Source organism: Eulemur rufifrons, chromosome 11 (genome assembly GCF_041146395.1).
Source record: "Eulemur rufifrons isolate Redbay chromosome 11, OSU_ERuf_1, whole genome shotgun sequence".
Taxonomy (NCBI): Eukaryota; Metazoa; Chordata; class Mammalia; order Primates; family Lemuridae; genus Eulemur; species Eulemur rufifrons.
The window spans coordinates 9,799,262-10,087,619 of NC_090993.1; the positions used below are offsets into that span (position 1 = coordinate 9,799,262).

General features: G+C 41.4%; 2 protein-coding genes across 2 annotated transcripts in view; both read right to left on the reverse strand.

Moving 5' to 3' along the window:
• Positions 1–1,395: 1,395 nt before the first annotated feature.
• On the reverse strand, positions 1,396–164,382 carry LYST (lysosomal trafficking regulator). Its single transcript, XM_069484565.1, has 53 exons — positions 164,321–164,382; positions 135,324–135,414; positions 129,962–130,160; positions 125,173–125,263; positions 120,679–122,758; positions 117,998–119,024; positions 116,683–116,844; positions 112,951–113,107; positions 111,222–111,448; positions 110,652–110,718; positions 107,353–107,462; positions 105,524–105,950; positions 102,183–102,327; positions 101,019–101,192; positions 97,405–97,565; positions 96,399–96,589; positions 94,098–94,343; positions 91,884–92,057; positions 90,809–90,958; positions 89,102–89,239; positions 85,436–85,634; positions 82,402–82,533; positions 79,948–80,575; positions 79,054–79,231; positions 77,093–77,262; positions 75,416–75,646; positions 73,574–73,740; positions 72,775–72,927; positions 66,827–67,018; positions 65,072–65,250; positions 62,123–62,329; positions 57,855–58,031; positions 57,205–57,281; positions 56,880–57,068; positions 54,428–54,573; positions 54,241–54,337; positions 52,868–52,929; positions 51,261–51,316; positions 47,160–47,312; positions 44,795–45,039; positions 41,941–42,007; positions 39,757–39,913; positions 36,650–36,790; positions 33,730–33,947; positions 27,319–27,549; positions 23,742–23,931; positions 20,305–20,441; positions 15,832–15,930; positions 13,139–13,278; positions 12,758–12,855; positions 5,549–5,705; positions 5,086–5,157; positions 1,396–3,442 (listed from the first exon to the last, which is right to left on the reverse strand). Exons 3-53 carry the CDS (start codon positions 130,151–130,153, stop codon positions 3,304–3,306), a joined length of 11,403 nt encoding a protein of 3,800 aa, XP_069340666.1. The 5' UTR covers positions 130,154–130,160; positions 135,324–135,414; positions 164,321–164,382; the 3' UTR covers positions 1,396–3,303.
• An 83,547-nt stretch (positions 164,383–247,929) lies between these two features.
• The window catches only part of NID1 (nidogen 1), a 75,693-nt gene continuing 35,264 nt past the window's right edge, over positions 247,930–288,358 (reverse strand). The window contains exons 10-20 of the mRNA XM_069484566.1: positions 285,410–285,535; positions 283,156–283,305; positions 281,988–282,110; positions 266,197–266,424; positions 263,989–264,161; positions 257,585–257,711; positions 254,149–254,320; positions 253,039–253,196; positions 251,855–251,978; positions 251,063–251,175; positions 247,930–250,079 (exon numbers count right to left, since the gene is read on the reverse strand). Coding sequence (XP_069340667.1) covers positions 249,958–250,079; positions 251,063–251,175; positions 251,855–251,978; positions 253,039–253,196; positions 254,149–254,320; positions 257,585–257,711; positions 263,989–264,161; positions 266,197–266,424; positions 281,988–282,110; positions 283,156–283,305; positions 285,410–285,535 — 1,616 coding nt within the window. The 3' untranslated portion in view covers positions 247,930–249,957. The remainder of the gene's footprint in view (positions 250,080–251,062; positions 251,176–251,854; positions 251,979–253,038; positions 253,197–254,148; positions 254,321–257,584; positions 257,712–263,988; positions 264,162–266,196; positions 266,425–281,987; positions 282,111–283,155; positions 283,306–285,409; positions 285,536–288,358) is intronic.

The window sequence follows — 288,358 nt, forward strand, 5'->3', positions numbered from 1 at the left end:
TTGCCTCAGAACATTAACAAGTCATCCAAAATAGCGAGAAAGAGATTATCAGCCACGAGCTCGAAAGAGCTGGACGGAATCCCCTGCGTCTGCTTCCCCCACCCCTCACCCCCACACCCGTCACCCAGCACTGGGCTTGCACGTGACTGGCATTCAACGGGTGTTGTGGAAAGGACGGGTCAAACTGCGACTTGGAGGTAGGGAGGGGACATCTGGGTTGGCAGGCTTACACTGATAAAATGCTGCTGCCGAGTTCTCTTGGGGATAGGCACCTAGGAACAGGACCGTTCTAGTCTTAAGGACCCTTAAAATACCAGAGATGCAAGCCTGGCATGGTGGCATGTGCTGGTAGTCCCAGTGACTCCGGAGGCTGAGGTGGGAGGATTGCTTGAGCCCAGGAATGCGAGACCAGGATGGGCAACAGAGTGAGACCCCTCTCTAAAAAGAAAAAGGCAAAAGAAAAAAAGAAGAAAAACTAGCTGGGCATGGTGGTGCACGTCTGTAGTCCCAGCTACTCTGGACGCTGAGGAGGGAGGTTGTGAGCCCAGAAGGTCAAGGCTGCAGTGAGCTATGATCACGCCACTGGACTGTAGCCTGGGTGACAGAGTGAGACCCTGTCTCTGGGAGAAAACAGACAAACAGAAAAACCACAGCTACAAAGCAGAAAACTAAAGCTCCATTCTGGGCTTGGACTGCTGTTGCTGACTTCACCCGCCACGTTGCAAGCCCGGCGCTTCCAGGCGTTTCCAGGATACTCTTTCCTCCCTGGGCCTTTGCACAGGTGTTACCCGGAGCACATCTGCCCCATCGTCACCTACGAGACTTCTATTCATCCATTAGGTTTTAACAAAAATTGCAATTTTTCAAGAGGCTTTCTAGATCACCTCGATCTAAACTGGATTCCTCCTGTTATAATCTTTCAGAGTTACCCTCCACTCTCCCTGCCTGGCACTTGCGACAGTTCATAACTGTGTACACATTGTGTGTCACTTACGGTATTTACGGTGGTTTCTCGCTGGCTTGTAACCTCCAGGAGCGCAGGGAACAGCTATATTTTGTGCAAGACGATATCCTCAGCACTTAGTATGGTGCCTGGCACACGGCAGGGGTCAGGATAAATCTTCTTTGGGGGGTGGGACAGATGTTCTTTTCTTTAAAATGAGTGGTTTGATCTTGGGACTCATGTATAAACTTCATTTAAAGGTATTAGAGGTTGAAATATGAAATTTAACACAAAAACCACAATAAGAAATGAAAGTTATCTTTTCCTAGTGATATAAATTTATATGGAACTACAGAGAGAACTTAGGTGAGTTAAAAAAAAAAAAAAACTCCATCAATTTGACATCGGGTCATAATATTTAAATAGTTTGAAGAAGAATAGGTATTCAAATCTATTTTTATGAAATTTATTTCCAAATTGAAGTGGCAGTGTATACAAAGATAACAGAGCTTGTGATAATTTACAGAAATGTTTGCTACAACATGCACATTATGAAGTGTTTCAAACATATACATATTAGGTCTCATGCTGAATAAATAATCCCCCCAATTAGTTTTTATTTTTACATAAAAATATAATATTGCACTCTTAACAAGACCAGTTATTTTGCATATTTTCTCTTTAGATAAATGATGAAATTCGGCCTTAAAAAAAGACTGAGTAGCAACCCTATTCTAATAGGGAACTAATTTAAAGTTCTCAGTAAAAAAATGAAAGCTAGACAATAGCTGCATTTTTTTTTTTTCTTAAACAAAGCAAATCACTTCAACGTGAATAGGAATAATCTCATCTCTGCACCTCTGTGGACCTCGGAATTAACACCTTGCCCGAGCAAACCATGATCTAACTGCAGCCTGCCAAGTGCCCTCACAGGCGTGTGCAGTTTGAGGTCAAAAGCATACGTGGCTTTCTCTCGTGTCTGTCCTGACAGCAGAGACTTTGGAATTGTATTTTATACAGCTTTTAAGCAGAATGTTTTAGAAACTGTGGAAGTTACAAAAGTAGTTCTGTAAACACCATATGAATTAAATTTCCATAATAAATGCGTACGTTATTCTTAGGCAGGGATATGCATTTTCATCCCACGGTAACATATTACTGAGCTGATTTTACAGTGTTTTCAAAGCCAATAAAGCAGCACCCCAAGTAAAAATATAGCCGTAATATCACAGTAGAGACAGACTATTCCAAGATTTTTAGGAATTCTGTCTTTATGGTGTGTAAGTTTGCTGAGGAGTATACTTAGATTTTACTATTGTTCCTAGAATTCTCAGGTGGTACAGGTCAGTAGAAACAGAATGAAAATGGTTTCCTAAAAGAATTATTCTGCATCCTTTTTAAAACAAAGTAAGCTGTCTCCTTTTCTTTTATAATTCTGTTCTGGGGAAGATAATTCTTCCCGCAGATTAGATTAAATGCCTTGCCTCGGCTGTATTATTAATACCTGTGCAAACTTCTTGCATAGCGGAGGCTTTCTATTACAAATTGGTAAGTATTCAATGCTCTGTAAATGGCAGACTTTGAAAGCTTTATCATTGTGTTTAAACCTTAGTGACTCAACTAAGGACATTCAATATCTAGTGTCACAGATTTTAAGTAAAATTTTATGAAGAAACAGAATGTGTCTGAAATCAAAGATACCTGTATTCTTATTTGTGGTTATCAAAAAATTCTGTTTCTCCTTTGAGCTAAGAAGGCAACTGGCAAAAACTGCCTAACATTGAGATTCATTAGCAGTTTCATTTTAGTATCCAGACATTCCCTAAAATGTTGGGTGCTGAGGCACCTACTGAATTATTTGTTTCTCAAAGAAAGCAATTATCAAGTTCTGAAAATTCTTATCTTTTTTTCTTTCATTTTTTGGGGGCTGTGTATGTGGATGGGTATCTCAGGGCAGAACACTTTTAAAATATAAATTTTAGAGTACTTTATTTAGCAATTAGCAAACCAATTTAAACTTTACTGGCTCTTTTGGAATAATGGAAAAAGGGGAGACCTTAATCTTTTCTTGGGGATACCTCTGTGGGAAGAAACTTGAAGAAGATCATTTTAATTTACCATGCAAGACTTAAAACTTGTTGGTTAGTGCATACTCTTACAGATTATCACTAAATTAGTATAGAGCTTTCTTCTCAGGACCTTTTGAGGCTTTAGAATTTTGTGCAGATGAATAGATTTTATCATTATTCAGATGGTTTGTTTAGTCATCCGTTTCTTCAGGTTCAACCTCTTAAACTGGTGAAGTCAACAAATCTAGTTTGGAGCTAAAGTGCTTTAGAGAATGCAAAGTTCTCTCACGTTCATCCGGCTGCATAGCTACTAAGGAAGGAATAGAACATCGGCTGTTTCAAGCGCTGCTGGTCCTTCCGACACCAGGCAATCACGGTCCCATCACTGTTTGCCGTGTACAAATGGTGGCCATCACAAGAAAATGTAAGGCTGTAAAAAAAAGATCCCGTTTGTACATTATATTTCTTAAAACTGTATTAGCATATTGATCATCATGTAGAAGTTAATGTAAAGCGGTTAAGATATCTTCACTGGAGCAGAGCCACAAACTGAATGACTGCCTACGACTCACTGGTTTCCTCTGTAATTTTTTTTTTTTGAGACAGAGTCTCGCTCTGTTGCCCAGGCTAGAGTGAGTGCCCAGGCTAGAGCAAGTGCCGTGGCGTCAGCCTAGCTCACAGCAACCTCAAACTCCTGAGCTCAAGCAATCCTCCTGCTTCAGCCTCCCGAGTAGCTGGGACTACAGGCATGCGCCACCATGCCCGGCTCATTTTTTCTATATATATTTTTAGTTGGCCAGATAATTTCTTTCTATTTTTAGTAGAGACGGGGTCTTGCTCTTGCTTAGGCTGGTCTTGAACTCCTGACCTCCAGCGATCCACCCGCCTCAGCCTCCCAGAGTGCTAGGATGACAGGCGTGAGCCACTGCGCCCGGCCTCCACTGTAATTCTAACATAGTCACTCTGCTGACAACTTTACGATGCTCATTCTAACCAGGTGACACAGGATAAAATCAGGATCAAAGACCTCAGTGCATCTGTCCTTTCTTTGTATCTCTTGTTTTTCCTTCTTGTTTATGCTTTCTTACCAAAACAACAAATACTTGGGTGTAGGAAACGTTAAAAAATATAACAGGACTATATTTCCTCCTTATAGAAATAAATGATAATTATTTAATGGATATATTTTATTTCCCTGAAAGAAAAAAGGGCAAAAAAAAAAATACAACATTAATAAATAATAACTTTAGGTTTTTTAAACTTTAAATTTAGTACATTGAAAATAAACTTATTTTAATAAAGTAGAATTTGAATCACTTTTCTTCCAATTGAGTTTTTCAAGTCAAATTTGTTTTTTTTTTTTTTTTTTTTTTTTTTTTTGAGACAGAGTCTCACTCTGTTGCCCAGGCTAGAGTGAGTGCCGTGGCGTCAGCCTAGCTCACAGCAACCTCAAACTCCTGAGCTCAAGCGATCCTCCTGTCTCAGCCTCCCGAGTAGCTGGGACTACAGGCATGCACCACCATGCCCGGCTAATTTTTTCTATATATATTTTTAGCTGTCCATATAATTTCTTTCTATTTTAAGTAGAGGTGGGGTCTCGCTCTTGCTCAGGCTGGTCTCGAACTCCTGAGCTCAAACGATCCGCCCACCTCGGCCTCCCAGAGTGCTAGGATTACAGGCGTGAGCCACCGCGCCCGACCTCAAGTCAAATTTGTTAACTGAGCAAATAAACTGGTTGTTTCTCCACTGTGTCAAGCACACTCCTGCTACTATCAATCACCATTATGGTCTTTCCAAATAAGGAAGGAAAAAGGACCTATAATTCTAGAGGCCTTCCCTGGGCACACTACCAGCATAGCTTTCCGTTAGACTCTGAGTTACTGACTCAGATTTTAAGTTCCACGAAGATAAGGAGTGTGTGGTTCCTCTTGCTGCTGGGTCGTGGATAAAATGGCCAGCTTTTCATGATGACTTCAATCACACATTTCTTTGGGTTTGTGCAATTTAATATCACTCTAAGAAAAATGCAATCACAAATTATATTATGAAGAATAAGGCGGGGTAAGATCTTACCTTATGATAGGCTTATTTGATTTGGGAAATGTAATTTCTCTCACAGGCTTTAAGTCCCATGTACTCCATAACCTAGAGGTGAAAAAAGTCATCATCTAATTATGCAAACTAAAATTACCCTCACTAAAAAACCCTACATATTTGTTTCTTTGAGATAAGTCATTAGGAAGGAAATATAACAAACAACAAACAGTAGTTACCTTTGGAAATTTGCAACAATATGGGAACTTTTAGCTTTATATACTTTCATATTGTTAATCTTTTATAGTTAACATAAAACTTCAAAACTGCACTAAAGCTATCTTTATTATTTAGAAATAAAACAGGAAGAACCTTTATCCAAAGATGTTTTAAAATCTCTAAATATTGAATATTAATATGCCTAGATATCAAAAACTAATTTCTGAAACTGCTGTGTCCTTATGAATGAAAGCAAAAAAAAGAGAATCCAAATTCCTCTTACCTTACAATTCCATTTTCTAATCCTCCAGCAATTACATTGATAGATACTCCCTCAGGTTGGTTGGAGAAAGCAACGGAACAAATGATCTCCCTACAGTGGACATGTCCAACGAGGTCCCCGTTCACTGTCCAGAGTCTGAGGTCACTGCCTCCGCCAGCTAAAACACCCAAATCATCCAGCAGGTTACCAGAACGTGGGCATCTCAGAGCCCACCCATACGGGGGCCCAAAAGTGCATCCCTGAGGGCCAAGCTTGTCTGCTTAGAGATGAAGTTTATAAGCAATCCATGACTGAAGACTATTAATGAAATGACTACATTATGAGTTGTACAGAGCTTTACATATTAATCTAGAGACAATGATCAGTGAAAAAAATAAAAACGCAATCTACGATGTAGAGCAACAAGGTAAATTAATCATAAATCTTTGTGTAATTGTAATATTTCAGCATGTAAACTACCAAATCTGAATTATGTTTTTGAAAAACTAGAAAGCTAAATAATCTCCAAAAAGAGAATAAAATATTCTGTGAAACAATCAGTAAGAGACAAGTGTGATTAAGAGAAAAGAAAGTTGTAGTAAAAATTATCTGAGTTAAAAACTAATTCTTAAAAAAAGAAGGCAATTTATTCTTTAGAACATCTAGGATTGACTCTTATACATCAATGCCTTATTAAATCAATTTTTTATTTTCAAAGACTACAGAGTAACCAAACTTTTCTGTAGTTTTCTGGGGGGCGGGGAAGGCAATAATTGCTGCCATGCTTTGTAAACTGGAGCTGGTGGTTTGGGGCCTCATGACGAAGCGTTCAGCCTTCTCTGGGGAAATATTCTCACACTGATCCAGAAAGAGGCTAGCAAGGAGGTGAAAGATCTCTACAAGGAGGACGATGAAACACTGAGGAAAGAAACTGCAGAGGACACAAATAAATGGAAAAACATGCTCATGGATTGGCAGGATCAACACTGTTAAAATGTCCACACTACCCAAAATGATCTACAGATTCAATGCAATCCCCATCAAAATACCAATGTTATACTTCACAGATCTAGAAAAAATAATTCTACACTTCGTTTGGAACCAGAAAAGAATCCAAACAGCCAAAGCAATCTTAAGCAAAAAGAACACATCTGGAGGCATCACATTATCAGACTTCAAACTATACTACAAGGCTATAGTAACCAAAATGGTGTGGTATTGGCACAAAAATAGAGACCCCCAGATATAAAACCACCTACCTATAGCCAACTGATCTTTGACAAAGCAGACAACAACCTATACTGGGGAAAAGAATCCCTCCCTATTCAATAAATGGTGCTGGGAAAATTGGATAGCCACATGCAGAAGAATGAAACAAAACCCCTATCTCTCACCACTCACAAAAATTAATTGAAGATGGACAAAAGACTTCAATGTAAGGGACGAAACCATAAGAATTCTAGAAGACAATGTAGGAAAAACTCTTCTAGATATCAGCCTAGGCAAAGAATTTATGAAGAAGACCCCAATGGCAATCACAGCAACAACAAAAACAAATAAATGGGACTTGATTAAACTAAAAAGCTTTTGCACAGCTAAGGAAACAATCAATAGAGCAAATAGACAACCTACAGAATGGTAGACAATAGTCACAAACTATATATCTGATAAAAGGCCAGTACCCAGAATCTACAAAGAACTTAAGCAAATCAGCAAAAATAACCCCCCCCCAAAACCCCATTAAAAAGTGGGCAAATGACATGAACAGAAGCTTCTCAAAAGAAGATAGACAAATGACCAATACACATATGAAAAAATGCTCAATGTCACTAATCATCAGGGAAATGCAAATTAAAACCATCTTACTCCTGTTAGAATGGCTTTTATTAAAAAGTCCAAAACCAATAGATGCTGGTGTGGATGCAGAGAGAAAAGAACACTTATACACTTTTGGTGGGACTGCAAATTAGTACAACCTCTACGGAAAACAGTGTGGAGATTTCTCAAAGAACTAAAAGTCGACCTACCATTAGATCCAGCAATCCCACCACTGTGTATCTACCCAGAGGAAAAGAAGTCTTTCTATCAAAAAGACACCTGCACTCGAATGCTTATTGCAGCAAAATTCACAATTGCAAAAATGTGGAATCAATCCAAGTGCCCATCAATACATGAGTGGATTAATAAAATGTGGTATATGTATACCAGGGAGTACTACTCAGCCACTAAAAAATGGTGAACTAATACCTCTTGTATTAACCTGGATGGAACTAGAGACCATTCTCCTAAGTGAAGTAGCTCAAGAATGGAAAAACAAATGCTTGTACTCATTATTAAATTGGAACTGACCAATTAGCACACATGTGTACAGAGGGAAGTAAAAGTCAATGGAAATCAAACGGGGGGAAAGAGTGGAGGGGAGGGGCAAAAGCCTACCTAACAGGTAGAGTGAACACTATTTGGGTGATGGGCACACTTATACCCATGACTCAAGCATTACAAAAGTGATCCATGTAACCAAAAACGTTTGTACCTCCTTAATATTTTGAAATTAAAAAAAAAAAGAGGTTAGGAGGCATGATAAAACTTGGATGACATAGTCTCACTACACTTAATCTTATCTTCTCATTAGGACTAACATAAAAGTAGAGAATTTATTTCTCTACTTTATTAAGATAATGAAAATATTTTATATTTTATATCTTATAGCAAAGAAACAAATATTAGAAATGCTTCTTTATTTAAAGATATGTTAAAGACCATCAAACACCACAGACAAAAATGTCCAGTACGTTGCAGCATTATTCATGATAACCAAAAGGTGGAACCACACAAATGTCCATCAACAGATGAATAGATAAACAAAATAAAGTGAGTGTGAATGTGTGTGTGCATATAATGCAATAGGATTCAATCATAAAAAGGACCATATGCTACAACATGGATGAACCCTGAAAACATGCTAAGTAAAATAAGCCAGATATACAAAAGGACAAGTACTGTATGATACTATATAATTCCACTTATCTATAATAGGGAAATTCAGAGACAGAAAGTAGAATAAAGGTTACTAGGGGCTGGGGGGTGGGAGAGGAGGAATGTGGAATTATTGTTTAATGGTTACAGAGGTTCTGTTTGGAGTGATGGCAAAGATTTTGAAACAGTAGTAATGGTTGCACAGCACTGTTACGTAATTACTGCTACTGAATCGAATACTTAAAAAATGGCTGTAATGGCAACTTTTATGTTAAATATGCTTTGCTACCCCTCCCCCCCACAAATGCCCAGTGTTTTACTAAGATTTCCCACTGTAGAACACTGATTAGGAGATATCTAAATATAGCATCAAGATGCTGGAGATTCAGTATGCTAAAGAAATAAAATTGTAGATGATAAAATCATCTTTTCCATGAGTAGGCTACATTTCACGCTTTCTTTTTAATTTAATATCTGCTAAGAAATTTTTTAAAAAAGATAAAGCAAACAGATGGGTACTAGTACGGTTAGAGGGTTATTAAAGTCACTGGATACATATCCATAAAAGATACTGACATACAGGCTTAATCCTGCAAAACAAAAAATCTAAATATGGGCCTGTACTCTTTGAAGCATCATTTAGAACTTAGCAGCCAAAGAATTATCCTAATAGCTTACCCAGCATCTTGGGCTACCATAAAACCAAATAACTACTCATCTGCCTAAAACTGTAAATATCCAAATTCAAGATTATTACCCAATACTAGATTGCTTTCATGTATAATTTAACACATGAACTGAAAGCCATAAACTCAGGTATTTCTGAAAAATATCTCTATTCTTCCTATATATTGTCATGGATATTAAAATAAATTGAAGAACCCCATCCTGAATTTTAGAATATTATATGAACTTTATCATGTCACTGGCAACAGAGGACTAGGCTATGGGTATCTCACCCTAGTTCAAAGGCATATATTTTGATCCAGTGGTAGAATGGTTTAAAAAAAAAAACCCAGGAATCATCCATTACATTTTCATGGTGTAACAAGTTTCACATCTTATCACTATAAAAACCATATCCGATAATACGAACTGAGGAATTATAATTATAATCAAGGGGAATGAGTTTACCAATCTACCTTTTGAGAAGATTTTATACACACACATACTACATACACAGTTGTCCCTCGGTATCCAAAGGGGATTGGTTCAAGGACCCCTGTGGATACCAAAATCCATGGATGCTCAAGTCCTTTGTTACACAAAATGCCATGGTGCTAGCATATACCTACACATATCGTCTCTAGATTATTTACAGTACCTAATATAATATAAATGCTATGTAAGTGGAACACTGTATTGTTTAGGGAATGATGACAAGAAAAAAGGTATGTTTTACATGTTCAGTACAGACTCGACCATCTGTTTTTTTCCCAAATATTTTCAATCTTCTGTTGGTTGAATCCACAGATGTGGAACCCACACAGAGGGCCAACTGTATATATATGTATATATATACATGTTTATTTATTTTTAATTTTGATTTTAACATTACTTGGATGGTACCCACTAAAGAGTCAAGATTTTTAGTAGGCTAAATCTGATAACTTTCTTCCTTTCTTGGCCTATAAGAAAATAGGAGGATAAACTTTAGTCTGGGTCACTAAATATAAGTTTGGCCTCTTTTTAAAAGTAATTTTAAAAATTATGTTCTCTATGTACCAAATGCTCTATAAGATTCCTTTTATATATGTACCAAGAGGCTTTAAAAAAGTTGAGAGAAAGCCTTTTGGTTGAAATTGGAAAAAAGTTTTACCCATTACCCTATCACACTGTGTGCGCTGCCCAGGGACACCCGAACACCCTACTAGTGAGCTGGTAATTGCAGCAAAAGTAATTTTGTTTCTAGTTCCCGTATGACTAGCTGATATAATAGCACAGATATAAATCACTACTGGCAGCAAGGAAGTAATTAACTTTACAAAATTCAGTTCCCTCAGGATCAGTCCTAACTTTCAAATGCTGCCAAAACAAGAAGGTAGAGAACTCTCTATAAAAAATCATTATATTATTTCCCCAGCATCCCTCTTGACGTGTCACACTAAAAGCTGCTAATGTACAAATCAAGGAAGAAAAATTAGCAAAATCATCAATCATCTGCTCACACTTGTGTTACCAAAGTCAACTGTTTAAGCGAGATCGTTTCCCTTAGTTATGGTCATTAGGAAATAAAAATGTTTTCATGACATTATTTTATTACTGGAGGCTAAGACTTGCAAAAATACTTTCACATCTGGAGTCTTAAATCATGACTGAAGACATTACTTTTCTTGAATACTATTCTTACTATTTATTCTTAGTGAGTATTTTATAAAAACAACAAAACTCCAAGAGATCTGTAACATAATTAAAAAATAAAACCTAAAACCCTTGGAATTTACTGATTTTTGTATGCCATTGAGGTGACTCATGGGGGGGCGGGCTAGATAGCTTCAGGATGGTGGCTGGTCACCAGACAAACCAACCACATGATTAGAGAATTGGAACTTTCAGACAACGCCCCACCTCACTCCCATGCCTACCTCCAAGGAGTGGAGAGGGGCTGGAGATTGAGCTCAGTCACCAGTGGCCAATGGTTTAATCAATCATGCCTATGTAATGAAACCTCCATAAAATTCCTAAATGACAAAGTTAGGAGCACTTCCTGGTTGGTGAAGAAATCTGTACACCAGAGGGTGCTGCATCCAAACTCCACAACCCTGACTCCGCAAGGTCAGAGGCTCCCATACTCGGGGACCCTTCCAGACCTTGCCCCTATGTACCTCTTCATCTGATGCTCATGTCCATCCTCTATGATAAACTATAGCTGTAAGTACAGTGATTTACTGAGTTCTGTGAGTTGTTCTAGCGAATTATCGAACCTGGTGGGGAGTCATGGCAACCCCCGAATTTGCTAACTTCAAGTAGTGTCAGAATGAATTACACTGTTGGACACCGACTTGGTGTCAGACAACTGGCTGGTGTTTGGAAAGACACCACACACTTGGTGTCAGAAAAAAACCAAACAATATAAAAAATGAAAGCAAAGGATAGAGGACTACCCACTTACATGCGTGAAAGATATTCTATACTGAATGGACAGGAAGGAAAAAAACAGTTTTTCAAAGGATCCTTTCAATTTTAAGATCCTTAAAAATAGAAATGCAAACAGAAAATTCATGAGTTTTCCAACTTTTCTGCTGGATGCACTGGTTCTTTAACATGTACACATGAAAAACATAAAACAAAAACAAGACTTTTGATTAGGTGATATCTTTGTCATGTAGTTTTTAAGGCAAATTAATACTTCCACTTGTTATTCTATACTCTTGTTCCCTCTCAGCCACTGGAAGACATATAGTCAAAGTTGGTCATCTGCTGATGTTTTTCATTTAGTCAGGAGTGTTTAAATACAATTTATGGGAGGCCACTGTTCTGGACTGAGCCCCTGCGGGAGGCCCCCACAAACCAGACCAAACCAGAATGGAGTCACTCATGCTAGGTGTCATGTAATAACACCAAACTTAAAAATGGGACAATTTTCTAAAAAATAAGAGATTCACAGCATTCAATCACAAAGGGCCCAGTCAACTTGAGCCAGCCTGGCAAGGAAGTCCCTCTGCTTTAATCCTATAAGGAAAGTAATGTTGAAATGACCAATTCACATTTTCTTCCTTGTTTCTGCTTTCTTCAGCCTTTTCTGCCCATAAAGCCCACCTCCTCCGCTCAGCTCATTGGAGCGCCTTTCTATTTCATAGATGGGATACTGCTCAATTCATGAATATAAAAGCAAATTCAACCTTTAAACTTAATTTGTTAAAATTGTGTTCTTTGACAGAAGGAAGGTAACAAAGTTAATAGTTGAAAAGCAGAAGCAAAAAAGGTTAGAAAAACCAAAACCAAGAAAATTCAAATAATTATGTTAACAGTAATTTGGTTAACTTATATGTGCTCAAATGCAATTTAACACGTATCAGGAAAAGAATTTAATTATGACAACACTAACTTTTGCATAAGTTGATGCCTAAATTGATGAGCCACGGCTTGGACCTTATTGTATTTCAATACACATACATCCTATTGCCAAATGGTTTAGATCTGGCAGGGACCTGAGAGAATTCGAAGTCCAACAGCTCAACCTAGGAGGTAACCAGCTGGCCAAATGTGCTGTTGGAGTCCCATCCCTGTGCTTGGGTCTGGGGCAAAGCTCACCTGAATCACACACAGTAGCAATGTCACCTGAGGTTTCACTGGCAGAGACAGCTGTGACAGGGCTTTTGTGTCCTGCCAGAGTTTGTACATAGCACAACCTAGAAGACAAAAGATATGAATTTTCATATGATCACTGAATACAATTACATGCTATTTTAGAATTCTTTTTCTCACTCTATGTATGCATTATTCATAAGGCATACATGTTTTCCTATCTGATTTTTTGATTTCAATAAAATTATAAAGGTAATATTATCTTTAGGTATGTGTTTCATGCTTAAAATTATTATAATGAAAAGATACTGCTTTAGTGTTTTTATTTCATATAGTAAAAACTGACATATTAAAAATAGCTATGTTTGAGTTGGAGACCTTCTGTACCTGTTTAAATCCCATACGATGCAGGTTCCATCTCTGCTCACACTTATCAGAATACTGTATGGTTTGCAAACAAATAAGCTGGTTATCTCTTCTGTGTGACCATAGAGATGTATCTGAGTCTCCATTTCTATCTCCGATGGCTGAAATTTAAAAATTAAGTAAAGTATAAGATAAAAATCACAACAAAGTATCCTAGTATACTATCTCAAAAATAACATAACCAAAGTGATTCAAACATTCTTCTCAAATGTATCATTTTTCAACCCTATCCAGTTCAACTTCTTTAAGAGTAAAACTAATAAAGAATTTAAAAAGTTTAAAATTGCTCACAATTTCAAGTTATATGTTTTCATTTTTTCATCTATTCTTGTCCAGTCTTTGTTGAAATACACATTTTTATATATTTATAGTTGTATTTTTATAGTTGTAATATTGCCTTACAAATAATTTCCTAGTTTGTATTTTACACATTCTCCCATAACCATTTTCCAGTTTTGATATTGTCTCCAAAAGAATTTTGATGGTGTTATAATATTCTATACAGTTAGTACACCATAACTTACTTGAGCATCCTTCACTGATAGACATTTAAAATTGTTTCCAGCTTTTCAAATTATAGATAATGCCATAAGTTATTCATGCATAAAAGTTTTGTTCCTCCTCTGAATTATTTCTTTAGAATAAATTTCCAGAATCCTACTAGCGGGTCAGTAATATTAATAATTTTACAGTTCTTGACAGTGTATTAGCAATCTTTTTATTATGGTACATAAGAACCTTACCCTTGGCCTTCGTCTACTTTTCCTACCCTGTTTATGCCATTCTTTCCCCACAGGTTACACTTTACACATAAAACTATTTGCCACCCCCTCAAATTACCATGGTTTTGATTATAGGCTGTCGTATAAACTGTTTCCTCTGCCTAAAATGTTCTTTCCTCTTTATTCTACTTGTAAAATGATCCTTTAAGATCCACCTCAAGTGGAACGTTTCAGGCTCCCTGACATCTGGTTGGCCCCTCTTCTCTGCTCCTCTAACCTGTGCGTGTGCTTTTCCTAGAGCATACACTCCACCGTCCTGCAATAATCTGCACACACCTGCCTCCTTACCCTGCCCTTCAAAGCATCCTGCATGCTTCCTGTCTGGATCACTGCAGCAGCCTTGTAACCACAGGAACCAGTTCAGTCTGGTTCAACTTTGTTAGTAACAAAATATAACAAAATGCAACACAATGATGAGTTGTTTTTTTGCACAACAGATTTCCAGCTCACAGGTCGTGTAACGTGAGCGTGGCCAGATGAACCAAGCGTGCCTGACTTGTGACCCCAGGGCCCGCAGGGAAGAAAAAATCAGCCACAGGCAGAACCTAAGTACTCAGAGGAACAGGGACTGAATTAAGAATCAAGTGGTGCCTTGTTTTGTTGCAATGTGAACTTAGGAGCCAAAGACTCATCACCACCCCTTTGCACGATCCAATTAGATCATACCTCATGGCGTTTTCTCATCTCTCCCATAGTAACTCTGCCTATAAAACCTGTCCTCTAGACTCCAGCTTGGGGAGATAGATTTGAGTGTTGCCGCCTGTCTACTTGCCAGTCGACCTGCCACAGAGCCCTTTATTTCTCAAAAGCTGGTGCCATGGTGTTGGCTTCTACATGTGTCAGACAGCGAACCCATTGCTCAGTAAGAGCCTTCTCACGGGTATCCTGGGCCCCAGTCCCATGCCCTGGAGGCATTTCTCCTTGCAAGTGCTACATTGGCCTTCTTCAAGTGCTGATTGGATCATATCACTCCTGCTTACACCATTTTAATGCGTCCCTAGGCTAAGAGACAGAAACAGTATTATGGTCACATTTATAGCCCAGGGACCATGGCAAAAGAATCTTAAAATGGGTTCAAAAGGAAGTAAGTTTGATAGAAAAGTAAGAAGAACCTGGGAGTCACCCAATGCCAGGAATATAGATTTTCACCCAGTAAAGTATATTTAATAATATCATGAAGAAAATTATAACTAAAAAAAGCAGAGAGAAAATTCTAGATTAGAATGATGATGACTAAGTTATCACCCTAAACTTGCCACTTATCTTCAACCGCACAACAGGCAGTCGATTCCAGGTGGTTGATTTGAGAAGGGAAGAACAGTAAATTAAAAGAAGCACTGCACAATGTGTCTTCTTTTCTTCACTAGACTGTTGTATGACATAACTCCAAAATCCTAGAAGTTCAGTGAACGGCTAAAAAATAATTTCTTCCAGTAAGTGGTAGAAATCAAGATAGGCTACTTGGATTTTGCTGCCATTTAATTTACCTAGAAAGTACAGGAATATTGAACGATAGGGTTTCTAAGCCATCAAATTTGATAGAATCTTGTATCATACGCCTAAGATTCAGGTTGATTCCAAGAATATAGGCAGGCATCAAAATGTCATTAAAAAGCTTAAATACAAAACAGATCATAACTCAAAATACTGCCTCCAAAACTAAAAAATAGACCTTTATAATTGTTTTCAAAAATTTTCATGATCCTAATAAAACCTGAAGAGTTAAATATGTGGCTGTTCAACATTTTAAGAGCTACTGTGGGGAAAAGATCAAAGTACAAACATTTCAAGTTAATCTTATGCTTCATAGAGGTTTTCTTCTTCTCATTGACAAAAATCCCAAACCACCCACACAGAGAGCCCAGGACCTACCGTGCTGCTTGTAAATCTGTTCGTGTAGGCTGTGATGACACCACATTTGCTTCCAGTAAACAGCTGGCAACTGTCAGGCACCCAAGCACAGCTAGTCACCTTTGAAAAAAGACAAATCAAAGATTACCATGTTTTAAAAGCACAAGAAATGCTTCTACTTTTCTGGCAACTATTTTTAAAAATCTCAAAGTTTCAGGTAAACATTGCACTTAAAATGATTAGAAAGGTACCAGATATAATAAGATTCTGCAACTGTAATCCAAATGCCTAAAAGTTGTTTCCAAGTAAAAATGTATTATAATGCATAGTCTATGATTTTACACACACAGACACACACACACACACTCATATATATATATATTCATTTCTTCCTTAGAAATTATAATTCAGGATCAATTAGATCTAAGGTTACACATTTATCTGCTTTTTACTTTTATTTCTTTTTTTCTTTTTATGTCTTTGATGGGGAAACAGAGTACATATAGAGATATTTCTTCTAATAGTTCTAAAGATTGTTAAGCAGAAGAAGGAAAGATAAATGTGAGTGTAAACGCTGGGATTACTCTTTTGGTACAAAATCCTTCAGTCTTAACCATGGAGGTACCATTCAGGTTTGGGGCAATTTTCTGTGTGGCCTGACAGGTCGTCTTTCAGCGTTAGGTGACCCCCGCCCAGTGCCACACCCACAGCAGCTGTCCCCACCTGCTCTGCTGCCCTGGTGCTTGTGCAGCGTCACCTCTCCACACCACACTAAGATGAGGTCCTCAGCCACAGCCCTCTTCCTCCGCGCCTCAACGTGTCTCCCAGTCTTCTCGTTCAGAGGAGGTGTCTGTTTCCAAGGCCAGCCCTGTCCCCATCCCAGGGGTTCCTCAGAACCCTTGTCCTCTCTTATAGTTTCACACTGTCTTTTGCTGGCTTCTTCTCCTGGACTTCAAATGTGTTCAAGTCTCCTCTACCTTAGAAAATAACTTTCTTTGATCCTAATTCTTCTTAACTTAACTCTCAGTATACAATCAGGGTCCACTGGATCCAATTTTATTTTTCAGTGTCTTTCCTTAGTATTCTATTTGTAAGGACGGATACTTCATAACTTTTATTTTTTCTTAGAGGTCTTCCAAAGAACAAAAAGAAAATAACTTTTTAAAAATATAGAAAATAAAACTCATTTTTTTCTTATAATTACCATATGGATCCACTGAACCTTTTATAAACTTAAAACACATTATAAGATTTTTGTTTTTGTTTTTTTTTTTTCTTGAGACAGAGTCTCACTCTGTTGCCTGGGGCAAGTGCCGTGGCGTCAGCCTAGCTCACAGCAACCTCAAAGTCCTGGGCTCAAGTGATCCTTCTGCCTTGGTGTGTGCCACTACGTCTGGCTAATTTTTTTCTAATTTTAATAGAGATGGGGTCTCGCTCTTCCTCAGGCTGGTCTCAAACTTCTGAGCTCAAGCAGTCCTCCCGCCTCAGTCTCCCAGGTGCTAGGATTACAGGCATGAGCCACTGCACCCGGCCACATTATAAGATTTTAATGATCTTATTTTTTCTATGTCTTGAAACATTTTGTTATTTCATCATTCTAGGAATTATTTCATCACTAAACATCGACTATTCCCTACTATGCAAAAAACAAAAAAAAACATTAAGAAAATGGGAGAATGATAGAGTCTCTTGAAAGGGTAATATAATATGTGAAATAAATTGTCATCTTTTGGTTTTCTTATTGTATTGTCCAAAGTATGGTGTCATCCTTCAAGAAAGTATACAAGACAATAGCAGACATAATTTCTGCAGTCTGCTTTTAGCTTGCATGGAATACAGTTGAGAATTCAGAATTGTTCACTGTCTACCAATAATAACAAAGGAAGAAAACTGACAGAGGAAGATGTTTAAAAATTCTGAGCTAGTCAGAAGATGAAGAGCCATCAGGACTCTAGACTCTAATGATGATGATGAAATTGATCATATAAGTGAAATCTCAGAGTGTTAGCCTTCATAAAATAATATCCTAGCTGAATTTTCGCAAATTAAAGAATGAACAAAGATGTATCCTTAGAAACATATCTAAGGATGAAAATGAACTATGGTATTCTCATCCAGTTAGTCATTTGACTAGAAGTAGTTTATCACACAGTATTTTGCTACAAAAATCTGGAGCATCTTGTTTTGCGAAAAGGACTTATGAGAGTATTCTTTCATCTTTATTTTATCTATTATGATAAAAATAATTTTGCAATGCTTAAATCCTTATGCATTATATATATGTAGAGATATATATATATATATATATACACACACACATAGATAGATATATACACATCATGAAACATATTTCAGCCTTTAAAAAGATGGAAATCCTGTCATTTGTGATAACATGAATAACCCCAGAGGACACGGTGTTGAGTAAAATAAGCCATGCACAGAAGACAAACACTGCATGATCCTACTCATATGTGGAATCTAAAAAAGTCAAAGTACAGAAGCAGAGAGTAGCACAGCAGTTGCCAGAGCTGGGGGTGGTGGCGATGTGTGTAGAATGCAGAGATGGTCAAAGGGTACAAGAGTTTCAGTTATACTAGATGAGTAAGTTCTAAAGCTCTGATGTATAACATGGTGATTATTGTTAATAATATTGTATTGTATTCTTGAGAGTAAATTTAAGAGAATAAACTAAGAGAGTAAATCTTAAATATCTTCATCAGCCACACAAAAAATAGTTAACTATGTGAGATGATGGCTACATTAATTAGCCTGATTGTAGTAATCATTTCACAATGTATATGTATATTAAAACATCACATTGTATACCTTAAATATATACAATTTTGTCAATTATAGCCCAATAAAGCTGGAAAAAAATAAAAATAAGAACTTTACTTAAAACAACTTTAATCAAGCTTTGGATCTGCTAAATTACTATTAATAGTTAATTTACTTGGCAAAAACAATTTGACTAAATGCTTGTCTTTGTACTGGAGAAAATATATTAATGAACTGAAAAGCTTCTTAAAGTAATTTTCCATCTTTGTCCTCTCCTCACACCATGTCTATTTAGTAAGTTTAATCAGTCACAGCCAACTCTCAAACAAATGCAAGGAAAGCCTAATAATGGGAGGAAAAAAGATCTTGATTGAAAGCTTACAGTAGGGTGTATCTTTAACACTGCTTTGTCATTCAATTAATGCTGATGAGAATTTCTTTTCTTTTACATCACTTTTCATTGGAAAGTTAAGATGTTTGTAAATCCAGATTATTGACAACAACAGTGAGCTATATCTGCTCATAAATCTATTTGTGTTATTATATTTTGAAGGTAAAATGTATTATATATCTAACTCTCACTGCACATATTTCTCTTTTTCCCCCCAATTTATAACAATCCCAAAAAAGGATACACTAAGGAACATACTGATCCCATGTTTTTGTGTTTTCATTTATTTTGTAGACTCATTTCCAATTTAGTTATACTGCTGGCTTTGCCATGATTTATGGTTATAGTTTGTGTTTGGATATATATTTCTGTTTGCATAAAAATGCTCTGATTAACGCAGGGTTGATATGTTTCAAAACTAAAAAAATTCTTGTTAAAATTTCTAATAAGGTTGTTTTTCACTGTCTCATTATTCTTACTTCTGTCAGTTTCCTGGTAATGTCAGGAATATTGAAAGTTATGCATACAAGTCATTGTTCCCCTTGCTTTCACTGCCCAAAATTCCCCCAAAGTAGCTTACTCCATTTTTAAAGAGCTCAGGGAATGGGACACATTTTAGGATACACGGAAAAAGCAGTGGGTGTTATGCAGGTAATGGAAATGGTAAGAGAACTTCCCACGGCAAGACAGTCAAAGAAGGAAGGCTGTGCATACAATTCAGTCTGTAACAGTGTGGCAGTGGTGTTTTATAGCTTACAAGTTTCTTTCACAAACACCAGAAACATTTTTACAACAGCTTTCTGAGAGAGTTGTGTGAGTAGTATTATCTCAGTTTTAAAGAGGAGGAAAGAAACAAGTTTGGAAAGGTTAAGTTACTTGCCAAAGACTACAGTTAGTAAATAACTGTAGTTTACTAACTATAGTTAGTAAATAAATAAATAGGCCCAATGGCATCATGATGCCTGAACACCCAACCCACTTAGGAAAAATCGGGTATAAAAGATGGCACTGTGGCTACAGAAAATGACCTAGTGACAAAGGTGAGGGAACACTGAGAAGAAAGCAATGCTGGTTTTGTTTAAACACTGTGTCCTTCCCTGATGCTGAGCAGGAGATTATGACCATATTCTCTCAGTGAGAAAATGGACAGAAAACAAATTTGGAAGACACAAGTCAGAACAGCAGTAGTTAGGAAGTCTGTAGTACTATAAACATCAGCTTCTTGACTGGACTCATTGCAGGATATTAAAAACCAGCTGCTATCAGTCTGACCCCTTTTTAACACATTATATTTAATTATTATAAAGATGACACAAAAAATTTACCTGGTACTGTTGTGAACTTTGTATAAAATTTATTGGAGGCTCACTTTGTTTACTCTTCAACCTTAAAATGTTATCAGCATAACCCCAGCTCAGGATGGCTGACCACTGAATGTCAGTACTGTTCATGCTTCTTACACCTTAAGGAGAAGGAGAAATAAAAGATGGTTACTGCTCAACTGTTACATGACAGCCAAAAAATTCCAGATTAAAGCCTGAATTTACTTAGCAGAACATATCATTTGGTGCAAAGCCATCTTTATATCCCTAAGATGGAAAGATTTATTTTAGTTTTGTTCATTAATGATGATACAATTCTAAGAGTGGAATTATATTCTTTTTCACTTGGGTTGTTTTGGTGGGGATTTATTTGATTTAGAACTAAAATTTCTGTTATGAAATTTTTATAATAGACAATGATAGTCAAGCTTACTCTATTCAAGTTCTGAGACACCTTTTTAAAAATAAATATGAACTAGATACTGTTTAAGTAACTTTCTAGATACCCAGTGCTGAATAACCAGTACGGACAACTACTAATACTAGAAAGAGAACGCTGCTAGAGTAGAAGCAACACTACCCTGAGAAGGAATAATTTGATCCTGCCAACTTCAGGACTGTGGACGGTAGACCTTCATGCAAGGAGTTTATGTTCTTCTCTCTCTCTTTTTTACAACATAGTGTGTTATGTCCTTTTCACACAGAAAGCTTTGGAAATTTTGACATCCTTTCCCAGTACTATTCATAATCTATGCTGAATATAGCTAAATGCAGCATAAATGCTGTAAATGGTACTGCCCTTGAAACCTGCAATGTTTTAAGTTCTTAAAGGAGAGAGAGTGTGTTTTATTTATTCCTGTACCTACCAGAATATCCAGCATAGAGAAGAGTATAACAAATAAATGTTTCTAGAATGAATCAATGGCACACTGAAAATGTAATTCACAGATTTCTTTTTATTTGGTTGAGTAAAACACCAAATGTTGACAACATTGGCAACAAAGGAATGAGGAAATACTACATATAAGCTCCTCTAAGTATACGCTGCTAGGGTAAGGAACCACATATGCTGAGTCTTGAGACCTGTCCAAATCTACCATAGTATCTGGCAAGTAGCAGGTGTTCCGTAACCCACATTTCTGATTCCAGTAATGCAAGATGCAGTATCTTTTTTTTTTTTTCTTTCAGAAAAAGAAACTTCTCCTTTACCTATTAGAACAGTGGATCTTAAACAGGAGCTTGCAAGAAAATTGATCTTCGGCATTTGTAGGCTTGGACTCCAGCCCCAGAGATTCTGATGCAGTGTGTCTCTAGTGGGACCCAAGCAAGCATATTTTGAAAAAAAAAAAGGCACCTCAAGCAATTCTGAGGCACAGTCAATTCTCAAGTAATTGGTTTACATTGGGCTTAAAGTCATTAAAACCATCTCAGTGTGGTTGTTAACATTGTTGTACCTACACGTACAACAGAGCAAAACCACAGTTATTTTATATGACAGTGCTCAACACATTCCAGCTGTTAACAAGTGGAACTTTCCTTGCAAATTCCACTTACTCGTAAACACTTCTCTGGAATGCCTGTGTGGACTGTTAGTGCTGGGTCTACACAGTAAATACTGACATCGTCCCAGGCCCCAGGACGTTTATAGTCCAATAAACACTTATTGAGCACTTGGAATGAACCGGGCACTGTGCTAATCATTCTCATACATTATTTCATTGAATCCTTACAGTAGATTACCTTGTGAGGTGAATCCTTTCGTTATACCTATTTTATAGATCAAACACCAGGCTTCGCCAAGCCCAGTTTCTGCCCAGCTAGTAAGCGGCAGAGCCAGGATGCACTGTGCCCCCTGAGGCCACGACTGAAGCTGTCACGTTAACTTCTCTGGACATACCCAGACCCTGACAAATCCCAAACACATTCTGAGAGGAAGTAAAGTGTAATTTGAAGGAACACAGCTATGAAGGGCACACTAAGGGCTTGTGACTGTAGCGGCACAAATAAGATAGGCTGAGAATTATACTTGACGTATTTAAGTTCCACAATGCTAAGTGATAATACCAGCCCTTTCCCTTTTGCTCAATAAACTTTCATGTATCCTAATTAATTGTTTTACAAAGTAAATCATTCACACATTTTGGTACTTCAAGTATTATTGGTGGTAAATTATGAGGTGCGGTCCACCTCATCACTAATTGCAATAACCTGATATCACAATAATTATGATTAAACAGATTGACCTTATCCTACTAACTCTCTAAACTTAAATGTATGCATTATTCCTGACAACTATACAAACAATTATTCATTTAATGATAGAAGTAAGAATGCGCCTAAAAGAACTGTGGCCTGGCCAGTAAACTTGATTTCTTTAAGTGACTGATGTTTGGCCGGGGCGCTGGCACGCTGGCATTGCATTGCAGGTGGAAGGCTATATATGGACTCCGAGGAGCACAGTACACAGAAGGTGATGATAAATGCTAACAGTGCTGACTACGAGGCATCTGGTCCACAAGTCAGCTTTCAGGCACAGCTGCAGACAGCCTGGTACGAACACAGGAGTGCCCTCAGTCATTCATGTTAGTGCCCTAAGTCCATGCCTAGTAAGTAGGGAGAGTTCTTTTGCATCCAGGGAAATGGTTAATTTGGAAGGGCTGAGGGATTACTGAAGTGGAAAATGTCTCTAGTTTTTCAGGGTCTACTTGACATTTAGAAATACGAAGAGGCCTTGACTGCCCAGCACTTTTCCCCATGTGGCTTTTAGTGAGTCCTGCATGAGGAGTCAGAAGATTGCTTTTCAAGGGTGTATGTTTTTAAAACCTATTTGCACGTCTACTTGACTCCCTTGTTTGGTTTGTTTGTTTGTTTAAATCAATGACTATATCTCCCTCTTCCTTTTTTTTTTTTTTTTTTTTAAAGAGATAGGGTCTCACTCTGCTGCCCATGTCGGAGCGCAGTGGCGCAATCGTAGCTCACTACAGCCTCACACTCTTGGGCTCAAGCGATCCTCCCACCTCAGCCTCCCAACTAGCTGGTACTACAGGCACACACCACCACGCCTGGCTCCATGACCGTATCTTCTTAAGTATTAGATTTTTTGTTCAAATATATCTGTCTTTTCTGGGGTTCAAGAGCCTCAAAGTATACATTTACATCAAATTAATAATGTTTTCATCTTGTGAACATAACCATTCATTCTTGACTCCTTCAAACTCCTTCTCTCATTTCAAACAGCACTGCACTTAATTCTCATTTTTTTTCATGTGGTATGTTTTCATTCCTACCTTGCACTAAATAGCCACAAATTTGAGCAGAGTTTCTCACCAAGGACTCAGACAAATTTAGAAGTAAAACAAAATGACAGCACAGATGAGCAGGAAACATTCAAATCTTATGAAAGATATATCCAGAATGATTTTCGTCATGTTTTATTTTACCTTGCTCCTTGCTGTATGTCATCAGAAGACAGAAATTTCGGGACAAACCACAGATTGCTCTGGTGGGCAGAGCCTGGAGAGAACCAAATCTTTCTCCATGGGGCTGGCTGAAGCAGACCACAGGTACTGGAGCACTTGGGGAACCCACATACTCTCCCCATTTCAAGCCTTTTATCCATGACAATGGACTCTAAAACCAAGAAAAGTAAACAGTATGATTTTTAAAAAGGGGGGTGATACAGAATTACTTCTAATTTAAATTCTAAGCAAAGGAAGAGAAAGTAATATAAATTATAAGTTCTTTGAGGGCAAGAATTCTCTTATGCTTTTTTATTTCCCTGTGCTTAGCATATAGAAATATGTGCTCCTTATTTGATTTTTATTCGGTGGCTCTGGCCTAACTTGCATTAAAGTGTCTGGCTAATATTTCAAAATTCCTTGAAACGTGAGCAGAAAGAAAAAAGAATTTAAGTGTATTTCTTTCAATCCAGCTGAAATACTTAAAGTTGACACCTACAGGAGGATTGTAATTTGGCAGTGTGCCAAGCCACATGCCACACGCCGTACAGAAAACCTCACTCAACTATGACTGAGGTCAGGGAACACCTCTGATTTGTCTGTGTGCCTGGAATATAGTAGGCTCCTAAGAGATGTTTCATGAATGAACTGAAAAGTATTTAACTATGGAGTATTGAGAGGACTAGAGCATCTCTAGAAAATACTAGTAGGTACTAGAGAAGAAAAGACATAAGAAGGAATTGTCAGTGAAAAACAAAAGAGGAGGAGCTCGAACAGTGGGCTTTGGGTACATAAAACTGAGGGAAGACTCTGTAGAGTGACACCACGTGCCTGCCCATGAACAGTAATCAAAGTTTCCTCTACCTCAAATAAAAATAATTACCAAGAAATTTTGAAATCAAGCAGAGAAGAAACCATGTCCTTTTTAGGAGTTTCTCCCAACAGTTCTATTCTTTTTGTTCTCTTTTCACTGTTTTATCCTCTATGAATCTCTTCTTTTTAAATGGATTTTTCCCTCTTTCAGACATTTAAAAGTTTAATCATTTTAACTCTTCAGGGGAAATGCTACATAAATGTAATAAAAATAATATACTAAGCAATTTTCAGTCAGTTCCACAAAAAAAAACCTAATGGTTTTCAGTGAAATTTGCTTATGTTATTTTTCAATGAATGGAAAAAAGGCATCACTGGCCTACATTGTATCTTTTAAAAATTTATGCCGCTTTAGGGCCTCTAATAATTCTGTCAGATTGTTTAGGGGACATATGTTAATATACAGTCTTAAATGATATCAGAGTCTAAAAAAATGAGTATCTCTAGAAAAGCTGAAGAGCTTCAGGAATGCTAAAGTGGGGACAGAGAGGTTAGGATCAGATATTTTGAAAACTAGCTTTTTCGAAAATTTTGTCTATCAGTGTTAAAGTAGAGAAAAACATGTGTGCTGAGCTATAGTTATATCATTCACAATTCTTTGCCAGAAAATTCCTTTTATGTAAATTGCAGAGTGTAAAGTTTTAGTTTTTCAATTACTCACAAAGATACAATGGCAACTGTTTTACATCATAGTATGCAGAAAAGAACAGTGCTTTATTTAAATGCTTTCCATACAGCTCTGATTGTTTTAAACTTCAGTGATGAACTGCAGTTCACACAAGCATATCTGTGTCATCCAGATGACCTGTTTATAACTGAGGACTGGGGCTCAGCTTCAGGGCCAGCATTTGCACTTTGTGTAGATGTCAAAGTGAAGGCCCAAGCAGTCAAGGAGCAGTACTGTGTGGAAGGCTTCATGGTGGTTCAAATAAAAAGTAGCGGCATAATGTCATTACACGTCACACAGACATGTAGCAAGCCAAACTTTAAAGAACTTGTGCTTGAGAAGACATTAATTTAGGAAATAGTGAGTGTTCACTACATGTCAGGCACTGTCCTAGGAACTGGAGACACAGTGATGAAAAAGACAAAGTCCTTGTCTCCATGGAGTCACCACTCTAGCTCGGATGGGAGAGCTAGATAAGTAACTAAACAAATACATATGCAATATGTCAGGTGGCGGAAATGCTATATGAAGCAAAATGAAGACGGGGAAGAGGACTGAGAATGATGGAACTGCTGTTTTAGATATAATCAGATCTAGATATAATCGGAGCTGCACGAAAAGCATTTAAATGGGGCTCAGGCAAGACTCTGAGGAAATGTCTGTGCAGAGACCTGAATGAAATGAGTGAGCCAACTGGGGCTATAGCTGGGGACAGGCTATTCCAGGTGGAGGAACAGTGCAAAGGTCCTGAGGTGGGAATGAGACCGGTTGGGATGACATTTCCACTGTGAGCCTTTTTATAATATATAATATGCCAACTTAAAATGAGCAATAAGTATAGTAGTAAATTAAATAGCACTTACTAATTTTCAGAGATGTACTATAAAATTACTTTGATATATTAAAGTAACAGATTGTAGTTAAAAATAGTAACCCTGGTAATGACAGTGACTAAAATGATTTGTGAGGCATCATAAACACAAAATCAAAAATATAGCTTTCTAGTATGAAACTCAATATTGGTGACTTGGTTTTAGTAAAACAACATTGTCTATCATATTAATATTTTAAAATTAAATTTTACTGGTTGAATAAGTTTTATTTGTATTTAACATGTAAATTTGACATATGTGAACTATGAGCATACAGAATTTTCATGTAGTGTTCTGTCTGACATAAAGTAGTATTATTACAAGGAAAAACTGTCAAAACAAGGTCGGTGAAAACCTTTCCTCTTAAAATGGATCACAGGTTACTGCAGTTTGAGATACACTGCTGTATTTCATTTAAGGTTCTTCACAACCTCTTTTCTTTACCATGTCATTTTTTTTTTTAATTTCTTTCTGCAAACTCTTATAATACTTTACAATTCACATTTTATCATCTTATGCTACTTTTATAATGAAGAACTGAGTTGAAGATTAAAATCCATTTTACTTTTAAGGCTTGCTTGCTTTATTTTTCTATTTCAAAGTAAAAATTATACCTATTTCCTATTTTTAGAGACAATACTTTTTACGATTACAATCTGGAGAGGCCAAAGAAAAATGTGTACAGTTTCCCCGTAAGTGTAAACCAGAACATCCATGCCGCTGGTCAGTCCTTTTGGTTGCAGATGATAACCAGGCCCCTGCTACGCACGTGTACACTGGCATACCCATGCTTCAGCTGCTCTCTAGTCCTCCCCTCTTGTTAGCAAAATCCTGTTATGTCACTACCTTGGGAAGCTTTCCCTGGTAATGACCCTTCTCTCTGCTCTCTAAGGGAGTCTGTCTGACACAATCAATTTGCTTTTCCTTTGAGCTCCCCAAAGCACTCTCCTCATATCCCTAACACAGCATTTATCTCGCACAGGATATTGCTTTTGCTGCCTGCACCTGTCTTGCGCTGGCTGGTGCACAGCTTTAGGCCAGGACCGTGCTATTCATTTCTGTGTCCCTAGAGAGCCTAGAAGAGGGCCTGGCATTGCAGAAGTCTAATCAGGTTTTGCTGAATTCTATTGAAATCCAAATGACATACCGGATAGGTGATTTCTTTGACCTGTTCTCGAGTCTCTCTGAAAGCAAACTGCACTAACAACCCCACAGCGGCCGGAAGCTCTCCTTCGATGTTGAGCTTGGCTCCAGGTCTGCTTGCATGAGCTGTGTGGAACAGCTGGCGAGGAGTCTGCCCATAGGTCTTTATCATGGTCTCCAGTGCCCGTCTCTGAACTGGATCTTCAACTGCAGAGACATCCATTCCAAAATATGTCTATACAGTACAAGAGGAAAAGAACAAGAGACATGTAGCATATGGCAAGATTTGGCAATAATACCAAAGGGAAAAACAATACTTTCTTTTCTTTTCTAGCCAATGGTTCACTCCTCTCTATTTCAAAAGGAAATGATTTAAAATTGTTTTTGATCATTAATGGTCTGAGATCAGAATACAAGGAATCAATGTTTCTGAATGGGTGAACAAAAATAGTGTATCTTGACAATTGGTTTTAATTAGGTACATTTATAAAAGTCCTTTCTAATTTAAGACCTGAGAATATGTATGACTTCATGCATAATACCAAGTTATCGAAGAAGTTGCTTGTCCAAAGAGATATATAGGAAAAGGCAAAATGAAGTTAAAAAACAATGCTGGTAGGTAGTTCAAGAGAACATTACTTAGGTTCTAAAGAAAATTATAAATGATTCCGAAAGAGTAGCAATGAAAATTACAAGCTTTTTAATGTAAAGGGTATTATTACCTGTTTCTTCTTAGTGTTGTCATCCCTTAAAATCAGATAGAGAGCAATATGCATTTACTTGTTTATTTCTAAAGCTAGCAGTCAGTAGCTGAGTACAGATAGGCCATATTTTGTGCATACCTATTTGAACAGTTTAGCTTTTGGCATTTAATCAGTCACAGCAACTTTCATTTACATATCTAGATATAACATTTCTATAAGTGAAAAAATAAAATTTCAAAGATACTTCACAAGTTAAATAATCTTCAACACTATTCCCCTCACCATCACTCCTAGCACCAGGGGTCAAATATTTGTTACAGATGCACATCTAAGCAGGGCATTTGTAATGGCTATTTGACTTAATGTACTAAAACAAAAATCAAATGCTGATTGGTATAATCCTATAGCCAGAATTCTTTTAAAGTTTATTTTTCTCCCATTGTATAGATTGTCTGTTTGCTCTGTTAATTATTTCCTTGGCTGTGCAGAAGATTTTTAATTCAATCAAGTCCCATTTATTTATTTTTGTTGTTGCTGTGATTGCCATTGGGGTTTTCTTCATAAATTCTTTGCCTAGCCTGGAATCTAGAAGAGTTTTTCCAACATTTTCTTCTAGAATTCCTACGGTTTTGTGTCTTACATTTAAGTCCTTTATCCATCTTGAGTTAATTTTTGTGGGTGGTGAGAGAGATGAATCCTGTTTCATTTTTCTGCATGTGGCTATCCAGTTATCCCAGCACCATTTATATTTAATAAGAATTATTTTCCCCAGTGTATATTGTAGTCTGCTTTGTCAAAGATCAGCTGGCTGCATATGGATGGTTTTACATCTGGGTTTTCTGTTTGGTTGCATTGGTCTATGTCTCTATTTTTGTGCCAATACCATGCTGTTTTGGTTACTATAGGCTTACAGTATAGTTTGAAGTCTGGTAATGTGATGCCTCCTGATTTGTTCTTTTTCTTAAAATTGCTTTGCTATTCAGATTCTTTTTTGGCTCCACATGAAGCATAGAATTATTTTTTCTAGATCTGTGAAATATGACATTGGTATTTTGATGGAGATTGCATTGAATCTGCAGATCACTTTGGGTAGTATGGACATTTTAACAATGTCAATTCTATCGATCCACAAGCATGACATGTTTTTCCACTTGTTTGTATCATCTGTGATTTCTTTCCTCAAGCTACATATCCAATAAAGGACTAATAATCAGAATCTACAAGAACTCAAGCAAATCAGGAAGAAAAAAAATCAAACAACCCCATTAAAAAGTGGGCAAAAGACATGAACAGAAGCTTTTCAAAAGCAGGTAGATAAATGGTCAATAAACATATGAAACAATACTCAACATCACTAATCATCAGGGAAATGCAAATCAAAACCACAATGAGATAACACTGTACCCCTGTTAGAATGGCTTTTATTAAAAAGTTCAAAAATTATAGATGCTGGCGTGGATGCAGAGAGAAATGAACGCTTAAACACTGTTGGTGGGACTGCAAATTAGTACAACCTCTATGGAAAACAGTATGGAGATTCTGCAACAAACTAAAAGTAGACATACCATTTGATCTAGCAATCCCGCTACTAGGTATTTACCCCAAGGAAAAGAAGTCATTTTGTCAAAAAGACACCTGCACTCGAATGTTTATTGTAGCACAATTCACACTTGAAAGATGTGGACTCAACCCAAGTGCCCATCAATTCATGAGTGAATTAACAAAATTTGGTATATGTATATATCATGGGGTACTACTCAGCCATGAGGAAGGATGACTTAATGCTTTTTGCAACAATTTGGATGGAAATGGAGGTCATTCTCCTAAGTATCTAAAAAATGGAAAAACAAATACCACGTCTCACCATTAAATTGGAACTGATGAACACACATGTGCATAGAGGGAAGTACATCTCAAAGGAAATCAACCAGGGGGTGCGGAGGGGATGTGCAAAAACTACCTAATGGGTACAATGAACACTATCTAGGTGACAGGCACACTTTTAACTCTGACTCAAGCATTACAAAAATGATCTGTATAACCAAAAACATTTGTACCCCTATAATAGTTTGAAATTAAAAAAATTATTTTTAAATATGGCCTCTTTATATTCTGTGATATCAGTTTCTGTTTATTAGTGAATGATAAATTAAGGTCAAAAGGCATTTCTACATGCCTTTTTTAACTCAATTCTTAATTCAGAGACTGTGTACTTAATCACTACTTTGTTTGCCTCATGAACTGAATTTTATTAAAATCTTAAGAACAATGGCATAAACTCTATCTTTTTAAAAGTACTAAAGTCCCAAAGAAGTGAAAATTCCATTCAGATGAGAATTATCTTGTATATTTAGTCTTTGGATACTCTTAATGTGAATTTTATACAAGAATAGCTGAAAAGATGGTGCAGGATTATAGGCACAGAGTACACTGAGGTTAACGTCAAAATTCCTAATTGCTTTAAAAGTTGCATTTTAGGATCAAATGTAAATGAAGCAAGAAAACTATACCTGAAGCTTTGCCTTTACTTTATATTTGATGGGGTTTAGGACATGCTACCCCAAAATACAGCACATTGGCATATTGACTATTTTAAGTTGAAGGAATCTGATGAACAGCATGTGCGGGAAGGACTTTTTGACCTTTCCCTGAAGCAGGTCATAATGGAGAGGTGCCTCCCCTATACCTACAGGAAAGGGGCATCCTTATTTCTGAAGACAAAGGGACACAGAGAGGAATCTGAGCAAACAGGGTTTGCTGTTTCCCCCAGGTGATTACACTTAGCTCACACTCCTTTGTCCTATCATATTTCTCCATGACACTTCAGACTTCATCAAATCTAGCATAAAAACACTCAGGTTTAACCACTTCTTGGGGGCTTTATTTCCTTAGGAAGCTTCCCATGTGACATAAAACTTGTATTAAATAAATTTGTATGTTTTTTTCTGTTAATCTGTTTTTCTTTTCTGTTTTCTTTTGGCAGAGGCCCCAGCCAATTAACCTAAGATGGGTAGAAGGCCAAGATACTTTTCCTACCCTATATACTATACTACTGTCATGCATAAAATTATTATTCACCAATTAAACTGTATTATTCTCCTTTTTAAATAATAAACGTTCCCACAGCATTTATTTTCTATTAGAGTCATCAGGAAAGCTGTCTTATTCTCTCTTCTAGACTGTAAATCTCTTAAGGAATTTAATTTTATATTACCTCAGAGGTAATCAAAATAATAATGGAACAAAAAAAAAGAGATTTTTATTTTAAAACTACTTTTTGGGAATGGATCACTGGCATAAATAAGCTCAGATATGGAGGGTTTTACTGTAGGTTCTGTGTGTACCTTTTAGCTGTATTTGTTATAAGCACTTGTAGATTTGTTATACTCTCCACAGAAAATTACAGTTGGTAGGGAAATCCAAGAGCAATCTAATTCTACCTAATAATTTTAAAGTTAGGAAAACAAAGAGGTTAAATGTCTTATGCAGCGGATTAGTGGTTAATCTGTTGTACTTGTTTTTGAGTAACCACTAGGCAGTACCAGGAAATACCTCTCTCCTCAGAATTTGTGTTTTTACCTCCTGCTCTTTGAGGAATTTCCTTTGAGAGGCCTCATTCAGACTCTACTACCACATCCAGGCAGGCACAGCTACCCCAACTTTCCTAACCCTGCTCACCCTATACCCTTAAATCCCAGAGCCTAGCAAAATAGATGTTTCCTGAACAGATAAGATTTTTTTTTTTTTAAACTTAGTCTATTTAACAATATTGAAAAGCACATGTGAAAGTGTAACGGTTCTACTTCTAGGAATTTGTCTTAAGGAAATGAAGATGTACATAAAGAAATAACCTCAGGAATATTAATTTTAATAGCAAACAAATCCTGGCTAAATATCCACAAATAGAAGACTGGTTAAATAAATTATCATATAGTCACACTTTAGAATACAGGTTGAATTCCTTATCTGAAATGCTTAGCACTAGAAGTGTTTCAGATTTCCGACTTTTTTTTTTTTTTTTTTTGGATTTTGGAATATTTGCATTATATACTTACTGGTTTAGCATCTCTAATCTGAAAATCTGAAATCCAAAATGCTCCAATGAGCATTTCCTTTGAGTGCCATGTTGGTGCTCAAAAGGTTTCTGATTTAGGAGCATTATGGATTTTGGGTTTTTGGATTAGAGATGCTCAACTTCTAGGAAGTGGCCATTAAAAATCATGTACAATGATAACTAATGACTTGAATATATTTACGACTACCTTGTTCCGGGACAGAAAAAGGTTACCAAATAGTATTAATATTATTATTATATAAATGGAATATATATATGTATAGAAAAAAGTCTGGAAAATGGTTTCAATATTTATCTCTGGATGATGATGTCAAAGTTGATTTTTAAATTTCTTCCTATTCCTAGTCTGTATTTTATACATTTTTCTAAAAAGCATAAGTAGTTTTTTCTGAAATGAGGAAAAATAATGCCATTTAAAAATAGAACATATATGCAGAATAATGCACTGAAAAGAGTGAACATGCAAGCTTCACTGCTCTCCTTGGAAAGGCCCGCTTGCAAGGTCAGCCTCTGGCTGGTGTCTGGGAACTTGGATTTCAGGAGAGTTCCCAACATTCCCTAACTGATAAAAGAGGCTTCCTGTGCTGGACAGTATGTACAGTTTATGCTGAACACCTGCTTTCCTTCTGGGAGTCTGGAATTTCAGTATGTGCAAGGCAGAGGGTGCCTACATGACTAGCACCCAGTAAAATCCCTGAGCACTCGAGTCTCTAATGAGCTTCCCTGGTAGACAACATTTCACATATGTCATCACAACTTGGTGCTGGAGGAAGTGAGTCTGTTCTTTGTGATTCACCAGGAGACACTTGGAAGTATGTGCCTGGTTTCTCCCAGACTTTGCCCCACGCTCCTTTACCCTTTGCTCTGTGGTCCCCAACCCCCAGGCAGTGGACTGGTGCCAATCCATGGCCCGTTAGGAACCAGGTCACACAGCAGGAGGTGAGCAGCAGGCTGCGAATGAGTTGAGCCAGGCTTCATTTGTATTTACAGCCGCTCCTCATTGCTCGCATCACCACAAAAGTTCCACCTCCTGTCAGATCAGCCGTGGCACTAGATTCTCATAGTACTGTGAACCCCCTACTGCGAACTGCGCATGTGAGGGATCTAGGGTGCATGCTCCTTATGAGAATCTACTGCCTGATGACCTGAGGTGGAGCTGAGGTGGTGATGCTAGTGCTGGGGAGCAGCTGCAAATACAGATGATTATTAGCAGAGAGGTTTGACTGCACAATAAATGTAATGCACTTGAATCATTCTGAAACCATCCCCCCAACCCTGTCTGTGGAAAAATTATCTTCCATGAAATGGTCTGCTGGTGCCAAAAAGACTGGGGACCTCTGCCTTTGCTGATTTTGCTTTGTGTCATTCACTGTAATAAACCTGAGCTGCTGAATCCTTAAATCCGCCTAGTGAATCATCAAACCTGTGGGTGGTTTTAGAGAACTCCTGACACAGATAGTAACTTATTTTCAAAGAGATGAAATATGAAACCTGAAAAATGCTGAGTAACACTTTAATGTTATTGCCAATTCTCATTGATAACGTGCGTATTTTAAAGCAACAGCCTAACAGCTAACCTTACAGTCTTCCGATTCTATCTTATATAAATGTAGATTATTTTAAAAGAGTCACTTACAGCAGGATGAAAAACATTGATGGCTTGAACAGAAGCCTTCCCCTTTTGCTTATACCCAAACACTAAGTCAATCCACTGACAGATGTTCTGGGACACGTAGTCAGACTCTAGAGCCTGCCGATGGATGAGGATGAAAAGACGAGGATCATTGCGTGCCCAAGGGGGGAGGTTGACGTGATTAACCCGTTCACCATTCTGACGCACCCCAAAATCAAAACCTAAAAGAAAAGATTAATATTAACATTTATCTTTCCAAAAGCATGCTTTATTCAGCCCACAGAAAAGGTCTTAAGAATTCAAAGAAACAGCTGATTATGTGCTACAATCAGAAAAAGGAATACCAAAGAGGATTTACCTTTTACATAAGAAAAATCATTGCTTATCTACTTACTTACCTACTAGTACGGCTACGTGCATTAACACTATCCTAATTAAATTTGAGATCTTTCAACTTTATCCTTCTGCCACTTCATAACATATTGAAGAAAAAGCAGAAAGCCATTGCCTAGTAAATCCAATAGTCCCATTAATCAAATCTTCAAATGCAACAAGTGCTTAAATATCTATTCATCTGTAAACTTGATTAAAATAAAACTCAGGCTTTGTATAAGCATTTCTGGATTCTTGGTATTAATATTTTAATACATTTAAGATTGTTTATATTTAATAAATATTAGTATTCTGTAGTCTAAAAAACTCAATTACTACAAAGTATATACATTCCTAGAATGAATTGTCATAGTCTATTAATTTTATGGTAAGTTTATAGGTCTGTTCTGACTTCCTTTCTACTAAGCATTCCTGTAGACAACAAAATTATCCTAACACATGGAAAAGAGCATTCTTCTGTGATGTAAATGAGCTAATATCTAACTGTCTCATTAGTCTGTTACTATAAACAAAAATCTCAGAAGTGTTTATTTTAAAAAATTATCCTCAAAGAAATGTTACCTTTGAACAGAAATGGCTTGTTGGGCTACATTTTATGGTGTGCTGAAGATCATAACAGAATGAAAATTAAAAAGAATCTTTTAAAAGCTAATTAAGCTCCATATACAATGAAGGTCTACTTTTTGATCTTGTGAAAACAGTTAGAAGGATATTCATCAAATTGTCTGGAATTACTTCAAAATGATATGACATAGAATATAAACCAAGGGCTTATACGAACTTCACATGGGATGGGGTGAGGCATCTCAGAAAGCTCAGCAGTCATCACGCAGAGCAGCTTCAGGGTGATTTAAGATGGACTGGCTGGGCACCTGCAGGACTCTGTGTGTGCAGCTTTGGGAGAGGCAGCAGCAGGAACTTATCTACTTAACAACAGCGAAGGAGGCACCTAAGGGCTGGGCTGGGGAGGGGCTGGGTAGTAGCAGGTTTCTACAAACTAAATCATTCCCAACTCTCAGGTGTTCTGGGGGCACATCACAGAGGTGGACACTCCTCACCCAGAGCAGATGACTGGCCTAGAAGAATGTCGGTAGGAAATGCTATGGTGTGCACTGTAGAAAATGATATTTTCCAAAAATGGCTACAACATTCCCTGTCTTGAATGCTTTTCCAAAATCTTGCTACTCTCCATCATATGGCAAATCTTGCTTTTAATCTGGACAGGCACTTGTGACTTCCTCACTGAATGGAATGCAGTGGAATGATGCTGCGCGACTGTCAGGGCTGGGTGGGAAAAAGCCACGCAGCTTCTGCTAGTCTCTCTCTTGGGACATGCACCTTTGGAACCCTGAGTTGCTAAGTAGGATATCCAGGGTTGCTATGCTGTGAGGAAGCCCAAATGAGCCCATGTGGACAGACCGCGTAGAAAAGCACTGACGCTGCACGAAGAGAAAGAGATGTCTGCCAGCTGCCTACTGCTCCACTCCCTGCCTGTTCCAGCTCCAGCCAATCTGAATGCAACTGCATGAGAGACCCTGAGCCAAAACCACCTGACTGAGCTGCACCCGAACTTCTGACCTACAAAGACTATGACAGACAATGAATTTATTATTGTTTTAAGCCACCAAGTGTTGGGATTATTTATTACATAGCCGTAGATAGCTGGAGCATACATATAAGAGACCATGGACAGGGAAAACAAGCAGATTTAAATATGAGTCCCAAACTGAAAGCCACAAGGCAGGTATTCCAAATTGCAGATGCTGGTATTTGACTGAGGCATTTCTCACTTGGGCAACACTATAAAACATGCTCCAGGGTAAGCAGCAGTATGGATTTATTAACGATTCTCAAAAAAACCTCAGAGAGGCTAGTTAGTAGAAAACAAAATGCTAAAGTAATTTGCCCAACACGAACTCCCTTAAAGATATAATTCTCAATTTCATATGTTCCTAAGAGTCACATAAAAATATGGAATCAAGCAATGTAGGAAAATGACCAAAAGATACCGCTTAAAGGGTTAACTGATCTATTTAAAAACAGGTAAGGTTGGCCAAGATTGTTGGTCATTGGCATCACAGAAAATTTGTTTTCTCCTCCAGTATTCCTTTAGGGTGTTAGATAATTCTGGTTAGAGTATTTTATTTTTATTTCTGTCATTCTTCATAAAATAACAGATTTTTAGTTAATTTACATTTTGCTTTCAATAGTCATACTAATTATTTTTAATGAATATATTATAACCTCCATATTCAGAAAAAAGAATAAAGCAATTTTTACAATAAAATTAAAACATGTTTACAAATAATTGTAATAGTTAATAGTTACAGTCTTTCAAATATATTTAATCCTATAAAATACTTAATATCCTCAAGCTTATTTGAAAATAAAATTATATACTTGACAAAGGAATTTCTCTTATTTGGGAACTCAAATTTTAGAACTTACAAAAGCTATTTTTATTTTTGGAAAATAATAAAACAACCACAAACCCTCAGAAATGTAAATTAGAAATAATTTGTTGCTATACCTTCACGGTTAACTAAGAACTCTGGAAGATAGAAAAACTCTGGGATAAGTTCTTTCACATCAGTCATAGATTCAAAAGATGAGAGGCGCCAAGTTGTATTTGTAGAATGAAAAGTTCTGTCTGGAATGTCAAAACTTTGATCTATAAACAAATACAAACAACATAATTAAGACACAAAGACCTAATTCCATTTGAGGCCTGTCATAATTAATTTACTTTTGCTACTTCAGAAAGATTAAAATAATGTTCATTTTGTTTGTTCATAGTTTAAAAGAGGTTATTCATATTCTTGAAAATAAATATTTCTATAAATAATTTGAGATATTACATTATTTTTCATCTGTATTATGCTTTCATAATATACATAATAGATGAATTTATATCACTTATTTGTTTAATTGATTACCTTCTGTCTACCCAAGCAGAATTAGAGTTCCATAAAAGCAGGGGCCTGGGTATTGCCCACATCTAGCATATAATGAGTACTCAGTAATGATTTATTTATTGAATGAATGAATAATGAAAAGGAAAATTAAAGTTCAAGTAGGTAAATAATTTTTTCTTTATCAGGAAGCAAATTATTCCTTCATCTCTAACTGTTAAGACCATTTTTTCCCCTTGTTTTCTTTTTGTTTTGGGTGTGTATGGGGTGCATTGCTTTTTAGGTGCTCTAACTCTAAGCTAAAGAATTGAGTAAAATTCCCTATGAATGAAAATAAAGCTAAGCATAGTCACTCTTTTAAAAGTTTTTTTCCAGTATAGACAATTAATAATCAAATTAAGACTTTAATTTGGACTCTGTCTCTTTTCTGTCAACAATTATCAGACTTTCTAGCCATAAGGAAGGACTAGATTAAATGATATCCAAAACCTGGCCCCTGAAGACAGCAGTGTACATGTTTCTCAGGAACCACGTTGCATGATCTAAAAACTCTTCAGAACTTGTTGAAACTTGAACACATCTTTTCATTTGGAGACTGGCACAAACCAATCTCAGCATCAAGCAAAACACAATTCCAAAAGGATGTGTTAAGTTTCTTCTCCAAGCCTTAGTTGTTCTGCTGAGCAACATTTACTATCCCTTTTATCACTTTCTCATCTACTCTGTTCAGTCAGTCAGCATTGGCTAGCCACTAAATAAAATCTAGGAAGAAATAAGGTTTATAAATATTTATTTTTTCTCAGAAAGTATGGAGGGCCATTTAAACAAATACCTCCTAACTCACTGAGGAGAAAAAGTTTCAATCTAGACGGAATTCAGAAAAATTAAGGCAATTCTGTAAGGCTACGGTGGGGTCACAGACTCTAGAGCTGAGACTAAGGAACTGTGGAACAAGAGAAGCACACTGTGGCTTCTGTTCAGATTTTAAGATTCTCTGTAGCTTCCTAAATTTTTTTAAAAAGTACTACTACAAATTCTTATAATCTAGAAACCAGGGGTTCTCACCCGGCAGCACTTTCACCCTCCAGGGATTCTTTGGCAATGTCTGGAAACATTCTGGATTCTCAGGACTGGGATGGGGAGGTGGTGTACGGTACCAGTGGCATTAGTGGGGAGAGGCCAGGGATGCTGCTAAATCACCTGCGCCTACAATGCACAAGGCAGCCTCCATGACAAAAAAATTACGTAGCATGAAAGGACTATAGAGCCAAGGTTGAGAATCCCTGTACTAAACCGTAAGTCTAGATGTAAATTCAAAAGCCAACAAATATCATTTTAAACTAATGAGATAAAAAAGTGAATGGGGATTGAGGTAGTCCAGGATTTAAAAAATCTATTCATAAATACACAATGAAGAAAACATGATATTACATATGAATATATTCATAACAGTAATATGAATGAAAAATATTGATAAATTTTAGTTGACTGGGAGTTTTATATTAATGGATGCTTAGGCTACATTAAAAGAAATATAGTCTTAGATGGAGGGAGGTAACAGTTCTGTTACACACTGCAATGGCCTCAAACCACATCTGAAATATTCTTTTTTATTCTGACTGCCATTTTTTAATAAGGACACTCACAAATCAGGATCTGTTCAGAAAGATCTTCAGAATAGTGGCAGGCTTGGAAACCACAGTAAACAAGGATGGCTTAAACATTAGGTTTAAACCTCTTTATTAAGTATAAAACTGTCTTATTTATTGTCTGGTATTCCTTGCTGAAGCTGGGAGAAGGCCGTGCACATAGGAGGCCCTCGACCTGATGTCAAATTAACCAAGGATAATTAACCGGAGGAAAAACAAGACTGAGAGAGAGAAGAGGGAAGGGGTGACAACCTTCAAATATTTGAACAGCTGTCATGTGGAACATTTGTTCTGTGTACTTACAGAGGGACAAATATACGAAAGCCCCTTTTACAAAGTCCATTCCTCCAAGAGGACATATATGAGTAAAAACATAAAGAAGTTCAAGATGGGTTGAGTAAATGAATGGAAAATGATTCCACAAAGGATTCTGGGTGCCAGGAGGAACAACTATAGAGCTAATACCACAGTTCGCATTAGAAACTGACAGCCGAGTGTGTCTCTATTTGCACACAAACCAGGAAATTCACTCCTGTCTGAGTCATCTTCAGGCCTGCAGGCTGCTGCTTACAATGCAAGGTAGAAGATTAACTAGAAAGCTACTACAGTGAAGGTGCCAGTGTGGCTCTTCTATTAGAGACAGGAGTTATAATAAACTACAATAATGTGCTCCCCTTTGACAAACTACAGTAACGTACCCTATGTGCAAATAATGTACGTGGGCTCCAAAGGTAACTTACATGATTTGCAATAATTATTAAGTTCAATGTCTTTAAAAAGTGAATTGCATGTACTTCAAAAGGGTAAATTTTATGGTTTGTGAATTACATTTTAATTTTTAAAAAGTGAGTTGCATTTTTATAAACATAGACATGCTTAATTTGAAGCTAAAATCTGAGACATTAGTAAAATGATTTGGCTTACTACAGCTTTTTGGTGAAGGAATAAATAGAATTCTTTTCCTGTGGGTTGATTAGTCTTGATAGTTCTTAAAAAGCCAGTCAAATTTATTTTTTCTTCTGATGGCCCAACATGACTTTTTATAAAAAACAAAACAAAACAAAAAAAACCCTTACCTTGATAGGCTAAAAACATTTTCGTGAAAGGAGGCATCCTAACGAGGAAGTGGAGCACAGTGCCGCTGTTGGAATAGTGGGAGCCGTAGTGGTAGGGCTGCACAGGAGGCATGGGGTCATCCTCCCTGGCTCCTTTGCGGTACTCTTCCTCCAAGTACTGAAGGACACAGTGAGTCAGAGAGAATTTATGACTGTGGGCCCCAGGCAACACTGCAAAAGCACCGGATGGTTTTCTTTTCCATCCTTCTCTCCCACCCCTTTGCCACCATTCTCTACCGCCTGCTTGCTCTTCTCCCACTGTGTCTGGAGACCTCAGCCTCCTTGAGCACCCTGGAGTCTCCTCCTTGGGGCCCCACCAAGACCAGAACACTAGAGAAGCATGTCACATTCTTCACCTTCACTCTCATTCCCTCACGGAAAACTTCCCTGTTCTGCATCCCTAACTCCCAGCACCATGCCTCCCAACTAATGGCTCCTAATGTCTAAGCTGATCAAGCACTCAAAAATGAGAGCTGCTTCTACCACTAGAGACATCTGCATTTTAAAAGAGAATTTCAAGATGTAATGCTATGTTATTTGGAGAAACGCTTCTCTAGAAGTGGAAACACAATAGAAATGTAAAAACTGTGTCATATTATTGATATTATTAATACTATAACATTTTATGGCTATTTTGTAGTATAGCTGCAAAGACACAGAAAGAAGAATATGGTGGTTTTTCACTGCTCCTATCTTCTCATCATAAAGCAGGAAGCTCATCCAAACATTTACTGTCACTAGTCTCATCTCCCAGAGCTTCTGTCTGGCTCTGATAACAAAGTCAGGTGCAGTGAATCTTCAAGAGTCACTTCCTGATTCCCACAGCAATGCTCCATTTCCAACTGCTAAAGAATCAAATAGTGACAGTCGTAAAATGCTTAGAAGGATGTTTCTGGAACTGTGATATAAAATAATGTGGTAAATATGAGAAAATTGCTTCAGCTGCTCCTATCTTGATACTGTTGTGCAGAATACAATGTGTGGCTATTGAGTTCTTTTGAATTTCCAATAGAATTCTATTGATATTAATTTCACAGAAAGAGGTAATTTGTTTCTATTGAAAAATTTTAAGATCTGGTAAATTTCTGTTTAATAAATCAATGCATAATTTCTTGAATATGACTAATGGTTATGGTACATTATAAATATATTGTTATATAAATAACACTAGGGGTATGAATAGCAGATCCCTGGAAATCTTTTGATTTTTTTATAAGGTCTATAATTATTATATATTTGAATAGAAAATGAATTATTAATTTTCAATTTATGCTAAAATAAACATATTCTTTTTCTGAGCAAGTGGTATTTAGGTTTTTTTTTTTTTTTTGGAGACAGGGGCTTGCCCTGTTGCCCAGTATAGAGTGCAGTGGCATGATCATAGCTTACTACAACCTCACATTCCTGAGCTCAAGCAATAAATCCTCCTGCCTCAGCCTCCCAAGTAGCTGGGACAGCAGGTGCTTACCATCATGCCTGGCTAAATTTTCTATTTTCTGTGTTGATGGGGTCTTGCCCTTGCTCAGGCTGGTCTTGAACTCCTGAGTTCAAGCAATCCTTCCACCCCAGCCTCCCAGCGTGTTAGGATTACAGGCGTGAGCCACTGTGCCCGGCCTGGGCAAGTGTTTTTAGAGAATTAAGATAGAAGATGAGGCCGGGCGCGGTGGCTCACGCCTGTAATCCTAGCACTCTGGGAGGCCGAGGCAGGTGGATCGCTTGAGGTCAGGAGTTCGAGACCAGCCTGAGCAAGAGCGAGACCCCGTCTCTACTAAAAATAGAAAGAAATTATATGGCCAACTAAAAATATATAGAGAAAAAATTAGCCGGGCATGGTGGTGCATGTCTGTAGTCCCAGCCACTCGGGAAGCTGAGGCAGTAGGATCGCTTAAGCCCAGGAGTTTGAGGTTGCTGTGAGCTAGGCTGACGCCACGGCACTCACTCTAGCCCGGGCAACAAGGTGAGACTCTGTCTCAAAAAAAAAAAAAAGATAGAAGATGATATTTAATTTCACATGATGATTTCTAGTTTTCTGTTAAAGTACAAGAAGGTTAAAAATAATCCTATACATTTAAATTAGGTAAAACACAAGTCTAAAACAAAGCTCCATTTTTCATTTATCAAAGTATGAGTAAACACTAAAGCTACCTTGTAGGTATCCACATAACGATCTTCTTTTTCCTTGTACTGCACAGCTATAGGCTTAGAGAGATTCCTATGAAAGAAAGGATAAAAAAACGAAATATTTTAACACTGTCAAGATTACGCTGCCTACATGTGCAGCCTGCAAGTAAATATGTGATCAATAAAATGCTCAGCCTTACACATGTTGCTTTGCAATTAACAGCCACCATTCAAAATTATGACTTTATAAATTATTAAGGTAGAATTTTCCCCATAGATTCATACCAGCATTGGCACTTCCTGACTTACAAGTAACCTAAACAAGAAGAGCAAGAGCTGCTGTTAACCCTCCTACGCTTACTTCTGTAGTTTCCTCCGGAATTGTAATGGAGGCTGCCCTTGGAAGCTAATTCCTACCAAGCCACGAAATCCTTGTCCCCACTTTCCAGATTCTACATCCAGTTAGACGTAGAGCGTAGAGTGAAGGATGGAAATTATGATCATGGAGACATGCTATCTAATAACTAGCCTAGTTAGTAAAAACTGAAGAAACAACAAGTTGGGATTTGGAGCGTGCTGCTATCTAGTCAGTAGACACTGAGTGATAACACTGTGCATATGGAGTGTGTGTGCCTGTGTGCAAATGTGTCAGTGCTGATGTTCACACTGTATGAACACCACACAACACCGTTCCTTGATGTAAGAAAACTCAAGGAATGAATCCTCACTTAAAAGCTACAGAATCAAGTGGTGTCCCTGTGCAGCACTGGAAAGAATAAGAGAAAAAATCTGAGGAAGAAAGGCAGGCTCCTCTGGCTGAGAACCATCTGGTCTGGCATAGGGACGGGACCACCTGGATTTCAATATGTGGCACCATAACTAGACCAATAGCAAGATTTGCTGGAATTTTAGTAAGTAACCAAATCTGCTTAGCCACATGTTGATACACATATTTTTTGATAAATTATTATTTCCTGGGAATATTGAAATTAATGATATCAAATAATAATTTTGCTTTTGAGACTTTTAATCATAAAAACTTTGTTTAAGAGTACAAATAGTTTTATAGAATAGATACAAATTAACATCTCAAAATAGGAAAAAAAAAAATCATGTGGTTTTTTTTTTGGAGACAAGGTCTTGTTCTGTTGCCCAGGCTAGCGTACAGTGGTATCATCGTACCTCACAAAAGCCTCCAATTCTTGGGCTCAAGGGATCCTCCTGCCTCAACCTCCTGAGTAGCTTGGACTACAGGCATGCACCACCATGCCCGGCTAATTTTTTAATTTTTTGTAGAGACAGGGTCTCCCTACTGCCCGGGCTGGTCTTGAATTCCTGGGCTCAAGTGATCTTACTGCCTTGGCCTCTCAAAGTGCTAGGATTACAGGTGTGAGCCACTGTGCCCCACCAAGAAATCATGTTTAAGATCCCCACTTGTAATTTTTTACAGTGTAAAAAGGTTTTTTTTGGGACACAGTTATATTAATGATTGTGATTAAAAAATCAGAAATTATAGTTGAGCAAACAATAAACTGAAATCAGCCACAAGACTATTACTCCAGGTAAAACATTTTGGTATATACTTGTCCAGATATTTTTCTGCTTATCTGTGTAAGCATATTCAGCTTTTACATAAAAAGAACATCTTCAATGCCTAAAATATACCCTACTACAATATCATTTTAACGGTTGCAACATATAACAATTTATTCAAACCTAGTGTTGAGCATTTAGGTTTCTACATTTTAGCTACTTTGAAAAATGACATGAAAACTTTGCTTATGGATAAACTTTTGCATGCAGTGCCAGGCACCATTATGAGTAATAAACCAGACGAATACAGCTCCTGTCCTCATGAAACTTATTGCTAGAGGGAACCCTTCTGGTAAAGCACACATTCTTAAATATTTCCTAAGAGGCTAGAGGAACAAACTAAATAATGTCATAGGAAGCAATCAGAAAACACAGAATGTGGGGCATCCTACAGGATAAATGACCTGATTTTTTCAAGTCAATGTCAAGAGAAAAGAAAGAGAAAAAATACATACAAAAAAAGAATAGCTGTTCTAGATGTATGTTTTTAAAGATACAGCAGCCAAAGGCAACAATGGATCTAATTCAAGTCAACCAATTATAAAAAGACGTTTTTGAGATAATCAGGGACAATTCAAAAATGGACTGGACATTCGAGGATATCATTGAATTGTTAATTTTATTAGATGTGATAATGACACTGTTATGTAAGAAAATGTCCTACTTTTTTTTTTGTTGTTGTTGAGACAGAGTCTCACTTTGTTGCCCAGGCTAGAGTGAGTGCCGTGGCGTCAGCTTAGCTCACAGCAACCTCAGACTCCTCGGCTTAAGCGATCCTACTGCCTCAGCCTCCCGAGTAGCTGGGACTACATGCATGCGCCACCATGCCCGGCTAATTTTTTCTATATAGATTTTTAGTTGTCCATATAATGTCTTTCTATTTTTAGTAGAGACGGGGTCTCGCTCTTGCTCAGGCTGGTCTCGAACTCCTGACCTCGAGCGATCCACCCGCCTCGGCCTCCCAGAGTGCTAGGATTACAGGCGTGAGCCATCGCGCCCGGCCAGAAAATGTCCTATTTTTTATAAGAGATGCATACTGTAGAAACAGAGGTGACATAACGAGATGTCTGTGATTTGCCTTAAATAAAAGGAAAAAAAGAGACAATGGAAGTTTGGCAAAAATCTTCTTAATTCATAATTGTTGAATTGGAGTGATGGGTATACAGGGGTTCATTATATATTCATTCTATTTTTGTACAGGTTTAAAATTTTTCATAATAAAAACTTTAATAGGATAAATATAACATATGGATGGATGAACCCAAAAGGTGATGTTTGTACTTACCTGTAGATTGATGGATCATTGAGGTCAAGTGTCTCACTAACATAGTCAGCAAGTATAAATGGGAACACTGGATACTGCATGAGATCATTGAAGGATCGACCAGCATGCTTGTTTAAGTGAGTCAAATACTCAAAATTAGTAATTTGTCCTGAATACCACAGATTTGTCAGAGCGGTGATGTTACCGTATTCCAGAAGATTAGGGAGGTTATTTGTGAGTATACTGTGGTATACATCATCACGAACCTAAAAGGGAAGGAGAAAAAAACCAACCCCGAAGTTATTTTTAAGCTTATTAGAACTTTTCTCCAAAGAACCCATGATGTTATAGACATGTTACTAATCTAAAGGCCTCCAAGAAAATACTTTTTGTCCAGTAAAATTAGCCTGTGGAGAACTGAAAGTCAAATCCAGGTCTTCCTCCAAAGGTTGAGCTCTTCTTAACCACTATGCTTTGCTGCTGGAGAAATTTGTTAATAAGAAACTTACAAGAAAAGGTTTGTATGGGAAAGTCATTTATATACAGATACTAAGAAAAAAAGAAAGGTTTTCTTCTAAATAAATGCCACATGGTGTAGTAAAAGAGCAAGGTCTTCTGAATTAGACAGATCTGGTCTGCTTCCCTGCTGAACCCTTTGTGCTGCGGTTACCACATCTGTAATATGAGAGTGATAATATTTACCTCATTAAGAATTAAATAAAATACCTGTGTAAATAGCATATTTGATTTTCACTACTTCTTGAAAACATATATAAACCCTTTTAGACATTCACAACAATTCTATCACAGAAAAAGGGTATTGATTCTTCAAATGCAATTAAATGATAATTGGTAATAAGTGGGAAAAAAATAGATGAGCCAAATCTTAGATAAAAACAGATTTGAAATACCCATCTTAAGCAGGTATATGCTTCAGGCCTAGGAAGAAAAGCCACAGATATGGATAATGAGAGACAGGGTTAAAAGTAAATGACAATAATGAGGGAATGCAGCTATAGTTATGGAACAGGCAGAAGCACAGAGTGCTTAACAACCTAAACCTGTAGCCTAAATCTGAAGGTTGCCAACTGCTGAAGTTAAGGTCCGTGGAGGGGAATTTATGACAGACTGTAAATCAAACTCTGGAAGGAAAAGGAAGCATTCATTCATTCATTCAACAAATATTTACTGAACACCTACATACAGTAGCGTTCAAGGTGCTGAAGAAATAGCAACCTAACAAAGCAAAGTCTTGACACTCTGTTGGGGAGACGCACACACTGCTGGATGCTAAGACTCCTATAGAGAAAAACACAGCAAAGTAAGGGAGATAAGGGATGCTTTGTGGGGGAAGAGAGGTGTTGCTATTCTATATAATCAGAGAGGGCCTCTCTGATAAGGGGACATTTGATCAAGGAACCCCCAAAAAGTCAGAGACAGAGTCATTTGAATTCCTAAGGGGAAAAGTATTCCAGGCAGCAGTAAATGCAAAGGCCCTGCAGCTTTGGTGTTCCTGACATATTCAAGGAAAAGAAAGTCACCATGGATGAAGTAGAGAGAAAGACTCAGAGAATGGCAGAAGATGAGGTCGGAGAGGTATAACAAGGTGCCAGATCACTCAGGTCTTTACCAGCTTATTGGGAGGACTTCAGCTTTAACCGAGTGACACAGAAATGAATGAAGGGTTCAGAGCAGAGGAATAGTATGATCCAACACACTTTAGCTACTGTGTTGAGAATAGCCTGAAGAGCAAAAGGTTTTCTGTAAAACAGCAAAGAAATGGTCACTGAAGAAACTGGAGATCAAGACAGGGTTTGTCAAAGGTGGATTCTAACACAGCACTGAGCAAGTTTAAACCCAGTGAGGAAGGTTTTCTTTGAGAAGGAAAGAATAATCAGCTTTGTCAAATGCTGCTGATAGGTCAAGTAAGATAAGGACTAAGAAATATGACCTTGAGGGGTTGAGCAACACGGAGGTCACCAACGATCCTGACCAAAGTGGTGAGAAGAATGTCTGACTAGAGCATTTTAAAAGAGAACTGGAGGCAGCAAGCATATGTAACTCTTCCCGAAGTTTTCTGCAAAGGAGAGCAGAGAAATGGTAGCTGAAGAGACTTGAGGTCAAGACAAGGTTTGTCAAAGACGGACTCTACTACAGCACTGAGCAAGTTTAAACTACTTCTTTCAGTGATTTGAGGAATTGGAATTTAACACAGTTTTGAAGAATAAAAATAATCCTGATATAACCAAGGCTTTACTTTAATAAGGACTAAGAAATAAGGCAATTTTTATTTGATTTCAGAAACCTTTATACAATTAGTATGAGTACAGTTACATCAGTCCATGATCACTGAAACATACATATCTATTAATAAAGCTGAATTTACCTTGGTGTTATCAAATGCTAACAGGAGTGTTCTGCCATTTGTTAAAAAGATTTCTACAGCATTATCTCTCAATTGCCACCAACGCTTGTGAACTTCTTTAATTTCTTCATATGTCCAAGAAAATGATGCTGGTTCCAACTCTCCTTGAAGACTCTAGGACAAAGAAATAAATAAAAGTATTTGTTTTACACAAAATATAAATAAATTATTTTAATTTTAGATTTAAGAAATATCAAACTGAAATTTAAAAATCTTCCTTCTGTGGCAAAATGGCAGATAAGAGTACCTAGAAATCTTCCCACTGCAAAACACTTTCAAATCGGTAGATAAAATTTAAGAATATCAATAGATTTTGTTTTTTAGACCAGTTTCAGGTTTACAGAAAATTGAGCAGATAGCACAGAGTTCCAATATATCCTCCCTGTCCCCCCGCATCTCCCCAATGCTCACAGTTTGCCTATTACTAAATCCTGCATTTGGTGTGGAACATTTATTACAATTGATGAACCAATATTGCTACATTTTTCTTACCTAAAGTCCATAGTTTACCTTAGGGTTGGTTCACTGTGTGTTACCCATTCCATGGGTTTTGACAAACATATAATGACATGTATCCACCATTACAGTATCGTACAAAATAGTTTCACTGCCCTAAAAATTTTCTGTTCTCCATCTATTCATTCCTCCTTTCCTTTCCTCAACCCTTGGCAACCACTGATCTATTTACTGCCTCCATAGTTTTTACCCTTTTCAGGTTGGCTTTTTTTATTCTTTTACTAAGCAAATTTTTTTTTTTTTTTTTTTGAGACAGGGTCTCACTCTGTTGCCCAGGCTGGAGTGCAGTGGTGTCATCATAGCTCACTGCAGCCTCGAACTCCTGGGCTCAAGTGATCCCTCTGCCTCAGCCTCCTGAGTAGCTGGGACTACAGGCATGTGCTACCACACTTGGCTGATTTTTCTATTTATTGTAGAGACAGGGTCTTGCTCTTGCTCAGGTTGGTTTCAAACTCCTGGCCTTAAATAATCCTCCTGCCTCGGCCTCCCAGAGTGCTAGGATTACAGGCATAAGCCACTGCACCCAGCCAGCAAATGTTCTTTTAAATTCATAGATGAGCAGCAAGAAAATAAGGAAAATGAAATCCCCAGGAGTCAAAAATAAAAAGAAATTTAAAAAAACAGCAGTAAAAAGGAAGCAACACTTTGGCTGCCTGGTTGTATGTGCCTGCATGTGTATATATAAAATATATGCATACTCCTACCCTCTGCCCTGTTTCAGGAATGAAGTGACTTAGTTTAATATTCTCTTGAAGACAGAAGATGAGGCCTTGGGCTCCCTGGAATCAGGGTGTAGAATTGAGATTCCTTCAGAATGCTAAAACCCAGGAGGGACAAATTCCCAATGAAAGATTAGACAGATGTGCTCATCAATAAAGGGGAATAATGGGGAGGCTTGTCTCTTTTGGCCTGGGGCCTGGGTGGAGAATAGAAAAAAGTTTCTCTCTGAGAATTCGTAACTGTGGGCCTGCTATCATATGGATTTAGGTTTTACAATAACCTATCTGAATGGCCTGGAAACAACCAAGCAATGAAACACAGTTCCCACGCCCCCAGATCATCCAGCACAGGCAAAGCAGAGTCTCTGGAGGAACACTTCTGCAGCCAAGGCAGCAGCCCTGCAAACAAAGCCCCACTGAATGTAACCTCTCAGATCAACACATACCAAACGGCTGCAGTCCTCTCCTATGTGGTCAGCAGAAGGAAAGGAGATGGGAAAGTGACCACCGGAAGGCTGGATGTCCTTGAAAGCATTAATCCTAGCTTATTTAGGCAAATCCTCACATTCTGGAACGAAGAGTTAGGGGCCACAGGTCCTACACATCCTACCATCACTAGGTCCTTTCCCAAAGTACAAAATCAAAAAAACTTTAAAAAATATGCATCTAATTCTTTTATAAATTGCAAGTGAACACATGAATTATGTTATTCAATGCTTTTAATAGAGAAATCATGAATAAAGTTTCTACTAAAGTTTAAAACTAGTTAGAATTTATCTCCTCAAACAAACCTGCATCCTAGTGGGTTTTCTTTCTTCAGTTTTTCCTTTTAGAAAATTGCATTTACTTACTCTTTTATGTTGACTAACAGGAAGCTCAAAGCAAAATTTAAGATTCAATTGCAAGAACTATTTTATCCCAGGCTCTTTATCCTTCCAAAATCTTACTTTAATTTTTTTATTTGAATTGCCCTACCCTATGTGTGTTTTACATTGTCCTGGGTCCCAAATAATTTTTAGAAGTAGAGGCAGGGACTGTATTAAAATAAATGAAAATGTAATATTCCCATACTTAAAACCTAATTCCTCCTTTGTTTAGCCTCAACATTCAGTCATTCATTCAATTCAACATACATTAATTAAGCTTCTATGTGCAAGGTTCTCTTCTAAGTGCTCTGCGTGAAATAAATTTGTATAAGACAAAAATGGGGCATGAGATACTTGCACACACATTTGTACACACAATGAAGATAGCAAATACAAGAACAAATACTACAAAAGTACAGAGAAAGAAAGTATCTTCCAATCCATTAAAAAGCAAGGGCATATTTATACAAATTTTAAGGGAGAAAATGTTTTCTTTTAAACACACAAAAATGTTGCCTCAAATATCAACTACTGAATTCTTTGGTTGATAAAAAGATACATCCTGAAAAATAATGTAATATTTTTACTAGTTGGGACAAACCCCATAGTAATTGCTATATAAATTAGAAAAGAATACCTATTCATATTTTTGGCTATATTAAATATTTTCATGACTTTTTCATACTACCTATATTATAACCAAATTTTATGATTTCACTCCTTAATTTCTTTAAAATCAAATATATATTCATATTAAATCACATATAATCTCATTTAGTATATTCTTAAGAATTCCTGGCTTTAGAACATTGCTGAAACAAAAATTGTATTTCTTACAGGGATCTCAATAAATATTTTAATGGCATACAAACTAATTCAAATTGAATTAAAACCTTTACTATACAAAAAAATCTAAATCTTTGTAGTTATTTTCTGATTAATATCAGTATTTCCAAATGAATAAAAATTATCATTACTAAACTATATGTCAGGATGACTTAAGTTATTCAATTATATGGGGCCGGGCGTGGTGGCTCACGCTTGTAATCCTAGCACTCTGGGAGGCCGAGGCGGGTGGATCGCTCGAGGTCAGGAGTTCGAGACCAGCCTGAGCAAGAGCGAGACCTCGTCTCTACTAAAAATAGAAAGAAATTATCTGGCCAACTAAAAATATATATAGAAAAAAAAAAAATGAGCCGGGCATGGTGGCGCATGCCTGTAGTCCCAGCTACTTGGGAGGCTGAGGCAGTAGGATCACTTAAGCCCAGGAGTCTGAGGTTGCTGTGAGCTAGGCTGACGCCACGGCACTCACTCTAGCCCGGGCAACAGAGTGAGACTCTGTCTCAAAAAAAAAAAAAAAAAAGTTATTCAATTATATAATATTTTCCTTTCTGCAGGCAAAGATACTTCATAGTGAAATAGTAGTGGCAAGAGGTAGTTATTTTGTTGCTACTGAGGATAGTAATGAGAAAGAATGGATATAAATTGAAATAATAGGAGTGCTTGGAATTTGACTCATAATATTAACTGTTATGAGACTTGGGCTGTAAGACAGAAGGAGATGGTACCATCTTCTTTTTAAAATTGTCTTTTACCAGCCTGGGCAACATAGCTAGAGCCTTTCTCTACAAAAAATTAAAGAATTAGGCAGGCATGGTGGTGCACGCCTGTAGTTCCAACTACTCAGGAGGCTGAGGCAGGAGGATTGGTTGATTCTGGGAGTTGGAGGTTACAGTAAGCTATGATCATGTCACTGCACTCTAGCCTGGGCCACAGAGTGAGACCATGTCTCAAAAAAAAAAAAAAATCTTCTAAACAATGTTTAGAATTCAGACCAATCTACACATACAGTGACAAAGAATGAACTCTAATAGTTGTCCCTGCTCTCTGGTTATACTAAATTTATACGTTTTTGGAATTTGTCTCGATTTATGTAAGTACAAACTTAAGCCTCTACTCACCGAACTTTCCAATGTATCAGAAGCATTATCTTCCACAAAATACATTCCACATTTACCTGCAAAAAATAATTGGATATAAGGGTTTAAAAATGGATGTGCACTATTACCATATATGGTTAAAAAGGCAAAGGATTTATACAATCTGAAGAGAAACCAGAGTATTCTATATGGTTAAAAGCATGACCTCTGGATTCCTTTGATCTGAATTTGAATCTTAGTACCCCTATAGTTCCTAGCACTCAATAAAAACTTCTGAATAGTATTCATGAGATCTTGGACAAGTTGCTTAACCTCTTTGTATGTTGGTTTCCTTATCAAAAAAAGATGGGGGGTCCTATGTCACAGAGTTATTGTGGGAATTAAATCAGAATATATGCAAAACGCTTACTAATAGTGCTTGGTATTCAGTGCTAAATAAATGTCGGCATTTATTATTATCATTATTCTTATATTACTAACATACTGATTTGCTTTATTTTGTCACACATTAACGGAAGTCAAGTGGTAAACCAAATTTTCTAGCAAAAGAGAAATCCTTAATCATTTTGAAGATTGAGACACCTCAACAGGGCAGAATAGGCCCTAAACATAGCCCCTAATTTTTTCCTGCTTCAAAGGCTGGCTGTTACTAACACATGTCTCTACATCATGTTTCCAAAGGTGGGAACTTCACTGAGGCTCTGCCACCTGCATGCTGTCACCCTGGAGTGCTGGGTAGACCGTGAAGTACTGGCATGACTGGGTCAGAGGGATGCCACAACCTCCATCCATGTGACCATGGGGCTAATCTCAGCAAGCTCGAAGCTCCACACCTTGGACCCTGGATGCTGTAGCTTACAACACTGACTGTCAAATGCGAGGGTACATCAGAATCACTGGGCTAATGAAAACACAGACTGCTGGGCCCCACCCTTAGGATTTCAGATTCAAAAGCTCTGGGCTAGGGCCTGAGAATGTGCATTTCTAAAGAAGTTTCTATGAGATGCTGATGCTGCTGATTCAAGGACCAGCTTTGAGAACATAGCTCCCGCATACAAATTGGTTCTTTAAGGGAATAGAAATCAAGTGGTATAACTTTATTTCTTCATGTTCTGAGAAAAAATTTTCCACGAAGTGTAACTATGTAGGTATTTGTGAACTGACAATCTTCAGCAGCACAATAGAGAATATAAATTATAAACAATCTCAAGGTAGATATATTTCTTATGCATAGGTATATTTGTTAAAATAGTAGGTATATAAATATACCAATAATTTTTTACTTTAAATTGGCATATAATAAAAGGAATGATGAAATATAAAAATGTACACTCATGAAAAAACTCAATTTTATAAAAATTAAAATGCTATTCATATGCTTCTCAGAAAATAAGATGCCATTTTCTTCACATTTATGAGTCATATGCATTATATATAATGTTAAGGCAAACTAGCCTACATAATGTTAGAGAAATTCTGATTTAATGACAATGTGTCAAAAAACACTTTAAATTATCTAAAAATAAAATACAGCAGGGTGTGGCTAAAAGATCCCATAGTAAAAAAAATTAAAATTAAAAAAACAGGGCAGGGTGAATATGTGTAAAATTCTTCAAAATTTGACTTACCTAATAACAATTCACCAGCTGTCTCTCTAGATGGTGCAACACTGATACATCTTCGATTCACTCTGTCAAAACATACTTAAAATTACTATAACTAAATATTTTGACCAATTTTAGAGAATATAGGCTTTATTTTATCTAGTAAAATATTTCAGCAAGGCAGACTGGAGTTTCAACAGCATGAGGTGTCTTATCAAAATCTACATGAATATCATCTCCTTTTTTAACATTCTGGTAGAAGAGAAAATATCTGAAACTTTTAGAAAAGGCTAACAATCCCTACAACTTGTATGTAGAATACAGGAATTGAGTTATTTAATAGAGACTTCAATATTTTTTTTTTTTTTTTTGAGACAGAGTCTCACTCTGTTGCCCGGGCTAGAGTGAGTGCCATGGCGTCAGTCTAGCTCACAGCAACCTCAAACTCCTGGGCTTAAGCGATCCTACTGCCTCAGCCTCCCGAGTAGCTGGGACTACAGGCATGCGCCACCATGCCCGGCTAATTTTTTTGTATATATATATTTTAGTTGTCCATATAATTTCTTTCTATTTTTAGTAGAGACGGGGTCTCACTCTTGCTCAGGCTGGTCTCGAACTCCTGACCTCGAGCGATCCACCCGCCTCGGCCTCCCAGAGTGCTAGGATTACAGGCGTGAGCCACCGCGCCCGGCCAAGACTTCAATATTTTATATTTTCCAGTAAATAAGCAAACATTGGTCCATGCCTCTGATACTTCAAAATAAATAAAGCCTAGTATTCTAGAGAAAACAGGTGATTTAGAGTCAGAAAATTCCTCTGTTCTTTAGTCTAGTCAATTATCTTTGAGTATCAGTTTTTTATCTATAAAATGGGCATAATAATAATAACAATCACAAAAAACAGTAATGACATTACAATCATTAGTTAACATATACTGATACATCTAATGTTCAACAATGCTATGACACCTTGGGTATTATTATTTTCCTCATTTAGTAGATGAGGAAATTGAGACTGAAAGTCTAAGTAATTTGCCCAAGATCAAATAGCAAGTAACAGGAGGAATCGGAATTTGAACCTTCAACACTATACTATATCATCCTTTAATGATACCACCAGCAGGTCTATCTACTTTACAGAGCTATTAAAAAAGTTAACTATAAACACATATATATGCTAATAAGGGCCAGATCATGATGGCTGAAGTCCAATGAATGCTTGCTATCAGAAATGTCATTTTCTTTTGGATTTTGCCCAATCAACTTTGTCCTCTCTGTCCTATCCTGTTTAAGACTTTTCTTAAAACCACAGCATTATCTAAAATAAATATTATAGAAACACTTCAATAAATTGTTGTACATTCACAAAAAAGTGAAGGTCTGTGGATCCAAACTCACCTTATAGATTCACTTGCAGCTTTGTCTTTGACAGTGGAAGAGAAAGAAGAATGAGTTTTGTCTTCAAATAGGTAAGAGAGTGGTGGTTTGACCACATCTGTTGAGGAAAAAGTACATATTAATCTCTATCAAATGACTACAGTTATATCTGCTATATTTAAATGTTGAGTCAAGAAGCCACTATTACCTTCCGATTTTTGTCTGTCCCTAAGGAGATACTTATTTGGAATAGTTAAGTAACATCGCTGTAAACGTCTCCTCTCTCGATTTGGCCCTTCCGTTGGATCCAGTTGCCATGAGGTTGGATAGTAGATGGGGTCATACCATACTGCTCTGCAAGTGAAAATAAAAGGGTGTTTTAAGTGGCCATCCAAGGACTTTAGCTTTTTAAAAAAAAATCATTATAGAGACTGGATAAATAAGTCACAATTGATCTATTCAATTAAAAAAAAACCCAACTATTTACATGCTTAGCCCAGGGAAAGCATACACATTGTACAAAAGAATAACATAAAATCTAAGTGACCTTCTGTTCCTGAACCCCAGTCTCCCAGTTCCCCTCCTAGAGGCTAGCTCTGTTTCCAGCTTCTTGCATCTATTAAATTTTTAAAAAGATATAACTACTATGAACACTTTAGCAACATTATATAACACACTGAATTTTTTTTTTTTTTTTTTTTGAGACAGAGTCTCACTCTGTTGCCCGGGCTAGAGTGAGTGCCATGGCGTCAGCCTAGCTCACAGCAACCTCAAACTCCTGGGCTCAAGCGATCCTCCTGTCTCAGCCTCCTGAGTAGCTGGGACTACAGGCATGCGCCACCATGCCCGGCTAATTTTTCCTATATATATTTTTAGCTGTCCATATAATTCTTTCTATTTTTAGTAGAGATGGGGTCTCGCTCTTGCTCAGGCTGGTCTCGAACTCCTGAGCTCAAACGATCCGCCCACCTCGGCCTCCCAGAGAGCTAGGATTACAGGCGTGAGCCACCGCGCCCGGCCAACACACTGAATTTAACATGGTTAGCTAAAAAAAATTTTTTTCCAAATTGATTTTTTACATTTCCTATTTTGCCTATTCTGTAATGTAACAAATAAAATTAGTTCCTCTTCGTGGTATAAATCACAGTCTAAAAAAGGTTTTAAAATAGTTTTATATCTTCGATAAAAGAAAAAAGTAAAACCATATTAAATACATTTTTAGAAATAGAGAAAAAAAATCACCTTAATCCTACCACAAACATACAAAAATACTGATAGTGGTTATTTCTTTTTCCTTCCTTCCTTCCTTCCTCCCTCCCTCCCTCCCATCTGTCCCTCCTCAGTTTTAAGCATTAGCTATACATACTTCCATAAGTTAAGTGCATATGGAACATTCCATATCCTGCCTTCTTTCATTGAAACAGTATAATCTTTATTATCACCATTTTAAATGGCTGCCTAATATTACATTGAGTGGATATATCACAATGTATTTAACTATTAATATATTACTATTTTTATATATTTAAAGTGTTTCCAATTCATTCACTAGTATAAATAATGCAGAGATAAAAACCTTTATGTTTGTTGCCTTCCATATTTTTAATATTTTCCTTAGGACAGAATCACTAAAAGATAACTGAAGCTGGAAATAAAATGTTTGTTGGGTTCCTGATATATACTGTCAAAGTCTACAATGTCACAAAAGCTCTAAGGACAGCTAATATCCTGCTGTGGATATCAGCAGGTAAAAAAAATTTATTTTAAACATGAAAGTAAAATTTGGTATCTAAAGGTTTTAAAAAACCAAATTAGCCTCTAGCAATATTGAGTATTTTCCCATGTGTTTATAAATTCTATTTGTCTTACATGAGGAGTATGTTCATGTCTTTTGCTCATTCAAACTTCTGGGATCATAATATTTTACCTCAGAATCTGCATGAGTTTTCAAACAGTAAGAATGTTAACTCTTTACTATATTTGCTAAAAATAAATTTCCATGCTTTTTTGTCATTGTTGTTGTAGTTGTTAAAAACACTACAAAAAACTAGGATTCAAATCCATTGGTTTCTCTGCAGTTTCTTTTATTGTGTTTGAGCTTAAAAGCTATCCACCTAGTGTTGATAAATACCGTATTTTCTTCTACTTTATGAACTGTTTCAATTTAATTCTTTCATCCATCTGGAATTTACTTTAGTGTATACGTTTAGTGTATTTTAGCACACCAAAGTCACACAGATCAGTTACCCTAACCAAATTTAGAGAATAATACTTTAATTTCCCTTTTTTCATTATCTGTAGTTTATCTTTTGAATCTTATTAATAGTCATAGGTAGAAAAAGATATTTTTCTCAACTATTCTATTTCAGTGATTTCTCTATTCTTATTACAAAGACCATATTGTAAAATTAAAGCCAATATTACTATCTGGAAGAGCTAATGCCTCTCTCCCTTATTACTTTTTCCCCCCAGAATTAAAAAAAAAAAAAAACTCATATGATTATTCTTCAAGATCAAAAAAATCACAAACGGTTAAACAAAAAAAAAGTTTAAATAATGAAACAATTTTATGAGTCTGAATTCTGGAATAAAAACTGTGTTTCATGGCAATATACGAAATATTCACACAACACAACTTAAGATGTCCTCCCGTTGCTTACCTATCATGCGTCAGTTGCTGAATAAGTTCCTGCCAGTGTCTGCTGGCACTCAGGTCTACTTTATACATTCCCCTGATATGCTGGATCACCTTTTTTCTCTCAATTCCTTGGGAGAGAGACACTGCCTGGGTGATATCTGCAGCGATTTTAGATATATCCTTTGATTTTGAATCAAGACGCTGAAAGAGACTAAACAAACAACACTATCCATAAGTTAAGTGCATATGGAACATTAAATGTTTATCAAAATATGACACTTTAAAAGTATACGTGAAATCTAATGGATTGCTAAAAGACATGACTTTTGGAACACATAAAATCTTACCTTTGTTGATTATTATTCACTGTTTTCTGCCAGGCAGCTTTACTCACACCTTCTTCAGTTTCATATTTCTTTTGTTCCTAAAAGATTTAGATAATAATATACTATAAAAAACTTATTATTTCTCATCTAACATTGGCACAGAGCCTAACAAATTAATTTTATAATCAAGTTAACAAAGGAAAAAATATTATCCCTTGGAGACCAGCATATTAAAATAATCACTTAAATAATATTATAATTCCCCTTTGTTTCTATACAATTTGGGTCACAGAAACTAGGATAGCATAGTTAACCAGAGTTGCCAAACCTGATGAGTTTACACAGTTGCTTGCTTCCTTATTTTGCTTGTTCATTAAAGCACCCCTAACTCAAGGTATGCTTCAACTTGCTTGTCACTATAAAAATCCTTCCTTCACTGAAGGTTACTGATAATGGTTAAGGATGACCATAGATAATAAAATCCTCCCCCAAATCAGCCTATTTTTTCTTTCATAGTAAAATGTAGTATAGTATATAGTAAACAATAAAACAATCATTTCAATGTTATCATCAGTGATACTCTATTCTATTCTAGAAAAAGTACTGTCAATCATTTTTTAACTCTATACAATGGGTTCTCCTAAGAAACAGTTATGGTTTCACTGACTCACCTCTTTGATCATTTTAATAAGGTCTGCTTTTGTTGAGGCACTGGGAGGGATGCACTTGTGACCACACAATTTTAAAGCATTCATAAGTAGTTCTGCTGTGTCTAGTTCTTCTTCAGTCAACTCATCTTGGTGATTATGTATCAACTCTGACAAATACAAAACTAACTTGGCTCCATGCTTTAAAAAAAGTAATAATTTTTTTAGTAATAAAAAATTTATTTCTTACATTTAAATTATTTAACAGTAATTAAATTAAATTATGTTACTAGATTTATTTGGGTGGATCTGATCTGAATAAATCAGCTACAAAAGACATTCTGGGGACAATTGAAGACACGTGATTATGCATTGGGTATTTGATGACAGAGAATTAATACTAATTTTGTTATGTGTAATAAATGTTGTTATGGTTACATAAGAAAATGTCTTTTTAAAAAAGAATTTAGAAGTAAAATATCATGATTTCTATAATTTACTTTAAAATAATTCATAAGAAATATCAATATGATAAAATATTAATAATTATTAAATCTACGTGATGATTACATGATATTCATTATACTATTCTCTCTGCTTTGTATGTTTGAGAATTTTTTATTATGAAAGATTAAGAAAAAGCAAGCTACCTAGTTTTTGGGGAGAAATTTTTGAAGAGGATTTGCTAAAGGAATACAGGAAATAAGCTGGAATAAAGGAAGATAATTCTTAGTTTTCCTCACAGAAAAACTGAACTGAAAAGGAAAACTTCCTTTAAACCTTAAAATAAAAGAAATATGCTTATTTATTCTTTCTCCTTTAATTTCTGCTCAGTAGAAGGAAGAGAAGGTGAAATTTCCAGAACAAAGCCCTTTACCATGTAGGAGAACGAAAGTTAAAAGACTCAAAACCTGAGACCTAAGCACTCAGTTTTATGTGTATGTTCAGGGAAGACTGGTTCAGGCCAATCTTTTGTGAACAGACCCCAAAACAAAATGACAGCGTTACTTAAGGTAATGGCAATCAATCGTCCTTTGCAGCACAAACCTAAACCAAACTTTGATTCATGATTTTTCAAGTGGCCCTTCCATGCTATAGATATCACATCTGATTGTAATGTGTACACTATGTATTATTTAGACAATTAATTTTGCCAAAAAATTTGCATTAGTACAAATACCACTGCATTTGGCTTTATGACATTTTAAACTGAATAGTATTAAATGTGAACAAATGGATCTGGAAGTGATTGTATTTTGGGTGACATTTAAATTAACAAGTTAAATCACATCATGTCATTTCCCAAAAGCAAAAGATGAACATATGCAATGGTGAAAATAGCAAAGCTCATTTTAATGCAGCATTTTAAATTAGTCAGAAGACAGCTGCTACCTGACCAAAAGAGAAAAATGAACAGATGCTCTGCAAGTAAAAGGCCTGAAGAGTTGGCAAATAAAGAAAAATGGTAAATGACTAGAATATTTTCATACATGTGTCTTAAAGGTAATGTTCTTGATATAACTTTTAAAATATTTCAATTTAGTATTCAGTGACAAGCTAAAATTATCACAAAAAACTATCAGAAATGTTTTCATTCATTCTGAATATCCCCCCGCAAAAAACACATGATTTTCTTAAACACTGAAGTTATTTCTTATATCTCATTTTAACATCCTCTGATAATTATTTATTGATTATAGTTTCTGGGACTATAAAAGGTGTCATTGAGGATAGATACAAAAAAAATCTTGTTTTTAGTCCTTAAAAAAGTGATTTAAGGAACTGAATCTGTTAAACACTAATCCTTAGAAAATAATAAAATGCTAAAATGTATAAAAACAAAATTTCCAATGAAGGTTCTAAGAAGGAAGTGTTCTGAGTGGACTGTAAAAAGGGAGAACGTTTTTGAAGGAAGTATGGATTGAGCTGGGCCTATACCTAGATAGAATGGATATACAGACAGACGAGGGAGAGAGAGAGAGAGGAGGCATTCTGTGCCGGGTGGACAACATGAATAAAGAAGTGTGGCAGTAGAAATGCATGGGATGTGAACAGGTTGCAAGAGATAAGGGTGATACTATCTTGAAAAGAGGAGGTGCCACAGGCTGGAGATTAATCAGAATCAAGTTGTGACAGGAGAAAACAAGCCTGGGGCTTTAGAACTTAGATTAAAATTCCATTTGTAGATTACCAGTGGAATACAGTTTAAATGCAGCTGTAAAAAGGCATAAAGAAGATCTCTATATGCTACTATGCAATGATCTCTAGGATATATTGTTAAACAGGAGAGTGTGTATAGTTTGCTATACACTCTTTGTAAGTGGAAGAGATAATATTTATGTGTATGTGTGTATGTACATAGATTTATCTATAACTTCAACAGAAATTTAGATGGTTAACTATAGGGAAAGGGAAAGAATAGAAGAAGGGTAGAGGGATAAAATCTAGAACCTTTCTGAATGTGCTACGTTTCACAGTTTTGATTTTGGAACCATGTAGACATTTTATATGCTTAAAAATAAAATTAAACAAATAAAAACCCAATGGAATCCCTAAAAGTAGAAAACAGACTGAAAAAAAAAAAAAACTAGTTGACTAAAGTTAGTGGCATGATCAAATTTTTAAAAAACTATTTTAAGTGCTTTTCCTATACAGTATTTTCACTGTATAGCACTAATAGTATCCTATCAGTTTTACTTGTTCTTGGACTTCATTTGAATGGAATCACAGACTGCAGGCTCTTTTGTGTTCAGCTGCCCCTTCCCCCAACTCACTGTTTTTGAGATTCACCCATAATAGTAGGTGTATCAGCAGTCTGTTCCTTTTTATAGCTGTATAATAGTCTACTATACAAATATATCACAATTTGTTTACATAATACATTCTCCTTTTTATAGACATTTGGGTTATTTCCAGTTTGGAGCCATTAATGAAAAAGGCTGCCATGGATATTCTTGTACAAGTCTTTTTATGGACACGTTTTAATTTCGGGAGGGTTAAGTATCTAAAAATAGAATAATAGGGTCACAAGTTCAGTATATGCTTAATTTTATAAGAACTGTTAAGTAGCCATCTAAAATGGTTTAATGTACCACTTAAACTCTCTATCTATCACTGGAGAATTTATAGACTCTAAAATTCTTTTAAGTATTTTGGTTTTGATCATTCCAAGTGGTCAACATTTTTTTTCTATTTTAGATGACTGTAAATATTTTTGAAATATGTTATATATACTGTTGTTTGAGCTATTCAGCATAAATAGTTCACAGACAATATAATGCTTTTTAAAAAGGCCTCCAAACAATAACTTTTCTTCTTCTTCCTTTTTTTTTTTTTCTTTAGAAATAGGGTCTTGCGGCCGGGCGTGGTGGCTCACGCCTGTAATCCTAGCACTCTGGGAGGCCGAGGTGGGCGGATCGTTTGAGCTCAGGAGTTCGAGACCAGCCTGAGCAAGAGCGAGACCCCATCTCTACTAAAAATAGAAAGAAATTATATGGACAGCTAAAAATATATATAGAAAAAATTAGCCGGGCATAGTGGCGCATGCCTGTAGTCCCAGCTACTCGGGAGGCTGAGACAGGAGGATCGCTTGAGCTTAGGAGTTTGAGGTTGCTGTGAGCTAGGCTGACGCCACGGCACTCACTCTAGCCTGGGCAACAGAGTGAGACTCTGTCTCAAAAAAAAAAAAAAAAAAAAAAAAAAAAAAAGAAATAGGGTCTTGCTCTGTCACTCAGCCTGAAGCACAGTGGCATGATTATAACTCACTATAACCTTGAACTTCTGGGCTAAAGTGATTCTTCTGCCTCAGCCTCCTGAGTAGCTAGGACTGCAGGTGTGCACCACCACACTCAGCTAATTTTTTTAAAAAAATTTTTTTGTTGAGATGGGGTCTTGCTTCGTTGCCCAGGCTTGTCTTGAACTCCTGAGCTCAAGCAATCCTCCTGTCTTGGCCTCCCAAAGTGTTGGGATTACAGGTGTAAGCCACCATCCCTGGCCCAAACAATTCTTAAAGAAAACACTTCCAAGATGTGGTAACACATTATAAAGAATCTGAAAACAATTCAGATACAGAACTTCTTTATTTAAGTGCTGGAAAAAGGATTGGGAAATCAACACAGAGGTCAAATTGAGCCTGTAAAAGAGCATCTGAAAAAATACCTCAGGTTAAATTTGTTTGGTAAGAAAATTACACTCATGACATTAAGCATGAAAATTCAGTTTAATTTCAGTTATTTTGTTAGAACTTTATACTTCACCAACAGTTTTTACTTATCAAATTCTGAGATACTTACTTGCAGGGATGGGCTGAGACAGTCTCTTAGTATTTCCTGATGATTTGGTTCATGAACTATTTCGAAAATTTGCTTTCTCTCTTGTGCAGTGTGGGCTGGTGACAAAATATGTACTAGTAGTCTCCCAAGCTGCATTCGGAAGGTTTCCTTACAAGACCATAGGATTTTAGTCCACTGCTGCTTAGAACCACTGGTTTTACTTGAACCCTTAAATCAAAAAAGGAATGAATTAGAATCAGACTTCTTAAGTAATAATATCTTAACCTTATATAGCCCTAAAGAAGATCATGGAACATGTTTTAGTCTACATTTATCAGTCAATATTAGAAAGACATATATGCATCCATACAAATGGCAGTTTAAAAAAGATGAACATACAACATTCATAATAGCATTATTCAAAATAGCTGAAAGGTGGAGACAGTGCAAATGTCCACCAATGGAGGAATGGATAAACAGAATGTGGTATACACATACAATGAAATATAATTCATTTTTAAAAAGCAATCAAGTTCTGATACATGCTTCAACATAGATGAACCTTGAAAACATGCTAAATTAAATAAGCCACACACAAAAGGACAAATACTGTATGCTCCCACTTACATGAGGTATCTATTTTCATAGAGACAGAAAATAGAATTATGGTATCGGGAACCAGGGGGCCGGGAATAAGAGTTATTGTTTAATGGGTACAGAGTTTCAACTTGGGATGATAAAAAAGTTCCGGAGATGGATGGTGGTGATGGTTGCACAACAGTATGAATGTACTTAATGCCACTGAATTTTACCCTTAAAAATGGTTAAAACAGTAAACTTTATGTTACGTGTATTTTACCCTGCAGTCCCCAACCCCTGGGCTGCTGACTGGTACCAGTTTGTGGCCTGTTAGGAACCAGGCTGCACAGCAGGAGGTGAGCGAGTGAAGCTTCATCGGTGTTCCCCATCACTCGCACCACGCCTGAGTTCCACTTCCTGTCAGATCAGTCACTGTCTCCTATCACCCCCGGATAGGACTGTCTAGTCGCAGGAAAATAAGCTCAGGGCTCCCACTGATTCTGCATTATGGTGAGTTCTGTAATTACTTCATCATATATTATAATGTAATAATAATAGAAATAAAGTGCACAATAAATGTAATGTGCTTGAATCATCCCAAACCACCGCCCCCACGCCCACCCAGTCCGTGGAAAAATTATCTTCCACAAAACCAGACCCTGCTGCCAAAAAGGTTGGGGACCATTGATTTTACCTCAAATTAAAAAAAAGAGATGGATGAAGAAACTAAAGTCCTGCCATTTAAAAAATTACCAAGGACTCAGAAATTATAAATTAAAAAAACAAAACTATCAAAGAACAATGGCAGATAAGCCCACATTGCTTTTGTAATTAAAAAGAGAAAGGATTCATAATAAAGACTTGAATTAGTACTATAAGACTAAGCATAATAGTCACAAATTAAGCACTGCATACAGCTGTCCTCACTTATCTGCAGTTTTGTTTTCTGCTGTCAACAGTGGTCCAAAAATAGGTGAGTACAGTACAATTATAGTATATTTTATTAATATAATTGTTCTATTTTATTATTAATTATTGGTGTTAATCACTTACTATGTCTAATTTGTAAATTAAACTTCATCACAGATACGTATGTGTAAGGGAAAAAATAGTACATATAGGGTTTGGTGCTACCTATGGTTTCCCCTTTCATTGGAGGTCTTGGAATGTATCTCCTGCAGATAGGGAGAAACTGCTGTATAGATGGACCATCAATATTCTGTAACAATTAACTACATAAGTTATTTCAACCAGGGTCCCACTAAGGCCAGCCTAATCCTGATCAAATTACCTGTATCTGGTTTAAAACTGGAATCAGTACATTTTAGAGTTTATTCTGAGTTTCAGAAATGGCTCTCTAATTCCTCCTAGTCTTAAGGACCCCGTGTGAGTGATTTAGTTCTAAGTGAACGTGAGGTTTGTTTTGTTGTTCAGATCTAAACACTAAAATCTAGTTTAGATTTAGAGATTGGCAAATCACGGTTTATGAGATGTTAGAATTAGATTGGCCTTTGATATCTGTGGAGTGAACTGACTGATTTGTTTCATATGGTCAACTGTAAGTGATCCACACAAACCCAAGTGAGACAATAATAAATGGAGGCGGGCGCGGTGGCTCACACCTGTAATCCTAACACTCTGGGAGGCCGAGGCGGGTGGATCGTTTGAGCTCAGGAGTTCGAGACCAGCCTGAGCAAGAGCGAGATCCTGTCTCTACTAAAAATAGAAAGAAATTATATGGACAACTAAAAATATGTATATAAAAAATTAGCCGGGCATGGTGGCGCATGCCTGCAGTCCTAGCTACTTGGGAGGCTGAGGCAGGAGGATTGCTTGAGCCCAGGAGTTTGAGGTTGCCGTGAGCTAGGCTGATGCCACGGCACTCTAGCCCAGGCAACAGAGCAAGACTCTGTCTCAAAAAAAAAAAAAAAAAACAATAAAATAAATGGAGCCTGATACTTGTCAGTATTCTCTACGTGATTTTCAAGGTGTTCGATACATTAAAGCCAAGATCTAAACTTAATAATAGTTCAGAAACTCAAAAGTAAGTAGCTATAAAGTCCTTTAAAAACAGACTATTAATATAAACTGTCATAGTAGTCATCAAAGCTCTACCCTTTTCTGATGTTGATCATAATAAACTCCAATATTAGAAGATGGCTTTCAAGGTACAGACTTAAAAAACCAATGTGAGATGACTCATTTTGGAAAGGGTAGATCAGCAATCTATCTATTAATATTTCTCAATTATTAAAAAATCCAAGTTGTCTGAGTTTTTAAAAACTCTCTGAAACAGCACAAAGAAATATGATTTTGAAAACATAGTACAGACACATAAAACCTCTACTCCCTTTGTGTGAATGAACATTTCTCATTAATTAATTTACTTACAATAGACACTTTGAATCCTTCTACCAAATATGTGAACATTTCTTTCTGAAATGGATTCAAAACAGAAGGCTGTTCACGATGAATATCTTCCTCAGAAATTTCAGTCTGGGAAACTGAGGTCTTCCTTTGAGTTGTATTTTCTGGAGTTCTCAAAATGTCAATAATGTCTGAATTAAACTCTTTGCATAAAAAAATAAAAAATTAGTCACATCACTGAGGCCCAGCCATTAACAACGGTAATAATGCTGCTAACAATATTCTATGTAATTACTAATTCAATTATCACAATATAAATGTACAGTACGTATATTAGATGTAGTAGATATAATAAACTAGAGAAAGTGAATTCACCTAAAATAACATAGAAACTTAAAGATTCATGTCATATAATTCTATTATAAATTAAAGATTTAATTTACTAATGAAGATAAGTTAAACTGCAAAATGATTAAAACCATGAGAGTCTCAGACAAAACAAACATAAAGATCATGTAATATTTATATTAGATGGATCTACAGAGCTGCTTCACTGCATGTTTTATCCAATTAAATACTGCATGTGCGATAATACTGTTTCAATTTCAGAGTTGAGCCTAGAAGCCTGTTACCCCAAATGTAAATTAGAAAAGTTTTTAAAAAAAAACCCCAAACATCTTAGGTATATCACATTTTTCCGGTGATTAAAACTTACGTTTTCTTTTCCCTGCCCTCCTGGGATTACCTGAATAGTTGTTAGAATTCCGTTTTGACTTATCTATAGTGCTTTTTTAAAAAAATTTTCAGCTTTCTTGGTATGTATCAACAAATAGAAATTGTATATATTTAAGGTGTTTTGATAGATGTATACATTGTCAAATGATCACCACAATCAAGCTAATTAACATATCCACTGCCTCACAGAGTCACCTTTTGTTTTTTTTGTGGTGAGAACATTACATATAGTGCTTTGGAATGTATCTCTTTGAATAGCTTTTTGGTGGTTGCTCTACATATAGCACCCCTGGGCATTTATCTCAGAAAAATGAGGACTTACATTCACACAAAAACTTGTACATGAATGTACTACCCTAGCAGTGATATTGTACTACAGTCTTGCAAGATTCACTGGGGAAAGCTGGCCAAAGAGTACACAGGATTTCTCTGTATTATTTCTTAACTGCACGTGAATCTACAATGATCTCAAAAGATCATACTGGAGGTGCCATATGATTTTAAAATCAATGGTCAACCTAGGGTAGCATTTAACAGATTAAAAAGTGGACTTTTGGCTCATGCCTGTAATCCCAGCACTCTGGGAGGCCGAGGTGGGAGGATAGCTCGAGGTCAGGAGTTCAAGACCAGCCTGAGCAAGAATGAGACCTCTGTCTCTACTAAAAATAGAAAGGAAGTAACTGGACAACTAAAAATATATATAAAAAATCAGCCAGGCATGGTGGCGCATGCCTATAGTCCCAGCTACTCGGGAGGCTGAGGCAGGAGGATCGCTTGAGCCCAGGAGTTTGAGGTTGCTGTGAGCTAGGCTGACACCATGGCACTCTAGCCTGGGGCAACAGAGGGAGACTCTGTCTCCAAAAAAAAAAAAAGTGGACTTTTATTTAAGACTATCAGTTCTAAATAAGAAATTCCCTTAATAAATGTGGATGTTAAGAATTGAAAAATGCTGTTTAAGAATTTGAAAACTAACCAGTTCCCTCTTACATTATTTTCCTTTTCATTTACTATCTGAGGAAGAACAAATTAATCCTATAGTCTTACCTTGATAAATAATCCTGTTGACTGCTAGAACAGTGAGCCTCTGCAGTCTCTGCGTCAGCTCCGTTTCAGATGCCTGGCTGGGATTCTCCTGGCTCATTCTCCGCTGCATCATCACATGAAGCTCATCATTTGCCACCGAACGCATTTTCATCAGAAGAGATTCAGTTTGAGCAAGGGGAAATTTTCGAGGACCTGCAATAGTACATAAATTAAAATGTCAAATGCCAGTGTTAACAAGGATCAGAGAAAGTATTTCTGCTGCAATTTTTTGATTATCAGGCCATGAAAAGAACCTTATTTATTTCAGAGTTAATTTATACAAAGGAAAGTGATTCAGTGAAAGTGATGTTTCTCCCTCTTTGAGGAAGTGCAACAGTACTTCTGTTTTCAAAGTCCTAAATAACAATGTTGAAGCTAGTGACACAGCTTAGAATGGATATCATCTGTCAAAGTTTGAAACTTGTAAAAAAAAAGGATTAAATAGGCATAACTAGTTCAGAATGCTTTGATAAAATATTTTCAAATACTGTTTCACTTCCATGTATTCCAAAATCAACGGGGTTTTAAAGCATATCATGTTTTAGTGAGAACATTACTATTTCTGGATAATTACTATTGTTGAATTTTATAGCGTAGTTTTGAAAATTGTATATAGTGACAAAATAGAAATCAGTAATTGAAAGTGAAAAAATCAGAAAGGTGAATAAAATTCCAGTGATTTGTTATTAAAATGATTTAGAGTGTATGTGTCATTTGGAATTCAATGCGGCAAAGCATTTCCTGAGAAACGTTTCCAAAACGTTTCCTGAGTTTGAACGAGTAGGAGTGGCATTTCTGGCACTGTTAGCGCACCTGCTCCGGGAGATACAACACAAGTAGTGCATCCGGGAGAAAACTGGAGGGATGAGTCGTGATTTAATGGACTGAAGGAGAAGGGCATTGGAAGTTGACCATAGGAACCAAAATGACGTCTTGGTAGGTGAGGAATAACGGAACGCTTCGTTGGAATTGAACCTTTGTTTTAAATTATGAAAACATATGTCAATTTACATAAATAACCTCTATAAAAATTACTGACATATGACTAAATTATAACAGGTTTTAATAAATTATCCTGTGAGATATTTAAATGTTTTAATAGCATTTTAGATTATCCAGTATTTTAGGTAATCAGTATTCTTGATCAGTTAATACATTTTGATGGATAGAGTCACCTTTGAGGCAAAAAAACAGCAAATAAAAAGAAAAAATGTATAACCTGAATATATTCAAGAATAATGTTGTCAAACAATATCCTTAATTTGAGTAGATTCTTCCTAATGTCTGTATCTCTAACAGCTTTCATGCTTGTCTAAGCGGCTGATACTTGTAATTCAGAGGCATGGCAATATACTGAATAAAGGAAATATTAAGTCTTCTCTGGTACGAGGTACTTGAAACAGTGGGAGGACATTTTAGCACTCATGCTGTGAAGCCACACAGAGCTGGCGTGGATTTAAGCACACTTTTTTCTAAACCTCAGTTTCCTCATTTGTAAGATGCAGATTACAAAGTAAAGTAGAGCTTATCTCACATATAGACATTTATCACTATTTGATACTATATTAAATATATTTGTTTACATGCTTATGGATTATTTCCTTCAGTATAAATTCCACGAGGACAGGTAAAATAGTAACTGGTACATGGCTGTTGTTCAATAAATATTTGATAGTTGAGGCCAAGTGCAGTGGCTCATGCCTATAAACCCAGGGCTTTGGGAGGCTGAGTGGGAGGATCACTTAAGCCCAGGAGTTTGAGACCAGCCTGGGCAACACAGTGAGACCCTATCTCTGCGAAAAAATGAAAAAATTAGCCAGACATGGTGGCGCACACCTGTAGTCCTAGATACTCAGGAGGCTGAGGTGGGAGGATCACTTGAGCCCAGGAATTTGAGGCTGAAGTGAGCTTTGATTGAGACACTGTGCTCCAGCCTAGGCAACAGAGAGAGACTCTGTCTCTTAAAATAAAAAAAAAGAAAAATTCAATAGCTGAATAAATGTTTGGAGTTATTTTGTGGATTAAATAAAATAATGGATGTAAAACACAGTACTTGTCTCATTCTCATAAAGAATCCAAAATTATTAATGCTTAATGTTGTTATTGGGTATTGTTATTATTAGTTGAAATATAAAGAAAAATCATTTGTATGTGAATTATATTAATAATGCAACTATATATATGACGATTTAAATGTATGTGTAGCATTTTAAATAATACCCTAATGCTTACTTCTTCTACCTTCATGCATTAAGGGTGATATGTAAAGTTTTTCATATTGATAAGCAGACAAGTGAAAAAATACATTTAAAAAGTGTGTATCATTACCTTGTTTATAATAGCAAAAAAAATAAAAAAATATAAAAACTCTTTGTTTATTGATAGAAGTTAGGGAAGAAGATCATGGCACATCAACATAATAGATTATTATGCATTCATTAAAAATAAAGAATATAGGCTGAGCGTGGTGGTTCACGCCTGTAATCCAAACACTCTGGGAGGCCAAGGTGGGAGGATCGCTTGAGGCCAGGAGTTTGAGACCAGCCTGAGCAACATATAGAGATCCCATCTCTATAAAACAATGGAAAAATTATCCAGGTGTGGTGGTGTGTGCCTGTAGTCCCAGCTACTCAGGAGATTGAGACTCAGATTGCTTGAGCCTAGGAGTTGGAGGTTGCAGTGAGCTATGATGATGCCATTACACTCTAGCCCTGGCAACAGAGTGAGATCCTGTCTCAAAAGAAAAAAATGTTTATGCTTATTAATATGGAAACAAGAATATATTGATGAGAAATAGAAATCACTTTATAAACAGTAGGTAGAGTATGATATTATTTAGGTAAAATTATATCCCTCTCCCTTATACATAGCTATTAATACATGAAAATAAGATATAAAGGCTAAGGAATTAAAGCTTTGTTCACTGAGTAGTAGGCAACTTGGGACTGCTGAGCAGAGGGATGGTACACCTGAATTAGATTATAAAAAGACTAACCTGGCAATAAAATAGTATCTAACTTTTCCAGGAGTGTGAGAACTGAAACCCTAGATGTAATGAAAGTGCTGCTAAACAAACTTTGGTCCCAAGCCATGGATGTCCTGAGATTCAAGGCCTGGGTAAATCTGTCTACTACCAGAGTATATGGTGTGTGGCCATAATGGAAGCCACAGCCTCTGGCAGTCCCCACAACTCCTGCTGAGGGTGCAGTGGTTGGAGGTGTCACTTATCTCAGTAGTTTTCAACAAATGCTAAATGAATCTGTTTAGGACCGCCCCCAACACTTATCAGTAGTGAGAACAGCTTGTTTTAAGTCCTTCAAGGAACAAATCATTACCTAATTGATGGAAATGAGAGAAACAGAAATCCCTCTAAGTCACTTTAGTATCATGGACAAACGGACTTGAGTAGGTTTTTGTAACCATACGGCTTGGAAGCGGAGGAGTCTCAGCATTCTGTATCTTTTGTACCTATAGCATACAAAGCCAATATAATTTTGACCATAACTTTTAACCAGTGGTGAAGAAATAAAAAAAGTCTTCCTCAAATATTTGTGTAAAAAAAAACTTGAAAGCAATTACAAAGCAGCAACTATTAATAAACACATATAAAGTGGTACTTTGTGAATTGGATTCACAAAGACAGAATTTAAATAAAGGAAGCATTTAAAACAGGAACAATTCTTGAGAGAGAGATGATAGAGCTGGAGTGAGTAGATGTGGTGTAGGACACAAAGGGAAGAGTGTAGTGGTGCATGTTCCAGCAGTCCCTAATTCTAGGATGCGGTGGGTCTGCTGAGATGAGGAAGCTGTACTGGATGACTTTTAAGGTCTTATATTAAGCTCAAAATTTGTAGGACTCTACAATCCTAATATAGCTTATAGCAACTGCATTTACTTAGAGTGAAAAATATAAGCCCAAGCAAGAGTCAGGAAAGATAAAGAAGAGTGGTCTAGTGAAAAGACTAAAAGCCCATTATCTGTTTTAAAATGATTCGAACTAAAACCAAATGATAACAAACCTGCAGCTATGCAGGGCTTCAAGGCTCAAAGTGACAAAAATGCTAGTATCTAAAGAGAGAGATGACAGACTATTAGACAAATCATAGACCAACTAGAAAATAGCAGAGGGCTATTGTGTTAGCTCAGGCACAAGTTGATCATTAACTAAAACCAGGGATCTAGGGATGGAAGCAGAGAAGGAATGGATATGAGAATAAGTATCAACAAAAAAGAGACAGTAGGAGCAGTAAAGGTATACTTTCTGATACCAACAGAGGGCGAATTCCACCTAAATAGTCACTGACCATATAAGGAATCCAGCTAAGGAAAGTTGTCCAAAAGTCATCATTTGGCAGGTAGGAAGCTGAGCATTACTGCTAGACCTGGTAAAGAATAGAATTCTACCTGGGACGAAAGAGAGGTACAACAGGGAGGGCAGCTCAAGAAGAGAGACTGCATTCAATAATTTAGTTACATGGATGTTTTACAAGTTTTATTTACATAAGTTTAATTTAACATAATTTAAATTTATACTATTGCAAAACAATGTATTTAGTAGCTTTTCTTTATAGGTGAATTTTTCACATAGTTTAAAAATTTTGCATAGCATTGAACACAATGAATGAAAGAAAGATTTTGACGTAAAAGCCTTAAAGACAGTAAGGGAGATTAAACTTCAAACAATTTACTAAGTCCTAGGGAGATATGTGTGTATGCGTATGTGTGGTGTGTGGGTGTGTATATCCTATATGTGTAGTATTTAACTTTCTGGGTTGTGTTTATATAAAGGTCATAGTAGATTTTGTAGAAAAAATAAGGAAGTCTAACAATATTAACACTTATTGATGACATGTACTAACTTACAGCAAGCCCTAATGTCATGTGCATTTTAACACATTAACTGCCATGTGAGTTGTATTTAACTCACGCTAGTTTTGAACCTGGGGCTTCGTAAAACATATGTAACTCACATGTCTCTTCACCTTGGGAGCCATGTGAACTATTTTTCAAGTTGCCATATAAGTCGTGTATAAAAACCAAAAATCACAAATTTTTCATTAAATTAGGATTGTTTTGTTTTTGAAGTTTTTATTCTATCTTCATAATAAAACACCATGGCCCCAAGGAAAAAAATTTTTTTTTTAGTGTGGCAGTCAATGTGTTAATCATGTGTAAGCCACCATCATCTGCCTTGACTACTCCTACCTGGGCTCCCCACTACCTCTCTTGTTCTCCTCTAATCCCCTCTCTACATAGAAGACAGAGTGACCTTTATAAAATAGAAGGCTGATTACATCATGCCACCTACTTAAAAACCTCCCAGTAGGATAAAATCTAAACTCCTTAACATGTCTTGTATGACTATGTATGAACTGGCCCATGCTGTGCTGCGCAGCCTCACCGGGCATCACTCTGCCATCAAGTGCCACATTCTAGCTAAATGGCTTTCAGTTCTCAGAACAAGCTCAGCTTTTCCCTGCCTGGGAACCTTCACATAAGCCACCCACTCTGCCTGTGACACTTTTCCTCTAACTCTACCTTGCTAACTCCTTTATGTCTGTATTGCTGTCTCATTTCCTCAGAGATCTCCCTGACTCCTGATGTAAATCAGGATGTCATATTAGCATCTCTATTCCTACCCTCTACATTTCCCTACTGTATTTCACAATCTCTGCAAGGGCAGACTGTGTCTGCTTTTTCATCATTGTACCTCCAACATTCAGTATAGCGCTTGGCACATGATAGATGCTCAAGAAATAATTGAATGAGAACAACACTGAAAAGAAAGCAGCAGAACAGTTTCCTCCGGGGAAAAAAACTTTCTTAAAGTTAATTTTAAATAAAGAAATATTTATGAGAACATAGATACTTTTAATTTATCATTATTAAAATGTTATTTCAATACTTACCGGCAATGCTTTTCCGCTTCTGAAATACTGGGTGATGGGGAGCAGAAGGTGACTGGGGTGAGCCTGTAAGGTTTTCAGAGTCATGATTTGCGGTGCTCCTTATAAATTCCATTGCAGCCTGGAGAACTCTAAGCTGTAGTGCAACAGCCATATCTAAAAACAGAAGATACTAGAATGTTTTTAAGCTATGTAGTTGTTAATTTTTTTATTGAATTGATTTCTATGTTAAAAATCTAAACTGCCAATATTTTATTAGACATAAATTTTAAAATTTTGATCAACATGGGTTCTTGATGGTAGTAAACATTTTTCAACTGTCTTTAAAACAAATTTTAAAGCAAATTTCCAAATGGCCACTATAAAACTTTCACTGGAAAAAATATTAGTTGACAAATTTATTTCATTATATATAATTGTTTCAAAGAACAGACTTTTTGCACACAAGGCAAAAAGTTAAACCAGGAATTCTCACATTTTTCTGTTTCGTATTCACTTTAACATTTGCCATTAGAGAAAACTAATGGGCATTTCTATTCCACATAAACTTTTAAATTCTACTTGGTAAGAAAAATCAGTGGCTTCTTTCAGTGATGTGTTGCCAGTTCCTAACTACATCAAGGCATCATTTTTTTCTACATTTGCCACTCAAAAAGGCTTCTTTTTAAAACTGATAGATATTATCACAAAATTACTGTTAAACGTTCAGTAAAAGAGCTTTTAAGAAGAAAGAGATTAGGCTCAAATAACATGTTTGGCTACTATACAACTCCCCCCAAAATCCATAAAAATTAAATCTTACTTTGTGTCCTCTTGTTTTTACTATTTTGAAGATATCCAAGTAGGACGATCAGGTCTTCAATAACCCTAAAATACTGTGGCCCTGAGGAACTGCAAGCATGAATTGTAACTGCTATGAAAAGCTGCTGTATATCACAAGCAAGCAATCTGTATTCACTCAAAGGAATGCTAAAAATAACAACAAAGAAAAAGAACAGAACATTTATAAGAAAAAGAACAAATAATTTAAGACAAAGACAGGTGTTTTAAATTCCTGTTCTACCGGCATGCATTCATCCATGCAGTCATTCAGTATTTATCCCTGCTTACTCTATGGCAAGTAACACGTACTACATGCTAGAAGTAGTATAAGAGACACACTTTGACTCCTGTCAAAAATACAGTTTTTCAGAGTACCAGATAAAGACACCTCTATAAACAGTAAGAAGCAGTAAGTGTAACAATAGAGCTTAACACAAGATACTATGGGAATACATAAGCAGGCTCCTAGCCCACACTGAGGGTGAAGATTGTATGGGTAGGAACAGGATCATTCTGAGAAGGTTTCTCAAAGAAGGTGAATTTGACTAAATTAATTAACCTCTCTGAATCTCACTTGTATAAATTATAGTTATTTTAAGGACTAAAAGAGATAATAGATTTGAACATATATTAATCACTTATAAATAACCAATAAATATGAATTAGTTACTTCTGCCCCTCAATTTTAATCTTGATAATCTACCTCAGTGTGTGATGTTAGATTCAAATACTTCTTTCCATTTATGTTTTCCCAGTCAAGCAAGGGTTAGAAATAGTACCTGTCTCAGGCCAATCAATAGAGTGGCATACAGGGACATTCGTTAAGTATAATTTATTTTAAAACAAACAAAAAACTACTTCCAGAATAAGTCTGCAGGTACACTTCCCAAATTCTACCAATTTCATATACTGTATTATAATCAAGGCTAAGTGTTTTGTGGAAATAAAATACTTTGTATTTCTTTGCATTTCCCCTATGCCAAGCACACAGACCCTAAATATAACAGGTAGTCTGTAAAAGTTGAACTCAGTAAAGAGTCTCTCTTTGGCCCAGAGAATCACTGAAGATATGCTCTGTTCTTTCCATAAAAGTATAGATAACATTTAATGCTCTAATGTGCAACAAGTTCTTCCTGATTATTCCAGAAAAAAAAATGTGCAACAAGATGGTGCTTCTGGAGATTGATATTTTAATATTATTCTAATACAAACATTATACTGTATTATCACAAATGCAGATACCAAATGTGCAAAATCTAAATAAAAATCTAATTTCCCAACATATTTTTTAAAGTTGTTAATCTATTGGGTTGGCAGCCATTTGCCAATGTACTTTCGGCTACTAGAAACTAATTTATGGTAGTAGTTATATAGTATGCTAATAACAGGACAGCACAGCAAGTTCAAAATATAGCTTTTGAAGTAAGATTCAGTCTCAACTCTATTTACTCGCTGTGTGACCCTCAGTGAGTTACTGTATCTCTCTAAACCTCAATTTCCTATTCCTGATGGGGATAATAATTTTTATGGTCTATGGTGAAAGGTTGGTAAATATATTTGGGGGCAGTGAAATTTATTCTACTTGTTTTGAAGTTATAAATACCTAAAAGTAGGTCACATAAATACTCTTTTCTTAACCAAACTTTGTTGAAAGTGATGAAAAATACACCTCTCCAAATTAATTTAATCTAAAATAAATTTTGTGGAAAAAATTGTTTGAAAGTATCATGAAAAATCAGATGCTTAAAATAACTTGTTACTAAAGTTTTCCCTTTCTAAAATATTTATCAGATATAATTTGAAATAATAATTTAAAACTTACTTCTTTTCTAATCCATTCAGGGCGGCTATTGTATTACATAACACATAGAGTAGACCATTATCCAGCAACATATCTGCTACCTTAGAACAAGAATTTAAAATTTGGAGAAGCAGTAAAAGAGCATTATGCAAGAGTATGTTGTCATATAGAGAGGTCTCTATGAGTCCCAGAATAGGAATGACAGACCACTTCTGAAAAAGTCCCATGTTTTTCACATCTTCCAGATCAAATCTATAACAAATAATACACAGTTAAGAGAACATTAGAAGCAATTAGTCACAAAATAAGGAAACTATGGGCTACTTTGTTAAGTTGATTTTGAAGTTATAAAAAATAAGTTTGTGGAGTTAGGATTCTAATTTGTTTTTTAGATTACAGACCCCCTCCACTAGAAAGATAAAAGCCAGTGCTAGATGTCCATCCCAAGATAAATACACAAACATTCATATAAAACATGCATATAATTTCATGGTTTAATTGATTCACCTCAATTCATGCATGGGCCCTTTATGTCCAAAGAAACCCTGTGTTGGGGGCTATATAACAATTCCACAGGAAAATTATTATTATTATTTTACATAGTATTTGAGAGACAGCTAGTAAAAAGAGGTCGAGCAAAAAGGAAGGAATCTTTGAGTTTTTGTCCCAATAATACTTGTCTCTGTGATTGAACAAAATTATTTAAGTATTTTGTGCCTCATTTTCCTTATCTATGAAATATGTGAGATAATATATGCCCTCCTTTTTTCTCAAAGTTGTTGTGAGAACCAAATAAGATAATACAGAATTGCCAGCCTGAGCAAGAGAAAGATCCGTCTCTACAAAAAATAGAAAAATTGGCCAGGTGTGGTGGCGCATGCCTGTTATCCCAGCTACCCTGGAGGCTGAGGCAGGAGGATCGCTTGAGCCCAGGAGTTTGAAGTTACAGTGAGCTACGATCAAGCCACTGCACTCTAGCCCTGTTGACACCAAGACCCTTTCTCAAAAAAAAAAAAAATTGCTTTTTGAAAGCCAAAAGCGTATGCAAAGGAAAAGTACTACTGAAATTACCATAATAACTAAGTAAATTCCTCAATGTCTGAATTTATCTATCACAATAAGAAGACATATTTCTCTCTGTTCTATCATAAACAGAAATAATAGTTTGACTTTTCTGCCAAACTGTTGGTTTGGGACAAAAATATTCTTTTATTTTTGTACTTATTTGCTAATCCATCAGCATTACACCAGGGTCAAATCTCAGCAATCAGTAAATCCAGGAATTCCAGGTGAGGGATTTACTCTTTTCCCGGATAACGTGAGGGCTCTGAGGAGAGTGAAGAGGTCCTCTATGGATCATTCGTGTAATCTGTCACTGAGAATATGCAAGCCACCTTTCTTTCTAGTTAACCTTCTCATGTTAATACAATACGCCAAATCCTAACTATCACTTTCTTTCATTTGATGCAGTATTTATTTGTTTCTAGTTTCTAGCTAGTGAATGAACCATGAAGGAAGAAGCTATATTATTAAAAGAAAGAACATCATATAGCAAATAATAAATTGATTCACCTGGAAAATTACTTTTAGTAGATTCTTCCTAAAGATGACCAAATAATTTTGTTAAGAGTGACTTCACTAAATTTTACATTTAAGACAAAAGATCCCTAATTATGGGGGAAGTAAGAACCCACTTACTCTTCATCAAGGCCAATATGTCGACCAAAGAACATTTCGATGAAGCATTCTAACAATTCCTGAGTTCCCCGATGAAGATACAATTGGTTGGCTAGCAAGGAAAATCCACGATTCTTCAGAAATTTATCTTTTTGTTCCTTAGATGCTCTATTAAAATATGCATCTAATAACTAAAGTAAAAATTTAAGATAATTTAGATAATATATTAACATTTAATATACACAAATCAGACAGGAATCACACTTGCATTTGTTAAGTTATTAAGTTCATATGTATAGAAGAACATAGAAATCTCAAAAAAAAATGCCACCTCCATAGCAAAAAAAAAAAAAAATGAACTTGTCTCTAACTACTGTGGCATGCTAATGATGACTCTATTGTGGGGATCTTAACATTTCTACGGTGGGGAAAACGGGTTTTTTTAGCTGAGCACGAACACCTAGTGGACTGGTGACCTTAGCTGAGTATAAGTAGAATATCTGTGGCTAATTCTAAAGGAAAAAAATCTGTACACTATGCTCTTTCTGCAAACCTACGTATATGCATGTAGACTAGACGTCTATTTCTATATGTCTTGACAGATTATTTATCCTGAATATAAACCTGAATTTTTACCCTCTCTAGCTTCTTAAATGCAACATTTGTAACACCAAATTAACTACTTTTCCTTCCAAACCTACTTCTTCCATGGTTCCAATCTTAGAGGAAGGTGGTCCCATCCTCCTAGACTTCAAGGCTTAACTCACTTTCGGCTTTTCTATTCTGATTCCCCACATGCAATTACGAAGGTACCCCTCTTCCACTCCAGTGAATGTTTTTCAAATCTGCCTGTCCTTTGACTTCCCACTACCTCAGATCAGGAACTCATCTTTTCTCCCCTGGCCTACTTACTGAGCTAGCCTGCTAACAGAATACTCCGACCTCTCTCTCCCCTTCAATCACTCCCTCACAGTGGTGAAAGACCACTCGTCCCCAAAAACACATCTATTTACTGTCCTACTTAAAAAGCTTCCTAAGTTTACAGTATAATAAAAAGTACACCTTCTGCAGAAATCTTTCTCCGCTCCCCTTATGCTCAATTCTTCTTTATTAATTACTGCCATTGCAGCACTCATCACAGAATTCCTTGCATTTTACTTAGTTGGGCATATGACTCTCCCCCCACTAGACTATAACTCCTTGAACGTGGGAGCTTATATTATTTCCCTTTATACACCACACTGCAACTAGCCCAGTGTTTTACATACAAAATTGGACCTTAATAAATACTGGGTTGAACTGCAAGTGATTAAACAATATCTACATCCAAACGAAAGAAAATGAGAATCTTTAAAAGACCATTCCAATACTGGGTTGTGTTCTAATAGAAACCATTCACATAAAACATTCATTCATTCAACAATATACTCAGTATCTATTATATGCTAGATACAAGATGCCTACCATCATGAAGTTTATATTTGTGGGAGATTAAAAAAAAAAGTACACAGATAAATTTAAAAGATAATTAGAAGACATAAATAGGATATATGATAGAATAAATAAAGAGCAGGGCTAGAGGGAAGTGATTTTGATAAGGTAATCAGGGAAGGACTCTCCAGAAAGGTGACGTCTGAGCTAGACCTGAAGTAAATGTCTAAAATTTGATATTACACTGCAGAAGAGATTTCCAATGAATCATGTGTTCCCTGTAATTTTTGCAAAAATGGACTAAGTGTTTGGATATGTGGATATGTTGGTACATTTTAGAAACATATTGATATGAATCAATATATGGAGAAGGATTTAAAATTGGATGGTAATACAAAAATATGAGTAAGAAGTAACAAACTATATTGATTCATTATTCCTAAGTATAAAATAAAGCTTTACGTTTACTTTAACATATATTTTCAAATTTTAAAATTACACATATATTTATTTTTCAGAACTAAAACAACATATCCAGTATTTGCCCTTACTTTTATCACTCCTTGTTGTATAGCTGGTGAGGGGTGGTTAACGAGGACCAAAAGTAAGTCTGCTTGAATAAGCTTGTCCATCACATTCTCAAGCATCATATCAGGTAGGATGAGAAGAACTCCACGTAAGAGTTCATATAATCCACAGCATATAGGTACCAAACAGTCTTCGGTTACACTAAAACAGAGACCAAAAAAGTCTTACTAACACAGTATCAGGGAGAAGAGTACATGATGATTACCTTAAGAACTGTGAAGAGCAGTAATAATTTTACCCTGTGAAACAAATATTCACAACGTTTAAGAAACATTCCTAGTTTAACTGTAATTAACAAATTTACCATCACTATTTATCACTGATTTTTTTAGACATATACTCGACTACTAAATACTAAATACTATTCTATTCTGCATCTATGATGTCTAATACAGTGGTCACTGCCACTTGTGCTATTTATACTATTTAAAATTAGATTTAAAATTCAGTTCCTCAGTTGCACTAGCAATATTTCAAGTGTTCAACAGGCATATGTGGCTACCGCTGATTGTATTGGACAGCTCAGATAAAACACGTCCATCATTGCAGAAAGTTTCACTGGACAGTGCTACTTTAGATGTTATTGGAAATAATAATAAACCTTATCAATTCTCTGAACTGAAGAATTTTTCTGTAATAACTATAAGGAATTAAATTAACTATAAGATATTCTTTTCTTTGAGAGATATTTACGGTTTAACTTTAGTATTAAAATAAGGAGAAAAGCAACTTTCTGTTTGTTATTAACAGATCTGTTGTATTATAAGAAGTGACACAATGAAGACATTTCTAGAAATGTAGAGATTCTTCAAAAAACAGTAAAAACAAGGGGAGGGTACACAAAAATACATGAGTACCTCTGAGCACTTGCAGTTTGCTTGTAGTTTGACTCATAACCAAGAGAAAAGGCAAAGTTTTCCCAATCATCAGTGTTCCTATCAACAAGACTTGGCCAACGGCCAATGGCTGCAGATCCATTCTGTGAAGGAAAAGCTAGCCCAAGGCTTGCAATAGTGCTGTGGCTTTGCTGGAATGAGGCCAGTCCCTTCAGGTAATCAGGTCGGCGTGGGCAGGACTCGTCTCCAGGACTGTCGTTCTCTGGTCTGGGTTCTGCCCGCAATTCTTTATTATCTACTTTGACCGCTGGAAATCCAAATGTTCCTTTTGGGACATCACGGACAGAGGCCGGGGCTGAGAAGACAGCTTCCATCTCACAAACAGTTTTTGCAGACTCGCAGCTACTGATGAACGCATCCTCTTTGCCTTTTTTCAGTGTGTCAGAACTCCCCAAAGGATTTTCTTTCTCTGGTTGGGTAGCAACATAAGTATCTGCAATATTTTGTAACTTGTCGATGCTACAACCCAAACTTGCAGTCAATTTTCGTGGTTGTATTCCTGGTGAAGAAGTAGGAAATGCTGGTAGGCTTCTAGAACGCAGCATGTGGGCAGCCATTTGCTGTGGAATAACACTGGAAGAACTGTTTCCTGGGAACAGGAGATAAAAATGTACTACTTAAAAATCTGTTGAGACCACTTCTCCTCACTACAAATCACAACCATAGCAATAGCCCATTTATCTAGCACTGTTAAAGAAGCCATACAGGTTAATTTTCCTAGTAACTAATACATAAAATTCTGTAATGCCAAAATTTTATTTTAACCTCTTTTTATTAGAATCTTCCAAAAACATGTCTTTTTTCCCTCAATTTAATCAATGGCATTTATGAAAAACCTACAGTTATCATGCAAAAACATATGCCTTTTCACATGTCCTTAACAAAATACAGTATTGACTAAATGATTCAAAGCCATTAGGATTAATGATTCTACTATAGAGAAATTAAGTGAATTAAGTGAAACGTAGTTTATCTCAGGCTGGCAGTCACCTGGATGCAATTTGATACAGCAGAAACAGTGTGGGTTTTGTAACTAGATATAACTGGATTTAAACGATAGTTCTTTTAGTTAAGTGGCCTTAGGTAAATCACTTAATTGTACCACATGAGTGTTAGTTTCTGCAAATGTACAATGAGGGTTTTTAATATCTACTTTGTAGGGTAGCTTTAAGGATTAAGTGAGATTATATTTGTCAGGCACCTAACATGGCACCTGGCATATAATAGGTGCTCAATAAATGGTAGTACTTCTTGTTATTACTGGACTAAATGGTCTTAGTTCTCTCTCTCCTCCATTTCTATAGTCACTTCTTGCTGCTATTAGTGACAAGTACTAGTTTTCTCTCTTCTTGCTATGGCTCTCCAATTTACTGCTTCTAATATTACATGTAGTAGATCAGAAAAACTGCTCCCATGCTAAGTATATGGGATATAAGTACATGCTACTCAAGGTGTGGACTAGCAGCACGGGCATCAGCACCACCTGCGGAATTGTTAGAAATTCACATTCTCATGCTCTAGCCTATATCTACTGAAACAGAATGTATGAGGGAGGGGCCCAGGAATCTGTGTTTTAATAAGCTCTCCAGGTGATATTTTTGCATGTCGCAAATGTGAGAAGCACTGATATAAACAGGCACTAAATGAACTGCTTTAGAGGATAGGCTTTGTGGTAATAAAATAGCACCACAGCTCAGAAGTTTTTTTCCAATTATTTCTGGATTTTGGCTAGAGGACTACTGGTGCCAAAAGTTTCTGTTCAAAAGACCTAGAAAAAATTGGGGGCATGATTGTAAAGTATTTGGAAATGTTTCAGAGTGATGCATGTAATTTTTAAAAAGATCAAATAGATAGAGAGTGGGATTCTGGAGTTTCAGAGGTGCTTGCAAGCATTCTTGATGATGCCAAAGTCCAAGACAGATCCACGCAGACTGGCAGATAAAGTAGAGGGAAAGGTGTCCTGAGTCGAGGAACATGAAGCTGGAGTACTAGATGGCCATTCATCTGGCAAGTGAAGTTGTCTAAAATGATGGGTTTAGGTAGAAAGAAGAGAGTAAGGCAAAAAAAGCTTTTGAAGAAAACGGGAAAATAAATCAGAAGCTTAGTGAAGGACAAATGATTGTGATAAGTGAGGACAGAGAATGCCAGAGCAAGATAGCAGGAGCCAAATCCATCTTTTAAGGAGGCCCTGCGCTGCGGATCTCTTGTTAGATTGAGTGTAAGTTACTGATACTGGAAAGTTGTGAAAATGGATTCCCTAAATATATTCTATAATTTTTAAGTTTAATCTTCTATTTATTTAGTCTGAATATCAGGTTGTATGATACCTACTACTAAAACATGTACTATTTACTTATCTAAGAATATTCAGAACTAAAATGGGAAGGGTCATAATTTCATTATTGCTATTTTTACCTTCATTTGGTGAAGCAGTAAAACCTGATGGGCTTATTACCATAAATCCAGGGCTCGTAAGGGACCTTCCTCCGCTGCTGGAATGCCTCAGGTACATGATCGACTGCACTTTCTCCTGAAAGATCTTGCCATCTAGAATCAAAAAAATTTTTTGAGACAGCAAACTTTTAAAAAAGGATAAATAAAAACTTTAAAGGCAGATCATTAAATACAAATTCTGAAAAAAAAGATGTTCAGAGAGAAAAAAATATGCCATACTTTATACTAATGCACATACGTTAGTATTTATACTTGACGATTTTTTATTTTTTTTTTTTTTGTTGATTATTTCTGGCTACATTAACTTCTATTTTCTTTGAATTCCAACTGTATTTATAGTTATTTATATGGTTTAACATTTAACTGTTCACTTTTTATATGTTATGGTCTCTCCAAGGAGACTATTCATCTGTTCATTCCTTGAGGAAAGAACTATGTCTCATATTTTTATATATCCCTTCCAGTGTCCATGACTCCTAACCTAATACTGCTAGCATGATCTTCCTCTTCTGAGCTTCATACTTGTACACTCAACTGCTTGACTTCTTGAATGAATCACAAATGCAACAAATCTGAATCAGAATCATTTTTTTGCCCTAAATTCACTCCTCTTGTTTTGCTCTTTGGTTAGCTTGGCAGAAGTACCCAGTCCCCACGTGTGGGAACCTGGAGCCACCCTTGATCACGACCTTTCCTTTATCCATGGCAAGTCAGTCACCAGAAATAACTGACTTTATTCCTTATTTCGTGAAGTGTCCTCATCTCTATATGACGCAGAGGTTACTCTCACAGTAATCTCTCTCACAGTAATTATCTCTCACCCGATGACTGTCACAGATTTCTAAATGGTATCCTTGACAGACATCTTGTCACCCTCATATCCTCACAGCTACCAAAATTCTCTCTCTCAAATGTCAGCTCCTACTTAAAACCTTCCAGTGGCTTTCTGTTGCCTCTTTACCACCTTGGATAAAGTCCAAACTTCTACGAGATTCTCCACTATTTGGCCCCAGACCCCTCTCCAGCCTTGTTTCCTACATTACATTTCAACAGCACAGACTTACAGCTCCCTGTTAAGCTGCTTCGTTTGCCTGGAAGGCCCTTCCCTTTGATTCCTACTCATCCTCTACGACTCAGAGCAGGCATCACCTCCTCTAGGAACTGCCCCCTCAGCTCTCACATACTCTGTGCTACCAGAAAACAAAATGTTGTTGACTTCTGTATCACTGTGCTGTCTACATGGCATAGTGTAATTATCTGTTTATGCCTCTCCCCTCTCGACCAGGCTGTAAGTTTCTCAAGGGAGGATACCATATTTTACTCATCTTTGTAACTACCCTGCTTCCAGAATCTTTATCCACTGTCCTTTATCTACTAAATGTGCTGATCCTAACACAAAGTCATGCTATTTAATTTCATTTTTTTGGAGACAGGGTCTCACTCTGCTGCCAGGGCTAGAGTACATGGTGTCATCATAGCTGACTGCAACCTCAAACTCCTGGGCTCAAGTGATCCTCCTGCATCAGCCTCCTAAGTAGCTGGAACTACAGGCACACATCACCACATCTGGCTAATTTTTTAAAATTTTTGTAGAGACGGGATCTTGCTGTGTTACTGGTCTCGAACTCCTGGCCTCAAGTAATCCCCTGGCCTTGGCCTCCCAAAGTGCAAGGATTATAGGTGTGAGCAACTGTGCCCAGCCTGCTTAATCATTTTATTCATTTATTTCATTTCTTAAAATGGAGGTTGTACAACCAGTTTTCTACACCAAATTTACCACCTAGATTTCTCATAGGTACAGTCTTTCTTTCTTTCTTACATCATATTTCCCTACTTTTTAAAAAACTCTAATTATTCCATCTTTCTCTTATATTCATTCCTCTTTTTTGTCCCACTCTCTAAATAGTAATATTATAGTAGTTCTATCCTTAGCTTCCTCTTTCTTTCTTTCTCCACATACTTTTCTTCAGTGGTCTTAGCTATTCTCAGAGCTTCAACTCATTTCTATGTGGGTAGCTCCTTACAACCTCCCCCATTTCATAATTCTTACTTCCAACTGCTTGCTAGACAATCATACCATGAATAACTACAGGGTACCTCAAATACATGTATTATAAAAGCAAAGCATTATCCTCTTTCCTTAACATCCCCGGAGTCGAGTCACCCTAACCTTCCCATTTCTCCATTTATCTCTCCTTTCCAGTTCTACTGCTACTATGCCCAGATTCTATTATTTTGTCTCTTATAGACTACTATAATTGGTCTTACTATCTCTAGTTTCTTATTCCTGAATCATACTACAATAATTTACTTACATTATATCCCTTTGCTCAAAACAAAAAAACTCTTTCAGTGACCTCTAACTAGAATATAAGTTCAAATTCTCTGGCCTTACATTCAAAGATCCATTTTAATATGACCTTAGGGGAAAAATAAATAAATGATGTCACAAACTATATTTATGGCATTATTTCTCACTACTTCTTTATAGGTCCTCTATATCTAGGTAAAATTCATTATTCCTTATTTTCTCTTTCCAGTTTTCCTCCCTTTAAAGACATTCTCTTTGCCTGAAATGCTAATTCTCTAATCTACCTATCAAATTCTACCAAATTCTTCAATGCTCATGCCAGGTATCATGTAACCTATTAAATATTCTCCCTCCACAGTGGTCTGATGAAGCCCTTTCTCCTCTTAAATCTCATTAGTTCTTTTTTTTTTTTTTTTTTTATCTATTATGTACTTACCAAATATTGTTTTTTATTATAGCTATTTGAGTGTATGTCTCCTCTCGTCTCTTGCTATTTAGGCTCCCTGAAGGCAGAGGCCATGCCTGGTTCATTCTACAACTCTCTGCCTGTCCCAACCCAGTATGTAATTAGGGCAGTTTCTAGTATAGAGAGGCCATTCAAATAACAAACAAACGTGGATCAAGTGGAAAGAATAAAACAAAAGTGGAGATAGCCAAGATCTAACAAAAAATGATTATACTTACCTATGTGCAAAGAAAAGTAGAAGTTCGTGGGGTTGTGACAAACGTAAGTATTAGTAGGAGGGTGAACTGCTAAAAGGAAATTGAAGATAATTGTCAATAACTCCAAATCTGGAGGAGATCCAAGGACTTCTGCTATAATTTTCACAAATGATCTACAAACCTCTCGGGGCATGGATGTAAGCTGCCCCTCTTTGTGTTCCTGAAAAAATAAAAATCAAACTCTCATTAGATTTAAAGAACTGTCAATTTAACTAAGATTTTTCATTTAGGCAAGATACTCTTTTTAAGATAGAATTCTGTTGGTTTACAACCCGAGTCTGACCATATTTTTCATTAAATTGAGTTGCTATTTCTTAAGTCAAGCAAGCTTGTTATTAAACATTCATTAAAATTGATGGCAACTTAATTCTAGCCTATTTACCTTAATTAACAGGGGCAAAGTTGTGTTATAGCACCCAGAAGTATGGACTCAGAAGCCAAACTACTTAAGTTTGCATTCTGGCTCCTCCACTTACTAGCTGTGTGGTCTTAGGTATGTTATGTAACATTTCCATGCCTCAATTGCTTTGTCTATAATATGGGAATATTACCAGTGCTACTCCATAGGATTGTTCCAAGGATTAAAAAACACAAATTCTTTGAATAGTGCCTTACATATAATAAGTCTCATGTAAATATTAGCCACTATTAGTATTACCATCACTACTATTACTATTACTACTGCTACTACTGCTTCTTCTTCTATTCCTACTACTGCTACTACTATGGGATCAGGAGGGAAAATTTCTGATAGACAAAATTAGTCACATTAATACAATGTGCTTCAGTTTACAAAGCTCTTTCCCACAACAGCTCTATGAGAGGTTTTATCTCCCATTTCTAGAGTATGAAGCTCATATTTGACTAGCATATACCACACGGAAAGTATGTATGTAGTACAATTATAACTCAAACGCAGGCCACTGAACTCCTTCCACTACATCATGTACTGCCTGGAATAATGAGACTTGGTAGAATGCCAAGTAATTACTAAAAATAAAGATGATATAAATAAATTATTTATATCCTCTAGGTCCACCTCCCCAATGGATAGCAGCTGGCCTCTTGATCAAGGGCATGGGAAGTGAACTTCCTCATCTTCCCTCTCCCTATGTCCAGATATATATCTCTACATCTACTCTTCTTCATTTACTCTTGTGTATTGCTGAATTGAAGTACTTAAAATGTACATGTTAATTTTAAAACAATTTAGTCTACCTCAGATTTAAGAAGAGAATGTTAATTCTACAGAAGGAGAAAACACAAAACCCCTTTGCCAAGATCTCACAACTGTCAAGTGGTGATCTAAGACAGGAACACAGATCTCCTGACTTCCAATATAGAGCTATTTCTGCTACAATCATCTGCCTTTCTTCTAAATCGTACCCCTTGTATATTCTTAACTTTCCTGGTTGCAACATCAGTTAATCATTGCTAAGTCCATGCTAGCCCAAGTTTCTTCAATCTTGCACTCTCCACTAACTTCATACAAATAGTTACCAGCATCCTATTTCACTGGGGGAAAAAAAATCCCATAATTTGACCTTTTGTTAACATTCTGTTTCTCTTTTTGCTTTTGCTGCTGGACTTTTTAATAAACATTTATTATCTCACTATCTCCAATGGTCCACCACACACGCTGCCTGAAATCTGGTTCTTGCCTTCTCCACACTACCAAAATCTTGCAAGTCATTAGGAATTTCCAAGCCAATGGCCCTTTATCTGTCTACATTTTCTCTGAACTTTCTACATCATTTGGCTCAAAGTACCACCTCCTCCTGTATATGTTCTTCCCCTCTGTCCACCCCTGGCTTTCACTTTACTGAGTTTGCTGCTGCTTCTCTTGCCTCTTCGATTACTCTTTCTATCTCTCTTTCAGTAGCCCCTTTTTCCTGTTTCACGCCACGAAAATGGATATTTCCTGAAGTGCAACCCGCAGCGCTCTATAACTCTCTCACTGCATTTGTCTATCTGGTGGTGCTTACCTGGCCCCATGGCTTCACCATTATAAGTGCCCAGCAGTCATTGTCCCTGAACGTCCCACTGTAACCTCAGCTACAGAATATATAAACTCCAAGAATATCACACTGTCATATGAACTCATTGAAAATTGGCCAATAAATTTCAAAATGGATGTACGAAGGCACAAATTTAGAGGAAAACTGAGGCATAAATGAAAACATTCAGTAAGCGAGGGGCCCAAGAGATCACTGTATTGTATTCCTGACCACAAGAATCTAATTTACCGTAAGGGCCAAAAAAGGCAAAAATATATATATATTTTTTCAGAATTCATTCATTTAACAAATATTTACCAGGTGCCTGTGTGTGCCAAGTACTGAGGTCACACCGTGATCAACAAAAATATATCCCTGCCACCCTCAGGAGGCACACAGAGGGAAATAAACCATAATCTCATAAAAACCCATAAAACTAACAAATTGTATATGCACGTGGTAAGGGTATAAAGGGGAAGGGATTAATTTAGATGGAAAGGGCAAGGAAAGCATCTCTCAGGAAGTAAGTTTAAAGTTGCCGCAAGAAGGATAAGTAAGAGTTGGCCAGATGAAATGGATGAGATCGATAACTTTTAAGGCAAAAAGAACACTATGTTCCCTGATGTGGGAGAAAGCCTCACTTGTTTAAGGACAGGAAAGAAAGCCAAGGAGGCTGAGTAGCAAAAGATGAAGCTGGAGTGGTTGCCAGATCATATACACCTTATTATAATTGTCACAGATTTGGGATTTTAGCCCAACTACAATGAGAAGCCCCTAGTGCCACTGAAGCAAAGGCACTAAAAGTATAAAATATTACTGACCCCATGGAGTAGCTGTACTTATCTAACTTGACAAAGTTCCAATAGATGCCTTAGACATTTTGTAAAAACTTGGAAAATAGTCTGCAGATAAAAAAACATCTGTAAATGCAGAGAAAAAAATTTAACTAGAAGCCAGGCCACAGCACATACACTATAATGTAACTGGTGAAATTAGTGCCACTTTTTAATATAATTTTTGGATACATTTTTAAGATGCTAATTTTTCTAGTAAATTTATACTTATTTAAACGATGCGTACTTGTAAGTATTTATTTAAGGAATATGGAACAAGTTAAAATTAATCAACTAGTGAATACAATATGGTAGTAAAACTCAGCGGAAACCAAGCAGGTGGGAGGGGGGCGAAGGGGACAGGTACAATGCGTGCTATCTTGGTGATGGGCACACTTATAACTTTGACTCAAATGGCACAAAAGCAATTCACGTAACCAAAACGTTTGTACCATTATAATACTCTGAAATTTTAAAAAATTAATCAACTATGATGTTTAAGACAGCACACAATTATTATATCCCAACATAAAAAAAAATCTCAGAAATTCAGTAGTTGTTCTTTTGTAATTGAGTTAGGAATGATAACAGTGTGAAGATCAAGCTATAAGAGGCAGGAGTTGAAAAACTCCTATGCTATTTGTTGAAAGAGGAGAAACTGGATAGCAGAGAAGATGGAAAAGAGAAAAAAATCCCATTGAAAGTCCCACAAAAATTTGCTGTCTACAGTATTGAATTATTACACAGAAACAACTGTAGAAAATACCTCTCTAAAAGTAAAGTTGAATGAAAAATACCTGCAAAACCTGACAAGTCAGTAGAAAGTGATGAACCACTTGAGCTTTCAGTAACTGCTTAATATTAAACATCTGCTGGTGGTGATCTGCTCTGATGAGGACTTCTAGAGCAGCTAGCAGAGTCTCCCAAACACCTTGCTGAGAAAATAAGCACACACCAATAAGCACATAGTTACTGAAAAACATGCTGCCTACTTTTTAGAAGACATACAGGACAGAAAAATACCATAAATGCCACAAATTCAGAAAAATAGTAATAGGTTAGTTAGCTGCTTGACATGCCTTCTTAATACTTTTATGTTTTGTGGCTGCATATTCTTTGATTGCCTCGTCATATAACAGTTTTGTAATATAATTTTCTATAGAAAGAATAGAAAAATAATTCTCTTTCCTCTAGCATGTTTGAGCTGTGTTTATTTTTACTAATAATAGATTAGAAAAGTTTTTTCCAGCTTCACAACTTATCGGTAATGTGTAAATTTTTAGGGACTATTGCCAAATTTGGTAATAACCAATTTTTTTTAATTCTAAGGGTATATATACTATGAATTGCTCTTTAAATAATTATGTTTGATGATAATGTTATTATACTCTAATTAATTATAGACAATCTAGTTTTTTGCAAAAATCCCTGATACCTACCACAAATACCTACTAGAACCCTGCCACACGTGGAAGGAACAGTCTACACTAGAACTAAGGAGCCTACATGCCTATACAATTCAGGCTGTTTAAAACCAGGGCAGAAAGAAAACAGCTCTATACTCATTCCCTGCCTGGGTTCAGCCCATTCATTACAGGTGTCAAGATGTAGTGCCTAGACCTCAGATCTATCTATGTTGCTTACTTTATGCTTATGATGAAACCTTACCCTACACACCACCATCCCAACTCTTAGCCAGTGTGGCTCTCCTACTCAGAAATGTGTCTGTTTTCCCGACCTGACTCCCCTGACTTTAGCATGCCCCCCTTTCAGAGTTTTCGGTAAATGCAAGTCTTCAGCTGATCCAGATGAGCCTGTATGTTCCTGCCTGAGTGCAGTCTTCTCAGCCAGCCCAAGCTCTGATCCGTACCCTCCAGCTCAGCATTACCCATGGCTGTTCAAACTTTTGCATGGGAAATAACCTCCAGATTTTTATTTATAATTAACATTACACTGAAGCAATAAATTCATTCTTTTCTTCAGAAGAAAAATTAGATAAATATTTAAAAGTATATGCTTCTATTCACAATAGCTAAAATGTGGAAGCAATTCAGAGTCCTTCAACTGATGAATGGATAAGTAAAATGTGGCATATAAACAGAATGGAATGTTATTCAGCCTTAAAAAGGAAGGCAATTCTGACAGATGCTACAACATGGATGAACCTTGAAAACATTATGCTAAGTGAAATAAGCTAATCACAAAAAGATAAATACTATATGATTTCACTCATATTAGATAGTCAAAATCATAGACTCAGAAGTAGAATGGTGGTTGCTAGGGAGTGGGGAGAACGGGGTAAACGGTATTGTTTATTATTGTTCAAAGGGTACAGAGTTTTGGTTTTACAAAACAAAAAGTTATGGAGATGGATGGTTGCACAACATTGTGAATGTACTTAATGCCACTGAACTGCAGACTTAAAAATTGTTAAGATAGCAAATTTTGTGTTACATGTATTTTACCACAATAAAAAAAATAGAAAAAAATTACATATTACATGCCTCTGCTTTATTCCATATCTTCCAGTCAAGCAATAGCTCCTCTAATAGTTTAACATCTTGGATTATAGCATTAGACTCCACATCCAACTTAAACTCTCCATTCTCATTGATGTGAATAATATCTTCACCACAGCAACCTTCGAGAAGAGTCTATAGAAAATTAGTATTAATACAAGATGCATTAATAATTGATTAATCAAAAAATTCAACAGAAACATTAAGTTTTTAATCTTAGCAATCATAACATTAAATTCAAAGGAAAATATAAATAACTCAACATTTCACAAAATATCCTTAATTTGTTTTGTAAAACAATTCAGATGAATAGAAAAATCCCAAACTTTCAAACATTTCTAAGTAATTACTAGATTTCAAACATGGGGTAAAACAAACCACATTCTATTTTTACTTTTTAAATTGAATTAATCTGCCATTAGGCTTTAAAACCTTTTCAAAAAAGTAGTAAGGATTTATGGCATAAATGTATGGATCTTGATACTTTAAACAGTTGTGGGTAGAAGGAAGGGTAGGGGAATCATCTTTTGCCTTGGCATCAATACCTTCAGAGAAAAATATTTTCACAGTGTTATCAAATGCTTTTGGCTAGAAAGGTATTTAAATACATGATGACAGTGAGATCGTATTAAAACTAACACTGATATCAGTAACTGTAAAAGCTAACTCTGTAGCAGCACTGCCTAATGGAATGGTGTCTCTCTAGCTGTCTGGAACACTAGGTTGCGTTCCATAGTGATGGGAGCTGAAACAAACAAATCCATCAATCTACAGAATGAGGGAATGGCATGGCAGACATCTGTGGTCCACTGAGATCTAAAGTTTTATGAATTTATTTATTTATTTTTTACTTTTCTAAAATGCTATAATGAAAAGAAAAGTGTAATTATTTAAATGATGAAAAGAACCAGAAGAGTAACCTGTTTAATTAAATATATACTGAGTTTCCTTCATTTTCTTCAGGAATAATTGAAACACAAAACTATTATTGAAAGACTTTGATGAAGAGATGAGTATCACTGCATATGAAACTATAACAATACATTTTATGAGGTCATACCTTCAAAATGTGAAAGCCAACGATGCATTTTTGTTTGATCAACACCTGATGAATCATGGAAAGTCCATTACAATTTTCTAATTCATGTGCTCTTTGTTGGTTGTGTTTAATTAATGAGAGTATAACTTGCAGTGCCAATGCTTGAGTTTCTTCACAGCTACTGAGTTCAACAACCTAAAAAAAAGTGAATATATTTTATTACTAATTTGTTGAGAATAAAAAAGTAACATGCATGATTATCATCCATTAGGTAATATCAATCCACCAGTTTCCATGAAAGTTTATTTTTTAATGCTCATACTGTACTTATTTAAGAATTGTAGATAAACAAAACTGAGAGAAAGGCATAAATTCCATGCTCTTTTACTATAAATGAACTAAAATAACATTAACAACCTTAGAGGTCAGTAGCACTTTATAATCAGTGATCTGAAGTGTCAGCAAAATGCCTCAAGTTTTTGATAAATTAGTCAATCAACAAACAGGCTCTGAGTTATGTGCTGTGGAAGATAAAAAGAAGTAAAAGACATGATAACTGCCCCCAGTGGGACTTACAGTCTAATCAAACAGATAAGATGCACATATAAAAACCACATATTGTGTCTTGTACTTCAATTCAACCAAGGCTTTCTGACAACACACACCTATTATCATGATAAAGAAGGCAAAGAAGACAAAACAATAGGTGTGCCAGGAGAGCACAGAAACCACTCTGACCCCTCTCTGCTTGGTTTAGGGAAGGATATACAGAGAGCAAATGGCCTAGAAGGAGAGCCAAATCCTGGAAAGCAGGAATAAAGGGGTGGCTACAGGCAGGGCACAGGCAGAAGAGAGGTAAAGGCCTAAACTGGAAGTTCATGGTACATCTGCAAGGCTGCAGGTTGCCTCTTTGGTTGGATCGTGGAGATTAGGCTCAAAAGGCAGGCTATGCATGTAAGGATTTTAAAGAGACTGAATTTTATTTTTGTAAGGGAGGAGGTAGGATACTAAACAAAGTTTCTAAGTTTTAAATGTGAAAATATACTTTAAAAGTCTTACTGGCAATATCCTGAATGTATGAAGATAAAAATTTAACTTTTATATCTAGGATGCATTCCCTGTGTAACAATAATCATAACAAAATTATATTCAATACCTTGAGGAAAAAGGAAAAAAGGATATTCATTTTGAAATTATACAGTGGTATAAAAGGAGGTCACAGACTGTTGATGAGGAGTTAAATGAAGAGCTGTTAATTTTTAAAACACTAGAGGACAATCTATTTAACTAGATACTAGATGCAAAAAAAAAAAGTATGAAAAAGAAAGAGGGGGAGAAGGAAAGATAGCTTGCAGAATATGGTGGGTCAAATGCTAACAAGATATTTATAAGAACACTAACAACAACAAATGCCGATTATTGCAAAATTAATCAAAGGTGGTCCACTAAAGAAAGAAAGCCAGTTAGACAGTGCAAATTTGATAATGTTGCAGAAGTTAGGGATAAAATGAAGAAGGTATTCTGAGGATGAAGGAAGATCAAGCTGCTTTCATTAAACATGGATATGGACCCTGAGGAAGTAGAAATGATTTGTACCAAAGTGAGACTATTTGTACCCTTTATTATAGATTTCAGCAATCCCTAAAATAATCAATCTACAATTATTCACTGCCTATTCTGCATCAGAAGAGATAGTCTGTCCTTGCTTTCAAACAACTAAATAGAACAGATAATTAAAATAATTGTTCTCAAATGGTACTCATGGCCCAAGTCAAACTTTCTATATTTCTGCTCTTTAAAAAAAACTCAAAACTCAAATAAATTAAAGGCTTTTTTTTTTTTAACTAATTTGTTGACCTTTGGTTTCTTCTGAGCATTGGAAAGCTTTAAGGGATAAAAACCCCACAAACCTTATTTTAAAAGTGCATTTCTTTTATATTACTATGGCATAGATTTTTCTTTCCAAAAACAATTTTACATCTTGTACATTTAACATTTAATTGTTCTAATTACATTTCTGGTTAATAGAAAACTTGTAAAATCTTCATAAATTAGAAGAAACCTTAACAATCTGTGGCAGAAAGCTTGATGACATCTTTAATAGACAATTTTCCTATCTTAAAGGTTTAAGAGAGTTGAGTGTAGCTTTTTCTGGTAATCCAAAAGAAACTGTTAAATTTATCAATAATAAATAACCAGTTCTCTTTAGACAAAACTATAACCAGTGATTCTTACCCTAGCAAAAAGAAAAACAAAGATACCAGTTCCACCAATCTCGTGCAAAATGCCTTGCATAGTTTTACATTCAGTAGGCTGGAGATTCTTTAGATGATGAGGTTCCAATAAGATGCTCTGAACTTCTTTTGAGCTGAAGGGTCTTTGAGAGAGCTGACTTTTCATCTGACCTTTAAGTCTAATCACCGGCTCATAGATGGTATACTGGGCAGGACAGTAAGTTGTATAAACAACTGAAAGACTTTCCTGAAACACAAATAGTTTCCTTTAGTAACTAAACAAGTTAAAATGTTATCAACTAGCAAACACATTTCAAAGTGAAAAGACACCCAACTAATCTTTTTATTTTTTAAAAAAAGACAGCTACTACACTAAACAAAGATGAACATGAAAAGCAAGACTGCTTCTAACAAAGCAGTTTCATTTAGCAGTGATCAATATAAACCACAACAAAGTTGAGGAGGATTCCAGCTTTGATCAGTTGTTTAGAATAAACATGAAATTAGACTTAACATGAATTAACAGCTAAGCCTTATACCACACTCATTACATATCAGGCACTGTTCTAAGCACTTATAAATACTGAGAACTCTGGGCCAATTTACCTGAAATTTTTGCTTTGGATTTGCTTATGGGTTGGCTACTCATTTAAAAGTGACTCTAAACTAGATCTTTCTTTCTAATTGAATAAAATTCTAGACTGTCAGCACACCTAACGAAAATTAAATAGAACTTTCAATATCTCTCCCATGTAAAGGATAGCTGCAATCAGCTTTTGGCTTCCTGTCAAGATTCTCTAAACTACTTTAAAAATTAAGGTAGGTTTGTTCGTTTGTTTGTTTGTGTATTGATTGATTGATACGGGGTCTTGCTACGTTGCCCAGGCTGGCCTCCCAAAGTGCTAGGGTTACAGGCACTAGCCACTGCGCCCAGCCAAGGTAAATTTTAAATGTATAATGTACTTTGAGGTGGTTTCAGTGGCAGCTGCTGCCACGCCGAGGCTCAGGGAAGTCATATACATTCAGTGTCTTCTTACAGATGTTGGTGGGGGGCCTTGGGCTTTGATCATTTATGACTCACAGCAATCAGACATACCACCTAGCATACTTGCACACTAAACCAATTATACAGGCTGTTATATATGATTAGGTTGGAAAATAAAGTTTCAAGCCCGCAGTAGTTTTAGTCAGAAACCTGACACCATACCTTGACACGAGGGCACCACCTCTCCCTGACCGCTCTTTCAGGACCTCATAACCTCCAAATCACTAAATCAGACTTAAAGAATTTGCTTTCTAAAAAAAGTTTTCACATAAAACCCTTAGAATTTTTATTTGTGATCATTTCTGTTGAGTTTTACGACTTACATGACCTATACTATACTCTTTCAGGAAAAATAAAAGAATTAGGGGGAACTTTTTTATGAAACAATTGTGTGAGCTCCTCAGTTTCCTTAAAGCAGAGGTTCTCAAAAGTGTGGTCCCCAATCAGCAGTGTCAGTGTCACCTAGGAACTTATTAAAAATGTAAATCCCAGGGCCACAATGCAGACCTACTGAATCAGAAGTGCTGGCCCAGTGACCTATATTTTAACAAGCCCTCTGGGTGATTCTGATGCACAATCAGGTGTGAGAACCATTCCTTAAAGCATGTTTTGTGGCTTTGTTTGTTTTGTTTTTGTTTTTGTTTAATTGAATCAGAGTCTCACTATGTTGCCCAGGCTGGTCTTGAACTCCTGGATTCAAGTGATCTCGCCTAAGCCTCCTGAGTACCTGGGATTACAGACACATGCTACCATGCCTGACTTCCAAAGCATGTTTTCTTAATGGTGAGACATTTGGGACGGGATCATCCTTTGTTATATAACAGTGCTCATGTACTACAGAGCATTTAGCGTGCCTGGCCCTCAACCAATAACAATTGACAACCAGATCCCCCTGCTTCAGGTCAACAAGAACAAGAAAAAATACATTCCAAAACAGCAGTCTCCTTCAAGTAAGAAATATCCCTGACCTATAATTGTACTTCTCATAAGAAGTAGGTATAAAATAAACTAAACCAATAAACTTACTACAGAAATATAATTTCAAGGAAAAGAGAATGTAAGTATAAAACCTGAAATATATTTTGAAGGAAGTCAGAGTTCTAAATTTTTTCAGAAAAAAACATATTCTAAGAAAAGAAAATGCTAAGGAACAAAATGAAAAACTTTAGAAATCTAATTTATAACTAATTACACACTTCAACAATTATATCTACGTACAGTTACTATAAAATTAAAACTTATAAAATTAAAACTTACAATTAAGAGACCAATGTCCAAATCTTTCTTGGTCATAAAAAGTTCTCTGATTTGTTCACATTGCAGAATTTCCTTATTGATATATTTGGAGTAGTCATTGACTGGCTGGCCATATTTACATGGCATTATAGATGTGTGGTTGGGTCCACAAGCATATAGATAAAAGGCTTCTTGTGAACCAATCTTAGCTCCTGAATAGCATAAAAATAATGGTAGTTATTTAAAACACTCTGACCAGAATTTTTCATAAAAAGCAAGAAACCAAAAGTTATTATTTTTGCCAGATTCTTTTAGTTGTTCACTATATTTTATAAAATTGATAAAACTGCAATTTCCAAATTGATGTCATTCCAATAAGCTATGTCAACTATGATGGAAGATGAATTAATGTATATAAAGGTAATTGTGAAGCTCTTGATAAAATAAAATTATAAAATTTCTATTTTCTCCTGAAGGCAGAAAACAGGTTTTTTGTTTTGTTTTGATTTGTTTAATCAATGGAAACTATATCTTTAAAATAAAATTTGAATTCATATCTTTATTCCTTCCTATCTATTCAATAAACACTGCTTGAAATGCTATTATGTATCAGGTTTGATGAAGTATTTTTAAAAATCATGTATTTCATTTTTCCCCTAAAATTTGATATTTGTATAGGATATACTAAAATTACAAATAAAAGAGACAATAAACTTACTAGTCATGATACTGAATTTTCCAGGATTGTAAAATAATGTTGATTTAATATAAGTTTCTCTTTTTTTTGGAGAGGGGAGAGAAAAAGGAACACATTTCTATATTAAATGGATATATCAGTTGTAAGACATATCTAGATTATAAAAATGTTAAAATATTTAAAAAGTCTATCTTAGAATCTTAGACATACAGTACTTCTTATAACACAGATGTAGGAACAGAGATCAACATTTTAGCCAGGTTAATTCACTTAGTTTAATACTTGTTAACTGAAAAAAAAAATGGAAATGCTTCAAAGGGGAAAATATACCATTGAAGAGGAGCAAATTTCCCAGGTCCCATTTTCCAGCCAATTGCAAAAACTCTTCTTGGGATGATAAACAATGGCCGATCATACAAAATGTTTTATTGCTATCAGATGACAAACTTGTTTTTCTTGGAAGCATAAAATCCAGAGTAACATCAGGCTTCCTATGTTAAAAACAAAGTTAAATCAATGACTTCAGGGAGTACTAGTATTTTTAAAAATACTTCAAGTATTTTTAAAGTATGAATGTTTAACAATGGGAAATTCTTGAATAATTTTGTTGGTTCAGTGTCAGATGGCTGGTGATGGGGAGGGAAAGGGGCTGATGTCTTTTGGGCAGAGGTGCTGGTGGTCCCCAAGCCACAGGAGTGGGAGCAGAACAGAGATACCTGATGAGCCCGTAGCAGGCCGTGGGAAGTGTGACTGGACATTTGCTGCCAGTTTTCTTTGCCACGTGACTTCTGCATGTCTACCTTCCTGGTTTACAGGTACAAACCAACCACCTTCTTACCTCCTCACCTCCCTCTAATTTTACAAAGAAGTCTCCCATCTTGGCACATGTTTCCAAAAATTTTATGTCCCCTATGAGGGCTTCAAAGACTAATCAGAAAAACAATATCACTTCTCCAAATTTTCCTCTGTCTAGCCACTGAAACGCCAGTGCTTTTTGCATTTTCTGTTTTTTCAGTGCTAAGTGATTACAGAGCTTTTGATTAGTTTCTTTTTCTTCATAGATAAAGGTTACAGGAATATCTATCTACAGAGGACTTGAAAAGGTAAAGAAAGGCTTTCTCACAGAGAGACACAAAAGCCAGGAGGACTACAACAACTAGTGAAACTTCAGAGTGCCAAGCCTCTATCTCTAGTTTAGGAATGTTTTAAACTCCATGGTAAGATACTAACGGTAACCTATAAAGGCAAAGTCTAAATAAAATTTGTGAATAAGATGAAGACTTAGAATAAGCTAACATAGTTAGCTCTTAATAATAAATTCAACTTTGTATATATTTATTTTAAAACTTTTCCCTAAGGCTCTCTGTTTCATATTTAACATATAAAAGTAACTATTTTAACAGGAAATTTTTTAATAAAAGAAAGATGTGAGATACCTTCAATGACATGCTTCTCCTTGGACCAAATGAATGGCTGTGACTGAACCACTATTGCCACCTAGTGGCATTATGACTTAAAATATTAATAGTATTTTAAAAAATTATTTATTTTTTAAAATAGTATTTTTAAGGGTAAAAGAAAACTATTACATGATGAATGCAAAATTAATTCAACAAACATTAAGTATCTACTCTGTGCCATATATTTCTGCCATATTTATATGCTATTCATCAAATAACAATTAATAGAAAGTATTAATAAGTCATTTTCAGCGTCTTATGTATTATTCAAAATGGCCTCTTGAAATGTATTCCTTTAGAAATTATTCTATAGCTCAACTGATGAAGACAGCACCAAATTTAAGTCAACAGAACAATATATTTGTCCTTGGTCACTTGCTCACTGCTCTGTTAACTAATGAAATCATTAACTTGCACAGAGTGGCAAACAAGTCCCTCAAAGGAATGCAGAAATCAGTGGGTGGGCAAAAAAGGAAAACAATATGTGACTCGAGTGACTATGCTCACTAACTTCAGACCTGTCCACGATGAAAATGTAATCTCTCATTCTGAACATGTCTAACAATTACTTTACGGTTCCTACACCTGCCAGTTGACCTGATTAAGAAAAAGGCTGCAGGGGCAGTAGAGCATAGAGTTTCACAGCATGGCCTCTTATCAGGGGTCAGAATCCAGGTTCAAGTTTCAGCTCTAGCCCTTACTTAAGGCATGACTTTGGCCAAGTCACTCTGGGTCTCAGTTGCCTCATATGTAAAATAGAGATAATAATATACCTACTTCACAGTGTTGTTGGAAGAATTAAATGAGATAATTTGAGTAAAGTTGAGAGCTGAAGAAATTAGGAGGAGAGAGGAGAAAGGGGCTCTTTACATATAGCTCCAGCCCCAATTCCAACTGATTTAACTACAGGTTCTGGAAACCAATTTAATGATTGGCTCTAGCTGCCATTCTGGCTTAGGCAGGTGTGAAGATTCATGCCAGATGGCATTTTATTTAGAATATGGAAATTAGGCTTTAATTATGTATTTTCACATTTTTTTAATGCATAAAACAAAAGTGAACTCTTTTGGTTTTTCCTCCAAAGCTTGTTCTTTCCTGTGGCAAACACTGAGGACTGGCTGCCCTAAAGCCGCTCACAAGCCCCTGCTCCCTGCCTTCCTCTACGAGTGAGGCTGGACGGCTGTAAACAAGGCCTGCCCAGCAGACAGCCTTCACTTCGTCTCCACAGGCCTTTTTCTCTACCTGGAACACTCCTCCCACCTGCTCAGTGAAAGCTGCATTTCCTCCTTTAGGTCTCAGCTTCTTAGATGGGCCTTTGTTGATCTACCTATCTTAAGTATTAAACCTGATGTTTTCTCTCTCAGAACGTGTTACCTTCACAGTATTAGTCGTAATTTGTAAATACTCATTTAACTGTGTTTGCTTGTTTTCTGCTTCCTCATTAGACTGTGAGTTCCAAGAAGGCAAGGAAGGTGTCTGTCTCACTTGCCACTGTCCTCCAGGTCTAACATAGCCAAGTGCTCAGACACAGTAATTCCTCAATAAATGTGAAATGAATGAATGAAAATAGATCAATCTGTTATTTCTGTGGTCTAATCTACTTTGAGGGATTTTTGAGAGAATTAGGAGGTAATGTATATAAAGCACCTAGCAGAAGGTCTGTAAAATAGTAAGTATGCAACCTGTTATGCTCCATTTGACCAAATCTAGGCTTATCTTGGCATTCAAAGCCTCCTGGCAGGTAGCTTCACCATGCCCATTCATTTTTCTTTCTCATTATTCAACTTAGACTCTTCGAGTCAGCTTGATCCTCTTCCACGCTATAATACTGGTTTTGAATTCTGTATCTTCTTCCATGTTACTTCATTCATTAAAACACTTCCCAACTCTTACAAATCCAAGATACTTTATAGTTCATGCAGGGTTAAATTTTACATTAAGATATTCCACAAAATGTTTCTTATTAAGTTGGCCCACAATTCTCCTGTGCAGTAAAATCACTCAGTACTCTACCTGAATCTATCACCTGTTTCTAGGACCCTATCTGAATCTATCACCTGATATACTTCTCTCCAGTCATTCTAATTTCTTTTGAAAGCCTAATTTAAGTTAGGTATTATCCTTAATAGCCACTTAATTTAAATAATTCTCTGTGGATTCACTTTTATAGCATATTAGCTTGAGGGACAAAATTATAGATTCTGTTTCTCTCTAATATAATTGATACAAATGTCTAAACGTCCAGGTTTCTGCATGCTCCCCAAACCCAAATATTAATTTTCAGCAGTTACTTCTAAGGGAGGTTTATTTGGTAGGAAAATGATAAATAGGAAAAAAAAATCCAACTCTAACATGAATTCTTATGTTAATACATAGTAAATTTTACACACAATTTTCTCTAATGTGTTTCAGAAGCTACAACAGACTAATTAAATTTAAAATTATAACTGAGATTAATATGCATTTTCTCAAAACGCTTCATACCTCTGTCCAGAGACCCATATGGAGATTTTCCCATGAATATTCTTTTTCCCTTGGGGCTGCTGTAAGTAGGTAAGTACTAAATGTTGCCATTTGCTTGGGAGGAAAATATTCTCCTGTGATTCAACCTGTGCTAGTAAAACAGCTTTCATGTCATCATTTGAATCCATGCACACCCTACAGAAAAAGAGAAAAGGCATAGGCTCAAAACATGAAAACTCTGACCTCAGTATTTAACACATGTATAGCAGCTACAATTGTAAATATTTAAGTGAGATTAAAAACTCAGTTCTATCTTTTTAAAAATTACTTGAAAAGTCAGTAGGTCTTTGTTTTACACCATAATCTATTTAGTTATTTTATTGTATCATTACCTCAATTCATGAACTAAAATAAATTAGGCTCATTGGCTGGTGTTAATAATTTAGGCAATAATTTTCAGAATTCAGTTTGCAAAACAATATTTATTATTATTATTTATATAGTCATTGCCCTTTTAGAAATTAATACAATGTAATATTTGGTCCATAGAAAAATTAATACAGATTATACATAAATGTCTAAATACCAGAAGTATTGGAGGTCTAACCTACTTTGAGGGATTACTAAAAGAATGAGATAGTGTATATAAAGCACCTAGTAATATTTATAATGTTTACAAAGCATAAATGCCTAAATAACATATTGATTTGTTTAGATTTAAGTTTTATACAGACAGTATCATATTATTCTTATTTACTTAATACAAATAGAAGACTTGTATCTATACCACTTAATAAAGGAGATAGGGAAAAAAAGACAAGGTATCAAGGAAAATCCCAGCTTATTAGATATTGGCTATCAATTATCTATGTGGAAAACATCTGTTTGTTAATAACACTGTAAGACCATTGCAATTTGATAGAATATTTCCACAGAATAAGATTATAGTATTTGATCTAAAACCTAAAGAAAATTAACATAATCTGTTTTAGACTTTATAGATTTTTGGATAGAATAGTATACTGTTATAAAATATTATTAATAACTGTTGAAATGTATTTTCTTTTTTAATAAGGTTTTTTCTTTTGCTGTAATGATTTTTATTAGCAGATTTCACATTAATGTTTCTTACGTAAATTGTTTAAATACATGATTTATTCGGGGGGAGTCAAAAATAATCAATACCGAAAGATAAAAGTGCCATTATGAGGATCAGCCCACACTTGCATCATCAGTGCTTTGGATCCCAGGGAAATTATATGAATACATCCTTCTTCTATGAGTCTCTCACCAGGATTTATGTACTTTGCACCTTTTGGTCTGTCACTCTCTGCAAGAAAAAGATATCAAAATGATCAGCAGAACAGTCCATAAAAATTAAGTGGAAAAGTGAATTTAGAAGAATACAAAGCATGGTTTTCATTTGTAGTAGACTACCCAGAATGTCTAACTCTGACCTGTTACAAACAACAATATTTCCAAAGTATAGAAGTTAATTCTAAAAAAGCATAACAGGTGAAAAACAGTAATTGAATGTTTTAGAAGTTATTACATGGGCCAGGTATGGTGGCTCACACCTATAATCCCAGCACTTTGGGAGGCCCAGGTGGGAAGACTGCTTGAGCCCAGGAGTTTGAGACCAGGAGTTTGAGACCAGCCGGGGCAACAAGGCAAGACCCCTGTCTCTACAAAAAAAAAAAAAAAAAAAATAGCCGATTGTGGTGGTATGTGCCTGTAGTCCTAGCTACTTGGGAAGGTGAGGTGGGAGGATTGCTTGAGCCCAGGAGTTCACAGCTACAGTGAGCTATGATTGCACCACTGCACCCCAGCCTGGGCGACAGAGCAAGATCCTATCTCCTAAAAAAGAAGTTACTAAATGTTTTGAAATGTATAATAACTGAGGGCAACTGTGGGCATGACCAGACTAGAATGTCACTGTGATAACCTATTACAATCTGTACCAAGCTTCTTTCATCAGTTGGACTGGGCCACTGTGACACCATTGACCCTGGTCCAGGGAGCACGCACCATTGTCAATGCCTCATACTACCAAAAGTCTTTCTGTAATTATCACAGTGGTACAATTTTTAAAAATTGATCATATTAAAAATCTTTTCAGAAAAATGTAGTGTTTGAATATATTCATTATTTAGATTCCCAGGCGAGTGATCCCTGAATATAATTGCTAAATGATTCTGAAACACTACATTAATGCTCCTTTAAGGCAAGCAAAGATAAGTGCTTACAGGCTTTGGGCTATCTGGTCATCCTGACTCTTCTTCCTCACCATTTAAAACCCAGCACTACCTGAAGATGTATGATGAGCTACCTGTTATTACAATGCATGTGACTTTATGGCAAGCTGTTATGATATACAACAATACAAAATGCATGTCCAAAGGCTCAGATTTTTAAAGAAGATGAACATTACTAGTTACTAGATTGCATATATATCATTAGTTGACATTTTTCCACAGGTAAAACCACCATCAATTTTTAAAACTACTCCCCCCAGCAATAGCAATTAGCCCTAAAAAAGAAGAGTTAAAGTCACCTATTATTTTGGAGGACTACTGCCCAAGATATAATATATAGAGAGAATGTGACATTCTCTAAATATCTAATGTGACATTTAAAAAATGTCTATATACCAAATCTGAATTTTTACAAATAAAGGACTAGGACAAAAATCAGCATGTACCTAAGAAATACAGGAATATTACAAATATTTCTTAACTTAATGCTCACAAAAATCTGACTAGGAAAATATTATGGGGTGATAGAATTGAGATGCTGAGAGGTTAGAAAACTTGCTCAAAGGTATACATCTGTTGGTAAAAGATGTGATATCACTGCAATATTTTCTTCATCTCTCTTCAAAAATTTGTATATGTGTCTATTATTTTTACATGTTTTAGTGTTTATGCAAAATCATCTTTCTAAAATAAGTTTTCTAATCCATCTTGAAAACAAAATATTAAAAAATTTCCAGGGAGGGGAGGGGTGCACACCTACATGATGAGTGTGATGTGCACTGTCTAGGGAATGGACACAATTGAAGCTCAGACTCGGGGGGATGCCGAGGCATGGGCAATGTATATAGCCTGATCTTTTGTACCCCCTTAATGAGCTGAAAAACAAACAAAAAAGAAAAAGAAAAAAAAAAATTTCCAATATTTACTTTTCTCAGGTCACTGCATATATTTGTTCATTTTTTAAGAGACTGTTTACATTGTGATTGCCCCCGTTAAAATATGAGAAAGCAATCTGCATAGGTTATAGTTTGCGCATTATGTTTAAAAGCTCTGGAATTAAATAAAGGCGGGTTTAAATCCCTTTCCATTGTTTACTATTAATAGCTATATAAGTTGGTCAGGCTGCTTAACTTCATCTAAAAATACAGATAGTGTGAGCACCTACTGACTTGTTGAGATTAAAATGCTCACATACAGAAAGTGCTCGATGTATATTAGATAGCATCATTATCAGTGCTGTCACACGCAGGGCTATCACTTCTTAGGTGGTAAAATACAATTCACGAAAGAAAATTCTATTACAACTTGAAACATTACAAATTATCTGCTGAGATTAAAAAGGAAATGTGCCTATAAAAAAAATAGGTTCAGAGCTCCGACTGCGGATATCAGGTGACGTCTCCCACCACTTCAATCTTGACAATGTCGTTAGGGATTTTTCCTTTCCTTCCATGCGTAGGTCAGTGGAGAGCAGACACTAGTGAAGGCCTAGTGTTCTAAAACAGAGGCTCCAGTGGGTAAGAATGAAGAGTTATTGAGGCCTGCACCCCCATGTACATGTAAAACTCTAAACATGTCTTAGTCAGTCATTTCATTCTTTCCATGGACCCTAAGAATTATCCTACCTACTTTACTGCCCACCACCATAAACTGCTTTTTAATGAATAGTTTCTTTCTGTCCTAGTCATCGGAATAACAAGATTGAGCTTCCTAGCAGTATAATAGCAATTCTTTGGTTATAGAAAGAACTGGAATAACATTTATTCTAACTCTGGAGAATGGCTGATACATTTAAACATTCTATAACAGAAATGAGGAAAGGGCCACTGAGGTAAGACACAGCACCAGAGGAAGAGCTTGCAATAAAAGAAAGAGGAAACGGGGGCTGACTGATACGGGCTGGGGAACAGGCAGCAGAAAGAAGAGCGGCTGCAGGGCTTTATCCTCTCCGTTTCTAACACCAGGAGCCACCTGCATCCAGGAATGAGACCGGAAAAGAGGCTGGAAATGGGGCTGACGACCCCAGCAGAAGTTGAATATGTGGTGAGACCCACCCCCCTTCATAAAAGACAAAAGTAGAGAAGAAAAAGGAGAGTCAAGGTTATCTGACGACACAGGCTTTGGAAGTGAGGACCTACAACCAGTAAGTAAGGCATTTAAGGTGCAGAGTGTGTTCAGAGCAAGTTAGAACATTGCTATATTCTTACTGCTCAACCAAAAGTGCTGGCTGGGAAATATTTGTGTATAAATCTGATAACCCTGTCATCATACCTGTGCCATCAAAACTGCTATCTTGTAAAATTAATGATTTGTGTCTTTTCTTTATCTTCTTTCCTTTCTCTGCGGTACCCTCAGCTTCATGGATACACTCCACGTTAAACCACAGTGAAACACTGAAACCTTCTGACAGGTGTGGCCAGCAGTTTTGCCCCAGCAGTGGCAAGTGGACTGGGGCTATGTGCCAAGAGGAAAGCAGCCGATGGGGAAAACTTTCTCTATCAGCCTCTTTCTTGCTCCGCGAAACTCGTGCTCTTCTCAGTAAACCCATGGCCTTACTGTTCAGAATTCCAGGACACCTTTGCGATGAAACACCATTGCTTAAATTTGGGGTATGCAGTAAAGGGAAGGTTAGATACTGCGAAGGGCTCATAGTATTACCACTTTCAATAATTTTCAGAATACCCAGAAGAATGATTTTCTAGAGAAAAAGAAAAACAAATAAAACTTTATAATCATGTCGCAACATACATGATAATCTTGAAATTCAGGTTATAAATGCAAATACAAACATACTCACACATATCAGCATTCCTATTTAAATACCTTCCTATCTACCAGATCTTTAAAATTTTCATTTCTGTGTAGCTGAGATAAAACATGAAACAGAGATTTCATTCTTAAAATATATAATCTCTTATGTTTAATTTGTTTCATGTTCAGATGTTTTTATGGTACAAATCTAATGTTTATGAGTTGGTTTTAAGTATTACAAATTAAATACAATATTTATATCAGTAATGATTTCTTCCAAAGAAGGATGCTTACTTCCAAGTAAACTATGGTTCTTCTCTCAATTATTTTAAAATCAGGGATATATCAGAGACCTTACAAATTCTCCAGATTTCTGAATGATACTATAGCATTCCAGACTTTATAAATCGAGTGCTCAATTATTTTCCAGCTTATTTCACATGCTTTTTCTATAATCAAATAAATTTTCTTTCATTGGTGTTTGGCAACTGAAATAAGCTTTTAGGGTTTTATTTTAAATTATAAGTTTTTGGTTAAACTGAAATGTAGAATTCATAGAAAAGATATGAGGAAATGAGCATTTAATTAAAGAGTAGAACAATGGCTAGGAGAGATAAGGAAAAAAGTAGAAAAGATTAACCTAGTACAATGCCCTACGCATGCATAACATCTGATGTTAATTTTACAATAATGAGAAATACACTCAAAAGAAGTAACAGAAGTATTCCATAAACAAACAGCTCTCGATGATCTACACTAGCAGATTTTAACTTGTGTTCCACAGAGCTCTCTCAGGGTCCTCGGTACTGGAGAGGGGTGTAAAGTAGGCAGAGCTCCGGAACGTCCGTTCCTGCTTCAAACAAAACAGCTCCAAAGTTTTCTGTTTTATTTGCTTATGCTTCTAGCCAAGATTTCATTATAAAAATGGGTTTCCCAGCAAAGAATAGTCTAAAAAGCCACTAAGCTATACCAATGAACAGAAGTATAGAAGATGAATGAAGAGTGGATAATGATTTTTTAGAAAAGCACAATCCTTAAGATGGTTATAATTATTCATAATTAAAGTTTTCTTTAGTAATTAAAATTATTTGTCATTTCTTAAGCACAAAATTAGGGATACAGTGTGTTAAAGGGACCATGATCCTAGTGATACGTCTGGTTAGTCAAAATCAAAGTGAAATGGTTGAAATATGTGCTAATAATAAAATAATTGAGAACTTCACATATAATAATAGAAAACTAACTATACAACTGCCACATCAAAAGAAAGAGCTTAGACATTTCCAAATAATTAAAAATACATTCTATTAAGGTACCAGTGAAAAATGTAAAAATTATAGCATATTTACTGTACAAGGAGATTTCTCCAGAAATATTCTCAAAAGAAGGGTTAGCTCTTCTGAACATGTTCTTGAACTCATCAAAGATACCAAAAGATCCACCAATACTCTCTGGCATGCTAAATTAAAGAAAGAGGAAAAAAATTAAAACTAGTGTACATTTGATTAAAGGAAATGAATAAGCAATTTCATTGAAAGCAAACACTACTGTAACATCTTGAATGGATTATAAAAATCTAGTACAGTAATCACAAATTTGTTGAGGAAATAGCAATGTAACTAAATGTGAACCAACCAACTAACCGTCAAAAACAACAAAACCCCTTTTCTTAAAGATTGGTTAGCTACAAGTAAACTAAGGGCATTCCTTAGAGAAGCATAAATCAACACAGTATTTGTTATCCTAGCACTCTGGGAGGCCGAGGCAGGAGGATCACTCGAGGTCAGGAGTTCGAGACCAGCCTGAGCAAGAGTGAGACCCAATCTCTACTAAAAATAGAAAGAAATGATCTGGACAGCTAAAAATATATATAGAAAAAAAAATTAGCCGGGCATGGTGGTGCCATGGCACTCTAGCCCGGGCAACAGAGGGAGACTCTGTCTCAAAAAAAACAACAAAACCCCCACAGTATTTGTTAAATTGATACCACTCCCATACCACAAAATAGTCTGTTATCTTCTCATCTTGAAAATGTTTAAAGTATAACTATCGTTTTCTAAATATAAAATTAGATCACAGGAAATAAAAGTGGGAACATTAACGACTATTTACATGCTTAAATATCACAAACTATTTAGATTGAACATTTTCTTTATTCCACCATGGGTTTAGCATAAAACGTAAAATGGTAGTACATAAATTCATAGAATTATTTAAAGTAAAATAACTAATATTTATAGAGCACATTATAGTGTTCAAAGTATTTTTACATGCATTATCTCAGCTGACTCTCACAGAAAAACCCTATAAATTCAACATTATCTTCACTTTATACATGACGAAAATAATCCTGATATAAAACTTGAGATGTATCTTAAAACACTGGTAGTTTGGGAAGACCTGAGGTTAAAGAATAGAAGCCATGTTTAAGAAACATTTTGTAGAAGCAGAGAGCTGATGCAGTAATATAACAGGTATATCTGAAAAGACTACTTGCAACAAGACTATAAAACAGCATGAGTCCTGTAAGTAATATGAATCCATGAAAGGTTTTTGAGTAGGAAAGTAATATGATCAAAGTAAAAAATGCATGTGCTTGGGTTTTTTTTTTTTTCCAGTTCAAAACTGACAGGTTCCAGTTCAAAATAGGGGAATGAATACTTATACTTGCTTCTGTGTACTACTAAAAACTCACTGCACTAAAGTACAGAATTTTTATAAAAAGGAACCTAGAACAGGATGAAAAAAAAGAGGTGGGGGAGGGAGCAATAGGGTATATCGGATAAGAGATTTAAAAATATTTCTTGAAGATGAAAAGTAGGTGGATAAAAAAGAAAGTCGCAGTCTAGAATTCCTTTGAATTACAAAGAGTCTCAGAGCAGTGGGGAGCCAATCTATTCACCTAAGGTCTAGAGAACAAGTGAGAGTGTGGCCGACAACACAAGGATTAATGATAGATCTATCTGTGAATATCCACCTTGTTCCTGTTTCTCAGTAGAAAGTACAGATAGCTCAACTTTCATTTTTAGGCCGAAAACATGATAACTCTTCTCTAAAGAAATGGAATGGATTGTCAGGCAAAAGCTCAGACGTATAATGGGATGTTAGCATCAGAGCTGCTGAGCATAACTGTACAGGCTGCAAACTGGTCAAGTTGTCTAATCAAAGGGAAAAATCCAGACTGAAATAAAGCCTGAATGCTGTTCATCAAGCCATGCATCTGGTGTTGGGCTGTGTTGCCTGGGTAAAGAAAGGAATACCTTTTTCTTAGTACAAAGATACTATTTGCTAGCCAAGCTCCACACGTGGAGGATGTATTTTTCTAATGTATGCAAAGTGCCACATAGGGTAATAGTGGCCCTAATGGTCCCCAAAGTAACGCTCTCTTCATTAGGGTATTTGGGGAGCCCCCTCATCATCCACTGGCACATCCACACAGTACAATCTCAATTAATACACACAGAAGGAATGAAGAAAATATAAAATCATTATTTGGTAAATATCACAGTATTAATTGTTTCAGTCAAGAATCATCAATGGATGGATGTTAAAATCAGTGAGTTAAAGTATGACAAGAAAAAGGATATTTACATAGTCTCAAGTTATCTCCCCACGAGATACTTATTAATTATAAAGGGAAAATAGTAACTTTAAAATGGAGAAACCTGGCAGACACCATCTTAACCATGTGATCAAAGTTAACATCACCAGTAATAAGATCTAGATACCATAAATCCTTTGATATGATGCACTCAGAAGGACCCAATATCACTTTTGAATATTACTACCAAAAATGTACTAATATAGCCTGAATTCAATCACAGAGAAACATCAGAAAAACCCAAATCAGTGCATCATGTATGTTAGCCTTAATTCTCTAACTAGAATTTAGGTTAGTTGTGGTTAGAAAGCATATTATATATTTATTATGAATTTATCAAATGTCTGAGGAAGTACTAAGTAGAGAGTAGACAATCAACATCAGATATGGCACCAACACAGTGTTTGCACTGGGTTACAGTCCCTGAAATGCCACTTCTATGTATATGGCCCTGAACAACTCAATCCCTTGGAATCTAGATTTTCGTCTCTATAAAGATGCTTACACCATGTCTATTTCATTGGGTGGATCTAAGAAACAAATGAGATGATTACATACAAAAATACTTTTGAAATCACAGGGCACCATGCCAATGGAAACCATTATAATCAACTCTTCACATAAAATAATTGCAAAACTTTTATTTTATTTTTTATTTTGACTTATTTTTTATTTTGATTTATTTTTTATTTTTTGGAGACAGAGTCTTGCTCTGTTGCCCGGGCTAGAGGGTCATGGCGTCAGCCTAACCCACAGCAACCTCAAACTCCTGTGCTCAAGCAATCCTTCTGCCTCAGCCTCCCGAGTAGCTGGGACTACAGGCATGCGCCACCATGCCCGGCTAATTTCTTTTTATATATTTTTAGTTGTCCAGCTAATTTCTTTCTATTTTTTTAGTAGAGATGGGGTCTTGCTCTTGCTCAGACTGGTGTCGAACTCCTGAGCTCAAATGATCCGCCCGCCTCGGCCTCCCAAGTGCTAGGATTACAGGTGTGAGCCACCGTGCCCAGCCAAAACTATTGTTTAAAACTAACAGTTTCGACTCACCTTGAAATTCAGAATCAGTCTGTGATAAAATACTCAAGAACCCTCCTAAAAGATTTTTCACAGTTCCCTGAAGATTAAAAAACAAAACATAAGAAATTAAATTTCTTACCCTCACAGAAGCATGAAGGAATTGTAATGTCATAATAAATTTTCTGATGGGGGGGTCTACTGTATAAATATTTATGTATTTTAAAGTAACTGGAAAGAATACTATGTGTAGGATTACACATAATTTCATTTTCTTTTTATACTGTTTCTGATTTTCCAAAACAATAGGCACATAATAAAATTACATGCAATTTTAAAAATAATACCCATTCTCAGAAACATATGAGAATTCATTACTGGCTAGCCAATGACAACATTAATTTTTTTATGCTACTTTAGAGAACTATAGAATTAAAAGATTTTGGAATACCATTTGTAGGTAAAAACACACTTAAAGTACTATAAAAGATTAGTAGTCAATCATCTCAATTTTCAGACAAGTTAGGTTATACATAAGGAGATGTGTTTTTAGGGTATGAGTCTGATAAATGTGGATCACATTTAACTAAATACATTTTTTACCTGTTGCATGAGCAGAAAAATATTCTTTTCTTTCTGCCTAATAATTTTCAAAAAACTCTCAAATACATGGGCAAGCACATCAAGTTTGGCTTTACTAGCAGAAAGCAAATTTAATTCCAGAATACAAATCTCAGGATATATTATTTCTCCTTGAGTGAGGTTTTCAGGTAAGACATTTGGACTGCTTGATGCACTAAAACCTTCTGTTTCAGACTTTACATCTACCCCTGGAAAGGGAAAAAGAAAAAATTATTTTTATTCCCTAAACACTGAATATTTCATACTTTATTCATCATCTTAGAAGATCTAGTGGCAAAGTGCTATCTACAAGATGCTCACAAAACCTTTTCCTACAACATGACGTCTGATTACAATATGTAGCCTGAATAATCAAGCATTATGGATATTTTGAAGATTAATAAGTAGCCTTAGAAGTAATTTTGGTCTTCAACAGAACTACAAATATTAGCAACAGTAATTTTTATAGACATGGGATACAGATTTAACACATCCCTCCTGAAGTGACTGGGGAAAAAAACTGTCCCAAACTTTCTGACCCCCAAATACCTAAATCACAGTGTCATTCAATGTGCCTGGCCATACTGCCTGAAAACAGTAAGCTTGGCTATTGGTTGGATGAATTCTCAACTTTGTCTTCTTCGTAAGTGAGAAACAGACCCTGTTTTACTGAATATTGCATTTTGGAAAACTTGACTAATATGATCTTTTAAGACTGCTATACTCTTAAAAGAAGTTCATACAGTTAAGAAATTTATAAATTTCTTGAGATCCACTTAGCAAACACAGAACATAAAAAAGAAACCCACAATTATAAAATTAAATCTGTACTATGATAAAATTGTACTATAAGAAAACCACCATTATTAGGCCAATAGCTTTTCAAAAAGCAACAGCCATGGGTCCATCAATCCCTTTAAGTAAGATATCAGTGATTATTCCCATTTACTGGATGGGAAAGAGAAAATCAACTGTAAGGAAGATAAACTACCGTAAACTCAGTAAAGACTTAACAGTACTGGGACATTTGTAAGACCAGCATATAATAAGATGGAGCCTTCCCAGAAATATCTTGGCTCTAATCAACCCATCTTTTCCATTCTACCCAAGTTTTAAACCTGGAGACAAAGAAAGGATCACATGCAATGCAGTTCCATCCTAAGGTCAAGATGGGCTGTGGTAAACTAAGAAGAAATCTATGCTGCAGCATCCTTGGATGTCACAGAAAGATGTTCTGCATTCCCCATATTACTTAGTCTTTATAACAAACTGCCTGAAATGCTCTTCCCGCCAGTGTTCCTCTGGCTAGCTTGTTTTTATTCAGGCCTCAATGTAAATACTGCCTCTTCAGAAAAGACTTTGCTCACCGCCCGATCACTATTACTATTATGTCACTTGGTTTTATTTTCTGCAGACTGTTTATTTCTGGTATTTATTGTTTATCTTTCACACTAGAATACATATGAAAGTGGGGAATTTTTCTTTTACCCCATGTTCTTAGGCATTCAGAAAATGTTCATGGTAACAAAATATATCTCATAATTGCATATACAAGTGCTGGAATTTGTTGTGAAGATCAAACAAGATAATGTAACACACTTTTTTAATTGTAAGGCAATACAAAATCCTAAAGTAGTATTATTATGAACCACTTTGCTATTTAACAATGTGACTTGCAGATGCAGTCATAAGAGCTTCAGTGATATTTTACCATCATCCCAGGTTTCGCCACCCTCAGGATTGCTTTCACTATCTGCTTCATAACCTTCTTCTTCAACTAAAAGTTTAAAACTACAACACTGAGAATCCTCAGCTTCTTCTGAAAAATCACCAGGCTGGGATGACAGTTCTTCCTCAGATTGATGACTCTGTAAGATCAATGTAATTCAAAGGTAAAAGTTGTAACATTTATTCATTTTCAGTAATAGAATATTTATTACTCAAAAGTCATAGTAAGGACAGCTTTAATATCGAAGAAAAAACCATAGTAATCAATATGAATCATTATAAATTATGAAATTCACTCAGCAAAATTTCCCAGAAACTCAGACAACTTACTTCAAAAAAGAAAGTTTCTGACAGAGAAAGCTATAGGTCATTTCAGTTTTATTGAAAAATAAATCTATTTAAGAAATTTCATTCCAGTTATATAATAGGAAATGACTAAAAACCACAATGAAGTGAAATTATACTTCACACAACTTAATGCTAATAAACACAAGGACACCTGAAAAAGTTTGTGGAAAATGGAATTAAAAGATAAAAATAAAAATTATAAACTTTACTTCTTAATATATGTTTCATCAAGTTCAAGACACTTTTATAAGTGATGATACCAGCCAGTTAGTCCATCCCTAAAGAACTGGAGAGTCTAGGAATTTAACCATGTCAATACAATCTTTTTTTACATTATTAACTGGAAAAAAAAAATGGGTGCCCTTTACATATTTTTTAAGAATAGGAAACAAAAAGAAGTCTGAAGGAGCCAAATCAGGACTGTAAGGAGAGTACCTAATGATTTCCCATCAAAATTCTTGCAAAATTGTCCTTGTTTGATGACAGGAATGAGCAGGAGTGTTGTCATGGTGGAGGGGGATTCTGTGGTGAAGTTTTCCCAAGCGTTTTTCTGCTAAAGGTTTGGCTAACTTTTTCAAAAACTTTCACAATAAGCAGACGTTATTGTCCTTTGGCCCTTCAGAAAGTCAACAAACAAAATGACTTGAGCATCCAAAAAAACTGTTGCCATGACCTTTCCCCTTGTTAGCCATTGCTTTGATCGTGCTTTGTCTTTGGGATTGTATGTGAAGACATGTTTCCTTCTCTGTGACAATTCTTCATAGAAATGCTTCAGGATCTTGATGCCACTTCTTGAAAATTTCCATTGTAAGCTCTGCTCTCGTCTGCAGCTGATCTGGGTACAATGGTTTCGACATTCATCGAGGAGAAAGTTTGCTCAACTTTAATTTTTAAGTCAGAATTGTGTAAGCTGAACCAACTGAGATGTCTACACTGTTGGCTGCTGTTAATTATTGGTCCTTTTCAATTAGGGCACAAAGAAGACAAAGCTTTTCCTCACAAATAGATGTGGATAGTCTGACACGGCAGTCTTCATCTTCAACATCGTCTTGTCTTTTCTTAAAACGAGTTATCCATTTGTAAACTGCTGATTTGTCTGGGGCATTATCCCCACAAACTTTTTGTAAAGCATCAATGATTTCACCATTCTTCCATGCAAGCTTCACCATAAACTTGATGTTTCTTTTTGCTTCAATTCTAGCAGGATTCATGTTACTCTGATAGGGTCTCTTTTCAAACTGCTGTCTTAAGCTTCTTAGCGCCTCAAACTAGATCATTTTCAGACACATTATAACAAGTTAGTATGAGTTTATTTTGGTGCAAAAAATTTTGAAATCCATGCATAGTTTTTTCACAATACACATTTTCCATGAACTTTTTGAAGATCCCTCATATATATTATTTTTATAGATTTGTTAATAGAAAAAGATTTTTTCCTAGAGATTTTATAAATAAAATGTTTCATAAATTAGATAACTAGAGGAGACATGATGGTTTTTCAAAGGGATTAATTTAAAGATTTCAGAATGCAATTGTCTATATACAAGCATCTCAGAAATCAAGAGTACTAGCATTAACTTTCTATGTAACACCTTGTAGCAAGAAATTTTCCTTTTCTTATAAAAATGCTACTAATACTTTCATTCTAGAAAATATTTTTACTTTAAAGAACCTCAAAGTCCTGATCCCTGCAACATCAATAAAAGGCAGAATAAAACAAGTATGTGAACATTTTAGAGCTAACCAGTTGATTCAGCAATATAACGAGAAGGTGTTAATAGCTATTCCAGTAACTTTTTTTTTTTTTTTTTGAGACAGAGTCTCACTTTGTTGCCCAGGCTAGAGTGAGTGCCATGGTGTCAGCCTAGCTCACAGCAACCTCAAACTCCTGAGCTCAAGGGATCCTCCTGTCTCAGCCTCCCAAGTAGTTGGGACTACAGGCATGCACCACCATGCCCGGCTAATTTTTTCTATATATATTTTTTAGCTGTCCATATAATTTCTTTCTATTTTTAGTAGAGATGGGGTCTCGCTCTTGCTCAGGCTGGTCTCGAACTCCTGAGCTCAAACGATTCGCCCACCTCGGCCTCCCAGAGTGCTAGGATTACAGGCGTGAGCCACTGCGCCCGGCCCGATAACTTTTTTTTGTTGTTGTTGAGACAAAGTCTCACTCTGTTGCCCAGGCTAGAGTGCCATGACGTCAGCCTAGCTCACAGCAACCTCAAACTCCTGGGCTCAAGCAATCCTCCTTCCTCAGCCTCCCAAGTAGCTGGGACTACAGGCATGTGCCACCATGCCCAGCTAATATTTTCTATATATATTTTCAGTTGTCCATATAATTTCTTTCTATTTTTAGGAGAGACAGGGTCTCGCTCTTGCTCAGGCTGGTCTCGAACTCCTGAGCTCAAACGATCCGCCCGCCTCAGCCTCCCAGAGTGCTAGGATTACAGGCGTGAGCCACCATGCCCGGCCATTCCAGTAAGTTTTTAAGTGATGACAAACAGTAACATAAAATATTATGGCAAGAGATTATAAACATCATATATATGGCTAATCCAAGGAGTTAAAAGAGAAGTTATATAAAAATAAAGGATAGGTGATAATTAAAGGTAAAAGAAACACGCAATGAGAGGGAAATGAACTAAATATGCGTCACAAGGTTTTAGGAAAAAAAATTAAAATAGTTCTTTTAGGATAAAAATGTTAACACAAACAACTGAAACACTGTGATTGCTATTTTCTACATGATTACTAGACATTTTTATGTTGAGTGATTTAAAATTACAGTGAGGCCGGCACGGTGGCTCACGCCTGTAATCCTAGCACTCTGGGAGGCCAAGGTGGGTGGATTGCTTGAGCCCAGGAGTTTGAGGTTGCTGTGAGCTAGGCTGATGCCATGGCACTCACTCTAGCCCAGGCAACAAAGCGAGACTCAGTCTCAAAAAAATTAATTAATTAATTAATTAAATTAAAGTGAGTAGAAAGTTCTGGAAATATTAGCTGTACCAACAACAGAGGACCAGATAGGATAGTTAAATCAGCACCATCCCTGAATTATCATTTAATAAACTATCAGATATACATAAGACTTATCAAATCAAATAATACATTTCTACCTTAACCGGGAGTAATTCTCAGTAAATTTCCAGATTATGTAAAGAAAAGCCTATCATAGTGCCCTCCTGTTTTTTATGAGATAGGGTAGTGATGAAATAGTGTCCATCCCAGATGATGAAAATACGACCCATCAAACTCACCTGATCAAATCCTGGTCCATATGTTCTAGCCATATTCATCAGTGTCTCATCCCACACACTTCTGCCTCTGCTAGTCATACCCAGATAACACAACTGTATGTTATTCATACCTTCTCAGTCACACCATCATTACATTCAAAATCTGCTGAATGACTTCCCAGGGCAACTCGAAGCAGGGCATCAAATAAAGGCTTTGCCAGTTCTGTTTCAATCACCTTTGACTGGGAAAGGTGGTCCCTCATTTCAAACAATATATTTTCCACAGACAAGTTCTAAGGTAAAATAAAAGAGAGTAAGAATATTAACAACATGTTTTTAAAAAACTAAACAGTAAGAAGACAAATGACAAATTACTATTTACTTAACAAGTAGAAAGCTAGTCTATTTATAATTGATATAAAAGTAAAATGACCGTATAAATACCTATCTCTTATATAAACATCCTACCATTAAAATTAATAACATTTCTATTTATCAAGCACTTTACTGGTTTTGTTTGGTTTTGATTACAGCATGGTGAGGAATGGCAAGAAATGAGGCTAAGCAAAGAAATAAAAGCAACACTGTGAAGGGTTTTGAATGCTATGGTAAAGAGTGTAGACTTTGTGAGCAACTCAGAAGCATCGAGAGCTTTTAGCTATGAGGCAATACAGAGGTTGGAACTGGAGTAGGAAAAGCCTGTTTGGTGGCAGAATAGTTAGGGGTGAGTTAGTAAGCACAAGAAGAAAGAGGTCTGTCACATTCCAAGGTCCCTAGATTCTTTTTGGGTTAAGAGGTCCTCTCAGGAGAAAATTTGTAAGGGTGTGAGGGAAGCCGAAGAAGTCGGGGGGAAATCTGGACAAAGATGTGGGTTCAGGAGAAGTCTGGTCCCAGCCTAGTTTCCCGGGAAGCTCTGGAGCCTGAACTGTACCCCGGAGACTGTCCTCGCCCCCAGAGTCACATCCATTAGCCATTAGCTATGAGCACCCTTCCCAGACAACTCCCAGGCAACCTCCTGTCAGCCAAGGGCAATCCTTGGAAGAGAGGTGCTGATGAGCAGATGGCAATGGGCGCGTCAGTTTGGTAAAGCGGATCTGGGCAGGGCACCCAACAGCATCATACCAAAGTTGAGAACTTTGAACTTTGAAATACAGTATCCATTATTATTCATCTGACACTTAATGCATACACTGTTTCACAAGGGGTTTTGCATCCCAAACTAAATCCTAAGTTACTTTAGGGCGAGAACTGGGTCACGTGCTCCTTTGTATCCTCCACAGTACCTGGTACTGTGTTAAGCATATAGGAGCATCTCAAAATGTAAAATATTTGGAAAAACAAAACTAGAATAGTATTAACTTAGAACTTTAAATATATATATGTGCGTGTGTGCATATACATATATTTATATATTACACAAGAGCTGGACTAAGGACAAGCGTTTACCTGATTAGGTAACTCCAATTCCACCTTCTGTTGACTAGTTCTGATGCTATGAAGACAAATGGCCAGCAGGGCTTCTAAAAGTCGTATGCTCTGAAGTGAGGTCTCACTTTCTTCACTTGTAATCTTTGCTTCCTCGGGAGCAGCTTCAGCAGCAGAAATTTGTTCCACATTTATGGAAGAAATATCCTGCGACTCCAATGTACCTAAACTGTCAGCACTCTTTTTTACACTGCCCATTTCTGATGGTGTGGGGTCACTTTTTACAGTCAAAGGTAATAAATCTTCCTTCACAGTTACCTCAGGTTGAGGAGTTCTGTTTAAATCTTGGTTTTCATTGACATTTGTATCTGCCTCCTTTTTTCCTTGCTCCCCTTCAGGACTTCTGAAGAGGCTCTGTATTATCATAAATATTAATTTATGGCATACTCGGAAACCACCAAGCCTGTAAAACTGTTTCTGGAAGACTGAACTCAACATGTAGATCCGACGACACATAGACCAGATGTCCGCTGCTTGGCGCACATGTTCAGGAGAAGGCAAGACAAGGTTCTCAAGAGACAAACACGGCAGCATATGACTTAAAGACTCGCTGGCTGTGCTGTCATAGCCAGAAGTATCTTCTGAATCATTGGCCAACTCCCTGTCAGACTCCGCTTCTTTACTTACGCATAAAAATGCCACACAGAGGAAGAGGTTTATTGTGTTGATGTGCACATCCTGGTTAACAGTCTTCCGTCTCTTAGGATAAGCTTCTTTGAGGTTGGCATAAAACTTGCTGAGGCTCTGAGAAGAATCCGAACAAGCTTGCTGGTTATGAAAAGCAGGGCCTACATTTACAGAGGACAACTCCTTCTGTTCAGTGTCTAGCCCGTCAATACCTGGAACCGAAGCATCTTTCTGTTGTTCCCCTAGGCTGATTATCAGGGTTTCAAATGCTTTTAGGGAATGATTTCGAATACCATTTAAGTAATTTAATTCGATTATTTGATTTACTCCATTACAACTTAAAAACAAATCTCTTATTACCCTGTGGGGGAAAAAACATATAAAAGATTTTACATATAGAAACATTTATAAATAGTTACATATAGTATGTAACATGCCAATGCTGCATGTGGTATATACTAAATACTACCTAATTTGATTCTTCAGCTATCTGGCTAAAGTCCTTAGGTATGACCAGGACCTCAAGTTACTTTCTAATTATCCTTACACCCTTCTGCAAACAATGCACATATGGCTCCTGCAGTATTTAAAAAGGAAAGGTTATATGTGTCCCAAATTAAATCAAGTAATTCAGGTAAGAATATTTTTCTCCAAATGGCAAATTTTATATAAATTCTAAAATACCACAATTACCACCACACTTGAGGTAGACACCATGAGGGCAAGCAGGCATTGGCTTGTTCATTTGTCTGTCTGATGGTTCATTTAAGACTTTTTGTTTGCTTTAAATCTGCACCTCATAAAGAGAAAAAAACCAAACTACAGAGCCGAAAATCTGAAGACTATTCAGTATCACATGAGTTTCCCTGTAGTGCCTCTTCTAATCTGGCTAGTTGATCTGAGTCGATGACATGAACATTAAAGAAAGGTTTCAGCCCTGTCTTAGGTGAGACTCACATGTCTCGACCATGAGAATCCCAGCAATAACTTTAACATAAATCAGCTTAGTGATTCTCAGCCCTTACTTTACAAAGACCCAGTCTGTCCACAAGTAAGCCAAGGAGTTACAAAACTTTCAAATCAAAGTCAGTTCTACTTAAACAGTGCTAGAACGTCAGAAATTTAAAAAAATAATTGTAAGGCAATGACAACATCAGTATTAGTTTTAAAGTCGTTGTATTAAGATGGACAAAAAAAGCCACAAATGAAGATAATAATGATTGGTTATTTTTTTTATAAGTTTTTAAAATTATATATGCATGAATTTGAAAAGTCAGTCTACCTAGCATAAGCAACTTTATTTATAACATTATTTTTTAAATGTACCAGTCTTGACAATCACAAAATCTGGAAAACTTACTGGTGGAATGAAAAGTAATTTTAGTTTTCTTCTTTTTGCTTATCTGTATTTTCTAATTTTTCTACATATATTACTTAGATAATAAATGTAAATATGCCATTTAAAAAATAATCCCATTAGTGCCATTGTCTCAATAAATAATTATCATTTATGTATATGCATATTTTAACAGTTATAAATAAGTGAACACTATTTTAATTTTGTATATTTTACCCATAAAATAGTATAAGCTTTTTCTCATGTTCCAACATGACCTTTGTAAACATTTTAATGACTAACTATATTCTATCAAGTAAATATAAAATTAATTTAAACTTGCCCTGCTTTTAGATATCTGTGTTGCATCCATTTTTTTCTCACCCTTTCACCAAGACAGTAAAATCAATGGCTCTATCCTCCTCTCTATAACCACCCCAGTAAAAACACACACATACATACACACCCAAATAAATGGTTAAAACAAATCTCACATGGGATGGCAACTTTTTTTGCTGACAAACTCAAATTAAATCCTAGAAAAGAATAAATATAATTATACTACAGATGAAGCCCCGGAAATATCAGAGTTAGAAGTTCAAATGCATATACTTTATCACTCATTCAAAAGTATAAAATGAGAAAAAAAATCTACACAGACATACACACACATACAAACCTGGATTTAAGCAGAATAGGTAGAGTTTTTAAATAAATCTGAAGCACTTCCTGAGGCAAACATTGCTTATGATGGCTACATGCATGAGTTCGAGCTGAAGTAGTGCTCAGGTGTTGACAATGACGTGCTAATTCAACTCCTCTTTGGAGCACAGGATTAAATATGTAATTATACAGTTTCCACTGAACAATTACATTGCCTTTCTGAATTAAATTGCAAATATGATTTGCAATCTGTATACTCTGTAATCTGTCTTCTTCAAAAACAAAGTTCTGATAAGCCTTTAAGGCATCCCATTTCCACAACAAGTCTTCAAATCCACTGCTAGGCAGGATCCCCTGAAATCTATTAGAAGGACTAGATAAACTGGACGAGGATCCAGCATCACATGATTCTCCCTGCAGCGTCTCTTCCAATTTGGCTAGCTGGTCAGAGTCAACGGTACAAATATTGCAAGCTGCTTGTTTAATTTTTTCTGATATCTCTGCTCCTCCTAACTGATCCAAAATGAGTTTGTTAAGGATATTCAATATGTGCTGCTGAAAAATTTTCAGTGCTGGCAACTTAAACGCATGGAGCAAAGGAAGGATCACAGATTTGGGATCCATACAACAGCATATTCCAATGTTATGGACACCTGAAAGAATTTGGACACAAGTGCTGCTCGAGGAAGCCTGCTGTAGCAAGCGCAAGCACTGATGCGCACACACCGCGATACAACAGCAGCGCTCAGGGTAATACACATCCCCATCCGCAGTCTCTTCAAATGGGTTTTTGGAAACCTGGTTTTTAAAAGCTGAAACCAGAAGACCTGAGAGATCTCGGTGATGATGCATAAAGTGAGAATATTCACAGCGTCTGTGCCTTTTTCTCGTACACATTGAATGATGAAGTTGCTCGGATTTCACTTTTTTGACGGTGCTCATTATTTTCATCACACTATTTATGAGGGATTTCAAATGTTCTGAGGCCTCAGGGGGAACTCCATCTCTTAAAACCAGCCATTCCATTTGAAGGACCGCTGTTTCAAATAAATTAAATCCACAATGCTGAATGAATTCTTGAACCAAATCCATGGCTTGACTGAAGTAGAAGGGATTTGAAGCTGCACTTTGAAGACAACAGATGAGGATCTGTAGAACTCCTTCCAGAAGCTCAGGTAAAAGAAGGGCTCTATGACGATACTTTGAAAACACAAAATCTTCCTGAATCTCCTGTAATGTTTTCTTTTGCCTCGGTGCAAAAGGGTCAGGCTGCTTTTCTAGACAAGTTCTAATTTTTAAAGCTGCCCTAAGCAATTCAGTTAAATTTTTTCTAAGACTCTCTGGCATCATCTCTGCAGTACTAACATCTACTGACATAAGATGCAACACTGTTCGAAAGAGCATTCGTTGAATCAAAGCCACTGGTTCTTCAGTCCAACCTGTAGAAACCACTGGACTCTCCAAGCTGTCGCTTAGATTGCAGCAGTCTCCAAAGCTTGCCAGGAACTCAGTCAGTGTGGGCACTACACTAGCTGCTAGAGCAGAAGTATGATTTAAGCTAATGTCAAATTTACAAACTTTTTCTAATAGAGATAACAAAACATGACATAAGTCAAATGGAGAATTGTTCATGTTACTGATAACAGACAAGGCAGCTGGCTCACTTAAAATGTCAGTGTTTGACTCCTGTCTTGGAATAATCTCTCTGGAATGTTCCAAAGCCATGGTATCAGGAGGAGTCTGTTCTTTGGTTGCTAAGTGGTCAAGTTTAACTGCAAGGTGGTCTTCTTTAGGAGACTGTGTTACAAAGTGCTGCAGCAGATGGGGCCTTCTATGCTTATTCGTTGCTATGCTTTTTTCATCTGAATTGGCTTCTGAATCTGAAGTGGAGAGCTGTGTTTTTCTTGCATCTCTTACAGAATAGCGATGGGTAATTTTACGCTGTCGTCTGCTTTTTCGAAAAGTGCTCACTTTTGCAGACACCTGACCAGACGGGGCACTCCCTTCTAAATGTAATTTTTCCTGAGTGGATCTTTGTGAAGTTGTGTTCTTTTCTTTGGTCAGGATTATATCAGTTGAGAACGGCAGATTAAAATCTAATGGAAGAAAGAAGACTTAGAATACATCAATATGTTTTAAAACTCAATTTATATAGGTGACGACCGTCTCATTTATCACCCACTTTAGGAGTTTATCCTCAGTATGCTTCTGCTGCAGGGCTGATTTCCTTATGTTATGCCTCTGGGTTACTTCCTCCCACACTTATCCTCACTCTAAACACCAGCTGGCATTAGTTCAAAGGGTACAAACTGATTTTAAAAACAGCAAAGGAGAACAGAATTAAGAAAGTAAATCTGATTTAAAACCATATATTACATTCCAACTTCAACATAGGAAACTCTTTAGATATCTGGTATGGAGTGCTGCTATTCATACCATTTTACAAATCTCTTCCAATTGTGCCAGTAATTAAGATACAGGTGCATATTACATTATCAAAAATACCATTTAGTTTATAGCCCTGATATAACTTAGGAACTAAAAGATTTTCCAAAATTATTTCAAAATCACACTATATACCAAATGTTCTCCAAAACCGAGGTTAAAAGAATTCTTCATTCAAATTATTTCTCAAGTGTCTCACTTGAGAATAGACGTCACTGTTTCATCTTCAGTGCCTAGAGCCTAGGGCTGGCATGTGGTCAACACAGAATAACTATTTCTTGAAGAAATGATCAAATTTTCCTTATTAACTAAAAAGAATTAAATTGGTCTTTCCCTTTGCAATAATATGAATAAGATCTATACAAAAATACAGTGCAATTTAGAATAAATAAAAATCTGTTAAAGAAAAGATTTGTAGACTGGGCACAGTGGCTCACACCTATAATCCTAGCACTGTGGGAGGCCAAGGAAGGAAGACAGCTTGAGCCCAGGAGTTCGAGACCAGACTGAGCAAGAGTAAGACCCCGTTTCTATAAAAAATAGAAAAATTCGGCCGGGCGTGGTGGCTCACGCCTGTAATCCTAGCACTCTGGGAGGCTGAGGTGGGTGGATAGCTCGAGGTCAGGAGTTCGAGACCAGCCTGAGCAAGAGCGAGAACCCCCGTCTCTACTAAAAATAGAAAGAAATTAGCTGGCCAACTAAAAATATATATAGAAAAAATTAGCAGGGCATGGTGGTGCATGCCTGTAGTCCCAGCTACTCGGGAGGCTGAGGCAGAAGGATTGCTTGAGCCCAGGAGTTTGAGGTTGCTGTAAGCTAGGCTGACACCACGGCACTCACTCTAGCCCAGGCAACAGAGCGAGACTCTGTCTCCAAAAAAAAATAATAAATAAATAAGAAAAATTAGCCAGGTGTGGTGGCATGTGCCTGTAGTCCCAGCCACTCAGGAGGCTGAGGCAGGAAGATCATTCGAGCCCAAGAGCCTAAGACTGCAGTGAGCTATGACGACAACACTGCACTCTAGCCAGGGCAACAGAGTGAGACTCTATCTCAAAAAAAAAACCACACAACAAAATTTGTGTTTTCCTAGCTTTAACTAAGAGAGGGAAAACAAACTTGATGAGGAGAGGGGAAATTAAAATGAATCTGACAAATTCCACCCAAGCAAAATAAATATGCAGGCAATGAAGGCAACTTCCCCAAAAAAGCATTAATCACATTTCTTAAGTGATTAAAAATCTGTGAATTCCACAAATTCATAAGAAAATAGAAGCAGAGAGTTCATGAATCAACAAATAAGCGGGAAAACATTATAAGACCTTATTTAGACACCTCCCTAAAAAGAGCCCCACGTCAGAAAGTTACTAAAAATACATATATAGCATTAAAATACAATACAGAAGGATTTTTTTTAACCTGAGAGATCTTTAAACATCTCACAATTCACAAATCCCAGAAATGGTCAAGGGAAAAACTGTAATCTCTTCATTAAACATTTAAAGTTTCATATATTCTTTCTATATATACATAATTTTTTCAAAATCAGAAATTAAAAATATCTATTGACCTTGGGGGTAATAATTCTACCCAGCCTTGAAACAAAATATTACTTCAAATTTATCCTTTAAAGGCAACATTAAAAAAACTAAAGCTAAAAGAAATACTACAAAAGTCATTTATAGAGTACCAGTAACAGAAAGCAGTCTTTAAAATAAGCAAAGAAACTTTAATTTCTTTTTTCAAACTTTTCACTATCCATTTTTCCAATGCATACCTAAATTTACTTGTTTCAATAAGTGTTCTGTTTATTCACATATTTTCTAATCATCAGCATAGTCAAGTAATCCCCCAAGAAACATCATGGTTTTTGTATTATTAGAAGGAATAAAAATGAGCTTGCCTAAAGAATTTTTCATATTTAGTATATAATAAATTGCAATAACATACAGTGTTCTGAACCTAAAGCTGTACCAAATCATTCAGGCAGAATTAACTTCTCAATGAAACTTTTTTCCAGTGCAATTTTTATAACATGAGTGATTGATATGATAAGGGAAAAACATACCTGTTGCTTTTTCTTCTTGAACAGGTATCTTCCATACCAGTGGAAGGAGTGATAGGAGGAGAGTCAGGAGTTCTTCTCTACACGTCAATGCCTGTGTCGGAAACAAGAAAGTCCATGTTCTAAGGGGATGAGACACATTAATTGCTAATATCTTATCTTAAATGGAACCAAAAAACTCTTTTCCTTGAAAGGTTGCATTTAAGAAGAATCAAATTAACCTATTTTAAATCCAATTAAAGCTGTGACACTTTTCAATTTATAAGCCTTTCCAGTGACAGAAGAATGTAAGAGTATTTGATGGTATTTAGCACATTCTTGCTGATATTTCCAAAAATAGCTGCTATTACTGCCATGCACATTGCAAGAATTCCTCACCTATGAAAAAACAGATTTACTAGGTGAAAATGAAAAGTTAAGCCCTATTAATTAGCAAACTCATAACACAAAGTTACTAGAAAAATGTAGTCTTCATGCAGTTAAATATAAAACTCAGAAAACAATTAAAAAAAAAAGAAAGTGACAGTATTAATAAATAATATACATAAAGAGAGAAAGACTTATTAGTGAAGGTAGCCCGATAAATACTTATTGACTGCACACTACATCCACAGGACTTCTGTCTTACCCTTTCTGGAAGATACGGTCCAAGCCCTGGAGAAGGTCCCCTCATTTGGTCCATAAAATACATACACACAAACAGTTAAAGAACAACAGAATGCAGGTAGTATAAATAAGTACCCAGGGCCGGTATGGGTATTTAGTTCAGGAGTTCAGAAGAAGGAACAATCATCAGAAGTGTGGAAGTAGGACTGGAGACAGACACCTGGACCTGGGGTACCTGGGACATGGGTGGGCAAGGATTTAGTGACAAATTAAGTTTGGGATTTCTTCCTCACACCAATCTCTGGGGAAGGGTCAGGGTGACACAACCAGATTTGCTGGACAGAATTAGGGGAAAGGGGTAGCAGTCAGAGTTAGGGGCAGGGAAACAATAATCTGGATGAGAGAGATGATAACTATCTGAAGTACTCTAACAACAGAAGTGAAAAGGAGACATATTTGAGAAGCTATAAAGTAGAACCGAAATGACTTGCAGTTGATTATCTATGGGGCATAAGGGAGAAAAAAAATATCTAAAAGGACTCACAGGTTTCTGGATTAGGCAATTAAGTATCTGATAATGTATTCACCAAGACAGGAATTTTAGGAGTGGTATTAGGTTGGAGTAAAGATGATGGATTCACTTTTTAGACATATTGAATATGACATTCAATGTCAGTGAGATATCCAAATGAAAGATATCTCAATGCCTGTGAGATATCCAAATGAAAAGAGCTTTTTTTTTAGTAGACAGTGAACATATAGATCTGCGCCTTAAGAAAAAAATGTGAAATAAAAAAAAAAAAGACTTGGGAGTCATCAGAGCAGAAGTCAAGGACATATGTGAAATTTCCCAGGGAGAGAACACAGAATGACAAGAGAAGACTGTGGGGAATGGAGCTCTGGAGAATTAAGGATGGGCAATGCTGAGAAGAAGGCTGCAAAGGAGACGGAGAAGTAGCCCCCTAAAAAAGAAGTAGAACCAGAGAAACCGAGAGAGAGAGCAGATCTGGAAAGAAAGGAGTGTCAACAGGGCCAAAGCTGTTGCTCTTTGACTGTATAAAATGAAGGCTGAAAAGCATTTAGCAACTACAGGGGCCCTGGTGAGCCTAACAAATGGAGTTTTAATGGTGTGATTAGTGTTCAAGTCAATCACAATAGACTGAAGAGTCAAAGGAAGTGAGAAAGCAGAGACAGGGCATTTAGACTATTTCTTCTAGCGTCCTGGTTATGAAAAGGCTCAAAATTCTTCAAAAGTAAAATCTAAATTCCTTTTCAGGCTCCGAAGACCCTTCGTGGCATGATTCGTGTTGACCTGTCCAGCTTTACCTCCCACCATACCTGAGCCCTCCCCACACATCCAGCTGGTAAGGATTGCCGCTGAACATCACTGGTCTTTGAACTCCCCAGTATCTTCCTCACATACACTGCTCCTGCCTTTTCCTATCCCCATCCTCCCATCTGCCAAATTCCAACTCATTCGTCAGGTTTTAGTTCCTCTGTAGGGAGACTTCTCGAACACCCTGGCTTCTCTCTTTGGATTTGCTTCCATTCCAGCAACCAATGGTTGCTGCTGTTAATGTCTCAATGCCCGTTTTCTTCTTATATTCACTCAACAAATATTTACTGAACCCACTACTTATGTGCTAGGCACTTCAGATGCAGTGGTGAACAAGAAAGACAACATTCATATCCTCATGAAGCCAACACTCTAGCAGAGGAGACAGAAAATAATAGGTACAAATAAGAAAATTTCAGATAGAAAGTGGTGCTATGAAGGAAATTAACCGGAGCAGGAATTACCAGAGTGATGAAAAGGGGGATATGTTAGGTAGACTCTTCAGGATGGACCACATGAGCAGATACTTAATTGATGAGAAGAAGGCATCCATGCAAAGATTTGGAGAAAAAGGACTCCCAGCAAGTATATGAAAGGTTGGGAATGAGTTTGGCTTTTTCATAGAAAGCAAGAAGGCCAGTGTGGCTGGAGCATAGCAACGGGGAAAGTGTAAGGAGACAAAGTTGGAGGATGTAGGTTGGACAGGTGGGTAGTGCCAGATCTAATGGAGTCTTGTGGGCCATGCAAAGGAGTTAAGATTTATCTCTAAATATGATAGGAAACTTTCCCAAACATACTTCCCAGTCCTCTCTCGGGGCTCAGTCCCTCATCTTCAGCAACCGCCCTTTTTCTGCCACCCAATGTCTAATACATAGTTGGGTACTCAATAAACATTCACTGCATGAACGATTTTAAATTCTGGAAGCAAAGTAAAAATCATATCAAAGGGTCCCATTTCCCTGTGCTTTACTTTAAAATTAGTAAGACTAAAGATGACTGAATAACATTTCCATGTATATCTCATACATAACCCAGGGATGTCAACATTTTTTAAGATGCTAGCTAACATGATCTTAAAAGATTTTTTTTTTCCTCTGTAAAGTCCTGCTAATCTGAGTCTTCGTATCTTTAGCATTCTAATGGAACTTGTAGAAACCCACAGGGTGTCTGTGAAGAAGCACAAGACGTGCTATCCTAATAGCTTAGCCCTTGCTCCACAATAGTACCCTGGCAAATCATCACTGCTGTGTGAACAGACATTCCAGCCTCCTGGCCTCTGCGTAACACATAGTCTGGAACAGCCCTCGCGCCTTCCCACTTAGCTAAGAGCTCCCTCCCTTCTTCAAGGCCCAGCCCCAGCAATACCTCTTCCGTGAAGCTCCTCCTCCTGCACCAACCCAACATTACTGTTCTCCCCTCGGGGACCTCATGTCTGTTGCCCGCATTTCACCAAGTGGATTAGTTCTTGGAAATCATGGGCCTTTCGAAAGAATGAGATTGAAGCAAACAGATTCCTGGGTTTTGTCCTCTCTGCTGGAACTGCGGTCCTGAAGAGGATACCATCCTGCTGCCCAATACAGCAGTGGAAAAACAAGTCTTTGCTTCACATTCCATTACCATAATTTCCAATACAATTCATTACTGGGGCATCTCTCTTTAATCCTCTGGACCTGTAACTTTTTTATGCATTGTATATTTCCAGATTTATTTATCCTTTCTAGTCTCAAAGAAACCACATATGTAATTCTGTTCTTTTAGAAGCCATAAAGCCTTTTTCTCTTATTTGTAGGCACCCAGCAAACTAGAACTTGCAGCCCTGTATTTCAAGCCATGCTCTAGTTTAACCTCCCAAGGTCCTAGATATACATAATAATCACAGTATCCAGAAGAATGAGGCGTTCCCTCATGTCATCCAAGTGGAAAGTTCCCAGTGAAAACAGTCATTGCTTCATTTTAGTCTCTATATTTTTTCAATATATGTACTTACTAGCAAAATACCTCCATAGCAAGAAATTTTATTTAACGATGGCTAAGTTTCATCTAAAGCTGATAACATTGAACATGTTAAAAAATATCAATCATATTTGTGCTACAGAGATTTTATTATCTTTTCAATTCAAGGTAATTGAAATATTATTATCTAACTACATTAATTAGTCCCTTGAAAGCAGATTGTAGAGTTCTTTTTTTCATAAAATACTTGTTTTCTAATAAAATCAAATAAAGATATAAATCATATTTGGCCTTCAAGTAAACTTTGTGTAAGTTACTTAATGTTTCTGAATCTCAGTTTTCTCATCTGAAAAAGAAAGTTAGATGAAAACATCTCTCTAGTCCCAACTGGCTTTAAAACTATAATAAGGAAAAGGCGAGAATAATAATGTATGAAAAACCAGATGTACACAAGCTAAAGGACTCAGTAATTATTAGTTTACACAAAAGGATTCTCTGCTTTCACCCCAGAATTAGCCGATTCCCTAAATATAATTTATACAAAACTTTTCAAAAATATATTTGATGTTTATTAAAAGTGCAAATGCATCATGTTCCTGAATTATAATCTTGTATCTCTACTAATAATCATAGTTATCACACTGATATTAGGATAAAAAGCATGGTATATATGATACCATTTCAGAAGAAAGGCCATTTATAATTCTAAGATATTTCAGACTTTTTGGAAAGTATGCAAATAGTATGTTCACAAATAGGGCTACTTTTTTGTTGGAGTGATAAGAGGGATAAGATGTTATCTCAAACAGAATTTAGAAAATATGTAACCCAGAAATGATGTACCTATAATAAACTATAACATACTTATAAAAAAAATGATTTGAATGAAAATATTACCTGATCAATGATAGAATTTAGCTTGGTAAGTAACAGAAATCCTCGACCATGGACAAGGTACTGTCCAAGGGTTGCCATGTGTGTCTCCTCCTCTTCCTCCTCCCTGGCCTCCACCCTCTGGACCACCGCATTGCAAAGCCGGTTGACATCGGTCAGAAATTGACGTGCCAATGAGTTACTGTCAGTGCTCATGACCGAGCTGTAAAATAAATATTACAAAAAAGATTAGAAAAAAGAATACAAATTTACTTTTAAAACTATGTGTTTTTGTTGTTTGTTTTTAACTGAAGACTGACTTTACTGGGTATCGGTACTTAATCCTGTAACATTTTCGGTCATAGTTCTGATCTAGTCAGGTGCTCCTTAAATAACTCCTGCCATAGCAGAAACGAGTCCTGGGTTTCAAATACCTGAGCACAGCCAAGAATGGGTAAGTGACAGCACCTAGACAGAAGAAACTTTCTCTCTTAAATAGAATAAAAATAAACCCATTACTTAAAAAAATGTTCTTGTTTTGTATGTTTCAAAACAGATAAAAGGATATTTTAAAAATATAAACTGTATTTTTACTTGACAGAGCCCACAATCACTGACCCACCCTCCCAAAACACAGAGTTCAGTTAATACAAGGAAAAAAAAGGATTTCCCATCAGGGGAATAAAAATTTTTTTTTTTTTTTTTTTTTTTTTTTTCCGAGACAGAGTCTCACTCTGTTGCCCAGGCTAGAGTGAGTGCCGTGGCGTCAGCCTAGCTCACAGCAACCTCAAACTCCTGGGCTCAAGCGATCCTCCTGTCTCAGCCTCCCAAGTAGCTGGGACTACAGGCATGAGCCACCATGCCCGGCTAATTTTTTCTATATATATTTTTAGCTGTCCATATAATTTCTTTCTATTTTTAGTAGAGATGGGGTCTCGCTCTTGCTCAGGCTGGTCTCGAACTCCTGAGCTCAAACGATCCGCCCACCTCGGCCTCCCAGAGTGCTAGGATTACAGGCGTGAGCCACCACGCCCGGCCATAAAAATTGAAGAATTCTATCAGGCAAAGGTATGCCACTTTACTTCTTACTATACATTTGAATCAAATACAGGGCAATGTGACATTTTAAGATTAAAGAAAATAACAAGGTAAAGTAAGCAGAAGAGGGAGGAAAACAAATACAGAGACAAATGTACAAATTTCAGAAATGAAAAATCATGAACAGCAAAATCCCCCAAGGGTTTCAAAATAGTTTCATCTTTGGGCTAAAAGATGAAACTTTCAGACATTTAGTAACCTTTAAAAACTGTGTAACCTAAGGCTGGGCGCGGTGGCTCACGCCTGTAATCCTAGCACTCTGGGAGGCCGAGGTGGGTGGATCACTCAAGGTCAGGAGTTCGAGACCAGCCTGAGCAAAAGCGAGACCCCATCTCTACTAAAAATAGAAAGAAATTATCTGGCCAACTAAAAAATATATATATATAAAATTAGCCAGGCATGGTGGCGCATGCCTGTAGTCCCAGCTACTCGGGAGGCTGAGGAAGGAGGATTGCTTAAGCCCAGGAGTTTGAGGTTGCTGAGAGCTAGGCTGACGCCACGGCACTGACTCTAGCCCGGGCAACAAAAGGAGACTCTGTCTCAAAAAAAAAAAAAAAAAAAAAAAAATTGTGTAACCTAGAGATGTTAAATTAGACATATGTATATTGCCTCATCTTCCTTCAACCCCCTTCAGGGGGAAGCGCTCCCCACAGTCCCTGCTGAGAAGGCAGTAAGCCACATCCCTCCTGCCAAGGGGCCAGAGTCAGGCTCTGGGCCTCAATGAATTGAAGCACATCTGGTTCAGAAGCAGCCACAATACATGCTGGTCACAGATGTGACTGGTATTAGTATAGTGTGCAAAGAGGAACTGAACCAATGAGGTTTTCTTTCTCTCTCTCAGGAATTTAAACTAAAGGGACACAGTTGATGTGCTGAAAGCTCATATGGAGATGGGCCTGTCGTGGTCTTTATAAAGGAGGTAGGTGAGGCTCAGAAGCAGCCAACTGGGTAAAAATGAACCAATAGGATGCAAAAAGAAGCAGATAAACATGAAAGGGAAAGACCAGAGAATTGCTAATACTATCTTGGTCCCTTCTCATTCTAGGGCCTGATAGTTTAATTCCTGCATTCTCACCAGAATTCTAGGTAGTATTACAATAATAGTTCCCTCTTAGTATAACAAATATCATTTATTTTTAATATTTTTGACCACTAAGAAAAAGACAAAAAAGTATAAAAAAGTCATCCCTCATTATTCTGAAATGCAGCAATAACCTCTGTTAAACATAATAGGGGTTCCTTATAAGCTTTCATAAAGTAAAGTTATTCAATAAATCAAATAACCTAATTTATATTTATCCAACTTTAATATGTCACCTAACCTGTTACTGATTTTAGGATACATATTTATTTAGTATAGCACTAAAAAAGAAAAAAAACTGCCAATTAAACTATGACATAATGCTTTCTTATCACATAGAATTTCCCTACAATATCACCTTCTAGCCATCAAGACCATCCACAATGCAGCATTTCTTAAGAGAACTGCACTGTCGTTCCCGGATTTTCTTCCAAAACTGCTAACATCGTTCTGTAAGTTTTTATGCTGGTGCTTCCTTGGTCTTTCCAAATGAGATTGGCAAAAAAAAATTCAGAAAACAACCAGGAAAACATTGAAACCTTAGCAGGTATAGTACCAGCAATGCACAAAAGTCAACTGAAATGCTAACAGTGTGAACATCTATGATCCAGTTCACTTAAGAGCGGGCAAAGCCAACTACTTCTCAGGTGCCGCCTCCTGACAAAGCCATCCATCACAAGACATGCTGAAGTTTCAGAAATATTAAAACTGTGAAAAATCAAAAAATTATGGTTATAATTAGAGCCTACCTTCTAGAAATTAAGATAATGGAAATGAACATGAAGTTTTAGGAATTTAATGAAGAACTATTTCAATCCCACTTTCTAAAAGCACAAGATGCCCAATCAGTAAAAAGCATTATAATATATACGGAAATTACATTTTTCCCAATTTAAAAAGGTACAAAAAATACATACTTGTTTACATGAAAAGGATATTATATATAAATAATCTATTACTTGTTTGATTCATTTCAATATTTTGAAAAACTTTTCCCATAAGCTCTTACTCTTTAATGCTACACAGCATTCTACTGCATGTATATATTACATATATTTCATTTTAGTACAGATGTACTATAACTGCATAGCCAATCTCTTATTGTTGAATATTTAGATTACTTCTAGCTTTTCATTACATATATATTTTTTTTTTTTTTTTTTTTTTGAGACAGAGTCTCACTCTGTTGCCCTGGCTAGAGTGCCGTGGCATCAGCCTAGCTCACAGCAACCTCAAACTCCTGGGCTCAAGCGATCCTCCTGCCTCAGCCCCCTGAGTAGCTGGGACTACAGGCATGCGCCACCATGCCCGGCTAATTTTTCTATATATATTTTTAGCTGTCCATATAATTTCTTTCTATTTTTAGTAGAGACAGGGTCTCGCTCTTGCTCAGGCTGGTCTCGAACTCCTGACCTCGAGTGATCCTCCCGCCTTGGCCTCCTAGAGTGCTAGGATTACAGGTGTGAGCCACCGTGCCCAGACAGCTTTTTATTATTATAAACAAAGCTGCAAGGAACACCCTTATGCTACTTGCACACTTACCTCATTATTTAATTGAAGTAGAAATTGCTGTTACTTCATAAAGTAGTTTTTACACATTTCTTATTAGGTTTATTCCAACATGCTTTATACTTTTTGTCATTTATTCTGAACAGGATTTTGTTTTCCATTATATACTTTAATTTTTTTTTTTTTTTTTTTTTTTTTTGAGACAAGGTCTCCCGCTGTTGCCTGGGCTAGAGTGCAGTGGCGTCATCACAGATCACTGCAACCGCAAACTCCTGGGCTTAAGCAATCCTCCTGCCTGAGCCTACTGAGTAGCTGGGACTACAGGTGCCCACCACCACCCCTGGCTAATTTTTCTACTGTTTGTAGAGATGGGGTCTTGCTCTTTTGCTCAGGGTGGTATCCAACTCCTGGCCTCAAGTAGTGATCCTCCTGCCTTGGCCTCCCAAAGTGTTAAGATTACAGGTGTGAGCCAGCACACCTGGCTATATATTCTAATTAAGATATAAAACTGGTATGTAGCAGACATATAGGAAATAGATTTATTTTGATATTGCAATCATATATCTAAACTTCTTACTGAACTTTCTTGGGTTTTTTTTATTTCCCAGATACAATGCTCTATAATCTACAAATAACAAAAATTCTAAATTCTCCTACCCAATATACATACGATTTCCATTCCTCTAACTGCATTAGTTAGCACTAAATAGAATGACACTAATTGGGGTGCGGGGGGCACATTAGAAGTATTCATTTCTTCCTAACAGGAATGTTGAATTTAATTGAGTGCCTTTCAGCCATTTTGAATGCCAACAGAAAAGATAATTACATGGTAATTTCTTTAAATTTTTTCTAATATTTCAAATACCTGGAAACAAGGAATATATAACATGAGGTTATAACACCCAGATCTAGCAAGTATTAACATTATGGTACATTCAGTTCAGAGAGACAGAGAGAGAGAGAGAGAGAGAGAGAGTGTGTGTGTAAAGAAATCAAACCTTGGCCAGGTACAGTGGCTCGTGCCTGTAATCTTAGCACTCTGGGAGGCCAAGGTGGGAGGATTGCTTGAGCTCAGGAGTTTGAGACCAGCCTGAGCAAGAGTGAGACCCTGTCTCTACTGAAAATAGAAAAATTAGCTGGGAATGGTGGCATGCGCCTGTAGTCCCAGTGACTCGGGAGGCTGAGGCAGGAGGATCGCTTGAGCCCAGGAGTCTGAGGTTGCTGTGAGCTAGGCTGACGCCACAGCACTCTAGCCAGGGCAACAGAGTGAGATTCTGTCTCAAAAAAACAAAAAAGAAAGAAATCAAAGCTTATACTACATGAAAGCCACACCCACACCTCTTACCGTTCCCTAGTTGGTGTTTTTCATTCCCATTTTTATATTTCTCACATGTTTATATCTATAAAAAATTCAGTATTATTTTAACAATTTTAAAAATTTATATAAATAGTATACTATATGTATCCTTTTATAACTTTGCCTTTCCCTCTCAAGATTATGTCCATTCCTTTAAACTACTGTGCGATATACTATTGTATGAATAAACCACAGTCTATATATATCCGCATCTACTAAGAAAAAGTTAGCTGTTTTTACTTTGGGGTTTAATTAATGTCACATTACTATGTAGTTTTTAAAGCCTTTAACTGAATCAAGCATTTGGACTGCTAATATTTATTACATTACATACTTACCAGTCTTTCAACACACCTGTAACATTTAGAGTCTATATAATTTGGGCTTATAAACTAGATGAAACAAACATTCTTAGAAGAAAAGCTTCACCTACAAAAAAAAAAAGAAAGACAAACATATTAATGACAATAGTAAACCACAAATAATTTTAACAAATAAAGTTCTGACATAAAAATCGTGGCCTGTGATGTATGAAACAGGCAACAAACTTTTTAAAACCTCAAGAGCACACTAAAAAGAATGCCTACCTTCAAGAATTGAGTCCTGAGAGAGGGAGTCTTGGAAGGAACATAGTGATCCAAACAAAGCAACTTAAACATACCTCTCTACCCTTACTGTCCCAACTCGTAACTCACAACCTCCAGGTAAATCATAAGTTAAGTGCAAAGGAGAATCATAACAATATCAGTCTTCTTAACACTGGAATCTAGGATTGCGGTCCCCAACCCCCAGGGCTGCGGACCAGTACCAGCGAGGTGAGCAGCTGGCAAGTGAGCGATGCTTCATCTGTATTTATAGCCACTCCCCATCACTTCCATCACCCCATAAGCTCCACCTCCTGTCAGATCAGCCAGGGCATTAGATGCTCACAGGAGCATGAACCCTACTGCAAACTGCTCAGCGAAGGGTCTAGGTTACGAGCTCCTTATGAGAATCTAATGTCTGATGATCTGAGGTGGAGCTGAGGCGGTGATGCTAGCGCTGGGGAGCAGCTGCAAATTCAGACTATTATTAGCAGAGAGGCTTGACTGCACAATAAACGTAATGCACTTGAGTCATCCTGAAACCCCACCCCCCTCCCTGTCCGTGGAAAAACTGTCTTCCATGAAACCCGTCACCGGTGCCAAAAAGGTTGGGAACTGCCAGTGTAGGAGACAGTGGAATATCATCTATATACTACCAAGAAAAAAGGTCTTCAAGTCAAAGTTCCTAGGTACAATAAAGTTTTTACTCTCCTGTCAGGGTAAAAAGTATTTGAGTATATATGAGAATTCTGAAAATACTAAAACCAAACAATGATTTATTACTACCAAATCTCATATCCTTATTGAGTCTTTTAAATGAATTAATCTTTTGTATACAATACAATGAAGGCTATTTCTAGAATACTAAAGGACAAATTGCTACCTGGTGGATAGCAACGAGATGCTCCTCTATAGTTATCTGTTCTCCTTTTCTCTGTAGTTTTTATCAGGAAGAAACATGAAAATTTTTTCTTTATCATAAAGGCAAACATGAAGGTTTATTTGGTATCACAAGTTTTTAAATCAGAGTGCCCTTAATTGCTTCAGAATGCTCATCTCTGGAGAACTGTCTTGAGTTCCTTTCAGCTTGGCAAACAGTTCTTATACCACAGATTATTTTAGGCACTTGAGGATAAACCAAGCAGGAAAAGGGACAGACTGTGTTGGACTACGCAGGGCTTTGTAAGAATTAGGGGAAAAAGCATCCTTTTCTGGTGGGAGCAGCTCCACATCGGGGTTCACCGCTATCAAAGCGCAGCCCAGATTTCAGTCTTACCACTCACTCCACTGGCAGAGCACTAGTAACCAGTGCATCACCTGCTCAACCAAATGCAACAGCCCTGGAATGGAGTGTTAACACACGGTCCTGCTGCCTCCCGAACTAACCGAAATCATGCATGTTATTTTCTAACTCTAAAATTATGGAAGGAGAAATTATCAGTCAAATTATAAGCTTAAAGATGGTATTAATTGCTCTGACTACTAGCACCCTATAGCTTGGACTACCACAAGGTAGAGCCACCTACCCTGCAATGCTAAAATGATTCCAGCTAACTCAGTGTGGCCATTACAAGCGTGAGCTGACAGTCAACTAGATCTGTTTGTTTCTCACTCTTATGGAAGGACATTTTCTAGGCCAAGCTGAGGGATTTCTCTAATGCTCTTAAACTGGCATGGCTTCTTTATCTCTGTATTCTCCAAAGCCTGGCTTAGATATCCACGGAGTTTCATTTTATCCAAGATAGTAATTCTAACTGCCAGCACAGTCATCTGTGCCCTCCTTGACTCTGCCATCACCATTTATACACATAGATTTTCCTTATTTTTATCACCCTAGGTTATACTAGGTGTCCAGAACGTCTGGAAATATAGATATATTTTTAATAAAGATGACCTTATGACATTATAAACACACATACACATACACATATATCTCTATCACTGCCTCTGTTTCCAAAGTACATAGATGCACCCTAGGGTTACTTCTTTATATGACTGTCCTACCCACTAGGTCTCAAATTCCTTAAGGTCAGGAACCCTGTCTTATTACTTTTTGCCTTTTATAGCTATAATCCCAAATTTTAAATTCAAAATTATTACTAAACTTTTAATTTCTAATATAACAATTGTTATAATATTGCACTAAAACTTGCCCCAAATATAATCCTAGAATTTTTATATTCTTAACATTTACCATAAGTGAAAAACACAGTAACAAATGCTTATAATCATATAAATGACCTTCTTAGAAAAATACTAGGTTTCACTTTCTCTCAAAAAGTGACCAGTAAAATGTAAAATATGAACAGTCAAAACAAAAGAAACATACATATACACCAAAAAAATCCCAATTTAATGTATTAGCTATACCTCCTAGTTTTATGTCATCAGAAATTTTAATATGCCATTTAATTTGACAAATAGTTACTGAATATCTACTATACACCAGCTACTATTTTAGGCACTGGGTGCAGAATAAAAACAAAATCCCTACCCTCATGGATTTTGGTGGGATAGAGACAGACAAAAACCAAACATATTATAATGTTAAGTAGTGTTCAGTGCTATGAAAAAAGTAAAACAGAATAAGGGTACAGAGTGATAGGAATGCTACTTTAGATAGGGTGGACAAGGAAGGTCTGAAAAGGTAATACTTGAGCAAAAACTTGAATGGAATAAGTAAATGGGCCTTGGGGGTATCTGGCAAAGCGTGTTCCGTGGCACTGAGATAAATGCATGCTTGATGCAGTAGATATTGAGTACAAGAGAAAAAGAGAAGTCAAAAACGACTACCAAGAAAGACTGAGAAAAGTCACTCACTCCTACATCTCAGGAACTAAAGTAAGGTGTGGAAAGGGGAAATAGAAGTATTCCCCTGGAACTATTTCTCCCTAGGAATGGAAGTCCTTCTCTCATTCCTCCCTGACCCGCTCCAAAAAACATGACTACAGGGTTTTTATTCTGTGTGGAGAAGAGTACTGTTTACTGACTGAAGACTGACAGAGGAGCAGGTTGGTGTGGGGTGGGGGGAAATAAAGTTCATATTGAGCTACGCTAAGTGTGACAGGTCTATTAGAAATCAAGATATCAACTAGGCAGTTGATTCAGGTGAGGAGGCTGGAACTGGTGAATCAATCTGGGAATCATTAGCATGAAGACATATTTTTAAAGCCATGGGACTAGATGGATTAAATAACCCACAGTGGTGCTGTCCAACAGTTTTCTGAGATGGTGGGACTATTCCACAATTTCTGCTCTCCAATACAGCAGACAAAGCCACATGAGGCCAGTGGCTACCATAATGAGCAGTGTGGACCCAGATAATGAGTGTAAAGGGAGCAGAGAAGAGGTTCTAGGACTGAACCCTGGACTTAGCATGACTGAGGCAGGGAGAGGAAGAATACCCAGCACAGGAGACTGGGAAGGGACAGCAAGTGAGGTAGGAGAAAAATCGGGAGAGTGGTGTCACCCAGAAACCAGGTGAAGAAAGCTTCAAACAGGAAAGAATGATCAACGGTTATCAAATATTGCTGAGAGGCTGAGTAAGATGAAGACTTGGAATTGACCACTGGATTTAGCAATATGGAAGTTACTGACAGCCTATTCAAAGAATGGTCTCAGTGGAGTGGGAAAGAGTAGTGAGGAAATGAAGGCAGGCAATTTAGACAGCGCTTTTGAGAAGTTCTGCAATAAGGCGTGCAAGGAAATGGGTAGTAGAGCTTGAGGTGGACATGAGATAAGTGAGGTTTTAAAAAATAATGATTGATATTATATAATAATATAATAGCACGCTTGTAAGCTGAAATAGAGCATGTTTCTCGAATAGAGAAAGAAAATCGATGAAAAAGTAAAATGAGAAGAGATAATTCCAAGAACAATGTGTAGTCACAATGAAGAGATCAAATGTACAAGTGGAGGGAAAGTGACAGTTCATCTAATGAAATAAGAAGGATGTCAGAGTATATGAGTACAGATGTAGGAAGATGAGTATATTTGGCAGTGGGAGGACCAAGAAGTTCTTTTCAGGTGCTCTTATTTTCTTGGTGAAATAAACAGCAAGGTTACTAGCTGAGTGTGAAAACTGGGGAGAAGGTGTTAAACTGATGAGTGTACCAGGGTCAAAACCAGCAGCCCATAAGAGACTTCCCACTAGGCTGCCAATGAGTAAATAAACTAAAATTGAATTGCAGTGTTCAATAATCATGCCCATAATATAATCCAGTTCTCCCTGGTGTTCCCAAGGATAGAATGGTAGACTGTCAAATTCCCTATGGAAGTCTAGATATACTGCAGCTAGTAACAGTGTCAAAAGTTGAAACTGGGTTATCCGGAATGAAATCTTCTTAGGGAACCTACATAACCTTTATTGCTCATCTTTTCCTTCTGTAAATATCTGTAAATCTTTTTAAATGATCTCTAGAGTATTTTGCAGAGGTAAAATCAAGTTTACTAAAATCTATGGAATCTATATTCTAATTTTTTTTAATTTTAGAACTTCATTCCCCCACGGTCTTCTACAAGTTTTCACATTTCACCATAATAACTCAAAGATTACTAGTTTGTCAATGACATTAACAAATCTTCTCAGAATCTGATCCTGAGATGTGAACTAATTCAGAACATCTAGAGGTTTTGGTACAATCTCCTCCCCAATCTTGGACTTCAATTTTCTCACACAATTTTTATTACTTCCACCTTTGTTAGTCTGTGTGTAGATCACTTTTCATGTCAGAGAAGACAGAAACAAAACAAAAGCTAAGGAGTTTTCATGATTCTCTATATCTGATTATTGGGTCAGTTTGTTAGTAAGAATGTGTATCATTTATTTGTCATTTTCATTCTATACATATAAAATGTAAAAGGTTAGCCTCAACCTTTTTCAAAATGTCAGCTCATTATTCTTCTAGGATTGTGTTCCTATTTATATGAGTGTGTGTGTGTGTGTGTGTGTGTGTGTATGTTCCATATCCTTCTTTCCTTCTTCTGCATGTGTTATTTTAAATTCAGTTCATATGGTCACTTTACCTCTGTCTTTTCTTCACATGTTATTTCCAATTGTTCAATAAAGATTCTATCTTTGATCACCTTACAACCACTTTCCCTTCAAGAGACTGTATCCGACAGCATCTTATCTACCTTTTCTTTGAACTTTAGGAATTCTGTATTCCAATTCTCTACATTCTGGCTTTGCTCCATATTCTTCTTCCTGTTTATTATTTATTCATTTAGCTGTCATTTACAAAACACTCACTTTGTACTAGACACTAAGAATACAAAATGCAAAAGTAATTTCAGTCTCTGCCCTCAAGAAGATCACATTATGGTGGCAAAGGCAAACCAACACATAGGGTGGTACCATGTACTGCTAAGGCGGGTACTTAACCCAATTCAAGAGGTCAAAGAAGCTTCATGAAGTAGAAATTGTACAAGCAAAGGAGAAAAGGAGGGAAGAAAAGCATTACAGACAGAAAGAGCAGTTCAAGTTAAGTCACTGAGGAAATTACAGTAAGTTTGGTATCACAACTGCAAAATGAGAAACAGGAAAAACGAGGATGGAGGGAGTGGTAGGCAAAGACCAGATGGTGAAAGGCTTTGTACACTATGCGAAGAACGTTGGCCCTTAATATATTGGCTCATGAGAATCATCTACAGAATTTGTCTGGTCCCCACCATACAGACTCTAATCCACTAAACCTGTAGTAGGATCCAAACATCAGTATTATAGGTGATTCTGACAAAAAATCAGGGATGAGAACCATTGCTACGGTTGCCCATGATAGGATGCCCATGAGTTATTTTAAACATGTGAGTGGGATGGTCAAAATTGAGCAGATAGATTATTCTATTGGCAATATGGAAGACAGATTTTAGGAAGAAAATCTAGCTGTAGGAAAACCAATTTAGAACTGGTGTTGTACCCCAAGCAAAAGGTGAGACGACCTTTTTCTAGAGCAAGAATGGTACAATTTTAATAACTATCCAGGAGTTAAAATGAGTGCAATTTTGGTGATGACTTAGAATGGGAAATGAGGGGAAGGGGTATCAGGACAACTCTCTGAATATTAGCTTGGTTAACTGGATAGATGGTACTGCCACCTGGGAAGTACACACCAGGAAAAGAGCTAAGGCATGTGTGCAGAGTCTGCCGTCAGGACAAAACCACCCTGTGTCAGGTGAGCTGAGTCCTCTGTCCATTAGGCAGTGACCAACTTCTTTGCTGTGACTACTGAGACTAAATCCACTACGCCCTTCATTCTAATTTCAGCAGTGCTCAAAATGTAAACCTTCTTAACAATCATCCTCAGCCCCACCCCATGGTCTCCAATGCCAGATGGAAAAAGGAAATGCATATGCAAGTATAGACTCCTCTGACAGGGTAAGATTAGAAAAGAAAAAGAGAAAACAGGACCTAAAGAAAGAGGCCATAGGTCAAAGAAGGTTTTTTTTTTTTTTTAAATAATTATTTGTTTTTGATTGGTTTGTTTTAGAATTGGGGTAACCTGGGCATGTTTTTAAGGCTATAAGAAAGGAGCTGGCTGGTGGTGTGGCCACCCAACTCCTATTGGTTCTGACTATGTGCACTTCTTCCCAGCATCAGAGGCATCTGGGAGCTAAAAATCAGTCGTAGGGGAAGTATTTACACGATGGAAATGGGCAAATGCTACACATCAGGGTCTTTTTTGTTTCTTTCCCCAAGAGAGCCAATTTTCTGGCATACCACTGTAGCCAGCACAGGAGAAGACATTGAAGACGGGGCAAGAGAAGGAATGAGAGAAGGACAAAGTTCACAGAGGATATAAGTGAAGACTGGATCAAGGGTATAGGCTGGGAGGGGGGTAAGCAGTAGGGGACACATCATTCTCTGCAGCTGAGGGAAAGGAGGCAAGGTTAATTGAAGATATAGAAAACTTAACACGTGGGAGGCCAGAAACAGGGAGCTCAAGAATGACGGCCTCAATTTTTTCACTCAAGTAATAGTCAAGATTGTCTGCTGAGAGAGGGGTGTAGGGATTAGGGTTGAGGGCTAAGTTATTTAGAATAATTATTGCTAGAATAGCCAAACGGGATAAAGTAGTGATGAAGGACAAACAAAAGAATTTACCGGTGGGCTGAGAGCTCAGCAGAGGCTGAAAACCATGAATTTCTGGTGGTATCAATTTTCTCAGATATTTGAGATTCTCCAGGAGGATTCAGCTACTTGGGTCTAATAGTAGACAATGCAGATTGTACGACTGATTTAGAAATGCGAGTTTTGGTGGGTGGAGGCAGCAGAAGCATAAGTGAAAGGGACCAACGGGTACAAGTGAACAGTCAAAATTATGGTCAAAAATACGATACAGACTGGGTAGGAAAAAGAAAGAGGCCAGGCAAACACTGATAAACAAGGAAAAAATTCAGGTAATCAAGGAAGCATGGATCTCTATAAGATTAAAGGATAGACAATGTGGGAATGAAGGATGTCATGATTTTTAGATTTCTGAAACAAGCAATTCCAGATGGCAACACCCAGAGTGTGAACTCGCAAGTAGATGTCTAAAGGGAACGTTAAGGTCGTTGCAGTTAAGTAAGCACAAGGCTAGTTTTTCTGGACAACAGATCATTGTAAGCTCTCAAAATGAAAGCTCCTTAATGACAGAGATTTTGTGTGTTGTATTTACTGCTAAATCTCCAGCACGTTAGTGCCATACCTGGCACACAGAAGGCATTCAGTTTAACTCATTTGTTGAATGAATGGCATGGCCTTTCTCTCAGGATTCTTATTATTAATATTAATACATTGACTTGTTTAATTGAGCCATCACAGTCAAAATTAGGTAAAAGTTGGGCTCAAGGTATTGGCTCCCATGATTATTTCCTTTACCTTCTGGAAATGAAATAGTCAATGAAGTCAGTCAACAGTGACTCTGCTTTTTTTTTTTTTTTTTTTGAGACAGAGTCTCACTCTGTTGCCCAGGCTAGAGTGAGTGCCGTGGCGTCAGCCTAGCTCACAGCAACCTCAAACTCCTGAGCTCAAGCAATCCTCCTGTCTCAGCCTCCCGAGTAGCTGGGACTACAGGCATGCACCACCATGCCCGGCTAATTTTTTTCTATATATATATTTTTAGCTGTCCATATAATTTCTTTCTATTTTTAGTAGAGATGGGGTCTCGCTCTTGCTCAGGCTGGTCTCGAACTCCTGAGCTCAAATGATCCGCCCACCTCGGCCTCCCAGAGTGCTAGGATTACAGGCGTGAGCCACCGCGCCCGGCCGTGGCTCTGCTTTTATTAAGGCTTCCTGCAGACATTTGGATAGATGACTTTGACTAGCTCTGTTCTGGTTCTGTGATTAATTTCCACAACCTATTATCCACCTAAAAGATCACAGAATTAAGCTATCACCCTCAATCTTGTGGATTTTTACACATTTATCTTCTCGATTTATACAACTACCAAACCTGCCCCTCACACCAAGTCATAACCACATATATTCTTCACTTGCAGGGCTACCCCTCATACAACAGCATTTTTTTTTTTTTTTTTTTAAAGATAGGCTCTTGCTCTGTCACCCAGGCAGGAATGCAGTGGCACAATCATAGCTCACTGCAGCCTTGAACTCCTGGGCTCAAGCGATCCTCTCACCTCAGCCTCCCAGCAGGCACACACGCCATGCCTGGCTCAATGGCATTTTTAAATGTGCCGTCACTTCTGCATTCTAGTCAGTGCTACCAAAGACATCATATTTACCACTGAAAATAAAATCTCAAGCTTAACAACAGGGCAAGAAGTGGTCCCTGGGTTGCCGAGTTTCCACCTCAAGAAATACCAAATAGCCAGTGGCCACAGTGATAAGCAGCAAAAGGCATCCATTGTGCCACCTGTCCCTTTTTCGTGAATTCATCAATTCAACCAATATCCATTACTTATTAAATAAATAATTCAATAAGTATGTATTAATATGCTTACTCATTCTATTCTTGCTAGTTTCTGAATCTGTTCTGAATAGTTGAATACACACAGAGTAGCCATCATGACGGTGAGGAAATCGAGGGACCCAGAGGCAGCAGATTGGGAATCTAGCGATTACTAGCCAGTCACACAGAGCTGCGTGATGTTTGGCTTCCTCTTCCGTAAAATGTCTACCCCACAGAGTTGCTATGTGAATTGGAAGAGATTACATAATGTCAATAAACTGCTGGCAAATTTTATAGTTCTATTTAAATGCTCAACACTAGCTGAGCACATTACGACAGAGAGTGCCATCTGCAGGAAAAAAAGATCATTGCAACCTTTCTCCAGAACAGCAGGAAGAAAGCTGTCAGGCTTTATAATGCAGTTTTCAAGGAAGCATTGAAAATAAAAGTAGAGAGTATCCACATTTCCTGTTTTGTTTTGGGTTTTTTTTGCCTTGTGGTTTCCACAGAAAAAAAGAAGTAAAAGGAAAAGACAATAAAAAGGCTATAATAATGAACTTTATTCTTATAGCCTGATGAGAAAGCATAATCTTTCCTCATCAAATGGTAATACCTGAAAAACTCAGTTCCTAATCTTTCACCAAATGCCAAAAATACTGATAAATTCCCTTTTAAAGTAACACTATGTGCTTGCCGAATTTTCTTAATTACGATAGTACTAGAGAAATTACCACCGGAAAGAATATTTTTCAGAGATGTTATTATGTGCCAAAGAGAAGACCACAATAAATCACAGTTATTATGAGAATTAAACAAAATAATGTATAGAATCATAAGTGCTCAATAAATTTTGTTGAATCAAAATCTGCCATGATTGAAGCAGCCTTCTTGAAAATAAGTGTTGGTTGATATGGACTGAACTATGCTAAATCCCATCTCTCCAGAGTTCAATATATATTGATGATAGACTGATTAACAACTTTCACAAAGATCTCATATATTCTTTACAATGCATCAGTAAAAATCAAAAACTTTATAGGAAAAAAAGATAGTAGTATTAACACCATTTATACCATTTTATAAATCACATGAATAAGGGAATGAACATTAACAACTTAGAATCATACATTTTCACAATGGCAGAAAGTTTAGATAGCATATTCTCTAAACGCACATTCTACAGATGACAATAACTGAGGCTCAAAGGTCCAAAGTCATAGAACTGGTTAAGTCCCTAGATTCCCATGCCAGTTGTCTTGGAGTTATGTAATTTTGGATCTAATTAGCTAGAACTAAGATAACCAAGTTTAGACACAGCCTTTCTTCTTCTGTCAGGTTAATTAAAAATTAGACAATGGGCAAAGGAGCTTCCTTAACACTAAATACTACCCTAAATGTTAGCAATCTGTATACTTGGAAACAAGATTTTAAAATCTCTCTCTACAAACTTTTGTAACTACAACACAGAGCTATACGTCTGAAATGTAGGAAACTTGGAGTCTGGAAAAGAGGTGGGGGAGTGGTAGGGAGGAACTGATCTTGCTCAAATTAACAAAATTCTCTTTAAAGAATAAGCTAAAGTTTATCAGTTCAATTAAATTATATAATAGTGAAGCAAGGGAATATCTGTTAATCTAAGCTTTACCATGTAACCTTTTGGTCAATACTAGATGTGTTAAGCAATAAACATCAGAATGATTCCCAACTAAAGATTTCAAACAAAAAGCTCACTAGGAATATTATTTACACACCATATATTTATTAATTTAAGCACCTTTATAGTCTATTTCATAGTGGATAATAAATACACTCTTCTCTTGAGAAATTTGAAGCCAAATTTGGTAGGCACTGCATATGAAAAATTAAAATATATTTTAATGGGCTTTGTGTTATTAAATTCCCCTTGGAATTTAAAATGCAGGTAAAGAAAGGATATAATACCTTAACAAACTTCTAAATTAAATAACTGAACAGGAGAATTCATAAAAACCACTTTGGCAATACAATAAATGGTTTCACAAACTGAAATCTTATGTAAGACAAATCACAATCCCATAATTACTGACAATTCATCATATTTGGGAGCATATTCAACTTGCATTGAACCAATTAACTTCAAAAGAAATGACAGCAGTTGTTTACAGCCCAAGCCCTTCTTGACAAATACTGAACCTGATTCTCCAAATTGTGCATTAAAGAGCCTCTGACTGCAAGTCAGAATGTCATACATTCTCATGAAGTTAGGGATTGTGGTCTCCAGCTCCTTAGATACGAACACTGAGACAGCTTCGGGAAGGAAATGTTAAGGCTTTGAACTACAGATACTAGTTTGAGTGACAACCCATGCCTCCATGGAAAAATGAACTCAGAGTTCCAACTTGAATTGCTATTAACATATTTTGCCCCACTCTCCCCCAGTACCCTGCCTGCCAGGCGAGGGAGAGGAGATTCCTGCACCTCCAAGTCATTTGTAGTGGCTCCGATGACCTGGGGAAAGAGCTCCAAAAGTAGGGTAGCAGTAAGTGAAGCAAACAGTAGGCCAGGTAAACTTGATGAGGTAATCTCAGGCCTTCTTCCCAGGGTCCTCTCTCAATGCCACACTTAGGTATACTGTAGTTTTAATGACCTGGAGAAGACAAGTCCTAAGGATATAAACACTATATATATACACACACACACTCTCACATATATATAATAATATATGTATATATGTAGTGTTACATATATGTATAATATATATGTATATATTGTGTGTGTGTATATATATGTGTATAAAAAACACTGTAAGGGCAATCTGCATTCTAAACAACCATCTTAGAAACAAGCATTTGGAACACAATCATTGATAAGAAGTAACTGCAGGCCAGGCGGGGTGGCTCACGCCTGTAATCCTAGCACTCTGGGAGGCCGAGGTGGGTGGATCATTTGAGCTCAGGAGTTCGAGACCAGCCTGAGCAAGAGCGAGACTCCCGTCTCTACTAAAAAAACAGAAAGAAATTAGCTGGACAACTAAAAATATACAGAAAAAAATTAGCCGGGCATGGTGGCGCATGCCTGTAGTCCCAGCTACTCAGAAGGCTGAGGCAGGAGATTTGCTTGAACCCAGGAGTTTGAGGTTGCTGTGAGCTAGGCTGACGCCACGGCACTCTAGCCCGGGCAACAGAGCAAGACTCTGTCTCAAAAAAAGAAAAAAAGAAGTAACTGCAACAAACAAACTTTTTCAACTAACACTGAGGTAACAAGTTGACTGCTGATAAAAGAAAATTGCCAGAATTTGTATTTAATAAATTATTTTAGGCCAGTCATGGTGGCTCACACCTGTAATCCTAGCACTCTGGGAGGCCAAGGTGGGAGGACTGCTTGAGATCAGGCGTTCAAGACCACCCTGAGACTCCGTCTCTACTAATAACAGAAAAAATTAGCAGGGAATGGTGGTACACACCTGTAGTCCCAGCTACTTGGGAGGCTGAGGCAGGAGGATCGCTTGAGCCCAGGAGTTTGAGGTTGCAGTGAGCTATGATGATGCCACTGCACTCCAGCCTGGGTGACAGAGCAAGACTCTGTCTCAAAAAAAAAAAAAAAAATTATTTTAAAATGAGAATCTACTCTATAATCAACAGTCAGAGAGTTAAATGTCCTCTGGGTTATTAATCTCCCATTTATCTCCCTCAAAATTTTATAGATAATAAAACTAAGACAGATGGAGGTTAAGAGATTTCCCAAAAGTTAGAGGACTTAACAGCTAGGTCTACAGATTCCTATCCATGTTTTTCCTAATATTGCATGAAATTTTTCAGAGACTTCTAACAGCCAAACCATGTCTTTCAGAATGTTAGCTGTCAGAGCATTTTAGTGATTAGGTCTGGCACTAACTACAGCTATCATCAGGCAGTGACCCTGCCTCTCTGTCCTATGCAGTTTTCATCCCTTCAAGCACCACAACCTTCCTGCTGCCCTAAACTTCTCCAGGTGTTACACAGCTTCACGTTATCTTTTCCCCTACGTTTCCACATTGTTAATTTATACCAAGAAGTAAAGGACCTGGAAAAAACAAAATGCTGCTCCTCCAAGAGAGAAGCATTTACATTTTAACAAGAAGTAACACCTTCAGCTCTAACTAGAATTTAAGTATTAGAGGGGTAAAGTTGGCCCTGACCTCGATGTTCCATATTAATAATGGAAGACTATAATAATCCTTAATCAGTGATTATGGAAATAAATGATTATACACTGTTCCTACATTTATTCTGTTTTATGAATTTAGGCTAAGTCAAAGTAGAAAAATGTGTTCAATGAAATATTTTCAATTTATGTAGAATTGTGTGGGCTGCTGAAATAAAGAAAACTCAAAAAATGTATAAGAGCAGTGGTTTGGGGAGGAGGGTGGAAATCTAAGAAAGCAATGGCACCAAAAGTGTACCCACTACTTTTTTTTTTTCCATATTTCAGGGTGTCAATAAACAACACTGCCTGTTTCTATCCCCTCTCTCCCCAAGTCCCCTAGGTTAACTCCCCATTCTACCTGCCTTGAAACCTGTGGCTGCCCAGGGAAGAGGGGTTACTCTGGCTCCATGTATGACAAAGCTGGCCAGCAAATAAAGGAAACCCACGCACAGAGTAGCAAGGCAAAATTTTAACAAAAATTCAGGGGAAGTCACACCAAAATTGAAAGGGGTGGCCTTGCAAAAATAACATGAAAATACCTAATCCCGCAATGTCCCCAGTACCAGTTAAAGATCAATCCTGTGAGTTCTCTCACTAACGGGCACCTTGGTGGAGTTCTGTTTTGCACAACTTCTGAAAAGAGCTGAAGGGATGGAAAACAGATGTAAATCTCTCTCTTTCAAAATTGTTTTTTGAGAATCTGCTTTTACAGAGTTCCTGAGTGAACAGCAGGAGAAGAGCTACAGCCTCAACCACATCTCCAGGAAGGAGTCGCATCTCCTCTGATAATCCCTTCTCCAAGGAAAGGCAGGAAACCAAGTCTTGGACTTTGATATCCTTGCAGCTTTTGTCATCTACCTGCTGCTGCTTTTGTTCTCCACTAACAGCCATCACTATTTTTTTTCTCTTCATCCCCCTTAAAGTCAGCAAGCCACCTGGCCTCCCTGCTGGCACCCCCTTCTCTTTCTTTGGGATGCCACGCCTTCTCCCTGCTCTCTCCCCACCCCCCTACCTTTCCCTTCTTTCACTCTCTCATTCTTTCTATCCTTCTAAGAAGACTAAATAAACCTTCTTACTTTCATATCTTAATCTCTGCATAAGAAATCTTTCTCTACCCATGCCGTGAGCACCTACTAGGCTTTCCACCCTAACATCTGGTGGCCCACACGGGGAAGTCAAGTAATGGGGAAACTGAGTCATTTCTCTACCTCCCTAAGAGGATCTCACTTTTCTGCTTCGGTCTCTCCACCCGCGCCATGAGCACCTACTAGGCTTTCCATCCTAACAAAATACATCAAACTTAAGCCTTTCAACAAGTAGTTCATTTTTCCTAAAACAAACGAGATGTCTAAGGTAAGAACCTGTGTCTGACCCTGGAAGGATGGAAATTCTGAGCCACTGTGGTTAGAGCATTAAAAGCAACTATAAAGGCCCATCCAGGTAAATCATCCCCCCTGGCTTCACATCCCTGCTGGAAGGAATGTGCTGGGAGTTTTAAACTGACTACCTCATCCATCCTCAAAACAGACCTTTGGATTTTTATAGAATAATGATAATGATGATCTAGCTAACACCTACAGTGATTAATTACTAGGCATCACTACTGTGGTGCTACTGTGAGCACTCTAGGAACATAGAGTAGCCGGTTTAATCTTCGTAACAATCTCATAAGTACCATTATTATTCCTATTTGTCACATACTGGAAACTGAAGCACAGTAAGATTAGGTAATTGCTCAAGGTCACAGAGCTACTAAGTGTCAGGGCCATGATTCAGACTCAGGCAATCTCTCTGTATTCTGCACACTAATTTCTATTTTCCAAAGCAAACACTGACTCCTCCCTCTAACAAACCAACTCTTCCTTCCTCATTCCTATTTCAGTTCATGGCCCCACCCAGTCACTCAGGTGAGAAAACAGAATGGCGCTTCATCTGTGGCCTAGTCAACTCTCCCTCTTGACAGCCTGCAGGTTCACATCTGCATCTGCTATTCACTAGCTCTATGACCCTGGGTCCTTGACTTCCTCTTTCTAAGCCTCAGTTCCTTATCGATACAACTGAGTTCATAAGAGTATCTACAGTAGTGAATATTAAAACTAAATGAGATAACTCATGTAAAATGCCTGGCAGATTGTAGGAAGATCAATAATTATAAGTTATTATCATCATCATCTTGAATCTGGTCCTTCCCTTCCCCTCTGACCTTATGCCTAAGCATTCTTAGGCTCTAATCTCCTCTCTTACTTGCAATACCAACAACCTCCTACTTGATCACCCTGCCTCTGGTCTGTTTTACATCCAATCCAAATATATACCTGCTAAAAATGTCACTCAGATTCCTTGGAATCACAAATAACTCTCCAATTCATAGAGAATAAGATCCCAACTCCTCATTATTAGGGTATGCAATATCCGCCACAATTTAGGCTTTCCAATCTCCCAACACATCTCATAATACACTGTACTACCCCACAATTCCTTCAAAGGTTTATACTTTCTCAACATTATCTCACTAATTTTATCATGTTGCTTTTGCTATGGAAATTCCCATTAATTCTCAATTACTTTTCTATGTACCTCTATCTTGGCACTCATCAGACTATACTATGGGATTTTACTGTTTCTTTTCAAACTAGATTATACTTAAGAAGGGAAACCAGGTCTTATTTGGTCAAAAAAAATCATTAGTGCCTATCACAGCACCATAAACAGTAAGAGCTTAATAAATAAATACCAATTCATTGAATGCTAACTTTGATAGAAAACATTTTAATGTTCAGATACCTTTAGGAAATCTTCCCACAGCTAAGGCTCTGAGAAATAAACAGGCACATTTCTAAAAGTCTTTATTTCATAGCAAGTATTTAAAGTATTAAGGAAAGTGCTACAGAAGTACCTAAAAACCATACCAAAAAATGTTTATAGTAAAAACAAAAAACTTCAGCAATAAAATTTTCAATGCTTATCCATACTATGGTAGAGATTATAAATCAGAGAATACAGTTTAAAAATTCTTTAAAATCAACTATAGGCATGATAGCATTCCATATCTCCTAAAGAAATACTAAAAACACCATTTAAAGCCTTACCCTAAATGTGAAATGAAAATAATAAAAATAGGCTGGGCGCGCGTGGCTCACGCCTATAATCCCAGCACTCTGGGAGGCCGATGCAGGGGGATCGCTTGAAGTTAAGAGTTCAAGACCATCCTGAGCAAGAGTGAGAACCCGTCTCTACTAAAAATAGAAAAATTAGCCGGGCATGGTGGCACTCACCTGTAGTCCCAGCTACTTGGGAGGCTGAGGCAGGAGGATCGCCCAGGAGTTTGAGGTTGCAGTGAGCTAGGCTGATGCCACAGCACTCTAGCCCAGGCAACAGGGTGAGACTCTGTCTCAAAAAAAAAAAAAAAAAAAAAACAAGAAAGAAAGATAGAAAATAAAAATAATTTATATAGCAATACTATGATGATCAATAGTTTTTCATATATATTTTGCACAAGGTGAAAGATTCTGCAAAGTAAGTTTTGGAAATACTGAACACAGGACAGGCGCGATGGCTCATGCCTGTAATCCCAGCATTCTGGGAGGCCGAGGCGGGCAGATTGTTTAAGCTCGGGAGTTCGAGATCAGCCTGAGCAAGAGCGAGACCCCCGTCTCTACTAAAAATAGAAAGAAATTATACGGACAACTAAAAATATATAGAGAAAAAATTAGCTGAGCATGGTGGCACATGCCTGTAGTCCCAGCTACTTGAGAAGCTGAGGCAGGAGGATCGCCTGAGCCCAGGAGTTTGAGGTTGCTGTGAGCTAGGCTGACGCCACGGCACTCTAGCCAAGGCAACAGAGCAGGACTCTGTCTCAAAAAAAAAAAAAGAAATACTGAACACAGATATTCATAAGCTTTAAAGATACCCTGCAAGTATAGATAGCATTAGTTTCCTCTTACTCTTTCCTCTTACGGACACAAAAAAATTTGCTTTCCTTCTAAAGAAAGAAAAAATTTAGTTGAAGCAGTCAATTATAGAAAAAAATGTGTTTATTATTATAAAACATTTCACACCAAGATACTAAGATCAAATTGAGATCTGGTTGCTGAATCTATTGTTCTCTAACCATCTGTAGAGATGGATAGTTCAGGGAGAAGGGCATAGCACAGAATTAAGGAAGTTATATAAACAGAGAAAGAGAGAGAGAGAGACAGAGAGAGAGAGACGGAAACACTTAATGAGCAAAGGCATTTCAAATTCTACTCACACTTAATTTTTTTTCCTACCCTAACTGGGTATCATCACAATTAGTTTCTATCACTGTGGTCTAACTGTAGACTCATGTAAAGAAAAAGCAAATTACATATTGGAAACCTAATACTATAGGTTTCTATGACGCATAGTTGTCTTTTGGCTATGGTGTTATTTCTTAAAATACATGAAAATATTCAAAAGGTTAGTGGTACAGAAAGAATACTAAGTCAAGAGAGTCTTAAGTTTTCTGTTTTGCCTCAAATTCTCTTTAGGAGCTCAGGCAAACTGCTTAACCTTTTGCCCCGCATTATTCATACATATATTTAAAAAAACAAACACTACATGATCTCTAAATTCCTCTTTGGGTTTCACTGAACTTTTATGACAGTACAATATTCAAAAACTGCAGTAAGCATCGAGATTAATTTAAGATCAAAATTACACATATTAAATGTTTCCTTAACAAACTGACTGCCATGTAAGTTGTATTTAACTCAGGCTAGTTTTGAGCCCAGGGCCTCATGAAGCAAAACTCTGCAGTTGGTTCTTGAAAATCTTACTTGTTGATGATGTTCTTATTGTTACAATTAATATTGACAAATTAATTCTAAAAACGAGGATTGCGTTGCATATAACTCACGCACAGAAAACAACAAAAAATAACAAATTAGAAACGACTGCTTTGTTTTAATAAAAAACCGTGGCCCCAGAGAAAAAAATTTTTTTTTCTAGTTTGGCAGTCAATGCGTTTAAGTATAAATAACTGGGTTTTGTCAAAACTACCTTACTGGGTTCTATTTTTTAACAAATAAGATGGGGAGAAAATAAATAAATATATTTCAGTAATGTATAACAAATAACTTTAGAAATATTCTCCAAAGTCTTTAAATAAGGTTAACAGAGAAAAAAAACTTCAAGAATAACTATCAGTATTATTATCTTTGGAAGCTTCATTAAGAGGAAGTTCAGAAAATGGCAAAGAATTTAAATCTTTAACAAACTCTAAGTAATAATGCAGTAAAGGTCCAACAAGGTCTAGACAAGCAAATATAAAAAGTAGGATAAGAGCAAGCTGATGGAAATAAACAGCTGTCCTACAAGTTACGCCAATAAAACCTTCTTTTGGGCCCAGCACGGTGGCTCACACCTGTAATTCTAGCATTTTGGGAGGCCGAGGTGGGAAGATGGCTTGAAATCAGGAGTTCAAGACTAGCCTCAGCAAGAGTGAGACCCCATCTTTAATAAAATTAGAAAAAATTAGCCAGGTGTGGTGGGGCAGGCCTGTAGTCCCAGCTACTTGGGAGGCTGAGGAAGGAGGATTGCTTGAGCCCAGGAGTATGAGGTTGCTGGGCGCTCGGCTGAAGCCATGGCACTCTAGCCCAGGCAACAGAGCGAGACTTTATCTCAAAAAAAAAAAAAAAACAAACTTCTTTCATCATTGGCCAGGATACACTGAATTTTGTATTAATACTTCAATGAATGAATACACAGAAACAATAACAATGAATACATTTTATGAACTGATAAATGTTGTTTTGTTGCCCTTTCAAATAAGCCACACTGTTATGATAAACGAGGAAATCATTCTTACCATTGTTTTAATTTCACACTCATCCAAACTCAGTGTCATAATATTCTTCTATCTAAGGAACTAAGATAAGCAAACTATAAAACTAGTAAGAATTGTAGCAAATCACATTTTGATCAGATCAATTTTATTTTTTTGTTATTTTGCTTTTTGTTTTTTTTTTTCTCACTCTGTTACCCAGGCTGCAGTGCACTGTTATCATCATAGCTCACTGCAACCTCAAACTTCTGGGCTGAAGCGATCCTCCCATCTCAGCCTCCTGAGTAGCTAGGACTACAGGCCACCACACCAGGCTAGTTTTTGAATTTTTTTGTAGAGATGGGGGTATCCCTCTATTGCTTAGGCTGGTCTCAAACTCCTAGCTCAAATGATCCTCCCACTTTGGTCTCCCAAAGTACCAGGATTACAAAGCATGAGATACCATGCCCAACCTTGATCATATCAATTTTAAAGAGAGAAGAGAAAGGAAAAAAATTAATATACTATTAGGGCTCTTTAAAAGTTTATAATACTAAAAAGAGTATATAGGTTTGATTTCATTTAGGCTAAATAAACAGAAATTACCAAACACTGAATTCAGCTAAGAATCAAATGCCACCACAACAATAAATTTAAATAGACTTAACCAGAAAATATTTCCAATGTTACAGACACAGTCAACTTTATAAAAAGAGACAGATGAACACAAGAATAAATTCCTAGAAAATAGCAAACCTATCCTAATAATCTTGGAGGTGGGACATGGTTAGACCATTCTAAAAAAACATTCTTAAAGATAGAAAAAAATAGAATCCTAGAGTTAGTCCACACTCTAAATGCAAATTTTCCAGCATTTCATTCAAATTAGGAATTCTATCTCTTCAATAAGCACTTCCTACCCATTCCAGTTTTTGATAAATTTTAGTCATTATGAAATTTGTTTCACTTGATTTAAAATGTATCTTCCTCTTACTTTCATCCTTTTGATGACAATAAAATTACTGACTAAATATTACTAGCAGGCATTAGTTCAACTTCCAGTACCCTGTTAGTTTTTAACCCCTCTTCTCCATTAGCTTCTTCACTGCCTACATTTTAAAAGAAAAAAAAAATCCTGTTGACACCTCCTCTTTCAGGATTACTCAATATTCTATTCTAAAAGTGGTCTTCTCACTTGACCTCACCTCTCTGCGAGGCTGTCTGACTATTGTTCCCGCTACTCTACTAAAACTACTCAGGCCAAGATCAACAACAACCTTCTAACGGCCAAGATCCATTCCAATGGACATATTCCAGTCCTTATCTTATTTGACCTCTCTTCATGAGGAACATAAAGTATATGAGACTATTAACCATTCATTTCTTAAACCTCCCTTCCCTCTTAACTTGTGAGATAATAAATATATATATACACACATACAACTCTTTTTTTGGTTTTCCTCCCATTCCTCTGACCACTCCTTCTCAGTCTCCTTGGCTGGATTCTTCTTTGCCAGATCCTTCATGTTGGTAAGCCTCTGGATTCTCTCCTTCTCCTCTTTCTCCTCCTCCTCCTCCTCCTCCTCTTCCTCCTCCTCACTTCTGTTTCTTTGCACTCTCCTTTGATAATCTGATCCACTTCTAAGGTTGCATGTACCACCTATATGTTAATGACTTCTAAATGTTCATCTAGACATGAATATAGAACTTTCTTCAAATCCTCAGATCCTTATATAAGAAGATGTATCCAGAACATGTCAGGGCAATATCATGGGGCTAGAGAAAATAGGCTTATGCTAGTAAACTCCATTCATGCCCCTCTAGCTTAGGGCTCTAATTCATTTATTCTCAACATCCATACCCCCTTTCCAAGGTGACAACTTTTCTGGTTACTTACAACTGCTATGATTAAATATCTTGATTCGCCTAAGACAGTCCTGGTTTATGCCTATTGTCCCAGAGTAACTATTAACCTTTTCACTCACAAAATAGCCCGTTTGGTCAATGAGTTACATGATTACCTTACCCACCTACCCATGCTTTCTGATTTTTCACATACAACTAGATAAATCTTCCTTCCTTCCTGGATTCTTTACTCCCTACTTTTAGGAACCCTAGCTCTGTTGCTAAAAAACTTCCCTACATCTTCTACCTTCACACCACAGAATCACTTCGCCTCCTCTTCTTAATAAATCACTATATACACCCAAATCCCAGGCCAGGAAGGCAAGTCAGTATTCTGCTGGTTTCCCAAGTTGACGTGCAAATCATTATTATCCCATTTTATCCATTTTTAAGGTTATACTATAGCTATATTTATAGTTGTCACCTTCTGACCTTCAAGTCAGTAATCTCCATTTACTGAGAACTCTGTCATATGATTCTCTTCCTCTCTACACAAGAGCTGGTATTCCAGGGACCTCATTATCCATAAGAACAATTAATTTCAACACACTAGATTTATAGCTCTTTGCCTTTCTTTTCTTCAATGACCCCTACTTTGTAGAAGGCCACCATGGTTTAGTAATAGGGCATAAGCGTTTCACAATTAGAAAGACTCAGGTACTTCCTAGCTGGGTACCTTGGGGAAAGCTACTTAACCTCACTGAGCCCCACTTTCTTAATCTGTAAAATGTTGATGCTAGTATGTGCCTCAAAGGATTGTTGTGAAACATAAGCATGATAACCTATGGAAAGTATTTAGCATAGTGACTCTTACACATAGCTCAATAAACAGTAACTTTTATTAATATTAATATTGTTGTAATTAGCACTATTAATCTTGGCTACCCACCATCATCGGTCATTCTCACCCTTATCACCACCTGAAATCGCTCCAACTCCAGAATCTTACATTTTGGACTCTCACATCACATGTGTCTATTTTTCCATCTCTGGTACTCTTACTTCCATTAGTCCTGCCCCTTACTCATTGAGATTCTTCACCCTCTTCCTTCTCCACATTTATGAGCCCCCATCTTGGCTTGACTTTCTTCCTTAACCAAGTAGGATTCCTATGGTTCAGCCCTTTCATTAGCAACCTCATTACTACCCTCAATTCCTTGACCTCAACTGCCATCCCCCTATCCAAGTTCTCCATCACATCTTCCCTTCCAATCCCCAACCAGGTTCAATCTATTTCCTTTATGCATTATTTGGGGAGGGGAAGGCGAAGTAGGCTGCTGGAGAAACTGCTTGATCATTCTGATAGGCCCCTTTGTACATTTGTGATTTCAAGCCTTGGGAGGGTATTTGTCACTATTCAGCAATTAGATCACTTGTCCCTAGTTAAGTCCCTTTCCCAACCTCAATGGTAACGTCTCTTTTGCCCTTAAGCATACCCTGCCCATGTTCTTCCTTCTCAATCTCAGCAGATGATCTTGCTTCACTGAGAGAAGAGATGCCATCCTGGACACTCATCTATCTCTACTCCTTATTTCCTTTCCTTTTTAAATAGGAAGATGTATCATTGCTGTTCTTCAGGGTAACCCTTTCACCTATGCCCCTGGTCCCAACCCCTCCATTTCCTCTGGGGTTACAGTTGATCAATTATCTCCTTTCTCTTGTGACTTCGATTTTCTTCCTCTTCAGTGGTCCCTTTCGCTCAATCCACTAAAATGTCCTTTACTTCTCCATTCTTAGGAAAACCCAAACCTTTCACTGATCACATCTCACTGCTCAAGCTTCCATTCGCTGTCCTCCCTTCATTACCAAAAGTATTTGAAAGAATATATTTACTGAATAAATGAAGATTGTTGTATTTGGTTCAGACTTCTCTCCTGAGCTCCAGACCTTTTCTCCCCCCCAATTTAATGATATGTGACTCAATTCCAACAAAGGAAATAAAACAGCTAATTCCACCAAAATGAAGAAAACTGATCATTTTCACATCTCCAAATCTACTCCTCCACTTGTATTTTAAAAATTAAGAACAATTATCAGCATCATCATCACCCTGTCAGACAATCTTGAATCAAACCCTACTTTGATTCCTCCCTCTCCTTTACCCCGTATCTAAGCAAGCCCTTTCTAAAATCTCTCACATCTGTCCCCTTCATGCCTTCCCAGGGTTGCTACTGTTGAGGCCTTCCTCATGTGACATTAATTCAAAGGGATGTCATGAGGGTTAAATGAAATAATAAAAGGGAATACACTCTGTAAGTTGTGAAGTGCTATATAAAGAAGATTATACAAATATTATATCTTCGGCAAAGTAGGATGAGGTTAGCTTAACAGGACTTGTTCTTAAAAACAAATTCTAGTTCTGAGTAATCAGTGCTTTCTTTTCTCATTACAAATCACAGAACCTTTGGCAATCTGGTCTAAAATTTTTCTAGGAATCAGTGAGTGTCAAGATGTTCAATATATTGTTTCTGGGCTTGACCTTCCCTTCCCCCATTTTTATATGTAAAATAGGCAGTTCTTCGGTCTTCTGAAAAAATCTTCTATTCTCTTACTTTAAAAAAAAAAAATAGACTGTATTTTAGAGGAGTTTAAGTTCACAGCAAAATCAAGTGGAAAGTACAGAGTTCTCATTTATAGTCTATCCTCACACACGCACAACCTCCTCCACCACAGACATGCCTCACTAGACTGGTACATTCGTTACAATCAATGAACCTACATTGATAGGTCATTATCACCCAAAGTCCATGATTTACATTAGGGTTCATTCTCAGAGTTGTATATTCTATGCATTTTGACAAATGTAAAATGACACGTATCCACCATTGTAGTAACTTACAAAATAGTTTCACTGCCCTAAAAATCCTCTGTGCTCTCTCTGCCTATTTATCTATTTATCCTTCTCTCTCTCCAACCTCTGGCAACCACTGATCTCTTTATTGGCTCCATAGTTTTGCCTTTTTCAGAATGTCATACAATCGTACTTATGTAGTACGTAGCCTTTCCAGGTTGGCTTTTTTCACTTAGTAATATATATTTAAAATTCCTCCATGTCTTTTTATGGTCAAGCCACTTTTAATACCACTTTACTAAGGTGTAACTGACAGGTAACAAACTGCACATATTTAAAGTGCATAATTTGATAAGTTTCAACATGTGTACACCTATGAAACCATCATCACAATCAAGATAGTGAACATATCTAGCACCCCCTAAAGTTTCCTGGTACGCTGCTCGCGCGCGCGCGCTCTCTCTCTCTCTCTCTCTTCCACCTCCCCTCTCTACCTCTTCTCCAGGCCACCAAGGATCTGCTTTCTCACACTATACATAGGTATGCATTTTCAAGAATTTTATACCTGGAACAATACAGCAGTATGTACTCTTCTTTTTTCTTTTTCTTTCTTTGCTTTTTGGTCTGGCATTTTTCATGCTGTGTAATTACTGTGAGATTTATCCATGTTGAGTGATCTATAGTTCAATCCTTTTTACTGCTGCATAGTAATCTGTTGTATAAACATTACTTTTTTAAAAAGCAGTAGCAGTACTTTTATAAACATGTATAAGTATATATACTAATCTAACTTATTGTTCATCTATTTCTTCCATTCAGTTAAAAAATAGCTAGAAGCTCTCTTATTTCCTTGTGCATTTGGGGTTTCAATTTCAAAGAATCACATTTGAATAAAAAAATGACTCATCTTTCGAAACATTACTGGAATCCTTTCTTTTGTTTTTTTTTTTAGGCAGGGTCTTGCTCTGTCATCCGGGCTGGAGTGCAGTGGTGTGATCACAGCTCACTACAACCTCAAACTCCTGGGCTCAAGTGATCCTCCTGCCTCAGCCTCCCAAGTGACCGGAACTATAGGCACACACCACCACTCCCAGCTAATTTTTAAAAAATTTTTGTAGAGACAGGGTTTCGCTGTGTTGCTCAGGCTAGTCTCAAGCTAGCCTCCTTTCACAGCCTCCGAAAGTGCTGGGATTACAGGCCTGAGCCACCATGCCCAGCCTGATGGTCAGTTTTAAGCCTTACTCTTTCACATTATCAGGTAAGATTTTTCTCTATTTTTTTTTCCTCCCAGCAATTAGACCTAGAAATTTCTACAGGTTATTTCCAAAATTTCCAAACGTATCAGACCTCCCTCAATTACTATAAATAAGGCCAGGGAAGTTAAAAAGTACAACGACGAGCACTAGCAAGAAGCAGCAGCTAAAGAAAGTAGTACCAAAGAGAATATGGTGTCCTCATCAACTCTAAGATCAGTTTATAATTAGTTATTATTTGACAGATTTTTATATATTATCAAGATATATTTAGGTTGAAAATGCACTTTGAAATATTAGTTTATTTCCTAGTTCTTAATGTAAAGGATAGCCCTTAAATTCCAGGAGATAGAAAGATATATATACATATATATATATATACTTTTTTTTTTTTTTTAAGAGATAAGGGTCTCACTATGTTTCCCAGGCTGGACTCAAACTCCTGGGCTCAAACAATCCTTCTGCCTCAGTCTCCCAAGTAGCTGAGGCTATAGGCATGTGTCACAGTGCATGGTGGCTTGCGCCTGTAATGCCAGCTACTACTCAAGAGGCTGGAGTGGGAGGACTGCTTGACCTCAAGAGTTTGAGAGAGATCAGCCTGGGCAACACAGCAAGACCTTGTCTGAAAAAAAATAATAATAATAATAATTAAAAAAAAAATTAGCTGGGCATGGTGGCATGCACCTAGGAGTTCCAGCTACTTGGGAAGCTGAGACAGGTAGATCACTTGAGCCCAGGAGTTCAAGGCTGCAGTGAGCTATGATCATGCCACTGCAATGCAGCCTGGGTGACAGAGCAAGACTGTGTCTAAAAAGAAAAAAGACCTTTAAACTTAATTTGTTGCAATTTTGTCTTTTGACATGGTTAAAGTATTAAAAATACAAGTAATTCCCAGAGTAATTTCACAAATGATCAAGTGAAACAACAACATTTCTGGGGCTTAAAAAATCCTAAACTTAAGCCAGGCATCTAATGAGAATTCAGAAAAAGATTAATTAGATGAAGGAGTTCAAGTTAAATGCAGCAAGAGACTAAAAAGGTACTCTGAAATCCTCAATTATATGGATTTCACTACAACTGAAACTAATAAACACATTCTGTGAGTTCGAGCAAACAAAAACAAAACAACATTCGGGAAAAGAATGACCAGGGTAGTCCAAAAGAGCTAAAAAGAAAACAAGCATGAAATACTAGTTGGCAGTTTATGGGTGAAAATTTTAACCCCCTGTACAGTCAGGGTAATGTAAAAAGTTTCTTCAAAACAAGTCACTAGAATTTACTACTAATAATCTCTACTTTGACAAAGATTCTTTGCCTGGCAAAACTTTAGTTAGCCTTCTGAATCTTCTGCTAGGCCCATCAGTACACTTCTTTATAAAATCCAGTTTTAGCAAAGAACTCTGCTAAGTCTGTTTAGCATACACATCCTGGATAACTGATCATCCTCAATATCTGATCAGGTTCCTCATCTTCCACCAGTCCCGGGTCATGTCTGATCACCCTGGCCCATCTTTGGCAAGAATCCTGTTAGGTCAGTTTAGCCAGAATCCCCCTTACCCCTGATGTGTCCCCTTAGTAATTTTCTATGCACTGAACCCCACACTGCTCCTTAGCTATGAATTCCCACTTGGCCATGCCGTATTTGGAGTTGAGCCCAATATCTCTCCCCCACTGGAGGCCCTGTTGCGGTGGTCCCTATACCCATCACAATGGTCCTGAATAGTCTTCCTTACCATTCGTTGAATAATTTTTTTCTTTAAAAACTTAGATGTCTAATTTTAATGTCTTCTAACCAACTCCTAACCTTCTCCCCACCAAACCTACTCCTCTCATAAACCTCACCTCAGTATGTATCTATCCCATCTTCCTACTTTCTCAGGACAAAATTTTGACATCCTTTACATCTCTACCCTCAATTTATCCTGAAATCAATGACCTCTCACCACCTCTACCGATTCCACTCTAGTCCGAGCTACATCATCTCTGGCCTGCATTGTGGCAACAGTCCCTGTACTGGTATCCCTGTTTCTGCTCCTGCTCAACCTCTCCCCCACAAGAAAGTCTTCTCTATCCAGCCACCAGAAGGACCCTTTTAAAAGGTAAGTCAGATTATATCCTTTCTTTATCCAAAGGGAGGACTCCCCTTCTAACTCAGAGTAAAAACCCAAGTCTTGCAAAGGCCTACAAGGCCTTACACAATCTAACCTCCCACCACACTAACCTGTCTGACTTTATTTCTGTGACTTTTTGTTCACTCCACCACAGCCAAATCAGCTTCCCTGTGCTGTCCTCAAACATGCCCAGCATACTCTTGCCTCAGGGATTTTGCAAGTGCTTTTCCCTCTACTAGCACACCCTTCCCCCAGAGGGGTGCAAGGATTATCCCTCACTTCCTTCCGGTCTTGGCTCAAACATCATCTTCTACAGGAAGCCGTCCACGGCTACCTCTAGTTGAAATTGCAACCTTCTCCCACTTGCCTGTCCTCCCTCCTCTCTACTTTTTCTCTATAGCCCTTAATAGCATCTGACATAGCACACATTTTGTTTATTATCTAAGGTCTCCACTAGAATATAAGCTCCATAAAGGAGAGTATATTTACCTGTTTAGAAAAGTGTCTGGCACACAGTAAATGGTCAGTAAATATTTACTAAATATATACATAATTTTGTAGTTTACAGTGTTTTCATGTAAATTAAATTATAGTAACTCATTTTCTTCTTATGCCCTCTCTTCTCTAAATGCTCCAGTCTTTGCAGTAACCAATATGGATGACAGCAAAGAGCTACTAGAAAAAGAGTTGCTGGCTACTTGCAAAACTCTTTAAAACAGATACCCACTTAAATTAACTACATTTATAAAATGAAAGCTTAAAGGGCCAAAATCTTTATTAGCATAAGTTTTCTAGGTGCGGAAGGTTACAGTAATAGAGCAGAAGAGCCAAGAATCAACAGAAGAAAAGCCCTATTCAGTTTGTCCTACCAATCTGTTACACAAACCCTAGAGAATACGCAAGCTGAATTTGATTTTCAAGGAAACACTGGCCCAAATCCAACATTAACATATTCAACACAAGATTCAACCCCCACTAAAATTTTCTATCTGCTTAAAAGAAAGCCCATAAACTATCAAGTGCTGTCACTATCAAGTGCATGTATGGTCTGCTGAGCAAGCTACGTTTTGTTTACCCCGATAAGAATCAGGCTAAGGAGGCGTTTCCTAAAGCCTCTGTATCCCCTCCACCACTAAACAACCCGGGGTCTAACTGGGTTATTTCCCATACAGTTTAACCCATCGGAGGCAAAGGGGCATCTCAGCCAGGCTCCAGTGATGCCTGAGACAGACAGCAGATGTCTCAGGGGATGCCCCGGAGAAAGGTTCTCGCCCGGGCAAAGGATGTCACACAGGCAGGAAAAAAGCAGCAGACCAAGTCGCACGGTGAAGATGACAGGTGGGCGAGAACGGCGGGGCAGGAGTGCGAGGAGCGACAGGCAGGGTGGAGGCGCGGAAACCGTCAATTCCCGTCGTCAACCTGCCAGTCTGGGCCCGGCTGGGCTGAGGGAGTGCCGCGGCACAGGATTAAAACGTACAGCAAAGGGAGCAGCAGATCGCCGCCAGCCTGCTCGACCTCGCCCCTCGCGCGCCGGGAAATAAAGTTAGTGCCCGGCGGCCGCGCGACCGCCGCAATGGCCTGGAGGGGCCCGGCCGAGCTCCCGCCCGCGGCTGCTCAGCCGTGTCAGAGGCGGCCTGGCGCCGCGGAGAGACGCCCGGAGCCCCGAAGCTGGAGAGGAAGCCCCAGGCCAGCGCGTCAGGCCGAGTCCTCCGGCTCCCTCAGTCCGGCAGCGGCGACCCCTAGCCGGGACTGACTGCCCCCACCCCCAAGCCGCCCTCCCTCCAGGCCATGCACAGGGTCCGCTACCCTGAGCCCTCTCCGGGATCGTCGGCGCCCAGCAGCCGCCTTTACCTGCTCTGTGGCCGCTGCCGCCGCCGCGCACTCCGCTCACACGGAGAATCCCGACTCGACGCTGCTGCTGCAGCCGCTGCCGCCGCCGCGAATTCCCCACCCCCGCCCCCTCAGGTAACCCGGGAAACCGGGAACACCACCCCCTCCCTCCCTCCAGTCCGAACTCAGACCCGCTCTCCTGCGCGTGCGCACTTGGCCCCGCCTCGCCCGTCCCTAGCCCCGCCCACCTCTGGGAAGGCAACGCCAGCGTCGCAGGCGTGACGTCTGAAGCCGGAGAGCCAATGGGGAAAGGAGGAGGGCGGGCCGATCTGCGGGGCCAAGGCGTCGGGACGGTGGGGGTTCCTCAGCGCCGGGGAGGCCTGCCCGGCTACCGCACCCTGTGTCTGTTCTCTGCGTAGTGGGCTGCGTCAGGCCCGGGGAGAGCTAGCACCGTTTGAGAAGCATGTAGCACATGCGCAGCGTCTGCTTCCTCCATTCAACACAGAATGTCATCCTGTCCGGTTGTGTAGGTCCAGAGGATGAGGATAGAAGAAATATGGGAAGGGCCGGGCGTGGTGGCTCACGCCTGTAATCCTAGCACTCTGGGAGGCCGAGGCGGGTGAATCGCTCGAGGTCAGGAGTTCGAGACCAGCCTGAGCAAGAGCCAGACCCCCGTCTCTACTAAAAATAGAAAGAAATGATCAAGACAGCCAAAAATATATGCAGAAAAAAATTAGCCGGGCATGGTGGCACATGCCTGTAGTCCCAGCTACAGGGGAGGCTGAGGCAGAAGGATCGCTTCAGTTCAGGAGTTTGAGGTTGTTGTGAGCTAGGCTGACGCCTCGGCACTCTAGCCTGGGCAAGAAAGCAAGACTCTGTCTCAGAAAAAAAAGAAAGAAAGAAAGAAATATGGGAAGGAGTCGGGAGAGGCAGAAAGGGTTTATCCACGAGGAACCCCTAGCCTTCCTCCAGGACCTGGAAAAAGCCATATTGTAAGGGTTACCGTAGGCTTCTCTCAAGAAACGAAAAGAGGTTTGCAAAGCTACTGTACAATTAAATTCAGTGCAGAAGTGTTTTTTCCAACGTATTTCTGTTCAAGCACATTTGTATACAGTGCACACTGTCAGCGCTATATGCCTGAATATACCAGTCCCTCCAGAAAGTGGGAGCCGTAGATTAAATAGGAGGATGTTTTCGGCTGCATCACAGGCTGCCGGGCCCAGCACGCAGCTGACTGGTAGCCGGCGGTTTGGCATTTCAAGGGCCACCCCTCCTCACCTCCTAGCCACTGTGACAGAAATGTCATACTGGGAAAGCGCCTGAACTGTACAAATACAGTGTGTATTGTTCAGTAGTTTTCAAGTCCTACCGAACAATGCAAACTGTAAGCAAATACTCTACAAATTGACAGGAATGGCTGTAGAATCAACTCTTGTAATTTTTCACATAGAATTATCAAATAGAAATAATTCAGGAAATTATGTCCCAAGACTATATACCAAATGTAACTTTCAATTCCTCAAAGTCCCGTCTGTCACGTCTGACCCAATGACGAGCAAATAGCTGCCCTTTGATGTGCTTTATAGGGGCGTTTGGGGGAAATTCCCCACTTTAAAGCGTCTCCTCTTTGATGTCTGATGTTTAACCATTCATATCTTCATATCTTTAGGCAAGGTTGCCCACTTCCTCTGGCAGGCAGCCTTTTAAAATGCAAATATTCTGGGGAAGGGCAAGTCCCTAACAAGTTAATGAAAAAGATGCCTCAGGGAAATCATCGCTCATTTAACAAATATATAATGGACACTCACTATGTGCTAGGTACTGTGGTAGGTGCTGGAGATACTTTCCTGCCTGGACTCAAAAGAGGAAGAGGAAGCCCAATGACCTGTTTTACAATTTTACCTAAACTGAACCTGCTCTTACTTATACATTAACTTTCATCCACTAATCTTAAAAACACCCCCCACCCTTTTTTTAAAATGGATGAAAGAAGTCACAGAAATGTCAAGTAACAAGGCAGTTTCTGTTAACTTTGAGTAGAAGATAAAGGATGATCATGATTTCATTAAAGCAACAGAGAGACAGACTTTAAATGACAATGGTACACAATTGGCCCTCAGAGTATTATTTATAAAAGGCACAAAGTAATGTCGTTTTTGACTGTTCTTTTCTCTGTATACCTGAGTCATGAAGTATTTTAACCAAGATACTGCAGTATTCATTTTGTTCAATAGTATCTGAGAACATCAATATTAAGTATACATATTAAATAAAACTTAGTTTAAGAGATTTCAGAGTGTGAACTAAAATAAAATCCTAAGCTAACTGAATGGAACCCTCTCAGCCAAGAAGACCCCAGAAGCACCTTAAAACTGAGTTCCCAGTCATGATGGGATGGGAGAGATAGAGCACAATCACAGGTTATAATTTCCCTTCATAAATATTCGTGACTCCGCCTATAGCTTGTTAAATATGTATATTTGACCACACTGCTGGGTATAAAATCCTGTTGCCTTTTATCTCTTCTTTGATGCACACGTGCCTGGCTTTTGGCCTCCACTCTGCTTCCCGACCTGTTGGAATGGCTGCCCAGCATGTTGCTACCCTATGTGAGAAATAAAGCTCTCCTTTTTCCAGAGTATAAACCTTCATTTTTTTTTTTTTTTACTTAACAAGAAGAACACAAAAAAATGTGTAATCAAAAACATGCAAAAGAAGAAAAAGTAAAGAAAAAATAATAAATGTGTAGAAGGAAACCTTACTTATGTATCTATCACACACTGGAAAACTTCCTAAGTGGGAAATGTCCAGATAATGTGACTCCAAAATTGGATTCTAAAATGATATGATAACATCAAAGTTTAAAAACATTCAGTTACTAAAAATGTACATAATATCACATTTAATTATTACCCAAAATACCTTAAAAATTATTAATTTTTTTTTCCTGTTTACCAAATATGCCGAACACATTTCTGCTTTAAGACCTTTGCACTGGCTGGTCCCTCTGCTTAAAATTCTTTTTCTCCAGATAGCCACAGCTAAACCTCCCTTGTCTCCTTCAGGTCTTTGCTAAGAGTCCACCTCTCAGTGAGGTCCTCCCTTAATACCGCACTTAAACCTAGGCAAGCGGGGCCTGTGCTCTGCACCCCACACTTAAATGTCCCTGATATCACAAATGTCACCTAAAATAATTTTATTTAAAAACACATCAGTTCTCTGTCACTTGGGATCTGGTGCTGAGAGCTGACATAGTGTAACCTGTAACTCTAAACATCCTCTCTTTCATAGCACCTGTCATCTTCTAGCACACTACATAATTTACCTATTTATTCTGCTTATTTTTATTGTCACTCGCATTTAGACTAGAGGTTCCACAAGGGCAGCAATCTTCGTTCTATTTATGATGTATCCCAAGTGCCAGAACAGTGGCACTTAGTAGGCTCTCAGCAAATATTTGGATGAATTTTTTTTTTTTTTTTTTTTGGAGACAGACTCTCACTCTGTTGCCAGGGCTAGAGTGCCATGGAGTCAGCCTAGCTCACAGCAACCTCAAACTCCTGGGCTCAAGCAATCCTCCTGCCTCAGCCTCCTGAGTAGCTGGGACTACAGGCATGTGCCACCAAGCCCAGCTAATTTTTTCTATTTTTAGTAGAAACGGGGTCTAAGTCTTGTTGAGGTTGGTCTCGAACTCTGGATCTCAATCAATCCTCCCACTTTGGCCTCCTAGAGTACTAGGATGAATGTATTAATTAATTAAGAAAATTCTGTTTAAAATTCAAATAAATATACAAAGAGTAAGTTAATCAAAATTGAGATAATTTGAGTTACAGTTCATAATTAATGTCTTCATTAAGTTGTCAGCAACATCTCCTTTTTGCAAAACTTACCAAATTGGGTTTTAGTAAGATTCTTTTATGTAATTTTCTCTGCTACATCATGGATAGCATTTTAAACCCCCCGAAGTATCTATAATGAAAAACTCTTAAGTCATTAGATTCAAAGAAAATGTATAAATGTAGGGGAGGAAAAGTTTCCTCAGCTCTTCTAGGGTTCCTGGCTGGGTCTGAAATAAAACTAATAAAGACAGGTTAGCAAGAGAAAACATACAAATTTATTTAATCAAAGTTTTATGTGACACAGAAGCCTTTGGAAATGAAGACCCAGAGACCCAGGGAAAACTGTCCATTTTTATGCTTAGGTTGGATGAAGAATGGACAGCCACGCGGAAATGTGATTGGACAAAAGAGTGTCACCTAATGGTTACACTGGACGTGGGGAGAAGCCCAGCAAGGCCTGTCTGTTCAAATTCTTTTTTGGCCTCTCTGTGTAGCATTCCTTCTTCCCCAGTATAGGACAGGACCCCTCTGGAATGAGGCTTTTACGACCTACTCTCAGACAGGGGAGGTCAGGGAATTTCTTTATGGTCAGCTTCTACCCAGGAGGTTGAGAAGAGGAAGTTAGAGTAATATGTCTAGGTTTTTTGGCTTGCTTTGAAGAAGAAACATTCTACTTCCTATGGCTTGCCTTGGGGAAGTGGAACTTAAGTTTCTATGGCCTGCCTTGTGGGAGAAAGAGGAGCAGGAGAAAGGTGGGTGGGAGAAGGGCAGATAGATCTTGCTTCTGAGGCCCTTTCAGTTGCCTTTGGTTCAAAGTACTTAGCATGCCAAGGCACCATACTTAGGGGTATCGTGTTCTGAGTCCCACCATAAAAAAGGTCAATGGCTGGGCATGGTGGCTCACACCTGTAATCCTAGCACTCTGGGAGGCCGAGGCAGGAGGATCGCTTGAGGTCATGAGTTTGAGACCAGCCTCAGCAACAGCAAGCCACCATTTCTACTAAAATTAGGAAAAATTAGCCGGGCATGGTGGCACGCACCTGTAGTCGTAGCTACTCGGGAGGCTGAGGCAGGAGGATGGCTTGAGCCCAGGAGTTTGAGGTTGCTGTGAGCTAGGCTGATGCCATGGCACTCTAGACTGGGCAACAGAGCGAGACTCTGTCTCAAAAAAATTAAATAAATAATTTAAAAAGGTCAAAAAATATTTTGTGAGAGGACCTTTTCAATCAACTAAAAGTGTTAAAACAACTGCAATTTCCTTTCTTTCCTGTGGAAACCTCATGATGATTGGGTCTTAGCGTCCTACTTTCATATACAGGAAAGACTGTACTCATGGGCAATAGTATCATTAATTTTCATGACAGTTTTTTCTTCTTAAAATGTTGACCTATTTTTCTACTTACAACAGAAAATATAGGCTATAGTAATAAATTCGAACACTAGACAAGTAGCCAATATTTGTCCATCTTAATTCCCAATATATTCCTGTGGCCAACAAGTTTCTGGTTAACTTTCAGCTGTAACCTGCATGAGCTGTTTATTTCGGAAGCGCAAACTAAGTCTGTCCAACACAATGGACAGGCTAAGAAGTGTAAGGAAATTAAGAAACATTATCATTAGAAATGCAGGTTTCCTATCCACTCCTATTTATACAGCCAAGAGCCCAGGTCATCAGAGTCCGTTAAAAATGACAAGAACTCACTAAAGCTCATGGAAGCTCATTCAGAAGGAAACTAGAAAAACACAGAGATAGTCCAAGTTATCAGCAGAGTCACAGAACAAAATAGCACTTGACTGGTTCAAAGCAACAGTTGGAAAGGGCTAGACAGATTTAAAGGAACAGGTAAAGATTTATTTGTGTTTCACTGCCTACTAGAAAACAACTGTGCTATATAAAAAGATTCTTAATATGCACACTTTCTTTATCATTGTATATTCACCACAATTTTGAAACATTTCAAAAAATGTCTCAGACTCTACCTAATACCACACCCCACAAACAATCCACTACAGCAGTAAGGTTGCAGGATTGAGCCATTATTTCAGGCTTTCGTTCCATGATTGGCTATTTTCTGTGTGCATGCGCTGTTCAAGGCTTTGGAATCCAAAGGTAGCTGAACGACACTGCAGGTCTGCTGGGACTCCAGACAGGCAAACAAGCAATTCCAGTGGAGGGGAGTGAGAGTTACGGCAGCACCGTGCATGGGGTTCTCCGGAGCAGCGTTTGGGGGACATCCAACCCCCATCCCAGGATCAGAAAAGGCTTTTTGGAAAGGCTGACTCTAGACTTGAGACTTAAAGACTTAGTAGGCTTGGGCAGGCCAATTTTTCCTAAATGCTTTAAGCACCCCTAGTCTAGGATAAAATTTTAAAAATAAGATCAATGTAGCGAGTTTTACACGAAGCCAATTTTATTTAAAGGTTGTCCTTTATTTTGAAACCATGCCCTTTCAAACTATGCCCCTCAGCTCCACCTCAGATCATCAGGCGTTAGATTCTCATAAGAAGCTGGCAACCTAGATCCCTCGCATGCACAGTTTACAGTAGACAAAGAGAATCTAATGCCCTATGAGAATCTAATGCCCCCACTGATCTGACAGAAGGCGGAGCTTATGCAGTGATGTGAGCGATGGGGAGCAGCGTTGCTGGCTGGCCCCACCACTCACCTCCCGCTATACAGCTGGTTCCTAATAGGCCGCAGACTGGTACTGCTCCATGACTCTGGGGGTTGAGGACTGCAGATTTAAATAACTTTCCTTTTATGATGCAGAAATAACAGTTTGGCATATCTTTAATGTGCTTTCTTGACCAATCAATTGGGAATAACGAGTTGGTTGGCAACCTGATTGGTCTCTGAAAGGGTTTGTTGTTTTCTTGGTATTGTTGGTTCAGTTGTTAGTGTGTGTGTGTATGTGTATAGATGTCTATGAAATCAATGTGTCCTGAAGCCACTGACAGCTGGGCCAGGATGGGCAGCAAGAATGTTCTAGACCAGGCTCCTCCTCGGACCAGCAGCGTCAGGATTACTGGGAGCTTGTGAGAAATACAGAATCTCAGGCCATGCCCCAGACTGCCTGAGTCAGACTTGGCATTTTTGCAAGATCCCTCGGTGACTTGCAAGCACATTAAAGTTTAAGAAGCACTATTCTAGGAGAGAGAACAGCGGATGTAAAGGCTGGTGAGAGAGATCGTGGTGGTGTGACGATCCTTTGCAAAGCAGAGGGAGTCGGGACCACAGTTCAGGGAGGGTGAGAACGATGCTGGGAAGGCAGGCGGGAGGGAGGATGGAGATGATTCGTGTTTTCTCTCTGCTCCAGCTGTAGCTGGATAGATAACTGCTCCATATTTCAACCTGCTCATTTTCAACTAAGCCATTTTCTGTATTACTTAAAATGCCTACTTATTGAAAACCCTCAAAGCACAAGTTAAATACCTTGGGATAAATATCTTGGGCCTGCTGTGTGGCAATTAGTGAGATGCTGATTAAGCATTTCATAACCATAATAACAGGGCACTCTGACTCTCCAGAGTGCCTGGTTGGGAGTCTGTTTTAATAAGGACCAGACACTGAAGGACAAAAGCTTTCCCTAAGCCAGGGGGCTCTTAGGTCACACTGATGGAGGGAACCCTGTCCCGCACAACTGCCTGGTGGTCTCAATTACTCTTCATCTGACACCGGCATAAGAACCGTGCTAACTATACAAAAGGCAGTCTTCCACTTTTGTATTCATAAGTCAGGATTTAAATTAAAATATGCATTTTCTCTTTTATCTCCTGAAAGGGAAGAACATCCCAAGTAACTGTGGCAGACAAGCTAAACACAATCTTATACAGACTTCCTTCCTTGTTGCCTACAATATTGCTATCGTTACGTTCCAAAAATGTTTGTCTTTTCAAATACACTTTGAGTTTATTAAGTTGTAGAAACTGTATTTTGGCTTATTGTGTTCCCAAGTGCCTGAGATAGTAGCTGCTCAATTAATTTTTTAACTAGATGAGGAAGCCGATAATGCAGAAGAATACAAATAGCTGAATGAATTCTCTGTGATCTATAGTCACATGGCCAAAATTTGTGGGAGATTATGTGTCTTCTCACACTTTGGGAAATTTTGTTTAAATTCTGATTTTTGTGTCTGGCTGATCAGAATATTTGATATCCGTGTGTGGTATGGTATAGTATCCTCCTTGTTAGTAAAGTGCTGGATTGACTGTAATCCTAGCACTCTGGGAGGCCAAGGCAGGAAGATCGCTTGAGGTCAGGAGCTCGAGACCAGCCTCAGCAACAGTGAGACCCGTCTCTACTAAAAATAGAAAAAAATCAGCCAGCTGTGGTGACAAAGGCCTATAGCCCCAGCTACTCAGGAGACTGAGGCAGGAGGATCGCTTGATCCCAGGAGTTTGAGGTTGCTGTGAGCTAGGCTGACACCACAGCACTCTAGCCCAGGCAACAGAGCAAGACTCTGTCTCAAAAAATAAAAAAAATAATAAAAATAAAATAAAACGCTGGAGTGTGTGTGTGTGCATGCATGTGGGGTTTTTTTGGTTTTGTTTTGTTTTGTTTTGTTTGAGACAGGGTCTTGCTCTGTTACCCAGGCTGGCCTCTAACTCTTGGGTTCAAGTGATCCTCCGGCCTCAGCCTCATGAATAGCTGGGACTGTAGGTATGTACCACTGTGCCTGGAAGTAAACTACTGTTTTATGCAAAGAGAAATCAAATCTGTAAAAGTTACATAATCATTTCCCTAGCTCACTATGTAAGCTAATTTGAGAGGCATAGAACTGTCATTTATTTGGAATCAGAACTGAACATTAGTATAATGTGGTCCCACCTTAAGCCTAAACTATGTATACGTCTGGAATTCAGATGGTGAGAGTTATAGGGGTCCTGGTGGGGCAGCCCCAGGAATAGGCCACACAAATGGCTGAAAAGCCCTCTTGGGAAGCTTGCATTCAGACCTTCGGGGGTACACAAGCTCAACTAATAATAACAGTTGGCTTGCGGAAGGGAACCAGTGATTGGACGTGCACAGGTTGTCTGCATCCGGATTGGCTCCCTACTGCTTCCTAGGTATCTCTAAGTCCTGTGCTGGACAAAAGCATCTGAGATTTAAAACTGAAAGGGCTGTTTTCACTAAAATGTCCGTAGGAGCCCAGGTTCCAAGCAGCACTGTCTTGGTATCTATATCACCAAGTGGTCGCACCAGAGAAAAGCGGATGACATGGAGGGGCTTAAAAAATCATCATGTCACTTCGCATATGTCAGGGAGGCAGGGTAGTTTAGTCAGCAAAGCTCCAAAGCAACATCCCAGGAGCAGGTGAGCTCAGCCTTCAGCTGGATGAGGACTCCCGGCCAGAAGGCAGCGTTGGCAAAATGCGTTCCTGCCCTGGGCAAGCAGGGAGTGGCTTATGGCTGAGCGACTGGCCCTGTGGGTGGACTTTGTGGCCAGTGTGCAAGCTGCCATTGAACTCAGCTTCTCCTGAATTCTAAGTGGTTTTGGGAAGATATGCTTCCTTCTAGCCCATCCTTCCCAATCCCCCCAACCCCAACGGACACACTCTGCCTAATCGTCGGATCCCAGCAACCTGAAATCAAAGCAGGGACGATAGCCCTGCTTCCACTGTGGCGGCTCCCACTGCGCATGTTCCTCCTCCGGACAGTAAAAGCATCAGCCAAGCAGTTGAGGTCACCAAATCACAGTAATAGATGACCAGGAAATGTACTGTAAACACCGTCAGAGAACCTCTCACCCTGCAGGATAACCTCCCCTGATTTGTTTCCTGCTGAACCTGTAAGGACATTTCTGGAACTCAGCTGCTGACTGATAATTAGGTCTAATAGGAGAGCAAGGGTTTCCTGATGGGATGCAGACAACACCGTATTTACTGGCAGCTGGGCCCCTGCTAATTGCTGGAAACCTGGCTTTTAACACTGTCCTTGCCACCCATCACATCAGGCTCAGGCGATCCAGTGAACGGAGTTCACACATGCACAGCAGCTAGGAGGTGAGAATCCTACCCACCCATGGCTGATTCTTAATACAGAGAAATGACATTAGCGCATTCACCGCTGGGGAGGATGCATTTGCAGGGAGGTGGTGAATGAAATCTGATCCATTCAAGACAGACATACCATAGATGTCTGAAAATAAAAGAAATCTTTGACCACTGGGGACTGCTTTTGCAAAAGGACGACAACGTGGCAGGAATGGTTGAATGCCAACAATAGTCACCGCAAGCAAACGCTGCTGTGTGGCACCCCAGCTGCTACCTGTGTTTACAGACTCCCTAACCAGATGCCCGACAATACGTATGGAAGACGCCATTTAAAGGGAAAGAAAACAGGGAAAAAACATTTCCCTCCAAAGAGATAATCTGTTCTTTTAACACCATTCATGATCCTCATCCTTCTCTCCTCTAATTAGAAATACCGTACCATCTTCATTGCATACTAAATTCCTATTTTTCAGGTTGTTTCTGGGCTCTCTAGAATAGAGAAATATAGATCCACAAACTGATAGCCCTGAAAATGCATCTAAGTTTTTCAGAAGAAGAAACTGCTGTCTCATTTTTTCTTAGATTTAACTACATGCAGAGCTCTCTGCCTTCCATAGCTCATATTTATAAGGGATGGGTTAGATCACCTGAATTCTGTAATTATTCCAAACATGTTTTCTTTTTACTGACCACTTCCTCAATTTCAGTGGATAAAGAGAGAGGAATGAAGAAGAAAGACTATATCCCGTTCAATATCAATTTATCTGTTTATGTGAAAAAAAGATCAGTAGGCTTGTCTTATACTGTCTTCCCCTGTGGAGAATCAATAGCGTCAACATTCTGAAGACATGGAGGAGAAAAAGGTAGATTGTAAGATCTAAAAGTCAGTTAATTGGCCAGTTCTTCTAAGTCAAGAAAGCTGTGTTGATTTATTACTCAGTAAAAGTGTCATAATTTGATAGCATCGTAACAGTGACCATGAACACATCTGTGCCATACCTAATGTGTACTGCAAGCCAGAAATAACCATGGGAAGTCGGCTGGAGTGTTTATTCTGATACTGTACCCCTGTGGTCCCCAAACCCTGAGCGGTGGCCCTTTACGGGTGCATGGTCTGTTTGGAAACGTACAGCACTGCCCGAGCTCCACAGCACACCCCCCCCACGACACCCCCGTCCCCATCCATGGAAAAATTGTCTTCCATGAAACCGGTCCCTGGTGCCAAAAAGGTTGGGGACCGCTCCTCTAACCGATACTGCCTGGAGGGAATACACGTATGCCAAATACGGTGTACTGTTTTCACCAAGAGTATGCTTTCTGTTAATACTCTTGGCCCAGAGCTTTCTTTCTGTGTCTATTCCTTATTGATGGAAAACTGTCTCCTCAAATGCCGTGTTTTAAATCCCACCAGCACCATGCTTATCACCCTTAAATGTCCCTAGAATTCTACTTTCTCGTCAAAGAATTTTTTTTTTTTTTTTGAGGGAGAGTCTCACTCTGTTGCTTAGGCTACAGTGCCATGGCATCAGCCTAGCTCACAGCAACCTCAAACTCCTGGGCTCAAGCAATCCTCCTGCCCCAGCCTCCCGAGTAGCTGGGACTACAGGCATGTGCCACCATGCCCGGCTAATTTTTTCTATATATATTTTTAGTTGTCCATATAATTTATTTCTATTTTTAGTTGAGACGGGGTCTCACTCTTGCTCAGGCTGGTCTCGAACTCCTGAGCTCAAACAATCCGCCCACCTCGGCCTCCCAGAGTGCTAGGATTATAGGCGTGAGCCACCGTGCCCGGCCACGTCAAAGATTATTTTTTTCTTTCTTTTTTAGAGATACGGTCTCACTCTTTTGCCCAGGCTGGAGTACAGTGGCCTGATGATAGCTCACTGCAAACTCCTGGGCTCAAGCGATCCTCCTGCCTCAGCCTCCCAAATAGCTGGGACTACAAGCATGCACCAGCACACTTAGCTAGTTTTTCTCAATTTTTTGTAAGAGATGAGGTCTTGCTATATTGCCCGGGCTGGTCTCAAACTCCTGGCCTCAAGCAATCCTCCTGCCTTGGCCTCCCAAAGTGCTGGGATTACAGGCCCTCCTCAAAGAGTTTTCATACCCAAATGGGAATGAGCAAGTATCCCTGCATTTTGTCCTTTGAAGAATTCCATTTAGCTTCCTTTGAGAGAGGAAGCTAAATGGGGTGTTGGCCATTACAATAATTAAGATGACCCCCTTTTTTGAGGCCACCAGAATGCTTTCATTTGGATCACTTCATTATCACGAATGTAAAGGGGGGCTTGTTGTTTTACTGAGGATAAAATTAGCCTAGAGAATTAAGTAACTCACTATAAGTGATGGGCAGGGCAGAGCTGGAACTAGAGTTTCCTGTTTCCAAATTCCCAAGCAAGTCATAACAAGGTGATAGCTACCAAATTCACTAACTGGATTTCTTGAAAGGATTTTCTTCTTGGAAGCATTTTGCCAGAGTCTAATTTTAGATTTCAAGTGTTATTTGCACTTGTCACGTTTCAACAGGTTTGCACCTTCTGCGTGAAAAACATACTTTTTACTCCAGGGAAGAGTCAAATGTTCTTTGCAGAGTCTTTGTTATGCTTTAATTATCTAGAATTACACAAAGGGAATTTGTGTATAGCTACATCACCACATTGAAGATGCACATTTAACATGCACATTTAGCCTTGAGGAAAAAGAATTAGGAGTTAGAATTACCATGCGATCCTGCAATTCCACTTTTGGGTACATACCAGCAGGATCTCAAAGGAATATTTGCAGCGTTATTCACAATGGCCAAAGGTGGAAGCAACCCAAGTGTCCACCGGTGGATGAATGGATAAGGAACATGTGTTATATATGTACAATGGAACATTATTCAGCCATAAAAAAGAAAGAAATTCTGACATATGCTACAACGTGGATGAAACTTGAGGACAATCTACTAAGTGGAAAAAGCTTATCCACAAAAGGACAAACGCTACATGATTTCACTTATATGAGGTATCCAGAGTAGTCAAATTCACAGACACAGAAAATAGAAGGGTGGTTGCCAGGGGGCCGCAGGAAGGGGGCAAATGAGGGGTTTCAGTTGGGGAAGTTAACAAAGTTCTGGAAATCAATAGTGGCGATGTTTGCACAACCATGTGAATGTACTTAACACCACTGAACTGTACACTTAAAAATAGTTAAAATGGTAAATTTTATGTTATTGTATATTATAATATCCACCCCCCCACACACACGCACACAAAAACAGGAGGCAGAACGATTAACCCAGCTCTGGAGGGAGGAGGATGGGGAAGGCTTCACAGAGGAGGCAGCTTTGTCTTGAACGATGCGGACAGGCAGGACAAGAGAAAAAGATATTCTGGGCTGGGGGAAGAGCACAAGGAAGTAAGGAGACAGGCTGGGCGAGGTGACTTGTGCCTGTAATCCTAGCACTCTGGGAGGCCGAGTCAGGAGGATTGCTCAAGGTCAGGAGTTCGAGACCAGCCTGAGCAAGAGCGAGACCCTGTCTCTACTAAAAAATAGAAAGAAATTATCTGGACAACTAAAAATATATAGAAAAAAATTAGCCGGGCATGGTGGCGCATGCCTGTAGTCCCAGCTACTTGAGAGCCTGAGGCAGCCCAGGAGTTTGAGGTTGCTGTCAGCTAGGCTGACCACACGGCACTCACTCTAGCCCGGGCAACAGAGTGAGACTCTGTCTCCAAAAAAAAAAAAAAAGAAAGAAAGAAAGAAACAAAGAAAAAAAAAGGAAGTAAGGAGACAATTCCAAGGTCATATTAAAGGAACAGCAAGCAACTGGGGTGAATACAGCCCTGGACACTTGCAAGTGAGTGACAGGAGAGGAAGCTGCAGTGGCAGAGGGAGCAGACCTTGCAAGCTCCTGTGTGCCGCGTAAGAAGTTTGGGGCTTTATTCCTTAGGCTTGGGCAGGCGTTGGGGTCCCCTAAGCTGGACATCGGACCACGCTTGCATTTTAGAAAGACAATGTGGGGAGTTGCATGAAGGATGGATTGGAGGGAAGAGGGACTAGAGGAAGAGACAGTGGTGGGGAGATCCCTGCAATAGCCCGAGAGAGAGATGACGAGGACGGGAGCTGAGAGGGTGGGGGAACGGAGAGGTGTGCTTAGGAGGATGCAGGAGCCCATGAGAGGAGGGGAATGGAAGACAGCTCCCAGGCCGCTGGCCTGGCTTCCCAGTAGGTGGAGTCGTCTTTTCATCCACTCCTGCCCCGCCCCCACCCCACCCCACATTTCCAGCTGCTCACAGAACAATTGCTCAAGACCCCTGGCAACCTTGGCCCTTCTTGAACTTGTTCTTGCCTCCCAATGGCGAAACTCCTGCCCTCCACGCTGTCCTGTGCGGCGGGCATTCCAGCTCCTCCTAGCTTTCCCTTGAATTTCACTCTCAGTGCATCCCTCTCCTTCTCGAGCCATGGAATTCCCTATCTATCCCTTCATGGTTCCCCATTCCAATCCTTAGTTCTGTTCTGCCTCCCTCTTCCTCATGGGCCAGTCCCTAGTTTGCAAGATGTGGGGAGGGAGGGGTTGGCGACATCCTTAGCACGAATCAGCAATATGATGGAGGCTGGTTAGGGGCCAGCAGTGGGGAGTGAGGAGGGGAGAAGGAATGAGCCCATGCTGGGTATGCTCGGTTTAATGTGCCCCCTCTAACTGCATCCCACGTGAGCCCATCTGCTCCCATGTATCGAGTGAGTCTTTATAACTGCGTCCTGCCCCAGACAGTCGCAATTTACCGGCCCCCGAGAATCAGAGCTGGAATCTCTGCAATGAAGGTCTCTGGCTACTCCACTTTGGAGAGTATCTTTAGCCTCCTTCCACAGATACCCTCCCCAAAGGTTCCTCCGCAGTGCTTGGCCACTCTGAGCCAGCAGCCTGCAGGAGCCAGCTCCTGAGGGCACCGGGGCTGCCAGGAATCCACCCACTAGTCACTTTTCTCTGTGGCACTGAAGCTCTCAGCCCGAACCCAGCCTGTCCACCTCAGCTGCCCGTGCTCGTGGCTGGCACTGGGAAGTCTCAAAAACACTGTAACCTACCTGCACCTTCTTCATGTGAGCAAGGAACTCTTCCTTTTGGCGGTCACTGTGTAGACGTCTTCACTGCAGGCTAATTAGCAGCCATCTACCCAGTTAGCTGCAGTGAAGCTGGTCTCCTCCATGCTGTTAAGCAAACTGGGTCTTTTATTTGCAGTTGAAGTCTGGCTTCTGTTCAGCTGACTTAGGGCAGGATCATTCTCCTGGCATTGTGAGAACACGCACAGTTGAGTCAAACAGCCGGAAACCCCATGAGATGGCAAGGACAAATACTTCTGCACTCTCTGATGTCACCCGAGGAAAACACAGGAGCAGGTGGTGAAGGCAACAGTGTCGTGCACTGCGTGAACCTCAGAATGCAACTTCCCCGTGCAAGACTGGAGAGCTGCCTAAAGAGGCCCATGCACCAAATACTCTGGCACAACAGCCGTTCTTCTCAAAGTCAAGTTGTCTTCGGGAATGGTTTCTTGTTAAGCCCTTATCCTGCTTTTTCATTCAATGATGGGGCTAGGAAATCTCTGTGTCACCGGGAAGGCGAGTGGCCCTCTCTGCTCTGGCTCTTTGGCAGGTGGCCATGCTTGGATCACATGGGGAATTTGGCAAACCAAGTCCGATTCTTTTGCAGTGTAGCTGCAGCAAGGATTTCCAGTTAGTGATTTCTTGATGGCTCCTGTGAGTCACAGCTGCCTGATTCTTCCGCAGAGGGGGCGGGCCTACGTTTGTCCCTGGGAGGATTGTCATTACTCTTGGTTTGAGAAGTCTGCAGTCCCTCCAGGACACAGAATGTGAGTCCTGCCTCTCGCCACTGCCCCTAGCCATCTGGTAGCAACCTTTCACCAAATTCAGGGTGTCTGGGTTTTTTGTCCTTCCTTTTCCCTAAAATCTGTTCCTCTCGCTTTTCTCCCCTTTTAATTTACCTTTAAATTTTTAATTTTTTTTAATTTACCTTTAAATTTACCTTTAAATTTTTTTTTTTGATTAAAACTACTGTCATCTGTTTAATTTCATGCCGATTATGGATTTCTGAATTAATATTTTTATTTATAAATTCTGGCACATATACATGTATGTATAAAAGCAACAAATCGATACCTTTTACTGAGCACTTGTATCAGGTCCTGGGCTAGCACTTTACCAACAGCTTGTATTTAATCCTCACAACCATCAATCCTGTCTACTGTGGATATTTTTAGTCCCATTTTTCAGATGAGGAATCTCAGACTTGACTCATCATGTCTCACTGCTTTTAAATGGTGGTTTCAGTGCTTGAACCCAGGCCTGTTTAACTTTCAATTCCACGCTTCTAACATACCTAACTAGACTGCTCTTTGTGTGTGTGTGTGTGTGTGTGTGTGTGTCTGTGTGTTCCATGCATACATGTGTATATATATGCATATCTATATATACAGATTACATAGTAGGTATACAATAAACATTTGTTGAATGCCTATAATATATTTTGTGTATTTGCTCAGAACTATCAGGGTTATTACCATAAAATTGATGCTAATCATAATATATTCTGGACACAGATTATAGCTAAAAAGATTCACATCATAACATCATGGTGAAACCTAGAACAATGACCATTAAAGCGGATGCTCATAATAGCTATTACTGCATTACTTACACTTGCCTGGCTGAACCCTAAAGCACCTGGCACAGTCTTTACGATGAGTTTCTCAGCAAATACTTGTAAATGTATTCCAGTGTATTATGTGCCATGTAGGTATTAGGCCCTCAATAAATAGTTATTGTAATCCTGTCTGCCACTGTTTGGGCCACGTCTATGAATTTCCCCAGCTGCACTCCGTGAAACGAATGTGGGTTTTACTGTATTTACCATCCTGCCATCAGCTCTGGTTGAACTCAGTGGCACGCACCCAACAGAGACATGAGGTCAAAGGAACTGAGAGAAAGTTCTTTTATCCATCCAACATGAAAACTGGCTGAATGCTGTGGATAATAAAGTCACTGTCAATATGTACCTTTGCGAGGAATAAAAAAGCCGTCTTCACTTTGAACCGTTTGTTAGCTCTGGTTCACACCGTAACACACAAAACCCCCTGCAGCGTTTGGAGTAGCTGTGAAGGCCTCACCCCTCTAAGTGTCACTTGCCTCTGTCATGCCACTTCCTGCCTCGTTTAATCCTACCGATGTCAGACACCTGGCACAACTTCACGCCCTGCGTTACAGTAATACTTTCTTCCTGAAGGCCTTTTAGAAGAAAATACATCTTGGCCCTATCATGAACTTCGAGGCCCTGGTTCCTGAGTAGGATGCGAATGATTCATTGGGAAGACAGAATACTCTGATGGGTTGCTGTCCTTTAGCTAAACATTCATCTGATGCACACAGTGATCCCAACTGGCTTGAAAAAGTTGATGCAGATTACAAAAACAGCGTAATTTAAGATTAAAAATACAGTAAGGAAAAAAAATATATATAGTAAGGGGGCCGGGCGCGGTGGCTCACGCCTGTCATCCTAGCACTCTGGGAGGCCGAGGCGGGAGGATCGCTCAAGGTCAGGAGTTCGAGACCAGCCTGAGCAAGAACGAGACCCCGTCTCTACTAAAAATAGAAAGAAATGATTTGGACAGCTAAAAAAATATATGTGTATATAGAAAAAAATTAGCCGGGCATGGTGGCACATGCCTGTAGTCCCAGCTACTTGGGAGGCTGAGGCAGGAGGATTGCTTGAGCCCAGGAGTTTGAGGTTGCTGTGAGCTAGGCAGATGCCACGGCACTCTAGCCTGGGCAACAGAGTGAGACTCTGTCTCAAAAAAAAAAAAAAAAAAAAAAAAAATATATATATATATATATATATATAGTAAGGGCTCTGTAAATGGGGCAAATATAACCCATTGCCCGACATGAGCTGATTATTATAGTTAGGATCTGAATTTGGCCTAAATTACAGGTAATCAAGGCAAAAAGAAAAATAAGATGGATAGTAGAGGTTGGACTGCCTGCTCAAGAACATGTTTTTATCTTTTATCTGATAAAGAAACAGTCATAAATTTATCCAAATATTACCTGGCATTAAATTCAAGGAGGAATAAGCCATTTGCCTCCTAAAGAGTCACTGTATTCCTTTAAAACTATCAACAGGAAAACATAATAACTCATTGAATATTATAGCTTATCTATAGATTCTCTGCTATTCTTATTAAAGAAGAGAGAATGGCAAATTAAAAATAGGACAGAAGTTACAGGGAGGGGTGAAGTACGGGTAAAACTGTAAGTGGTTATCCTTCCTAAGGCTTTGCTGTTTGTCCAGGCTGTTTGGCAGTGTTGAGAAATCGGTGGAATATGGAAGAAAGGAGTTAGAGCCCAGCTGAGGTCGTAGGTACTGCACTGCCCTAATTTACAGAGAGGACTGAAAACCTCAACCTCTTAAAATCCCTCGATCATTTCTAAGGGACATCGACAAGCTGAGATTGGAGTTGGGAGACAGAATATACAGGACCCAGAACAATCCTGAGGGGTTAAAGAGATGGGATGAGTCTAACAAGATGACGTTCAGTAGAGATCTATGTCTGGCCCTGTAGTTGAGGCCAGGAAGTCAACAGTTTGAGTCAAGAATAGGAGAAAGATGTTTTGCAGCACTTATAAGAAAAACTGTTCAGGGTTTCAGCCAAAAGCAGGCTCAATAGGAAGCCACACTGTGATTGTCATAGCCACCCACTCTTTTCCTACCTGTCAAAAAGCAGAAGAAACAACGGGTTGGTTGGTTTATCCTTGGGGCAAACCCTCTCTGGTGGTTGGGGCTGTTGTTGTCAAGTGAGCACCTTTGCAAGGAAACACACTTTCCACTTAACCCCTGGCTTTATCCCAGTCCCAGCGTCTCCCAGGGGCCTGACTCACATCTGCCTGTTCCTGGCTCTGCCCAAGCGGTCCTTTGGCATCTTGATTTAGAATAAAGGAGGCTGTAGACTCTATGAAGGCCATGGTGCTTCGGTTTTACCTGAGGTGTTTCAATCCGCTTAGGACACCACTCTTCCAGTACTGTACAGAAACAAACTCAGAGAATGCACACGATATAAGGAGTCTTAAAACTGTGTCACAGAAGGAACAGTTTAAAAAAAAAAAAAAAAGAGCAGAAAGCTTTCCCTAGAAGACAAAAAGCTGGAGGGAGACAAGAAAGCTGTCTTCTGAGGTCTGAAGGCTGTGACAAAGCAGAGGAATTCAGGTTATCTGGCCGCAGAGGTAAATCCAACACAGGGAGACCGTCTCGGGGGTGTTTCGGCACGGGGAGAAAAGGCACACATTGCTAACACACGGGCTGCGGGTGTCAAGGGTAATTGTGCTGGATGAACTTCCAGATTCCAGCAACCTGCTAACCTTGAGATTCCAACAAATGTCTTTCTAAGTGATCTGATTCTTGGAACTACCATCCCTCTTCCCTGCCCATTTCCCACACCCTAGAATCCTTTCTTGCTATAAAAAAGGGGGACCCGTTTGGTTGTTCATTAAAAAGTTAAACATAGCATTACAATAGGATGCAGCGATTCCAGTTATGGGTATACACCCGAAAGAATTGAAAACAGGATCTCAAACAGATGTGTACACTACTGTTCACAGCAGCATTAATCACAATAGTCACAAGGTAGCAGCAACTCAAGTGACCATGGAGAGATGACCAGACATGCAGAATGCGGTAGATCCAGGCAATGGAATATTATCCAACCTTACAAAGGAAGGAAATTCTGACACGTGCTTCAGACTTTTTGAAAGTATAAAACAGCATGGCTGTTCTAAATGCAACGCGGTGTCCTGGATTGAATCCTGAAACAGAAAAAAGGGCATTTGTGGAAAAACTGGTCCAAATAAAGTCTAATGTTTAGTTCTACCAAAGTTAATTTCTCGGTTTTGATAGATGTGCTCTGGCTATGGAATATGTCAACATTAGGGGAAACCGGCTGAAGGGACATGGGAACTCTCTGGACTGTATCTGCAATTTTTCTGTAAATCCAAAATCATTCCAAAATAAGGCATTTATTAAACATGGCTGGGCACGGTGGCACATGCCTATAGTTCCAGTTGCTCAGGAGGTTGAGGCAGGAGTAGTGTCTGAGCCCAGGAGATCAAGACTGTAGGGTGATATGATCCTGCCTGTGAATAGCCACTGCACTCTGACCTGGGCAACAGAGCGAGACTCTATCTCTTTAAAAACAAAAAAACAAAAAAACAAAACAACAGCACCGTGGGTTTGAAACCTTATCAGTGGCCCCTCCCTAGAGGTGATTATTATCCTGGCCTTTAGGCACTTCTCAAGACCTTTAGACCCCAGGGAAAGGTTAGGAGTGGGGGTCTTCCTAAAGACCCCGCCCCTCTTTCAGGCAGGGTCAGGGCTACGAGCCCCTCCCCCGAGCAACCCACTTTCACTCTCGCCAGCCACCCAGGCCCCAGGCTTGGGACAACTGTTGACCCCACGAAGGAGGCCAGGCCCTCACTGTGGCCCCTTTCACCCAACCTTCCCTGAACTGTGCGAAGCCCACCCATCTGAAGAGGGTTGGCACTGCGTTTCTCTGCACTGGAGGACAAAAGAAGACCTCTGCCAGCTGTCAGTCTTTGTTACAGTCTAGGTCAGCAGACGAGAGTCCCTGGGCTCGGCCGTTTTCTGTAGAAGAGATGATACTCATGCCATATGGTATGTTCTAAGAGGTGGAGCTCCCACCGAAAGCCGAGCCAGGAAAGCTCTCTGTTTACTCAGCACTCAAGCTGTGTGCCCAGGCCACAGCCCTACCCTACAGGGCCCAGCCCTGGGACAGGGGATGGTCCAGAGCTCTGGGGCTCCAGGTACTTCCCAGTGTCTAAAGGTCATTAGAATGGTGACAGCTCTGAGATCTTAGTCATCTGTGTATTTAAATATTTGTTTCCCCCATTGTCTGTTTATAAAGGTAACTGTGAGGATAGAAGTTCACAGAGGAGCTCAAAGAGGAGGCATAGAAAGCCCATGGGGCCATGAAGCGGGGAGACCTGGGACCCGGTCAAGGCCACGCAAGGCCATGACCTGAGGCAGACCCCAGACCCAGGGCACAGTGAGAGAAGGGGCAGGGCCTGGCCAAGGTCTCTGCAAAAGTAAACAGGCTTATCTGTTGTCCTTTGACTTCCAGGTGCTGTTCTTTTGTAGGGAAAAGCAGACCCTCCAGTTTTGGGATTCCTGACAGGTGACCAGGGGAAAAAGCAAAGCCCAACTACCGACTTCCGGGCGGAAATGGTCTCAGTTCCGTGAATGCTAGATCCAGAGGTAGAAAGACTCCAAATGCAAACTACTTTGTGTTTATAGCAGCACAATTCACAATTGCAAAAATGTGGAAGCAACCCAAATGCCCATCAATACATGAGTGGATTAGTAAAATGTGCTTTTCTAAAATTACCCAAAAAGGCATAGCCACAGGAGAGGAAGTAGGAACAGGGAAGAAGGGGAAGAGTTCAGACAAAGGTCTTCTGTTACCTCATTTCAACTTTTGAAATCTCACAACTCTAACCTCTAAGGCAAGGATACTCCTGTGAGTGCTTAAGGAAATATTTGAGGTGATAAGTTCTCATTCTCTACTAACTCACCTAATTTCTTTTGACATTTCCATGAAGTGTGCTGGCTTGTGAAATGCGTCTCCTAACACAGACGCCGAATCATAATGTTTTAGAGGAGAATCATTATGGACCCTATAGTACAACATCATGATTTTATGGTAACATCAAGCCAAGTCATGCAGTTCCACTTTCTTGAAACAAAACAAAACAACCTTTCACAGTTTTAATAACAATTAGGATCATCCTTGTTTATGTTTCCAAGTAGAAAAAAAGTTTCTCACTGTATGCAGTGAGGTGAGGAGCAAAGCACTATGGACTAGGAGCCAGAAGACCTGGATTTTGCCCCAGTTCTGCTGTAACCCTCTAGTTGACAGTGGGCTTCAATGTCCTCATCTGTGGATGCGAAGTGACACTCCTTTGTGTGATAGCTAAGAGGCTGTAATCAATGATATTCATCAAGCTGAAGAGGAAAGTGGGCGTATGCAAATGTAAAATCCACATGATAAGTATTTCTAGATAACATATACAATGTAATCACGTTATGATTAATAGTATTAATTAATCATAATCACATTATGATTAATAGTATTAAATGAGAAATTTTGATATCACAGATTATTAGCAGAAGAAATTCTCTTTGATTAATGATTAATATTGAAACTGGTTCAATAATTATGGGACATTTGCCTTCCCAATTAAAAGGGTTTCTGTGTTCTGTTCCGAAAGATTTTCAAGAAAGGAGTTGAAACAAATTTCCCTGGCAATTCGTCTCAGCGTCTAAAGCACCTAACGGTGAGCAATTATTCCTTTCATTTAATCCACTGCTACCTTTGCTCTTAATCCAACTGCATGTGGCAGAAAGGGCATAGATTTAGATAAGAACCAGCCCTGGCTTGGCCTCCTACTAGCTTTGTGCAGGGCAAATTCCTTTCTGAGCTCCAGGTCCTTTGTCTATCAAATGAGGACAATAACAATGTTTAGAGCTAGGATACCTGAAAAGTGCTTTATAAGATGACAAAAGTGCTAATGATTATCACATATTCTACAATGTCATATTCATAAAAGGCAAAACATAAACATTCTAAGATTTAAAACAATCAATCGGCGGGGCATGGTGGCTCACGCCTGTAATTCTAACACTCTGGGAGGCCGAGGTGGGAAGATCGCTTGAGCTCAGGATCGCCTGAGCTAGAGTGAGACCCCCATCTCTATTAAAAATAGAAAACTTAGCCAGGCATGGTGGCACACACCTGTAATCCCAGGTACTTGGGAGGCTGAGGCTCGGGAATCACTTGAGCCCAGGAGTCTCAGGTTGCTGTGAGCTAGGCTGATGGCGTGGCACTCTAGCCCAGGTGACAGAGCGAGACTCCATCTCAAAAAAAAAATTAATTTACTACAAGTAAATGCAGCCACATGGAAGAATCATATATAAACATAATCTTGAGTGAAAGAAGTCAGACATAAAAAGTAGATTCTGTGTGATTCTACAATGGAGGCTTCTAGGAGACTGGTAATGTTCTATTTCTTGATCACTGTGTTGTTTATGTGTATGTTCAGTTTGTGATCACTTAACAAGTTGTGAACATAGAATATGTGCCTCTTTTCTATGTATGTATGTTACACTTCAATAAAAAGTTAATACTTCTTATTTAGAATCACTAGACATCAGGGATTAAAAAAACCAGCAGCATCAACCAAGAAAAACTCCAGATATCCCATCTTCTGGAGATAAACTCTCTTAAGATTTTGGCGAAGATCCTTCCAGATTTTTTTCTATACACACAAACATATGTTTTATAAAATGGATCACATGCTACATCTTTTGTTAACCCAATTTTCTCACTGGGTCCTATTTCAGTCTTACAAATACTGGTAAGCTAGACTCCTTCAAACATCTTTCCTCAGTATATGGTTTATTTATTTTTTTTAGGATTCCTAAAACTGGAATTGGGAACTCTAGGAGGATACACATCTTTAAGGTGTTGGGTTTCCCCCTGGAAAGACAGCACCAATTTGCATTCCCATCTGCAGCGGATGAGAATTCCCTTTTCCCCTGCTTCCTCGCTAAAAATGGATATTACCATTCTTTTCAATCTTTGCCAATCTGGAACTGAGCATAAGAATTACAGAAGAGGCGGCAGTAGTTTAGACTCTAACTCAGGGGTGGAAATGACTTGGGTCCTCAACCCAGCTCTGAAGCTCGGTTTCTTGAGCTACAAAATTGGGTAAATAATAATCTTTCCTAAAGATAAAAAGTTAACTAGCTTAATACTAGTCCTGTCCACTCCTGACTGTTCCCCCTTTTGCCCAAACTCCTTTCCAGTTTTGTCCTCCCAGCAGCCTGGGTATTCCTGTATGAATGTAAATCATACCCACCACTCCCTGTCTTAAAACTCTTCCTCGGCCGGCCATACTTAGAACAAAATCGAACTCTCTTACTTAACCTGGCTGACCTGAGTCCACCTGGTCTGCCTGTGCTTTTCCCCAGGCCTCGCTCTCTGCCGACCTTTTTATTTTTATTTATTTCTTTATTTTTGAGATAAGGTCTCATTCTGTCGCCCCAGTGAGAGTGCAGTGGTGTCAACACAGCTCACTGCAACCTCAAACTCCTGGACTCAAGTGATCCTCCTGCCTCAGCCTCCCGAGTAGCTGGGACTACAGGCCCACGCTGCCATGTCGCCAAGCCCGGCTCATTTTTTCTATTTTTGGTATAGACGGGGTCTTCCTCTTGCTCAGAGCTGGTCTTGAACTCCTGACCTCAAGCAATCCTCCCACCTTGGCCTCCCAGAGCGCTAGGATTACAGGCACGAGCCACCGCACCCGGCCACTGCTAGAGCTTTTTGAGGCTACACTGGTCTCTCTGAGTTCCTCAAATAGGAAGTCCCCAGGCCCATGTCTTGGGCTGCTCCTCCCTCCTCTGCTTCCTGTCCTTGCTGACTTCAGCTTAAAACCACATCCTAAAAGAGATCTTCCCTGCCCTCCGTGCTATTTTCTCTCCCAGCATCCTGTGCAGTCCCTTCCCGGTCTCATTACTGTGTGTAATGCTGCACTTCTTTGTTTACTTCAGTGTTTTGTCTCCCCACCCCCTGGCAAGTTCAATGACAGCAGAGACCAGGCCTTTTGGTCCATTGGTCTATCCCCCAGCATTGAACCCTGTGCCTGCCGCACTAAATATCTGTTGAATAAATGAATCACCATTTCCCTTTTCCTCTGGTTTGGTGGTGTGTCAACCCATAGCACTGTGACACGGCGAGGCAGCTGTCAATTCTTTGTGACCTGTCTGTCTGGGCTGCTCTCTTCCTGATCTGAGCCTCCCCCACGCCATTTTTGATCTCTCCCATCCCTCATCCCTGAGCTGGGTAATTTATAAGGAAAAGGAATACATTTCTTATGTAGTTATGGAGGCTGCGATGTCCCAGGTCAAAGGGCCACCTGTAGTGAGGGCCTTCTTGCTGGTGGGGACACTGCGGAGTCCGAGGCAGTGCAGGGTATCATGTGGCACGAGGCTGAGTGTGCAAATGTGCAAGCTCAGGTCTCTCTTCCTCCTCTTATAAAACCATCAGTCCCACTCCCATGACGACTCATTAATCCATTAACCTGTGAATGGATTCATCTATTCACCAGGGTAGAAGCCTCCTGACCCAATCAATCACCCCTCCACACTGCCACATTGGGGATTAAATTTCAACAGGAGTTTTAAAGGGGACACTCCAACCATAACAAGTATGTAACCAGAAGTTCTGTTTTTTTTGTTTGTTTGTTTGTTTGTTTGTTTTTGAGACAGAGTCTCACTCTGTTGCCTGGGCTAGAGTGAGTGCCGTGGCGTCAGCCTAGCTCACAGCAACCTCAAACTCCGGGCTCAAGCGATCCTCCTGTCTCAGCCTCCCGAGTAGCTGGGACTACAGTCATGCACCACCATGCCCGGCTAATTTTTTCTATATATATATTTTTTTTAGCTGTCCATATAATTTCTTTCTATTTTTAGTAGAGATGGGGGTCTCGCTCTTGCTCAGGCTGGTCTCGAACTCCTGAGCTCAAACGATCCGCCCACCTCGGCCTCCCAGAGTGCTAGGATTACAGGCGTGAGCCACCATGCCCGGCTAAGTTCTGTTTTAAGTTAGAAATGAAAACGTTGTTTACAAAAACAGGTGGCTGTCCACGGGTGGTAATTTGCCAATTTTATTTTGTAACTGCATAAAAGGTTACTTCTCTTGATGACTGAGTTCTTTGGGCCTCCTTAAATGTTGCACCAGAGGCTAATATCTCATCTACTCCCCTAGTCCCTGCCCAGAGAATGGAAACCACCCTGAAGAACTACTTAATATTTTATAGCACATGACATTAGGCACTAAGGGAAGGCACCCTACACAAAATGTCACCATTCTCATTTATGACTTTCATGATCGTTGTTTTTTCTCTCTCATGCACATGATATAAACACTCATACAAACACACACACATTCTCCCCCTATGTTCCCTTATTAAAATGTAAATATTTCTGGTACTGTAATAATAACAGAAATTTATGAATACTAGCTAACTTTCTTGAGCACCTACTTTATACATTGTGTCCTGTAATCCATGGGGGAGGTGATTTGAGTTCCACTTTATGATGAGGAAACTGAATCCGAGAGAAGTTAAGAAGTAAACGCAGCCTCTGGAGACAGGCTGGCTTCAAAGTGCCTCTGTGGTGCTTCCTGTGACCTTGGCAAGTTACTGAACCACCCTGAGCCTCAGGCTCCCTGTGAGGACAACGTGGATGCTAATTGTCTATACCTCATAGGTCTACACAAGGACTAAATAAGATAATGAAGTACTCAGTTCAGTGCCTGGACAGAGCAAGCATTCAATAAATAGTGTTTGCTATGATGGATTGTTATTGTTATTATTATTATTACTTGGTCCAAGGTCAACAGCTACTAGAGGTGACATCCTGCTCATACTGAACCCCCAGGAGTCCTTTCTTTGTGGGCAGGAACTCAACCCTAGGTTGGAGGGGCAGGGAAAGGGGAAAGGCATCTATCTACCTCCTGCAAATTACGTATGACAGATTTTGAACTACCACAAAGACTATTTTCAACACGTAGCATTGCCTTGACCTTCCTGGGCAGATTTAGTCAGAAAGCCAGCAGCAGGGACAGCTCCCTGAGTCACCTAGAGGCACAGCTGGGGGAATGGGGGTGGGGGAGAGGAGCCCTGGCCCCTGGGGCTACTAGCAACATTCCAGTCCTAGCACCCCCTGTGGTGTGGCCAGCAGTGGCAGCAATGATCTTTCCATCTCTTCCCTTAAATGACAATTTCACATCTGCAGATCAGGAAATTCGCAAATTTCCCCCCTACGCGCACACACACTCTTCCACCCCCTCATCCCATTCCATCTCCCATCCTCCAACCTCCACCAACACACTGTTTTTTCTGGGCTCTGCATTTAATATTAATTTTTTAGTCTTTTTTAAAAAAAATTCCTTTGCACAAATTTTGTCCAATTATGAGAGGACAAGAAATGAAACTAAACTGAATTTAACATTGGCCTCTCTCCCCCCTCACACTTAGCCTTTTTCCTTGTTACAGGGGATGAAGAACCCTACTCCCTCTGAGAAGCCCCTACTTTTCTTAAGGACTTTCCTCCCTCAATTAACCCCTTCCTTCCCCATCATCCATTTCTCCCTCTGTCAGTCTTACCCACATAGAAATTAGTTCTAGCTTCCTATCTTAAAAAAAGAAAAAAAAAACTTCTTTGATCCTAATTCCCCTCCAGCTACAGCTTTATTGCCAGGATAGCTTCTGGAACAGGCTGTCTACAATCTGAGTCTGTTGTTGAAACCAGAAGGCGGTTTTGGTCTAGGTCCACTTGCTTGTCGCCTAACAGGCACCTCAGACAGAACCGCGGGTCCCCTCCTCCTCCCCTGCCTTGCTCTGCCACCTCCCACCGCTGCGCCTTCAGCCCTACCTTAGAGGATGGCGCCACCATATCAAAGGTGGGTTATATTTCCATTAGAAAGAAGGACAAATGAATGAACAGGCTTGGTGTGTGTTCAAGGCACAGAAAGGACAGAAAGGAGTCCCGTTAGGCTGCAGGGGAGGAAATAAGAGGTGGCAGAAAGAGGCGAGTGTGAAGCAGGCAGAGGTGGGGGTGGGGGTGGGGTGGGCGAGAAAGGCCGGGTGGCTGGTTTAAGCCCTACAGCCTGCACCTGTGGGAGAACCAGGATTTCCCCACTGCGGGATGTGTTTGAATTTGAATCCGAATTGTAGGATGGGAAGATTCACTTTAAACAGCATGCCCCTTTAAAGTTCTGACACAAAATTCCCTAATCCTGGCTTTGAAATGAAATCAAAGCTTGCTTGGCCTTGGCTTTGGCTTTGGGCTAATAATAAATAGCCTGACAGGTACATCTACAGCAGCTTTTTTTTTTTTTTTTAAACCCTTCCCCTTTAATGACAGGAACACTTTGAATTTCTTGGCATCTGTGAGGTGAGTCATGCATTTTATAGATGCAGAAATTGAAGGAGGAATGACTTGTCTCTAGCCAGACAGCGCGTGCAATGACACGGTGCATCCGACGCCACAGGGGGGCTCAGATCTACCCGGCCAGCTGCCACCCTCGTGTCCCTGCGCTGCGCCAGGTGTAAACATCGCTAGAGAAACGCAATCGCAGCCCATTGGGAGGAAACGCGACGCAAGCCAAGCGTTCAACGGCACTTGAAAAGGTAAAGGCCGATCCAGGTTTCATCTCTATTCTGCCCAACTGGAGGGAAGAAGCACAGGGAGCGGATTTCTCCCTTCTCACCTGCGCCTACCCCGTTTGCCTCTGGAAGTCAGCCAGCGTGCTTCCCCCAGCAGGTCTGCCATGGGTTCAGGGCAAAACAATGTTCTGATACAAGCAGAAAAGGTAAACTATGGCATCGCCTCTGACTGCCCCAAAGCGTTTTTGTTTCTAAGCCAGAAGACATGCAATCTTGCATTTTTTTTTTTTTTTTGCGTTAGAAATGGAGACGTTTTACTTCTCATCCATAGAACTTTCCTCACTTTCTTGGCCGTGATGGGCGTTAGCAAAAGGATCCACCATCGATTGAACACTTATTTGAGCCAGGAAGTCGGGCACTTTGCATCATCTCTTTTAATCCTCATGACACCAATTATTTATTAAGCAACTACCAAGTGCCTGACGTCATGTTGGAGACATATCTCCAACTCCATGATGGAGATAAAAAAATAAATAGGACACAGTCCCTGCTCTCCGGAGTCACAGAGTCTAGTGTGGAGGACATAATCACGACCAAGTAACTACAATGCAATGTGATAAAGATGATGATGGGAGCCATAGCAGGGGACCCTACCCTAATTTGGGGATCCCAAGGAAGTCCTTTGTAGGAAGTGAAGTCTAAGCACAATTAGATGGGAATTATTGTCCCCAGAATTATCTCTGAGCCTCCCAGAGTTTGTGGAATGATGGCCCCCAAAGATGTCCACATCCTAATCTCCAGGGCCTGTGAATATGGTACCTTACATGGCAAAAAAGATCTTTGCTGATGTGATCAAGTCAAACATCTTGAGATGCGGACATTATCTTGGATTACCTGGGAGAGCCTAGTGTCACCACATGTGACATCCCTTATAAGAGGGAATCCAGGGGTCAAAGTCAGTAGTGGGAGATACGGTGACAGAGGCAAGAGGTTGGAGGGATGAGAGGAAGGGGCTGTGAGCCGAGGAATGCAGGTGACCTCTAGAAGCTGGGAAAGGCAAGAACATGGATTCTCCCCTAGAGACACCCGAAGGTGCCTGCCCTGCTAACAGCTTGGTGTAGCCCATAAGACACATTTGGCACTTCTTCCAGAACTGTAAGAATAAGTTGTGTTGTTTTAAACCACTAGGTTTGCAGTAATTTGTTGCGGCGGCAATAGGAAATGAATACAGCGTTTAAGTAATAACTTGCCCAATGTCACAAGTTAAACAACGAGGAAGTCAGGATTAAAACCAACCAAGAGTGAGTAATTCCAAAGCCTGAGTGGTCTTTTCCCAAAGGTCAGGTTACCTCTTTAAGAAGTCCTTGGGTCTTTGCACAGTACATTTTGAAGAGCTGTCTATTAGCCTTGCCTAAGGCACAAATATGTGCTCACCGAGACAGTAAGTGGCACTAGATGCTAAAATGCTGGACGGCTAGAGGACAAACATCCGCAGGTGGATGAATTATTTGTTTTCTGAATGCTATAGTGGAAAGAGGACTGGATTCAATGTTAAGATACTTAGGTTCTAGTCCTAGTACTGGTTCTACTCAGCTCTGAGACTTGAGCAAACTCTTTCACCTTTCTGGGCCTTATTTTGTTCATCTGCCAAATGAGGGCTTGAGCTACATGGTTTTTTGACGTTCTTTTAGTTTCAACTTTCTATAACTGCCCCACCCCTCCTCCCTAGCACACATGCTTTGAGGCTATTTAAGCCCTTAATGGAAGTTCAGTGTTAGCAACTCGGTTGCCAGTTCATTTATTATTTAGCCAAGGAAAAGGAAAGAAACCTCTCCTCTTCCAAAGGGGCCAGTGTTAGCAGAGATAAGCTTAAATTCCCTGAGCTCCAGGACCTCTGCAGATCAAGCTGGAAGATTGTTCAGCAACTGGCAAAGTTGGAGAGAACGATCTGAGTTTGTAAATTCTGCCCTTGTGTGTGGAGTGTTATTTGAATGGTTCCAGATGAAAAATCGTTCTGGCTAGTTCTAGAGATGGCCTTACTCCGTGTCATCTGGTGCTGGAGCCTGAAAGAAGAGCTTGAAATAAGATCTGGATCGCTGGCAAATGATCTTAGGGCCACAGGACACTAGAGTCAAGGCTATCTCAGATTGTTTTCAAACCAAAAGTGCTATTGAGGCTTTGGCTGTGCTGGAGTGGTATGCTGCGGCTTTCAAGCAGCCTTAATGATTATTCTTGACATGTCTCAGCTTTGCATTTTCAAAGTGTGGAAACCACAGCACAAATTTCCCTCTATCGGGCCGGGTGCAGTGGCTCACGCCTATAATCCTAGCACTCTGGGAGACCGAGACGGGAGGATCGCTTGAGATCCGGAGTTCGAGACCAGCCTGAGCAAGAATGAGACCCCCCTCATCTCTACCAAAAATAGAAAAAATTAGCCAGGCATGGTGGCATGTACCTGTAGTCCCAGCTACTCGGGAGGCTGAGGCAAGAGGATCACTTGAGCCCAGGAGTTTGAGGTTGCTGTGAGCTAGGCTGACGCCACGGCACTCTAGCCTGGGCAACAGAGTGAGACTCTGTCTCAAAAAAAAAAATAAAAAATAAAAAAAATAGTAAATTAATTAATTAATTTTGTAAAGTGATTGGCTCATAGTAATCACTTAAATGCTATCTCTAATTTTATTTGAATAATTGGGTTGTAGAACTTGGATATTCTGTTAGCACATCCAATACACACCTCTCCTCTCCAAATAAACCAAACAAAACACCTCTCACAGTCCCTCTAACGATCTGATTCTGTTAATCATGTCACCTGTCTTCCCGTTTCCAGAGTCAAGAGTCTGAAATCAACTTTGAGCCTCTTTTTTCTGCCCCTACATCTAGTCAATTGTCAATCCTGCCTCTCAGTTCAAGTCTGACCCCTCCTCTCTATGCCGATCCCCACTAGTTTAATTTACACGGTTCATTGTCATGGTTCCCTAACCAGTGTCCCTCACTCTCAAGGTTTTCTTACTGTCGATCCACCCTGGACCTCACACAAACATTTCCTTGGCATATAGCTGTAATCACACACTCCCTGGTCCTGAACAAACTTCCAGTAACTCCCCTTTCTTGTTGAGTACAAGCCAATTCTTCAACTTAAGTTTCAAGTTCCCACGTGCTATGATGGAGGCGTGGCTCAGAGTACACACTGGGGGCCCAGCAGGGGGGACCATCCTCTAAACAGCGTGAGTAGGCATCAGCTCGGAGGGGGAGAAACTATGAGTCACTTGGTCGTATTCAGGAGAGTGGCAGAGAGTATAAAAAGAACTATATTCTTAGTAGCAAAAAAATATTTAAAAAATCATATGGGCATGAATAACATTCAACCGCAGATATTTCTCGAGCATCTGCTGTGCCAGACAACATGGGGGGTATTGGGAACACAGCAGGGAGGATATCACAGCCCTTGCTCTCAGGGATGTGTGGCTGGTGAACAAGACAGGTGAGTCCCGGGGCCGTTACCATGGGAACACTGATAGCCGCTGAGTTCCTCTGCGGGCATTGGCAGAAGTGGCAGCCACACGTGTGGGCATCGGGAGACAGGAGGGGAAGCTTCTAGGAGGAAATGACGTTCTAGCTGAGACAGACACGAGGAGTCAGCCAGATAAGGTGGAGAGGTAGGGGTAAGGAGGGGTGTTTCAAGGCCAAGGGAACGGCCAGGTGGGATGACAGCTCCGTGGGTTAGTGCCATTTGGCTAAGACTTAGCTAGGGGCAGAGAGGAGGCATGTTGAAAGGTATATTTCAAAACATCAGCCAGGTGCAGTGGCTCATGCCTGGTATATTTCAAAACATCAGCCGGGTGCGGTGGCTCACGCCTGTAATCCTAGCACTCTGGGAGGCTGAGGCGGGAGGATCGCTCAAGGTTAGGAGTTCAAGACCAGGCTGAGCAAGAGTGAGACCCCCGTCTCTACTAAAACTACAAAGAAATGATTTGGACAGCTAAAAAATACATATAGAGAAAAAATTAGCTGGGCATGGTGGCGCATGCCTGTAGTCCCAGCTACGGGAGGCTGAGGCAGGAGGATTGCTTGAGCCCAGGAGTTTGAGGTTGCTGTGAGCTAGGCTGATGCCACGGCACTCTAGCCCAGGCAACAGAGCGAGACTCTGTCTTAAAAACAAAACAAAACAAAACAAAAAAACATCATGTTGTGCATGGTAAATACATACAATTTTATCTGTCAATTAAAAAAAAATAATAAAAGATTGCATTGAAGAGGAACGGGAGGGATGGGTCATGAAGGACCGTGATAAAAGGGTTGGGTTTTATCCTGAGAGTGAGGAAAGCCACTGGCGAATTGCAAACGGGGGAACAGGCGCAGAGGTATTCTCTACTCTCATCAGCCGAGAGAAAGGTCAGCATTTTAGTTGAGAACTCAAAAACAATTTCAGTTAGTGACGACATAATTGTACCCACTCTTTACCTCTGACCTTTGCAGTTTATAAGTGACACAGGAAGCCACCAACTAATTCCTGTATTGTTGTCTAAATAAATGTTTATTAGGATCATACTTACAGGATGTCAGAGTTACCACCTCAGACGGTGTCTGCATTGAAATGAAAGCACTGGTGCTAGCAAGCGGTGGGTCCCTGCTTGTTTCCTGGTTTGCTGCTCTAATTTAGCGCCCTCCACCTTCTGTGGCTCCTGAGAAACTGTAAAACAGCATAGGGTGGCGGCTTTATGCCCGGGTGGGCGCTGAGAGGGCCCCGGGCCTGGCCCAGCCCGACACCCCCTGCTCAGGCTGACAAGGTCACGGCGAGCTGCCGCAATACACTAAGAAGCCGCTTCGCTAAGGAAGGGATGCGAACGGGCTGGAGGGGCCAGGCATCCTGGCAGGAGGGGAACCCAGGCCTCGCTGTCTTACTAGACAGTGCCCCTTTTAGCCCAGATTTGAAAGACAGTCATACACTCTCCCTCCAGCTCCAGACTCCAAGGCTGGCTTAATAGAATTTAGTCCTATGCAGCATATGTTATTAGAAACAAGATCTGTCTTGATGGCTTAGTCATGACCGTGACTCCTGCGGCATAATGGAACAGCCCTGGACACGGGTATTAGTCACAGAGTGGAGATGACTTAGATCTGATTATTTCCCACAAGGGAGGTTGCAGAAGCGGCTCTGCTAACTCTCAAGTGCTTTTTTAAAGGTCTCTGGACTTTTCAGCATCACCGTTATTCTGCAAATGGTGCCACCGCTCCGAGGGACGTCTCTGGACTTTGAGTTAACACCATAGGATGTGCTTGCATTTCAGAATGCAACTGCCTGTTTGTTTCATGGGTAGAATAGTGCGATTTCACGGGCAAGCAATACTGTGTAGTGCAGCCTCTCGTGAAAGACCTGCCTGAATTCATATTCTGCCAACATGACTTGGCTGTGTGACTTTGAGCAAGTTACTAAACCTCTCTCTGCATCTGGCTTCTCATCTCTACAGTGGGGATAATAACATTTGCCTTGTAGATTTGTTATGAGGATTAAAAGAGAAAATTCACATAAAGTGCTTAGCACAGTAAATGCATTTCAGAAATCAATTTTTTTTCTCGTTTATGGATTTCTGTTGTTCTAATGGGATAAAGTCACACCAGGGAAAGAAGTTGACAGGGACAAACAACACTTTACATGTTAAGTATTATTGTTATTACAATTTCAAACAATCTTGTTCAGTTGTCACAAAACTGATGGTGTCAGTTACAATACTGTCTGGCTGATTGGTGTCAACCTAGTATTCTGCCTCTTCTGGGAGCACTAATATTCCGTGATTTATCTGCTCTTGCCATTTGTTCACTTTTCAATTAGGGGTGAGCTACCTTTTTCTAAGTAATCTCAATTGAAATCTATCAGCACACATTCCTAAGACAGCAATGTCAAGGGTCTTAGACCTTGAGCAAAGCTGAGACCACCTGGCCTTGCTTTGCAAATAGATCCCAGGAAGATTTTATAGGCTCTTTTGAAGTTTGCTCATTATAGTTGCAAAGATTTTCTCTCTCAGTGTCTGTTCTTTCATAAGAACACTCAGCACCTTTTTCTTTTTCTTAATTCTTTAGCTACTTCCCATTTTCCCGAAATATTTAGGCTCCTCCCTCACTAAAGAGACTCTGACCGTGAGATTTTGTACATGAACCACCATGGACCCCAGAGGGAACACAGATATCCGAGGAAAAAGTGCATTCTCATCACTCTAGCATCTTCTACTACATAGTTGCAAATTGCATTTGTTTCGTCAGTCTATTTATTCAGTGCTCACAACGTGTAAGAAAAGATGCCCCTGTCCAAAGTTGGAAAGACAGGGACCTAGGCTCAAGGCCCTCAGACCTCACGGAGGACCTGCAGGAAGACAGACATCACACTCAGTGTACTGGCTGCAGGGACCCTGTGCACAAGGGACCAACTGAGAGAAAGGAAGTGTATGTGCTGTTAGTAAAAACGTGTCTGAGCACGGTGTGTTTTGTGTTGTGATGTTTGTTTGGCTTCTTTTCCTATTGAAGCTCCTGGAAGACAGATTCCATGTCCTCTTCTTTCTTGCTCTCACAGAGCTCCAGGGCTTTGTCCACGCTGTAGCCGTGAGCAGTTCTTCCTTTTGCTGTCCACGTACCGCGACCTGTGTAAGGCCTGCGGAACCAGGATGTGGTCGTTCAAGCAGAATTCCAGTCCCTGTTGACTTCTTTCCCCTGGTATGGTGGGATCTTAACTACAGGATGTCAGAGTTACAAGCTCAGACAGTGTCTGCAACCTCAAACTCCTGGTCTCAAGGGATCCTCCTGCCTCAGCCTCCCGAGTAGCTGGGACTACAGGTGCACGCCCCAATAGAGCAACAGAAATCTGTAAATGGAAAATCAGTTGTTTTCTGGAATGCATTTTCAGAAAGTATGCTAAGCACTTTACATGAATTAGCCCTTTTAATTCTCATAACAAATCTGTGAGGTAGATATTATTATCCTCGTTGCAGAGATGAGGAACCAGAAGCACAGAGTGGCTGGTAACTTGCTCTAAGTCACACAGCTGACAAGTGGAGTTTCCAGATTATGAATCCAGGCAGGTCTCTCACTAGAGCCTGAAGTGTCTGCCCATGAAATCTCACTGCTGTACAAATAAAGTTTTAAAAAGAGAGATGGCTTATTCATTTATTAGAGTGGCAAAGATTGGGAAGCCAGATGGCCAGAGTGGGTGAGGTCTGGGAAACGTCACTCTATTACCCCATGCAGACAATGGCGATGAACATCCATCCCTCCGTTCCTAACAGAAGTCAGGGTTTTCTCAGGTGGCCACCTGTCCCCAGCTTTAGAGAGGAATCGGAGTATTTTAAACCAGTATCTTTCAAACTGTAGGTCACGATCCACTGGTGAGTCATGAAGTCCCTTTGGTGGGTTACAACCGGTACTCTTCTAAAAAAAATGAAATCGATGAGAAAATAGAGTGTATAGCACCCTTCATCTGGACTTCTGGCTTCTATCAGAAAATAAATGTCTTTATTATTTAAGCCCATTTGTGCTGAGATCGTTGTTCCTTTGTGGCTGCAAGCATCCTGGGTGATTCGCTGGAACTGTGAACTGTGATATTTCTGGAGTGCAATCTGATTATACGTGTCCAAAATTTAACTGAACATACTCAGTAATGCCACTTCTAGGAATGCATCTCAAAGAAGGAAATGATTGGATGGGCAGTGTACAAGGATGTTCATGGAATCAATGTTTTTAATAGCAAAGAATTAGAAATGACCCAAATAATCATCAGGAGAGTTTAAATAAACTACATTGTATTCTACATTCCATACAATGGAATGCAACCAGTAAAATAAGGACACTCGGATGTGAATTGTTAACACTGTGTGTTAGTAGAAAAGACTTGAATAGAAAATCAGTCAATCCACTGAGTTAAAATGAAAAGGTAAGTCACCTGTGATTTTTGACACCACTAACGTATGATTGATATAAGCAACGATTGTCATTAGATGCTAAACCCCAAGCGACCTTTACATTGAGGGATCTGCAGATGCACTTTAGCCAAGCGATCCAACTTTGCATCCCCAACAATGGGACAAAGTCATAAAACGAGCCTCCTGAGGCAAAGTATCAACATCACTTGGATTATATTCTTTTCTTTTTTTTTTTTTCTTTTGAGACAAAGGCACAGCTAGAGTGCAGTGGTGTCATCACAGCTCACTGCAAACTCCAATTCCCGGGCTCAAGTGATCCTCCTGCCTCAGCTTCCCAGGCAGTTGGGACTACAGGTGCACGCCACCACGCCAGCTCATTTTTTCTATTTTATGTAATGATAGAGTCTCACTTTTCCTCAGGCTGGTCTTGAACTCCTGACCTCAAGCGATCCTCCCACCTCGGCCTCCCAGAGTGCTGGGATTACAGGCGTGAGCACTGCGCCCAGGCAGACTATATTCTTGTCACAAAGATTTACATAAAGTCTAATCAAAAGGAAACAGACAAATCCATATTGTAGGGCGTTCTACAAAATAATTGGCGTGGCCTCTTCAAAAATGTCCATATCACAGACAACAAGAAAAAAGGCAGAAGGGAATGTTCTAGAACAGTGATGTCCAATGGAAATATAATGTGAGCAAAATATGGAATTTTAATTTTTCAAGAGTCACATTAAAAAGGAACAAGACAGGTGAAATTAATTATCAGTAAGTATTTTAGCCCAATATGGTCAATATATTTCCATTTGAATACACAATCAATATAAAGAATGAATGTACTGTGCGGTATTGGATAGCATAGTTCTAGATTAAAGGAGACTACAGGGACATAACAACCAAATGAAATGTGTAATCTATATTGGAAAAAATAGCCATAAGGGAGACTGTGGGGATTATTGAGGAAATTTGAATGTAGACCATGTGTTAGATAATACTATTGTATTCATGTTAAAATCTTTGTAATTGTTATAAACTGAATGTCTTTGTGTCCTCCAAATTCATATGTCAAAGTCCTAACACCCAGTGTTATTTGGAGGTGAGATCTTTGGGAGGGAAGTAGGTTTAGATGAGGTCGTGAGTGTGAGGCCCCCGTAATGAGATTTATGTCTTTTTAAGAAGAGGAAGAGATGCCAGAGCTTTCTCTCTCTCTCTCTCTTTTTCTACCACGTGAAGACACAGAGAGAAAGCAGCCATCTGCAAGCCAGGAAGAGGGCTCTCTGCAAGAATGGAGTCAGCTGCCACCTTGATCTTGTACTTCCGTCCTCCAGAACTGCGAGAAATAAATGTGTGTTGTTTAAGCCACCTAGTCTATGGCATTTTGTTACAGCAGTGGACTAAGACAGCAACAATAGTTAGTACTAGTGATAGAGCAGGATGCTGTTATTCTTAGGAGACACGTGCTAAGGTGCTTAGGTGTAGAGTCATGATATATGCAACTTACTTAAAAATGGTTCAGCCAATTATAGATAGATGATATATAGATGAATAAAAATAGGGATAGGGATAGATATATAGAGAGTGAACAAATGAGGCAGCTATTAATAATTGTTGAATCCAGGGAAAGGATGTTCAGACATTTATGGTATTATTTTTCCAAATTTTTCCACTTTTGAAATTTTTAAATGAAAAGTTGGGGGGAAAATTGAGAGGAAAAAAAAGATTTCAATAATGATAATGACATTTTATATTAACTTATAGTTTACAGTGTATTTTTACATTTATTACTTTGATCCTTTGCAAAATCCACAGAGGTAGATAATGTAGTGTGTTTTATTTTATGGTCAGCAAGAATATTTCTTTAGCACCTAACCACGTGCCAGGTATGGTACAGACATCATCTCTTTTAATTTCTGCAAGAACTTTACAGGCTCTGGGAGGTGAGGGGACTGCCAAGTCCCAAAGCCACCAAGCAGCAGAGCTGGGACTTGAATATAAGTCTGTCTGACTCTAGGTCTGAGCTCCTTCCTACGTCGGCATCGTGTTTGTGATTCCTGTTTTATAGATGTACAAATGGAAGCCCAGAGAAGTTAATTAACTTGTGCAGTGTCACACAGCCATGCAGGGGCAAAGGCAGAATTCAAGCCAGGAGTTCAGTCTGCTGTTCTGGGGCTTGGACCTCCTTCCAAAGCACCTGGAATGAACACTCTGAAATAGGTTCAAGCTCTAACCTGGTGGTTCACCTAATAAGAAGTCCCAGCACAAGGGCCCTCAACATAGGAAATTACTCAAGTTGTTGGAGGGGAGCCAAGGGAAGGCCCTGAAGCTCAGAGCAGGCTTCGCCGGGGAGACGCTTTGTAAAAATAAAAGCAAGACCGCATTGACGAAATCATTTGATGCTCTGATTAAGAAGCATGAGTTGCCACAGCATGTGATGGTGAGCTGTGAACTCCAGCCCTGGAGACATAGCCTGGCACAGATTCCCTTGGATGGGCGAACGGTGTTCGGGCAGGATTACCACTTCTGGGGGTAGGGGGTGGGGGAGAGCAGGACTCGAGGCTCACAACTATGCTGCACTTTTGTTTTTTAAGTAAATGCTATTCAGTTTTCATTTAATTTTAAATGAAATTTAAATTTTTAAAAGAAAACAAAACTGTTCATTTCATTTTAATTATCAGATTAACAGACCGTGTGCTTTACTGAAAGTCTTAGGCTGGAGAACAATGAAGTCCTTTGTGAAAATACTCAAATAAGAAGAGAACGGCAACAATAACAGTAGTCTAAGGGGATTGTGAGTTTTGCATCAGCACAACTTGGTGCAATGGAGACTTCAAAAGAGGGCCCTAGACAGAGTCCCTTCAAAGACCACATCCGCCTCCACAGTGAGGAAGAGGATCCAGCTGGGATCCACCAGGTGGCTGCAGAGCTAAGCAGGTGACCTACTCAGTGTCCGCCTTGAAACACAAGGCCCTGCTTGACCTGCTGCAGGGAGCTTACCAGCTGCCGTGGCGACACCAGAGCCCTGTGCTGATCGGCAGCCGTCTAGGTCTGCCCGGGTACAGGCCAATTGCACAGCCGTGGAAGCTTCCAAAGGCATCCAAGGGAGCATCTGTATATTGGGGAGTCGGGAACGTGCTGCAAGACCCTCAACTCTGGCTGTGGCAAAGCCTATACAGTGGCCTTTCTTCCAATAGCTTCTCGTCCGACAGCCCACGGTGACAGTCGACCCAGACCCTGCCTGCATTCAGGAAGGGTCAGCATTGGTGCGGAGTGCCCAGGAGGGGGACACAGATTTAGGCAGAGATCTGGGAGGCAGCCATCGGAGAAGGGTGATGTTGTGGTTGCTGGCTGGAGCCCACAAGTGGACACCAAACCGCTAGCAGGGTGGTCCCAGAGGTGGAAGTCTGGGCGAGCGTCCAAGATCAGTCATTCGGAGAGTACATGTGGTCTGACCTGAGACTTCATGAATTCTACAGAACCCCATTCTCCTCCTGAACTGACTGCGTTAGGCGGTCAAGGCTGCCTGAGACCTGTGTCCAGACCAGTCTGAAGGGCACATGACTCGAGGGCTGCAAACCTCAGTAGCAAAGAACTTGTGTCGAAACCCATGCAAATGCATTCTCTAGACTGGCCAACTGATGTGTTTTCTGTGCTGTCCAGCTCGAATCTCCATCAGTTTTTTTTTTTTTAATCCAATTCTCTACTCTGCCAAGCACCAGGAAAGACATGATTTGTACACCTGAGAGCTGACGAAAAGGCGTCCATCCCCACGGGCTCGTGGATCTAGAGCCCGGATGAGCTCCTATTTCCCTGTGTACCCCACAGGCTCACTGAGGCCCAGAGTGGTCGGCCAGACCCCAGGGCTGAAAGAGCCTTGCATGGCTCAGTCTCAGAGCAGAGTCCTCCGAGATGGAGACACTTGATGGAGAGACTGCTGGAGGGACTTCCCCAGGCAACCCAAAGATATGCAAGCTGGTGCCACATCTTGTGACTTGCAGTATCAAAGACGGCTGGGGTGAAAAGGAAACGGTGGGGCTTCCACCCCTCAGAGCAGGGCAGTGGGCAGCAATCAGAATAGTGCTCTGTTCTAGCTCAGGGATGCAGTGGTCACGTTACCCTGGAAACCTTCCCATGCCGGCAGTCATATTGCCTCCCTCTCTCCCATCCCTCCTCCCTTCCCTCTCCCATTCCCTCCATCATCCCGCGCTCTCTCTCTCTCTCTGTATCGATGTGAAATTCACATCACATACAATGAACCCTTTGACAGCGTGCGATTCAGTGCATTTAGTGCATTCAGGACGTTTCGCAATCACCACCTCTCCCTGGTTTCAAAACTTTGTCATCACCCCAGAAGAATGCGCAGTACCCATCAAGCTGTCACTTCCCTCTCCCCATCCCCCAGCCCCTGGCAACCACTCATCTGCTTTCTACCTCTCTAGATTCGCCTATTCTGGATATTTAATACAAAACGAATAATACAACGTGTCACCTTTTGTGTCTGGCTGCTTTCACTTCGCGTGATTTCCAGGTTCATAGCATGTATCAGTATTTCATTCCTTCTTATGGCTGAATGATATTCCATTGTGTGGATGAACCACAATTTGTTTATTCATTGATCTGTCGATGGGCATTTGGGTTGTTTCCACCCTTGGCTGTCGTGAATAATGCTGCTCTAAGCATGAGTGCACAGGTCTCCAGGTAGACCTGTGTTTTCATTCCTCCTGGGTATGTACCTAGAAGTAGAATTGGTCATAGGGTAACTCCTTGTTTAACATTTTGCAGAACTGCCAGACTGTTTTCCGTATTAGCTATACCATTTTGCATTTCCACCAGCAATGTATGAGGGTCTTTCTCCTTTTTACACAGCAAAACAGAACAGAACCAACAAAACAATTTGTTCATCCTAAAACCACTGAGTCTGCCAAGGGCATTTAATGACCAAACATTGTTTCACAGCAGTGACTGGCAAAGTGGCCATGCTAAAAGGTGAGCATGCACCAGACATGCCCAGCTGGTCTGCAGACTTGTCTTGGAGGGCAGGAGCAAGACAGTCCCTCCCCGGCTTTAGAGGAAGAAGACTGCACTGAAGTCCTTCTGCTCCTGCGCTGGCTCCCCGGGCAGCTGCTCTTGACCGTGCTAATCTGGTCAGTCAGCAGGTCAGCTTGGCTGGGCACCCGCTGAGAACAGAGACCCCAACTCTCCGGAGAAACGTGGCAAAAGATGGCAGAGGTAGTTCAAGGAGCTTATTGTGATGCAGACAGTTCTGAACCAACAAGCAAAGGGATCACATTTTGGGGGCTGGAAAGAACTTGGAGGTCTCAAGACTCAAAGTTAGGCACAAAGGTTAAAGTTCACAGAACTGAACCCCCCATCTCTTATCCCCACCCCCACCTGGTTCAGTGGCTTAAACCCGGCCAGTCAACAGCACAAGGGACCAAGGTGAGAATTCAGGTCCCACCGTAATCAGAGCAGCCGTGTTCCAGATGCACCTGACCAGCTTGTTAAAATGCAGCTCCCTTGGCCCCTGCCCAGACAAAACGAACCTGAATCTTTGGCGAGAGAATCTGGGCTTCTAAAGTGTCTGATCAGGAAAATTTAGTAAACATGCCACTAACCGAGCAAAATGATAAGGCCAACTGAACAGCAAGAAAGGTGCCTAGTTCTTGATTTTAGTGCCGATATCTCCTTCATTTGAGTGGAAATTTGAAGTCAGCATTCGGTATGACCATGTTTGTTTGATGTGTGGTTTCTGTTAGAATCTGCCTTAGGCTCTAAAGATCTGATGATCTGAACAGTCACAGTCTGTGGTATACTTACACTTACACACACACACACACACACACACACACTTCCCACATTGCAGGGGGTGGGGAGGGTGGCGTGGTTAATGCCCCACCTCTTTTAACCCAGATTGTAGCAACTAACCTCACTATTCTATACCTTGCTTAAAAAAAAAAAAAAAGGGGGGGGTGGGGAAGGGAGGGATATATACCTACATGATGGGTGCAATGCGCACGACCTGGGGAATAGACACGTCTGGAGCTCTGGCTTGGGGGGAAAGGCGGAACAGGAGCAATGTATGTAACCTGAAATTCTGTATCCCCCATAACAAGATGAAATAAAAAAAAATAAAAAAAAAAAAATCAGGCTGAGTGCAGTGGCTCATTCCTGTAATCCTAGCACTCTGGGAGGCCGAGAAGATGGGAAGACTGCTTGAGTTCAGGAGTTCGAGACCAGCCCAAGCAAGAGCAAGACCCTGTCTCTACTAAAAATAGAAGAATTAGCCAGGCATCATGGTGCACACCTATAGTCCCAGCCACTCAGGAGGCTGAAGCAGGAGGATGGCTTGAGCCCAGGAGTTTGAGGTTGCTGTGAGCTACATTGATGCCACTGCACTCTAGTAGGGGGTGACAGAGCGAGACTCTATCTAAAAAAAAAAAAAAAAAAAAAATCACATGCCTTATCTAATCTGATAATAATTATTAAGAGAAAAGCCTGAACAGCAGGTATTTTTTTAATCCCTATTTCATGGATGAAGAAACTGATTTTATGAGGTTCAATGACTTGCTCAGAGTCACAAAACCAGTTACACCCTCTTATGGGTTTAATCGTATCCCCCGAGAAGATAGGCTGAAGTCCTAACTCCCAGTACTGCAGAATGTGACCTCTGCCGATGGGTCTTCACAGAAGTAATCAAGTTAAAATGAGGTCATCACGGTGGGCCCTCATCCGCTGTGACCGGTGGTGTCCTTATCGAAAGGGGACATCTGGACACAGACACGCACACGGGGAGAATGCCACGTAATGATGAAGGAAGAAATCAGGGTGATGCTCCACAGCCAAGGGACCCCAAGGATTGCCAGCAAGCCACCAGAAGCCAGGAGAGGGGCATGCAACAGAGTCTCCCTCACAGCCCTCAGAAGAAGCCAACCCTGCCAACACCTTGATCTTGCACTTCTGACCTCCAGAACTGTGAGACAACAAGTTCCTGTAGTGAAAGCCACACAGTCTAGGATCTTTTGTTATGGCAGCTCTAGCAGACTCATACACAGGCCAGACTGAGAGTCGAACCCAGATCTGTCCACATCTGAGTCCCGTGCACACTCCACAGCCCCCCCGCCATCTCAGGGGGCCCTGACTGCAGTGGGGGACAGACGTGTGAGTGAATGACCACCCGACAGTTCCATGACAGGTCTGTGCAGTGGAGGCAAAGCAGGAAGGGTGATGGGGCCAGGGGGTTTCAGAGATGGCCTCGAGCAGACAGTGTCTGGATGTGCCCTTGTCCTCAAGTCGGCTCCAGGGTTATGGTCTAGGATGCACCACAGCAAGACACGAGGAGGAGTCACAGATCTGGCCATACCCATGGCACAGCAGTCCCACGGACAGTGGAAAGAGCAGTCCTGGGAGGCAAGTGCAGAGTCCTGGCCACATTCTATGCCTTGGACATGTCATATAGCCTTCCATGGCCTTGGTTACTTCAGCTCTGAAATTGGGATACCAATGCCTCCCTACCTGACTGCAGGGTAATGTGCCAATGCCTACGTACGGTGCATTTATTAGGTTTATGTCTGGGGAAGGGACTGTAACTGAGGTGGCACAGTCAGACCATTAGTCAAAATGAACACTGCTGTGCAGGGGCCTGCGAAAATTCAGGCTATGGGCACGGGGGATGCTGCCATGGGCGGGGTATGAACGCAGAACCCAGCAACAGAAGATATTAGGAAGACTTTTGTCACCATGAAATGGCATGCCAGGCCCGGTGGCTACATGGGAGGAGTCGTGGGGACAGAGAAGAGGGTCTGCTAAAGAGCCGTGAGCAGGCCCACCCGAGTGGGAGCTGGGGGCGGGGCGCAGATGGAGAGGTGGGTGACATTTGGGACGGTCTGATGGAGGGAGGTGACTGGGAGCCTGAGGCTGGGCTGGTTGTGCGGAGATGTGTGCAGGATGCCTGGGAGAATCCCTGTGATGGTTTAATTGGGGAGGGGGGTGGTTTAATATTGTCATCTTTAACAGACGTGCTTCATTTCATATGTTTATTTTTGCACATTTTATACACTGACTCAACAACGAGCAAGCTGTCACATTTACAAGGTAATGTGTAGGCGTTATAGGGAAGCAGATGTTTGGCTCAACAGACAGAACTCTTAACAAAAGTCCAAAATAACTTTCTATAAATAGAATCAGCTGACTGTCTCCTAGGGCTGGGGCCTATCTCGGTTAGGAGTCTGGAGATCAGAGCTGAGTTGGGCAGTGAATTTATCCTTAGTAGTGGCGAGTGAGAAAAACCAAGACTAGAGCCCACACCCTCTGGGGCATCTGACCTGCAAGGGTGAAACCGGGGAAGCCAGGCTCAGACTTCTAAGCTCAAGGGTCAAGGCAGGTTAAGTCCATGGGGCTGGAACCAGGTGTGAAAGAACAGGGTTGAAAATCAGCTCCTGGAGCAGAGCAGGCGGCAAGAGTGCAGATGGCAGCCGCACGCTTGTTCATCCAGGCTGCGTGCGAGTGGGGGGCGAGGGTAGCTTAAACATGCCGGCAGGACCCGCTTCGTCATTTGTGGAGCCCAGGGCAAAATGAAACTGCAGGGCCCCCTTGCCCAAGAATTATTGAGAATTTCAAGACAGTAGCAGCAGAACAGTAAAACAAGAGTGGGACCTTTCTGAGTGCGAGTCCTGTGCAACTGTACAGGTTGCTTGCCCAGGAGGCTGGCCTTGTTCTGGCCAGTGGGGAGGAAAGGCAGTGAGCGCCCTGCTGTGTATGTTGGAGGAGAAGCTGCTGGCCACTGGGCAAAGCAGCCCAGTGCATGCCCACTAAAGCCATTCCAGCGCTAAGATTCTTTCATTTTACCAGCTAAAACCCCCTGGAGATTTTGTAGCTCGTGTAACATGGTCAGAACAAGCCAGCCAAAAACACAGAGCAAAGGTCCCTCAAGGCTCATGTTTAACAACCCAATTACAGAGACTCCTCCTCCTGACCTCAGGATCAAATTCCACAGCCAGCCCCTATGAAAGACTATTGTTCTGCTGTAATTTAAACAGGGGAGCAAACACAGCAGCAACAAGCAGCGGGAATAGTCCAGGGCAGGCGGGGCACAGGGGGGCACTCATTGCTTTTCTAAGGTTTCCAATACATTCTGGGTGCCAGAGATCAAGGGTCTATTTCCTTTCTGTCCCATACAGCCATGTGGACAAATGAGGACAAGAAGAATGGCAACTTGGGAGTTCAATTCACTCCCTGATGTTGTAACACTTCTGCCTGGAAACAGATGGTAGGAGGGACACATTATTCAATTACACTCAAGAATCTAAGCAGTTTGCTATTCTTTTTCCTTCTGGAGAAAAAAAAAAAAAAAGTTTATCTGAAATGTTGAGCTTAGTAGCCCACAGGTATAACTTAGGGTTCACACACAGTCTTTTTGCTACTTGTACACACACACACACACACACAGTTACCTGTATGCATGCATATGTATATATCAATATATAAACACATATGTATGTGTATGTATATAAAATAATAACAAGAGTTTCCACGGCTGTGAAGACAACTTCAGTCAGTAAATATTCACTTTGAGGAAAAATAACGGATGAAATGCATGCTATACACCCAGTTCTAAGAAGACTATAACTTATATGGGGTAAATGATCTCCACGTGGCAGCCGCTGCGACCAAGGGTCTAAATCACCTAAGTCAGCTCACTCCTCTCCCCTAGACTCGCCAAGTCACAAGATCCATGAAGCACGTTTCTCCCTCATGTAAGTAAGTAGAGGAATCGGGAGGTTACCTAGCAGACCACCAAGCAGGCATGTTGGGAGTGTGACCTTCTAGCACATTCTCCCTGATGAGTTTAAATTGGCAGCTGAAAGCCTCTATTGATGAAAAACCACCGGAAAGGGTTTTTGACACCAGGCTCTATTGAAGCTCTGCATTGAAAGAGCTACAGCCCCAAATTATACACAAGCCAGTGGGATTTTTGACTTCCAAGTAAGGATCAGGGTATTTTTAAAATTCATTTTCTACATGAGCCTGACAATGCCGGGTGAACTGTATTGTCTCACACATTGAGAAAAACAGCTGGAGAGACTGAGAGAAATCTGCTAGGTCTTTTGCCTTATGTTAAATAGAGGGATCCTTTATATATAGCAATATTAATGATTTTTAGTGATATACCATAATATTTTGAATAAATAGTATTATTTTACTTTAACAAAATATCCAAGAGGTGTAGGTGTATAGAAAAAGAATGAGAAAACTGTACGTACATTTACTTTACTTCTTCATGCAAACTGGACATCTTGTGGTTTGCTTACTGTCGGTCAGTCTAGCGGTGCCAACTTCACCAAGAAAGAGGAATTGAAGTTATAGCTGATTTACAAGGAAATCATTCATTATTAGGAATAGTCTTGAAAAAAAAATCCTATAATGTCAGGACATGTATAACTCCAGGTTTAAAATGTCAACAGAATAAGAGAAAAATCAACACAGAAAATACTAAGATAAATGAAACATAATTATTTGTTACTTTTTCCCTAAAAACCACTCTAGCTGTTTTAATGTCTGCATTTAACACTGATTCCATGAAGGCAGGGTCGTTTCAATGTTGATCCAGTGTTGACTGTTGCTTGCCAGATACTGCCCTGTCCTCTAAGAGCTTGACATTGTAACACAGCTGACCTCCAAGGAAATGGGAAAATAAATCAACGATGGGTGATGCAAAGCGCTGGAACTAGATAGTGCTGATGGGAGTACAGCACTGTGGATGGACTTCATGCCACTGAATCCTATACTTTAAAATGGTACCACGGGTACTTTGATCTCATGTGTATGTTACCATAATAAAAGATACATTAATGAATGTCCACCAGACACTGATTTAGAAATGGAAATCAAAAGAGAATAAAAAGGTCAAAGTGGCCAAAGTCCATTATGACAGGAGTCAATACCATAGCTCATAGACATACAAAAGCCACGATCAAAATGAGACCTACTCCAGGAGAAGAAGTCACTGGCAGTAGAATATAGTTAGCCTATAAGGCTAGCGTTAAGTCTGACATCAAACGAGAATAAAACATACATAACGAGTAGACTCTTTTCTTGCTATTTCCTTTATTTATTTATTTATTTTTTTTTAGAGATGGGGGCATGGCCTTTGCTCACTTGCATGCAGCCTTGAACACCTGAGCTCAAATAATCCTCCTGCTTCAGCATCCTGAGTACCCACGGGTGCGCACGACTGTAGCCCCATTACACCATTAGACATAGTCAAAAGGAGTTCCTCTAGACTGGAAGAGAGATCTGCAGAAGTTGGCAAAGTATGGCCCTCGGGATCAATGTAGCCCCAGGCCTGTTTTCGTGTGGACTGTGAGCTAAGAATAGTTTTCACATGTCCAACTGGTTGAAAAACAATCAAGGGAAGAATACTATTTCATGACACGTGAAAAGAAACAAAATTGAATCGTCAGTGCCCTTCCATAACTTTCACTGGCACACAGTCACTCTCGTTCACTTAGGGACAATCTAGGGCTGTTTTCAGCTACAATGACAGAGTTGAGTAACAGCCACCCAGACGGTCTGGCCTGCAAAGCCAGAAATATTTACTCTGTGGCCCTTTGAGAGCATGTTTGCTGCTCTCTGCTCTGGAGACTGGACGCAACTTGCAGACAAGGGTGGGCCACCCTGGAGCCTTAGGGTTCAAGCTAGGGGTCACCTTCTTGACAAAGCCCCCCTGAAGAGGGAGGTTCCTCAGAGAGAGAGAATGCAGTCCCGTGCTCCACCCAACTGTGAGGCCAGGAGGTGACTGCCAGTGCAAGCAGAGAGGACAAGGGATCTTGAGTCCCCGGGACCAGGGCTGCTGTGGGTGACACCTTCTGTGTGCCCTAAACCCCACCCACATTATCTGTCTCCTGCTCTGTCCCCTTTCTAAACTTCTGTGGGTGCAACCAAAAACTAGAAAACACCTGAGTGAGTGTCAAATGGTGCAGGCGACTAACTGGCCCCTGCCACCTCTGGTCTCCCTGCCTGGCCTCGCCTCCCCTCCCCGCCAAGGCCCCGCCCACACCCAACCGGAGGGGAGGGCCAGGCTGGCGAGGAGAGGGGGCGCCACCTGCAGGCTGACCTGCCGGCACCTGCCGGTGGCTAGGGGCCTGAAACCTCACAAAGGGGGGCGGGGGCAGCAGTGGGGACTGTGAGGCCCCTGTGGCCTGTGGCCCTCACTCACCCTGCAGCCAGCTCCGCTCTGCGGTGGTCCGCTGTGCTTGCTGGGTACGAGATTCGGCTTCCAAACACAACGCTTCGTGTTTTGGGCCCCTGCTTGTGGCCCGCCAGGCCTTGGCTGTGGCTGTCACAGCCAAAGCAGCCTTGTCGCCATGGAAGGCTCCAGGGCTGCCCCTCAGCTGCTCTTGGCGCTGCTCCTGGGACAGCTGCTCAGGACTGGGGACGCAATGCCTGAAGACAGGAAACCAGGTCCTAATCCTTATGGTTTTCCGTGGGAATTGGTGGGATGTGCAGCTTTGGGATTTTTGGCTGCTCTGTTTTGTGTCTGGAGAAGTTTTCCATGGGCTAGAAGCCGGCTTTCTGTGCGAAGACAGACTAAGCTGGCTGTGATGCTTGGTGAACTCACTGAAGAAAAAGGTCAAATACTTGAAAAATTTAGCCTCTTTCAAGAAGAGTGTGAAGACTTAGAGTCACCTTTCCCGGATGCCAGCTTTGGGAAGCAGTCCACACAAGCACAAAGTTTGGAGGCGACTTACGAAAAGCTGAACAGGTCCCAATCTGAACTGGAGGATGAAATTCGCCATCTAGCCAAAGAGATCAAAGAAGACAAATCCAAACACGCTCAACAAGATGACCTGCTGGTAGATATGGCCAAGAGAATACGGTCCCTCGAAGAGGAATCGAAATCTCTCAAGTCACAAGTAGCTGGAGCCCAAACAACTGTCCACATCTTTCAAATGAACGCGGAACTGCTTAAGATGGCCGTAAAAGTCACTTCGCATGAAAATTCCCAGCTTCAAGAACACCAGAAACAGCTTTTACAAGAAGCTGAAGCATGGAAGGAACGAGTGAATGAACTTAAGAAACGGAAAGTCACATTGGAGGACTCCGAAGGACGTGCACGCCAACTTCTAAATGAGAAAGAAAATCACATCAAGTCTCTGTGTGACCGCTTGCTAAAGCTGAAAGACTGGGCCGCTGTGCTCGGGGAAGACGCGGTGCAAGGCGAGAACGTGGAGTCAGAGAGGGAGAGCGAATCGGACAAGGATGCCCACTTCCACCATCAGCCAAGAGGAGCTCTGGAGAAACTGCTTCGTGTTGCCGAGGTCAATGCTTCTTTAGGAGCCCTAGAAAGGGAAAGAAGCCGCATTTACACGCAGTTATCTGAAGTAGATCAAACAAAGGAAGCACTTGCAGAGCGTGTTCAAAAGCTTCGGACCGAACAAGCATCTTTGGAGGCAGAAAATACACAGTTGGAAAGTGAGAAGCAAAAACTTCAACAGCAGCTTGAAGGAATGACTGAACTGTATCAAGAAAACACACAGAAACTCCACAGGAAATTAACAGCAGAGGAAAATGACCGGGTGGAGAAAGAAGAGAAACTGTCCAAAGTAGGTGGAGAGATCCGCCGTGCAGCTCAAGAGTTGGAGACCTACAGACAGCGAGTCGCAGATCTTCAAGAACACTCGGAGAGAATCCTTCATTTTTATCAGGGGAAGATTCTCTCCTATGAGAAAAAAGCACGTGGTAACTGGTTGGCAGCTCAGGCGGCTGAAAGAAAACTCAGTGATTTAAGGAAAGAAAATTCTCACCACCGACAAAAATTAGCTGAAACAGAGTTTCAATCTGCACTTCTACGGAAAGATCCTCGTGCACTCCATGTTCCAAATAGGGCATTTGGCAGACAGCATGTGCCCCGTGGTCCCTCACCATGGGGCCAGCCTTCCTCTGCAAGGAGAGCTTTTGTCTCTCCTCCAACTTGGGGGCAGGGCCCACACACACACTCCCCTGTGCTTGAGGAGGAGGAGGAGGAGGCAGCTCAAGAGGCCCAGGGGATCAATCCTCTGGACCATCAGATTACCAAGGAGACACGAGAATCCAACTGGGAGAGGGTCACTGAGCCTCACAGGGCACCTCTTGCCACTGGGCACCTCCTGTCACCTCCATGGGAACAGGCCGGTAGGATGGGGATTCCTCCCCGTCCAGCTCTTCCTCCCCAAAGGCAAGACAGACTTTATTCTCATTCCGGTAGACAGTCTGCACTAGCAGAAGTCAGAAGCTTTAACGTGCCTTCTTTGGATAAAATGCATGGGCCAGTGTCTTTACAGATGGAATCCAGTAGAAGTGATACCAAAGGTGATCTTGGTCATTTAAATGTGCCCAATTCACCTCTCCCTGCCAATAGCAGAGCAACTGGCCCTGGCTTTGCTCCTGCACCTCTTCCTGCACAGACGGGACCACGGTTTCCACTGGATGCCAGGGGCCCATTCGTGAGAAGACAGCCTCCGTTTCCTCCCCCTCCTCCAGGAAACACGTACGGAGCTCCTCGACATTATTTTCCACCAAGAGCTTTCCCGGCCCACCACGTCTTCCACTGGCAATGAGAAATGTCTCTTCACCGAGGCGGTCTCCTCCTTATATTCCCCCAAGACCTGCATTTTTCTCCCCATCCCTACATTCTCAAAGTAGAAATGACTTCTCTTTAGGGTTGATGCCACCTTCAAACAAGCCTGTCAATGAACCTCCAGGACTACAACAAGGAGCCTGACAGTATTTCTGCTCCCTTCACAAGGAATTTTGACTTATCTCTCATTTCAGTTTACGTTCCTGCTGTTACTTATGTGATTATACTGTTGCTAGATTAAAACTTAATAAAATTCTAACTTTCACTTATAATTTTGTAGCATTTTGTCCGTAAAGATGATCTGAATATTAAAAAAGGGTATGTTGCCCAGTGTCCAGAGCCCTTCAGGAAAAAAACAAACAAAAAAAAAGAATCCTGGGGATGGAAATTCAGCAGCCACCTAGAATAAGATCACATACACACACACACATGCACACACAATAGCAGGCACACACACACGAGCACACATACACTGTTCCTGGTGTTCTGACTCAATCACTTATATGATTCCATGTCAAATTTCTACAGAAAGGAAGCTGTCCTGAACACAGGACATTAAAAAATAAACACAGGCAATTCAATAGCTCCCCAGAGAAGAGATCAACAGGGCAGTGTTGGGTTTCCTGTTCTTGCACTGTGAGAACATGCCCAGGGGAGGTTGGTACTAGCGTCTCCTCCAGGCCCAGACCCTGGGAACTAACAATGAAGGGTCGGCTTTGCTGTGTTTAAAAAGTGAAAGCCCTAGGTGTCATTGAGCAGAGGTTGCCAGTAGTCTGCCTGTAGCTTAGTTAGCCACATTCTGAACACGCAGAAGGTTCTGGGACTAAGTTCGTTTGACAACTCTTTATGGGAGCAAGAGAGAAGACCGCTAATAACTGCGGATTTCCAAGAGACATGAGGGCTTCCCAGGCACTCGCTCACGGAATCCTCACAACCACCCTCTGAAATGGTTACTGTTCTCATTCCCTCTTCCCAGATGGGGAAGCTGAGCTTTAGAGAGAGAAAGCAACCTGCCCAGAGGTCACATATGGGGGAGGGGGGGCGGGTACTGGAGCTGGAATGTGGAGCAGAGCTGTGTGGTCACGCAGGAGGGGCTGCCTACCTCGTGCCGGCCCACCTTCTCTTGCCACCACGATCACCCCTGCTGCCCCCTGGCAGTGGCACGGCTGCAGGCTGTCCCGCCCTGAGACAGCTTCACAAGGCCGACGAAGCAGCTCGGAGGCTCCTGGGTAGCCCTAGTGCCAGAATGCAGGAAAGAGGGAAAAGTACATTCATTTCTTCATTCTTGACAACAAAATCTCCTCCCTTGTCCATTCTCTTTGGACCTCGGGTACGTTCAGTTAGATAATCTGACTTTTCACTTCCTGGCCCCTCATCCATCCAGGCAAAGATAGTCCCTCCTTTTAGTCAGTGTTTCCCCCTTTGCCCCCTTCCAAACTTCCATTCTCACCTCCGTGAGCTTGACACACTAGCATGTTTCCGTACGTGTCCTTAGATGTGCTTTCACCTGAACCGCGTACGGCATCTTTTTGCATATGTGTCTTTCAGTTCTGTCGAGGATATTGTGCGCCAATTTTATCCATTTGATTCTGTGGCCTTCTTTCAACTATGTGTTGAAGGCCTACTCACTTCCTGTTTGTCAATCTAGGTTATGACCTCTGACTGCAGAGTATTCTGTGCCCAGCCCTCTGCTACACCCTACACTTGTCACTCCCCGATATGTGTGTGTGTTCACATGTGTGTGCATGTGGGTGACACTTGTTCACTGTGTGTTAACACTCACTAAAGTGTGTTCCACGAGATCACGGACTTTCTTATACTCGCTGCTCTTACCTTAGCTCTTAGAGCAGCGCCAGCCCATGAGAGGTCCTCCAGCAATATTGAGTCAATGAATGAGTGCTCCATGAAGGCAGGGTCGTTTCAATGTTGATCCCGTGTTGACTATTGCTTGCCAGATGCTGCCCTGTCCCCTAAGAGCTTGGCGTTGTAACACAGCTGACCTCCAGAGAAATGGCAAAATAAATCAACGATGGGTGATGCAAAGCGCTGGAACTAGATAGTGCTGATGGGAGTACAGCACTGTGGATGTACCTCACGCCTCTGCATTCTATACTTTAAAATGGTACCACGGGTACTTTCATCTCATGTGTACGTTACCATAATAAAAGGTACATTAACGAATGTCCACAAGACACTGATTTAGAAATGGAAATAAAAGAGAATAAAAAGGTCACAGTGGCCAAAGTCCATTATGACAGGAGTCAATACCATAGCTCATAGACATACAAATGTCATGGTCAAAATTAGACCTACTCAAGGAGAAGAAATCACTGGCAGTAGAATATAGTTAGCCTATAAGGCTAGCGTTAAGTCTGACATCAAAGGAGAATAAAACACACATAACGAGTAGACTCTTTTCTTGCTATTTCCTTTTTCCTTTTTTTTTTTTTAGAGATGGGGGCATGGCCTTTGCTCACTTGCATGCAGCCTTGAACACCTGAGCTCAAATAATCCTCCTGCTTCAGCATCCTGAGTACCCACAGGTGCGCACGACTGTAGCCCCATTACACCATTAGACATAGTCAAAAGGAGTTCCTCTAGACTGGAAGAGAGATCTGCAGAAGTTGGCAAAGTATGGCCCTCGGGACCAATGTAGCCCCAGGCCTGTTTTCGTGTGGACTGTGAGCTAAGAATAGTTTTCACATGTCCAACTGGTTGAAAACAAATCAAGAGAAGAATACTATTTCATGACACGTGAAAAGAAACGAAACTGAATCGTCAGTGCCCTTCCATAACTTTCACTGGCACATAGCCACTCCCATTCATCTAGGGACCATCTAGGGCTGCTTTTCAGCTACAATGACAGAGCTGAGTAACAGCCACCCAGACGGTCTGGCCTGCAAAGCCAGAAATATTTACTCTGTGGCCCTTTGAGAGCATGTTTGCTGCTCTCTGCTCTGGAGACTGGACGCAACTTGCAGACAAGGGTGGGCCACCCTGGAGCCTTAGGGTTCAAGCTAGGGGTCACCTTCTTGACAAAGCCCCCCTGAAGAGGGAGGTTCCTCAGAGAGAGAGAATGCAGTCCCGTGCTCCACCCAACTGTGAGGCCAGGAGGTGACTGCCAGTGCAAGCAGAGAGGACAAGGGATCTTGAGTCCCCGGGACCAGGGCTGCTGTGGGTGACACCTTCTGTGTGCCCTAAACCCCACCCACATTATCTGTCTCCTGCTCTGTCCCCTTTCTAAGCTTCTGTGGGTGCAACCAAAAACTAGAAAACACCTGAGTGAGTGTCAAATGGTGCAGGCGACTAACTGGCCCCTGCCACCTCTGGTCTCCCTGCCTGGCCTCGCCTCCCCTCCCCGCCAAGGCCCCGCCCCCACCCAACCGGAGGGGAGGGCCAGGCTGGCGAGGAGAGGGGGCGCCACCTGCAGGCTGACCTGCCGGCACCTGCCGGTGGCTAGGGGCCTGAAACCTCACAAAGGGGGGCGGGGGCAGCAGTGGGGACTGTGAGGCCCCTGTGGCCTGTGGCCCTCACTCACCCTGCAGCCAGCTCCGCTCTGCGGTGGTCCGCTGTGCTTGCTGGGTACGAGATTCGGCTTCCAAACACAACGCTTCGTGTTTTGGGCCCCTGCTTGTGGCCCGCCAGGCCTTGGCTGTGGCTGTCACAGCCAAAGCAGCCTTGTCGCCATGGAAGGCTCCAGGGCTGCCCCTCAGCTGCTCTTGGCGCTGCTCCTGGGACAGCTGCTCAGGACTGGGGACGCAATGCCTGAAGACAGGAAACCAGGTCCTAATCCTTATGGTTTTCCGTGGGAATTGGTGGGATGTGCAGCTTTGGGATTTTTGGCTGCTCTGTTTTGTGTCTGGAGAAGTTTTCCATGGGCTAGAAGCCGGCTTTCTGTGCGAAGACAGACTAAGCTGGCTGTGATGCTTGGTGAACTCACTGAAGAAAAAGGTCAAATACTTGAAAAATTTAGCCTCTTTCAAGAAGAGTGTGAAGACTTAGAGTCACCTTTCCCGGATGCCAGCTTTGGGAAGCAGTCCACACAAGCACAAAGTTTGGAGGCGACTTACGAAAAGCTGAACAGGTCCCAATCTGAACTGGAGGATGAAATTCGCCATCTAGCCAAAGAGATCAAAGAAGACAAATCCAAACACGCTCAACAAGATGACCTGCTGGTAGATATGGCCAAGAGAATACGGTCCCTCGAAGAGGAATCGAAATCTCTCAAGTCACAAGTAGCTGGAGCCCAAACAACTGTCCACATCTTTCAAATGAACGCGGAACTGCTTAAGATGGCCGTAAAAGTCACTTCGCATGAAAATTCCCAGCTTCAAGAACACCAGAAACAGCTTTTACAAGAAGCTGAAGCATGGAAGGAACGAGTGAATGAACTTAAGAAACGGAAAGTCACATTGGAGGACTCCGAAGGACGTGCACGCCAACTTCTAAATGAGAAAGAAAATCACATCAAGTCTCTGTGTGACCGCTTGCTAAAGCTGAAAGACTGGGCCGCTGTGCTCGGGGAAGACGCGGTGCAAGGCGAGAACGTGGAGTCAGAGAGGGAGAGCGAATCGGACAAGGATGCCCACTTCCACCATCAGCCAAGAGGAGCTCTGGAGAAACTGCTTCGTGTTGCCGAGGTCAATGCTTCTTTAGGAGCCCTAGAAAGGGAAAGAAGCCGCATTTACACGCAGTTATCTGAAGTAGATCAAACAAAGGAAGCACTTGCAGAGCGTGTTCAAAAGCTTCGGACCGAACAAGCATCTTTGGAGGCAGAAAATACACAGTTGGAAAGTGAGAAGCAAAAACTTCAACAGCAGCTTGAAGGAATGACTGAACTGTATCAAGAAAACACACAGAAACTCCACAGGAAATTAACAGCAGAGGAAAATGACCGGGTGGAGAAAGAAGAGAAACTGTCCAAAGTAGGTGGAGAGATCCGCCGTGCAGCTCAAGAGTTGGAGACCTACAGACAGCGAGTCGCAGATCTTCAAGAACACTCGGAGAGAATCCTTCATTTTTATCAGGGGAAGATTCTCTCCTATGAGAAAAAAGCACGTGGTAACTGGTTGGCAGCTCAGGCGGCTGAAAGAAAACTCAGTGATTTAAGGAAAGAAAATTCTCACCACCGACAAAAATTAGCTGAAACAGAGTTTCAATCTGCACTTCTACGGAAAGATCCTCGTGCACTCCATGTTCCAAATAGGGCATTTGGCAGACAGCATGTGCCCCGTGGTCCCTCACCATGGGGCCAGCCTTCCTCTGCAAGGAGAGCTTTTGTCTCTCCTCCAACTTGGGGGCAGGGCCCACACACACACTCCCCTGTGCTTGAGGAGGAGGAGGAGGAGGCAGCTCAAGAGGCCCAGGGGATCAATCCTCTGGACCATCAGATTACCAAGGAGACACGAGAATCCAACTGGGAGAGGGTCACTGAGCCTCACAGGGCACCTCTTGCCACTGGGCACCTCCTGTCACCTCCATGGGAACAGGCCGGTAGGATGGGGATTCCTCCCCGTCCAGCTCTTCCTCCCCAAAGGCAAGACAGACTTTATTCTCATTCCGGTAGACAGTCTGCACTAGCAGAAGTCAGAAGCTTTAACGTGCCTTCTTTGGATAAAATGCATGGGCCAGTGTCTTTACAGATGGAATCCAGTAGAAGTGATACCAAAGGTGATCTTGGTCATTTAAATGTGCCCAATTCACCTCTCCCTGCCAATAGCAGAGCAACTGGCCCTGGCTTTGCTCCTGCACCTCTTCCTGCACAGACGGGACCACGGTTTCCACTGGATGCCAGGGGCCCATTCGTGAGAAGACAGCCTCCGTTTCCTCCCCCTCCTCCAGGAAACACGTACGGAGCTCCTCGACATTATTTTCCACCAAGAGCTTTCCCGGCCCACCACGTCTTCCACTGGCAATGAGAAATGTCTCTTCACCGAGGCGGTCTCCTCCTTATATTCCCCCAAGACCTGCATTTTTCTCCCCATCCCTACATTCTCAAAGTAGAAATGACTTCTCTTTAGGGTTGATGCCACCTTCAAACAAGCCTGTCAATGAACCTCCAGGACTACAACAAGGAGCCTGACAGTATTTCTGCTCCCTTCACAAGGAATTTTGACTTATCTCTCATTTCAGTTTACGTTCCTGCTGTTACTTATGTGATTATACTGTTGCTAGATTAAAACTTAATAAAATTCTAACTTTCACTTATAATTTTGTAGCATTTTGTCCGTAAAGATGATCTGAATATTAAAAAAGGGTATGTTGCCCAGTGTCCAGAGCCCTTCAGGAAAAAAACAAACAAAAAAAAAGAATCCTGGGGATGGAAATTCAGCAGCCACCTAGAATAAGATCACATACACACACACACATGCACACACAATAGCAGGCACACACACACGAGCACACATACACTGTTCCTGGTGTTCTGACTCAATCACTTATATGATTCCATGTCAAATTTCTACAGAAAGGAAGCTGTCCTGAACACAGGACATTAAAAAATAAACACAGGCAATTCAATAGCTCCCCAGAGAAGAGATCAACAGGGCAGTGTTGGGTTTCCTGTTCTTGCACTGTGAGAACATGCCCAGGGGAGGTTGGTACTAGCGTCTCCTCCAGGCCCAGACCCTGGGAACTAACAATGAAGGGTCGGCTTTGCTGTGTTTAAAAAGTGAAAGCCCTAGGTGTCATTGAGCAGAGGTTGCCAGTAGTCTGCCTGTAGCTTAGTTAGCCACATTCTGAACACGCAGAAGGTTCTGGGACTAAGTTCGTTTGACAACTCTTTATGGGAGCAAGAGAGAAGACCGCTAATAACTGCGGATTTCCAAGAGACATGAGGGCTTCCCAGGCACTCGCTCACGGAATCCTCACAACCACCCTCTGAAATGGTTACTGTTCTCATTCCCTCTTCCCAGATGGGGAAGCTGAGCTTTAGAGAGAGAAAGCAACCTGCCCAGAGGTCACATATGGGGGAGGGGGGGCGGGTACTGGAGCTGGAATGTGGAGCAGAGCTGTGTGGTCACGCAGGAGGGGCTGCCTACCTCGTGCCGGCCCACCTTCTCTTGCCACCACGATCACCCCTGCTGCCCCCTGGCAGTGGCACGGCTGCAGGCTGTCCCGCCCTGAGACAGCTTCACAAGGCCGACGAAGCAGCTCGGAGGCTCCTGGGTAGCCCTAGTGCCAGAATGCAGGAAAGAGGGAAAAGTACATTCATTTCTTCATTCTTGACAACAAAATCTCCTCCCTTGTCCATTCTCTTTGGACCTCGGGTACGTTCAGTTAGATAATCTGACTTTTCACTTCCTGGCCCCTCATCCATCCAGGCAAAGATAGTCCCTCCTTTTAGTCAGTGTTTCCCCCTTTGCCCCCTTCCAAACTTCCATTCTCACCTCCGTGAGCTTGACACACTAGCATGTTTCCGTACGTGTCCTTAGATGTGCTTTCACCTGAACCGCGTACGGCATCTTTTTGCATATGTGTCTTTCAGTTCTGTCGAGGATATTGTGCGCCAATTTTATCCATTTGATTCTGTGGCCTTCTTTCAACTATGTGTTGAAGGCCTACTCACTTCCTGTTTGTCAATCTAGGTTATGACCTCTGACTGCAGAGTATTCTGTGCCCAGCCCTCTGCTACACCCTACACTTGTCACTCCCCGATATGTGTGTGTGTTCACATGTGTGTGCATGTGGGTGACACTTGTTCACTGTGTGTTAACACTCACTAAAGTGTGTTCCACGAGATCACGGACTTTCTTATACTCGCTGCTCTTACCTTAGCTCTTAGAGCAGCGCCAGCCCATGAGAGGTCCTCCAGCAATATTGAGTCAATGAATGAGTGCTCCATGAAGGCAGGGTCGTTTCAATGTTGATCCCGTGTTGACTATTGCTTGCCAGATGCTGCCCTGTCCCCTAAGAGCTTGGCGTTGTAACACAGCTGACCTCCAGAGAAATGGCAAAATAAATCAACGATGGGTGATGCAAAGCGCTGGAACTAGATAGTGCTGATGGGAGTACAGCACTGTGGATGTACCTCACGCCTCTGCATTCTATACTTTAAAATGGTACCACGGGTACTTTCATCTCATGTGTACGTTACCATAATAAAAGGTACATTAACGAATGTCCACAAGACACTGATTTAGAAATGGAAATAAAAGAGAATAAAAAGGTCACAGTGGCCAAAGTCCATTATGACAGGAGTCAATACCATAGCTCATAGACATACAAATGTCATGGTCAAAATTAGACCTACTCAAGGAGAAGAAATCACTGGCAGTAGAATATAGTTAGCCTATAAGGCTAGCGTTAAGTCTGACATCAAAGGAGAATAAAACACACATAACGAGTAGACTCTTTTCTTGCTATTTCCTTTTTCCTTTTTTTTTTTTTAGAGATGGGGGCATGGCCTTTGCTCACTTGCATGCAGCCTTGAACACCTGAGCTCAAATAATCCTCCTGCTTCAGCATCCTGAGTACCCACAGGTGCGCACGACTGTAGCCCCATTACACCATTAGACATAGTCAAAAGGAGTTCCTCTAGACTGGAAGAGAGATCTGCAGAAGTTGGCAAAGTATGGCCCTCGGGACCAATGTAGCCCCAGGCCTGTTTTCGTGTGGACTGTGAGCTAAGAATAGTTTTCACATGTCCAACTGGTTGAAAACAAATCAAGAGAAGAATACTATTTCATGACACGTGAAAAGAAACGAAACTGAATCGTCAGTGCCCTTCCATAACTTTCACTGGCACATAGCCACTCCCATTCATCTAGGGACCATCTAGGGCTGCTTTTCAGCTACAATGACAGAGCTGAGTAACAGCCACCCAGACGGTCTGGCCTGCAAAGCCAGAAATATTTACTCTGTGGCCCTTTGAGAGCATGTTTGCTGCTCTCTGCTCTGGAGACTGGACGCAACTTGCAGACAAGGGTGGGCCACCCTGGAGCCTTAGGGTTCAAGCTAGGGGTCACCTTCTTGACAAAGCCCCCCTGAAGAGGGAGGTTCCTCAGAGAGAGAGAATGCAGTCCCGTGCTCCACCCAACTGTGAGGCCAGGAGGTGACTGCCAGTGCAAGCAGAGAGGACAAGGGATCTTGAGTCCCCGGGACCAGGGCTGCTGTGGGTGACACCTTCTGTGTGCCCTAAACCCCACCCACATTATCTGTCTCCTGCTCTGTCCCCTTTCTAAGCTTCTGTGGGTGCAACCAAAAACTAGAAAACACCTGAGTGAGTGTCAAATGGTGCAGGCGACTAACTGGCCCCTGCCACCTCTGGTCTCCCTGCCTGGCCTCGCCTCCCCTCCCCGCCAAGGCCCCGCCCCCACCCAACCGGAGGGGAGGGCCAGGCTGGCGAGGAGAGGGGGCGCCACCTGCAGGCTGACCTGCCGGCACCTGCCGGTGGCTAGGGGCCTGAAACCTCACAAAGGGGGGCGGGGCAGCAGTGGGGACTGTGAGGCCCCTGTGGCCTGTGGCCCTCACTCACCCTGCAGCCAGCTCCGCTCTGCGGTGGTCCGCTGTGCTTGCTGGGTACGAGATTCGGCTTCCAAACACAACGCTTCGTGTTTTGGGCCCCTGCTTGTGGCCCGCCAGGCCTTGGCTGTGGCTGTCACAGCCAAAGCAGCCTTGTCGCCATGGAAGGCTCCAGGGCTGCCCCTCAGCTGCTCTTGGCGCTGCTCCTGGGACAGCTGCTCAGGACTGGGGACGCAATGCCTGAAGACAGGAAACCAGGTCCTAATCCTTATGGTTTTCCGTGGGAATTGGTGGGATGTGCAGCTTTGGGATTTTTGGCTGCTCTGTTTTGTGTCTGGAGAAGTTTTCCATGGGCTAGAAGCCGGCTTTCTGTGCGAAGACAGACTAAGCTGGCTGTGATGCTTGGTGAACTCACTGAAGAAAAAGGTCAAATACTTGAAAAATTTAGCCTCTTTCAAGAAGAGTGTGAAGACTTAGAGTCACCTTTCCCGGATGCCAGCTTTGGGAAGCAGTCCACACAAGCACAAAGTTTGGAGGCGACTTACGAAAAGCTGAACAGGTCCCAATCTGAACTGGAGGATGAAATTCGCCATCTAGCCAAAGAGATCAAAGAAGACAAATCCAAACATGCTCAACAAGATGACCTGCTGGCAGATATTGCCAAGAGAATACGGTCCCTCGAAGAGGAATCGAAATCTCTCAAGTCACAAGTAGCTGGAGCCCAAACAACTGTCCACATCTTTCAAATGAACGCGGAACTGCTTAAGATGGCCGTAAAAGTCACTTCGCATGAAAATTCCCAGCTTCAAGAACACCAGAAACAGCTTTTACAAGAAGCTGAAGCATGGAAGGAACGAGTGAATGAACTTAAGAAACGGAAAGTCACATTGGAGGATTCCGAAGGACGTGCACGCCAACTTCTAAATGAGAAAGAAAATCACATCAAGTCTCTGTGTGACCGCTTGCTAAAGCTGAAAGACTGGGCCGCTGTGCTCGGGGAAGACGCGATGCAAGGCGAGAACGTGGAGTCAGAGAGGGAGAGCGAATCGGACAAGGATGCCCACTTCCACCATCAGCCAAGAGGAGCTCTGGAGAAACTGCTTCGTGTTGCCGAGGTCAATGCTTCTTTAGGAGCCCTAGAAAGGGAAAGAAGCCGCATTTACACGCAGTTATCTGAAGTAGATCAAACAAAGGAAGCACTTGCAGAGCGTGTTCAAAAGCTTCGGACCGAACAAGCATCTTTGGAGGCAGAAAATACACAGTTGGAAAGTGAGAAGCAAAAACTTCAACAGCAGCTTGAAGGAATGACTGAACTGTATCAAGAAAACACACAGAAACTCCACAGGAAATTAACAGCAGAGGAAAATGACCGGGTGGAGAAAGAAGAGAAACTGTCCAAAGTAGGTGGAGAGATCCGCCGTGCAGCTCAAGAGTTGGAGACCTACAGACAGCGAGTCGCAGATCTTCAAGAACACTCGGAGAGAATCCTTCATTTTTATCAGGGGAAGATTCTCTCCTATGAGAAAAAAGCACGTGGTAACTGGTTGGCAGCTCAGGCGGCTGAAAGAAAACTCAGTGATTTAAGGAAAGAAAATTCTCACCACCGACAAAAATTAGCTGAAACAGAGTTTCAATCTGCACTTCTACGGAAAGATCCTCGTGCACTCCATGTTCCAAATAGGGCATCTGGCAGACAGCATGTGCCCCGTGGTCCCTCACCATGGGGCCAGCCTTCCTCTGCAAGGAGAGCTTTTGTCTCTCCTCCAACTTGGGGGCAGGGCCCACACACACACTCCCCTGTGCTTGAGGAGGAGGAGGAGGAGGCAGCTCAAGAGGCCCAGGGGATCAATCCTCTGGACCATCAGATTACCAAGGAGACACGAGAATCCAACTGGGAGAGGGTCACTGAGCCTCACAGGGCACCTCTTGCCACTGGGCACCTCCTGTCACCTCCATGGGAACAGGCCGGTAGGATGGGGATTCCTCCCCGTCCAGCTCTTCCTCCCCAAAGGCAAGACAGACTTTATTCTCATTCCGGTAGACAGTCTGCACTAGCAGAAGTCAGAAGCTTTAACGTGCCTTCTTTGGATAAAATGCATGGGCCAGTGTCTTTACAGATGGAATCCAGTAGAAGTGATACCAAAGGTGATCTTGGTCATTTAAATGTGCCCAATTCACCTCTCCCTGCCAATAGCAGAGCAACTGGCCCTGGCTTTGCTCCTGCACCTCTTCCTGCACAGACGGGACCACGGTTTCCACTGGATGCCAGGGGCCCATTCGTGAGAAGACAGCCTCCGTTTCCTCCCCCTCCTCCAGGAAACACGTACGGAGCTCCTCGACATTATTTTCCACCAAGAGCTTTCCCGGCCCACCACGTCTTCCACTGGCAATGAGAAATGTCTCTTCACCGAGGCGGTCTCCTCCTCATATTCCCCCAAGACCTGCATTTTTCTCCCCACCCCTACATTCTCAAAGTAAAAATGACTTCTCTTTAGGGTTGATGCCACCTTCAAACAAGCCTGTCAATGAACCTCCAGGACTACAACAAGGAGCCTGACAGTATTTCTGCTCCCTTCACAAGGAATTTTGACTTATCTCTTATCTCAGTTTATGTTCCTGCTGTTACTTATGTGATTATACTGTTGCTAGAATTAAAGCTTAATAAAATTCTAACTTTCACTTATAATTTTGTAGCATTTTGTCCGTAAAGATGATCGGAATATGAAAAAAGGGTATGTTGCCCAGTGTCCAGAGCCCTTCAGGAAAAAAAAAAGAATCCTGGAGATGGAAACTCAGCAGCCACCTAGAATAAGATCACATACACACACACACACATGCACACACAATCGCACGCACACACACCCGAGCACACATACCCTCCTCCTGGAGTTTTGACTCAATCACTTATGTAATTCCATGTCAAATTTCTACAAAAAGGAGGCTGTCCTTAATGCAGTACATTAAAAAATAAACACAGGCAATTCAATAGCTCCCCAGAGAAGAGATCAACAGGGCAGTGTTGGGTTTCCTGTTCTTGCACTGTGAGAACATGCCCAGGGGAGGTTGGTACTAGCGCCTCCTCCAGGCCCAGACCCTGGGAACTAACAATGAAGGGTCGGCTTTGCTGTGTTTAAAAAGTGAAAGCCCCAGGTGTCATTGAGCAGAGGTTGCCAGTAGTGTGCCTGTAGCTTACTCAGCCACGTTCTGAACACGCAGAAGGTCCTGGGACTAAGTTCGTTTGACAACACTTTTATGGGAGCAAGAGAGAAGACCGCTAATATCTGCAGATTTCCAAGAGACATGAGGGCTTCCCAGGCACTCGCTCACGGAATCCTCACAACCGCCCTCTGAAATGGTTACTGTTCTCCTTCCCTCTTCCCAGATGGGGAAACTGAGCTTTAGAGAGAGAAAGCAACCTGCCCAGAGGTCACATATGGGGGGGGGGGGGGGGCGGGTACTGGAGCTGGAATGTGGAGCAGAGCTGTGTGGTCACGCAGGAGGGGCTGCCTACCTCGTGCCGGCCCACCTTGTCTTGCCACCACGATCACCCCTGCTGCTCCCTGGCAGTGGCACGGCTGCAGGCTGTGCCGCCCTGAGACAGCTTCATGAGAGAAGAGTCCTCATGGGCCAACCCTACATATAGCAGGACAGACTTTCCATAGGAAGCCTAGAACCTGCTGCACTACATTCTGCTGTTCTTCTAACTTTCTGCAATTTCTAGGTCCTTTCCTGGATTTTCTAGTAAATTTCATTGCCACGCTAGTCACCTACATGGAATCTCAAAGGTTCGCAATTATCTAATAAACAAAATAGCCCACTCCTCTCTACAGTACCAGAGGTCCCTGGTAATGGTAGGAGTGTTTTGGCTCACATGCTCTCTCTCCCTGTCTGAATCCCCCGTAGGCGTCAACACAATAGCACAGACTTCTGTCTGGCCCCGATAACCACCCACCACGCTGAGTAGCTGTTCTGCTGAGAAGGATCTAGTTCCCACTAGTTCGTTGACAATCACTCTGCTGAGAAGGATCTAGTTCCCACTAGTTCGTTGACAATCACTCCCGAGGAGAGAACAGGAATTTCTATGTTTAAAGGCAGATCGGTCCAATGGGCTGTCTTTGACCACAGCTGTTCCTTTAGGGATTTAGAAAACCGAAACTGGAAATGATTTATGGAGTGATGACCAACAGGCAGTGAGTGGGAAACTGAGATCAAGGTGTTCACAGAAAGGAGAGAGGGCTGGAAAACCTGAAACAGCTTTTGCAAGCCCATCCAGCTAAACCAGTGCAAGCATGACTAGGAACAGGCCAGAGGAACGTGATCCAGGAATCTGGGCCTTTTTGGAGCAACCGGCTCAGTTAAGTGGGAATGTTCCCAGTTTCTCTTCAGAGACTGGCTATGATGAAGGCACTGAGCTTCCTACTCAGCTTTCTGGGTGAAGTGGACTGGGGAAGGAGAGGGACTCAGAGATGCCAAAGAGGAGACACAACTTTGACAAAGAGGACTCAGGCAGTGAAAGTCCTGGGTCCCTTAAGTGTGCATTTAAATTATTTTTAAGTGTCCACCAGTGAAATGTGAAATGTCCTCCGGGATTTGAGATAACACAAATTAGTTTAAATCTAACAGTACATCCTTAGCTGTCCCATGCACACTGCCCACGAACTGTGACCTCAACCTATTGTAGATTCTTAAGATTGTTAAGAATGTTAAAGTGGACAAACGCACGTAAACAACCCCACCAGAGTGAATCAGCCATGGGTCCAGCTTCCTACTGAAGGTGCATTTATGTATTTATGGTCAAATGCACAATCACAACCCTTGTGTGTTATTGGACTGCTTGTATTGAAAGAGAATGCTTTGCTGAGAAGGCTGAGTGCCCTGGAAGGAAGTTGCTCAATGTAAATGGAAACCAAACCCTAGCTTTGGTTTCCTCAGGAAATTTTGCAGTAACTGCTTCTCTGTAATTAGTGAGCAGGGACTTGACCTGGACCCCGCCATGGTCCTGTGTAGACACAGCAGCGCACAGACCTAGAACCACTGAACTGCTCATTTGTGCCATCCTGTACCTGTGGCGGCATTGAGTCTTAGAAGTTTGCCCTTGAAGGAACCGATCAATCTGAGGGTTTCCCATTTTTTTTCCAAAGTCTACAGTGTATGGAAGGAAAGGAGGAGGAGGAGGAGGGAGAAAGGTTGGGTTCCCAGTAGCTTCACTGGCATGTGCTGCACATAAGCAGTTCCACATTTGAAAGGATGTTCTATGGTCAACAAAAGGTGAAAAGGAGACGACAGCCATTGAATAGTCTAACTTTGCCATCCTGCTGATGAGGGAATGAAGAGCCAGGCAGGTTAAGCCATTGGCTTGAGCTCATGAGATTATGACACCGGGCCAAGGTTTCTGACTTCAAGTCCAGGGCCTGTCCTTTGTACAGCACACCAGTGACACTGAGGACAGCAGAGCGATAAGCTTCTTGATAAACAGACTGACAACAAATCAGCCAATCAATCAACATTTACTGACTCTCTCTATGTAGGCAGCATCGTGCTGGCTTCTGTGAGGGACTCAAAAAGGTCCAAGTCACGTCTTCTCTCCCATAAAGAGCTTACGCTGTACTTTCAGCCATGACACATTATCAAAACACATAAATAACAGTGCAAAATAAATGTGGTACATTATCAGAAAAAAATGCCACAGCAGTCAGAAGACGGAGAGTTCTCTGTGAGGAACCTTGGGGTGTGGGGAAGGTTTTGGGGAGGTCAGCCTTGGAGGATGTATTCCATCCACACTGGCAGAGGCCGGCAGCCCCTGGGGACACTGTGAGGACAAAGTGTCAGCTGCAGAGATGGAGGGGTCTTTGAGGACATAAGTGGGTACGCTGCGGTGGAGACATGTTCACACTAGGAAACACGGAGAAGGCAGGCTGGAAGCAGGCCTAGAATGTAGCTGTTGAAAGGGGATTTAACCTTGATACGATCATGCCCAACACGGCAGTAGGGGAAGAATGGGAACGGGTAACCCAAGGACTGGGGAAGGTTAGTGTGGCTGCGAGGTGCTGGACACATTAGATGGCAAAGACCAGGTCCAGAGAGTGGATGGGCACCAGAACTTGAACCCACTGGTTTCTCTACCCTCACCCTCCTCCCAACTGCAAGCACAGCAATGCGACATCATGTCGACACCTGCTGCTGGGTCCTCACGTCAGGCTTTCATCACCCCACTGCCCCATCGGCCTTCTCACTGCCCTTCTGGCCCTTGGTCCCATGTTCCTACTCCTCTCAGGGCCACCAGAGTTCTCTTGCTGAAACGCTGGTGTTACTGTGTCTTCCCTCTGCTTTAAGACTCTGCAACCCCATGACCGCAGGATAAGTCTAGACTCCTTTGCAGCCCTTCAAGGTCTGGCCACACCTACTCATGTCCTCTTCCCCTCTTGCACCCTTGGCTCCAGGTGAATGTGCTCACAGCTCCTTCTAAGAACAATATGCCTGACCCTCCAAGCCTTCCTGGCTCCATAACTTTGCGTGGTTCTTTCTTCGCAGAAAGTCTTTTCCTATTTATCTTCCCACCTTTCCTTAGAGACTCCCTTCAAACATGTCACCTCCTCCAGGAAGCCTCCCTTCCTTGATGGTCAGGCTCCTGGCCCTGAGAGCCTATTGGCTGTTCCATTATTCCTGTTCCGTCTTCTCATGTGTTTAAATATCTGTTCCCCGTGCAAGTGGGGAGCCCAGGGCCTAATGCATAATCTGTGTATTCGCAGAGCTTGATGGGGCTCGTTGTTGATAGACAGGAGTTGAATGAATGTTTGATGAATGAATGAATGACTGAAAGAGGATAAAAAGGAGGGGAAAAAGCAGCCAGGTTTTCAGGTTATTGGAGCAAATTAAGCAGAGGACAGCATGGGCAGATGTGGCTCCGCACAGAGGCCAACCCTGCCTCCGAACAGCCCAGGTTTGCCCTTGCCGGGGTCTTCTCCCCACTGATACTGACACCCCCACCCTCTGAAGCTGGGGTTATACTTCCAGACAAGGCATCCCTGTCCCGAGTTGACTGCACTGGTCAAAACAGCAGAGGATTATGACCTTGAATATCAATCTTAAAAGCTAAAAAACAGCATTATAGAAAGTCAGGAAGAGAAAATAAATGTAGCCATAATCCCACAACCCCAAGACAATTACTATTATTTTTCCATTTCCCTTCCAGTCTTTTTCCTTATGCCTACAGCTGTAATTATGTTTTGTTTCATATAATGTATAAGCAGGAAGTGGAAATTCTCCAGAAGAATCTTATTGGCTTCCCAGTGTTTTGCATACAAGGGGTGCTTAATACATGATTTTAGGCAAACTGACACGTCTCCTGACTGAAAGCTTTTCTCAAAGGTGACGTTGCGGCTGCAGTGAGAAGGGAGCCAGTAATAACATCTCTGCATCACTTCTGGCCCTCTCTTTCCTGCCTGGCACATGAGTTTCTCTTCCTTTAGGTAGTGTTTTTCATTCACTTCAATCAGTCATTCAATCAACAAACATTTAGGATGTGCAAAGTACTGCTTATGTTCTAGGCTGGGTCCTGCATTTACGGCCCTGTGGCACTTGCAGGCTGTCAGCCTGGTGCAGCGCCTGTCCTGGTGTGACCCCCGCAGCCCCACAGCCCCCTGGAGACCCCTGCGCTTTTGCCCCTCGGGCCTTCCCAGCTCGCACTAAAGCCCACGTGCCTTGGCCCCTTCTTTTGTGTTTGCTGCACCCAGAAGCAAAATACTTGTCCACTATTCCGAGAACAGGCAACGGTTGAGATTGTGTCAGCAAGTCTTTGTTCAGTTCCTATAAAGGATAGCCTGTTAGGTAACACTCCCATCCCAAATGGAAAACAGGCCTTTTGAAAGGCCCCAAATACCCTATTGCCACATCCCCCTGCAAGCCCACAAACAGTTCTTTCACTATGAAACAACAAACTTAACTACAGTCTCAAAAATGTCTTTTCTAGCTTAGAAAAGCGGGGAATCTGGCCTCAGGGACACTTAGGGGAGAATAACTCACGAGGAAAGCTCAAAGGAACAGAGTCACGCGGTGGTTGGGAGGGGGCGGGGAGGGGCGAGCGGTTGGCGGGTGGGGGGGCGGTTGGGGGGGAGGGGATGGGTCGAGCAATACTGGCCTTGGCCTTGGAGGGAAGCCAGAGTTTTCCAATTGCTTCTCTTCTGCTGCAGGGAGCGTCAGTCAGGGTGGGCCTGGGAAGGCAGCGTTGTCACATGAGGTTTAGAGGCAGGAGTCGCTGGAAGGGAAGCTAAACGCCACGTGGACCTGGGAGAAATTCATGTCAAATCCTGAGGCCTAAAGAACCACCCTAGCCTGTGACATGATGGCGCCCTCCGCTCCTTCACAAACTCACAAAGCCAGGACGAGGCCGGAGGAAAATCGGGTTTCTTACCTGCCGGACGCTTATGGTGAAGGCCCATTCGGGTGACCAGCCACAATTGCGGGGCTTTCTAGGAAGTGCAGGTTTTTTTTTTTGTTGTTGTTGTTTTTTTTTGCTCTGTGGCCCACCGCGCACGCGCGCCCAGGCACACGCATGCGCACACACGCCCAGGCACACGCATGCGCGTGCACAAACACTGTTAGGGCCGAATTGTGTCCCCCTCCCAGATTCATTTGCTGAAGCCCTAATCCCTTGTCCCTCAGAATGTGCGCTTATTTGGAGATAGTGTCCTAAAGTGGTAATTAAATTAAAATGAGGTCAGGAGGGCGAGCCCTAATCCAGTGTTCTGACAAGAAGAGATTAGGACACAGACGCACACAGGGAGACCATGGCCATCTGCAAGCCAAGGAGAGAGGCCTCGGTGGGAGAAACCAGACTTCCCAACGCTGTGATCTTTTTTTAAAAAAATTATTTATTTTTTTTATTGAGGTGAAATATACATATGTAATTTACCATCTTAACCATTTCAACACTATGATCTTGGGCTTCCAGCCTCTGCCAGGGGTAGGGAGACCATGGCCTTCTGATTTCAAGATTGTTCTTTTTTGGCCGGGCGCGGTGGCTCACGTCTGTCATCCTAGCACTCTGGGAGGCCGAGGTGGGCGGATCGTTTGAGCTCAGGAGTTCGAGACCAGCCTGAGCAAGAGCGAGACCCCATCTCTACTAAAAATAGAAAGAAATTATATGGACAGCTAAAAAAAAAATATATATATATATATATATATATATATAGAAAAAATTAGCCAGGCATGGTGGTGCATGCCTGTAGTCCCAGCTACTTGGGAGGCTGAGACAGGAGGATCCCTTGAGCTCAGGAGTTTGAGGTTGCTGTGAGCTAGGCTGACGCCACAGCACTCACTCTACTCTGGGCAACAGAGAGGGACTTTGTCTCAAAAAAAAAAAAAAAAAAAAAGATTGTTCTTTTTTGAGCACCAAAGGATGCCAGAAAGGCTTTCTCTGCTGCACCCCTTTTAATAAAAGGCATGGGGGGCACGGAGAGCCCTCTGCAGGGCTAGGGTGTGAGGGGGAGTGGGACCACCCAGAGGCACGCTCACCTCCCTCTGGTTTTGGGGAGGCTCTTTCACGTGCCCTAGAGTCTGCTTAGCAGCGCCTCACTGGGCCATCGCGCCCTTGTTGTTGTATCCCGAGTCCTCCCGTATTGTCAGTGCCTGACCCATGTTTGTTGATGGAATGAATGAACTTTTGTACCACTACCAGATTCTGCCTTGGGCAGCTTCTCACGCACACACACTTGCACACACATTCATGCTTACACACACACACACACACACACACGCTCACACTCTGGGGCTGGCAGAGGAGAGGCCGCGGGGAGAGGACGTAGGGACAGCGTGTTCTGGGCAGAGGCAGGTGATGGTGCAAGAGCAAAGCGCGGAGGAATTGGGGGGTGGTGAAGAGGGATCCTCTCACAGTTGAGGCCTGTAAAAAGAAACCGTGCTGAGGCTACAGGAAAAATGTCATATGTTGGAGGCCTGGCCTGAGACCTGGTAATGGATGGCTTTCTAACCGTGGAGGAGTCTGTTTACAAAAACTGTTATTCTCGTTGAGTGCAGAAAGGGAACTGTCCTGGGCAAAGATGGCCCCGGGCCCCAGAACCTGCTTGTGAGTCTGTTCTCAGACCCAGCTGTGGGGTTGCCTTGTGGACAGGGCTAATCTGGTAGCGTCCAGAAGTGAACCAAAGCGGGTTTTTGCGGACTGGACTTTCTTTCACCCTAAGTGAAACTAGGTTTATTTTAGTTCCACTTTCTGTCGTTCGTCCAGTTTTGTTTGGAGGAAGCATTTTGCATAATGTTCCACACAGTGTGCCTTGCACAAGGTGTCATTGCACCACAACCAGGCTGGGGACTCCCCGCCTTTTGTCACCAGGCGAGGACTGAATTCTCCTACTCCAAGCTCCTCCTGTTCGCCTAGGTTTGATCCTCGTTTCAAGACATCATCTGGTAATTTTGTGACCTGCAGTTAGCAGAGTGGTCTTGGCTCGTCTTCTGTTTCTATACTGCCCGCTATATTCTTCTGAAAGGGCCGGACCTTGAGTCTGGTCATTTTGGACTGCCAGCAGTTTTGAATGGGTGTGTCACTATTGCCCTCTAGAACCAGATCACCGTTATTGAGCACAGCTCCCAGGCGGGAGCACTGCAGACAAAACCCTCCGTTAAGGCAGGCAGGCAGTCCGTCCGCTCCTCTGTGATAACCTCAAGCGTGAGGCTGACAAGTGGACATTTATTGAGGGCACACAGTTGAGGCCCCACACTCGGCTCGCTGGTTTCCCATGAGAACTTCTGTCAGGGCTGTGGTTTCCCATTTACAGAGGAGGAGGCTGACACGTAGAAAGGGACCCAATCAGTCAGGATGGAAAGCCAGGCCTCAAACCCGTGCTCCCTTTACGATTCCAGAACACCTGTCCTAAATGACAATGTACAGTTGCTGGATAAACTGCCTGCCTGGAATTCAATCGTGGAGAAGTGAAATTGTCGCAGCGATGGATTTTTCTCGGCGCTGGCAGAGCCGTGTGATCATTATAATCCCTGTGCACCTGCGCAGGGCTGAGGCTCCCCGCTAAGTGGCACCTTGTAAAGCTGCAGAGATAGAAATGACAGGTGCCGAGTTCACCCCACTCAGCTTAGCCAGGGCTGTGGGTGCCTTCTCGTATTCCTGTAAAGCCAACAATACATTTTACTGGGAATTTAACAACCGTAAAGATTTATCAGTCCCTTGTAAGCACTAGGTGGATCTTTGTGTAGTAAAGAAAGACAACAATATGGGGAAGGGAGTCTACTCACTAAACCCTTGCTGGAATTCTCACATGGCAAATAATCAGTTGGCAAGAGCTTCGTGCTTGTGTGTGCTCTCTCTCTATATATAATAACTTTATTTTTTGGAAATGTTTTATGCTGACAGAAAATACTGAAGAGACCATACAGACCCTCCTTTACCCCGGCTCCCATTTCTCCATCATTATCTTGCATTAGTGTCATGTATTTGCTCAGACTGATGAGCCCATGTCCAGACATTGTTCTTAACTGAAGTTCATAGTTTACACGAGTCCAGTCGGTGCTGCACGTTCTATGGGTTTGACAAACGTATGAGGCCATGTGTCCACCACTGTAGTATCATATAGAGTATTTTCACTGCCCTAAAAATTCTCCGTGCTCCACCTAGACGTCCCTCCCTCCTCCTCACCCCTCCAAAACCACAGATTTATTTTTTATTGTCTTCATAGTTTTGGTTTTTTCGGAGTGTCATGTAGTGAAATTATATAATACGCAGCCTTTTTGGATTGGCTTCTTGCATAGTAATATGTATGTGAATTTCCTTCTTGTCTTTGCATGGTGTGACAGCTCCTTCCTCTCAGCCCTGGGTACTATCCCACTGTCTGGACGTACCACGGTGTGTCTATCCATCCACCTGCTGAAGGGCATCGTGGTTGCTTCCTGACTTGGGCCACTAAGGATAAGGCTGCTGTCAATGTCTGTGTGCAGGTTTCTGTGTGGACATCGGTTTTTAACTTGTTGGAATAGATACCAAAGAGCTTGATGGACGGATCTGATGACACGATTCTATTTAGCTTTGTAGGAAACTGTCACGCTCCCTCCAAAGCGGCTGCACCGCGCTGCGTTCCCATCAGCAGTGAGTGAGAGTTCCTGTTGCTCCCAACCCTTCCCGGCGCGGTCTCAGGCTCTCAGCATGCGTGGTGTTCTTGGTGTTTGAATTGTAGCCATCCTGATAGGTATGCAGTGGTATCTCATTGCTGTTCTAGTTCATAATTCCCTAACAACACATGACATTGAGTCTCTTTCCCACGCTTACTTGCCATCCACATATCTTCTTTGGTGCAGTGTCTGTTCAGATCTTTTGCCCACTTTTTAACTGGGCTGTTTCTTGTTGTCTAGTATAAGAATTATTTATATATTTTATTTTATTTTATTTTTTTTTTTTAAGACAGAGTCTCGCTCTGTTGCCCGGGCTAGAGTGCCATGGCATCAGCCTAGCTCACAGCAACCTCAAACTCCTGGGCTCAAGGGATCCTCCTGCCTCAGCCTCCCAAGTAGCTGGGACTACAGGCATGCACCACCATGCCCGGCTAATTTTTTCTATATAGATTTTTAGTTGTCCAGATCATTTCTTTCTATTTTTAGTAGAGATAGGGTCTCACTCTTGCTCAGGCTGGTCTCGAACTCCTGACCTCAAGGGATCCTCCCGTCTCAGCCTCCCAGAGTGCTAGGATTATAGCCGTGAGCCACCACACCCAGCCTATTTGTATATTTTAGATACCAGTCTTGTATCAGGTATTTGTTTTGCAAACATTTTGTCATGGCCTGTGGCTTGTCTTCCTGTTCTCATAGGCCGTTCTCTCTTCAGACACTCAGGACGCTGCTGAGGACAGACACAAACGTGTCCCAATAGGGCCACATCTAGGCAGTGGGAGAGAGTTGGGGCTGGAGGAACGCAGAGTTTGGGTGGCAATATTTAACACGTCAGCGTCCACTGCGTTAGCTCCGTCCTTCCATCCGTCCAGCCATCTGACATTTGTGGGGTACAACCGTGTCCCCTGTAGGAGTCTAGGCATGAGGAGAGCAAAGATCAGCGCAGCGTGAGAAGGAGGGAAGGGTGGAAGGGAGGAAAGGGTGGGATGCCGTGGGGGTGGAGAAGGCTGTGCGTGGGGGGCAATGACAGAAGGAGAAGGAGAATCATCGTGAAGATCCCACCTACTCCATGGTCTCCAGGGAGCCCCACGGCAGCACTGGGAATGTTCCCTGTCCTGCTGAGCCACGTGCGTGGCTGCTCAGGAGCATCCCGTTCCCAGAGGACAAAGGGCAGAGGGCCCTCTCTGTACCCCGCTCAACCCCGCTCACTGACATAGCCACAGCTTCCTCTTTGTCAGTTTCACATGGTGCCTTTGTCCCCACACAGGAATTGCTGCAAGGCCCACCGTAGCCTTGGGTGAAGCGGCTCTGGAGTTGGGGTAAGTGGCAGGCCCGTGCATCCCAGAGGGACAACTTGCAGCCTGACCTCAGGGCAGCAGCTACGTTCAGCCTAGCCAAGGACCCTGGGGAGTGACAGGTATAGGTTTGTTCCCTCAGGTGGACATATAGGTCTGTGTGCATCTTCCTCCCCCGCCCTCACCCCTGCGAGGTGCCTCCCGAGGAGCATGGGTTACTCCACAGTCCCTACAGTTGTGGAGGGAACCCAGCAACTTCCCATTTTCAAGTTCTGCAATTGGCAACGTGGGGAAGATCTTTCCTCATCACTCTCTCGACTAGAGAGTCTTTTCATGGTAAGGGAAAGGCATGCTTATGCTAGAAGTTTCTGATGACAGTAGAGGACAATTGAAGATGAAAAAGTCAAGGTCCTGGCCGGGCGCGGTGGCTCACGCCTGTGATCCTAGCACTCTGGGAGGCCGAGGCAGGAGGATCACTTGAGCTCAGGAGTTCGAGACCAGTCTGAGCAAGAGCAAGACCCCGTCTCTACTAAAAATAGAAAGAAATTATCTGGCCAACTAAAAATATATATAGAAAAAATCTGCTGGGCACAGTGGCACATGCCTGTAGTCCCAGCTACCCAGGAGGCTGAGGCAGGAGGATCGCTTGAGCCCAGGAGTTTGAGGTTGCTGTGAGCTAGGCTGACGCCACAGCACTCTAGCCTGGGCAACAGAGTCAGACTTTGTCTCAGAAAAAAAAAAAAAAGAAAAAGTCAAGGTTCTCACTAACTCTTCTACCCCCACCGCTCCCCTCCCCAGAGAGAACCCCAGTTAAGAATTTTCTGGGTCTCCTTCCAGGCCTTCCCTGAGTGCAAACACACCATGCCTTTGCTTGTACAGAGGTCGGCCATAAAATATACACAGTTCTGTGGTTCCTTATTCACTTATCTCTGTATCTGGGACATGTTTCTATGCCACAATCTCTCTTTTGTTTTTAATCAATCTCTCTTCTTTTTCTGAAGGCAACTGCTTATGCCAATGAAATGCCCTAAACTAGAGCTGGCTGAGGTGCTGTCGGCCACCTTACTAGTGACAAGAGGCAGCAGAATGAAGTGGCAACAGCGTTGGACAGGTACCTGGAATCCCAGCGTGCTAGCTACATGTCATCTTCACAGGGGTCTTAATGTCTCTGGGCTCAGAAGCCACACCAGTAAAACGCCGATTATACATGAGTCAGGCTAAGGGCCAGACTGTAATAGTTTCTCAGGAATTATAGTCCTTCTTAAATAAATGCAGAAACATTTCATATTCATGGATTGGAAGCCTCAATGTTATTAAGACAACAGTTCTCCCCAAAGTGATCTGGAGATGCAAACATAATCCTGATGGAAATCCCAGCAGGCTTTTTTTTTTTTTTTTTCCAGAATTTTTTCAGTGGTTCTCAACCTCACAATTTATATTCTAAAAGAATATAAATTTTAGGCCGGGTGCGGTGGCTCACGCCTGTAATCCTAGCACTCTGGGAGGCCGAGGTGGGTGGATCGCTCGAGGTCAGGAGTTCGAGACCAGCCTGAGCAAGAGCGAGACCCCGTCTCTACTAAAAATAGAAAGACATTATATGGACAACTAAAAATCTATATAGAAAAAATTAGCTGGGCATAGTGGCGCATGCCTGTAGTCCCAGCTACTCGGGAGGCTGAGGCAGGAGGATCGCTTAAGCCAAGGAGTCTGAGGTTGCTGTGAGCTAAGCTGACGCCACGGCACTCATTCTAGCCTGGGCAACAAAGTGAGATTCTGTCTCAACAACAAAAAAAAATAAAATAAAAGAATATAAATTTTAATAAACAAATACGACTCCCCCTCCATGTTTACCTCTTTGATTGACACAGATGAACAAAATTAACTATCCAAAGGTAAAAACATAAGGAAATGGACACTCTCAAACACGCTCACTGGGGGGAGTATAAATAGGTACAAACTTTCCGCAGGCAGTTGGGCAGTATGTATTAAAAGTCTTAAAATTTTCCATAATAGTGAGTTGGAACTTATCTCAGAGATATTAATAAGGACACTTATATGAGTACAAGGTGTTTATTATTATTTACCACAGCAAAAAATAGAAACCCCATAAATGTTCATCAATAAATGAGCTGATAGAGAGTTTATTGTCCATTCATATAATAGAATATACTACTATTATGTAGTCATTAAAAGTAAGATTCATATGCACATTTAGTTAAATGGAAAACAAAAATATTAAAAAGCATAACGGGATTCCACTTTTTCTTGCATATATTTTATGAAATATATATAACAAGATTATGTGTGTGTGTATTAACAACATTTCTGGGATAAGATATCAATGTATTGATGAGGCTATTGTTGAATAATGAGATTGCTACAATTTCTTTTCCTTGTACTGTATCTTTCTAAATGGAAATGCGTTAAACACAAATAAATAATAAAGTAAAAATAAATATTCATTTAAAGTGTTTTGTAAGAAGGGAGGTGGGGAAGGATGTTTAGCACAAACCCAATCCAGAGTTGGACTCTCCTCTGACACTTGCCAGTGGTGTGACTTTGCCAAGTCACCTCACTTCCTTGAGCCTCAGTTTCCTGACTCACTCAATGGGCACAATAAACCCCACCCCGGAAGCTCATTGTGAGTGAGGTCTCCCATTCTCCGTCTATGCTCAGCCAGTGAAAGCTCCCGGCCCTGCCACCCCTACGGGCCTCTCCCTTCTCTGGTCTCTTCAGCTCCTCACCTTGAAGCAATTTGAACCAATCAGAGCGCCGCCTGGTGTTAGCATCTTCTTAGGGACCAGATGCAGGCTCGCTGGATGAGGACTGCGTCTTCCTTGCCAACGTCCTGCATTTTCTGCAATCAGCCTGCTACTCTGTGTCATTCTCCACTTAGACTCGCTCAGGACTGGCCCACCATGCGTGCACTTGCGTGTACACAGAATACGCTTAGGAATAGCGCAGAGCGACGACGTCTGTAAGTGTTTACTGGGTGAAGAGGGGACTTTGGAGGAAAAGTGCCAGGCTATTCGCGGGGAAATCCGAATGAAAACGAAGAGGCTTGACCACATCGCCGAGGACTTCCTCTGGCGGCAGGTTAGGCAACTGACAAATACTAGAAAGGTTCTTGAGCAGGACGACGGGAAAGCCGCAGCACAGCTTCTTTCCGGGAAGTCACCTGGCGGACAGGCCCGGGAGGTGTCCCTCCGCCCCCTTGGCTCCCAATGCCACCGAGAGCAGGCATCGGGGGGTTCTTACTGCCCCCGCGTGGCCACTGCTGGAACTGCCTGTGGGAAGACCCGCCCCAGATTTAAACTTTGAAGCCCTGGGGCTGGAGGGCGCTCCGGGAGGCTGTCATTTAAACTTGTCTGTCCCCACCAAAGCTGGCAGCAACCGGGAAGCCACTGCTTAGAGCCTATTTCTCGAGCCTTCTTGGCCCTTCCATGTCTTGATTCAGTGTTGTGTTAACAAGGGCCCCTCGTCGGGGTCCTTCTCGTTGCGAGGAACTCTAAATCCTGGAAAGAAAGGAAACAAAGAGCGGCCAGTGCCCCGGGCTTCGGAACCGGAGCTGGGCAGCAACACTTCTGCTGGGGAGGACTCGGGCCCCATCGCCTCCTTTTCCCAGACCCCTGGTCTCCAAACGTGCTTGCTCAAGTACCCCCTAAAAGAATTTGTGCAAAACCCTATTTCCCCACACATTTTTATTCTCTTGGAAACAAATTCATCATAGGTTCGCTCACTTGCAAAGAGATGCAACTTCCAGCATATCCTAGATACTGGCATTTAAGAAGTAAGAGTGTCACAGGGCTCTTACCAACGTGTCCGGCGGGATCCAGGTCCCATAGTGATTTCATGGTTGTCCCATCTGTTGAAAGGGGCAGACGGGTCAGCACTTTCATGCTCCTCCCTCTCTTTGTACTTGTGTTTGCTTCCTCCGTAAAATGTTGCTGTGACCTGGTAGGTTTTTGTCCTTGAAAGTCTGTTATTGATCACCCTGCACTGAGCAACCTAGACTTGAGGGGAAGGACCCTGGAGAGAGTGAGGAACCCCCTGGGGAAGGGCAGGGTGGCTGGTTGGGTGGTGTAGATGGCAGGTGGTGTAGACAGCAGGTGGTGTAGACGGTAGGGCAGGGAAGCCTGAGGGCAGAGGAGCCAGGACAGGTGAGCATGTGGGTCTGCCTTCGTGGGGGATTCTTTGCTACTGTTCTCAGTTCCCCTGCTAGCTGTGCAAGCCTTCCGAAGCCTGTTGCTCTCGTAGACAGGGCCTGGGGCAGTGCCATCGAGGGGCACAGAGGGCCTCAGGGGTGAGCCTGTCCTGTCCTCTGCCCTCTCCTTGGAAGCCCCTGATGAGGCAGATGGCAGCACTGGGCCCCAGGTGCCACAGCATTCCCATGGACATCAGCACCAAGGACACTGGAGGCCCCTGTGGAGCAGCGAGGAACACAGACCACAGGCCCAGTAGCCGGTGGACAACTTGGCACAGCCATAGGACACCCTCCCTCCCCCCATGGAAAATGCCAGAAGCAGAGAAGGTGCCAGCTCTTCCCCAACCCCATGCCAGGCACCCGGCGGTGCCCAGTTCCCGAGTGAGTGTGGGTGAACTTCTCTCGTCCCTAAAATGAAGATGGCGCCGTCATCCCCAACACCGCTTCCCGTTCTTCTCCCCCCTGCTGTGTGCACACAGTGCCGGATTCACCCGGGCTTCGCTCAGACCCTCTCATCCTCAGAGTGGGAGGTGACGAGACTGTTCATTTTGTGCCTCTCGGAGTGGCAGAGATTCCAAATGCAGCCCGATGGTACCATATGTGCACCAGCAGATACGCGTGTGGGATGTGTTTTTTAAAACTGAATCTGTGAGTGGAGGAAGGAAAGAGTGGAAGCCCTCCTGGCACTAGAAATCAGACCCCCCGTAGGCCTTTATTTTGCAAGTGAAAACATAGTTGCTCTAAGTATTAAAGTAAAATGGCATCTGTAGGCGGGGAGGAGGCTCATTTGGCTAAGGACCCCGATGGAAGCAAGTATATTTGCACTGAGTGTCTGTCTTTGGATCAGTCATGACGTTATTATTCCTTTGGTAGATTCAAACTCGTCTATGTGTGTTGCATAAATTAATCATGTGAGGCATCAACCTAAGGGGTACCCTTTCCCTCTCCACCCCAACCCTTGCTCCGCCTTGGGGAGGATACCCCTGGGGCCCCCATTTGCCCTGGGAGGGCTGATGTTGGACCGACAGCAAACCTGCCCCTGGCAGGGCTCAGGGCAGAGGAGGAGGGAGCCAGGGAGGAAGGAAGACCCGGGGCGGTACTGGGGCGCTTGCTGGGGGGGGTGCAGCCTGGGGGTGGGGAGCCCTGCCGGGGCAGCCCTGGAGAAAGGGCAGCTTGCCCCCGTTTCCCTCGGGGGAGGCAGGACAGCTGGCCCTTTGGGAAAGGCTGAAGGAGCCGCTGCCATTGGCTTGGGCCAGGCGATGAGGATGAGGAGGCTGCAGGGTGAGCAGAGAGGATCAGGAGACCGAGGACTGCGAGACCCGTGGAAGGGGACCCTGGTGCTCACAGGGCCCCCAAGCTCAGGCATCTCCCTTGGGGGACTCTTGGAGTGACAGGTCAGCTTCAGGCCGGCCGGAAGCAACTAGCTTAGGGCTGTGAGCTCTGGGGGACCTCAAAAAGGGACAGGGCAAATGGCCCTGCCGAACGCAGCCAAGTGACTGAGAAAGCACCTCGTTGACCCAGAAATGCCCCAGAGCGAGCGGATGCACTTGTCTGCCATTGTGAGGCTCCAAGTCTGAAAAATCAAAATGAGCTAACAAAATAAACGCTTTCTTGGTATGACTTTTGGGTACCTTTCTGGTACACCTGTGTAATCCGCACCTGTTAGTAACTAATGCGTATGCTGATACACGTGAGATGTGATTGTGAGATAGCTTTTTAGTGTGGAAGGACACACTAAACGGTAGAAATTTTTACCAAACATACTCAAAAGTGGAGATGGTAGTTACGAACTCCTGTCTCAGGGTCTGAACAAAAAACAGAGGAACTCAAGTTTGGATGATTCCGGCGAGGCTTAGCGGTGGCTGGGGGCGGGGGTGTGGGGAGCTTGAAAGGAATGGAGCAGCCCGAGAGGGCACTAGGGGCCTGTCAGCTCCCCAAGGCCGGACACTAGGGCAGGGCGTGGTTCCTGCGACACTGGCACAGTGTGTGCAGAGAGGGACACCTCAAGTGGGGCTGTGACCTCGGGGTGAGCTGGGCAAGGGACAACAGGTCTCACTCTCCTCTCTACGAAGCAAGAGGCCGCAGACGTCATCCTCCCGCGGCCCAGATCGGGTGGGGAGGGCAGACAGACACACGGAAGTTTTCCAGCATAATCCCTGTACCGACACACCAGCTGCAACCAGGGTGTTAGCTCTCTCCCGCTGAGTAGCAGATCACCAGCAATGTAGCGACCTAAACCAACACCCATTATTACGTCACGGTTCTGCAGGTCAGAAGTCCAGCACAGCGTGGCTCACCTGGGTGCTCTGAGTACAGTCTCACTGGGCCGAAATCCCGGTGGCAGCCATTCCTTTCTGGACGCTCTGGGGGTAAATCCGCTTCCAGGCCCGCAGTCAGGTCGTGGCAGAACCCAGTTCCTTGCAGGTGTAGGACTGAGGTCCCTATGTGTAGGTTGTCAGCTGGGAGTTGCTCTCGGCTTCTAGAAGGTACCTTTTCCCTTGTCTCAGGACTCCCTTCCTCCGTCTCCGAAGCCAGCAAGGCGGGTCGGGTCCCTCTTAGTTTCCTCCTCATCCCTCTGCTTCCGTTCTTGCCTGTCTCTCATTCTCCTGACTTCTTCGCCTGTTTTTAAGGGTCCGCTTTGATAATTCAAGATAATTTCCCTGTTTTAAGGTCAGCTAATTAGCAATATTAATTCCATCTGCAAAGCTCCTTCACCGCAGCACCTTGAAATCTTGAGGATTCAGCCAGCTGTGTAGAACAATGATCAGCATTCTGCCAATCTTAGGTAATTACGGGTTTTGGTTTCTTCTTTAATTATACTGATTTCTTAATAAACCAGCTTTATTGAGCTATATTACTAATTCACACGCCATACAATTTACCCAGAGTGTACATGCAATGGTTTTTGGTATATTACATTATTGATTTTTAAAATTGTGGTAGAATATATAGAACATGAAATTTGCCATGTTAGCCATTTTTAAGTGTACAATTCAGTGGCATTAATTACATTCACAATATTATATTGTACAACCATCACCACTATCTATTTCCAAAACTTTTCATTACCCCAAACAATAGCTCTGTAACCACTGAACAATAACTCTCCACTCCGATTTCCCACGGCCCCTGGTAACCTCCAATCTACTTTCAATTTCTGTGAACTGGTCTATTCTTGATGCCTCATAGAAGTGGGATTCTATATTTATGCCTTTGTATCTGGCTTATTTCACATAGTATCGTGTCCTCAGGGTTCATCCATGTTGTAGCATGCGTCAGAACTTCATTCCTTTTTAAGCTAAATAATATTCCACTGCATGTACCTATCACATTTTGTTTATCCATTCATCTGTTGACGGACACTTGTGTCGTTTCCACCTTTTGGCTACAGTGAATAACGCTGCAATGAACATTAGCACACGAGTATCTGCAGCCCTTGCTTTTAATTCTTTTGGGGTATATTATGAGTGGAATCACTGGATCCTATGGTAATTCTATTATATATTCAACTTTTTGAGGAACCACCAAACTGTCTTCCACGGAATGTGCATCGGTACCCACAGAACCGGTTCCAACTGGTTCAACTTTGTCAATAGCAGGATGACGAGTTAGTTGTTTTTCAGTTGCAACAGACTCCCACGTTGCAAGTCATGTAAACCTGAGCATGTGCAGACGAACAAGTGTGCCCAGGTACTGACCCTGGAGCTGGTGGGAATGCAAAAGTCAACCGCACACGGAGAACCTCAGCACCCAGACTGAGGAGCACTGACCAAATTAAGAAGCAAGGGGTGCCCTGGTTTTTTGCACATGAACTTTAGACCCAAGGACCCTGCACTGTCTCTCTGTATAACCCAATCAAACCATGCCCCGTTGCATTTTCCTATCTCCTTCATATTCTCTTCCTGTAAAACCTGCCCCCAGACCCCAGCCCAGGGAGCCATATTTGAGCATTGCCTCTTGTCTCCTCATTGGTCAACCTTACAATAAAGCTTTTTCTTTTCTCAAAAGCTAGTGCCATCACATTGGCTTCTATGCATGTCAGGCAGTAAGGCCACGGCTCAGTGACACGCCACTTTACATTCCCACCAGCAATGGACAAAGGTTCCAATTTCCCACATTCTCTCCAACACTTGTTTGTTTTTTGATAACAACCATCTTAATGAGTGTGAAGTGGTATCAATTGTGGTTTTGATTTGCATTTCCCTGATGAGTAGTAATGTTCAGCATCTTTTCATGTGCTTATTGACCGTTGGTATATCTTCTTTGCAGAAATGTGAATTCAAATCTTTACTCATTTTTGAAGTGCGTTTTTTGGTTGTTGTTGAGCTGTAGTTCTTTATATATTTTGGATATTAATTCCTTATCAGATATAGCATACATTTTCTCCTATTCCATGGGCTATCTTTTCACTCTCTTGATAGTATCCTTTGATGCACAAATGTTTTTAATTTTGATGAGGTCCAATTTCTCTCTTTTTTTCTTTTATTGCTTGTACTTTTGATGTCATGTCTAAGAAATCATTGCCAAATCCAATGTCATGAAAATCTTTCCCTATGTGCTGGCCCCCCAATTATCAAAATCACAGGGATCAGTGATCAGAACTCACAATCTTGGTTGTAGAAAAACTAGGTCCTTCTTGCCCAACCTGGCTCCAGTCCTCACAGTTGCCTGTCATGGGGCTGAGTGATGGGATGGTAGTCACTACTAAGGGAAAGCTGAAATTGACCGAAATTGATTAGCCTCGCCATCAAGCTCTCTCCTGGGTGCTGTAAATGTCCTTGAAGACCCAGCAACTATTCTGTTGCTTCAGACAGCTCTTGCCAGTTCAACTGTTGTGATGGAGGAATGGATTCCTGGAGTTTCCCATTTCCACCATCTTCCCTGATGTCATCTTTAGGTAACTAGGCTTTATGGCCAGAAGAAAATACTGGAAGTATTGGCCTTAATATAAATAAGTTGTCCCTTTCAAGAAATTCGCATTGGTGGTCTGCACATTGCTTCCACTGATGGTGCCAATTCCCTTCTCTGCAATGAGCTCTGAGCACCTGATTCCTGCAACCTCTGAGCCCCCTTCACTCTGTCCAAGTTAGAGGCCATTTTCATCCCCCAGGGGCCAGCATGAGTGGCACTGCCTCCCAGTGGCAGCTTAGAACACACCAGGGGTCTCACTCCATGGCCAGTGTCAGGAAAGTGTCTTTCTTCCTTCTGGAGGTGAGGAGAGGAAAAAACACAACTCATCTTCAGGGCTGAATCAGAAATCATTTCCTATTGCCTGTAGATAGATTTTTCTAAAAAATAAAAACAATGTCCAAAAGGGTGGTTTGGGATCTATGACCTATTTATTTTATTTATTTATTTATTTATTTTTTTTTTTTTTGAGACAGAGTCTCACTCTGTTGCCCAGGCTAGAGTGAGTGCTGTGGCGTCAGCCTAGCTCACAGCAACCTCAAACTCCTGAGCTCAAGGGATCCTCCTGCCTCAGCCTCCCGAGTAGCTGGGACTACAGGCATGCGCCACCATGTCTGGCTAATTTTATTTCTATATATTTTTAGCTGTCCAGATAATTTCTTTCCATTTTTAGTAGAGACGGGGTCTCGCTCTTGCTCAGGCTGGTCTCGAACTCCTGACCTCAAGCGATCCGCCCGCCTCGGCCTCCCAGAGTGCTAGGATTACAGGCGTGAGCCACCGCGCCCGGCCTGACCTATTTATTTTTAAGTCAATTATAAGCCCATAAGTCTTTTGTGCACTGGCATGAGAAACTTACTGTCCCTCACAATATTAGTGTAAGAGTCTCTGGGTTCCATGGGTTTTACAGATTATTAAATGGCTGCCATCTTTCCATCATGGTATCATCCCAATGTTAAATCTCTTCATTCAAAAAAGAGAGAGAAAGATTTTCTTTTTAACAAAAAAAAATTTATTTTCCACACTAATATTTGTACAGCTGTAAACCCAAAAGACTCCTCCTATACTTGTACAAATCTGGGAGAACAGTTAATAAGCACCTTCAGTGGTTTCCACAGTTTAAGAATTTATTATTTCTAAAATTTTAGAATAAATCTAATAAAATGAATAAAATAATTATAAAAATTATATAAAGTCATGTTGAACATTTGATATAGAGGGCTTGATATGGAATGATAAATACAAAAAGAAAGTGAGACTAATTTATGGGGTTGGGCAGTATAAAAGACCTAAATGTTCCCCAAATCTTGTAATTCTTGGGGCCAAAATGGCCTCTCAAGACAAACTCCAATTATTCAAAAGACTCTCTCCCAATTCAGGCTCCAATGTACTGCAGAAGCAAGGTGAGGACAAAGACAGAAGGGGGCAGAGTGGAGGGGCTGAGTGTACCGAGGTCTGACGAAAAAAGGAGGGATCTCTTCCTTAAGGAGAATATAAAAAAATTTTTCCATGTCCTCAAGTATAAGTGTTCTTTGGCAAAATGTACCATTTTCTCTTTGGAGTTACTTAACAGTTTTTCTTATTGCTGTTCTTAAATCCCCTTCCCTACCTCTTCCTCTTGAGTTTTCTATTCCTGTTCTTGATCAATCTCTTTGTGATAGTTTTCATTGAGTCTTCTGTATTCCCTTACCCCATCCTTTACTGACTCAAAGTCCTTTTGCTCAACTTCCACTTCAAAATTTCTATTGTTTTAGGACTCTGGGAAGCAGTTGATAAAAAGATAACACTAGCTACTGACATAGTGAGGAGATGTTTTCTAAACAAATTGTAGCAACATAAACATGAAATGTGGCAATGGTTCCTTTCTACCAATGAACAATAAACAAGATCTGGACCATTAGTATAAATATTCAATTCATTCTTCCTGGATTGTGTCTTTAGATGAGAATACAGCCAGCAAAGGGCACAGATAGAGGGAGAAACAAAGGAGGCATGAATTCATGGTTGAATGTAAATTGGTTCTCAGGAGTGGAGGCCAGAGGTGAGGTGAGGGATTGTGGTGGATCATCACCCAGTCAGTACCAGCCCCAGCCGCTGTCTCAAATGGGTGTCTATGAGGAAGCTGGGCATTGGTGCCAGCAGTGGGGCTGAAGACCAGCACAACATCAGAGACCAGAAGCTGGTATGCAGGTGTTGTGGGCAAAGAGGAATAATTTGATAATCTTTGGAAAAACTTAAGGCACATCATAATAATTCCCTATCCTCACATTTCTGACTCTATACCTTGAAATTCCTACCAATGGACACTCCTTTGACTTAAGCCTTTGACTACCAAATGCCAATACCCTACAGCTCAAAAACAAATATCCTATCTGGGAGGGGCTTCTCGTTATCATCCACCAAATACTTACATATCCCTAGGATGTGGGAGGTGTAGATCAAAAGGCAGAACTTGATCACTATAATGGGGATCTTGGACAGGATGAAGAACTGGGGAGTAAAACAATGGGAGTATAAAGAGGGAAATCAGAGCACCAAGAGAAAAAGTGTAAGAGAGCTAACACCCTCCTTCACTCCCAACCTTGCCTGCTCAGGCCCTGGCTGGTATGTCAAGGAGCTGACAGGATGGTGGGTGCCTCAGAGGGAGGCTGAGCTCATAAGGCCACAGGGAAGGGGGCAACTCAGACCTGGGAGGTTCTGCTTACCACTGAGGGGCTAGGATTGGGAAAAGGTCCAGGGCACTGAGATGGGCACATAATCCTCACCCAGGGCTGAATAATCTTGTCTGACACTTGGGGTTTGGGGTAGGGGTGGGGGTTCTGTCCTATTGTAGTGGTAGAGACTTTTCCATCCCAGAAGTCCAGGGTGCACATATTGGGGAACAGTGAGGGAAAAGTTGTTGGGGCTCAGGCTGGGCTAGACCTGGACCTAGTGGCCAACTAAGCCAGAGGACAATTTTCAGTCTAGACCAGGTAGTTTCAAGTAGGGATTGCTGTGAAATACTTGGAAAGGGAACAAGGCACTGGTGTCTTCATTTCCGTTCGATACAGTCAACTCCTAGGGTGTTGTCAGGGCAACGGCAGGTCCTGCTACCTGGGGTGGCCAAGCAGAGGTGGGTGCAGCCACCATTGTTCACTGAGCAGTAGTTGTGACCTGGAAAAGGCAGAAATCAGTTCAATAGCCGCCTTTCAGACCCAACTCCACAGCCATCCAAGACAGTGGCCTCCTACTGTGTGACCCCCTTTTTGGTTTCCAAAAAGCCAAGCTCGCGAGGGCTCCAGGGAAACGGGAAACACTGTACTAGGCAGTCAGCTAAGCCGATCTGTTGTTTGTTTCCTCATCATTGAACCAGACAGGGAAAAACACTAACACCCGATTTGGGGGCTCTGCAGATTTACCACTAAGGATCTCAGGGAGGTTTCTCCAGCTCTGATCATAACACGGAGTTGGAATTTTAAAGTACAAAGTCCTATCTAGCTTGCATACTTGGCCTAACACTGACTGGGGGAGAGGAGGCAAGCTGAGAAGGAAAGGGGGTGGGGGAAAGGACTTTGAGAGGCAGCACAGCGCAGACTCTGGAGCCAGGCTGCCTGGACTCGCCCCTGTGAGCTACATGACCTTGAACAAGTTGCTTCAGTTTCCTTATTTATAAAATGGACACAATTATAGCCCCTTCCTCATGGGGCTGCTATGGGGATGAAATGAGCTGATGAATACAAAGTGCTCAGAACTCTAAGTGAGTTGATATATGTAAAGTTCCTAGCTCACAGTAAGTACCATACATACGTTTGCAATTCTTCTTGTTTATTATTGTTGTTGCTGTTAGGCAAAATGGATGGACTTTTCAAAGCAGCAGGGGTCCTAACATTAATATTCCTATTTGGAACCTGAAGACCGTGTACTTCTAGACCCAGCCCAGGGCTCAGTGCTTTCCTCACCTTGTCCATTTCATGACCTAACACTTTCTGTTTGTTTATCTGGTTCACCCACTAAAGAAGACCCTTGAGGGAAGGGACTGCATCTCTCCTAGAACGTGATCAGGGCTACCGGTGGCCACACAGGTAGAAGCCAGAGTGTGGGCTCTGAGCCTCAGGGTGCCCCACGTCCCCTAACACTAACAGCACAGGTGAAGTTACCTTGAGGACACTGAGACAGAGCTGTGGCGATGCCATACAGCCGGGTCTGCTTGTGGGGGTGGAAGGCATCCGTCTCTTTGGAAATAGCGAGATCCACAGCAACCACGGAATTCCTACAAAGCACCAAAGGGCAGAAGGTGAAATATATCTGATGGCTTGAACAGGACAGCCTCGTGTGGGGATGAACTGGAGGTCATACACAGACACAGTGGCCTCGCTTCCTAGACATCCCTCCCTCCTCCTCTAGCCTGCATTTCTCTGGCTTTTTATAAAAGGATAAAGATCAGCTAGCTCTGCCGTCTCACTCTAAATCCTAAGAAAGAAATGGACTTTCAGTACAGATGTCCCTGGCCAGCTGCCTCCTTGGCTTAACCCCTCCTTTTGTAGAAAGGGCTTGTTACGAAGGGGCTGTGGGAATATTGCAGTTTAAGAACTAGTGTATGATGAAGCAGGGGCATGAAGTGGGCATGGAGCCCACCAGCCAAGTGACCCTGGGCCAGCTCCCAGGGAAAGAACAGACACGCTCAGCAAGTCCAAGTTTACAGACTCGAAACTGCCCAGGCAGGAGAGTCCAGATGACAAATGGCACCTCCTCTGCTCCCCGAGGGGCCTCACTCTCCTTCCTTCTTCACCCCCCTCTCTCATCTCCTGCCAACCAGAAGGGTGAGGGACAGTGGACGTCTCTGGAGGCTTGAAGGCCAAGACAAGAGGCCAGATGGGACGGGCCCGGCCTCCCAGAAGCAGAGTGGGAGGACAGGCCAGCCGGCCCAGCGGTGGCCGCAGCTGACATACGTCTTCCAGTCTGTGTAGTACAGATTCTTCCCATAGCTCGTCACAGCGAAAGGGTACTGCAGTCCTTCGAGAACCTTGCGTCTGCTGGGCTGACTGGGGTTCAGGCATTCCGCCCGGTTGGTGCCTGTGTGAAGCGAAAACAAGATGTTCATTGTTCATGCAAGAAATGGCCCCTTTGTATCAAAAAACGAGAGTAACAAGGGCAAGAGTGGGAGAAATTTAGCTTTACAACGACAAATCCTAGAGAACGCACGGAGCTTGCTCTTAAAAACTGGCAAGGTGTCTCTTCCTCCCGTCTTGGTGCTGCTGGGGAGACATGAGCCAGGACAGAGGAACTGCACCTTGTTTCAGCCGTTCTTGGAGCAGCAGGTGTCTGGCCTGCTCTGTTCCCCGGGCCTCCTTTCCCTTAGCAAGAACTATGCCATCTTCCAGCTCTTGCCTGAGCCCCTCCTCCAGGAAGCCTCTCCAGAGCCTCCTTCCTGAATCTGGAGCCTATAACAACTGCTAAACTGCACCCCTGGTTAGCAGCTGCACACAGCCTGGACCATGCCTGCGTGCTGACTGCAACTCAAGGCTTGTGTATTCATTCAAGGGTTTAGGTCCCGTGCCTTGTTTTAAGTAGACGGGGACCACATCTCAGAGTCTCTGCGTCCCCCGTGGTACCTGACGTCATGTCTGGAACAGAACTCACGTTCCTTCCTGGCCGAGCCTCCTGCCCACATCCCCAGCCTGAGGGACACCCCACATCCACCGAGGCAGGGCCACACCTCAGGGACTGCATGTGAGCTGCTCTTACTTTCCCTTCCTTGGCTCAAAGTCCTGCCTAAGGCCTTGGGGACAAGAGGAAGCTATGGGGATGCAAGCTGTGAACTGCTTAATAGGTATCGGGGTGACTGCCGGCTCTGTATCGTGCCACTTAGAACAGGGGGTCAGCCAACTTTTTCTTAAAGGGCCAGATGGTAAGTATTTTAGGTTTCATGGCCCGGGAGGCAAAACCAAGGACCATATGCAGGTTATTTATATAAGGAGTTAAACTGTAACATTGAAAAATTTAAAAACTGTTCTTAGCTTCCGGGTTTTACAAAAACAGGTGGCTGGTTAGATTTGGCCCGAGGACTATGGTTTCTCAACTGTGACTCAGAAGACTGAGAACCCTCCCTGGCCAGCGCCAAGCTTTCTGTCACCTGCATCCACCCAGCAGAGCTGAGATGAGAACGCGTCAAAGGTCAGCCCGTTGGGCAAGCCCAGGTCCTCCTGCACCAGGATCCTCCGGTTCGTGCCATCCATGTAGGAAGTTTCGATTTTGGGGTTATCTCTGTTCCAATCTGTCCAGTAAAGGTTCCTGGAGGAGGAAAAGGAGGGGAAAGAGGAAGAGGAATATTAAAGATGCATGAGAAAAAGTTTATGAAAAACACTTGAAAAGAGACTAGGAGACAGGAAAACACAGAACAGCTACAAAGGGTCTGGAGGGGACAAGACACGTGTTCTTTTGCAAGGACACTTGGATTTGGTTACTCACTTGAATCTCGTTATTCTGTTATTAACAAATTCAGTTAGTTCCCTTTAACGTAACTGACACATTATATCTCAATAACGCTGTTAACAAAACAAAATAAAACAAAACGCCACAACTGACATAAACAGGTGAGAAATCCCCACATGCTGCCCCACACACCGGGCACAGCAGACCCAGGGGACAGGACTAAGGCCGGACACAGATGCTGGCAGAGGCAGAGGTCAAAGCACCTGTCATTAGGGAGGGGGCTGAGTGGCCACAAAACAAGGGACGTGGGCCCAAAGAGAAGGAATCCAAGTGTCCAGGAGCCGAGGGCCTGGTGCGTGAGATTCAGAGTTTGCAGCAAGGAGAGGGGAAGTGAAAGCACTGATGTGCTGAGAAACGCACAGGAAGAAGTCTCCGGAATGTTCGAGCTGGGGCTGCCACGAGAAGGAGTCCCAGGGGTACGATTAGGCCACCCTGATGCTCTTCTGGAGTCGACACAACTTGAGTGTTGATCCACATTCAACCCACATGGAAAATAGCCAATTTCTGAGCTGTCAACTTACAAAGCCTCTTGGTAAGAGGTTTGAAAGTGGAACATGGTATCAAGTCCACATTGTAATAAATGTTCTGGCCTTTCGCCGTGGATGTCTACACATCCCCAAGTGTAGACTCGCCCACCCTGCACTCATTCCCTGTGGGAGAGCAACGCTGGAGTCAGAGCCCCATCTCTGGGCATATCTAAAAGGGCAGACGCACACAGAATAGAAGCACACGCATATTTATGTGGAGATACCCTCTCATGGAGTCCGTGACGATGCCTCTGGGATTCACCAAATCCGTCTCGAAGAGCACCCGGCGCAAGGTGCCGTCCAGCTTTGCGACTTCTATTCGATCCAGGTGGGAATCCGTCCAGAAGATGTTGCGGCCAAGGTGGTCAAGGGCGATGCCTTCCGGACTTCCAAGATCTAGAACCAAACACACAGCTCCTCTGATTTTTTTTTCCCCTCTAAAGGAGGGTGAGATGAGGTTTTTCTGATTCCTCAGTGCTATTTCCCAATCCTTGGACTTTGGGAAACCAAATGGGAACGTGAAATGCTTGTTGTTTTTTTTTTTTTTTTTTTGAGACAGAGTCTCACTCTGTTGCCCGGGCTACAGTCAGTGCCGTGGCGTCAGCCTAGCTCACAGCAACCTCAAACTCCTAGGCTCAAGTGATCCTACTGCCTCAGCCTCCCAAGTAGGTGGGACTACAGGCATGCACCAACATGCCTGGCTAATTTTTTCTATATATATATTTTAGTTGGCCAGATAATTTCTTTCTGTTTTTAGTAGAGACAGGGGTCTCACTCTTGCTCAGGCTGGTCTCGGAACTCCTGACCTCGAGCAATCCACCTGCCTCGGCCTCTCAGAGTGCTAGGATTACAGGCGTGAGCCACCGCGCCCGGCCACTTGTTGTTTTTAAGATAAGCAACTTCAAAGTGACACATTTGAAAATGCCCCTCATTCACTCCCCTCACCGTGCGCTGTGTTGGGAACCAGCACAGCGACGGTGACCAAGCTGTGGCCCCAGCCTCCAAGGAGCCCGCGGTCAATCACAATCCACACTGGGCCCCAGGTTCTGCGGGAGCTGGAGAGGGATGTTGGATCCAGTCCGGGGAGACCAGGGAAGGACTCCTGGGGTGGTGACACCTCTCGAAGCTGGCTTCTGAAGGACCCATAGCAGTTTGTCAGGCAAGGATCCTGGATCAGGGTGCTCCAGGTGGCAGGACCAGCACACAGGTAAAAGGAAGCCTGGACGTGGCTTGAAGTGACCCGTATGTAAGTTTATATGGCTGGGGCCCATGAGGGTGAGGGAGTGGCCAGAGAGGAGGTTAGGATGCCACGTTAACGAGCTTAGAGCTCACCGCACAGGCAGAGGGGAAGCAGAGAAAGACCTTAAGACGGATAATGGGACAAACAGATCTATCTTATTCATTAATTATGGGGGAAAAGGTCATTTCAGAGAAATGATATTTTTCAAGAAATCATGGCTGTTACTTTTATACAAGTGTAAGGGGCACAAAGAACAGGTGTCAGCGATTACAGATAAAACCGCCGTAAGTCTCTACTGGGTTATAGCAACTGCGTTTCAAACCAACGGTCGCCGCTGGTTGACATGAGCCTTCAATGTGAACCCTCAGTATCCATCTAACTATACTAGAAGTTCAAAACTGCAATGTTTTCTGACTATATATATATTTTTTTAAAAAAATGACAATTTGGGTTTTATTGATATCACTTAGGATTCTTCCCCCTGCACCAACTAGAGGATTGAAGGTCATTTAGTAGAGCTGAAGGGTGAGCAGTTAGGGGAAAAGGCTACCCTACCTGCGGGATCTGGGGTACGAGGAAATCGTCGCAATACTGTGTTCTTTGGTCAATATACAAGCAATTCCGACCCCCAGTCCCCTTTGTGTCAGCCTTCACTGGATCCCTAAGATGATCAGAGCCCTCAGAAAGAAGCCCTGCCAGAGGGAGTTTATTAAGAATTAGAAACCACACTAGAACAAGGTCTTTATTCTTCAAACCCAAAGGAGAGATTTACAAAGTAATAAAATATTTCCCTTGGCTGGGCACGGTGGCTCACACCTGTAATCCTAGCACTCTGGGAGGCCAAGGTGGGAGGATTGTTTGAGCTCAGGAGTTCGAGACCAGCCTGAGCAAGAGCGAGACCCCCGTCTCTACTAAAAACAGAAAGAAATTATATGGACAGCTAAAAAAGTATATAGAAAAAAATTAGCTGGGCATGGTGGCGCATGCCTGTAGTCCCAGCTACTCAGGAGGCTGAGGCAGGAGGATCGCTTGAGCCCAGGAGTTTGAGGTTGCTGTGAGCTAGGCTGACGCCACAGCACTCACTCTAGCCCAGGCAACAGAACAGGACTCCGTCTCAAAAAAAAAAAAAAAGAAAAAAAAAAGAAATACAAAATAAGGCTCCTCTATTTTAAAGATGTATCTCTGACTTGAATATTTTGCAGAGGAAGCAAGATGACTTCACACAACCAATGTCATCAGCGTGACAGTGTCTTCTGAGTGAGAATATCATCTTCAAGTCAGCAAATGAGTCACTGACTTACTTGAGCAACGTGTAATACTTGACCTTTTTGGTCCAGGGGAATTTTGACAGGTCCTTGGATTTCTATTGCAATGGTCTTTAGTCTGGATAAAATATGCTCATGTAAAACAGTCTTGATTTGTTAAATGTAGGCATTAAAATAATGCATAGTGTCTTTGGCTTAAATTTGCATTCTTAAGTTAAGGAATTCAGGTCAATGTCGAAGCCAGGCTGTGCCAAATCTCTGTGTACTTTATCATAGTCATGCAACAAAAACTGAGAAATGTCTGTGGAAGTTCAGCCCGCCTTGCTGTGCTGCTCTGGCACAGGCCATCGGAGCAAGCACTGTGGGAACGAGGTAGAGAAGAAGAGATACCACCCCTCACCCCATGGCGTTACAGGTTGAAATGACAATCCTTTAACTCGACAACTGATTTGCGAATAGACTTGACTCTCGGGGTCAGTATTTGGCAATATGCTTGCAGCCCTCCCGACTTTATGATTCACCGCCTGTTGCCTTTGGGAAACCCCTAATGGAGCACATCGTGGGACAGACACTCTGAGAATCAATTCTAGGCTCAACGACCAGAGGCAGAAATATGTATTAAAACTGGATGGCCGAGATCAGCCTGGGCAACATAATGAGACCCCATCTCTACAAAAAATTACAAACTTAACCAGGCATGGTGGCACACACCAGTTGGGAGGCTGAGGCAGGAGGATCACTTGAGCCCAGGAGTTTGAGGTTGCAGTGAGCTATGATCATGCCACTACACTCCAGCCTGGGTGACACAGCAAAACCCTGTCTCAAGAACAAAAAGCAAAAAAACTGGATGGTGGGTTTGGCTTTTATTGTTCATGGAAACTGACAACATGAGCTTTCAGAGAGAGGCATGGGCACGTGCTCTGTTTCGATTTTATTCTCCAAAACAAATCTCAACTAAGGTGTTCATGATTTAATGATAAGCTCTCGGATGACCCTTCAGGGGAGCTGGTAAGGGTGGCGCTTTGAGGCAGGGGACCTGGCCCCTCTCAAAGCACCATCCTGTGAGCAACCACATGCTCCAAACTCTGCCTTCTGCCAAGAGCCACTGGGGCTGCTAGATGCAAAACCAAAAAAGAAAAATATTTGTTGGCCTACCTTGCCGAATGATGGTGGTTGGCTCTCCGCCATGTAGACTGGCTCTTCCAATGGAAGGCTCACTGATGTCTGTCCAGTAAACCATCTTGTCCACGCAGTCGAAGGCCAGTCCGATGATGACTTTAGCCTGGAAGGGAAGACCAGTGGTGAGAGCGGTCCATCCACAAGCATCTGAGTAACTACTGTTAGTGAGAATCTTTCCATGTGCTTATGAGCATTGGGACATCTTTTTTAATGAGTGACGTCCAGTCTTTCGTCCATTTAAAATTTTGTACTACTGAGTTGTAGGAGTTATTCATATATTTCAGATAAAACTCTTGTCATATACATATGCGTGTATGTGCACATATATACCAGGGCTGTCTGGAAAGTATCCAGCTGTATAACCATTCTCATGATATTAACAATGACTGGGCCGGGCGCGGTGGCTCACGCCTGTAATCCTAGCACTCTGGGAGGCCGAGGTGGGCGGATCGTTTGAGCTCAGGAGTTCGAGATCAGCCTGAGCAAGAGCGAGACCCCATCTCTACTAAAAGTAGAAAGAAATTATATGGACAGCTAAAAATATATATATAGAAAAAATTAGCCGGGCATGGTGGTGCATGCCTGTAGTCCCAGCTACTTGGGAGGCAGAGGCAGGAGGATCGCTTGAGCCCGGGAGTTTGAGGTTGCTGTGAGCTAGGCTGATGCCACAGCACTCACTCTAGCCTGGGCAACAGAGTGAGACTCTGTCTCAAAAAAACAAAAAACAAAAAACAAAAAAAAACAAAACAAAACAATGACTGGATATTTTCTGGACAGCCCTCCTATGTGTAGGAGAATATGCATATGTATATTTCTTCTCAGTATGTAGCTTATTTTTTCTGAAATAGTCAAAACAATCTTGAAAAAAGAACAAATTTGGAAGACCCAAACACTCTGGTTGATTAGGTGAATAGATCCATACAACAGAACAAAGAATCCAGAAACAGACCCTGACATAAGCAGTAAATTATTTTTTAACAAAGGCACCAAGGTACCAATGGGGAAATAGAGCATTTTCAACAAATGGTGCTAGAATATCTGGATAAACATGGTGGGGAGGAAAAAAAGAATCTCAATCTAACCTTACACCAGAGGCAAAAATTAAAACCTGAAACTATAAAGCTTCTAGAAGAAATCATAAGAAAATATCTTCACACTCTCCTAAGTAAATTCACCTGTCAGGCCAAGTTTTTATAACAAATAATGGTAACTCTGCAAAGAATTCCAGATCATAAAACTGTGCTGTTAAATTTATTATAGTATAGTATAAATATAAATTTATTATAAATTTATATTAACTTATAATTACATAATAAATCAAATTTATATTTAAATTTGTATAATAATAAATATAGCTATTAACTGACCAGGTGCCTCTGCAAATGCCAAGATAACTCTGTGTATAGGGTAGACACACTCTCTCAAACCGCCATGGCCAAGTGCTCAGGCCCCATCTATGGGCACCCCCTTCTTGGCAGCCCCTGCTCCCCAGCTCCTCTGGCCTCCATCTTACTACGGAAAGAACTTTTCCTTCCGTAAAGAGTCCTTTTCCACACACTGATTCTTAAAAAAGCAAAACAAAAAAGGACCAGAGGAACCAAAGTTGAATAACTTTTTATGTCTGACTTGAGTTTAACAAAAAGCTACTGGGCTGTACTTGTGGGTTTTCGTTTTTTGCTTCTAGGCAGAGCAGTCAGGCAACATGTACTTACTTGCGTGTGAAGAGCCACTGAGAGTTCGCTATTCTGACTAAGCCAGTCTCTCCTCAGGAGAAGCAAATCAACTACTCACCACTAATTCATTTTACAAGTATTTATTAGGTGCCTGTTAGGTATGACAAACTATGGTGATATTTAGACAAGCTCCATCCTAAAAAGAACACCAAGTAACTTAAATTATCCCAAACAACTGCTTCCAAACAAGCCATCTGCCCGTAGATCGGTTTAGTTCTGATCTCTTATGAGTTAACATATTTAAGTGGCCGGGCGCAGTGGCTCACGCCTGTAATTGTAGCACTCTGGGAGACCGAGGCAGGAGGATCGCTCGAGGTCAGGAGTTCGAGACCACCCTGAGCAAGAGTGAGACCCTGTCTCTACTAAAAATAGAAAGAAATTAGCCAAACAACTAAAAATAGAAAAAATTAGCTGGGTATGGTAGCGCATGCCTGTAGTCCCAGCTACTTGGGAGGCTGAGGCAGGAGGATCACTTGAGCCCGGGAGTTCGAGGTTGCTGTGAGCTAGGCTGACGCCATGGCACTCACTGTAGCCCAGGCAACAGAGTGAGATTCTGTCTCCAAAAAAAAAAAAAAAAAAAAGAAAAGAAAACATGGGGGAAAGCCTCATGACATTGGATTTGGCATTGATTTCTTGCATGTGACACCAACAGCACAGGCAACAAAAGAAAAAATAGGTAAATTGGACTACATCAAAATTTAAAATTTCTGTACATCACAGGACACAATCAACAGAGTGAAAAGGCAACCCATGGAATGGGAGAAAATATTTGCAAATCAAATATATTGCAAGGGGTTAATATCCAGAATATATGAAGAATTCCTACAGCTCAACAACAACAACAAAATACTGATCAAAAAATGGGCAAAGGGCCGGGCGCGGTGGCTCACGCCTGTAATCCTAGCACTCTGGGAGGCCGAGGCGGGTGGATCGCTCAAGGTCAGGAGTTCGAGACCAGCCTGAGCAAGAGCGAGACCCCGTCTCTACTAAAAATAGAAAGAAACTATCTGGACAACTAAAAATATATGTAGAAAAATTAGCCGGGCATAGTGGCACATGCCTGTAGTCCCAGCTCCTCGGGAGGCTGAGGCAGTAGGATCGCTTAAGCCCAGGAGTCTGAGGTTGCTGTGAGCTAGGCTGACGCCACGGCACTCACTCTAGCCTGGGCAACAAAGTGAGACTCTGTCTCAAAAAAAAAAAAAAAAAATGGGCAAAGGATTTGAATAGATATTTATCCAAAGAAGATATGCAAATGGCCAATAAGCTCATAAAAAGATGCTCAACACTACTAATCATTAAGGAAATGCAAATCAAACTATGATGAGTTACCCTTTCATAGCCAATAGGATGGCTATTACTAAAACAAAAACAAAAAATAACCAGTATAGGTGAGGATATGAAGAAATTAAAATACTTATGCTCTGCTGGTGGGAATGTAAAATGGTACACCCACTGTGGAAAACAGTATGGTGTTTCCTCAAAAAATTAAACATAGAATTATCATATGATCCAGCAATTCCTCCTTGGTGTATATATCCAAAAGAAGTGAAAGCAAGGACTTGGACAGATATTTGTATACCCATGTTCATAGTAGCATTATTTGCAATAGCCAGAAGGCGGAAGCAACCCAAAAGTCCACTGATGGGAGAATGGATAAATGAAATATGGTGTATCCACTAATAGAATATTCCTCAGCTTCAAAAAGGAAGGAAGTTCCGACACCTGCTACAACATGGATGGACCTCAAGGACATTACGCTAAGTGAAATAAGCCAGACACAAAAGGATAAATACTGCCGGGCGCAGTGGCTCACACCTGTAATCCCAGCACTCTGGGAGGCCGAGGCAGGTGGATCGCTCAAGGTCAGGAGTTCGAGACCAGCCTGAGCAAGAGCAAGACCCCGTCTCTACTAAAAATAGAAAGAAATTATCTGGCCAACTAAAATACATATATAGAAAAAATTAGCCGAGCATGGTGGCACATGCCTGTAGTCCCAGCTACTCGGGAGGCTGAGGCAGTAGGATCGCTTGAGCCCAGGAGTTTGAGGTTGCTGTGAGCTAGGCTGATGCCACGGCACTGACTGTAGCCCGGGCAACAAAGCGAGACTCTGTCTCAAAAAATAAATAAATAAATAAATAAATACTGTATAATGCTACTTATAAGAGGTGCCTGGAGGAGTCAGTTATACAGAGACAGAAAGTAGAATGGTGGTTGCCAGGGGCTACGGTGGGGATGGAGGAGAATGAGGAGTTATTGTTTAATGAACACAGAGTTTCAGTTTGGGATAATGAAAAAGTTCTGGAGATGGCTAGAGGTGACAGTTGCATGTCACTGTGAAAGTCCTCAACACCACTGAACTGCACACCTACAAACGGGGCAGGGGGAAGACTGAATATTTATCCTGCTGCTTCAGCACCCTCTGCTTTACCTATCCCAACTAAATTCTCTGCCTTTTATCACCTCACAGGACATTTAGCCTCTCCCCTTGGTCTTGGAGAAGAATGACTTTCACAGGGAATTTAACCCAGGGCTGGAGGACACAGAGAAGACTGAAGATCATATTCCAGGGATTTATGTTTTCAGTGAGGCAACAATCACTTGTGCATTTGTGTGGCAAATTTTGTTTTGAGTGCTTGTCATATACCAAGCACAGTTTTAGGTCCATAATTACCACTATGAAACCAACACCTCCATGAAATAGTGTCCTGTCTTGTGCTGCAGATATTGTTGACGGGAAGAAATGTATGCCAGATACAGGACATACACGTGGATACTTAATGCATCAAGCAGTGCTGCTGATGAAAGACACAGCAGCATAAGGAGGTAGACGACAATGGAGGTTGTGGGCTGGATGGGGGTCAGTGCAGGTGATACTTCCACAGAAATCTGCATGAAGTGAGGCAGTGAACTGTGTGAGTGTCTCAGGGCGAGGGAGCTCCACTCAGGAGGAACAGCAAGTGCAAAGGCCCTGAGGTGGAAATGTGCTGGGCAAGTTCGAGGCCCAGCCAGACAGCCAGGGGGCTGCAGCCAGCGAGTGAGGTGAGAGTGGTGGTGTCAGGTCTGGTGTAGGGTGGCCAGGAGGTGGCTAAGGACAGAGAGCAGGAACCTAATTGTAGCTAGGAACCAAACTGCAGTTTGGAACTGTTCGCTGGTGGGAACATACATGGCAAAAAGTCCCTAGTAACCTTTAACTGGCCTAAGGTTCATTACCATCTAATTAGCATAACATGGGTGGAGCTTCGTGGAGAATTCTGGAAAAGAGGCATGTGCAGAAAGGGAAACTGTCATATAACCTACCCTGTTATGTAACCTGTGATGTGACCTCTTATATAACCCCAACCCGTCAATCACCCCCAAAGGGGGGAAACAGCAACCAATCCTGCACGGGGAAAGGCGGGACAAACTAGTGGCTTATAAAAGGCAGGGCGTGCTCAGCCTCTGTTGTCTTTCTCCATTCTGCAGACTGACCCGTCCCACTCTCTCTGGAACGTATTTTCGCTTTGTGTAGCTTCCTTCCTTCCTTTCATTCTTTCTTTTACGTGATAAACTGTATGAAATTACTCTGTGTCTGTGATCACTCCGCCATCGGCTTGCCTCGATGCCAACACTCATTCTTGACACTGGGAAGCCAGGGACCAGGGGACATCCGGACAGACGACCCTAACAGTGGGGAACGGGGTGGAAGAGGTATCCAGATCCCATAAGGTTTGGAGGACCACAGAAAGGAGTGGATTTGATTCAGAGTGAAGAGGAACTCATTTGAGGATTTTGTGCCAGGCAAAGACCTGAATCTGATCAAGGCTGCTTTGCAAGAGGCTTTTGAAAAGTGTTTTTATTTTGGATATTTTTTTGCTGATGTTTCCTCCCTGGTCTAAAAGAAGAAGGGATATGGCAGCATGCAGGACAAGAAAATAGGGAAAGCAGGAAACATGTGGGGTAGAGAAAGGAGGAAGAGGAGAAAAGGTGGAAGCCGGCCCATGGCAGACAGCTCGGCACAACGAGCATCTTCACCAGGAATTTTCAAGCAGGCTCTGCAGCCCCAGAGGAACGACAGGGCTTTCTGCGGACTTTCATTCACAAGGGCCGATGACCCCTGTCCCGCCTGCACTTACAGGACACCCGCTCCCCTCCCACTCCTCTGGCAACTCTGGCCCCGCCCTGCAGCAGAAGCCTCCAGGCCCCAAGTTTGGGTTCTTGGCAGAGGTCAGGATCTCAGATAAAACAGAATGGCATTTCAGTAGGATCCCAAAATCCCCAACTTGCAAATTGCACCTTTGAAGCTTTGAAAGCCTCTGAGCCAGAGCTTGTTACTGCCTCAGGGCAGGCAGGAGGATTCCCGAGCTGAGCAGCTGCTGAAAGATGAGTCACTGTGAACGCAGCAGGAACGGAAAGATTGAGGGACAAGGAGCTGAACTCGTGAGAAGCCCTCGCCCAGGGGGTCTCTGACGGCTTTTCCCATAGCCGCTTCGTGCCTCCAGGAGCCTCACAGGCAGCCCAGGAGCGTAGTGACCCATCTAGGGATGGTCACCTAAGGCCACGTGGAATGAGCACCCCGGGGTCCCAGTCTGACCATGTACCTGCTTGTTTCCCCAGGTCACTGAGGCAGGAGCTGTCACCAGGCACAACCAGCAACCAGCCAGCACTCACCGGCACGTGCAGGAAGGCCTTGGCTTCCGTCTTCTTCATGTTGTTTCCCTCCAGCGGCAGCCGCTCGATCTTCCCAGTCTGGGCAAACAGCAAGTGGGTCCCCGGGGGCAGGGGGATGGCCGCGGTAGGCACCGAGGGTCCCTGGTGAACAGGGGGAGCCACTGTGCTCAGACCTGGGTGGCAGGAGAGGTCAGTGAGCAAGGCCTGTGTGCACAGGAACACATGTCACATGTGCGGGCACAGACACACACACACCAGGGCACATCACCTTCCTGGCACCACACACCGCACAGCCACACAATGCCCAGTTTATATCTGAAAGCTCCAGAAGCAGAAACCCCCAGTCAGCCAAAGGGCACTGGTGAGGAAGATAATGCCAGGCCTGAGTGTAACGTTAAAGGTCAAGTGACAAAAGGGCTTGGCTATTTTTAATAGCAGTAACTTCGCTGTCCATGCTCTGCGGTGGTCACTGGGGCCAGAGCAACAGCAGCAGCAAACAGTGTAACAACAGCCACCCTGAAATCCCTGCCCGCGGGGTCCCGTCCTAGTGGAAGCTGCTAAGTGTTTTAATGCCAGAGGAGCCCATCATGACGAGCTTGCCCAGTGCAGTGTGCCCGGTCCCAGAGCCACGGGGGTGGCACAGTCTGGGACCTGACAAGCAGACACATGCCCCTTCTGGGCTTTCCAGAACAAAATGATGGTCAGGGCGGGAGACCTGGGCGCTGCCCCAGCCCCGCCGCTCGCTCGCTGTGTGCAGGGGCCATGCACCTTCCTGGTGTCGTCTCCTGCTCTCTGAAGTAGGAGAGCTAGACGAGGTTGTCACCGAGGTCGTTTTCAGTCATTCTCTTGACTATCTTGCCTATTACACCCAATCAGAGCCATAAACCAATCTGGTCGACCTCACCCATTTCTCACCCGGATCAATCCTAAACATTGCGACAGCTCCTGCCTCCCCCTGCAGGGACTCCCGCTCAGCCAGTGGTATTTCTAACAACAAACCCGCTTCGCACCTGCGCCTGCTCAAAACCCTTCCAAACCCTTCCACGGCTCCTCATTGCCCGCAGCTACCCGCACCCAGGCTCGCCCACACCCCCACACGCTGTACTGACCCCCTGCAGGTTCCTTTCTACCCCCAGCCCGCTCCGCCTCCTAAAGCAACGGCCTCAGCAGCAGCCCAACGTCCCCTGCCACTCAGCCTTGGTCCTGCTTAAAAACGTGGCTCACCTGGTGTTGCTTCTGCAAAGTGTGCCCCCGTTAGCCCACCACTCAACACAAGCCGGGCCCCCCCTGGCCCCCGGGTCCCCGTCTGCTGTCTCCTAAAGCTCATCTCCCTCCACCCCTCCCATCTGCTCACCCCTCCTGCGAGGGGCTTGGGGGCCTGGCGCCGTGACTTTTCTCTGGCATCCCCGGCACCCACCACAGCATCAGATGCTCGGTTAATGTGGCTGAGTGAATTAATGACATTTGCGAGCAATCACTTTCCTGTTTCTTAGCAGCTTTGAGGAAATATCTGGTAGGGGATCCAAGTATGAGTATTAGCTAAATTGAGAATGGACATTCAAGGATGAGTTACATAAGCTTTTGGTAATTTGTGACAATGACCAATTTCTACCTTTGTCACAGAAGCAGAATTTTAGAGCTGGGGAACATGCTCAGGATTACTGTGCTCATCTCTTAGGTTGAGGCTGGGGAAACTGAGGCTGGGGAGGGTGTCTGTCCAGAGTCACACAGCTGGGCTGGGCCTCACACAGGACGCCCAGCCCCCAGCAGAACCAGCTCATGCAGAAACCTTTGAGGCCCTTTGCTCCTTGGATTTGAAAATTGATCCATGTCCCTAAATGCCTTAGGGCGTGACTGAAGGAGGCAAGTGCTGGGCCTCCCTCTGCAGAGAGCTCACCTGGGGGACCCGGAGCACACGCAGCCCTCTGCTACCACTGCGGTGTCCACGCAGCACGCCTCTGGGTGTTCCCATGGAACACACGTGTGCACAGAAAAGGAAGAGAAGAGCGTAGGTGGACAGAGAGGGTGGGTAGGGGAGAGGGGATGGAGAGGAGAGGGACGGGGGAGGAGAGGGTAGAGAAGAGGGGTGCAGAGGGGAGGGAGAGGGCTGGGACTCTGTGGAGCAATTCAAAATCAAGGGCAGGCTCAGCAAATCTGGGCCGAGACCCTTCTCAGGCCAAGCCCTAGCGCAGCCCACTCCCTACTTACACGGGGGCCTCATCCCGGGTCTGGTCCTGGTGCCCTCCACCTCGCGGCCGTCGCGATCCACGCACCAACAGTAGCCGGTGCTGTCGTGGCACTGGGTGGGCACGTAGTGTCCATGCTCGTCACACTCGGGGACAAACAGCCCCGGCGGCCTGGGCTGCTGTGGGTCCGCCACCCCCGCTGCCCCGAGAATGTGTTCTTGCTCCAGCTGGCACCGGGTTTTCTCCACCTCTGTTGGGACACAAGCACAAGACAGCAGTCAGGAGCACTGTCCCTCGGCGCTCACTGGCAGGGCTGCGGGGTCCCCGCGCCTCGCTCGGAACCGCGAGGGCTGCCTGTCTATCACCGGGTTTTGTTTCATCAATTTTTCAAAATTTAAAACATCATGATTATTGGATGGATTTAATTGCCAAGAAGATTACATGTACATTTTCTTTTTATTCCTAGGTAGTTTTTTTTTTAATTTTTAAAAATTGAGGCAAAAAAATTGACATAACATAAAATAAACCAATTTTTTTTTTTTTTTTTTGAGACAGAGTCTCACTCTGTTGCCCGGGCTAGAGTGCCGTGGCGTCAGCCTAGCTCACAACAACCTCAAACTCCTGAGCTCAAGCGATCCTCCTGCCTCAGCCTCCCAAGTAGCTGGGACTACAGGCATGCACCACCATGCCCGGCTAATTTTTCCTATATATTATTTTTAGTTGTCCATATAATTTCTTTCTATTTTTAGTAGAGACGGGATCTCACTCTTGCTCAGGCTGGTCTTGAACTTCTGAGCTCAAACGATCCACACGCCTCGGCCTCCCAGAGTGCTAGGATTACAGGCATGAGCCACCGCACCCAGCCAAAAATAAACCATTTTAAAATAAACAATTGAGTGGCATTTAGAACACTTATAATGCTGTGCGACCACCATCTCTATCTAGTTCCAAAGCGTTTTCATCACCCCAAAAGGAAAACCCCCCGTGCATTAAGCAGTGGCTCCCCGTTCGCCTTCCTCCCAGCCCCTGGCCAGCACCGATCTGCGCTCTGGCTCTGTGAATGTATCTGTCCTGGGCATTTCACATAGACAGACTCATACAACATGTGGTCTTTTGCAACTGGCTGCTTCCTCTCAGCAATGTCTTCAAGGCTCATCCAAATGACGGCATGGATCAGTAATTCCTTCCTGTTTATGGCTGAATAGTATCACACCGTTTCAATAGTCACATTTTGCTTATCCATTCACTCACTGATGGACATCACTGGGTTTTCTTTTAAGGAACTGTATGTTTTTCCTAAATGTGTCCTTTTACCATCTGAAGGTTCTTTTTTTTAGGCTGGTCAAGTGAAGCAGTGGGAGTGGAGAAGGAACAAAGGAATCCGTAACAGGTTGTGACCCATGAGTTGTAAACCCCACCGCATTCGGACGGGCTCAAACTTCCCGATGACCCACGTTGAGTCACGGCCAAAGATGTTGGGTACCAGACACCACTGAGTGCATTTGCCAACATTTGTGTTTCCCTTTAATCATGTCCTACTGCTCGGCACGCAGCTGGGCCTCTAAGCTGTGCAGCACAGATCTCAAAACAGGGAAATACAGTGGGCCTCCGTGTCCACGGCTTCTGCATCTGTGGATTCAACTAACCGTGGCTCAAAAATATTCGGAAAAAGAATGAACAGTTGCATCTGCACTGAACATGCACAGGTTTTGTCTTCACCATTATTCCCTAAACAATACAGTATAACAACTATTTACATAGCATTTACACTGTATTAGGTATTGTAAGTAATCTAGAGATGATTTAAAGTATACAGGAGGATGGGCATAGGTTATATGAAAACACTATATCATTTTATATCAGGGACTTGAGCATCTGTGGATTTTGGCATCCTCAGGGGGTCCTGGAACCAATGCCCCGAGGACACCAAGGGACAGATGTACTTCTCTATCTGTGGAATTGCTGATAAGAAGCCATGGCCTGCAATAAACGACTCCGAAATACACAGAATTGTAGTTAGTTCCACACAAGCCACCACTCGGGCCAGACCTGCGTGGTCACCACTGCAGTGTCAACCACACAAAGCAACATCCAGACACTGGCAGGAAGTACCCTTGTCCACGCCGCTGACTGCTGAGAGCTCTACTTCACCCGCACCGTGCGGCCTCTCCCTTAAATGCCTTTCCATGTGGCGTCCTTTTTGTGCCCCCTGCTTGCCCCCCGGCCTGGTTAATCCTTCAAGAATCAGCTTAGGGCCAGGCGAGGTGGCTCACGCCTATAATCCTAGCACTCTGGGAGGCCAAGGCGAGAGGATCGCTCGAGGTCAAGAGTTCGAGACCAGCCTGAGCAAAAGCGAGACCCCATCTCTACTAAAAATGGAAAGAAATGATCTGGACAGCTAAAAATATATATGGAGAAAAAATCAGCCAGGCATGGTGGCACATGCCTGTAGTCCTAGCTACTCGAGAGGCTGAGGCAGGAGGATCGCTTGAGCCCAGGAGTTTGAGGTTGCTGTGAGCTAGGCTGATGCCACCGCACTCTAGCCTGGGCAACAGAGCGAGACTCTGTCCTAAAAAAAAAAAAAAAGAATCAGCTTAGGCGTTTACTTCCTATTTACTTCCTTCAAGCTCCCAAGGCTGGGCCCAGGGCCCCTCTGTGAGCTCCCAGGGCGCTCTGGCTTGCCCGCACTCTAGCTCTTGTCTCACTGACTCTAAGGAATCTGTGTCCCTGAGCCGACACGAGGCTCTGAGAGGACAGTGACTGAGTCTCCTTAACCTGCAGTCGAGAAGCACCTGCTGGGCTGCGGCGACTGTCCACGGGAACAACCCGCAGGCCTCCCTCCAGCAGCTCACGGCCTGGGGGGAAGTGGCCACGTCAACACACAACCACGGTTCAGGAAGGGTCGTGTCTTGACGGAGGCCCAGGATACAGCAAGATGCACAGAAGAGACCTTCTGCCACAGGCAAGGAGGGCAAGGAGGGCCTGTGCGCTTTTTGATGATTAGAAGACCATGGTTGAATAACCCTAGGCCTAGGGCGGGGCTCCGTCAGCTTTTCCCGTTAAGGGGCAGGGAGTAAATATTTTCCACTTTGTGAGCCACAGAGTCTCTGTCCCAACCACCCAGCTCTGTGGCTGTGGCGTGAGAGCAACCACACTTAATAGCTACATGAATGAGTGTGCTGTGCCAATAAAACTTTATCCATAAAAAGATTTGGCCTCTGGGGGCTGCAGTTGCCAACCCTGCTCTAGGGCATTACTGGTTAGGGGGAAATTACACATATGTGCGTGCTAATTAATGCATATTATCACATATTAATTAAAAATAAATTAAACTCACATAAAATATAATATTTATTTCTTAGTCGCAAAATGTGGCTGAAAATGTTTTTGATTCTCAGTTCCTCCCGGTGTTGCCTTGGGCGTGACAACAATGCTGATTAGGCCGAGCCCCTGCAGCTGTAGAAGGGAGATGAAGGAATCGCTAATTTCCCAGTATTGTTTTGAGGAGTAAGTGGGCTAGGACGAGACAGTGCACACAGAGGGAATTTTAGGCTCTGCACTCAAATGTTCGTTTGCAACCGAACCTACACAAAGCAAACGCAGTGACATTCGGTGGGTACGTTGCCAATGACTGTCTAAAGTACCTTTTGTCTGTGTTGCCAGTTCTCCTGTTGGCTGGCTTGAACGTGGCTGATTAAAAGCAGCTATCATGCCAGAAAAGTGTTTGTTGAACCTGGCAAGGGAAAACCGTGCATGCTTTTCTTCTGTCCCAGAGGCAAATATAAAAATCAAAACAAAACATTTGATGTAGGAAGCACCCAACAAAGACATGAAATGAGCCATCTGGTTAGAATAAATGTTGGGTTTTGTTCACTCTTGGATGTCAAACTTGTTTACTTTCTGGAAATCTTACAGGGTGTTAGAGTTTCCACATAAGCAGTCCCCATTCACGTATATATTTCATTTAATTCTCAGCACAATCCCAGGTGATGGGCAAGGGTGGTTTTTACACCAAATGAGAAAACTCAGCTCAGAGAGGGCAAGGGGCTTCCCCAAGCCACAGTGCTGGTAAGCGGCTCGGCTCAAACGAGAATCTGGGTTTTGGGGATTCCGGTCCAGGTCCCTCCCCCTCCTGGCCTGGCATCTCGAATCCACATCCCCAGTGCCTGGGTGGCTCACACACAGGGAACGTGTCATGCCAATGGTGACATACACACAGTACCTTAACACGGCCACTGGAATTACCTGTGAACCCACAGACCCCTTTTCCTGCCCTCGGCATACGGACACTGTGGGGCTTCTCCGGTTCGAAAACAGAACTGGTGTTCTGTGTATTGTCAACCACGTGACATTTTGAAGGGCGTAGAGACTGTTCCATTTTACGTGGCTGACAGAGTTCTGTATCAACACGGCGTTTGGCCAACATATAAAATCTCAAGTGATCTAGAGTTTACAGCGGAACTTTCAAGTGCCATATCTTGAACTTCTAACAAGGAGGGGGAAACCTCAACCGTACTCAGGAAATGGCATCTCAAGTGTGTTTATGTGAAGCTGTGGTCTCAGGGGGTTTCCTGGGATGTTCCAGTGGGACCCCCCTGGCGGAGGCCCTGAGGCCTCCATGGGGAATTTTCCATTAAGGTCTGGCACGTGGGGTTGGGGGGATCATGAGTGAGAAAGACACATTTCCTGAGCTTGTTGCTGGCTGATAAAATAACTCAGGCGAGCTGCTTTGGATCTGCGGGGGAAGGAAGCAGGCAAGGGCTGATACTATCTGAGGAACAGCAGGAAGTCTGGGTGACTTTTCTCGAGGTGGGGGATGAAGAGCATGAGAGGAAAGTGAAACAGAGAAGGAAGTAAGAAGAAAGCACATTCTTGATCTTCCGATTTGCATTCCATTCCCTTGCCTGGTTAAATCTGTTTCTCTGTGTTCACTCAAATCAACGACCACTGTCACCTCACACATATGCAGTAGAGTGGAGGAGGGGAAGGTGCCCCCAAAATGTCAAGCCTCCCTGGGAAGAGAGGACATACAGCCACAGGAGAACCTGGGGCTACTTAGAATGGAACTTGTTTGAGGAGGCGCCGTTTATTCAGCCCCTTCTTGCACACAGTCCGCGTCCCCCAGTAAGGGTGGGCTGTCCCCAGGAGCTGCCCAGGCTCCCAGCACGCACTTCCATGATGCATGTCTCTGCTGCCTTTGAGACTTTGCTGGTTTGTAGCCTCATCTCATTAGCTGCCAAATGGACACTTGTTAGTCCAACACTGCCAAATTTCCAAGAGTGGGAATTTATTTATTTATTTATTTATTTTGAGACAGAGTCTCACTCTGTTGCCCGGGCTAGAGTGCTATGGCATCAGCCTAGCTCACAGCAACCTCAAACTCCTGGGCTCAAGCAATCCTCCTGCCTCAGCCTCCTGAGTAGCTGGGACTACAGCTGCATGCCACCACACCTGGCTAATTTTTCTATTTTTTGTGGAGATGAGGTCAGCTTGCTCTTGCTCAGGCTGGTCTCTAACTCCTGGCCTCAAGCGATCCTCCTGCCTCAGCCCCCTGAGTAGCTGGGACTACAGCTGCATGCTACCACACCTGGCTAATTTTTCTATTTTTTGTGGAGATCAGGTCAGCTCGCTCTTGCTCAGACTGGTCTCTAACTCCTGGCCTCAAGCGATCCTCCTGCCTCAGCCTCCCGGGTAGCTGGGACTACAGGCATGTGCCACCATGTCTGGCTAATTTTATTTCTATATATTTTTAGCTGTCCAGATAATTTCTTTCCATTTTTAGTAGAGACGGGGTCTCGCTCTTGCTCAGGCTGGTCTCGAACTCCTGACCTCGAGCGATCCTCCCCTCCTCGGCCTCCAAGAGTGCTAGGATTACAGGCGTGAGCCACGGCGCCCAGCCAAGAGTAATTTATAAGTAAAGGGGACAATATCAACCTGACGTGGTCTTTATCTACGTTACCACTGATCAGAATATTAGTAGTAATAATAATGACAGATATCTTTACTTATGAACTGTCTTACCCCCAGTCGTCACAGGAGTGGTGAGGGAGGAGCAGGGAACTAGCAATTAGAAAAGGCAAAAAAATGAAGGGAAAGCAGAAAGGTCATTAAACAACAAGAAAAAAAGAACCTGCAGCTCTAGTCTGTGTGCTGTCCCTTTTGTCACCATGTGAAACTGCATCGTTGAGTTTTCCTCACACACCTGTCCCCTGGAGCGGCTCCTGCTCCCGTCCGCTCCTGAAACGCTACCTACCGCTGTCAGCTGTGACAGCCACTGTGTTCCGCAGAGCCCTCAGGTGAAGAACCCCACAGGTCCCCGAATCTCTTACCTACTCGGGTTACAAGCATTTCCTGAAAGATGTGATGAGCCAGGGGCCCTGCAAGCACCGGGACAAAGCTAAACAGGACAGTCCTCAGAGTCCTCAGGCTAGAAGGGAAAGTGAGGATCCCGTCAGTGGCCGGCAGGGGTCTGAACAGGCTGTCGTGGGAGCAGAGAGGACGAGCAGCTGGCCTGCCTCAGTCCAGGGCTCGGCTGGCATTGGGAGCCATAAATCTGCAGTGTCCCCAATACGCACGGCCGTGTGGTTCAGCCCAGCGGCCTGAACTGACAAACCACAGGTTTTCAGGCTATAAATGGAGAAGAGACAGGGGCCGACAAATTCAGGGTGTCGGTGAGGGTGGTTGACGTGATGTTCCCTGGGGTTTAGGTTAGAGAGAACTTCAAGAAAAAAAGAAGGGACAGAGTTGCCACAAGGCTCCGAGATGACTCTGCTGATTTGCAAACGTGGCTACGTGAGACCTATAAGGGAGGGAGGTGGTGGTGTGGTGAGAGGGCGCACAGGCATCAAAACCAGGAAAGTTCTCAGGCCTCTGGGGGCCCTGGTTTGGATCCTCCACAACCTGGCCTCCCCCTACCTGCCTACCTGCATCTCCCCTCATTATTCCTCCCGTCTCCTGTGCAAATCCTACCCATCCTTCAAGGCCAAGTAAATATCCTCCTTCTTGGCTGGATGCGGTGGCTCATGCCTGTAATCCTAGCACTCTGGGAGGCTGAGGGGGGAGAACTGCTTGAGCCCAGGAGTTCAAGACCAGCCTGAGCAAGAGCGAGACTGTCTCTACTAAAAATAGAAAAAATTAGCTGGGTGTGGTGGTGCATGCCTGTAGTCCCAGCTACTCGGGAGGCTGAGGCAAGAGGATTGCTTGAGCCCAGGAGTTTGAGGTTGCAGTGAGCTATGATGATGCCACTGCTTGCTAGCCCAGGCAACAGAGCAAGACTCCGTCTCAAAAACAAATGAAAAAAAAACCTTCCTTCTTCTCACACTTTCCCTAACTTACTAACTTTTCTGGCCACCTGGATCTTTGCTCCCAGCTGCTGGTTATCACTTACAGGCTCACTGCTATTAATAGTTTCAAGTGTTCTTTTTTCTTTGAGGTTGCTGTGAGCGATGCTGATGCCACTGCACTCTAGTGCAGGTGACAGAGCAAGACCCTGTCTCAAAAAAATAAAATAAAAAAAAAAAAAAAGGATTTGAGGTGATACATGGGCAACGTATGTAACCTGAAATTCTGTATCCCCCATAATAATAAGATGAAATAAAAAAAAAATAAAGTACTGAGCCTGGTTTCAACTTTAAAAAAAAAAAAAGGATTTGAGAGGAAGGGACAGTACCGGAGATAGGCAGAGGACTTAACATGTAAAATAGGAGTCCCCAAAGGAATAAGCCAAAGCGAGGAAGGAAAACAAATACTAAACACTATAATGCAAGAAAACTTCCTGAAATTAAAAAAAAAAAAATTTGAAATGATAAAGTCAAAAAGCACACTGTGTTACTAACGATACTGATCCAGAACAACCTACAACAAGCCATAGTCTAGTAAAATTACTGGACTTTATAGAGAAAGAAAAAGTCCTTTGGGCATGTAGGTAAAAAGGGGGAATTATCTTCAGAGCACCCTTAGAATTTTGGACAGACGTGCTTATGTCAGAAGAATATTTGAGATAGTCAAGGGAAAATATATATGAAAAAGGAATATTGGTTCCATGAGCCCTTCCTGAGGAATCTCCTAGAACACAAGCTTCTGACAACCAAATGACTCTGAGAGACACTGAGCGCGAACACTAAGTTACGTGTTGAAGACAGACTAGATGGGGTTAAAGGAGACGGTGCAGTCTGTGACGGTCGCGTGCTCAGGCAAGGCAGATGCAACTATAAACGTGGGAGGGGGAATGCGCCAAGCAAATGCAAACGTTTTTTTAAAAACTGTTCTCAGAAATTATATCGGTGAGGATAGTGTGAGTATCGTTATTCTTAGACTGTTGTGTGTGACGTGGGATGAAATGAGTGAGTGAGTGTGCTACGTTATAATTTTTATCCATTATGCCCTTGAGATCCAGGGTCCTCCGTGTGGAAGGAAGGGGACGCAGATATGATGTAAAAGAGGGTCAGGAAAAGTCCTGCAGTCATGAATTTGAATTGGAAATACCAATATGGACTCACGAGACTCTGTGTGAACCTCCCCAGTACTTAGACTGTGGTCCTGCAAGACCATTGCCCACTGAAAGAAGCCAGGGATTCACGAAGAAATGGCTGGTTCTCGTTCTGAGGCAGGAAATAGACATGAACTTGGAACTTCTTGCCATACAAGGGCAGCTACCAATGACTATCAGGCTTGTGTCCAAAGGACCAGGAGCCAACTTACAAAGCTTCCCAGGGCCCAAAGATGGAACTCTGAGCTATAGTGAGAGTAACAGTTAAAACCAATGGATACCCATGAGATTGTAATGATATTTAAACACTGAAAGCTAATTTGTGGTTGACAAGGAATCTATTTATTATCTTGACAACCAATAAGTAAGAGGAAGATCCAAGAAGTTATCCTGCCTTTCCTTTAGGAAATGACCACTGGGCAACCCAAGAGTAGATGAGGGGGAGGCATTTCTCTATGAAAGTATAAGCAATGGAAATAAATGTCCAATGTGAAAATAAAGCCTAATACATAAAAACCATAATAACACAACTAGACTATCATCATTCCCACCCCCTCTTTAGAAATTAATGGACCTAGACAATGAGCATCAATTCTAACTAACAAATGAGAAAGAAATGATAAACTTAGAATATCACCATTTGTCACGCCCTAGGAATTAATGCATCTAGGCAATAATCATCACAAAAAGTGAGACAAGCAGACATCATGTGCTTCTGATGGAAGATCACACTACCACCTACTGTCGTGCCAAAAGGATTACACCTGAGTATAATAATCAAGCCTCAGTCTGGTTGCAGGCAATTTAGAGCAGCGATCCCCAACATTTTTGGCACCAGGGACCGGTTCCATGGAAGACAATTTTTCCATGGATCCTGGGGTAGGGGTGGTATGGATCCTGGGATGGTTTCGATATGATTCAAGCGCATTACATTTACTGTGCAGTCAAACCTCTCTGCTAATGATAGTCTGTATTTGCAGCCGCTCCCCAGCACTAGCATCACCACCTCAGCTCCCCCTCGGATCATCAGGCGTTAGATTCTCATAAGAAGCTCGCAACCTAGATCCCTCACATGCACAGTTTACAGTAGGGTTCGAGCTCCTATGAGCACCTAATGCCATTGCTGATCTGACAGGAGGTGGAGCTTATGCAGTGATGTGAGCGATGGGGAGCGGCTGTAAATACAGACGAAGCTTCGCTGGCCTGCTGCTCACTTCCTGCAGTACGGCCTGGTTCCTAACAGGCCACAGACCAGTACCAGTCGTTGGCCCAGGGGTTGGGGACTGCAGATTTAGAGGACAGAGGAGCATGTCGCACTACACCATGAGTGGGAAACGCCACAGTTCAAAAGGTGTGGGTTCTTCAATAGACCAACTGCAAGGAAAAGAAAAAACAGAGGAGAAAACTAGAGATTAAAAAAAATGAGCCGCACTAAACCTACAGTGCCTAGGAATGCACACGAGTGATAAAACTATAAAGAAATGCAAGAAAGGGATTATTGCAAAAGTCAGATGAGAGGCTGCTTTTGGGGAAAGGGAGGAGGCTGTGATTGGGACGCAGCACCTGGAGGGGCTTCGGGGGCCCCCGCTCAGGTCCAACATCTTGAGCTGGGTGGCAGCGACTAGGGGCCTCAACTTAGCATCACCCCTTGGACTACACATTGGTTTTACGTGACTTTCTGCATCTGAGATTTATTTTACAATGAAAGGCAGGAAAAAAGGAGAGAATGGGAGAAGAGGACGTGGACGCAGCAATGCAGGGACATGAGATGGCAGCAAGACAGGGGTGTAGAATCGAGAGAAGGAGTCATTTTAAACTGTCTTTTAGGCGAGAAACATCACAACTGCTTTGTAAACTGACTGGAACTATCGAGTAGAGACGGAAAGGGAGCCCACCCAGCACTGGGGAGCGGACGGCAGGAATGGCAAAGTTCATCTCAAACAACCATCAGCACACGAAACCAATGTTGATTAGAAACTTACAATTTGTGATTGTATTTAATGTGCAGATCTGTTTTGATGTTACAGTTAGAAAAGAAGTCAATACCTACCTTTATCCCTAATAAAAACCATCTAAGCCAACATCGGAGGCCTTAAGAATTGTTTTCTTTTAAAAGGGTCTACATAATACTCAATTTTGAGAAAAACTACTATAGAAAATTCTTTTATATAAAAAATTCAAGAAACCGCTTTTGTAAACTAAGAAATTATTCAGGCCTCATGTTTCTTATTTATAAAACAAAGAGGGTGGATTACAGACCATCTAGAGCCCCTTCCAGGTCTAACTAGGAAATTCCAGTTTTCTCATATTGGGTTTGCTTAAAACACAGTGTAACCTATAACATAAACAACAGAAGCCTAACGAACAGAAAGCACGCATTTTAGATTGTTTCTCAGCTTTTCTTTCCTTTAAGTTGTATCCTCCTGCATGTCTGCAGGTAGCCCTGCGTTCTGAACTCTGTCGTTTGCTCCCTCTCTGAGATGTGTGGTGCCTCTCTCCAGATGCAGAACGCTGGTAAACAGAGCGGTGCCGAGTGTAAAGAGCAGTGACCCAATATCCACAGGCTTGGCATTCGCCCTTAAGGACCAGACTTTACACGCCCCTCTTTGATACTCCAATAAGCTCCCCTATGTTATGAAAATCTAGCCAGCTGCATTCTCTCGGGTGTTGTCCAGGCAAGGAGAGTGGCTGTGGCAGCCAGCCTCCAGGATAGCCCCCATCCTCCCCACCTCCTGGTCCCCACACACCTGGGTAGTCCCCTCTCTCACTGTACGAGGGGTGGCCTGAGACTGATAGTGTCAGTGAAGTGATAGTATGTCACTTCCAAGATTAGGTTGCAAAAGACTGTGGCTTCCATCTTGGCACACCTCTCTCTCTCTGTCTCTCTCTCATCATTTGCTCTGGAGGGAGCCAGCTGCCAGGCCTTGAGTATGCTTAGTCAGCCCTGTGGAGAGACCCACGTTGTAGGGAACTGAGGCCCACCCACAACCACGTGCGTCCTTCCGCAGGGACCCATGTCTGCCCTCAGAGAAGACCACAGCCCCGGCTGATGTCGTGACAACCACCTCTTGAGGGACCCTGAACCTCCCAGGTAAGCGCCTCCTGAGTTCTTGACCTACAGAAACTGTCAGATAATAGATTTTATTGTCTAAAGTAACTAACTATGGGGGTAATTTGTTACACAACAACAGAGACCTGACACGGCGGCTTTCAAACTTTCTAACCACGACCCACAGAAAGAAATACAATTTCCTCAGCAACCCAGTACACACATGCACCCTTAGACACACACACACACACACCGGTGCACATGCACAAACATACATACAAGTATTGTTTCATGAAACAATACTTATTCCTACTATAAATACTCTATGAACTCTAATATTTTCTAGATTATTGCTTTCCATTTCATTCATTCCATTTTTTAAAAAATGACAATAGTGATTGATTAAACTGACTTCACAATCCATACATGGGTTGTGGGGAAGAGAGCAGGACAGAGGGAAACCAATTGTAATTTCTTCTATCTGTCATCGTCTGACACTGCGGTAGCCGTGACCTTGACTGGCTCACCTTCAAAGCCAAGTAAGCTTTGCTTTCGCAACTGGCCCATCTATATACAGCAAGTGCCAAATAAGTGCCGACTGGCTGATCCTGCCCTTCGTTACGTTTGGCAGCAGGAGTTCAGGTGACACCACACATTATTTTTCTCTCTGCAATGTTTCATAGAGTACTTTAGTGATACAAAATTTATAATAATAGGATGAAAACCACTGTATTCATATTCTGGCTGCAAAAACAAAACATCAGAAATACAAATGTAGCCCTTGTGCTATGATCTGAATGCTTGCATACTCCCCGCCAAATTCATATATTGAAATTCTAACCCACAAAGTGATGACATTAGGAGGTGGGGGCCTTTGGGGAGTGATTAGATCATGAAGGTGGATCCGTCATGAATGGGATTAATGTCCTTATAACAGAGACCCCAGAGAGACCCTTGCCCTCTCCACCACATGAGGACATTGCAAAAAGATGTGTGGCCCTCTGTGAACCAGGAAATGGGCCCTCATCAGTCAGTCAGTTTGCCAGCACCTTGATCTTGGACTTCCCAGCCTTCGGAACTGTAGGGAGTGAATTTCTGTTGTTTATAAGCCACCCAATCTATGGAATTCTGTTATAGTGCCCTGAACAGACTACGACACCCTGTGTACCCTTCCCCAATCCCAATTTCCTCCCTCCCACTATAGAGGTAACGTCTATCTTGAAGGTTCTGTTTCTCATTCCCATGCATGCATGTTATTTTTTTTTTTTTTTTTTTTTTTTGAGACAGAGTCCACCCCTCTGTCACCTGGGTAGTGGCATCATCACAGCTCATTGCAACCTCAAACACTCCTGGGCTCAAGCAATCCTCCTGCCTCAGCCTCCCGAGTAGCTGGGACTACAGGCACATGCCACAATGCCTGGCTAATTTTTCTATTTTTAGTAGAGAGTGGGTCTTGCTCTTGCTCAGGCTGGTCTCGAACTCCTGACCTCGAGCAATCCTCCCGCCTTGGCCTCTCAGAGTGCTAGGATTACAACCGTGAGCCACCGCGCCGGGCCTACAGTTTTCTTATGATGTATATACACATGTAGGTTAATTTTCATATATGTTTACATTTTATGTACACGGGGTCATATGGTATATATCCTTTTAAAATTATTTTTGCTAAACATTATGTTGTTAAGACTTATCCATTAACTTTAGTTCATTCATTTTAACTGCTTTATGTTCCATCATTGTGCGAATTGTACCAAGTCATTTGTCCATTTCTCCTGTTTACAGTCATTTGGACTTTTTCCTACTACAAACAATACTCAGTGAACATTCTTACACATTTCTAGTGCACATTCTCTCTTGGGTATATAACTAGATGTTAATTTTCTTAAGGGAACAGGATCAAATACATAAGCAATCCTGGCAAACAGCTTGAATTGGTTTTATCCTTGTCCCATCTTTCTATCCCAGCCTACAGGTCTGGATTTGTTTCTGTTTGGTCAACACAGCCCGAAAGAGGGGCAAAGAGTCAGGTTAAAACAACAAAAAACAAAAAATGAAACATCTGCTTCTCTTTGAACTGGAGATGGGAGCAAGCCCAAGGAAATCACGGATGATAATCATTTGCAATAGCAGCTGCGGTGTCTTAAATGATCACGGACTCCTCAAACTCCTCTATGGAACCTGCCTATGAAGACTTATGGCAGCGTTGCCGTCTTCACCCATAACTTCAGGAACAAACGGTTCCCCTGCCTGGGTTTATCTAAGCCAGGCCTTGGCAAGCTTTTTCTGCCAAGGGCCAGATGGTGGGCTAGTTAGGATTTTTAGGCTTCGTGGGCCTTCCAATCTCTGTCATGACCACTGAACTTTGCCTTTACAGCACAAAAGCAGCCACAGACTATACATAAACTAGGGAGTATGGCTGTGTTCCAATAAAACTTTATTTACAAAAACAGACAGTGGGCCAGATTTGGCCCACAGGTCATTGTTTGCTGACCCCTGTTCTAAGCAGAAGAAGACAATTTAGACCAGCAACATGCTGTATTATACATCGACATTCGAACTTTCACCTGATAGTTTCCCCTTTTAGATTGACAACTATTCTAAAAACCAGTTGTAGTGAAGTGTGTGGATAAACAGATACTTTCAAATGCTGGGGGTAGGAATGGAAGCTGGCACAATCATTTATTCTTTTCAACAACTACAGATAGCTGTGGGCCCCAGCATGGACCACATACTCCACTGGGTACTGGAGACATAGAAGTCAAGTGCACACGGCACCTGGTCCTCAATGTGCTCACAGGCCAGGGAAGAAGACGGACATTTAAGCAGTTATTAACCGCTTAAAACGTGGCGAGATATAAATTTCCACTTATTCCTTATTGAAAACATTTATCACAGCATGAATATATCTAACCAACAGTATCAGCGGTAATTAAAAATAAAAAACACGACTGGCTAACCCCAGTCGGAGCTGTCAAATATATTCTTAATCTCATGTTAGGACATCATGTGGCATAGAAGGCTGAAGCCGGATTTGGAGTCCATCGCATAGACTGGGTCTGAGTCTCATTTCTAGTGTTTATGACACCCTGATCACGCCTTTCTCTTTTTCAGTCTCAGCGTCCTCTGTGCAAATGGAGATAGTCATAGCACTTACCTGGAAAAGACGATCATGAGCACCGAAACAGCAAAACAGTGTTTGGTAAGCACCGAACACATAGTGGGTTCCGTACCAACGGCAGCCGACTAGACTCATTCATCCACCACGTTCCCAGACTCATTCCAGCTACTGGCGTGGACCTGCCATGATCCTCAGGCTCTAATGAGATGCCACTCAAGTGCCAGGTCGGCGGCAGCTCTAGAAGCTGTGTGGCTCAGGTCCGGTGGGACAGGCCTGTCACCCCCGTCCTCCCACCCCCACCCCATCCCCTGCAACTCTTAGAAACCTGCGCTGAGTAATTTTATGTGTCAACTTGACTGGGCCACAACGTGCCCAAATATTTGGTCAAACGTGATTCTGGGTGGTTTTGTGAGGATATTTTTGATGAGATTAACATTTAAATCGATAGACTGAGAAAAGCAGATGGTGGTCCCCAGTGTGGGTGGGCCACATCCAATCAGGTGAAGGCCTGGATGGCACACAAAGCCTGACCCTCCCCCAAGTAAAAGAGACACTTCTTCCTGCCTGATGGCCTCAGAACTGGAACATTATTTTTTCTTTCCTGCTACTGGACTTGAACTGAACTGAAACATTGGCTCTTCCTGGGTCTGGAGACTGCTGGCCTTCAGGTTACAACTAGGCCCTCAGCTCTGCTGCTTCTGGTGCCTTCGAACTTGGGCTGGAACTAAACCATGGGCTTCCTCGGGTCTCCCGCTTGCTGAGTGTAGAGCTGGGGACTTGTCACGTGAGTCAATTCCTTATCATAAATCTCTCTCTTCCTCTCTGTGCATAGACATATATACTGATTTCTTGGTTCTGTTTGTCTGGAGAACGGTGACAAACACATACCAGTCCTTATCCTGCACTGCTTGCTCAGGTCACAAGGGTGACCGGATTCCAGGCTGCCAGCACAGTAATGGTCCACGTGTCGGGTACCCCCTGGAGTTGTGCATAGTGCAACCTGCACGGCTCTATGTTGCGGTTCATGCTCTGATCTCCCACCTTGACAACCCTTAGAACTGTCCGTGGAGCCTCCCACTTCCCCACCTCACCTTCTCTCCCAGGGCCAAGTACTCAGAATTCAAGCATGGGGTACCAACTCCAAAAGCACCATCACCTCACCTCCAGGCACGCAACGGAAGCCATCTCCCTGGTAACCGGGTTTGCACTGGCAGGTGAAGGAGCCTGGAGTATTGTAGCAGAAGGCGTCAGGGTGACATTGGCTTGTCTGGCATTCATCCACATCTGCAAAACAGCCACCAGTCCCATGGACAATGAGATTATTTCTTCTGAACTTGTAGTTTACACCATAATTTAAGCGTCGTGTTCAAATCTATGGGAACTTGAGCTGGGAACAGTGATTCACAACTCACTAAACATTAATTATCAAGACACTAACACCCCAATTTCTATCTACTGCGCGTGGAAATGTGCTTCACTTTGACAGTACTGTTTTCATGGAAAATGTTGTCATCAAGCTTGCAAAAGGGAAAAAAATGCAGAGGATCTTCTGCATTATACAGTGATCCCTCCTGTCATAAATGAGAGCTTCAAAAATGTCTGAGTGTTCAGAGACAGATTATTAACTGCTTGACAGAACAACCCCAGAGATAAGGAAAATCTACATGTTCAGTAATGAAGAAAAGGTATCTCAGAGATTATTATCTATTTTAGAAAGTTTGGACTCTTCAGAAATACTCTGTGGTATAATGTTAAGTAATTTTGCAAACCAAGGGACCCAGGGTACGCTGTTCATGGCTTATTTTGCCTGAAATTACCCTTACGAGCACCCTGGCAGCCAACAACGGGCTGAGCTCAAGTCTGAAAGAATTCTGGGGAGTCATTTGTTCTCTGACTCTACAATCATTTATTTATAAGGGAACTTTGTTTTTTTGGAGAAGATTAAAGCAGGCCAGGTGAATGACTATATATATATCTTATTAAATAAAAGGATGGACTTTAAGCTCCATGCATGCAAGGACTGTCTGTCTCTTTGTGAAAGATAAACAATATCCTCAGTTTCTAGCAGACAGCAGGTGTCTAATTGTTGCCTGAATGGATAAGTCACATAGAACAAAATAGTCAGGGCGAGCCAAGTATCTTCACCAATGAGAACAGTCCCCCCAAAGAAAATGCATAGTCCAGACTGGTAGAGAGATATAAAAAGAAGCCCATGTACCCACTAGAGCTGAAAGAGTAATTCTTTAATATATTCCGGAGTGGGTGGGTGATCAGCACACAATAAGTGCCACCAGGTGACGCAGAGGGAAAAGTGAGAGCGACCACGCACCTTGGCAGGCTCGGCCGTCCCCAGAGAAGCCCGGCAGACAGGAGCAGGTGTAGGAGGAGCCCCCCGTGTAGACGCACTGGGCCCGCTGGGGGATGTCGCAGTCATGCAGGCCAGTGGTGCAGTAGTCGATGGGGCGCTGGTCCACGACAGCTGCAGGACAAAAGGTTGGTGCACAGAGTTTGCAAGAACATCCCTTGAGCGGGCCCCTCTGCCCTTCCAGGCTCCCTTGGCACCGAGGGTTCAATCCAGCGGGGCTCTACAAAGAGGGACCAAACCTGGACCCCAGACCTCTAGGCACCTCTTCAGGGTTCACCCCTGCTCCCCACTGGGCTGGTACCACTGCTTTCGTCCCATTTCCTGCCACCTGCGTTCTGCCTCTGGCTGGTTTTCACCAACTGGCACCACGGTCGGTCATTCAGCCTGGCTTCCAACCCTAGTTTTGCCCCAGGGCTCTGTTTCAGGCCACTGTCCTTACCAGGTCCCCACAGCCAGTCCCCAGATCCCAGTTTTCCCTTCATCTGCATCTGCAGGCGGAACATCTGCAGATGACGCAGTTCCAATGGCAGCTGTCAGGGGAGCCCTGGAGCTGGGTCTTCAGCCTTAGTCCACCCCGGGCAGGCAGAATGCTCACTACAAATGCCCACGTCAAAGCCACCCATTTGCCACCAAGGAAGGAGAAATAAACGTTTCCAAGGCAGTGGGAGAGGTATGGTCAAAAGACGGTGGGCCTTTGGGGTAGGCAGCCCTGGGTTTACACCAGGTACACATGAATCAATCACACGAACTCGGATAAACTGTATAACTTAGAGCCTTGCGTTCTTCCTCTGAAGGACAGGGATTACTTCCAGCTGCCAAGCACAAGGGAGGCCAGTATATGGGACTCTTATTTTCTGCAGGGTCCTGCTGACAGAACTCATGCAATGAGGGCTGAGGAAGTGGGGGACGGACACAGAGGCCAGCTGATAGTACCCCATCCCGTGCTGCTGCCTCAAGATGGAAGGCAAGAGCTGGGGTCCACAGGGTGGTCCCCCATGGCTGGTTCCCGTCTTGCACCCCACCCTGCCCCCTCCAGTGAGTGTGGCCATCAGGAATGGTTGGATCCAGATACCTATGTTACCATGCCTCACACACACACATGTCCCAGAACGGATCTTGGTGACTGCGCACACCACCGCCCAAGGGGTACAGTATCCACTACCAAGTGGGAGCCAAAATGTAATGTGAATGGTGTGGCCACTAAAAGTAAACTTTGAAATCTCGGGAAGTCAGGCTGAACACACAGAAATGGATGTTCTCTATTGAGAGAAAAAAACAGAGTAACTTTAGCAGAGCTGAAATTCAACTCTGTGCAAAGGGAACTGGCTCCCTGTGCTCACAGCTGTTTGGGTCACACTCAAAATATGAGAACTGCCTGTTCCCTCCCACCCTCAGGACACCACTTCACCCTGGGACCTCAGCGGCCTCACCCAGGCTTTGAGGCAGAGCAAAGAGAAAACATTCTAGGGTGTAGCGAACAGCGAGGAAGAGGCAAGGAGACGGTTCGCGGATGCAGTACCAGAGGAATCTGTTTTAAATTGGGAAGACACGTTGCCCTCCCGACCTGGAAACACGCTGGCCTTGGTTGTTCAAGAATCTTCCGCTTAAAATTCTCAGAACCAACAGGTCAAAGTGCAGCAGTAGGAAAAATTTAAACAGCCTGCCTGTTTGTGGTTGGTGTGTCACCACCAAAATCATCACTGACCAAGGGCGTAATCAGCCTAATTCACAGCAGCAAGTTCCTTCCTTCAATCAAGCTAGAAAGGTACGCTGCCACTTGTGGTTCGTGAAGTTAAAAATCCATAAACGGAATGGCCCCGGATGGAATTTTAGATGTAACTCAGGTGGAATTCAATCTCAGACGGGAGATGACACAAAAGTGGTTGCTCAGTGTGAATCCCGAGACTACTAATTACTAGGAGAAACAAGTCCAACGGCTTTCATAGCTATTCAAAGTATCACGAAAATGAAAGCAAGCAAATGTAATGCACAAGCTTGCAACAAGTGAGGTGCTGGTATTGCCAGTGTAGACCATATGTACTTGTGATTCTCCAGGGAGTCAGAGGGCAGAGGCCAAGCGTGATTCGTCTTTGTAAACTGCCTTTCCCAATGCCAGAACCTGGCACCCTCCCCCTTGGCCAGGATCGTGACCCAGGACGATGCCCTTTACACTGGGAGCTAAGGTGCGCCATATTGAAAAGTCACCTGGAGAACTTACCTACACACGTTCCCTCGTCCGAGAACCGGAAGCCCTCCACGCACTCACAGCGGAAGGTGCCTGGGTGATTATTGCAGACCGCGTGGCCCCCGCACACCGAGGGCTGTTCTGAACATTCGTCGATATCTGCAGCCAAGTTTTTTAAAATGCAGACTTTAAAAACCCCTTCAGACATCACTGAATACAATAAAATAGTAAGAATGTTCACCTAAGAATGGATCCGTTTTACATATGATTTTTTTTTCTGTGCATAATTTTAGAGAGGGAGTCCCAGGCCTTTCTCCTAAGTCAACAGGCTTCCCCAGCCCCTCTGGGAGTCAGTTGCTGAGTCTAGGGACCCTGCACACGTGTCACTCACATCAGATTGGCAAATGCACTCCAGAAGGACACAGAGACAAGTGTCTGGACTCTGAAAAAGGTTTCTGGCCAGGTGCAGTGGCTCACGCCTGTAATCCCAGCACTCTGGGAGGCCGAGGCGGGAGGATCATTTGAGCTCAGGAGTTTGAGACCAGCCTGAGCAACAGCGAGACCCTGTCTCTACTAAAAATAGAAAGAAATTATATGGCCAACTAAAAATATATACAGAAAAAATTAGCCGGGCATGGTGGCGCATGCCTGTAGTTCCAGCTACTCGGGAGGCTGAGGCAGGAGGGTCGCTTGAGCCCAGGAGTTTGAGGTTGCTGTTTGAGCTAGGCTGATGCCACAGCACTCTAACCTGGGCAACAGAGTGAGACTGTGTCTCAAAAAAAAAAAAAAAAAAGGTTTCCTAAACTCGAGAGCACATTTAACTATGCTACTGTTCAAAAATATCTTTCTCCAATTACAGTTATAACAAAATGCTTAACTCATTAAAGCCTAATTGTGGATTTCTGAATATCATCTCGAGCTTAGTGGACTAAAAGGAAAGCCATTAACTCATAAGACTGTACATGAACTAGTAGGGTGATGTCCTTTCACACGATAATACTACAGCCACCATCATGGGGCAACTAGAGCAAAAAGCACATGCTTTGGGACTGGACATAGCCAGGTTCTACTCCTATCTCCTTGCAAGTTACCTAACTACTCTGCCTCAGATTCCTTATTGGTAAATAAGCATAATACTCACCCTCAGGGGTGTTCTGAGAATTACGGGAAATGGGCATAGGCCAAAGAAGCATCTAGCATGCTCAAGACACGCAGCAGTTATTGTAATCATTAGTGATTCACGTGACACCCCCAACCATGGTGATAGATTTGGCTAATTCTGAGAATAAGTCCTTCAGAAGGCCACTTGCTTTGGGGTCAGTCTGTGGCTACCACTAGTGTTAAGGCTGGTTGGCCCCGACAAGAAGTTGAGCTAACGTGTCATCACCCTGGTTACTTGTCCACTGGTGGGTTGGAATGAACAGTTACACGAGGTCCTTCCCACAGCAAATCATATTCAGAGTGTACACTGGCATTTCTAAAACTCTGAGATGTGTGTGGAGACGATTTCATGATGGCTAAGACCCCACGGCTCCGTTCCCCTCCCCCATCTCCTCCCCATTGTTTCAATGTGGCTCTTTCACACGTGGTGGACAAAGCCCGTCTGGCTTATTGGACAACACTGCACACGACAAACGTTCTTGCCACATCAGCCCCGTGGACTGTCCTCTACCCAGGCAAAACCCGAACCAAATGGTGCTCAACCTTTTGAGACTCTACTGAACTGTGTGTTTCTGTGAAGTGTTTAAGACATACAACAGGACTGCAGCAGACACAGCTGGAAGGTTCCGGAACAAAGCCCCTCCCAAAGCAGGCTCTTGCACAAGCTGGAGCGGGTGGGAGTGGGCATGGATGGTGGGGGTGGCGGGGAGGAATTCAGCAAGTGCGGATGTCACAGCTCCATCTGCCAGCCGCTGCTCCGACGCCGTGGAAGGAAAAAGATCCTTCCTGCGTCCGCTATCTCTGTTATCACAACTCTCAGAGGACACCCCCGCTGGACACATTGTACGAACTGCAGGACTCAGTGACTGAGACTCAACTGCCAAAGCACAAGAGCACAGAGCAGCAGTTTTCCGTCAAGAAGACAGAGCAAAAGCACCAGGGGAACTTTTCCAAACTCTGTTCCTCCCTGGGAACATTTATTTATGCAAGGGGATCTGTGTGTTTCGAAAAGCTCCCATGTGATCAGGCTCTCCTCTCATGGCCGACCTGGGGAACCACTGACCGATAGGATCTCGGGGCTGGTGGGATGCGGGAGGGGACGGTCCCCCGGCACCACCTCCACCTCCACGCAGGTCTACACACTCCAGGCTGCACGACACTCTAGAGGCAAGCCCCTAGCAATTTCCCAGCTAATATTCCATAGTCCTTGGCAGTTTGGAAATTCTTCCCGATGTGTAATTTAAATCCTTTTTTCGGTAAATTGAGGCCAGGACCTTAACCCTTTCTTTACCATGAACTATTTAATAGTAATAACTCTCTCATAACATACCACAGTATCCGCTTGAAAAGGATTACTTTATTATTCAACATCTACTCAATCTCTTCTCTGGAAAGAGATTTCCTTTCACATAATCACTTTCTAACTCAATAGGAAAATCCTCGATTATTGTAATTACTGCTTCCTTTTGGACTTTTTTCAGAGTTGCTTCTTTGTACATATTTTCAATGACTCTATATAAGTTTCTCCAATTTTTCCCTTTTATAAAGGTCATGCTCTTGAGAAGAGTCTCAGCGTGGGTTTGTTAAATGCCTTCTACACACTCAACAATCACTCAATGAGCGATCGGCCAAAACGATTGCTCGTGCCCCAGAGTGAGCCGCAGAGCTTGTGCCTCCACTGGAAATCTTCCCTCTGTGCGACGTCTAACCAGCAACCAGCCTTGTCTCGGGTGCCACCTATCATCGTATCCACGCTCCACACTCTGAATCACAAAGCCTCATCCTCGTCCTCCTCTGTGGCACTTCCCAAGTCAAAATCAC

Coding starts and splice junctions, on each gene's coding strand:
- LYST (XM_069484565.1), bottom strand. CDS start 130,153: ATGAGCACTGACAGTAACTCATTGGCACGTCAATTTCTGACCGATGTC. Junction 42,008..44,794: donor AATGATCCATCAATCTACAG/GTAAGTACAAAC, acceptor TTTCTTTCATAG/GAATCTCTCTAAGCCTATAG. Junction 36,791..39,756: donor AATGTTTTTAGCCTATCAAG/GTAAGGGTTTTT, acceptor ATTTGTTTATAG/ATCAAAGTTTTGACATTCCA.